A 279,814-nucleotide genomic window follows, 5' to 3' on the forward strand; every position below is an offset into this window, starting at 1 on the left:
AAACAAGGCTTTGCGGGTCCCATGTGGGCCGTTGTCCCCCTGTTCTGGAAGGGCTCACTACTGCTTAAGATGCTCTAGGTGCTCTGATTTAAAGGTACTACTTAAATATTTATGTGCTAGTCAAATAAGTGACTTACTACAGTAGTCATTAGCTGCAGTGAACAGAAAAGTATGTGTGCCATCTCTGAGTCAGGTGGCACGAGACTTGTCAGTACCATCAATGGAACAGTAAGGATTTAACTAGGCGAGGTAGAATTTTTTTTATTTAATACATTGGCTACATATACATTGGCTACATATAAAGGAAATGTACCAAGAAATCCATCATGATAAACCAGGGACACTTACTCATAAATCCAGGCTCTGTAACTGTGCTAATCTTCTGAGATTGTTACCCATGGCATCCTTCCTTCTAAAATCAACTTTCAAAATGTCTCTGTTCTGTATGATCACAAGCTGTTACATTGTGCAGGAGCACGCCTCACTCTCCTACTGTGTGCTGAAGCTGAACAGGGGGAGGGGGGAATCGCTGAGAAACAGGGGAAAGAGGGAGATTGTAACAGCCTGTGAAGACAGAACATGAACAGCTCTGGTAATGGCTCTTTAAAGCTCTTTAGCATCATTTTAAAAGTTTATTTTAGCAGGAAAGAAGCCATGAATAACAAAAAAAAGATGATTAACACAGTAACAGTGCTTGGATATATGAGTAGTGTCCCTAGTTTACCATGCTTGACTTTGATAATAGATTTCCTTTAAATAAAACAATTGTTTAATGAATAAGTATAAAAAAAAGTTTGTTAGTATTTGTTAAAGTTAGTCCTGCTATAATTTATACAGTATTTACAAACAAATGGGGAATAAAAACTAAAGTTTGTCCTGCAAAAAATAAGACATTGCACAGCCATATGAAAGGAAAAGTTAAAAGTTCTGGTTGCTAAAATGGCAAAATTAAAAAATTTAATGGCACCATTATGGTCTCAACAACCTAAATGCTGAGGGGGTTAAAAGGAATAAAGTTTTTATGGATTAAAATATTATGTTTAATGGCAATTAAAACATATTAATTATTTTATAGAGATAAAATTTCATTAATCAGTCACATAATATTTTACAACACACATAAATAGGAAGAGTATCATAGATATTTATTTTTAACAGAGAAAGAGAAATAAAATAATTATTAACCATATCTTAAAATGCAGATTTTCATATAAACAGAGAACTGGGGACATCACAAGTCATCCAATTTTAGATCAAAATGTGTTCATTATAAAAACTTACCAATGAAACTGGCAATGACCAGACAAAGGAAGGTGATGGCGATCTTCATGATGCTCTTAGGATGGTTAAGCTCTTGACTTCAATAAAAAAGTAAAAGCTGGTTTGAAATGTAAGGATTTTTTGCTTCTCTTATATACATCCTGGAGAATGCTGGAGGGTGTTCTTGTAATTTTTCCTTGTTTGTTCATTGGCACAATATAATACATTTGTCATCCTGCCATTTTTTTGCGAGTATGTAGATACTTTAAATATTTATCAAAGAGATACTTCATTAGAACCTTCTTATGTTTACTTATGGGCCCATTGTACTTCTTGAAATGATATGTGAAGACTTTTCTAAATAAATTAAGTTTTATTGTTCACACTGACTGAGAAAAATGATTATGTATTAAAAATTATATAAATCATATCAAAATAACTAATAAAACATAGTTATTAATAATAAGAATTTGTTATCAAAGTATATGGCAGAACAACCCTCAACCATTGATATTATTTATGGAACTTATTGGTCAAATTATATAAATAATAGAATAGAATAATTAGTACCGTATATTCCGGCGTATAAGACGACTTTTGAAGACAGAAAAATCTTCTGTCATGTCTGGGGTCGTCTTATACGCCGGTAATTGACCGCCCGCCGTGTATTCACGGCGGTGGTCGGGTCGCGCTGCATGGAGAGGGCTCACGGACTGAGCCCTCTCCATAGCCAGTAAGTCTTTGCTGCATATTGCAGCAAAGGCTTACCAGTAACACCCGCGATCGGTGCTAGCACCGATCGCGGGTGTTTTCACAGCGATGGCTGCTGGCAAAGCTGCCGGCAGCCTCAAAAAGATAGCGGCGCATGGGCGCCGCCATCTTACCTGGGATCGCCGCTCCCCGTGAAGTCATCGGGGGCGGCGATCCGTCTCCATGGTAGCCTCGGGTCTTCCGAAGACCTGAGGATATTTCGTTTTAACCCCTTCATTACAATGTGCTGATAGCACATTGTAATGAATGAGGAGGAAAATCCCCATATACTGCCATACTGCAGTATGGCAGTATATGATAGGATCGATCAGACAACCTAGGGTTAAAGTACCCTAGGGAGTCTGAAAAATAGTATAAATTAAAAAAAAGTTAAAAAAAAATTATAATAAAAATACCTAAAATTTCTAATCACCCCCCTTTCCCTAGAACTGACATAAATATAAATAAACAGTAAAAATCATAAACACATCAGGTATCGACATGTCCGAAAATGCTCGATCTATCAAAATATGATAACGGTTTTTCAATGCGTTTAACCCCGTAACAGAAAATAGCGCCCAAAGTCGAAAATGGCACTTTTTTGCCATTTTGAAAAATATAAAAAAATCATCTATAAAAAGTGATCAAAAGGTCGTACATTCCTAAAAATGATATCATTGAAAATATTATCAAATTTCGCAAAAAATGACACCACCCACAGCTCCGTACACCAACGTATAAAAAAGTTATTAGCGCCAGAAGTTGGCAAAATCAAAAAAATAATTTTTGTACAGGAGGTTTTCATTTTTGTAAATGTATGAAAACATTATAAAACCTATACAAATTTGCGATTAAACGCCAAACTAGCCGCGCAGCAAAAATAACCAGCTTTCCCTCATCTATCTTACCAATCCAGATGTTTTGCTGCGCCTAATGATATTCATCACTTGCAATGTTTTAATTTAGGCGCAAAAACTGGCGCAAAAACACTCCAGCCCGAAGGTGGCGTTATCTGAGAAGAAAGCACTGAGCCCCTTTGCAGAACAGCTCATTTCACACACACCAGCCGCCTATCCGAGCGTCACTATGCCAGGATAACTAAGTATAGCAGCCACTGCTGTGTACCTCAATGAGTAACCCTTCTACCTCCATGCGTTGCTTGGATTGCTACAATATTTATGTCCCCTGATGAATCCGCAAGACAGCGGAAGAAACGCGTTGGGAATTTGACTACGGTTTACTTTCCAGGAGTGGATATTTAGGGACAGCTGTGGACCGTCCTTGTAAGGACGGGAGTCTGGGCATGAATAAGGTCAGTGTAAGGGCCTACTACGTCCGATCCCCTCAATTAAAGCAGAAATGGGTCTTCAGGAACTGGTAAGAACATTCCATCTTTTTGCCTGAATACCTTGTTGGTCCTACGATATGTTGCATTGTTTGGGTATATAAACATATTCCAGTGTTCTGGCATCGTGAGCACTATTATTTATGGGCACTGATCACTTATCTTGTGGCCCGCAACTACAGTTGTCGATAATATTTTGATACCTAATTGATTGTGTGCTTTGATCAACATCCTTGTGATTTGAAGCCAGATATCCCCCTGGTTGAGAACCATTTGATTACTTGTTGTTATGACACCCTCAAGTGTCAATATCGTCTACGATTATACACCAGTGGGTGTGAAACGATATTCAAACTTCTATTTGTGAGTGAATTTTATGCTTAATAACATTGAGAAAGTGTAATTAAAAGTTATATTTTAATCATTTTTCACCTTGCTTAGTTCTATTTTTGATTTTTGGTGATTGATACAGCCCTTGTATACATTGGCGATTGTTGAGGGCCTCTGGATCTGATTTGTAACAGCTCATTTCTAGCAGCAAAGCTCAGCCAGACACTGGAACATATAATAGATACATTAGATACACTGCAGACAGGAGCTGCAGACTCTATTTACAGTTCATCACCTTCTATTTACAAAATATTCTGCAAAACGCTGAGCTCACAGCAAGAGAGCTAAGAACTTTGCACAAGTTTGCAGAATGCAGCAGATACAACATACAAGTGTCCCCCATGTAATTCTGCACAGTATCACCAGTGTCTGAGGGGGATAATGTGCAGAATTACAGGGGGGCAGCAGGAGACCAGCACTGGGGGATCCCCTCCAGGAGAAGCCCCTGCTGAGGAGGTCACTGGGTGCAGGGTGTCACACACCTGGGTGCTGCTGTGAGTGTTATCTTCATTCTGGGTTGTGGGAGAAGCAGAGAGGAGCTTGTAGCAGGATCACATGTAACTGCCCGAATCTAACATTGCGCCTAAACTGCGCCAAAATTGCGCCTGAACTGTTTTAAAGTAAAGTGATTAATAAGAGGCAGAAAATATACTTATCACAGATGGTTGTAGCTTGTGATAATTCTGGCAAAACAGTGCGCCAGAATTTAGGCGCAACTACTACACTTAGGCGCACAAAAGTGATAAATGTGGCCCGTAATATCCAAGCCCACAAGAAAATGGTGCAAATGCGTTTTTTCACCATTTTCATTGCATTTGGAATTTTTTTCCCGCTTCTGAGTACATGGCATGGAATATTTAATAAATAAAAAATTTAAGGTACAGTATGGTAACATTTACAGTAAAATGGATGATGGTAATTTTGTTGTTGTATGCCTTATGTTTATGAGCGACAGTTTTCCTGCTATATACCTGCATGTCATAAGAATTTAAATTAAAAAAAGGACCATGTTAAATTCAAATCTGTTTTTTTTTTTTTTTTTACCGGTGTTTTGTATGCGTTGGAAAAGGGGTAGTCTTATACGGCGAATATATCTTAAACTCTATATTTTAACAGGAAAGTAGGGGGGTCGTCTTATACACCAGGTCGTCTTGTACGCCGGAATATACGGTAGTTTAATTGTTTTAAACTTTACCCAATTAAGAATTAGTGTGCATACAAGTAATTCCTAGTCCTGGTGTTAAATTAGAGGCAATATATTTACCATTTTACTGCAATATATTTACCATTTTACTCAATTCAATGTCCATTTAGTTGAAATATGTAGAGATACAAGCAAATCTTCAAAGTGGTGCATTAATTGGTACTTATTGAAATCAATGGGGGACATGCATCTTAGTTTTTTTTTCTTTGAGATGGCAGGTCTTTTTTGCAAATGTTTTAAATCTACATGTACAAAGCCATGTGAGGGGGAGTCGTGTACATGAGTGGACACTGCTGTAAATTTTGGATTTGAGGCCTGGCCTGCATTTTTAAGCACTCTATTCACACCCCAGGGAGATTACGACAAATGAGGCAATGGTCACAAGTGGTGTTAACGCATGTATTTTCAAACAGCTGAGAAGAGGAGATTTGCCTAATTACATTGGTGTCATCAAATGCTTATGTTAGCATAGCTTTAACAAACATGTTTGTTAACATCGTGTGTTATTATTGTGTAAACGCATGTGTTTTGTAAACGCCATGTTGAAAGCAATGTAATTAGGCAAATCTCCTCTTCTCAGCTGTTTGAATACGTATGTGACCATACCCTTAGAAGTAACCAATAACTTTGAATAAAATATAAATGCTAAATTTTATAAATAAAAAAAACAGCCCAAACTTTTAATACCGAACAGGTTTAATTGCAAAATTTTAAACATAATTGCAATTTACATGGTAAAACAACATGCAAGAAAAAAAAATCCTTCTTCTGCACCTGCCCTGGAACAGGTGCAGATTTGCGCCTAAAAAGTAGGTACAAAAGTGATACATAAGTGAAAAGTCGCACGGAACATCTGGAAAATAAAGATACATACGGCACACTGCACAAGGAGCTGACCAAGGCCACCAAACAACAGTAAGTCATAGTAAAATGTCGCAAAAATGACAAATCACAAAAAAAAAAAGAAAAAAAAAATAGCTGCTAATTTTCTCCCATTAAAAAGCTGAAAGGTGTTAGTTAATACTTTGCAGTAACAGCTATAACTGCAGTGTTAGGTGTAAGTCAGGGTATGTCTCTACTAATTTTGCACTTCTAGATGCTGGAAGTTCTGACCATTTTTCTTTGCAAAATAGCTCTAGCTCAGTTAGATTGGTGAATTGTAGTGTTCATGTCAAGATGCAAATTCTCAATGTTATTTATGCCTGGAATTTGACTAGGCTATTTTTACATATGAATATGCTCCAATTTAAACAATTCCATTATAGCTTTGGACATACAATAAGGCTCAACAACCTGCTGGAAATGTAACCTACATCCCAATCTCAAGCTTTTCTCAGCCTCTATTAGGTTGTCCTCCAGAATTGCTTGGTGTTTACCCCTTTCCACCTTCCAATCAACTTTGACCAGCTGCTCAGTCCCTGAAATTTGGCATTCCCATAGCATGATGCTGCCACCTCTATGCTTCAAGGTGGGGATGATGTGTTCAGGATTATGGGTAGTGTAGACTATTTTTTCCAGCTACATAGCGTGTCAAGTCATTGTATGTCACATCACAAACGCAACTTCAATAGTCTCACCCTGATTCCAATAGAACAAATTCCGAAGGACCATCCAGATAGACACAGCCAGTTAATTAAGAGGGAAAACTACTGGATTTTTAAGTTAAATATGCAACACCCTCGCCGATGCAATGGCGAAGGAGTGTGTGCGAATACGCCCCACCTGCATGTAACCACATTACACTACATGGTCCTTATAGGACATAGGAGACATTGCAGTGGTTAATCCTGCCTGGCAAGGCAGAAGTTAATCTGTGTATGATGTAAGATTCTATTATCCAATGATCTGTGTTACATCCTGTCCTCTGTAAGCTGAGATGTGATTGGAGGAGCAGCCACCACCTGACCAGAGGAGTTACAAAACCCCTGGCCAGGAATGTTCTAGAGAGCAGTCTCTCCCAGGAGGGAGAAGAGACCAGTTCCAGTCAGACCCTCTGGGTCTGCAGGGCACAAGATCAGAACAGCTAGAGACTAGTTTAGCCTAGCTCAGATGAGGATAGAAGCAGACTGGGTTACCCCAGTCCAGACTCTATTCAGCCAGTATACCAGATAAGAGCAGGAAGAGCCTAGCCCCTGCCTCTGAAGAGTGGAGCTAATAGATTAGAGTTAGTGAGGAAAGGGGTATCATCCTACCTTCAAGGGTGATACCTGAAGCACTCCAGGACAAGCTGAAGCTTCCTATTAGGACACAGCTACCTCCCAGCCTGCCCTCTGCATCCAGGCTGGCGATCTACCTCCTGAGGCTCCCTCCAAAAGCATCTCAGCACTCCATCACTCTGTTAAAGGCACGTTGCTGAAGTTCCTGTCGGTTCCAATAAAGAACTGTAGGTTGTTTTTGTTCAACCTCTGCCTCCGTCTGGTCCCTGCTACTACGGCTGCCATCATCACAGGCACCCTGTCCACCACACAGAGACTCATACTCTAGACACCAAAGGGTTGCCCCAGGGAGATCCACTATAGCAGCCTCTCCCTCATCATTTCTTGCCAACACCACCCTGCTGGAGACCTGCCAGGCTGTAGGACAGCCCTCCGGTTCCCCATACCAAGCACCGTGACACAAGCGTGCTTAGGCCGCAACCGCCAGCCACTCAGGTACTGCGGGCCCCGGCTGACTCCAGGCCCCAAGAAAAGGCTAGGCCCCGGTGGGGGATGTTGCAAATACAATGTGCCCATATGGACTCAATGAGACACTAGCAAGAGTCTGATCTTCTCATTGCCCTCCAATCCATTTTTCAACTTTCAATTAAAAGGCATGCTTTCTATAAGTAAAGCATATCACTAACCCATAGATAGTTCCTCCACTGTACATTGGAATGCATTTCCAGAGAAAAATGCCTCATCAATACATTGATCTGTATCTGCTATCTATTTGCAGCTGTCTCCTATTAGTTACTTCTGCTATATATTGGTGGCCAGTTCTTATTGTTTATCCACCCATTCTTTCATCCCCCTGGTTAATGTTACCCCCAGTGGATGATATTGTCCACCCCTTACTCACATCTCTACATCTTCCCTTTACCACTTACATCCCGGAGCATCATATTCCTGCTATCTATCATCACGATCCTCCCCATAGCGCATCAGCGTACCCATCTGTTTCCCCTGTTCGTGTCTTCATCAGGCAGCACAGACCTAGTCCCAATCCACATCCGCGCATGCACGTGTCTCCATCAATTAGCGCAGACTCATTTTCAATCCCCATCCACGCATGTGTGAACGCGCGCTTATAAGAGCCGGCAGTGGGAGACGCTACACACAGCGCTCCCAACTGTCCAGATTCCTGCAGAGTAAGTCTCCACTTCATCTCTCCGGACCATATGTAAACAGGCTCAGATCTGAAACCCTCGTCTCTCTCACATACAGGTACAACACAGGTACAGATAACATCTATCCTGCATATTTGCTATACTTATGATCCCCACTACCTTTAGGGTAAGATCGGCTTATCAATTCACCTTGCATCTTTCTAAACAAATAAAATCTGTTATTAAAGGGAACCTGTCACCAGGAGACCCATTTTTAGGACCCAGTCCCCACAGAGCATAGTACATACACTGCCAAAGTGTTTTTGTATTAAAAATTGGTTTTACAGAAATAAAGATATGTTATATTGTACCTTTCAATACCATGTGCTGTGTGACTAGGCAGTTTCCAATTGGGAGGGGCTGGAAAGGAGCAGTTCCCCCCACCCTTGGGAAACTGCTTCTCCATGTGACCTTTTCAAATATATGTAAACACCCATCACTGGGCTTAGCAACGCCCCCTGCTCCTCTTCAGCCAACCCCGAGTGTGGGGAGTTATTCATATATATGAAAAGGTCACATGTTTCCCAAGGGTGGTGAGGCGACTGCTCCTTTCCAGTCCCTCCCAATTGGCAACTGCCTAGTCACACAACAGATGCCAATGAAAGGTACAATATAACAAATCTTTTTTTCTGTAAAACCTATTTTTTATACAAAAACACTTTGGCAGTGTATGTACTATGCTCTGTGGGGACTGGGGGAGTGCTAAAAATGAGTCTCCTGGTGACAGGTTCCCTTTAATAGGCACACACATGTATACTTACCTCTGCCCTTAGATTTTCGACCATCTAAGAGAAGGTCTTGTGCCCTTTTTCCATGAGGACAGGAAAGGCTAGGACAACACGGGTCAGTTACATCTTCCTGATCTTATGTCAAATCATATGAAATGTGCACCATTACTATTGCCATTTTAACATTGAATTATGAATTGTTACCCATATCTATTTATATGGTTTATGAAGTTTACCTTCTATATTTATATACTATCCTAATATTAATTTTTTATATTACTTTAGAAAAGTATCCATGTATTTGTTTATTCATTTATTTATTCTGTGTTTTTATATATATATTTTTTAATATAATTGTTTATATTAGTACTCTGTGTAAAATTGTATGGACCTGAGGAAGGGAGAGGTACACCCCCGAAACGCGTCGTCTGTGTATACCTTAAAATAAAAGCCTTGCTAATTCTGAGAAGCGCGGTCATTGTTCCTGATTTTTCACCAACCACTGCATATTCCTATATATCAAGAGCACTATAATATAACCGTAGCCACTATTCCCCTCCCCCTTATTACATACCAGAAACCATTATTATATTGCCCACCCCCCCTTATAACATACTAGGAGCCCTTAACACCAAGCATGACCTACAAGAAGTCTAATAACATAGGATTAAGTCATACCAGTATATCTATACCAGAAGGAACAAATTGCTAACTGTAGACTTCATTGTTTCGACCTGGTTGGGTCTCCTCACTACAGCGTAGAGAACTGGGTTGGCTGGGTCAGAGGCTATTGACAAGGGTCAGAAAGTAAGAGTTCTCCTTATGGAGAGTTTGCCAATTAAGGCCGCTTTATAGGTGTGTGGAGACTTAAAGCCATTGATGCTCTACTAGGGAATTCTGGGAACTATGCAAATATGTTTCCCAAAGCGTTAAATACAAAACAATGCCTCTTATTTCTACCTTCAAAGGCAGTCCCAACCAGGTCGAAACAGTGCTGTCTACAGTTGGGAATATGTTCCTTCTGGAATTGATACACTGGTTTGGCTTAATCCCACATCATTCCATCCCTTAGCAGATGTGGCCCTGGTCTGCGGTCATTCTGTGATCTTGGCCCTTACAGCAGGAGCACAGTTGACTACAATGAATGCACATTTATTATAAATGAATTCAATTGAAATATACAGTGTGGTAGCATTTTTATTTCTCTATTTGTCACATATGGGGCTACGTGTACTTGTTTTTTCCAGATGAAGATGGGTTCACATGCCAATATAGCACATAGCAGCAGTTTCCTTATGAAGAACAGGATCTAGATGCAGGACTTTGATTTGCTAAAGATCTATTTGATGATCCTGGTAAATAAAATGTGTCACGCAAACTGTGTCCTTGACGAAAGAGCAGCTCATAGTTTGAAACCGTTCTTGGAAGAAAGTGCGACACACACCCGTCGTAGCTGGCACCCGTGTGTTTATGTACCCACTGTTCTTTAAGATTTGTTTGCCTTCCGGATGCAGGATCTTGCTCAGAGGCATTGGTGTCTTTTAATCCTTTCATTAAATGTTTTTGCAATAAAGTCATGTACTAAGTTAGTACGGAGGACAGTTTGTACGTGTGAGAATTGCATCTACTTGAAAACCAGGACTCACACATTACTTTGAGATCTCCATCCACATGATGTCAATCATCTGACCCGACCAACTTCTTCCACTGTTCTATTACACGTGCTCATTATTTATTGGAGGTAGACACTTACTAGACAGTGGCCATGCAGTCCCCTATGCATCAAGCTGCAATATTTCATGTATACTGACATCCTTTTATTGTAGCCAGAAATAAGCTTTTTAGCAGGTTCCACAAAATTAACTTTTATGTGGGTTTGATGAGAGCCCTCAGACCTGAGGATCTTGCCATATTCTTGAAAGTATATAAAATTTGAGTACATTGAATAAACCTTTACATAGGTTATTTTTCTGCATGCCCCTGATAACCTCCTATGCGGCTCTGTCAATTATTTATGGAACCACACATTATCTGAGGGCAGGCAAAACAGCAAATGCATCCTCATGTCTACTCGATGTGGGGTCCTAAGGTACATGCATGTGTATATATACATAATACCAATAGGAAATGAGGCCAGAGAAATACTTTGATTAGTCCCAAAGATGGATTTCCTACAGATCTGTATTACATGTTATCCTAAATTTGTATATGACATTGGTTTGTATGCAGAAAATGAAAAGTGGAGAACATTACATCACATGTGCACCCAATCAGCAGCAAGCCAAGCTCTGTGATATCACACTCCCTTTAAAAGCCTGACCCCAATATCTTTGCTTGCTGACTGTTTATATGGAGGGAAGCTCAGATTTGGCCCACAGGCCTTTCATTTAAAACATGTTCTCTAAATGATCAACTGCCCATTAATGTCACCTGAATAAGGGAATAAGCAGGCTGTAGAGACAATGCAGAGATAGCAATCTGCAGCTATAAGACGTCTTGGGGGTGTCTTGAAGGTCTGCCGTGTCTTTTTCAAGGTGACATTTATGGGCAGTTGATCATTTAGAGAACATGTTTTAAATGAAAGGCCTGTGGGCCCAATCTGGCCCACATCCTTGTGTTATCTGGTCCGTCTACCTTACCCTCATAAGTTGGAAAAGTAATCACATCATCACAGTGTGTCATCACATTGGCTCTGACAGCTTCTGAGCTATGTACAGTGACAGCACGGAGGAGAAGAGGACTGCTGCTGCTTTGGGGGAACAGGGAAAGATCAGTATGTTTTTGTTTAGATTTTTTCAAACATTAAGGACGCAGCCTGTTTGTACGTTAAGGCTCAGTCCTTTTTAAAAAAAAATTGACCAGTGTCTCTTCCTGTTTTTCAACATTTTAACATATCCCTGTGATTTTGAGATTTCTTTCTCATGAGACATTGTAGTTTATGTTAGTAGTATAATTTCGCTGATCAGTTAGTTTTTGGGGGGTAAAAATTCAATAAATTAAGAAAAATTTGAAAAAAATTAAAAGTTTTAAATGTTCTTCTTTTTAGACAGTCATACCACAATTTTTTTTTTTTATAAACCTTTTGCCATTTGTCTTTATATTTCAAGAATTTGTTTTATGTTTCCTTTTTTATGGATGTTAAAAGGTTTATTGTTTTAGCAGCAAGTTCTTAAATATATCCCCACAAGTTCACCATTTTATTAACCTAACATCTAAAACTATTAAAATTAGTACAACAGAAACCCCCGAGTGACACCATTTTGGAAACTACACCCCTCAAGGAATTTATCTGGGGTTGTGAGCATTTTAAAAATGGAATCTATTTCTCAAATATGCCATTTTAGTGCCAAATATATTGTGCCTAACTCTTGCCACTTTCGACAAACACCCCAAATATCATTCTGCAGGTTGTCTCGAATACGGCAATACCCCACATGTAGCAATAATCGACAGACTGGGCACACAGCAGGGCTGAGAAGGGAAGAGGCAAAATTTAGCTTTTTGAGATCTGTTTTCACAAGTTTGGATTTGGAGTGCCATGTCGTGTTCGCAGAGCCCTAGAGGTACCAGTACAATAGAAACCCACAAAAAAGTGACACCATTTTGGAAACTACACCCCTCAAAGGATTTTTCTGGGGTTGTGGTGAGCATTTTAACCCCCAACATGCTGGTCAAAATGTAATACAAAGTGAATGGTGCAAAGTAAAAATTGCATTGCAATTTATCAAATATGCCATTGTAGTGACAAATGTATTTTGCCCAAGACGAAGTGGCGGAGGTAACAGTCCAAAGTCTGGTTCACCCTCTCTATTTGTCCGTTTGACTGAGGGTGGTAGGCAGAAGAAAAGTTAAGGTTGCCTTGCATCTGGTTACACAAGGGAACAAAATGGGACATTTTGGAAAACTGGTCCATCACCACCCAGTATGCCCGAGAAAACAGGCAAAGTCCCTTGAAATGTGACACCACGGGGGACTGGGTATTGGCAACGGAAGCAACAGTCCAGCCGGTTTGAGACGAAAGGTTTTATTGCGGGCACAGAAGGAGCAGGATCCCACAAACTCCCGAACATCTTTGACCAGGTCTGGCCACCAATAGTAGTGGGGGATAAGGGCCACGGAGCGTTGCACCCCTGGGTGCCCAGGCACGCAAGAAGACTGTCCCCAAGACAGAAGCCTCTTCTAGAGAGCAGGTCTAACATACGTCTTGCCGGAGGTAGCTGCTGAAGATCCACCAGATCTGCAACAACAAGCTGGTCAGGAGAAATGATGTGCCGACGAGTTGGTTCTTCTCCAACAAGAAGCACGGGAAAGAGCATCAGCCTTGACATTCTTGTCAGCCGGATGAAAATGAATCAGCAGGTTGAAGCGAAAGAAAAACAATGACCACCGGGCTTGCCTGGGATTCAGGCACTGGGCTGTCTGGAGGTACAGTAAGTTCTTGTGGTCAGTGTATACAACAGCAGGATGGAGAGCACCCCTCAGAAGATACCACCATTCTTTCAGAGCAAGTTTGATGGCTAACAGCTCTCTATCTCCAATCAAATAATTTCTCTCAGCGGAAAAAAGTCTTAGAAATGAATCTGCATGTGAAAGTTCAGCGCATGGGCCCCTTCTGGGTGAGCACCACTCCAGCTCCTACGGAGGACGCATCCACCTCAAGATGAAAGGGTTTGTTCATGTCAGGCCTAGTGAGTATGGGAGCAGAGGCAAAAGCGGACTTCAACTTGGAGAGGGACTCTTCCGCAGCAGGAGACCAGGCATGTGGATTGGCACCCTTCTTGGTGAGTGCCACGATGGGAGACACTAGATTGGAGAAATGCAGAATAAACTGCCGGTAATAGTTTGCAAAACCCAGGAACCTCTGTATGGCTCGTAGGCCTTCTGGGCGTGGCCACTAAAGAACTGCAGACAGTTTTGCGGGGTCCATCTGGAGGTCTCTGTCGGAAATTATGTAACCGAGGAATGGAAGGCTGTGCTGGTGGAACTGGGATTTTTACAGCTTGGCGTACAGGTGATTGGCACAAAGTCGACCAACAACTTGACGTACGTGTGCCTGGTGGGACTCAAAGTCTGGAAAGTACACCAAAATGTCATCTAGGTAGACCACGACACACGTATAGAGAAGGTCCCAAAAATTGTCATTCACAAACAAAGACAAAGACAGCAGGGGCATTACACAGTCCAAAGGGCATCACTAGATATTCAAAGTGCCTGTCACGGGTACTAAACGCCGTCTTCCACTCGTCACCCTTGCGGATCCGGATGAGATTGTAAGCACCACGAAGATCCAGCTTGGAAAACACCCTGGACCGTAAAGGTGATCAAAAAGCTCTGTAATCAACAGCATGGAGTAGCGTTTTTTAACTGTGATCTTGCAGTCCAGCCCGCTGACGTAAGGAGCCTCCTATGCTGCTGCCGGAACGCCCGCCCGCGCTGCCGTCCGCACACCCGCCCTCGCTGCCATCTGCCCATGCTGCTATCGACCTGACCGCCCATGCTGCCGGACCCGAATCCTCGTCAGACAACGCACCGTGAGATTGCGACAGGACCGGGTAAGTAAATCTGCCCCATAGTATTCTGTATATATTTTATACTACATGGCTGTACACTATATGTATTTTATACTACATGGCGGTGTGGTGTATGCATTTTATACTACATGACAGTATGATGTATGCATTTTATACTACATGGCGATATTCTGTATGAATTTTATACTATATGGCAGAACTCTGTATGCATTTTATACTACATGGTGGAGCCAGGAATACTAAGACTTGCTGAGAGTACCCGTGAAATAAGGTCACATATTAGCAATACCGCTGTCTCTATTTTTAACAATATGTGCAGCTTTGTGGCTGCAGTCAAACGGCTGAAATATATATATATATATATATATATATATATATATATATATTGTTATATAAATATAACAACTAAACAGCTCGCTTAACTGTTAAAGAATGGATTTATTTACACAGTGATGAAATTACATTTGGCCGATGTGGCCCCTTGGTGAAAATAAGTTTGACACCCTGGTTTATACAGGAGGGGTTACAAAAACAAGAAATGTGGTCATCTGTGCTTGCAACATACTGTATATCTCTACAATTTCAAGGACTGTACTGTGCTCAGTCCGACCAGCACACTGTTTAAATGGACCAAGCATATTCGCATGCAGCTGGCCTTACTTCTGGGTCATAAAAACCAGGCAATGAGTACACAGGCTTCAGTACATAACTTTGCACAATCTGGACTGGCCCAGTGGTGGCTTGACACCTTTTGCCTCTGCCTCCTCGCAGACTCTGCCTCTGACACAACTGACTCTGTCCGCTGTGCCTTGTTGTGCCAGGACACAGAGTAGAAATCAATTACGTCATTACCTTTTGGTCTGTTGTACAGAAGAGAAGAGCTACTAAGGAATGTGGAAAGGTGAGTATATAATGTCTATCAGAGGAACAGAGGAACTTGGAGAGGCAGGGGCCCATTGCAGACTTCTTAATGGGGTCCCTCAACACCCTAAAAAATATACATATTTCTATACTTAGACATTGCACTGATAAATATGCTGTAGAGAGGAGGGATAAGAGAGGGCCACAAGATGAGAAGTAACAGGAGCCCCCTAAGAGGGGCCCAAAATAAATGAAGAGAGATAAGAGGGGCAAGATGGGTGGGGCACAATATTAGGGGTCACAATATGAGGGGTTTCTGGCAGAAGCACAGATTGCCGTTAATAAAAGGTCCTGCTTAATGCTAGGCCATAAGTAGATGTTGACAAGATAAAAATGAATTGCATTTTAAAACACATTTAAAGCTAGCATAATTCCTCTCTTAATGCATATGTGTTTAGACCTCAATGCATGTGTTAAAGGGGTTGTCCACTTTCAGTAAACAATTGATATTGGTGTGTAATGAAAAGTTATACAATTTTTCAATATACTTTCTGTTCAAATTCCTCATGGTTTTCTAGACCTTGTCCTGCTGTCCTTCTATAGAAAACTTCTATGTTTAATTCCAGTGGATAGAAATCTGTCCATAGTCATGTGATGGACATGCAGGTGCACGAGTTGTTATCATCCTAGAGAGTAACCAGAGTCGTGTGATATAATGGGACATGCGCCTGTGTGACATCACATGACCATGGTTTCTATCCACAGGAAGTAAACATAGAAGTTTTCTATAGCACGACAGCAAGCAGAGATCTAGAAAACCATGATGAATTAATACTCAAAGTATTTTGGAAAATTGTATAACTTTTCCTTACACAAACAATATCAATTATTTGCTGTAAAGTGACAACCGCTTTGAGTATGTAGCAACATGTGGGTAGCTATAAAATATTCAAAGAGAAAAAGAGGTGTGCCAATAGACAAAATTATGTAAAAAAGTGATAAATCTTTATTTCAACAATAGAAAAACTCCATCAAGGAATGAAGGACAAGTTAAAAACAATTAAAAAACATACATGAGTCAAAATGTTTGGCACAGGTAAGGTTCACCAAACAAACACCTCCTCCATACAGTGGAACCTGGCCCCTAGTATGATACAATTACAATAGAAGGATGAATAAGGCCCAAGCTGTCTAATGACCCTGAACAGATGAAGATAAATCTGCCATAACAATCATAGTGCGGCTATAGAATAAATGGGTAAGTATACATTACGAGTCAGTGGTCAGCAGGCAGGCATCAGTACAATAAGTCAACAGGGCGGCTCAGCAGTAGTGGAGGACGTGGAGGACTCCCCACGCGTTCCGTCTCCCAAGTGGAGACTTCCTCAGGGGTGAAAGTGTCCTCAATTAAGCCATGCTCCCTTAAGTACCCCCCTGTTGTACCTTACAACAGCTGTATCTCCAATCAATGGTTGCGTGTGTTCAGCGTGAAAACCGGAAGTGACGCCAAAACCGGAAGTGACGCCAAAACCGGAAGTGACGCCAAAACCGGAAGTGACGCCAGGCTCTGCTGACAGAGATCGCGATACCAGGTTGCTAGGTGATGAAAAGGCGTCATGTATACAATAGTATTGATCGCAGTATTGAAAGGTAAACAAAGGAGTTTGTAATTTAAACTACTGGGTGAGAAGAAAAGATTAAAAAAGGTCAATTTGTTCAATAGGTGGCGCAGCCGATAGTAAACATTGATTTCAGTATGGAAACGCGAACAAGTATGCAATATCCCTCTCGGGAACACCATAGATTTTATACAAAAGAGTGAAATTGGTATCTATATGAACAAGAATCAAAAGATTATATATCGATGGATTGTTCTCATGAGCATTAATTCATATTGCTGAGAAAAAAAAACACCAAGGCGTGATAGAACAACGAGGCCCCAGAGCAAACTTGGGGACATTATCATTGAATAATTCTCAGATATATATATGATTAAAAGAATTTTTTTGTTTTTAATTCATCTTAAGAATATATAATACAAGTAGCACGAAAGTGAATAAAGTGATGCGATACTAGAAGACAAAATTTCATAAAAGTGCCAAGTATAGCAGAGAAAGAAACGGCGACATATCTATACATAGAGTACGACGCAACAAAAGTGCTATTGTGCCAATAAATGGTTTCTGAGAGGTAAGTATTCAGCATACAGAAGAGGGTGTGAGAAGCACACCTACGGCGATACATTAAACAAAGAAAAAAAAAATATATAAATAAAATAAAGGCAGATATTGTAGCCAAATCCAGTAGTACGTAAGATCATATACTCTGCACTTATAGAGCCAAGGTGCGTATAAGTCACAAGGGTCTCAGTCATAGTATTCCAACACATTCATGAAGGTATAGGGTTAAAACTAAAATAGATATTAATGTAAGGCATGGATAAACTTTTAACATGTGACATATGCAAGGTACCAAAGGAGTTTTGTTGGAGGACGAGGGACAACGGGGGGTACGACAAGGGAGCAGGCAAAAGATAAGTACAAAGGAAACAAAATTGTGGCAAATGACAATCCACCATCCCAATAGGAGTAAGGTAATTGTAAAAAGCACGAGTGGCCGTTATAATTCATCAGAAACGTTGGTACAAGACAAATGTATAGCTTTCTCAAGTCCATTTGGTCCATGGGGGACAGGTCCATGCAAGAAACAAAGGATCTGTGCATATGCATTTTCAGATGAGGCAGGAAGCAACGAGACAAGTCATATTGACTATTGTTGTTGGTGGTACTAGGTATAGCATGCTGATCCAAAGGGTATCCAGGTATCATAGGAGTCTTGAAAGGACGCCGTATTCTTCATATCTCTATATATTTCATTAAACAGGAGCATAAATTCACTGTGGTATTACTATGGGTGAGTAACATAATATAAAAGAAGAAAGTGTTATTATGGTGACAAACAAAAAAGAAAAAAAAAAAAAAAGGAAAAAGTGTTTAAATGTGAACCTAGTAAGGGAACTGTAAGAGTCCCGTACCTAAAGATGAAGGGACTATAGGAGTCCAAAGACTACAAGGGGTAAAACCCGTGTTACACCAGTGAAATATAAGAATTCTTGCTAATATATGTTGTATCAATAATCTAGATATACATGTATATATATTGATAGAGGAAAAAAATATAAATAAATAAATAAAAAATAAAAATAAAAGATAAATAAATATAAAAAAATGTTAAAAAATTATATATTTGTACACCGTGTTCTTAGATCATAGTGTGTAGAAGTGTATAGAGACTCACCCATCATGCTCCGATAGCTGTTAACCACATTCCTAGGGGGCACAATCAGGTATGTTAGTTAATCTTCATCAATAGGAGTAAGTTCACCTGTTTTTATAGAAACCTGTAAATAAAAGGTCTTCATTAATACCGTCCGGGGCACGTGTTCCCAAGTTATATATCCAACGTGCCTCACGTCGTAATAGTTCAGGTGTTATGTCACCCCCCCTGATATTGGAGGAAGCAAGGTCCAGACCTACAACCTGCAAGCCCTTGGTTTTACTGGCATGGAAATAGCGGAAATGCACAGCCACGGTAGATAATAGCTTACCTTGTGAGAAGTGCACCCCTGCATTAGAAATGCTGGACAGGTGTTGCTGTATCCGCTTTCTTAGTTCTTGTGAAGTTTGTCCTACGTAAATCTTGCGGCATGGGCAGATCAAGGCATATATCATGTTCTTGGTTTTACAATTCACGTAGTTCCGTAAGGTAAATTTCTGAGAGGTAGTGGGATGTATAAATTCACGAGTGGCAGGCATTAAGGGGCAAACAGAGCAGTCACCACATGCATAGGAGCCTTTCAATTTGATGCCCCTGCCCAATGGACGTGTGGGGCGTGTGAAATGGCTATTAGAAAGTTTGTCCTTCAGGTTCATAGCACGCCTCGCTGTCAATGTAGGTCTTTCTGAGAGAAAAGTTCGTAGGCGTGGTTCTGCTTGTAGAATATTCCAGTTCTTCATCAAAATCATCCGTATGTTGGACCACTGATTGTTGTATGTGGTCACAACTCCTAGATGGTGTTCTGTTGTTCTCTTCTTTTTGTTAAGGAGCTGGTCTCTAGGTGAATCACGAGCCCGAAGGAAGGCTTTAGAGATGGTCTTTCTGGGATAGCCTCTGTTCAAGAATCTTTCGGTCAGTTCATGTGCATTCCTATGGAAGTCATCCTGTAGGGTGCAGTTCCGTTTGACCCGAATGAACTGTCCCACGGGTATGCCAGTCTTCAGGTGAGCTGGATGAAAGCTGTCATGATGTAACAAGCTATTGGTGGCTGTTTCCTTACGGTATAGATCTGTGCTCAATCTACCATATCTGTTGGTTATCCTGAGGTCCAAGAAGTCCACCGTAACCTGGGAAAAATTAGATGTTAGGACAATGTTCCAAGAGTTATTGTTCAATTCAGAGATAAAATCATGACATGAATCCAAGGGTCCATCCCACAGGAGTAGTATGTCATCTATGAATCTATACCAACTCCTGACATGATGTTGGAACTTAGTCGATGGGTACACGTGCTCACCCTCCCACCATCCCAAAAAGAGATTGGCATAGGAGGGCGCGCAACGTGCACCCATCGCAGTTCCTGAGACTTGTCTGTAAAATCGGCGGTCAAAAACAAAATAATTGTGTTTTAGGATGTATTCCAATAGATCTAACAAAAAGGAATCATGTCTCCTATCACCTGTGCTGTTTTTGTCCAAGAAAAATGCAACCGCTGAGATTCCATCTGGGTGCGCGATGTTCGTATAAAGTGACTCCACATCCAAAGTTACCAGCCACATGTCTGTCGATGTTTGTATCGGTTGTATTTTCTGGATGAGGTCCGTGGAGTCCCTGATGTAAGAGGGCAGCGTCAACACCAGATTCTGTAAGAAAAGATCAACATAACTACACGCTTTTTCACAGAGGCCCCCAATCCCTGAAACTATGGGTCGACCCGGTGGGCGAGTCAGGGATTTGTGGACCTTCGGAAGCATGTAAAAGGTGGGAATCTTAGGATGGGAGACCATGTTCTTTCTTCTGGATAATACCATATTGTAAGGCGGTCTCGACGTTATGGAGGACCATCCCCTACGTACAAACGGGACAAAAGAAGGAACAAGAATTAACATTGAACCCGAAGGGGATTACGGCCCCTGGGACTGGTGACCTGCGCATTATTAACCTCTCAAACTACACTCTATCTGCCGCTGAAATTACGGTACTAAGTAAAGGTTTTACTTTCTCTCCTATGTGCCAACTGGATAAGTTTGAACTGACTAAAGATGTTTTTCTATTCTGCCGACAGTTAGCCTTCAAGGTTTTATACCAACAACCATCTCTCTTGGATGAAGTTCCTGAATCCGATCGTCAGACCTTTCGTGATCTACTGGATCTGTTACATGAGAACGAAAACTCTACTAACACAGGTAGGCGGACGTGTCCCCTACGACTACCGTCACAGGCCACCCCCAATCTTGCATTAGTACCTGCATTGCAATTGTTCTACAACAGTGTATCCCGAGACATCAGTTCTCTCCCTATCAACCGACATGGTGGTGAAAATCTCTCAAAGGAAGAGAGACGGGCTATCAATTCACTTAAGACAAATCAAAATTTTTTAATCAAGGAAGCGGACAAAGGGGGGAATATTGTCTTGTGGCCCATTGATTTCTATCTCACGGAGGCCAATCGGCAACTGAGTAACACACAGTATCACATACTGCTTCCCTCTGATCCGACATTGATCTTTCAGAGTAAATTACAGCGACTTTTGGACTCCGCCTTACAATATGGTATTATCCAGAAGAAAGAACATGACTTTATGATGGCCTCCCATCCTAAGATTCCCACCTTTTACATGCTTCCGAAGGTCCACAAATCCCTGACTCGCCCACCGGGTCGACCCATAGTTTCAGGGATTGGGGGCCTCTGTGAAAAAGCGTGTAGTTATGTTGATTTTTTCTTACAGAATCTGGTGTTGACGCTGCCCTCTTACATCAGGGACTCCACGGACCTCATCCAGAAAATACAACCGATACAAACATCGACAGACATGTGGCTGGTAACTTTGGACGTGGAGTCACTTTATACGAACATCGCGCACCCAGATGGAATCTCAGCGGTTGCATTTTTCTTGGACAAAAACAGCACAGGTGATAGGAGACATGATTCCTTTTTGTTAGATCTATTGGAATACATCCTAAAACACAATTATTTTGTTTTTGACCGCCGATTTTACAGACAAGTCTCAGGAACTGCAATGGGTGCACGTTGCGCGCCCTCCTATGCCAATCTCTTTTTGGGATGGTGGGAGGGTGAGCACGTGTACCCATCGACTAAGTTCCAACATCATGTCAGGAGTTTGTATAGATTCATAGATGACATAATACTCCTGTGGGATGGACCCTTGGATTCATGTCATGATTTTATCTCTGAATTGAACAATAACTCTTGGAACATTGTCCTAACATCTAATTTTTCCCAGGTTACGGTGGACTTCTTGGACCTCAGGATAACCAACAGATATGGTAGATTGAGCACAGATCTATACCGTAAGGAAACAGCCACCAATAGCTTGTTACATCATGACAGCTTTCATCCCGCTCACCTGAAGACTGGCATACCCGTGGGACAGTTCATTCGGGTCAAACGGAACTGCACCCTACAGGATGACTTCCATAGGAATGCACATGAACTGACCGAAAGATTCTTGAACAGAGGCTATCCCAGAAAGACCATCTCTAAAGCCTTCCTTCGGGCTCGTGATTCACCTAGAGACCAGCTCCTTAACAAAAAGAAGAGAACAACAGAACACCATCTAGGAGTTGTGACCACATACAACAATCAGTGGTCCAACATACGGATGATTTTGATGAAGAACTGGAATATTCTACAAGCAGAACCACGCCTACGAACTTTTCTCTCAGAAAGACCTACATTGACAGCGAGGCGTGCTATGAACCTGAAGGACAAACTTTCTAATAGCCATTTCACACGCCCCACACGTCCATTGGGCAGGGGCATCAAATTGAAAGGCTCCTATGCATGTGGTGACTGCTCTGTCTGCCCCTTAATGCCTGCCACTCGTGAATTTATACATCCCACTACCTCTCAGAAATTTACCTTACGGAACTACGTGAATTGTAAAACCAAGAACGTGATATATGCCTTGATCTGCCCATGCCGCAAGATTTACGTAGGACAAACTTCACAAGAACTAAGAAAGCGGATACAGCAACACCTGTCCAGCATTTCTAATGCAGGGGTGCACTTCTCACAAGGTAAGCTATTATCTACCGTGGCTGTGCATTTCCGCTATTTCCATGCCAGTAAAACCAAGGGCTTGCAGGTTGTAGGTCTGGACCTTGCTTCCTCCAATATCAGGGGGGGGTGACATAACACCTGAACTATTACGACGACAGGCACGTTGGATATATAACTTGGGAATACGTGCCCCGGACGGTATTAATGAAGACCTTTTATTTACAGGTTTCTATAAAAACAGGTGAACTTACTCCTATTGATGAAGATTAACTAACATACCTGATTGTGCCCCCTAGGAATGTGGTTAACAGCTATCGGAGCATGATGGGTGAGTCTCTATACACTTCTACACACTATGATCTAAGAACACGGTGTACAAATATATAATTTTTTAAATTTTTTTTATATTTATCTTTTATTTTTATTTTTTATTTATTTATTTATATTTTTTTCCTCTATCAATATATATACATGTATATCTAGATTATTGATACAACATATATTAGCAAGAATTCTTATATTTTACTGGTGTAACACGGGTTTTACCCCTTGTAGTCTTTGGACTCCTATAGTCCCTTCATCTTTAGGTACGGGACTCTTACAGTTCCCTTACTAGGTTCACATTTAAACACTTTTTCTTTTTTTTTTTTTTTTCTTTTTTGTTTGTCACCATAATAACACTTTCTTCTTTTATATTATGTTACTCACCCATAGTAATACCACAGTGAATTTCTGCTCCTGTTTAATGAAATATATAGAGATATGAAGAATACGACGTCCTTTCAAGACTCCTATGATACCTGGATACCCTTTGGATCAGCATGCTATACCTAGTACCACCAACAACAATAGTCAATATGACTTGTCTCGTTGCTTCCTGCCTCATCTGAAAATGCATATGCACAGATCCTTTGTTTCTTGCATGGACCTGTCCCCCATGGACCAAATGGACTTGAGAAAGCTATACATTTGTCTTGTACCAACGTTTCTGATGAATTATAACGGCCACTCGTGCTTTTTACAATTACCTTACTCCTATTGGGATGGTGGATTGTCATTTGCCACAATTTTGTTTCCTTTGTACTTATCTTTTGCCTGCTCCCTTGTCGTACCCCCCGTTGTCCCTCGTCCTCCAACACTTACCTCTCAGAAACCATTTATTGGCACAATAGCACTTTTGTTGCGTCGTACTCTATGTATAGATATGTCGCCGTTTCTTTCTCTGCTATACTTGGCACTTTTATGAAATTTTGTCTTCTAGTATCGCATCACTTTATTCACTTTCGTGCTACTTGTATTATATATTCTTAAGATGAATTAAAAACAAAAAAATTCTTTTAATCATATATATATCTGAGAATTATTCAATGATAATGTCCCCAAGTTTGCTCTGGGGCCTCGTTGTTCTATCACGCCTTGGTGTTTTTTTTTCTCAGCAATATGAATGAATGCTCATGAGAACAATCCATCGATATATAATCTTTTGATTCTTGTTCATATAGATACCAATTTCACTCTTTTGTATAAAATCTATGGTGTTCCCGAGAGGGATATTGCATACTTGTTCGCGTTTCCATACTGAAATCAATGTTTACTATCGGCTGCGCCACCTATTGAACAAATTGACCTTTTTTAATCTTTTCTTCTCACCCAGTAGTTTAAATTACAAACTCCTTTGTTTACCTTTCAATACTGCGATCAATACTATTGTATACATGACGCCTTTTCATCACCTAGCAACCTGGTATCGCGATCTCTGTCAGCAGAGCCTGGCGTCACTTCCGGTTTTGGCGTCACTTCCGGTTTTGGCGTCACTTCCGGTTTTGGCGTCACTTCCGGGTTTTGGCGTCACTTCCGGTTTTGGCGTCACTTCCGGTTTTCACGCTGAACACACGCAACCATTGATTGGAGATACAGCTGTTGTAAGGTACAACAGGGGGGTACTTAAGGGAGCATGGCTTAATTGAGGACACTTTCACCCCTGAGGAAGTCTCCACTTGGGAGACGGAACGCGTGGGGAGTCCTCCACGTCCTCCACTACTGCTGAGCCGCCCTGTTGACTTATTGTACTGATGCCTGCCTGCTGACCACTGACTCGTAATGTATACTTACCCATTTATTCTATAGCCGCACTATGATTGTTATGGCAGATTTATCTTCATCTGTTCAGGGTCATTAGACAGCTTGGGCCTTATTCATCCTTCTATTGTAATTGTATCATACTAGGGGCCAGGTTCCACTGTATGGAGGAGGTGTTTGTTTGGTGAACCTTACCTGGTTGTGCCAAACATTTTGACTCATGTATGTTTTTTTAATTGTTTTTAACTTGTCCTTCATTCCTTGATGGAGTTTTTCTATTGTTGAAATAAAGATTTATCACTTTTTTACATAATTTTGTCTATTGGCACACCTCTTTTTCTCTTTGAATATTTTATAGCTTGCTTTGTGTGCTGACATTTACCTTGTTTTGGTGGTTGTGCATGGTCCACTCTGTGTATAGTAAGATGTGGGTAGCTGTGGTAAAAAAAAACACTTGTAGCTACTTAACAGAAGCAAGTGTTTGGCTCTAAACACCTCTGCATTTAGAGATGAGATATTCCAGATGTGCTTGAAAGGTGTTTCAAAATGCAGTTCAGTTGCATCTTGTGAACATGACCTTATGAAGCGATCACACTATGGCCCAGATTTATCAAAGGTAGTGCAAACTGCACTATGTTAGTCACTTATGTGCAGACTACACCTCATTATTGAATACTTCTTTAATACATCTTCAATGATCTGGCGCTCCCTGCACTGCTTGGTAAGTGTGCACAATGGGGCTCATTTACTAAGGGTCTGAACGCCGCACTTTCATCAGGTTTCCAGGCGATTTCCGTTTTTTTGTCGAATTGCCCCGGGATGTTGGCGCACGCGATCGGATTGTGGCGCATCGGCGCCGGCTTGCACACGACAGAAATCGGAGGGTCAGGCCAACGGATTCAGACAACGCGTGGGATTTAACATTTAAAATTGTGTCCAAAGACACGCACTTACATGCACAGGGAAGAAGCAGGTGAACTCCAGCGGACCTCGGTGCAGAAGCGATGGATGCAGGAACTCGAGTGCACAAGCTTTATGAATCGTGTCGGACCCGAATCCTCGTCGGACAAAGCGCGGCAGGATCGCGACAGGACTGGGTAAGTAAATCTGCGCCCAATCTTTTTTGCGGCACCTCTAACATAAAGTGTACAACACAAAGTTGCTGTATTAAATGTGGCGCTCTGTCCAAATCAGGACCGATATGGTCACGGAAACAGTGAAAATCATTTTTTAAGACTGTTTTATGGAGATGTTAAAAAGCAGAGTAATTACCCTGTTTCTTTTATCATAATGGCCCAAATTTGGGCGACAGATTCATGAACTGTGTCGCATGCTCTTCAAGAATCTGGCGCCCCTTGCACTTCTCCGGCACTATTTTTTTTTGTGCACTTTGTTCATGCTGCAGAATTTTTATTATTCACAGGTACTGTACAAATAATACAGAGGTTGACCAATAGAATCCACCCACTACAGTCTTAATCCTGTATCAGGCTGTGGGAGGTGTGCTCTGTAGAATGGTCATGACCACTGATGCTCAGTATACAAACAAAGGTCAGTGGTGATGGTAGGAGGCATGCTGCACTAGAGTTCTTTATTATGTTTACACCACTTGGGGACAAAAAAATGCAATATGTCACCTTTATATCTCCACCCTCTTGTTCATAACACTAATATCACTCAACCAACTCAATCACTGCTGTCCATTTATTTAGAGACCGAAGCAACACTGATAAAATGTTATACCATAGGTCTTTTATGAAAACTGTACTCTGAATCTATATACTAAGTTTAGTTCTGGTACAATAGCTATGTAATTATCTTGGTTCCTATATTGCAGTGATGGCAAACCTTTTAGACACCGAGTGTCCAAAATACAAACAAAACCGACATATTTTTTGCAACGTGCCAATGCGACAATTTAAGCAGTAACTTCTGACCCTGACCCTGCTCTTTCACTGGTTTAAATTGTATTGGCACCTGAGGACACCAATACAGTAGAAAGAAGGAGAAGAAGGATTATCATTGTAGCTTTCTGCTAGGGTCCTGGGCTGCCTGGGACTGCAAGAGGCCTCGAGTCCTGTCTGTTGATTTCTGCGGTGGGGTGATGGGGAGAGTGCCCATAGAGAGGGCTCTGAGTGCCACCTCTGGCACCCGTGCCATAGGTTCGCCACCACTGCTATATTGTATCTGAACATTACTGAACATAAAACTGTGTGGAGACAGAAATTTAGGAAAACTATAAGGGGTTTATTATAAACTATGGGACACAATGAAAACCATATACTGTGTCCAACAGGAGGAACAATGACACCACAACATTGTAACCTCCTGGTTTATCACTGGTTTATCAACCTCCAAGTATATCTCTGGGATAAGGTTAGAGAATAAGGATAAAGGGGACAGATATGTATAATTTCGTTTGGTGGGAGACATATGGAGACAGTATGGGGGCACAATGGTGAAACTAGTAAGGTACAATGGCAGACATCAAGTATGAAGTCTACAACAAAAAGGGGCTTTATAAATTGTGGGAAGGTATTGGGAGTCATGACAGTGTGGAGACTTTATTGAGAATCCTTATAAGGGCAACAATAGCAGGTACTTTGTGTGGGGGCTTCAAAAGGATTAATTATTAGCACGACAATTGACTCAATTTAAATTGTGGGGTCATAACAAGCGATTTAGTGTTTAGAGGGCACAGTATAAAGCATTATACTGTGCAGAGTGCCGGACAATATAGGGGCTCATTATAAAGGCAATATCCATTTGGGAACATTTGGAGAGAAAGATCACATAATGCAATGATCTAAATTAATAAACTTTATTTGTGGGTGCGGTCAAGTTTCCATGTAGTTTGGTTCTGGTACTGTACGATGTATTCAGTTTGTTTCTTGTACTGTATCTGTAATGGCCTGCTCATCGTGGCATTACAAACCTAGACACTTTATCTGACCCCTAGCCAGTGTGACCAGCTCTACAGTACTATTCTAGGTGATGTATTTTATGGGAAAACTATTTATTGTATTGCCTGAATTAGAATAATTAAAATCTCAATTTTATTGATATTAATTAAAAACATATGGGCTAATTGCCCTACAAGCTCCATACATCAATCAGACTTTCAGGGTAATATCTAGTAGTGACATAAACCCCTCATAAGAGGGCAGCAGTTACACAGTTCAGTTACCCAGTAAAGTGGAATTGTAGTTTAATGCACCCCTATACTCAATTACTAATAAAGTTATCCATGTATGTACAGCGCACTTAGAGACTATGACAGGAATGAGGCACTACTATATCCTACATCATACATATTTGGTTGTGACAATAACAACTTTACTGACAGTGTTTACAGCTACACACAACACAGGAGAAATCCCTACTTATTATATCCAGTGCCTGCAGGTGACGTGTCCTCCATCTTCTCCCTTGGGCATCACCACATCTTATGTTCCTCATTGTCCTGACATCTTGGTTCGCTTACAGGGTTATCCTGGTAGTACTCCGATCTCTCTCCAAAAATACTGTAAGGCTGCAGTCACACATTTGCATTGGATTTAAACACTACAAGACACCAGGTGCTTGTTATCGATTACATGCATTTCACTGGAAAAGCATAAGATATAATAATAATCTTTATTTAGATAGCGCCATCATATTCCATAGCTTTCCAAATCATAGGGGACATATACAGATATAATATTACATTACAGACTACCAACAGTCATATAGGAACAATAGGAGTGAGGGCCCTGCTCGCAAGGGGGGGGGGGCACAAGTGGTAAAAGAGCTTATATAATGGTCCAGCCACTCTTTATAAGGTAACAGTACAAGATAAATTAATAAATAAAAAATTCTGCTGCTTGAACCAGCCTCCATCTTCTATAAAAGGTCCAAGGTGACAGTGACTGCAGAGAAGCCTGGTATTTGGTATATATCTTCTGTTTGCCAGATAAGGGATGGCAGGAGGACATAGGATGGATGAGTAAAGAGAGTTGACATCTCATGCATTTAGCAAGTATGATAGGCTTGCCTAAAAAGATTGGTTTTAATAACATGTTTGAAAATTTGGAGAGTGGGTATTAGTCTGGTAATCCGGGGAATGGCATTCCAGAGAATTGGTGCAACTCGGGAGAAGACCTGGAGACGTGCATGAGAGTTTCGAATTAAGGTAGAGATTAGTCTAATTTCCGTAGGTCCTCTTCTGTCTCCGATGCTCCGATGCTGCTTTAGGTCCTTCGGTCCTCTTCGGGTTCTTCTGCTCCTCTTCGGGTCTTCGAGCTCGGCCGGCACACAGAATGAAGTCTACAGTTGCCAACGTCATTGTTTGTGAGGCACCGACACCGCGAGGGGACCAGAGGAGGAGCGGAACTTCCCACGCTCTAACACCCATGCTCTAACACCCACAATCCGAGACGGCGCCGATCATGAGTGTTAACCCCTTACATGCCGGCAGTCAAGCATGACTGCTGCGTGTAAGGGTGTTCCCCCTAAGGATTGAACCCTTCGCACCCCCTGACGGACGGTCGGAAACCTCTTCTGGGCAGCCCTGGGGCTGCCCAATGTCCTGAGCTGTCAGATCTCTTTTGTGTCTGACTGTAAACTGTCTGAGCATGTGTGAGTTTGCACTGCTCTACAATGGAATTGAATCAGTGATCAGAGCATCGCTGGTTCAAGCTTTTATAAGTAAAAAAAGGTTAAAAAAAAAGTAAGGTTTAAAACATTACAATAAATAAAAAATAAATAGAAATATAAACCCCTAAAATTGAATGAAGTACAGAAACCCCCCGGATATTTTGTATTGCTGCGTCATAATAAAACAGAGTAGTTACTGGATCTGCACAGTGAACTCTGTAACCGCCCCCCCCCCCCCCAAATGCTCCAAAAAAGGATAATTTTTAATTAATACCCTTTAAAAATAGCTGTAAATAGTGATTTAAAAAATGTTACATGCTCCAAAATAAGACCACTAAAAAGAACAATCCTTTTAGCAAACAATAAGCCCTTAACCAGATTCGTCAGCAGAAAAGAAAAGTTATACATATGAAAAGATGGTGATGCTAAAATTAACAACATTTTCACCAAATTACTTCTTATTTAGTAAAATTGGGGAAAAAAATTTAAATATCTATATAAATGAGGAATTTTCATAATTGTGGTGTCCCAATCTTCCTAAAAATTGATGATTTTCATTTCCTCCACCAACATAAAGTTAATAAAATCTATCCAATTAGCTGTAGATGTCCGAAAGTATGTACCAGAAAAGGTCATCTCATGTGGCTTAAAAATAAGCCCCTATAGTTCCACATTAAAAAAAGAAAAAAAATTATAGCCTGTACAATGTACAATAGTTAGAGATGAGCGAACAGCTCGAGAAAATGGCATCTCCCGCCATTTTGATTTTTGGTGGCCAGAAACAGAGCCAATCACAAGCCAGGAGACTCTGCAGTACACCCAGCATCACGTGGTACACTTACATTTCGATAGCAGTGGTTGGCTGGCCTGATCAGGTGACCCTGGAATATACTAGCCACTCCCTGGGACGCTGGGATCAATCTCTGTCTGGATGCCGTTAGGGATAGAGCTGCTACTGGTCAGGGATAGCGTTAGGGTGTTATATTAGCTTACTGTTAGGCAGGAGTGAATTTACAAGAACCCAACAGCCCTTGTTAGGGCTACAATTTTATTTTTTTTTAATTTGCTTGTGGCTGGCCTTGCTGGCACTAGTAGTGCAGCTACTACCATATTGTGACAAATTTGCAGGGAGATTTGCAAACTTTTTTTTTGGCTCTTAGTGACACATATATCCATTTTAAACAGCTAAGTGGGACAATTTATTGGGGGTTTGATTGAATTAGGCACAGTCTGCCAATTTTTTTTTTTCAAAAGTGAAAGTCACAGCACAAAATCCTTTTGTGGTGAAAATGTAATTTCATCTAGCTTAGTCTGCCTGCAACTGTTTAGCAAGCTAGTCTCCAGAAATCCCAATCCACATTCTCTCTGCCGGTGAAGCGTACTGTACGTCACATGTGGCGTAATCTAATACGTTTTTTTGTTCACATCAGTACCGGGACATTCAGCAATCCGCATTTCAGTTTGCTTTCTGATTTCTTCTGCGTGTTTCGTTCATAAAGAAATTTAAAAAATCGAAAAAAAGTTATAAAAACGAAAAAATTAAAATTTCTCTTTCAATTTTTTTTGGGGGTGGGAAATCTCCATTGTAGCAATCAAATTTTGTCTACTGTAGTTGAATGGTTGTGCCTGCTACTGTTTAGCAAGCTAGTCTCCAGAAATCCCAATCCACATTCTCTCTGCCGGTGAAGTGTACTGTACGTCACATGTGGCGTAAGCAAATACGGTCTTTTGTTCACATCAATACCGGGACATTTAAAAACAATTGTCTGTGTTGGTTAGAAACTAGCCATAGCAATCATCTTCTGAGGTTGCTGTCTGATTTCTTCTGCACGTTTTGTTCTTCTATAAATCCAAAAAAACAAACTTACAAATTTACAGTTTATATTTCTCTTTTGTCTATAAAATAGACTTTTATTTGGAAAATGTTGAACCCAAGGGTTAAGGGTAGAGGACGAGGGCGTGGGCATCCAACTACTGCAGGGGTCAGAGGCCGTGGTCCTGGGCGGGGTGAGACACTACCTGCTGATGAGGGAGCAGGGGAATGCCGCAGAGCTACACTCCCTAGGTTCATGTCTCAACTCACTGGGAATCGTGGCAGCAGGGCCTGTTTTAGACAAAGTGAGGCCCTGGGCAAAACTAAAAGTGGGGCCCCAAAATAAAACTATTTTATGGCCAGTCACAGTCGGCAAGAGGCTCTCTTAGTATGGTAAAACAAACTGCAATATGGGAGAATTTTATAGGAGATAGATAGAGGATAGGGAGTGTAATATTGTGGGTTTTTCCTTCTACCTGCTCTAACTAAGAATTGTTCCGTGGAAATGCAGAGTCCAAACTTGGAGAAAGGCTTGTTTAATTAAAAAGGTATAAAAAATTGTAAGTGTAAAAAGAAAATAATACAAGATAAAATGCCTCCTCAATGTCCTATTCTGGGATTAAAAATACATACAATATCTGACTACAAACTTAAGACTACATGACTAACAGACACAAGACTATATAATTAGTCCACCATTACTAAGTTAGTTCTCTACTCCTTGACTATACATATATAGCTTAACTGTTATCACAAACACACCCACAGATGCTCATGACTCCACCCCTACTCGGATATCTTCCGGCCTTCATGATGACTTGTCGCCAATCAGCTTCCGGTAATAGGATATTTGCCTCCTTGGTGTTGTCTTTTACTCCTTCCTCAGGATGGCGCTCTCGTACTTGGAATTGGTATCTTTTCCTCAGGCCTTTGTCCCAAATGGCTTGGGTGACCTCCCAGGGATGGTATTTATTGCCCAGCTGACACAATAGGGCTTCCCATGGGAAAGTGTCCTTGTGTCACCTTTTAACAACAGATGTTTGCTTATTACCCTCCTGAGTCAATAAAATTAGGCCTGCAACAACACAGCTCTCCTGAGCACCAGGAAATTGATGCCTTTGATCTATGCCCCAAGGTAATGGATAAACCCTTCCTGTGGAGATTGCACAGGATATTCCTTGAGAAGGGGCACATAGGTGACACATGATCAATCACCAAGTCTTTTATGACACCACTCCAAGGCTTCAGGCAATGTCCATCTGCTGGCAAACTATGTCAGTGTCCATATTGTATAAATCTCAGTTTCGACTTTAATATTCATATATAACATACCCCAATTTGTGTCTGAATGACACATATCATATTATTAAAGTCCATATATGCGGTCCTCTTCAACCTAGCGGTCACCTATAAGTGAGGGGAGTCATCATTCACCTGCATTCATTCATCCACACTATAAGACGTAACATTCCTATAGGGCATTGAGGAAGCCATTAACATTACAATTATACAAATTATAATTACAAATATCTGAATGAACATTGTCACATTACAGATGATTTTAAAGAACACAAAACATACATAGTCTAGTTAAACCAAACCATAATCATCTAAAACAGTAACAAAAAAGACTTTATATATTCATTTATCAGATTTCAACTTTCTTTCAGATATCAAATAATCTTTCCAGTTATGTCCGTCCCGGTTATAATCATCATATATTTACAGCATAGGAGTCATTACCTTTCTTTAATATGAGGCAATCTTAACATTTGATTGGACTTCTAATTGCATGGACAGCACACAAATTATATTATACAAGCAATGTGTCACACAACATTTAAATGACAGCGCTTATCATTAGTACAATAATTATGGGATAACACAAATAATTCACTATGCCATTGACTGCACTGAAATGCCCAAAATATAGTCCCACCAGTAACGGTTAGCATTCTCCCCTTATAAGAGGATAACTTGCCTAAGCCCTTTCTAATCATAGTGTGTGAGGATAGTGGCATATTTTCTTTTCATTGTAACTTTTTCTTTAGAAATTATTCATGCCTGCCTATACGTTCAAAAACTCACCTCAAATGTTACATAAAATCTGCTGCAATACTAACGTCTGTATTGATGTGACCCTATATTAGAGTAATGCCTCAATGGTTTGCAGCCAGATCTTGTCGGTTTGCAGCCAGATCTTGTTGCAGTGAGCTCTGCAGAGTTTTGTGGCAGATAACTTTTAAAAAAGCATTAGCAAAGCGAGTGTATGAGCTTGGCGGCGAGTGTGCATTGATCCAAAGTGTGTGCAGTGTCTTAAGTGTGACTTACGTTTAAGGGACTTAAGTTTGAGGGGCTTTAGCAGGTAACTGCTGTATTTTGTGTTACTTTGACTGTAAATTCTTCTTTCTGTGCATATTTCTATTGTAATCCCCATTAGAATAATGGACTCCATAAGTGGCATTGCTACACGGTGTACATCCTGTGCCATGTATGCTTTCCTTGAACAGCCGTTCGAGGGGGAATACTGCTGTGTGGGGTGTGTGAAAATTGCTCATCTGGAAGCCCAGATTCTGGATCTAAATGAACAAGTTTCAAGGCTGCGGGCAATTGATAATATGGAACGAAGTTTGCTGCTCCTGGAGCACAAACTCTCTGGGGAAGATGGTTGTGGGGAGAGAAGTATGGAGGTGCAGAGTGGGGGGGGCAGCTAGTTGGGTAACATGTAGAAGGCGGGGTAGAGGGAAGAGTTGTAGAGAGTCTAGTCCTGATCTGGTACACCCCAATAAGTTTGCCAGGCTGGCGGATGAGGGGGATATCAGCTCTGGGGTAGCAATGCTGCAGAAAGATGTGGCCGCTAGCAACCAGGGGAATGTGTGCTCCAGTAAGAAGGGTAATGGGAGCACAGGCAAGGTCAGACAGGTGCTGGTAGTGGGAGATTCCATTATTAGGGGAACACACAGGGCAATCTGTCACAAAGACCGTGCATACCGAACAGTGTGTTGTTTGCCGGGTGCTCGGGTTCGGCATGTTGCGGATCGGGTTGATGGATTACTGGGAGGGGCTGGTGAGGAACCAGCGGTCATGGTCCACATTGGCACTAATGACAAAGTAACAGGTAGGTGGAAGGTCCTTAAAAATGATTTCAGAGATTTAGGCCATAAGCTCAGGGCAAGGACCTCAAAGGTAATTTTCTCCGAAATACTGCCTGTACCACGTGCCACACCAGAAAGGCAGCGGGAGATCAAGGAGGTAAATAAGTGGCTCAAAAGTTGGTGTAGGAAGGAGGGGTTTGGGTTCATGGAGAACTGGGCTGACTTTTCTGTGGGCTACAGGCTCTACAGTAGGGATGGGCTGCACCTCAATGGGGAGGGGGCTGCTGTTTTAGGGGAAAAAATGGCTAGAAGGTTGGAGGAGTGTTTAAACTAGAGACCTGGGGGGAGGGCAACTACACTTGTGCAGGGCAACTAGACGGTGTACATAGAGAGCTGGGAAGAGCCATAGTCCATGGGGGAGGAAGGGGGGCTGGAATGAGATTGGGAAATAAGGACAAAAGGAATACGGACAGGGAAAACTATATAAAGTGTATGTACACAAATGCCAGAAGCCTCACAAACAAAATGGAGGAACTGGAACTCTTGATGTTGGAACGGAAATATGATATAGTGGGTATCAGCGAGACATGGCTGGACAGTAGCTATGACTGGGCTGTTACTATAGATGGTTATAGTCTTTTTAGAAAGGATCGTATAAATAAAAAAGGGGGAGGGGTTTGTTTATATGTGAATTCTTGCCTCAAGCCCGTCTTGCGAGATGACATCAGTAACGCAAATGTGGAGTCCCTATGGGTGGAGATAAGGGGAGGTAAAAAGAATAATAAAATATTACTAGGGGTTTGTTATAAGGCTCCAAATATAGTGGAGGCAGCAGAGGAAATGCTGATAAGTGAAATGGATGCGGCTTCAAAGCATGGTGAAGTACTTATCATGGGGGACTTCAATTACCCAGATATTGACTGGGGGGCAGAAACCTGCAGGTCCTTCAAAGGCAGCAGGTTCTTGTCAACAACAAAAGACAATTACCTGTCGCAACTAGTCCTGGAGCCAACAAGAGGGGGGGCACTGCTGGACCTTATCCTAACCAACAGACCTGATAGGGTATCAAAACTACAGGTTGGGGGGAACCTGGGGAATAGTGATCATAATATCATTGATTTTGTATTACGCTTTACTAAGCATGTTAGTGAAGGGGCAACCAACACTCTAAACTTCAGGAGGGCAAATTTTCATCAACTAAGGGAAGACCTTAAAGGCATAGACTGGGATAATGCTCTCAAAGACAAAAGCCCCCCCCAAAAATGGGACTTTTTCTCATATATTCTGAAAAAGTCCTGTGAGAAACACATACCTTATGGGAAAAAGCATAAAAGGAACAAGAAAAAGCCTATGTGGCTAACTAGTCTTGTAAGGAAAGCAATAAGCGAGAAAGATAAAGCGTTTAAGGTGCTAAAACGTGAAGGTAGCGATGAGGCATTACAGGATTATAGAGAGAAAAATAAATCCTGTAAAAAGCAGATAAAGGCCGCAAAAATAGAGACTGAAAGAAATATTGCCAGGGAGAGCAAAAATAATCCCAAATTATTTTTCAAGTATATAAATGATAAGAAACTAAAAACAGAGAGTGTGGGTCCCCTTAGAAATACCATGGGGGTCATGGTGGAAGGAGATGAGGAAAGGGCCAATCTACTGAATGTCGCCTTCTCAACTGTCTTTACCCAGGAAAATCCCCTGGTGGAAGACACAATGAGGAATAATGTAAATTCTTTTTATAATGTCAACAGTTTAACCCAGGAAGAGGTACGGCGCCGCCTCGCAACCACTAAGATAGATAAATCACCTGGGCCAGATGGCATACACCCACGGGTTCTGCATGAATTATGTACGGTGATAGACAGACCGTTATTTTTAATATTTGAAGATTCACTGAGGACTGGTTATGTTCCACAGGAATGGCGCATAGCAAATGTGGTACCAATATACAAAAAAGGATCAAATAGCGATCCTGGAAACTACAGACCCGTGAGTCTAACTGCTGTGGTGGGGAAAATATTTGAGGGGTTTATTAGAGATGCTATCCTGGAGTATCTCACTGTGCACAACCTTATAACCCAGCGTCAGCATGGGTTTATGAGAGATCGCTCCTGTCAGACTAATCTGATTGGTTTCTACGAGGAGGTAAGTTCAAGACTGGATCTGGGGGACGCTGTTGATGTTGTATATCTGGACTTTTCAAAGGCATTTGACACCGTGCCACATAAAAGGTTGGTATATAAAATGAGACTGCTGGGAATAGGAGAAAATCTGTGTATCTGGGTAAGTAATTGGCTTAGTGATAGAAAACAGAGGGTGGTCATTAATGGCACATTCTCCGATTGGGTTGATGTTACCAGTGGAGTGCCACAGGGGTCAGTATTGGGGCCACTTCTTTTTAATATTTTTATTAATGACCTTGTAGTGGGTTTACACAGTCAAGTTTCAATATTTGCAGATGATACTAAGCTGTGTAAAGTAATAAATACTGAGGTCGATAGTTTAGCATTACAGAGGGATTTGTGGAAGCTTGAGGGATGGGCAGAGAAATGGTTGATGAGGTTTAATGTAGATAAATGTAAAGTTATGCACTTGGGCCATGGAAACAAAAAGTATAATTATGTTCTAAACGGTCAATTACTTAGTAAAACTGAGGCTGAAAAGGACTTGGGGGTATTGGTGGATGGTAAACTTAATTTTAGTGACCAGAGCCAGGCGGCTGCTGCTAAAGCAAATAAAATAATGGGATGTATCAAGAGAGGAATAGATTCTCATGATAAAGACATAGTTCTGCCCTTATACAAATCCCTGGTCAGACCACACATGGAATATTGTGTACAGTTTTGGGCACCAGTGTATAAAAAGGATATAGTAGAGCTGGAACAGGTGCAGAGGAGAGCAACCAGGATTATTAGGGGAATGGGGGGACTAGAATACAATGACAGATTACAAAATTTGGGATTATTCAGTTTAGAAAAAAGACGACTGAGGGGAGACCTCATTACAATGTACAAATACCTGAACGGACAGTACAAGGATCTCTCCAAAGATCTTTTTATACCTCGGCCTGTGACCAGGACAAGGGGGCATCCTCTACGCCTAGAGGAGAGGCGATTCTACCATCACCATAGACAAAGGTTCTTTACTGTAAGAGCAGTGAGACTGTGGAACTCTCTGCCGCATGAGGTTGTTATGGCGGACTCTATGTACATGTTCAAGAGAGGCCTGGATGCCTTTCTGGAGAGAAAAAATATCACGGGTTATGGGGATAAAACATTTATTTAATTCTTGAAGGTTGGACTTGATGGACTTGCGTCTCCTTCCAGCCTCATATACTATGATACTATGATACTATGAATGACCTCCCTTTGTGTGTCAAAACTTTCCTTACTGTTTGGTGCTATGATTGTCATTTATTTCTTAAAACACTAATGTCAATTTCATAGGTGCAACCCATCCCTGTTCCTTCACCACCCAATATTGTGCTAAATGTCTCCCCTTGTCCCCGATTGCTCCTTGTATGGAAACTACAATATTTTCGGTGAACTCCTGGATTCATTCGAATCAGTCAAAAATAGAGGGTATTTACATGATTCAGAGTATATCCTAAACTTGTTGGGTAGTCAGCTTAAAATTCCACAATCATTAATGTCTTCAGCAAAGCACATCAATCTCAAAGTATGCTATTATGGAAATTATGACAATAATATTTATGATTTAGGCAACATTAGCACTGACACACCTATAATAAAATTAAAGGAATAAAAAAATTAAACTGAAAAGAGTTTTTACAATAACAAAAGAAACTAACTAAAAATAAAATTTCAAACTCATTCCTAATTAATAGAAGTAAAAATACATAACACAAACAATTTCAAACTGAATGCTGCTTTCATTTTCAACACCTTGTTGTTACTTTGTTGGTATGATGGAACATGAATTGAAAAACAAATAATAATAATAAAACCAAATTACCAGTGAGACAAGTACACCAAAAACTTCAGAAATACGCAAATATTCACAGATCAGACTCTGTCCTGTTAACAGCCCTTCACAAATAGGTGTGATAGTACACAAATAAAAAAAATGCATAGATCCCAACCTTGATATTTGCCTCACAAATGGAAACAAGTCCTTTATTCAGATGGTAATATATCGTACTCAGCTAAACATTCAGGTGTTCAGAGAAAATTTAATTTAGACCACCTGACTGTATATTACTTCTTAAAAATGTAAAAATTTAGTAAGCTCCTCTACCACCACCTAGTAAATGCCTTTAAGGGAAAATAAAGTTAGTTATGAGATGATCTTCCTTATTTATTTTTTTTTCATTCTTCCCTGAAAGACAAAACTTGTACAAGATTAATAACAACAGATAACCTCTTCTGGGAGGCTTACATGAGGAGACTCTTCTTCTCCCCTCTTCTTACAACCTTTTATAGTGTGACCTGTGTTTGCACATTTAAATAACTTTTCTTGTATTTTAATATATTGACTGGTCTGCTGACTCCAGTTCTCCAAATTATTTACAAAGGTTTGATAGGAACTTGCATTCCTTAAAGAAACCTTTGTTGGACAATCCACCAAAGTGTATTTGTCAGTCATGAAATTTGCAAAATTGCTTTCTCCTTGAGACATGTCAAGACACTTGTAGATGGCAGTATACAAAGTTAAATAACTACTGCAAACATTTATTAGATCATCCCCCCTTTTTAACTTTGTATTGTCTGGAGCTTTACTACCTCTGTGCATCTCCTTAACTCTGTCATTGTCATTTACAAAGTTCATCTTTGCAGGTAGCCCTGTATGAGCTTCCCTAGGGGGTTGTAGTTTACTACCAAATTGAGGCTGGAGCCATTCCCACAGTAGAGCACACTCATCTCTGTTATTCAGACTATATTGTGGAACAATAGACTCTAGATTATTGGAAGGACTAATAGATGTTACCTGACATAGATTTGTTTTAATTGGTATAGACAGAGTTTCTGATTGTAATAGGTCTCCACTATTCAAATTCAAAATACCTGTTCTATGCCTATTCTCTTCTGACACAGGACAACATAGAGAGGACATTTGCTTAGGAGGTGCTTCTGGCTCTTCCGCATTACAGATGGGCTGCTCCACCCCCCATTTCCGCTCTGTGTTCTCCTGGTCATCAGACCTGCAGGCCTCATCACCACAACAATAGCTCTCTCTGTGATTCTCTTTTACTGCCAAACTCACATTCACAGTACACTGTTCTTTTTGCAACAATTGTAAATTGGCATCATGTAACTGATCTTTAATTACAGCATCATACTCATAGTCTCTATGCTTTTCTTCTACTATAGACACAACATACTGCTCTTTAAGTCTACAACTTGTATCATACTCTTCCAGCACATCTCCCAGATCACAATTCTGCTGGACAACATCTCCCTCATCTCTCAGATATTCACATTTTTCCTTTACCACATTAGCAATAACCACATTAACACTTGGTTGAATTTCTCCTTGCTCATCTCTCAACTGAGCCTTCTCTGACTGACATTGCAGTTTTTCCTGATTTTTAATATTTTTCCTTTTCATGAGTTTAGACACAAACTTAGACACTAACTTTACTTTTACTCCTGACCTTCTGTTGCTGCCTTTTTCATTACTTTGTTTTGTAAGGTCATTAAACTGATATGAGGTATCATCGTCTGCACTTGTCACATAACAGGCAGAGGTACATTTCTTAAAAAACTTTCTCACTGCTTCCATGTTTCTTCTAAAATACCACTGTACGACAATTAGAAAAACAAACAACAGAAACAAACAGAAACAAACAACAACACAGACCAGTGAATGATATTCACTTAACAGGGATTGGATTTCTTTCAATCCTCCCTACGTCACACTCTAAAGACAACAATCAGATAGAGTATCGTGACAATAACGTGATTGACCGTAACTCATACAAGTGATCCACAAACAAGATTCACACAAGACTCAGGGTTTATTCCCAATCTCACTATGTTCTCAGAAATGTCGGGTTTTATCCTTTAGATCCTATGAGCACTTCAAACACCAGGGTAATTAACCCTAACTTGCCGGCAAACAATTCAACAAAAACAGGCCTTAACTCACTAGACTGACACTAGCAGACTAACACTTAACATATAAACACAGTGCACTTAACAATACAAAAACACAATACATGTATCAATCCCAAATAGAAACATTCATACTCACCAATTAAGAGCGTCCTCTCACTGATGTAGTATCCCTCAGAACGTCAGGTCAGCGTCTCAGGTGTCTTCTGTATTCACGAACCAGCGTGGTACTTGTTCACCGATGCTTTCTCCGGGTTCTGGTCCTTGAAGATTGTTGGTTTGGATACTGGATCTTCCTTGGATTTCAGGAACTTGGTAGCAGTAGTGAAACTTCTTGGGTTCTTCGCAGAATGTTGTTTTCCACGATCCGTTGGGGTGCCAAATGTAAAATCTGCTTGGTTTTGGGGTGCCAGTTAATATTAAATTAACAACAATATTCAATGGATCTTTATAGGGGATTTATTAACCCCTTAAGGACGGAGGGTTTTCCGGCTCATTTCTCGCTCTCCAACTTCAAAAATCCATAACTTTTTCATTTTTCCGTGTACAGACCTGTGTGAGGGCTTATTTTGTGCGTAACAAATTTTACTTTCCCGTAATGTTATTTATTTTAACATGCCGTGTACTGCGAAGCTGAAAAAAAATTCCAAATGTGGAAAAATTGAAAAAAAAACGCACGTGCGTCACGTTCTTGTGGGCTCAGTTTTTACGACTTTCACTCTTCGCTCCAAATAACATGCCTACTTTATTCTTTGGTTCGGTGCGATCGCGGTGATACCAAATTTATATAGGTTTTATTGTGTTTTAATACATTTTCAAAAATTAAACGAATGTGTACAAAAAAGAAAAAAAAATTTTTGCCATCTTCTGACGCTAATAACTTTTTCATACTTTGGCGCACGGAAATGTGTGAGGGGTCATTTTTTGCGAAATGAGGCGACGTTTTCATTGCTACCATTTTGAGGTCTGTGCGACATTTTGATCATTTTTTATTTCATTTTTTATGTTATGTAAAAAGGTGTAAAAGTCGCATTTCGGACATTTGGGCGCCATTTCCCGCCTCGGAGGTCACCGCCGGCCGTAACCGTTTTTATATTTTGATAGATCGGGCATTTTGGGACGCGGCGATACCTAATATGTCTGTGATTTTTACTGTTTGTTATGTTTTATATCCGTTCTAGGGAAAGGGGGGTGATTTGAACTTTTAATATTTTATTAATTTTTTTTATTTTTTAAACTTTTTTTTTTCTTTTTTTTTTCACTATTTTTTAGACCATCTAGGGTACAATAACCCTAGATGATCAGATCGCTCCTACCATATACTGCAATACTACAGTATTGCAATATATGGCGTTTTTGCAGGTCTTACATTACAATGAGCCACTGGCTCATTGTAACGAACCTGCATAAACCATGTAGCCTCGTGTCAAGAGAAGACCCGAGGCTACCATGGTAACCGATCGCCGCCCCCCGATGACGTTCGGGGGCGTGGCGATCGAAAAAAAGATGGCGGCGCCCGCGCGCCGCCGTCTTTTAAACGCCGCCCGCGACTTTGCGGGCGGCGTTTAGAGGGTTAATAGCCGCGATCGGTGCAAGCACCGACCGCGGTTATTAGCGGTGGGGGTTTTGTGCAAAATGCAAAAACCCCCACCTCTGTATGAAGAGGACTCAGCCCGTGAGCCCTCTTCATACTTCCCTTATACCTCTGCGCCGTAGAGCTACGGCGCAGAGCGTTAAGGGGTTAAGGGTACAATACAGGGGAATACACATAGAGGGTAAACTAACTAAGGGACAGAGAGATGATGGGGAAGGAAGTGCTCTCTAAAGATCTGTATACCATCTTATATACATACACACGTAGCTCACACACTTTGCCCATCATCCCACCTCCACCACTGTCTTGTCCAATCCAATGATGATGTAGAGTCAATATATTCTTATCACACAAACTTGCAGGACAAGTAACTTGAGTCTTTGTTTCCCACAACCTCTGCAAGAATCCCCAGGGGCAATGACAGGCAGCTGTCCTCAGTGTTGTCAGGATGGCCCCAGCCTCCAGGTGTAATAGCACAGTCCATTGTAATCACATGCAGCTGTCTCTACAATCTTTATTAGGGGCAATGTAGGCATTTATGGCTTAGTTCTTCCTCTGTCCACAAAGACCCTTAAACTGTCTCAAGCCACATCATGTCATATTTCCAACAGGGAGATTGATGGGCAGCACGGTGCCTCAGTGGTTAGCACTACAGCCTTGCAGTGCTGGTCAACATCTGCAAAGAGTTTGTATGTTCTCTCTGTGTTTGCGTGGGTTTCCTCCGAGTCCTCCGGTTTCCCACACTCCAAAAAATTACTGGTAGGTTGAATAGATTGTAAGCCCCATGGGGACAGGGACTGATGTGGCAAGCTCTGTGCAGTGCTGCGTAATCTGTGTGCACTATATAAATAAAGAATTATTAATTATAATTATTAGGATAGAAGATAAATATGAAAGATGATAGAGATTTACCAAGATAAACCAAGGGGTATTAACCCTTTCACCGCCCGGCATTTCTGGATATTTGGTCACGTTATTGACCAGAGCAATTTGTACAATTTTGACATTTAATAATTAAAGTAAATCCAACAAACCACATATTTTCTGAAAGCTCGTGCCCCATTTTCAAAATTGCATTAAAGAGTTTATAGACATAGGCACCTTCATGCCATTTTGAAACATTTTACAAAAAAATACTTAAAAGTTGACTTTGATGGCAAAACAATGTGCTCCAAACAGAAAAAATTTACCTTTACATCTACTAAATGTAATAGATGGACATGTGTAGAGTTCACAAATGTCCCATATTGATATGTTCACATAAATAAATCCACATAATATCACTAAAACTGTAATAACTAGATATCTGCTTTTCAGCTACAAATGTTAAGACAGTCACAACCTGCAAAATATAGAAATAAAACAGAATAAAAAGTAAAGGCGCCTAAATAAAACCTATATAACTTTGAAAGCCGACAACCAAGCGATGCATTTGGCAATAAACATTCAAAATTTCCTCTAAAATATGTACAAATCCAGAATACTTACCGGTATATAAAGAAAATATACTTTCCTAAAACAGTAAGATGTGAGGAGATCATACAGACCCCACATGTGTATATTCACCAAAATATGCAGCAAAGGGAACGTTAAATCCACAGGGGACACGAAACAATTTTTGTAGAAAATTGCACTGAGCTTCACACAGATGTATCATTGTATGCTCCCGTACACAACGGTCACCCAAATAAATAACTATATATCCATAAACCCCTCTAATGAGATAATAAAAGTCACTATTAGATGTGCGCCATTGTATTATCCGCACAATAACAGAACCCTCCGCGCTTCATAAGAATGAGAGTGAGAACGTCATAACATAGGTGTAAATAATGGAGGATGGTGGGAAATAAAACCTTTATTCCAGAATATGTGGGTGTTTTTGGTGTTACATATAACTTTATGGACATGTTCTGGGTCATGGAGTTAGTATGTAGCGACATTAGGAAAAGAGGATCGAATGTTCATCGTATCAGTCAATTTTCGCAAAAAAAAAAAAACTATCACGAAATAAAAGGCAATAAGAGAGAAAGTTTGTTCTTAGATAGTTCTGCATAGAGAAGGGTTAAAACATGAATATTAGGTGATATTATCCCTTCTCAAAATGCAGTAACATATAAAGTGAATATTTCCATTATCTGTGAGGTGCAGCAGCTCCTGTGTGTAGCAAACTCTCCCTGTAGCCTGATGGCTAAGAATCTGGATTGGGGGGTTTACACTTCAGGGGGCTGTATCTCTGGCTCTGTAACACATAGAACCTCACTTCTTTTTTCCTATGAAAGGATAGAGTCTCCTCTTTTATATGAATCTTGTGTTTCTAAGTGTCAGGAAAACGGAGATATTAACTGTTAAACTGCCGGAGTGATTTTTATATATAAAAATGGCACCTGATAATCTCACTTTAAACCTGAATATCTCTGGATCCATGGCAATTGCCCACTTTGCCTACCCATAGCGCCGGCCCTGTGTGGTAGAGCACTGTGGATGTGTTTTGCAGTCTAGGAGTCTACTATACTGCATGCAGAGCTGGAGGTGTTACACAGCCAAGGGTCAGCAATAGTGACATTGTCTGGATGGAGACACAACCTACAAAGGACTGTGAGTCAAGCATGTTTATATGGACTTTTTTTTTCTTTTATATGCTGAAGCAAGCTATTCTGTTTCATTAAACTGTTTTGGGAAGAAATAAAACAGCTACCTGGACTGTTACTGAAGCTTCCATTTGAGTTGATCCCCTACAGATGTTATCCAGAGTTTACCAGCAGCGCAGAGCGATTGTAGACTGCCAGATGTCAACTTCCACCACAACTGCTAGTCAGGTCAGTCAGCTTCCTCAAGTCTACAATGAGGAGTGGACGTGGATGTCTGATATCTATCAGGTGCTGAGTAACTTTGAGGAGTCAACACAGATGGTCAGTGGCAATGCCGCCATCATCAGCCTCACCATCCCGCTGCTTGGCATGTTGGGACTCTGGCGCATATGGCAGATTTCATGCTAGGCTTGTTTTAACGGGTTCCACGTCAAACCCTGCTGTGTTATCCACAAAATATACCGCCAAACTTTTGTCTATGAAGGATATTATTTCAGCGCTACTTGCGCATCTCTTTACGTTCCCCTCCCCCGCCATAACCAGGCCAAATACTCATAAGAACAGTGCTACACTTGATCGTACACAAAAGGTTTTTAGAAATGCTGTTTGTAGCCGGAGTACATTCTGGTTATGTCGCCTGGACAATCCCCAGCCTGAGGCTGCGGTCGCTGCCTCCACACATCGTCCACATAGCTGCCTCCATACATCGTCCCCTTAGCAAACGAGCTGTGTCAGGCAGAATTTTCGGGTGTTTCACCAGATACGTAATGGAACTCGGCCCATCTGTCGACGCAATGCTGGACATCTGAAGTTTCAATCACAGCGGCGCAATATGGATGCCCCATACCGTCGCTCTTAATCATGGAACCATTTCGCAAAAAAAAAAATAGAACCGCAATGCTATTCCATTATTCGTAGATGAAGTATTCAAACGACCCCGTCTGCTTTGAAAATGAGACTTTTTTCAAAGTAAGGCCTCTTCCACACTAGCGTTGCGTTTCACGTCAGGGTGCAATGCGTGAAAAACTGACGTTTTTGGCTGCATTTTTGTTCCATTTTTACTTGGAGTAATTAGCGTTTTTGCGTTTTTCACGCGCGTGTTGTTAGCGTTTTTGGCGCATTTTTTACGCGCGATTCAATGGGAGACTCGAGCATTTTTCAAAGGGACCATGGTTTGGGATTAAAATGTGTTATTTAATGGAAAAATAATGTCTTCTGATAAATTGCAAACATCTGCGATCTATTCTTCACTGTTCCGCGCGTATATTATCTCCCGACAATTTAGCAGATGTGAAGAACAGTGAAGAATAGAATAAAATCATTGTACACAGTGAACACAGTGAACACAGGATCATTTAAGATAAAAACACAGTGCAGAACACAGTGCAGAATAGATTACAGATGTTCGGCACATCTGCTTACTTGTCGGGAGATACGCGCGGAACGGCGCGAACAAAATAGCATGTGAAGAACAATATATATGTGTGTGAAGAACAAATTGCAGATGTTTAAATACATCTGCAATGTGTTCTTCACACATATATATTGTTCTTCACATGCTATTTTGGGCGCACTGTTCCGTGCGCATCTCCCGACAAGTAAGCAGATGTGCCGAACATCTGTAATCTATTCTGCACTGTGTTCTGCACTGTGTTTTTCTCTTAAATGATCCTGTGTTCACTGTGTTCACTGTGTTCACTGTGTTCACTGTGTACAATGTTTTTATTCTATTCTTCACTGTTCTTCATTGTGTTTTTTTAATTAAATGCTCGATCGCGAGCAGGGGAAATAATGTTATTCTGGTCACCTAGCAACCCTTACGTTTAAAACGCATTGCACTCGCATTGCACTTGCAATGATTGCGAGTGCAATGCGTTCTTGATGCATCTCCATAGACTTGAATGGGGCGTGAAAAACGCGCGTGACCCGCAAAAATAGAGCATGCTGCGATTTTGACGCGCGTGTAAACGAACGCAAGCACGCGCGTTAAAAACAACGCTAATGGAGAAAGACCCATTGAATACAATGGGACAGAGTGCAATGCGAGTTCTGCGCGTCAAATGCACGCGCAGAACTCGCGCGTGAAAAACGCCAGTGTAGAAGGGGCTTAAACGCTTCGGGCCCCCAGGTCCATTTTGGGTGGGGAGGAGCCGAGAGGCAGGGGCTTGGACAGGCGAAAGCTCGCCTGGCAGCGGACCGCCAGCTTCATCCCAAGATCCAACTAACATTGTTTTAACTGCAGCAACTTTAATCTACTACTATAACATTTTACCTCTAAAATCTATCTTTTCACTCCTCTTTTTTCACCTCCTTACGTTCACCTCGGGTGCCATAACTGTCCCCACTGCCTTTACACGTTGTCTACATCGCAGCCTCCACACGTCGTCTTGATAGCTGCCATCACACGTCGTCTGGATAGCTGCCATCACACGTCGTCTGGATAGCTGCCTCCACACGTCGTCCCCTTAGCAACGAGCTGTGTGAGGCTACATTGTTGGGTGTTTTACTGGCTGTGATTTTCTGGTGTTTTATATAGGTCACTCATTTTGACAATGGATGCAAAGCTGTATGACTGAGTGCGCGTCTCCCCCCCACATGCCTCCGCACGTCGTCTCCATAGCTGCCTCCAAACGTCGTCTCCATAGCTGCCTCCACACATCGTCTCCATAGCAGCCTCCACACATCGTCTCCATAGGAGCCTCCACACGCCGTCTCCATAGCAGCCTCCACACGCCGTCTCCATAGCAGCCTCCACACGCCGTCTCCATAGCAGCCTCCACACGCCGTCTCCATAGCAGCCTCCACACGTCGTCTCCATAGCTGCCTCCACACGTTGTCTCCATAGCTACCACCAGCTCGCCAAAAGGAAATTTTTAAATTGGTTTGAAGCCTGAGTCCATTTGGGGTATGTCGCCATGCCACTCTCTAGGCTGCCGCTGCCTCAGCATGCCGTCCCCTATAGTGTCAGGGTCAATTATTGGGTGTTTTAGATGCTATGCCTCACTCGGTCACTCTGTCACCGCCATGCTGTTGCCCATAATTTTGGCATAATGGTGCGATTAGGGGCATCCAGCCTCAGAGGCATCCATGCATGCTGCCCCTGCTTTTTCCTGTCCATTTCCGTGGTGTTTCCATCATTTTCTGAGGTTTCCAGGTTTTTGGCCAAGCTTCGCTGTGCAGAGCCTTCGTCCCCTTGAAAAATGCTCGAGTCTCCCATTGACTTCAATGGGGTTCATTATTCGAAACGAGCACTCAAGCATTGGAAAAAGTTCGACTTGAATAACGAGCACTCAAGCATTTTAGTGCTCGCTCATCTCTAGTGGTTTATAATAAACCCAACTCACCACGGGTTTTACTAATACACAAACCTTATTCTATCACATTTATGGCAGGTGACCACTGCAGAAGAAAGGGACAACATACAGTATGAATGCTACTAATGCTGGGCACCACAATCGTTACTCATTTACTATATCATTTATAAGTGTGTATACCTTTAGAATTATAAGTACATGAAACCTCCGGTCTATAGTCAGGCAATGGCAGATTAATTTTAATAAGCATAACATCAAACTTCTTTCTGGCTGCAAAATCAAAGGCATTTCAAAGAAGCATCTTATATTTACTCATTGTATTAAACAAGTAAACACTGCACCCATACTACACAAGCAACTCTTCCTCCCTTATGTAACTGCTTATGTGTGTTGCGTCTGTATATTTTATACTGAAAAAGATGAAAGTCTCTTGCAATGATCCAGGGGGCAATCAGCTAGTGGTATATTGCTACATGTACTGTACATGTGCAGCCTCAGACTGACCCAAAGAGGTGCAGGAGAACATACCAGACAGAATACGAGCAACACTGTGCACCCAGACTTGTACTTCAGCCATGTGACTTACATACAACAGAACAGAATTACTTTGTCAGGCAACAGAACCACCAAGCTACTTTGTCAGGGTCAAAATAAATTTTTTGTGGACGGCGGTCAAACTAGGATTTCTAGCCTTGGGTCTACCTCATGAGAATGTGAGAAAGGTGCTGCAAAATTCCTTACTTTTCCATATTACCAAATTATGGCACAGTCAATAAAATGACTTCATTGATGCCACATCTACATTATTCCAAGGGTGTTTGGCCAGGAGAGGGAGAGGCACCTGATGAGGACATAGGAGCTATGAGCACTAATGAATGCTGATAACTTTTGGAGCTCCTTAAGGTGGGAACATCAAGGCCAAGACAACAAGCAGTTGAATGTAGATACTTGCCTAGGGTGCAACCCTTCTCCATGACCTGGGAGGTGTAGTCCTGACTCTCCAAAATAATCAATGGTATGTGCTGCTTTAAGATTGATTACAAGATACTCCTTCTCAAACAGACAACAGGCAGCGTGATGATACATGTCATGCAGCTGACAGGTGGTGCCGTCTGCACAATGGCATTATTGGTACTGATCGGGTCATAGTGAGGATGCAGGCAGTGGTTTCATATCATCCTGCATCCTGTATAAGAAGAGCAGGCAGAGGAGGTATCTAGCAGGTAAGTATTCATTTTATTATTTTTTGTGTTAACTGGCAACAGGTGTGCTTCTCTAAGACTAAGGTGAGTATTACTTTTAATTTTTACTAATCACATTTACTAGTCCATCGGAGGTTGAGGGGGGCTGCATGTAATGAATGGGAGTGAGGAGGGGCAGCATATAACGAATAGGGGTGAGGCTCACAGAAGAGCCGCGTGAAGACGGGAGCCGCGCGCCTGCGGGTGAGTATACACTCACCGGCCACTTTATTAGGTACACCATGCTAGTAATGGGTTAGACCCCCTTTTGCCTTCAGAACTGCCTCAGTTCTTCATGGCATAGATTCAACAAGGTGCTGGAAGCATTCCTCAGAGATTTTGGTCCATTTTGACATGATGGCATCACACAGTTGCCGCAGATTTGTCGGCTGCACATCCATGATGCGAATCTCCCGTTCTACCACATCCCAAAGATGCTCTATTGGATTGAGATCTGGTGACTGTGGAGGCCATTTGAGTACAGTGAACTCATTGTCATGTTCAAGAAACCAGTCTGAGATGATTCCAGCTTTATGACATGGCGCATTATCCAGCTTCAAGTAGCCATCAGATGTTGGGTACATTGTGGTCATAAAGGGATGGACATGGTCAGCAACAATACTCAGGTAGGCTGTGGCATTGCAACGATGCTCAATTGGTACCAAGGGGCCCACAGAGTGCCAAGAAAATATTCCCCACACCATGACACCACCACCACCAGCCTGAACCATTGATACAAGGCAGGATGGATCCATGCTTTCATGTTGTTGACGCCAAATTCTGACCTTACCATCCGAATGTCGCAGCAGAAATCGAGACTCATCAGACCAGGCAACGTTTTTTCAATCTTCTACTGTCCAATTTCAATGAGCTTGTGCAAATTGTAGCCTCAGTTTCCTGTTCTTAGCTGAAAGGAGTGGCACCCGGTGTGGTCTTCTGCTGCTGTAGCCCATCTGCCTCAAAGTTCGACGTACTGTGCGTTCAGAGATGCTCTTCTGTCTACCTTGGTTGTAACGGGTGGTGATTTGAGTCACTGTTGCCTTTCTATCAGCTCCAACCAGTCTGCCCATTCTCCTCTGGCATCAACAAGGCATTTCCGCCCACAGAACGGCCGCTCACTGGATGTTTTTTCTTTTTCGGACCATTCTCTGTAAACCCTAGAGATGGTTGGGCGTGAAAATCCCAGTAGATCAGCAGTTTCTGAAATACTCAGACCAGCCCTTCTGGCACCAACAACCATGCCACGTTCAAAGGCACTCAAATCACCTTTCTTCCCCATACTGATGCTCGGTTTGAACTGCAGGAGATTGTCTTGACCATGTCTACATGCCTAAATGCACTGAGTTGCCGCCATGTGATTGGCTGATTAGAAATTAAGTGTTAACGAGCAGTTGGACAGGTGTACCTAATAAAGTGGCCGGTGAGTGTATATTTTATTATTTTTCATGTACTTTAATTAAATGTGGCTAATAAGTGTGTGGGGAAGTTTCATGTTATACTGGGAGGGGGGGGGGGGTACTGTATGTATTTTAATGGGACTACAAAACATTTAATACTGGGGGGGGGGAACGCAATATATATCATATGGGGCCATAATTATTTTATACTGGGGGGGGGGGGGTGATGGAATGTTATATATATATTATTTGGGGCTATAATTATTTTATACATTCAGTATATATTATATGGGACCATAATTATTTTATACTGGGGGGGGGGGTGCTACATATATTATTTGGGGCTATAATTATTTTATACTGGGGGGGATTCAGTATATATTATATGGGGCCAGAATTATTTTATACTGGGGGGTGCTGTATATATTAATATATTATATATCACTAAGCTGGGGGGCTGTATATGGGATACATATATTACTAAGTTGGGGGGCTGTATATGGGATACAGTATATTACTAAGCTGGGGGGCTGTATATGGGGTACAGTATATTGCTAGGCTCGGGGGGTGTATATGGGATACAGTATATTACTAACCGGGGGGGAGGGGGCTGTATATGGGTTACAGTATATTACTAAGCTGGGGGGCTGTATATGGGATACAGTATATTACTAAGCTAGAGGGCTGTATATGCGGTACAGTATATTCCTAAGCTGGGGGGCTGTATATGGGATACAGTATATTATTAAGCTGGGGGCTGTATATGGGGTACAGTATATTACTAAGCTGGGGGCTGTATATGGGATACAGTATATTACTAGGCTGGGGGGGCTGTATATGGGGTACAGTATATTACTAAGCTGGGGGGCTGTATATGGAATACATATATTACTAAGCTGGAGGGCTGTATAAGGGATACAGTATATTACTAAGCTGGGGGGGCTGTATAAGGGGTACAGTATATTACTAAGCTGGGAGGCTGTATATGGGATACATGTATCACTAAGCTAGAGGGCTGTATATGGGATACAGTATATTACTAAGCTGGGAGGGCTGTATATGGGGTACAGTATATCACTAAGCTGGGGGGGCTGTATATGGGATACAGTATATTACTAAGCTGGTAGGCTGTATATGGGGTACAGTATATCGCTAAGCTGGGGAGAGCTGTATATGGGGTACAGTATATTACTAAGCTGGTAGGCTGTATATGGGGTACAGTATATCACTAAGCTGAGGGGGCTGTACATGGGGTACAGTATATTACTAAGCTGGGGGGCTGTATATGGGGTACAGTATATTACTAAGCTGGGAGGGGACTGTATATGTGGGGCAAGATTTTGGGGGGTGAATAACGAGGCCTATAAATATATGAGAGCAGGGCTATATAAAAATAAATTTATTATATATATATATATATATATATATATATTCATATTCATTAGGGGGTGCTATATATTTTATCAGGATTGCACTGTATGTAAAATCATGTAACATAATAACAGGGTGGGATATATTAGTTATAGGATACAAATTACTTTGCATGTAAACCAAATGTTGGGGGGGGGTCTGTATTAATAAATTGGGGGTGTTGTATATTGATTGGTGCTTAGCGTGCTATAATTCCAGTAGACTAATATATATATAATGAAGGGATGTGTTATATGTGGGGAGAGTGCGGTCAGTTGTGTTGTAGGGGTATATATTATTTAGGAGCACAGTGTTGTTATCCAGGAGACTTTATACTGTAAGTGACTGTGGTATTTTTAGGGACGCCGGGTGAAGATGCTGCACGGAGCTGAAGATATCTGGCCGTGAATTCAGCAGTGATGCGTCATGGATTGGAGAACCCGGAATAAAGTCCTCCTGATGGAAGAGATTGTCATCTATAAGGTACTAGATGCCACTAATAACTCCCAGAACCTGTAGTCAGTCACACAGTGTCTGTGAGCTGTCTGTAGGGTTGTTAATTGTTAGTAAAGTTTCCAGCATTTACTAAACAGGGAGCGGACAGAGGAACAGGAGCAGAAGGGGGGGGGGAGGGGCAGCATTTTAATATTCGCCTCAGGCAGCAAATATGCTAGAATCGGCCCTGGGGGCCATATATAATGAATAGGGGTGAGAAGGGGGCTGCATCTAATGAATGGGGATGGGGCCACATAAAATGAATAGGGGTGAGGAGGGGGCTGCATCTAATGAATGGGGAGTAAGGAGGGGTTGCATATAATGCATGGGTGGTGAGGAGGGGGCTGCATACAATGAATAGGGGTTGAGGAGGGGGCTGCATCTAATGAATAAGGGTGAGGAGGGGCTGCATAAAATGAATAGGGGTGAGGAGGGGGCCGCATATAATGAATAGGGGTGAGGAGGGGCCGCATATAATGAATAGGGGTGAGGAGGGGGCTGCATCTAATGAATGGGGGTGGGGCCACATAAAATGAATAGGGGTGGGAAGGGGCCACATAAAATGAATAGGGGTGAGGAGGGGGCTGCATCTAATGAATGGGGAGTAAGGAGGGGGTTGCATATAATGCATGGGTGATGAGGAGGGGGCTGCATATAATGCATGGGTGATGAGGAGGGGGCTGCATACAATGAATAGGGGTGAGGAGGGGGCTGCATAAAATGAATAGCAGTGAGGAGGGGGCACATATATAAAGCATGTGGAGTAAGAAGGGGGTTGCATATAATGCATGGGCGGTGAGGAGGGGTCTGCATATAATGAATAGGGGTGAGGAGGGGGCTGCATAAAAAGAAAAAAGGGTGAGGAGGGGGGCTGCATATAATGAATGGGGGTGAGGAGGGGCTGCATACAATGCATGGAGGGTGAGAAGGGGATTGCATATAAAGCATGGACTGTGAGGAGGGGGCTGCATGTAATCCATGGGGGAGGGTGCCTGCATATAATGAGCAGTGAAGGGGATGCATATAATCCATGTGGTGGAGGGGAGCTGCATATAATTTATCTACGGGTGGTGAGGGGGGCCAAGGCTGTTTATAATTAATCCATGAGGGAAAGGAGGCTGCGTATAATCCAAGTGGGGAGAGGGGGCTGCATATTATTAATCCATGGGTGGTGCCTAAATAACCAACAGTGTCCTCCATCAAAAATTGTGGACGAGAGACAAATAATATTAAAGTATTGAATATAAATCTTTATTTAGCATTCAAAAGTTATTATAAAAGCAGTACATAACAAGTTTATTTCATGTAAAAGCCACAGGTAGGGGGACACAGAAAGGGGAGTTTATCTCAATTGGTACAGATAAGCATACATGTTATAGCAGATGATAGTCCCATGTGGGATGTAACGGGTCACACAGACGACAGAACTAAAAGTCTCTATGGGAAGAGTCCGGAGGGAGGAGTCTGTGGACCAGTAGACCCTCTGGACCACCGCGGGAGATGGTATGAGGCCCGCGGTGGCAGCCAAGGTACATTCATTATGCTGCAGCTGAGCAGAGTCACAGTGCCTTGTCTGACATGCAAGCACACCTGGCCATGGGGCGAGTCCTCGCAGGGAAAGCGGCGCCAATCGCACCGCCCAAGTCCACGCGCGCCCAGGACATGCGCACAAAAGGCACCGCCCAGCACGCGACATGGCGTGCGGGGTCACGGCCGAACACGCCTCCCCCTATGGCGCCAGCCCGGACGCAGGTGAATGTTAGCTGGAGCTGGAGGGGGAGGGGAAGGCGGTGGGATTCTTGGGGGTTGGAGTAAAGGATGATGTGATAGGTGGGTTTACCTTGGAGGGAGGAGTTAATGGGGTTTTTAAGGGGTGACAGGAAGGGCCAGCCATCTTTGGTGGCCGAGGAAAATTGTCCCACCCACCCTCCCTATTATATGTTTGTGTATCAGGGTCGCATTATGTGTTCACCGGGGTGGAGGGATACAATTAGTTTCAGATCCTCATGTTTAGGGCAGTTGCTAGGGAGATTAGGATGCTTCTTGTAAAGGTGGGCGGGTACTTGGCAACAGTTATCCGGAAAGAAGGTAAATTGGTGGTGATGATTTTGGTCATGTCCGGCTTTACTAATAAAAGTTCTTCATAGCGGGTGTACCTCAGCAGTTGGTTTGGTTATATGTTTGGTTGGTAGCCACATTCTGCTCTCGCCACTCGCCAGGAGGTTGGCGGCTTGATATGGTAGTTGTGGTTTTGCACGCTGAGCGTGATTTTGAGCGGTATTTACAACTATGGTTGGTTGGTTATGATGCCAGACTTAGGTGTTACTTATCAATTTTAAAAGTGATCTAGCTTTGTTGTCAAGTACTTGACCACTTAATTTAATAATACTGATATGTTTATTGAATAAAATGCATATATATTTTTATGTTTTAATAAAGTTTATGTTTTACAGATTGTTACAAGACATGAATAAAGCTGTGACCAGCACTTTTCCAACATAACTTTGTCGGTGTTTTATTTAGTTAGTGTTTGATAGGTAGGCCTTTTGCTGAACAGCTATCCCCCCCCCTTTCCCCTCTGCTCAGCCCTGCCCCGGTCATGTGCCCGAGTCAGGGAGGTGAGTGTGAACGCATCAAAGCTAAAACAGCAAACATACATATATATACGAACGGCAAGTGCGCAAGTCCTGGGCGTGCGTGGACTTGGGCGGTGCGATCGGCGCCGCTTTCCCTGCGAGGACTCGCCCCATGGCCAGGTGTGCTTGCATGTCAGACAAGGCACTGTGACTCTGCTCAGCTGCAGCATAATGAACACATTTGTCAGCCACTGATTGACAGGCCAATGCACCAAAGAGAAAGCTATCTAATGACCAATCGGAGCCACATCCTGCCCTTAGAGGCAGTACCAGGGGTACCATAAATATACGAGACTTCACTTTCTTTTTTACACACAAACATACCGGATGAAGCGCATTCTAGCACGAAACGGCCGTCGTTTAAAGGCTTTGTGATGTCCTGCACCTTTTGTCCTTCACTCCCTTTTGTTTGAACAGCATATTGCTATGCTTTTGTGAGTATATAAAAATAAATACCTAAAGAAGATCTGAAAGTGTTGAGTGCCATTTCTTTCTACTCTATAGGCCTATTAACATTGAACTTTACTGCAATTAGAAATAGAGCACCATAGCAACCTGTAAGAAAATGTTATGATCTTCATTTCTCCCATTTCTGATACAAAGTATCCGGAGATAAGCTAATTTAGTTGGAAAAAACGAAGCAGTAGCCAATCTCTTTCTGTATACACCGTACATTCTTGTCCCTATTCACGGATTAGAGCACGCTTCGTAAATAATTATGGATACTAACAGAGAAAATTGCAACTCCGCCACAACCACGGACAGTATAGAGATGGGAGAGGATTTTTCACTTAAACAAGGGAGGGAGGACGCAGGCTAATTTTTTGCCCAATGCAACTATAAAGAAGATATTGAGGTCATAGGGACGAAATCCCTGGAATATAAAATAAAAAATCCAGCAGAAAGAGAAGTACGTCTATTTTGGACCGTTAACTCCCTGAAATCGTATGAAACGAGCGGAAGAGTACCGAGAGGACTACGAGCTTATAAAGCACCCTCGCAATACGAAGACGATGCGTCATTCATGCAGGCATGGAACATGGCCCACCACGAACACTCTAAAAACCTGTTACGACTGATACGGGCTCAAAATAAAAGAGTATGAAACAGTTATATCAGAGCTAAATAAAGCAAAAATAGAATTACACAAGAGATGCACCCCACAGCAAGTTGAAATATTTGCAAAAAGCCTGGAGAAGCATTTAGTACCAATACAGGTGGAAATAAAAGAAAGAAAAAAAGACAAATTTATGAGAGACAAGAAGGACTACGAGACCAACCAGATTTTTAAATGGCATCAAAAAACACGATCTCGACCAAATAGACCATACCCCCGATTGCAGAAGACAAAAACTATGAAAGGAAAAAAAGACTATTGGACCACGGATTCCGAGTCCAGTCTTTCAGACAACAATCCTTCAACAAGTCAAGAACCACACACAGGAATCCCTTTAGGGGGAAACGTAAGCGAAGCACAAGGAGAGGAAGACCAAGGAAGCCAAAGGAGAAAAAGAAGTCAGAAGAAGAAGCAAGTGTCTTGGAAGAAATAAAGGAAGAAGACGCTTTAGTAACGAATTTAACGGGAACAGAACTGAATACGGACCAAATACAGTTATTACAAAAAGGACTTAATTTTTGTCTAACACAACCCTTTGACTGTACCGACTTTGAAATAGACTTTTTTAAAGGCGTAAGAAAAATGGCACTCAAAAAATTTTTTGCACAGAAGCCTAAACAAGAAATATATGAACCAAAGGAGGCTGATATTCGCACGAAAATCGGCCCCCTGGGGTTCTTTATAGAATAGGGATTATCACCAGTAGAACAGGAATGCCTGCTTTTTTTGGCCGACGAATCTACTGCTGCAATGGGAAATGATACCAATAATGAGCCTTTTGGGGGGGGGCTCCTGTTTTAACCCCCAAATAACACAGGGAGGCCTGTTAGATCTTTTTAGGAAACAGGTCATTAGTGAAGTCAAAGCTCTTATATATAGAGATGACACACCTAATCTCACAACAAAAGAGAAAAAAGCTTTAACCCCTTAAGGACGCAGCCATTTTGTAGCTTAAGGCTCAGCCCGATTTTTTGGATTCTGACTTGCGTCTCTTTATATGGTTATAACTTTTGAACACTGTTACTTATCAAAGCGATTCTGAGATTGTTTTTTCCCCACATGTTGTACTTCATTTTAGTGGTAAATTTTGGCAGATAAGTTTTGCATTTATTTACAAAAAAAAAGAAAATATGATAAATGTTTGGAAAAATTTGCCATTTTCGAAATTCAAAATCATTGCGTTTTCAGGCAGATCGATTTACCACCTAAATAAGTTGCTGAATAACATTTCCCATTTGTCTACTTTACATTTTCATAATTTCTGAAATGTCTGGATAATTTATTTTGATGTCACGCGGCTTACAAATAGAATATCGCTTTTCCGGATTTTCAGAATTGACTATTTTGGGGATAAATACAGTTTGGAATGAAATTTTACATATTTAGCATCAAAACCCCCTATATAACCAACCCATTTTCAAATCTGCACCCCTCAAGCTATCAGAAACAGCTTTTACGAAGATTGTTAACCCCTTGAGATCTTCATAGTAATTGAATCAAAATGGAGGTGAAATTTAGAATGGTCATATTGTTCCCTTATACGTTCATTTAGCCCTAAAATTTACACATTTCCAAAAGATAAAAAGAGAAAACCCACCATACAATTTGTTCTGCAATTTCTCCTGAGTACAAAGACCCCCCACATGTGGCTGTGACTTGTGTTATGGGGGCACAGCGAGGTGCAGAAGGGAAGGAGGGCGCTGCAGCTGCCAGGATTTTAGTTTCCTCATTGGCCCCTTTTGAAGGCTATAAAATTTTCGCTTTTTCGTTATTGGGGCCATGTGATGCCATTTTTTTTGCGGGATGAGATGCTTTTTCCAATGTTACCATTTTGGGGTTTGTATCACCTATTGTTGAAAATTTAGGAACGTTTTTTGAGGACAGGAGTAGAAAAGCATCAATTCTGTACTGGATTTTTTACTTCTTTTTTTTTTGGTGTTCACCGTATAGACTAATAATCATGTTATCTTTATTCTATGGGTCGATACGATTACGGGGATACCAAACATGAATATATTTTCTTACGTTTTACTAAATTTGTCAAACAAAACCCTAATGTGGGGAAAAATCTATCATTTATGTATTGCCGTCTTCCAAGTGGCATAACTTTGTTACTTTTTTGGCTACGGAGCTGGTTGATGGCTTGTTTTTTGCGGGACATGTTGTACATTGCACCAGTATCATGTCGCAGTACATATGGTTTTTTGATCACATTTTATAGCATTTTTTGTGGGATTGAAAAGGTAAAAATCATAATTTTTGGAGGGTTTATAACAGTTTTTTTTTACGGCGTTTATCGTGCGGGTTCAATAATGATTTACTTTTATTCTACGGGTTGTTACGGATGCGGTGATACTATATATGTGGGGTTTGTGTTATGATTTAGACTTTTTTTTTTAGTTATAAGTCTCTTTATATGTTTTGGGGGTTTGGGGCATTTTTAGTGATTTATGACTTTATTTTTTTATTGAATAACTTTTTTTTTTACTTTTTCACTTTTATACCATGGGACATGAAGAAGCAATCATCTGATTGCTTCTTCATGATAATATTCTGCAATACTCATGTATTGCAGAGTATTATCAGTGCCATCAGTGTCACAGACGCCATCTTACTGGCAATTCTTGCAGGTAACTCTGGGGTCCAGATCGGACCCCAGAGTTACTATAGCAACGATCAGCGCACCCCGAAAACGGTTCGGGGGGGCCGATCGTGGGGGAAAGATCCCCCAGATACATGTTAGATGCCGCGGTCGCGCTGACCGCGGCATTTAACGGGTTAAGCACCCGCGATCGGAGACAACTCCGATCGCGGGTGTTACACTGGGGTGCCGGCTATCAGTCACAGCCGGCACCCCGTCTTTCCCGATGCCGGTTCGGCTCAGATCTTGAGCTGAACCGGCATCAGCTCAGCGTCCGATATATCGGACGCTGAGCGCTAAGTCACTGCGCTCAGCGTCCGATATATCGGACGCTGAGCGTTAAGAGGTTAAAGACCTTGAGAGAGGATAAAGAAACAATAATAAAGAAAGCGGATAAGGGGGGAGGCACAGTGCTCATGACTAGGGAATATTACTTACAGGAAGCAGAAAGACTTCTAGGAGACACAAACACTTGTGAAATATTAAAAAATGACCCCACTGAAAAATGTGTCCCAGCTTAGAACCTTCTTACGAACGAAAGTAGAGAAAGGGATTATGTCCAAGAGGACAGCAGAAAAACTTCTCCCAACACAGCCAAAAAAACCAAATTGGTATTTTGTGCCAAAGATACATAAGAGTGTACACAATCCACCTGGTCGTCCAATAGTGGCAGCAATAGGTTCCATAATGGAACCTTTGTCACAATACATCGATTGGCTACTTAGGCCTGCACTTAACAATATACCCTTGTATATAAAAGATACCAATCATTTTTTAAAAATACTCAGGGACACACATTGGCAGCCAGGTGACAGGCTGATGTCTATCGATGTGGAACGCCTGTACACAAGGATCCCCCAAGATGCAGGAGTTGCCGCCATACGTAAATTACTTACGCACACTGAGAAAAGCGAAGAATATACAGACTTCATATGCGTAGCTTTAACCTACGTCCTGACACATAATGCCTTTAAACATACCAATATCTGGTACGGCCAGAGAGCGGGTACGGCGATGGGGACGCCTGTCTCATGTACATTACGCCAACCTCTTTCTGGCTGTATTTGAAGATAGATTTATTTTATCTGAAAACAATCCCTATGTGAATAATATTCAAATGTACAAGCCTTATGTGGATGATGTGTTCATAATCTGGAGGGGACCAGACAAAAAATGTGAAGAAATGGTCGATTTTGTGAATAAAACAAATGACATGAACATGCTATTCACGTATAATATAGGAGGAGAAATACTTGAATTCCTGATCGTATTAGTACAAGTGAAGAGAGACACTCTAGAAACAAAAGTTTTTAGAAAAGCAACGTCAAAAAATGCTCTACTTCACTACCAGAGCTACCATCCCCACTATATAAAAAAGGTACTACCCTATGGCCAATTCGTTATGCTCAAACGCATAAACAGCACTCATGAAGGATTTCTTAAACAAGCAGAAGACCTGAAAGTAAGGCTAAAAACTGGAGGCTATCCAGACATGCTTACACAAGAAGCATATGAAAGAGCCCTTAATAACCCTGAACTTCCCAAAAAAGAAAATAGAAAAAAGGCTAAAAAAACAGTGAAAGATTTGTGTGCTCTTTCAGATTCTCTCCTCAGGCCGAACAAATAAAATCAGCCATAAAAAGAACTGGCACATCTTAGAAGGAGATAAAGATTTAAAAAAAATAGTAGATAGTGGCCCACTCATCACCTTCAGGAGGAATAAAACCCTACAGTCTGAACTAGTGTCTAGCGGTTTCAACGCTGATAGGGACCATTGGCTAAAAACTAGCTTACCACAGGGCTGCTTCACATGCCGCAGTTGCAGCCATTGTTCACAAGTTTTGGAAACCAAACATGTAAAGTGTGGAGGACAAGATATTGTAATCAGACATTTCATCACATGTAAAACCAACCATGTGATATATGTAATCTTCTGCCCTTGTAAAAGATATTATATAGGAAAGACAATAAGCCAACTAAATGTCAGTTTTGCTGAACATATGAGGTCTATAAAGTCTGGGTATGGAGGGCCCAGACTCATAGAACATGTACGCATGCATCATAACTCAAATCCGAAAAGCCTATCAGTAGTAGGAATAGAACAAGTACCACCCCTAAAAACGGGGTGACAGACAAAAAATTTTGTTACAAAAAGAAGGCAGGTGGATACTAAGAACAGGGGCTTTGGGACCAGCCAGCCTAAATGACAAAATTGATATGGGAGTGTTCATATGAATGTAAAGGTCCAATAGTAATACCCCTAAATGCAAGAATTAACCCTTACTCCACCCATCGTGTGATGGGTTAAACTGACCTATAGATATCAAAATGATAAACAATACCTTGCAATGCCCAGCATTGGGCAATAATAGTAAAATAAGTTACAGTGCCTATGCAATGTGTATTATTTAAACACTGCATACGTTTTTTAATAGTTTTAAGGCTCTATGTCAGTGATGGCGAACCTTTTAGCGATCGAGTGCCCAAACTGCAAGCCAAAACCCACTTATCTACCGCAAAGTGCCAACATGGTAATTTAGAGCAATATAACCTACATAAGGGCCAAATAATACTGCCACATGTTAACCACCACTATTAGTATGCATAACACAGATATATACAGTACACACATACACTCACTGGCCACTTTATTAGGTACACCATGCTAGTAACGGGTTGGACCCCCTTTTGCCTTCAGAACTGCCTCAATTCTTCGTGGCATAGATTCAACAAGGTGCTGAAAGCATTCCTCAGAGATTTTGGTCCATATTGACATGATGGCATCACACAGTTGCCGCAGATTTGTCGGCTGCACATCCATGATGCGAATCTCCCGTTCCACCACATCCCAAAGATGCTCTATTGGATTGAGATCTGGTGACTGTGGAAGCCATTTGAGTACAGTGAACTCATTGTCATGTTCAAGAAACCAGTCTGAGATGATTCCAGCTTTATGACATGGCGCATTATCCTGCTGAAAGTAGCCATCAGATGTTGGGTACATTGTGGTCATAAAGGGATGGACATGGTCAGCAACAATACTCAGGTAGGCTGTGGTGTTGCAACGATGCTCAATTGGTACCAAGGGGCCCAAAGAGTGCCAAGAAAATATTCCCCACACCATGACACCACCAGCCTGAACCGTTGATACAAGGCAGGATGGATCCATGCTTTCATGTTGTTGACGCCAAATTCTGACCCTACCATCCGAATGTCGCAGCAGAAATCGAGACTCATCAGACCAGGCAACGTTTTTCCAATCTTCTACTGTCCAATTTCGATGAGCTTGTGCAAATTGTAGCCTCAGTTTCCTGTTCTTAGCTGAAAGGAGTGGCACCCGGTGTGGTCTTCTGCTGCTGTAGCCCATCTGCCTCAAAGTTCAACGTACTGTGCGTTCAGAGATGCTCTTCTGCCTACCTTGGTTGTAACGGGTGGCGATTTGAGTCACTGTTGCCTTTCTATCAGCTCGAACCAGTCTGCCCATTCTCCTCTGACCTCTGGCATCAACAAGGCATTTCCGCCCACAGAAATGCCGCTCACTGGATGTTTTTTCTTTTTCGGACCATTCTCTGTAAACCCTAGAGATGGTTGTGCGTGAAAATCCCAGTAGATCAGCAGTTTCTGAAATACTCAGACCAGCCCTTCTGGCACCAATAACCATGCCACGTTCAAAGGCACTCAAATCACCTTTCTTCCCCATACTGATGCTTGGTTTGAACTGCAGGAGATTGTCTTGACCATGTCTACATGCCTAAATGCACTGAGTTGCCGCCATGTGATTGGCTGATTAGAAATTAAGTGTTAACGAGCAGTTGGACAGGTGTACCTAATAAAGTGGCCGGTGAGTGTATATACAGTATGCATAACACAGACATATACAGTGCACACATATATACAGTATGCATAACACAGACATATACAGTACACACATATATACAGTATGCATAACACAGACATATACAGTACACACATATATACAGCATGCATAACACAGACATACAGTACACACATATATACAGTATGCATAACACAGACATATACAGTACACACATATATACAGTATGCATGGCACATATACACATATACACACAAATATGCACAGCACACATACAGACACACACACACACATGTGCATAACAAAGATATATTATATATCTGTGTTATGCATATGTGTGTAAATGTCACATACACACACACACACATATATATGCATTGCACAGGTATATATGTATGTGAACTGTATAAACAAATTTTAGACACTGTACAACTTACAGTTATCTATGAGGAAGGCACACAGCAGCCTCTGGATATTCCAGGTCACAGCATCCCCCTCCCCCTCTCTCTCTGTCCCGGCTCCACTTCAGGTCTCCAAGTAGGAGGGGGAGGTACAAGCTTCACCCCCACTGCTTTCTGCTCCCAGCGCTGCACTGGGAACTTCTTGTAAACATTTAGAGCAGCGGCTCCTCTGACAGGAGCACAGGCATTATCCTGCACCCGGCCAAGTGCTGCATCTGAGGTGTCCGCAGGTCCTCAGTTTAGAAGAACTGCATCTACCCCGTGCAGTGTGACCTGTCTGCTCTGTATCTGAGCGCAAGGGGCAGATGCTGTTCTTCTAAAATGAGGACCTGCGGGCCTCTCTCTCTCTCAAGGGCCCAGTCGCAAGTGCACTCCCTGCGACCGTGATTGTTATGCCACTGCACATGGTGGGGGATGATGGCGTGCGTGCCAGCAGAGAGGGCTCTGCGTGCCCTGTCTGGCACGCGTGCCATAGGTTCGCCACCACTGCTCTATGTCGTATTTACGGTCCCCATGCTAGCCACTGTGGTCTCTACATTCAGCTACGAGCTTATTGTCCGATGTCACAGTTAGTGGCCAGCCTGTTTGATTGACACGAGGCAGAATGCCGTTCGTATATATATGTATGTTTGCTGTTTTAGCTTTGATGCGTTCACACTCACCTCCCTGACTCGGGCATATTCACCTGCGTCCGGGCTGGCGCCATCGGGGGAGGCGTGTTCGGCCGTGACCCCGCCCGCCATGTCCTGGGCGCGCGTGGACTTGGGCGGTGCGATCGGCGTCGCTCTCCCTGCGAGGACTCGCCCCATGGCCAGGTGTGCTTGCATGTCAGACAAGGCACTGTGACTCTGCTCAGCTGCAGCATAATGAACACATTAGTCAGCCACTGATTGACAGGCCAATGTACCAAAGAGAAAGCTATCTAATGACCAATATGAGCCACATCCTGCCCTTAGAGGCAGTCCCAGGGGTACCATAAATATACGAGCCTTCACTTTATTTTGTACACACAAACACACCGGATGAAGCGCATTCTAGCGCGAAACGGTTGCCGTTTAAAGGCTTTGTGATGTCCTGCACCTTTTGTCCTTCACTCCCTTTTGTTTGAACAGCATATTGCTATGCTTTTGTGAGTATATAAAAATAAATACCTAAAGAAGATCTGAAGGTGGTGAGTGCCATTTCTTTCTACTCTACGGGGGTCATTTACTAAGGGCCCGATTTGCGTTTTCCCGACGTGTTAACCGAATATTTCCGATTTGCGCCGATTGTACCTGAATTGCCCCGGGATTTTGGCGCACGCGATCGGATTGTGGCGCATTGGCGCCGGCATGCGCGCGACGGAAATGGGGGGGCGTGGCCGAACGAAAACCCGACGTATTGGGAAAAACCGCCGCATTTAAAAACCGAAAAAGTGTAGCTTGGGAAGCGCTTACCTTCACCTGGTCCAGCTCGGTGCATTCCGGCGCATTCAGATGATTTTCAGCGCAGCAGCGCCACCTGGTGGACGGCGGAGGAACTACCATCATAAATCCCGTCCGGCCCCGAATCCTGTGCAGAGAACGCTCCGCTGGATCGCGAATGGACCAGGTAAGTAAATCTGCCCCTATATGCCTGTTAACATTTAACTTTACTGCAATAAGAAATAAAGCACCATAGCAACCTGTAAGAAAATGTTATGATCTTCATTACTCCCATTTGTCACATTTCTGATACAAAGTATCCGGAGATAAGCTAATTTAGTTGGAAAAAACAAAGCAGTAGCCAATCTGCAAATATCTCTTTCTGTATACTAGGTACAGGGATGTGCATTAAACAGTCCAAGCCTGGGATAAAAGCAGCAACACAGAGGAACACTGGTAACGCTGGCACGGACTGCAGACACCGCTGGACTGGAACACTGGAAGGCACAGCAGGAAGCACGGAGGCAAACTGAAGACTTAAGACAGGGTGGCAGGATCACACGGAGGTACCCTGGTAACACTGGAGACACACCAGGAGCGTATGGGAACGCTGGAGACACACAGGAACACAGGAAAGCGTCTGGAAATGCTAATGGGCTTTATCTTCCACAGGAACGTCTTAGGGAAGCCTGGCATGGAAACCATAGGAGATCCTAGGAGAAGGTTCGGCGGGGAGTGAAGGGAGGTGCCGGATTATAAGTGCGAGCCGGATTAGCAGGAACCAATCAGGAGGACTGGCCCTTTAAGTCTTGAGAAGTCCGCATGCGCGCCCCCTAAAGGTGGGAGCGCGCGACAGCATGGACGGAGCGTGCGGCCTACACGCCGGGAGCCAGAGCACAGACAGGAGCCAGGAGAGGAAAGTGAGGGCAGGGGCATGGGGACCGGCAGGCAGCGGAGCACGGGTGCACCCGCAATCAGCGACATGGATCGCGCGAGCACCCGTGACATGGGATATCCAAAGTAGAATACAAGATAAAGTGGATAGCTAGTATTTGAATGGGGAGACACTTTATAAGTGTGTTAGTGTCACATTTAGCACTTATCACAGATAACATACACTCACCGGCCACTTTATTAGGTACACCTGTCCAACTGCTCGTTAACACTCAATTTCTAATCAGCCAATCACATGGTGACAACTCAGTGCATTTAGGCATGTAGACATGGTCAAGACAATCTCCTGCAGTTCAAATCGAGCATCAGTATGGGGAAGAAAGGTGATTTGAGTGCCTTTGAACGTGGCATGGTTGTTGGTGCCAGAAGGGTTGGTCTGTGTATTTCAAAAACTGCTGATCTACTGGGATTTTCACGCACAACCATCTCTAGGGTTTACAGAGAATGGTCCGAAAAAGAAAAAACATCCAGTGAGCGGCAGTTCTGTGGGTGGAAATGCCTTGTTGATGCCAGAGGTCAGAGGAGAATGGGCAGACTGGTTCGAGCTGCTAGAAAGGCAACAGTGACTCAAATCGCCACCCGTTACTACCAAGGTAGGCAGAAGAGCATCTCTGAACGCACAGTACGTCAAACTTTGAGGCAGATGGGCTACAGCAGCAGAAGACCACACCGGGTGCCACTCTTTGCAGCTAAGAACAGGAAACTGAGGCTACAATTTGCACAAGCTCATCGAAATTGGACAGTAGAAGATTGGAAAAACGTTGCCTGGTCTGATGAGTCTCGATTTCTGCTGCGACATTCGGATGGTAGGGTCAGAATTTGGCGTCAACAACATGAAAGCATGGATCCATCCTGCCTTGTATCAACAGTTCAGGCTGGTGGTGGTGGTGTCATGGTGTGGGGAATATTTTCTTGGCACTCTTTGGGCCCCTTGGTGCCAATTGAGCATCGTTGCAACGCCGCAGCCTACCTGAGTATTGTTGCTGACCATGTCCATCCCTTTATGACAACAATGTACCCAACATCTGATGGCTACTTTCAGCAGGATAATGCGCCATGTCATAAAGCTGGAATCATCTCAGACTGGTTTCTTGAACATGACAATGAGTTCACTGTACTCAAATGGCCTCCACAGTCACCAGATCTCAATCCAATAGAGCATCTTTGAGATGTGGTGGAACGGGAGATTCACATCATGGATGTGCAGCCGACAAATCTGCGGCAACTGTGTGATGCCATCATGTCAATATGGACTAAAATCTCTGAGGAATGCTTCCAGCACCTTGTTGAATCTATGCCACGAAGAATTGAGGCAGTTCTGAAGGCAAAAGGGGGTCCAACCCGTTACTAGCATGGTGTTCCTAATAAAGAGGCCGGTGAGTGTATGTTTAAATAAAGAATAAATATTGTACAAAACTGTCTTACCCATAAAAAACTACTCAACAAAGCTCCAGTACCTAAGATGACCCCGATGCGCATTTCGGCTGGAATCGCCTTCATCTAGGGGTGGCGTCATCAAGACAGGGCATGATTAATATATCAAGAGGTGACCATTGAAAATGTCGCTGTGCGGTCATCTGATTAGTGCGGCGCTTACTTAGGAGGCTATGACCCGGAAGTGACCAGAGGTATGCAGTCACAAGATGGCGCAGCACTGGAAGTTACCTGTGTATGTACTGATGTCCTCCGTGGTAAACACAACAAGGAAGCATATGTTCCGCGGCTGCGCACAGCACTAGTGTTACAGCCCCAGAAGTGAGATACATCGCTAAGCAACCACAGAAACCATGGTACGTATAGGTAAAAATATTTACGGGCAGCGGTACGTATTATATCCACACAGAATTGCGATAAACATACATATTGGGTAAACATAAAACAATTTTGGCTAGCATGATAAAGATATTATATATATAAAGTGACAAAGTGCAGTGCATGCTTGGAAAGAGGGAAGACAGGAGAACAAGGGAGTGAAGGAACAGTGGGGATGGGTGAGATGAATGAATATCTGCTAAAATATATAAATATATACATATAAATTCATGAAAATATATATAAAATGAAAATGAAAAAGTGTCAAGTACCAATTGTGAAGAACATGAAATTAATATAATAAATGAAATGTTAGTTCATCGGAATGAACACTGGTGGGTAACACAGTGATGTACATACACTTAAACATGATAAAAAATTTGACATTCTAAACAGTACAAGGGCATTATAATTATATATATATAACAGAGACCCCACTAAAATTAAAACTATTGCTGCAGTTCCACTGGCTGCTGTTGCAAAGCCAGTGAGGGCTGTGGTGGATTTTGACTGCTGCTGATTATTAAAGAAAATCATCGTTGTCATTGTTGTTCGGAATAGCATTGTTGGGACACAGCAAGTAGCGAAAGTATCTGCGACATAATGAAACAAAGGGGAAAAGTTCAAAACATAATAGAAAAACCCTTGAAAATGCGGAATACTGTTTCCGCCCTCTAGGATCACATGTGGTCAAGGCACTGCGAGACACAACCAGGGTCGGACTGGCCTGGCGGGGGGCAGGGGTATCCCCCGGTGGGCCCCTGTCCCAGACACCTGAAAGTATTGCAGGGGCCTCCGTCTACATCGGAGGCAAGTGATATTAATAGAAATATATTTTGGCCACTACCTGCGGCTGTTAAGGTGCTCGATCGCACAGACAGCTGGCCCCATGCAATGCCATCTGCATCTTTAAGATGCACATGACATGTCTGGTCCGCAACTCAGAGCCAGCGTTATGGATAGTGGCCCCTGGGGCCCCCAGAGATGCCTCTGTAAAAGTGAGAGGCTACCTGGTCTATGCTGTATGCAGCGAGGAGGAAGCTGTTGTCTGCAACATTGTGAAGTGTGTAACGGAGGAGCGGAAGGAGGAGGCACGTCTCTGCCGCACAGGACAGGGTCAGAGGTTAGATCACGTGATGTAATTTAATTTACATGACACATCTCCTCTATAGAGTGTGTGAGGCTGGAGATCAGCAAGAACTTGAACGGCCAGGAATGGTGGGAGAGGTGGAAGGCTGCTCTCAATCCAGCAGGTCACTAAGGTCAGAATAAAGCCCTTCCAGACAGGGAGCAGACACTGCAGAGCAAGGTACATTCACACCAGTCTAGGGAATGGGATCTCTCAGCTTGGTTTGCACGATAAAAGCTGACAGGTCCCATCCCCAGACCAGTCTCACTGCACTGTATAGTACCCCCCCAAAAAAAGAAAATGTAATAAAATAAAGATAAAAGATAAAAATTGGGGTATGCAAAGACTAAAAGAAAGAGGGCTAAGCCAGGCCACTCTCCAGCACCATGCGACTATACAATAGTTGGTCTGTGAATCACAGCATGGCCGAGACTTATTAACAGTGAGGGCGCATTCACACGACGGGTGGCTTCACGTTTTTTATGCGGTTTTGACGCATTCCAGGGTGCGGCAGATTACTGAATTCACACTGTCTTCATTTATCTGGCACCCTCTGCACTACACGGGAAGAGTCACCGGTTTTATTTAGGTACTCCTTTATCATAGAGCGTGCAAAACACAGTTCTGTGGAGTTGCTGTATTAAATGTGTCGCAGACTCGGACTAAGCAGTAACAGCCCCTTTAGGTGCACATTATGGAGGAGAAAAGAAGGGAAACATTATGATGGGGAGGTGAGAGGAGCCACAATACGAGGAGGAGAGTAGAGAAGCCAAAATACGAAGGGGAGATGAGAGGGTCCACAATATGAGGGGGAGATGAGAGGGTCCACAATATGAGGGCTAGATGACAGGCCACAATATGAGCGGGAGGTGAGGGGCCACAATTGCTGATTGCTTTTAATTTGTCCTCCCTAATGCTGGACCTTATATCCATGTTCACAAGATTGAAGAACATTTTAGGTGCATCTGGAGAATCTCCTCCTTGAATGCAGACTCCTCCCGGAAATGCAGACATGTATAGACTTAAAAACTTGCACTGGGTAAGTAGCAACAAAGCACGTTATTCCTTCTGAACACAAGCATTTAGGTCCAAACACATCTGCGTTTCGGGAAGAGTGAAAATTTAGGGAGGAGATTTTCCAGATGCACCTAAAATGTATTTTCAAACACAATTTAATCGCATCTTGTGCATAGTCTTAGGCTGTGTTCCCATTATGTTCTTGCATTGCGTTTTAAAACATGTTGCAAACACAGGGGAAGAATAAATAAATAAAAAATAAAATCGAGTTACATACGAGTTTTTACAATCTTTAACCCCTTAGCACTGCACTCGGCTCAGATCGTGGGTGTTTAACCCGTTAAATGCTTCGGACAGTGCGACTGGGACATTTAACTTGCCTTTGGGGGGTCTTTCCCCCAAGATCACCTCTCCCACGATCACCTCCCCCCCCCCACCGTTGGGGGGGGGGGGGTGCCGATCATTGCTATGGCAGCTCTGGGGTCTGATCAGGACCCCAGAGCTGCCTGTAGGCACTGCCTGAAAGATGGGGTCTATGAAAGGCACAGAGTCCGCCTATGCATAGGCTGACACTGCTAACACCCTGCAATACATGAGTATTGCAGAGTATTATCATGAACAAGCAATCAGATGATTGCTTGTTCATGTCCCATGGTGGAAACAGTAAAAAAAGTTTTTCAATAAAAAATAAAGTAATAAATCAACTAAAATGTCCATAAGCCACTAAAATGAAGTACTACATGTGGGGAAAATACAATCTCAGAATGGCTTTGGTAAGTAACAGAGTTCAAAAGTTATAACCATATAAACATCTAGCGTATAGAAATGCATATATATTTAGAATATAGGAAAAAGAAACATTGTAAAAGTATTACTTCTCGACTGTATGTCTGTTTGGGAAAAATTTTGAATAAAAATTTACATAATAAAAAAAAAAAAAAGTGACGCAAGTCAGAATCCAAAAACAATGCGATATTCTCCAATATTGGTTTTGCTCAGGAAAATTGAGCAAAGATAAGAAAAACTATATAAATGAGGTATCACCGCAATCATAGTGAACCAGAGAATAAAGATAAAATATTATTTTTATGTTACGGTGAGCGGGGGGGGGGGGGGGGGAGGAAATGCTAAAAATCCAAAATAAAAATTGATGATTTTGTTTGTGTTCCCCTTGAAATAGTTAATAAAATCTCATGAATAAGCTATAGACCCCCAAAATGAATTATCTATACATTGTATCTCATCCAGTAAAAAATAAGCCCTCATATGTTTGCATTACCAAAAAAAATAAAAATGTATAGGTTGTACAATGTGATAATACAAATCTGCTGTGAATGGTGCCTCCATTCATTCTATACTTGGCCGTGAGCCCGTACAGAAGTTTACCACCACATATGGGGTATCAGTACACTCGGGAGGAATTGGGCATCAAACGTTGCAGTGCGTTTCATCATTTAATTTATTCTGAAACTGTCAGTTTGGCCTAAATGAATGTATTTTCCAAAAAAAATCCATAGTTACTAAATCGCAGGTCCATATTGTTTTAACCTATGTGAAACACTTAAAGGGTTAATGGACTTAATAGAAGTTGTTTTACATACGTTGAGGGGTGAAGTTTCTATAATGGGGTCATTTATGGGGTGTTACTATTATTTAGGCCTTTCAAAGTCACTTGGAATTTGAGTTTTCCCTCAAAATGTGAGTTTTGGCAATTTTCATGAAAATGAGAAAAATCACACCTAAAGTTCTGCACCTCATAACATACTAGAAAAGTGAGAGGACGCATAAAATATCATCCCAAACATAAAGCAGACATTCCGTAAATATTAATTATCAAGCTTTTTGAGTAGTTTTACTTCCTGTCTGGAAAGCAGAACATTTCAAACTTGGAAAATGAAGAATTTTTACAAACTTTTGCCAAATTTTCACTTTTTTTCAGAACGAATCGCAAAACTTATCACTTAAATTTTATAACTAACATGAAGTACAATGTGTCACGAGAAAACATTCTCAATATCACCAGGATATGTTAAAGCGTTCCGAAGTTATAACCAATTGTCGTGAGACAGGGCAGATATGAAAAATCGAGTCTGGTCATTGAGCTGAAAACTAGTGTCGGTGATAAGGGGGGTCAATACTGATGTGTTTTGGGATGCGTTTTGCTTGATGCATTTGCCTTTCAGACGCTATGAAAATGCATTCTGTAAACGCTGCTTAAGAATACTTAGGTGATATTTCCATGTAGCGGTAGGTGGGCCCCCAGAAACAATTTCACTGGTGGGCCCTGGGCCCCCCAGGCCGACCCTGGACACAGCCCAGAGTCACACAGAAAAACCTATTAGGTGGAGATGGATTATAGAAAGAGTGCAAAGCTTAATGTCTCATTGAGACCATGAGGTTGAAGGGTATTGCATGTCCAAATCCAGTGTCACTCGTATTCTGCCAATCTCTTCTGGATTGGACCACCCCTAATGCCCAAGTTAATTCTGAGTTTACCGCAAAAGGGCTCACTGAGGCTTTGTTGCCCAAGGACCCACTGAAGCCTGGAGCCGGCCCTGCAATTGAGGTATAGAGTTCAAACTATAAGGGGGATGCTGTGCTCAATTTCTAAGGGGGATGCTGTGCTCAATTTCTAAGGGGGGTTCTGTGCTAACTATGAATTAATGAGGAGGTGCAGGTGTTAAATTTAATTAATGAGGTAGTGCTACATATTAATGGGGGGCTACTGACACTGCATATGATGTCATTAAGGGGGGTCTGTGCAGTATAAAACATGGTGTTATAAGCTAGTTTAAGAATAGGTTAAGAATAACATGCCTGGCTTAACTTGTCAACCAGATGTGAGGAAGTAGTCTATAGTGTATGTTAATGGAGGAAACCACCCATTTCATGTGATAACTAAATGGGTTAACTCACTTTAAGTCTTGATAACCAGTGTTACAACTGTACATTGTGGTCTGTTTTAGAGGTAAATAAGAAGAACTGGGGGGGCAGTTTCCAGGGGTAGATTTAGGGATGTAGTGTGGAGAAATTTCCAAAAGGTCAAAGCTAAGGATTTGTTTTTCTGATCTACTGTTCGCAGATGCGCATTTACCAGTGCTAAGAGAAACACACTGAGAATTGGTGATGCTCCTTTTACCCCAAAGGAGGTTATAATAGCCATAAACCCACTCAAACCATCCAAATGCCCTGGCTCCGACAGATTTTCCAATCTTTATTATAAGAAGTATGCTGACCTTCTAGTACCTCATTTAGTACAATATTTTATCTCTTTGGGGGGTTTGCCCATTTTTCCCAGATGCTCTAGCAGCCCAAATTTCACTTATACCCAAACCAGGGAACGACCACACTAAGTGTCAAAACTATAGGCCAAAATGTCTTATTAACAGCGATGTACAGCTTCTCACTAAGGTCCTGGCTACTAGAATTATTACCTTTTTAGACACCTATATTCACCCTGACTAGGTGGGTTTCGGCCCCTCACAGTAAGCAGAAGTTCAAACTTGTAGAGCTAAATGGGACAACACCCCACCAAAGTAGGCCATGTGCCTAGCAAATGACATTCACAAGGTATTTGATTCCCTCCAATGGGACTACCTTTCTTATATCCTTAAACGGTGCGGCTTTGGACCAACGTTCCTAACAATAATGTCTAACCTGATACAATTGAATTCTGAGATGCGCTGGAGGGAGGATAAAATTTCCTATCTAGGTATAATCCTTGCATCCAATTTCTCTAAATTGTTTGAAGTAAAATTTACCACCAATATATGTATCAGGGGCATATTTATCAGGGCCTCTGCTCCACGTCGGTGTCATAGAGGCCCTGAAACGCCAGTGGGGTGCCAAGGGGCATAAAGGGGGGTGGGAAAAGTCACCGGCTGCATTTATTTCTACGCCAGACAGAATATCCCCCTTTACCTTTATAGTTCCATAGGTAGACGACTCTTATCACAAATATATGACATGCTTGTATCTTCTGAAAATTAGCTGCCCTACATGTTAACTTGGGAAAATTACTTTGCCGAAACCCTGACGAAGCGGAAATGGCAGGACATGGCGGAGCGCAATGATAAAATTTCAATTAATGGGATATTCCCATGAAGACAAGTTTCTTATGTACTCAGGATAACAAATAACACATTCTCTAATTCACTGTTATTAACAAAAATACAGCATTTCACAGATATAAATCCAACCTGTCTCTATCAGTCCTGGTGAATGCAATTTCAGATGCCCCTAGACACGACCCTGTAGCTTCTGACTTTAGGGTTGGGTCGCCATCTTGGATTTCTACGTGACAATGTGCAGATGAGATTTCTGTGTCTCTCTGCTGTGTGCCTGGAGCTCACTCACTGATTCACTTTCTGTCAGCACATCCTGAGGAGAGAGAGGTTGCAAACTATAAACTACAAGGAGATAAGTGATCCGGGGGAAGGGGGAGGCAGGCACAAATCTTTGAGATGTTGCAGAGCTCACAGTATAACAGTTACAAAGTCTGTCAGCCTGTGTCTGTCATGCCTTTGTGTAATCTCATGCATCTCTGTTCTTTCAAATCTCCTTCTATGTGTTAGTACAATGTCAGAACCAGATGAAAGAGTATATACACCTGAACCCTGATAATCTAAACACAGTGTCATACCACAGATCTAGATGGATTATAAAGTGTCTGCTTAGATAGTCCACGCTTACACCCTGGGATTTTGCACTGATCAGCCTAGGGAGCTAAAACTGAGCAATAAAACTGAGTAAAATTGTAAAGTAGGGGGTAAAAAACATCACTTTGGGATTGAAAAGTGAGAATTTTCTTTTGTGTGAAAACCCTTTTAATGCTAATTTAGTGGACGCAAATTCTAAGTTCTTATCATGATGGTACATGGTGCAAATTTTCCCCACAACACCATCAATGTGCTTCAGGGGCTGTGAGTTGGAGGGCACCCATGCACACATATGGTGGCTTGAAATGCTTTTAGAGACATATTTATAATGTACATTGACCTAAAATTATCTCCGGTACAGGCACTCTTAAATGGGACGATACCAGTCCTTACGTCCGCACCCCATAGATTCACTTCTTACCTATTTTTAGCAGCTAAGATTGCAATAGCCACATCGTGGAAAAAAGCCACTATCCTGATACATCTAGTGAAATCCAAGGTAAATTGGATTATGATAGATTACAATAAATTATATAGCATGCTACATGAAAAGGAAACATTTTTTACAAAGGTATGGCAGTTTTGGGTTACATATTCTTCCACAGAATAGCAAGGGGTACTGCTATATCCTCCACTCAAAGGCCAGGGCCCAAGGCCAACTCCCTGCTTTTCCTCCCATAACCTATAACTGGAATTAAAAATGAGGGCAGAAATTATTGTGATGTGACGATTCCATTTGATGTTGTGTTCCTTACTTTAACTTTCTTAAAGGTTTGCGTTAAACTAGCAAGAATAAAGAACGTGAGCACATGTATAATGTATACTGTACAACATGTATTCTTTAACGCTAAATTTTTGATAAACATTGTTAACTGTTTTGCATATTGAAAAATTCTATAAAAATCATTGAAAACAAAAGGTCAAAGCTACTAGGGCAGTGATAAGTCATTGTCAGGTGAAATAATGTTTCACACCCCCTTGAGGAAGCAAATGGCGAAACGTACATGGGGGTGCTGTGATGGTGGTCCGAGAGTACTTGTATTGTTGGTAGGCACCTATGTATATATCGCCCTTGTGGGCAAAGATACTGTTTGGTCTCTTAGTATACTTTTCTCCCCGGATCTGTTTCTATGTCCATTGTGGTGGATATTTGTACTATTAACTGACCACCACCACTTTTGTGTGTTTGTTTTTGTGGATTTTATGTGATGATTTTAATATTTATGTTTTTGATTGCCATGTCTAAATAAAGATTGAAGGTTTTTTATCGCATTGGATATTATGGTTTTGACTAAACTATGGTTTTGTGGTCCTGTATACTGTTATTGGTATTTATCTTTTGGATAGTATAGGGATTTATTACATTTGTAGTGGATATCCTCATTGGTATTTATTGAAATAATGTTTTGTACCTGATGGATAAGGATTTTTACATGTGAGGAGTCCCCCAGGAGGACGACCAGGACAGTCAAGACCACCACGATAGGAATCCCTAGTGTGCAACATTTATTGGTGGTAAATATTTATTTGTGGTTTTTCACTGCTGATATCTATTTATATATGAACTAGACAAAAGAAAATGGTTTGGGCTCACCTGCTTCCTATATTGCCAACTTAGATTGTCATAGATTTGGATTAGCTCCACATATTCCGTTATGTATGAGAGCTGTGTATTCACGGCTGGTATATATTTATATGAGTGGAATATACTTATGTGTGCTGTAAATTTATTGCTGGCAAATACTGTGTTTATATTTGTGGCATAGTCACTACATATTCATTGCAGGCACATATTTATATTTGTGGCTGTAATAGAGACTCTGAACTCAGAGACAACACACACAAATCCAGCTCCTTAAGAGCCATGCCTGCTTGCCTCTTATGCATATGTTAGGGGAAAAGAGACAACCATGAAGACAGTCCCTTCCCATGCCAAAGTGTGGACACTAAGCAAGACTCACAAGCAAATAACACATAAGCAAGGTCAGAGGCCTGGGTCCAAATAGCTAATATGGCACAAATTCTGAGTTACAAAGGGATAATCATAAAAAATAAAAGCCAAAATCGGAGAACCAGAAATACAGAAATAGCAAACAATAGTGGTACAGATAAAAGAATTGGCAAAAATTCCTTTTAACCAGCGAGGGACAAGGCAAACGAAAGACATTAATTTTTTAGCCAGAGTCCCTGCTCCAAGTGCAAGGTGTAGGGCTCTGGCAGTTAGTGTAAGTTACCCCCTGCCTTTCCAGAACCATACTGCAGAGAGTCCAGCACTAGAACACTGTTCAGACTGCCGAAAAAAACAAGCAAGTCATAGGGAAATCAGTAGGTTATATCAGCAGCTTATCAAATTCAGGTATATATTTATATTTCCAGGTATCTTTGTGCAGATATTTTTGAAGTACTCGTTATTTATTGCCTTCAGGACAAATTTTCTAGTAGCAATTCTTTCTTTTTATTTTTACTGGGGGGAGGGTAACATTTCATGGTTCTCCTTAGGCAGCTGAAAGACTAGAATTGGACCTGATTCCAATGTATTTTGGCTACAAAATGCAATAATACCTTGAATCATCCCAGGGGAACACAACATATATTGTGCACTTTCATGGGGGTTGGAGAGGGCGTTTAGTGTGATTTCCTGTTGTGACTCTGGTTCATTTCCTGAACTCTGCTGCCACCCCTGACCTTCTGTTTTGTTTCTGATTCCAATCCCGTGCTGCCTGTCCTGACCTCCAGCCTATTTACGACTCATGATTCTGTACCTTGCCTTGGCCATCACCGCAAGCAAAGTCGTACCTGTGGAGCGACCTGGTGGTACCCCTAATATACATGTGTTGTACTATTAATGACCTATGCATAGTGTCAGGATCAGAGGTAGTGGAACCACTATACCACTATGAGCGATGACATAAGCAGACACCTGGGATCTGAGTCACTTATAGATCCAGACGCAGTGACTGTGGTAATCTTCTTATATTTGTTATCCATGGTCTCCTTCCTTATAAATTAAACTGTTTAAATGATGCTAATGAGCCTGAGGGGCTCTGGTGGGTGCTTCATGTCGTAGGCTGTTACAATGCACTGAACAGCATTATTTTTAAAGTGGATTTTAGAAGGAGACCATGGATAACAAATATAAGATTATTACCACAGTCACAGAGCCTGGATCTATGAGTAGGTGTCCCGTGGTTTATTATCAGGGATTCTGATGGTAAATTTTCATTACAGTTCATTTCAAAGGAAATTGCTTCTTGTAAGTCAAGGTGACTTTGTTAATAGCATGATTGATGAGCTGTTAGCCCTTATTGGGGAAAAAATTGTTGGAATAAGATGTTATTCTGATGCTTTTTTATTTACCAGTGTTTACCATGCAGCATAAAGAAAATGCTAATTTTACTCTCTAGGTCAGTACATTTCTGGAAAGACAAAATTGGTACAATATTTTAGGTTTTGCATAAGGCTAAGTTGCAACTAATGAATCGAAACCCTAAATGTTTTTAAAGTTAATTTTATTTAACTTTTCTTACCTCTTTTATGTTATGCAAATTTTATCAGTAAACTTGAACATGTGATAATTTAGTTGCTTGTACAATTACAATGCTCTACTTAAGGCAACATATAAGTAGTACTAGCAATTGCTAATGAGCTGTAGAGGGTGAAGTGAACACTGTCTATTCCTGAAGGTGTTAATAATTAGGTCTTTATAGACAGTGCAGAGGTGAAAAGAAGTTACTGTCTGTCCTAAAAAAAATAGTGGCTTTATCAGGGACTGTAATATACATATATCAAGAAAAGAGGACTTTTGCAGGGGTGTAACTTGAGGGGGTGCAGATGTTGCGGTCGCACCCAGGCCCAAGAGGTTTAGGGGGCCCTTATGATGTCACTTTCCCATGTGAGAAGACTATTACTATTTTATATACATTATAGTTGAGGGGCCTGGCGCAGACTTCGCACTGGGGCCCATCAGATTCTAGTTACGGCACTGGACTTTTGTTTTGTATAAAAAAAAACCCTACAACTAGTGCCGTTGCACAATTCACATCTATTTAAATCTTTATTTATAATATTATATCCATTTATAGTTTTTACAATTGCAGCTCAGTGCATAGGCAATGGCAGATTCATTTTAATCATCATAATATCAAAGATTTTCCTGGTTTAAATACAGGATATATTTAATAAAACAACCCTCAGAGGTAATGTATATTTACATCTTATTGAAAGATTAACCCCTTAACGCTCTGCGCCGTAGCTCTACGGCACAGAGGTATAAGGAGTGTATGAAGAGGGCTCACGGGCTGAGTCCTCTTCATACAAGGGTGGGGGTTTTTGCATATTGCAAAAAACCCCCACCACTAATAACCGCGGTCGGTGCTTGCACCGATTGCGGCTATTAACCCTTTCATTGCCGCCGGCAAAGTCGCGGGCGCCGTCATCTTTATTACGATCGCTGCGCCCCCGAACGTCATCGGGGGCCGGCGATCGGTTGGCATGGTAGCCTCGGGTCTTCGTTTAACCCGAGGCTATCTGGCTTCTGCAGATTCTTTACAATGAGCCAGTGGCTCATTGTAATGAATATGCTGCAAAAATGCCATATATTGCAATACAGAAGTATTGCAGTATATGGTAGGAGCGATCTGACCATCTAGGGTTAATGTACCATAGATGGTCTAAGAAATAGTGGGGAAAAAAAAGAAAAAAAAAAGTTTAAAAAATAAAAAAAATTAATAAAATATTAAAAATTCAAATCGCCCCCTTTTCCCTAGAACTGATATAAAACATAATAAACGGAAAAAAATCACAAACATATTAGGTATCGCCGCGTCCCAAAATGCCCGATCTATAAAAATATGAAAACGGTTATGGCGGGCGGTGACCTCCGAGGCGGGAAATGGCGCCGAAATGCGACTTTTACACCTTTTTACATCACATAAAAAATGAAATAAAAAATCATCAAAATGTCGCACAGACCTCAGAATGGCAGCAATGGAAACGTCGGCTCATTTTGCAAAAAAATGACACCTCACACAGCTCCGTGCGCCAAAGTATGAAAAAGTTATTAGCGTCAGAATATGGCAAAAAAAATTTTTTGTACACATTCGTTTAATTTTTGAAAATGTATTAAAACCCAGTAAAACCTGTATAAATTTGGTATCACCGCGAACCAAAGAATAAAGCTGAGGTGTTATTTGGAGCGCACAGTCAGAGTCGAAAAAACTGAGCCCACAAGAACGTGACGCAGTTCAATTTTTCCACATTTGGCATTTTTTTTCAGCTTCCCAGTACACGGCATGTTAAAATAAATAACATTACAGGAAAGTAAAATTTTTTATGCACAAAATAAGCCCTCACACAGGTCTGTACACGTAAAAATGAAAAAGTTATGAATTTTTGAAGTTGGAGAGCGAGAAATGAGCGGAAAAACCCTGCATCCTTAAGGGGTTAAATACTACAGCCAAATTATACATGTAATTCTATCTATGTAACTGCTGATGTGCATCTTCTGTATTATATTGTAAAAATGTCTTAATAATCCAAGGGGCAGTCAACCAGGAGCATAATGCTTGATACACTGCAATATGCATCCTTGGCACCAGGTGTATATGTGCTACTCTTGTAAAATGTGTTTTCTGAGAATATACTCAGGGCCATAATGATCACGGTCGCAGGTAATGTGACCATGACTGGGCCCAGTGATATATCCTGACCTAAAGGGAGGTGTAGGCAGCAGAACCGGGCCATCTCTGAAAATAATTATTTTTTAGTAGATACATCTTTGAGATGCACATAAAATTGATTATGAAAGACACGTGCAACATCCCCCACCGGGGCCTAGCCCTTGAGGTGAGGCCTGGAGACAGCCGGGGCCCGCTGTACCGGAGTGGCTGGCGGTTGCGGCCTAAGCACGCTATTGTCACGGTGCTTGGTACGGGGGGAACCGGAGGGCTGTCCTACAGCCTGGCAGGTCTCCAGCAGGGTGGTGTTGGCAAGAAATGAAGAGGGAGAGGCTGCTATAGCGGATCTCCCTGGGGCAACCCCTTAATGTCCCGAGTGTGAGTCTCTGTGGGGTGGACAGGGTGCCGGTGATGATGGGAATTGTAGTAGCAGGGACCAGACGGAGGCAGAGGTTGAAGAAAACAACTTACAGTTCTTTATTGGAACCGCAGGAACTTCAGCAAACGTGCCTTTAACAGGTAGATGGAGTACTGGAGAGGTATTTGGAGGGAGCCGCAGGATGTAGGTCACCAGCCTGGATGTAAGGGCAGGCTGGGAGGCAGCTGTGTCCTTAGAGGAGGCTTCAGCTCGGTCCTGGATCTCTTCAGGTATCACCCTTGAAGGTAGGAATGATACCCCTTTCCTCACTACACTAACTCTAGTCTTATTGTTCCACTTCAGGCAGGGGCTAGGCTCTTCCTGCACTGGTCTGGTGTGCTAGAGTCTCTGAGCTACTGCTCAGCTAACTACTCTCTGCTTGCGTCCTGCAGACCCAGAGGGCCTGACTAGGACCGGTCTATTCTCCCTTCTGGGAGAGACTGCTCTCTTCTCTCTCTGGGGAGAGACTCCTCTAGAACATTCCTGGCCAGAGGTTTTATTACCTTCCTTTGGTCAGGTGGTGGCTGCTCCTCCAATTACCTCTCAGTGCACAGAGACAGGATGTAACACAGACATTGGTTGACATAATTACATCACAAATTAACATCTGCCTTGCCAGGCAGGATTAACCACTGCAATTTCCCCTTGATCCTATAAGGACCATGTAGTGTAATGTGGTATTACCTACAGGTGGGACGTATTCGCAAGCACTACCTCGCCATTGCATCGGCGAGGGTGTTGCATACCCCGGGGGCAATTGAAAGAGCCGCCCTCGGCTCGACTACAGTTGTTTTGGGGCACAGAGGGGGCTAAGGGCACTTCTGGGAAGTGCAGGCGGTGTGAGGTGTAGGGACAACCCGCCCATGGTCCTGGAGACAGGCACCTGGGTTGGTGTCGGACTAAGACAAAACATATAGCTGTATGACAGTTGGTCGCTGACGCCATTAAACCGAACTGTACAGTAGGAAAGGTGTGGTGTCATGTCCTGTAATCCACTCCTTGCACCAAGGCCTGTATATTTGTTATGTAAACACTTCTTCCCTGGCGGCAATTATATAGTGTGTCTATCTGCATTGCGTTAGCATATGCGACACAAGTACCTCCTGACTGGTATCCTTACCCATGTATGGGTGGCATCCAGGTGCTAACTGTGTAACACCCCCGGTCCCCTTAGGACCCGCAGTTTACGGACTACCCCCACGTGCAAACCTCAGTTTGAAGGATCAGGTAGCGGTCAGTGTTTTACATAAAAGACGGTCCGACACAGCCACACTACAACCTGAAAAGCCTATGAAAGGGTTAATGCAGACTACTGGCAGATATGACAGTGTGCAAACAGGTTAAGCTCACATTGGCTTAGGAGCCCAATGGGTACACATCTTGAACGTTACAAACGTTACAGAGGTGGATAGGCTACTCAGAGTAGCACGGTAGCAAATGTCTCTTTTCCTGCAAAGAAAAGGCATGAAAAGTGCAAACAGAATGTCCATACCTAAAAAGGAAGGCATTAAGTGCAAAATAATAATAAATTACATTGCCACTTTTCCTGGAGGTCGGCAAAAGTCTCTCAGAAGGTCTCTACTGACAAAGTCCATCTTCTGGGTACAGCCCTTGATGTGGGGAAAAGTGCAATGAAGAAGCAAAGGGTCTCCTCTATGTGTAGAGGGACAGAGTCCTTTGAAGAAATTCTCTGCTGTGGCAGAGGAAGGGTGCTATCATAGCACAGGACAATAATCAGTTCAAGGAATGTCTCTTGACTGAGATAAATAGGGATGAGAGTCTCAGGAAAGTCTCTGGCTCTTTAGGGAAAATGGAGATAAATACACAATATGTACAGTACCTGAAATGGGCTACAGCCCTTCAGGGGTTACTCAGCATCGCTGGGTTCAGCAAAGACAGGATCCAGCTCCTGCAGGGAATCCTGTGCATCCTCAGCGGGAGTAGGTGTCGGCTGGGGACACCCGGTGGCAGCAGTGGGTACTGCAGGTGCAGCAACATCCTCCGGACCTTCAGGGGGAGGAGCGCTGTCGCCCGGGGTGTTGGCTGTTCCAGCCGGGGGCTCAACTGAGCCAGGGACCACAGAGGGGTCCAGGAAAAAATAAACGGAGTCCAGCGGCCGCGCCGCGGCTCCCTCCAGCTCCGGTTCTTCCGGGGCCGGGTCATCACCCCATTGGTAACCGGCAAGGGGAGATGCGGGCCTAGATGGAACCTCCGGACAAGGTTCGCTAGCCGGGATGTCTTCTCCCACAGAAGAGCCGCGAGACCTGGCAATGCTCCCGGCAGGGGAACCGGTGGGGGTGGCGCCCTGTATCATGCCCGGCCCATGGATGGCAATGGGACCCGTACTCACAATTACTGTGGATGGGGCATTCACGTGGGTCACCGCCCGGGGACTTGCAGCCGAGGAGGAAGAGGTGTTCGGAGACTCCGGCCACTCGTCGTCCTCATACCAGTCGTCCTGCGGGAAGTAGCGGTCCTCGTCGGAGTCGGGGATCCGGATCACGCCAGCCGCCCAGGGTCCTCGAGGTCCTTCCTGCAGGGAGAACTCGATACACTCTCCCGGCTTCAGGTTGTGCAGGCTCTCCGGCAGATCAGGTCTCTTGACGGACCGGCGGGGTATAAATACTTCCCGTCCGGTGTAGTCCTGGGTGGCGAAGCCATAGCCTTTCCGCTTGTCGAAGAACCGGACCATGCCGGTGGTGCGATTCTTCTCGACCCAAGCTCCAGCTGTAGATCGGCCGGCCATATACCGCTGGGCCTCCTTCTCTCGGCGTCGCTGGTCCGAGACAGCGTCTCGGAGTCGCCGGCGGGCGGCCTCACCTCGGCCTTGAGGCTGCGGAGGTTTCGGTGCTGGGGCTCGTGGCTCCGGTTCAGGCTCGGATCTCCTTGGACGACAGGTAGGTGCCGGAACAGGAGCAGGAACCACCGGAGGGTCAGGAACCACCACATCGGGGCTAGCAGGCCGCGCAGCCGGAGTAGTAGGCCTCGGAGCAGGTGGAGCGGCAACACTAGGCCCAGGCGTTGGCTCAGCAGGAGTCGGGGCCTCCCCACGTGGCGCCTCCACGTGGACCCGCGGTACCGGGATGGTAGCCGGGATAGGGACGAAGAACCGCCCGGGTGGGATTTGGTACTGCGTCACCGTTTGGTAGCATGTCCTGGTGACGAAGGCCCGAGTCAATCCTCGGTGCAGCCGATGTCCAGCGGAGGGTCTTCGGACAGGCTGCGCAGAGACCACCACCATAGTCTCTAGGACCTCGTAAAACTCCGGACGCTCCACAGGAGGGAGAGGCGGAGGACCCCACATGGCGTTGTCCTCTCTGTCCAAAGTCCACTCCAGTTCTGGCGCTTCTCTGAGGCAGGGCAGGAAGTCCGCCTCGAGCCAGTGGGAGGAGTCCGAGTCCTTCCCGCCAAGAGCTGTGGCGGGCTCTAATTTTTCCTGCGCCACAGGAGGCGGGGTTCGCGCGCTTCGCGCGGGGGTGGAGCTTGATGCGTCATCTGGGTTTCCCGCCAGTGAAGGTTTTGGCGGGCTGGAATTATTTGCTGCGCCACAGTTTCTGAGGAAAAAGTCTTCGGGCGCGGCAGCGCCGGATGTAGCAGAGCTGGTACAGTTCTTGCCAGGATTAACCTCTGGAGTGCGGGAGCGGCGCTCGACCGCACGTGGCAGCAGTATAACACAGTTCATTCCAGAAACGTACAAGTCCTTAGGCCTAAACCCGGATGGCATCAGGGTTAGGCAGCACAGTCTTTTAATAAAGGAAAGTCTTTAATGCCGTAATAAGGCACAGAAGTCTGTATCCTGTTCGTGACGCCACTTGCAACATCCCCCACCGGGGCCTAGCCCTTGAGGTGAGGCCTGGAGACAGCCGGGGCCCGCTGTACCGGAGTGGCTGGCGGTTGCGGCCTAAGCACGCTATTGTCACGGTGCTTGGTACGGGGGGAACCGGAGGGCTGTCCTACAGCCTGGCAGGTCTCCAGCAGGGTGGTGTTGGCAAGAAATGAAGAGGGAGAGGCTGCTATAGCGGATCTCCCTGGGGCAACCCCTTAATGTCCCGAGTGTGAGTCTCTGTGGGGTGGACAGGGTGCCGGTGATGATGGGAGTTGTAGTAGCAGGGACCAGACGGAGGCAGAGGTTGAAGAAAACAACTTACAGTTCTTTATTGGAACCGCAGGAACTTCAGCAAACGTGCCTTTAACAGGTAGATGGAGTACTGGAGAGGTATTTGGAGGGAGCCGCAGGATGTAGGTCACCAGCCTGGATGTAAGGGCAGGCTGGGAGGCAGCTGTGTCCTTAGAGGAGGCTTCAGCTCGGTCCTGGATCTCTTCAGGTATCACCCTTGAAGGTAGGAATGATACCCCTTTCCTCACTACACTAACTCTAGTCTTATTGTTCCACTTCAGGCAGGGGCTAGGCTCTTCCTGCACTGGTCTGGTGTGCTAGAGTCTCTGAGCTACTGCTCAGCTAACTACTCTCTGCTTGCGTCCTGCAGACCCAGAGGGCCTGACTAGGACCGGTCTATTCTCCCTTCTGGGAGAGACTGCTCTCTTCTCTCTCTGGGGAGAGACTCCTCTAGAACATTCCTGGCCAGAGGTTTTATTACCTTCCTTTGGTCAGGTGGTGGCTGCTCCTCCAATTACCTCTCAGTGCACAGAGACAGGATGTAACACAGACATTGGTTGACATAATTACATCACAAATTAACATCTGCCTTGCCAGGCAGGATTAACCACTGCAATTTCCCCTTGATCCTATAAGGACCATGTAGTGTAATGTGGTATTACCTACAGGTGGGACGTATTCGCAAGCACTACCTCGCCATTGCATCGGCGAGGGTGTTGCACACGCAGGCAGAACTATCTCTCTCTCTGTGCCCTCTATTTGCCACAAATAATGATTTTTTATTTACTGGTCCTACATATTAATAAGGGGGGGGGGGCTGCTGCGCAGTATATTAATGGAGTAAAGGTGTTGTGCTACTTATTATTGAGAGGGTGCTGAACTGTATTTAATTAATGAGGTAGCACTGCTATACTACATGTCAGCTGGGGTTGCTGTTCTGCTTATTAATGAGGGGTAATTGCCCTCCATGTAAACTAATGAGGGGGGTGCTGGTCCTCCATATGAATTAAAGAGAGTTTACTGGTGCAGCATATGAATCAATGAGGGATGCAGTAGGTAAAATTATTATGAAATGTCAGTTCTGTGTAAAAATTAGCGTTGTTGTTTTTTGTAAATTAATTAATTAGGTTGGTACTAAATATAAGTGTATCAGGGGGCTATAAATAAGTTAGTGGGTAAAATATACATTTATTCTGAAAGCCCTGTATACACTGTAAGCACTATATACACAGTAAGTGAATGGGGTATTGTTAGGGGTGCAGCAAGGCGATGAGATATACTGAAAGGTGCTGAAGACACATCTTATTCTGCAGGAATCAGTAATGGCTGGGAGAGTTTATCATGACATTCTGTACTATTCTCCATTATCCACATTATTGTCATATAACTGTCCCCCTTGAGACAACAGATAGGTGATTTATTATCAGGGTGTCAGCCAAGTGATGAAAGGATTCCCAAATATTTTTCAAAATGAAAAGCACTGAACTGTACCAGAAAGTATAACATACAATATACCTGACTGCATGATCCTCATCTAATTACATACACAGTTATGGATATATTTTATAAGACTTCACCTCTGTAGTTAGGTAATGGCAGACTAACTGGAACAACAATAACATCAAACATCTTCCTGGCTGCATTGCAGAAGATGTGCATCAGCAGTTACATAAATGATAGAGTTTCCTGTATGATTTGGCTGTAGTATTTCATCTTATAAGATGAGTAAATACTTCATAGAACAGCCACCAGGCTCATCATATATTTACCTATTTTATTAAAAGAACAAATACTGCAGCCAAATCACACAAGGAACTCTTCCTCTTTTATATAACTGCTTATGTGTGCTGCTTCTGTATTCTGCAGACTGCAGGGAACAAGCAATTATTCCCTTACAATGATCCAATGGGGCATCAGACATTATATTATATATTTTATTTATATATATACTATTATTACTCCTCCACAGTTTATTTGTTTTATATTTTCTTATTTTTCTTTCTTGTGTGTTGTTTCATTCTGTCCTGTTATGAGTCATTAGGCTCCATTTGCTTTTTACAGCCAGCTAGGAAGAGTCACTGGGCGGTGTGTCTTTGCACTCCAGGGAGTCCCTTTTGTTCAGTGCTCTTCCTTAAGTGTGGAAATTGACACTTAGGCCATGGTGCAGTTTAGAATGGGGGGTGAAAGTATGAGCAGACTGTAGTTTTTCCCTCCAAATTTAGACAAAGGGAATATTATAGCTGTCCATAACTGGGGCATAATTCATAAATATGGGTCCCCAGTTACACAGGACAGTTATGGGGTCTAGACACACTCCTGGAGCGAAAATCAGAATGTTAGCACCAGGGGAAGGCAGCCAGTAGCAGAACACCACTGATATTAGGCTAAGACACCCCGAGTTTGGGGGGTGATGACAAAATCAAAAAAAAAATTTTTGTACAGGAGGTTTTAATTTTTTTAAATGTATGAAAACATTATAAAACCTGTACAAATGTGGTATCCCTGTGATCGTAGCAACCCAAAGAATAAAGTAGACATGTCATTTGGGGCGCTCAGTGAAAGCTGTAAAATCCAAGCCCACAAGAAAATGTCGCAAATGTGTTTTTTCACCATTTTCACTGCATTTGGAATTTTTTTCCTGCTTCCCAGTACGCGCCATGGAACATTAAATACCGTCACTACGAAGTGCAATTTGTTACGCAGAAAATAAGCCATAACAGAGCTCTTTATGTGGAAAAATAAAAAAGTTATAGATTTTTGAAGGTGGGGTGTGAAAAATGGAAGTGAAAAAACTAAAAAAGGCCAAGTCGTTAAGGGGTTAAGAGCATAGCTTCCATTAAGGTCCAATCAACTCTAAAAAAAGGCCTTTCCGGCATCGACTCCTAACAGAGCTAGCTGAATCTTCTTCGCTTGTGCATATCGAATAGCCTGTAGTACCTGGATAGAGTTATCATTCCCCTCTCTACCGCCAATGAATCCGCTTGGTCTGTATGGACCAACTTGGGAATTAGCTTTTTAATCTTGTAGCTTCGCCCAAATCTGTAAGTCTAGGTTCAATAAGGAAATGGGCCTGTAACTGCCACATTCCTGGGGGTCCTTCCCCTCCTTATGTATTAGGGCAATGTGCACCTCCTGGGTCTGTTTTTTCAGGGCCTCACCTTTTTCTGTAATATTGGAGGGGAAAGCCATCATGGCCGGGGCTTTTTTTTTGGTGAGAAGGTTGCAGTTATTCTACATACCTCGTCAGTAGTTATGGTCTCCATTAGCCTGTCTGCTTCTTGTTGATCTAGGAACGGTAAGTTTATCTTACCAAGGAATTTATCTATCACCCTATGTGTAGTTTTATCTGGCTCCTGGGCGTTCTGCAAATTATATAGTTGTGAGTAGAAAGAGTGAAATGCCTCTGCAATTTGTTGTGTGTCTGATTTTAATGCACCTTCTGCGGATTTGATTGTTGAGATGTGTGTTCTTATGTAAATTTTATGTGTTTTTCAAATTAAGGGTTCAGTTAACCCGTGGTCTCTGTTTGTATTAAAGCAATGCTGGAGGTGGTGTTCAATTTCTTTACTGTATCGAGGGTTGTCGAACAAAGATTCATTGAGGCAACAAGACCCCTCCCTAACCGGTAAGTGAGAGAAGGATATAGTGACAGATACATGTGTATGGTCTGGGATTGTGATTGGTTCCATTTCCACTTCAGTAGTATTGGGAAGGAGGTATCTGGATACTAGTTGATAGTCTAGCCTTTGGAACGAAGCTTGTGGTGTGGAGAAAAATGAATAGTCCTTTGCTGAAGGATTGTGCTCCCTCTAAGTAGTAAACCATCCCTAGATCATCCAGTTTGCCTAGCAATCTTTTCAGTGTTGCATGTAAAATGTGAGACTTCCCCGAGGAGGTGTTCAATGAAGGGTTCCACCTAAATCTCCACCTAAAATGATCGGACCTTCTGCAAATAGTTGGAGTTGGTCTAGTGCCTGGAGTAGCCACTTTGCCTGGTTTACATTTGGTGCATATACATTAGCTAGAGTAATTGGTACATTAGCTAACTTCCCTTTCACATAAAGCAGTCTTCCTTCTGCGTCTGAGTATGTAGAATGGGGCTGAAATGGGAAGCACTTACTAATTCCAATGGAGACCCCTTTAGATTTAGATGAGGGGCTCATTTAGTTGTGGCTGCAGAAAGGTCTGAGCAAGTTGCCTCCAAGTTATCTACTCTTCTGCCTGCATTCATAATTTCTGTTTTTATGTCTGCTAATTCGGCCAACACAGGTTTCATTGCTTGCGATAGCACTTTCAAGGAATGACTTGGATATGGTGGGTACATGAACTTCAGTCATTTCTCCATCCTGCATACTATCCACATCTGAATCATCTACCCTGTGGGGGATGTAGCAGCCTAAGATGGAGTTTCTGAGGCTTGCATACACTATAAAGGAGTATGGCGCTAACAAGACCGGCATGAAAAACTCTTGATACAGTCTTGATAAATGCAAAGCTATCAAGAAGAAATATAGAGCCGAGCACCTATCTATACTCAATTGACAATATTAGTGTGTATAGTATTAAACATATATTTAATATTAAAACATTAAGTTTCAAAATTTGACATTACACAAAATATTATTCTCATATGACCTAAAACATATAGTATATTCATTGTATTTTTATATCTCAGGCTGGGCTAAAAAAGGGGTGAGAAAAGCACTGAAGGGCACAATTCTTCCGAAAAGTAGTTTGAAACATAAAAATAAAAATTGTGTATAAAAAAATCGATAAAAATATTTGACAAATGGAGATATATCCGTGGAGAACGCTGAAGAGTACTGAATGGACAATTGTCAGTATGGTTGTTAGTATCCAAATACAAACGGCTGTAAATATGATCCGGAATGATGACAGTCGTGAAAGATGGCGACTGGTAGTTAAAGGTTTGTACAAGCTTGTATAGTGTATGAAGTCAATACAATATATTGGTATTGCACTTAATTTTTGTCATGGATTTTTATGCAGGCTTGTCCTTTCTATCGAAAGGTATACATCAGATATTGCACTCACGGTTTGACCACACTAATATTGAAGGGTTCCTGAAGCCAGCCGCCACGAACGTTGCATGTGGGAGCGAACGTCTTGACTCTGCGTTCTGTGAGTCATTGTGCACATGCGTGAGACCGCTGTGCCTGGTGGGATTGTGTCTGCTGTGTCCCAACCAATGTGTCTCCCAGTGGTCCAAATCAACAGCAAACGGAGGTAGTCCCGTAAGTACAAACGGATATTAGCACCTGTTTAAAGTTGTCTTAGATGCTTCATATAATAGAATGTCCTTTTTTTCTGGCATTAATCTCCATGGTAACCATCCAAAAAAGGTTTTTGAGATAAAATCGCTAAACGCGTTTCAAAGTCTCCTCTCGGCTTTTTCATCAGTAGCTGATAAGTCTTGCGATCTTGATAAATGCCCACCACACACGTACACGCACACACATATAAGATTATATATATTTTACACACAGGGCCGCATCTGTCATAAGGCAAGATGTTGGGGTGGCAAACAACACAACCACCATGGGAGGTATTTTACCACCTTCACATTGAATTGTACACACAGTATTCTGCTGCAAGACCTCAAATGGCATCATCCCAGATTCTGCTGCATGAGCGGATAAAGCAAGTGCATGTATAGAAAAATACAGTACCCAACTGGTTTAAGGATGGGAAGCATATAAGAGCACCAGCCCCCAGCAGATTGGTACCCCCAGCGCATGGCCCCAGTAGATAGGTAGCGCAATCACATGCCCCCAGTAGGTGGGTAGCCCAATCACATGCCCCCAGTAGATAGGTAGTTACAGCACATGCCCCACAGTAGATCAGTAGCCACAGCACATACCCCCATTATATAAGTAGCCACAGCACATGCCCTTAGTAAATAGCAACAGAAATTGTCCCCTAGTAGAAATTGTCCCCTAGCACATGTGCCCCAGTAGATATATAGCCCCAGCACATGGAGCTGGTGGGTCCCCCTATATTGATGAGAGTAGACCTTTTCCATTCACGAGAATGGGAGCCACTAACTAAACGTGACATTCTGAGCATGCTTATTGTTACCTTAATGGTATCTGAGCAATTGTAGTTTCCAAGCAGAGCACATGCCCAGCAAAAGATAGGTAGTCACTGCACATGCACCAATTAGATAGGTAGCCCCTGCACATGCCTCTGAGTACATAGATAGTTACAGCGAAAAAAAATATTATAATCAATACTCACCTACTTGCGCTCCATGCAGCTGGCTCCTCCTCGCTCCCACACTCTCTATAACACCGGAGCCATGGCCACCAGTGTTGTTGCTTAGCTTATGGTGCCTGGGTCATAGAGTGGAGTGGACACTGGATGCTGACATCTACTCCTCTCTATCACCCAGGCGACGTTGCCTAAGAAACGGTGGCCGTGGTCACGGTCGGACTGGGGGGCCTAGGGCCCACCAGTGAAATTGATTCTGGGGGCCCACATACGTGTACATGGAAATATTACCTGTATATACTTAGGCCGCGTTTACAGTATGCATTTTCATTGCATCTAAAAGGCACAACAAATGCATCAGGCAAAACACAGCAATGATAGTAATGATTAATGATAGTACACACAGATGTATTTTAAGGTGTGTTTTTTCCCCATGTGTTTGCAATGTGTTTTAAACGCAATGCAAACACATACAGGCTTATTTACTAAGGGTCCGCGGCCGTACTTTAGTCAGATTTTCCGACATTTTAGGGAATTGCACGGCCATGGCAGGAGATTGTGTTGCACGCAATTGGATTTTGCGGCAGCTGCGCCGGCTTTCATGCAACACAAATCGGTGGGTGGGCCGTCAGATGATCTGACTGAGTGCAGGATTTAACATTCAAATTGTGTCGCAATCCAATGCACTTACATGCAGCGGGAAGAAGAAGATGAACTCTGGCGGACCTGAGCAGGGAAGAGACACATGCAGGATATCGTGTGCATGATCTTAGTGAATCACAGCTCAGTACATTATCGTTGGACAATGCACTTTCTGTGAACAACTCCAGATGGGTAAATAAATGTGCCCCATATTGTAAATGCAGCTTATGGCCATGTGCAGAAGATGCCATTGAATTGTGTTGTTTAGACCTAATTGCTTGTGTTTGTTAAGTTGCTACTTACCCAACGCAAGCATTTAATCAAAAAACGTCTGTATTAATGGAGGAGATTTTCCAGATAAAATGTAATTCAATCTTGTGAAAATGAATGTAAGGTCCAGCATTAGGTAGGATCTATTAAAAGCTATCCGCGCCTCTGCTATCTCCTATTGTGGCCCCTCACCTCCTGCTCATATTGTGGCCTCTCAACTCCCACTCATATTATGGCCCCTCCCATCTTCTCCTCATATTGTGGACCCTCTTATACCACCCCTTATTGTGGTTGGCCTCTCATTTTCCCCTATAGCGTGTGTCCATTCTCATGCCCCCTCATAAACTCTACTCCTCTTCTCATCTTTACTGTGTCTGTGATGTCGGCAGATGATGACATCATCACTCTGCACCTGCCGGAATCACAACCTCAGCAGGGTAACAGTGATGATGCAGAGAGTTAATAGCTCTCTTCACCATGCTGATATTCTGCTCTATCTATGTCCTCTCTGAACACAGAGCTGAAGTCCCGACATCGGGTTGGGGGGTGTCTGGTAGTATACTACAGAAGTATAGTTGCAGTGCACATGTCAGAATTTGTCGGCGCGGGGCTTTTTTATTCATGGGTAATGACTAGAGATGAGCGAGCACTAAAATGCTCGAGTGCTCGTTACTCGAGACGAACATTTCCCAATGCTCGAGTGCTCGTTTCGAGTAACGAGCCCCATTGAAATCAATGGGAGACCCGAGCATTTTTCAGTAAAATTATAAACTGAACGAGCACAGTGAAAGAACACAGTGCAGAATAGATTGCAGATGTTCGGGAACATCTGCGATCTGTTCCGGAGACACGCGTGCAGAACGGTGTTCTCCGCAATAGTATTTGAAGAACAATATGTGTGAAGAACAACTTGCAGATGTTTGGAAACATCTGCAAGTTGTTCTTCACACATATTGTTCTTCAAATACTATTGCTGAGAACACCGTTCTGCACGCGTGTCTCCGAGACATCTGCGATCTGCTCCGGAGACACGCGTGCAGAATGGTGTTCTCCGCAATAGTATTTGAAGAACAATATGTGTAGAGAACAACTTGCAGATGTTGCCAAACATCTGTAATGTGTTCTTCACACATACTGTTCTTCAAATACTATTGCGGAGAACACCGTTCTGCACGCGTGTCTCCGGAACAGATCGCAGATGTTCCCGAACATCTGCAATCTATTCTGCACTGTGTTCTTTCACTGTGTTCTTCAATTAAATGATTAAATTAAATGTTTTAATTGTATTTTTTTACTGTTCTTCACTTCTTTTTTTTTTAACTAAAATGCTCGTTATCGAGCAGGGCAAATACTTGTCCGAGCAACGAGCCGGGCCGAGTATGCTAATACTCGACCGAGCATCAAGCTCGGATGAGTATACTCGCTCATCACTAGTAATGACTGATGCATTTACTCTCAACATTTTACTTTTCACTTGTATATTAATATTCATTATTGGACCAATGTCTTGTTCCTTCCCATATAGCACTTTAATGTATGTTGTTTCACTTGAACAATACAATCACACACTTTTTCATCTATACCCTCGCCGTTTCTAGCCAGGGTTATGACCCCCTGAGCACAGGGCCGGTTCTAGACAAAGTGGGGCCCTGGGCAAAACTAAAAGTGAACCAAAAAATAAAACTATTTTATGACCAGTCACAGTCAGCAAGAGGCTCCCTTTAGCATGGTAAAATAAACTGTAATATGGGAGAATTGTATAGGAGATAGGTGATAAATGATCAGATTATAGGAGATAGATAACTAGACAGATAGATGATCAGCATCTTCACCTGTGAATTCAACCAAGGTGTATTAACCCTTTCACCGCCCGGCATTTCTGTATATTTTGTCGCGTTATTGACCAGAGCAATCTTTACAATTTTGACGTTTAAAAATAAAATAGAAATTACAGCAAAAAGAATTAAAGTAAACCACAGCAAACCACATATTTTCTGAAAGCAGAAACTTGCCCCATTTTCAAAATTGCATTAGAGTTTATTGATATAGGCGCTTTCGAGCAATTTTGATTCAAACTGAAACATTTTATAAAAAATACTTAAAATGTGACTTTGATAGCAAAAAATGTGCTCCAAAAAGAAAATATTTACCTTCACATCTCCTAAATGTAATAGATGGACATGTGTAGAGTTCACAAATGCCCCATATCGATACGTTCACATACCGTATATACTCGAGTATAAGCCGACCCGAGTATAAGTCGAGACCCTAATTTTACCACAGAAAACTGAGAAAATCTATTGACTCGAGTATAAGCCGAGGGTGGGAAATGCATTGGTCACAGACCCCCCCCCCAGTATATAGCCAGCAAGCCCCCAGTAGTATATAGTCAGCCAGCTCCCAGTAGTATACAGCCTGCCAGCCCCTAGTAGCATACAGCCACCAGCCCCCTGTAGCATACAGCTAGCCAGCCCCTAGCAGCATACAGCCTGCCCCCGTATAGTATACAGCCTGCCCCCGTGTAGAATACAGCCTGCCCCCGTGTAGCATACAGCCTGCCCCTGTGTAGCATACAGGCTGCCCCCGTGTAGCATACAGCCTGCCCCCCGTGTAGAATACTGCCTGCCCCTGTGTAATATACAGATAAAAATAACAAACTTAATACTCACCCTCCGGTGTCCCCAATGTTCCTCGAGGCTCCCGGCGGCTTCTTCACTCTTCTATCTTCTCTAGCTGGCAGAGTCGATCTGCTGGCCGTCGCACACTATGATGCAGCGCTGTCGCCGCTGATGACGTCATCAGCAGCAACAGCATCGCATCACATATATACTTTCCTAAAACATTAAGATGTGAGGAGATCATACATACCCCACAACAAAATCCACAGAAGACACCAAACAATTTTTGCTGAAAATTGCACAGATATATCATTTCATGCTTCCTTACACAATGGTAACCAAAATAAATAACAATATATCCATAAACCAAGCTAATGAGATAATAAAAGTCACGTTTAGATGTGCGCCAATGTATTAGCCACAAAATAACAGAACCCTCCGCGCTTCATAAGAATTTAAATGAGAACATCATAACATAGGTGTAAATAATGGAGGATGGTGTGAAATAAAAACTTTATTCCAGAATATGTGGGTGTTTTAGCTTTATGGACATGTTCTGGGCCACGGTGTTAATATATAATAGCAACATTATGGGAAGAGGATCAAATGTTCATCAGTCAATTTTTGCAAAAAAAAACGAAATTAAAGGCAATAAAAAAGAAAGTGTGTTCTTAGATAGTTCTGCATAGAGAAGGGTTTAAAACATGAACATTAGTTGATATTATCCCTTCTCAAAATGTAGTAACTAGAGATGAGCGAACATACTCGTCCAAGCTTGATGCTCGTTCCAGCATTAGCGTACTCGAAACTGCTCGTTGCTCGGACGAGTATTTCGCCAGCTCGAGAAAATGGCATTTCCCGCCGTTTTGCTTTTTGGCGGCCAGAAACAGAGCCAATCACAAGCCAGGAGACTCTGCAGTCCACCCAGCATGACGTGGTACCCTTACACGTCGATAGCAGTGGTTGGCTGGCCAGATCAGGTGACCCTGGATTAGACTAGCCCCTGCCCGCGCTGCTCGCATCATTCTCTGTCTGGATGCCGCTAGGGAGAGAGCTGCTGCTGGTCAGGGAAAGCGTTAGGATGTTCTATTAGAATAGTGTTAGGCTGGAGTGATTCTACAAGAACCCAACAGCCCTTCTTAGGGCTACAATAACGTTTTATTTTACTTGTTTTTGTTTGCTTGTGGCTGGGCTTGCTGGCATTAGTAGTGCAGCTAGTACCATATTGTGAGGAATTTGCTGGGAGACTTGCGACCGTTGTGTTTAGCTCTTAGTGACACGCATATCCACCTCAAACACCGAAGTGGGACAATTTATTAGGGGTTTGATTAGAATTAGGCAGAGTCTGCTGATTTATTTTTTTTTTACCTTTATTTCTTTTTATAGCTCAAAGTCATATTGCAAAGCAGTGTGCTTTCACTGTAGGCTAGAAAATAGCCATAGGAGAACCCCAACGGCTTACTTAGGCCTACAATAGCGTTATATTTTCCTTTTTTTTGTTTGCTTGTGGCTGGGCTTGCTGGCACTAGTAGTGCAGCTAGTACCATATTGTGAGGAATTTGCTGGGAGACTTGCGACCGTTGTGTTTAGCTCTTAGTGACACGCATATCCACCTCAAACACCGAAGTGGGACAATTTATTAGGGGTTTGATTGGAATTCGGCAGAGTCTGCTGATTTATTTTTTTTTTACCTTTATTTCTTTTTATAGCTCAAAGTCATATTGTAAAGCAGTGTGCTTTCACTGTAGGCTAGAAAATAGCCATAGGAGAACCCCAACGGCTTACTTAGGCCTACAATAGCGCTATATTTTCCTTTTTTTTTGTTTGCTTGTGGCTGGGCTTGCTGGAATTAGTAGTGCAGCTAGTACCATATTGTGAGGAATTTGCTGGGAGACTTGCGACCGTTGTGTTTAGCTCTTAGTGACACGCATATCCACCTCAAACACCGAAAATGGGACAATTTATTAGGGGTTTGATTAGAATTAGGCAGAGTCTGCTGATTTTTTTTTATTTACCTCTATTTTTTTTATAGCTCAAAGTCATATTGCAAAGCAGTGTGCTTTCAGTGTAGGCTAGAAAATAGCCATAGGAGAACCCCAACGGCTTACTTAGGCCTACAATAGCGTTATATTTTCCTTTTTTTTTGTTTGCTTGTGGCTGGGCTTGCTGGCATTAGTAGTGCAGCTGGTACCATATTGTGAGGAATTTGCTGGGAGACTTGCGACCGTTGTGTTTAGCTCTTAGTGACACGCATATCCACCTCAAACACCGAAGTGGGACAATTTATTAGGGGTTTGAATAGAATTAGGCAGAGTCTGCTGATTTATTTTTTTTTACCTTTATTTCTTTTTATAGCTCAAAGTCATCAGGCACAGCACAAAATCCAGTTGTGTGCTGTCAGTGTAGGTTAGAAACTAGCCATAGCAATAGGATAGCATCGTTTTGTTTAAAAAAAATAAATAAAAAACACAAAAAAAAAATAAATTAAAGTTTACACTTTAATTTGGAAAATGTTTAACCCGATGGCTAGGGGTAGAGGACGAGGGCGTGGACGTGGGCGTCCAACTACTGCAGGGGTCAGAGGCCGTGGTCCTGGGCGGGGTGAGACACCACCTGCTGATGAGGGAGCAGGGGAACGCCGCAGAGCTACACTCCCTAGGTTCATCATGTCTCAAGTTACTGGGACTCGTGGTAGAGCACTGTTGAGGCCAGAACAGTGCGAAGAGGTGATGTCGTGGATTGCGGACAATGCTTCTAGCCATTTGTCCACCAGTCAGTCTTCCACGCAGTCCACCCATGTCACCGAAATCAGCACTCCTCCAGCTCCTCCACCTCAGCCTCCTTCCCCCCAGTCTGCCCCCTCCCAGCAAAATTTGGCATTTGAACCGGCATACTCCGAGGAACTGTTTTCTGGACCCTTCCCACAGTCACAAACCACTTGTCCGGTTGCTGCTGAGCAATTTTCCGATGCCCAGGTTTTCCACCGGTCGCAGTCTGTGGGTGATGATGAGATTATTGACGTAGTGGAAGAAGTGTGTAAAGAGGTGTCAGACGATGAGGAGACACGGTTGTCAGACAGTGGTGAAGTTGTTGTCAGGGCAGGAAGTCCGAGGGGGGAGCAGACTGAGGGATCGGAGGATGATGAGGTGACAGACCCAAGCTGGGTTGATAGGCCGGGTGAACACAGTGCTTGTGAGACGGAGGCGAGTCCTATAGCAGAACAGGTTGGAAGAGGCAGTGGTGGGGCCAGACGGAGAGGCAGGGCCAGAGCTGGTGCATCAGCGCCAAATGTTGCCCGTAGTCAAGCTCCCGTGGCGAGGGCTAGATTTTCCGAAGTCTGGAGGTTCTTTAAAGAAACACCGGATGACCGACGGACTGTGGTGTGCAACCTTTGCCAAACCAGGATCAGCAGGGGTTCCACCACTAATAGCTTAACTACCACTAGTATGCGCAGGCATATGAATGCTAAACACCCCACTCAATGGCACCAAGCCCATTCACCTCCGGCCGGGCACACCACTGCTTCTTCCCCTGCGTTATCTGCTAGTCAGCCCCCTGCCCAGGACCACGGCCCAAACACCTCCCGTGCGAAAACCCTATCTTCGCCTCCACGATCCTCCACAGCATCCACCAGCGTTCAGCTCTCCATACCCCAGACGCTGGAGCACAAAAGGAAGTATAGCGCAACCCACCCACACGCCCAAGCCCTCAACGTCCACATCTCCAAGGAGATGCTGCCCTATAGGCTGGTAGAGACCGAGGCCTTTCGAAACCTCATGGCGGCGGCCGCCCCTCGGTATTCGGTCCCCAGCCGCCACTACTTTTCCCGATGTGCCGTCCCAGCCCTGCACAAGCACGTGTCAGAGAACATCATCCGTGCCCTGACCAACGCCGTTTCTGACAAGGTCCACCTGACCACGGACACGTGGACGAGTGTTGACGCGCAGGGCCACTATATATCGCTGACGGCACATTGGGTTAACTTGGTGGAGGCTGGGACCGAGTCTGACCCTGGGGCTGGTCATATACTGCCGACGCCGAGGATTGCGGGGCCTACCTCGGTCCAGGTCTCAAAGGCCTACTATGCCTCCTCCTCCTCCCACCCCTCCTCCACCTCCTCCGAATTACCATCCGTGGGCATGGCGCCATCAGTCGGTAGCTCTAGGCACAGCAGCAGTGCCGTCGCTAAGCGACAGCAGGCGGTGCTCAAACTGCTGAGCCTAGGCGATAAAAAGGCACACCGCCCAAGAGCTATTACAGGGCATCACGGCGCAGACCGATCTGTGGCTGGCACCGCTGAACCTGAAGCCAGGCATGGTTGTGTGTGACAACAGCCGTAACCTGGTGGCGGCTCTGCAACTCGGCAGACTGACACATGTGCCATGCCTGGCCCATGTGTTAAATCTCATAGTTCAGCGTTTCCTCAAGACATACCCCCATCTGTCTGATTTGCTCACGAAGGTGCGCCGCATCTGTGCGCATTTCAGGAAGTCCAGCACAGATGCTGCCACTCTCAGGGCAGCGCAGCGCCGCCTCCAACTGCCGGTTCACCGACTGTTGTGCGACGTGCCCACGAGGTGGAATTCAACAATAACCATGTTATCCAGAGTTTACCAGCAGCGCAGTGCGATTGTAGACTGCCAGATGTCAACTTCCACCACAACTGCTAGTCAGGTCAGTCAGCTTCCTCAAGTCTACAATGAGGAGTGGACGTGGATGTCTGATATCTGTCAGGTGCTGAGTAACTTTGAGGAGTCAACACAGATGGTCAGTGGCGATGCCGCCATCATCAGCCTCACCATCCCGCTGCTTGGCCTGTTGAAAAACAGCATGAAGTCGGAAGCTATGCGCTCGTCACAAGAGACGGGGGAAGAAGATTCCCTTGTTGATAGCCAAAGCACCCTTAGGTCTGTTTCTCAGCGCATATCGGAGGAGGTGGATAAGGAGGAAGAGGAGGAGAATGTTGGCGAGACAGAAGAGGGGACCATTGTTCAGTCCTTCACTGTTCAGCGTGTATGGGCAGAAGAAGAGGAGTTGGAGGAGTTGGAGGAGGAGGAAATGGGCAGTCAGGCCAGTGAGGGGAGTGAATTCTTGCGCGTTGGGACTCTTGAGCATATGGCAGATTTCATGCTAGGCTGCCTATCCCGTGACCCTCGCGTTCAAAGAATTTATTCCAGCACCGATTACTGGGTATTCACTCTCCTGGACCCACGCTACAGGCAAAATCTTTACACTCTCATCCCTGGAGAGGAAAGGAGTGTGAGAATGTATGAATACCAGCAGGCCCTGGTGCACAAGCTGAAACAGTATTTCCCTTCTGACAGCGCTAGCGGCAGAGGGCGTACTTCTGCGGGACAAGTAGCGAGGGAGAGTAGGCGAGCAGGCAGCTTGTCCAGCACTGGCAGGGGTACGCCTTACAAGGCCTTTGCCAGTTTTATGTCACCCCAGCAAGACACTGTCACCTGTCCCCAGTCTCGGCAGAGTAGGGCTGATCTTTACAGAAAGATGGTGAGGGAGTACGTAGCTGACCATACCATCGTCCTAAATGATCACACAGCTCCCTACAACTACTGGGTTTCAAAGCTGGACATGTGGCACGAACTGGCGCTGTACGCCTTGGAGGTTCTTGCCTGCCCTGCCGCTAGCGTGTTGTCCGAGCGGGTTTTCAGTGCAGCTGGTGGCATCATCACCGATAAGCGTACACGCCTGTCGACTGACAGCACTGACAGGCTGACGCTTATCAAGAATAAAGCCTGGATTTCTCCGGATTTTAGTTCTCCACCAGGTGAAAGAAGCTCAACCTGAATAATGTATGCACTCCTCCTCCTCATTGTCCTCCTTCTCCTCCTCTTTGTACACTAAAGCAGAGGAAACTGGCTATTTTTTGCCAGGGCCAACTGGCTCTAGCTATAGTACTCTATGTATTTAATTTTTCTGGAGGGCCACCTACCCGGTCCTCTGTTTTAAGCAATTTTTGGGAGTGCCACATACAGGCACTCAATCTATTTAATTTTTCTGGAGGACCACCTACCTGCTCCTCTGGTTTGAAAACTTTTTTGGACTGCCACATACAGGCACTATCCAAATTAAATTGTCTCCATAGCAGCCTCCACATGTCGTCTTTTTAGCTGGCTCCACACGTTGTCTTTATTGCTACCTCCACACGTCATCGCCATAGCTGCCTCCAAAAGTCGTCCATATAACTGCCTCCATACATGGTCCCCTTATCAAACGAGCTGTGTCAGGAAGAATTTTGGGTTGTTTTCATGGATTCCACATCAAACTTGTTAACTTTGTCGCCACCCTGCTGTGTAATCCACAAAATATACTGGCAAACTTTTATCATTTACCGATATTATTTCAGCGCTTCTTGCGCGTCTGTTTACATTCCCCTCACCCGCCATATCCCAAATTATAAGAACGCTACTACACTTGATCTTATACAAAAGGTTCTTAGAAGTGCTGTTTGGGGAGTAGCCTAGAGACAGGGACTTGGATTGGCGAAAGCTCGCCTGGCAGCGGAGCGCCAGCTCCATCCCAAGATCCAACTAACATAGTTTTAACTGCAGCACCTTTAATCTACTACTAGTTCACTGCCTCCATACATGGTCCCCTTATCAAACGAGCTGTGTCAGGCAGAATTTTCAGGTGTTTCACCAGATACATAGTGGAACTCGGCCCATCTGGCACCATGCTGGAGACCTGAAGTTGCAATCATAGCAGCGCAATATGGATGCCCCATACTGTCGCTCTTAATCATGGAACCATTTCCGAAAAAAACAATTAAAAATAGAACCACTATGCTATTCCATTATTCCTAGGTGAAATATTCAAACGACCCGGCCTGTTTTGAAAATTATAATTTTTTCAAAGTAAACGCTTCTGGCCCCCAGGCCCATTTTGGGTGGGGAGGAGCCGAGAGACAGGGGCTTGGACAGCGGACCGCCAGCTCCATCCCAAGATTAGGCAGCCTCAGAGGCATCCATGCATGCTGCCCCTGCTGTTTCCTGTCCATTTCGCCTCCACGATCCTCCACAGCGTCCACCAATGTTTCCATGTGCAACTTTCAACTGTCTATACCCCAGACGCTGGAGCACGAGAGGATATGCAGCACATCATCCCCTTATCAAACGAGCTGTGTTTTCAATCATAGAAGCAATATGGATGCCCCATACTGTCACTCTTAATCATGGAAGTCGTCTCCATGGCTGCCTCCCCATGTCGTCCCTTTATCAAAAGAGCTGTGTCAGGCTCATTTTTCGGGTGTTTCACCAGATACGTTATGGAACTTGGTCACTATGTCGCCACCATGCTGTGTTATTGACTAAATATACCGTCAACCTTTTGTTCACATAGGAAATAATTTCAGGGCTTCTTGCTCACCTCCTTTGGTGAAACCTGAGTCCATTTAGGGTATGTCGCCATGACACCCTCTAGCCTGCTGCCGCTGCCTCTGCATGCCGTCCCCTATAGTGTCAGGGTCAATTATTGGATGTTTTAGATGCTATCTAGCCTCATTCGGTAACTCTGTCATGGCCATGCTGTTGCCCATAATTTTGGCATAATGGTGCGATTAAGCAGCCTCAGAGGCATCCATGCATGCTGCCCCTGCTGTTTCCTGTCCATTTCCGTGGTGTTTCCATCCTTTTCTGAGGTTCCCAGGTGTTTGGCCAAGCTTCCCTGTGCAGACCCTTGGTCCCCTTGAAAAATGCTCGAGTCTCCCATTGACTTCAATGGGGTTCGTTATTCGAGACGAGCACTCGAGCATCGGGAAAAGTTTGTCTCGAATAACGAGTACCCGAGCATTTTAGTGCTCGCTCATCTCTAGTAGTAACATATAAAGTGATTATTTCCATTATCTGTGAGGTGCAGCAGCTCCTGTGTGCAGCAAATTCTACCTGTAGCCTGATGGCTAAGAATCTGGAGGGGGGTACACTTCCGGGGGCTGTATCTATGACTCTGTGACACATAGATCATCACTTCTTTTTTTCTATGAAAGAAGAGAGTCACCTTTTTTATATGAATCTAAATTTGTGTTTCTAAATGTCAGGAAAATGGAGATTTTAACTGTTAAACTACCGTCGGGAGTGATTTTAATATAAACCTAAATATCTTTGGATGTATGGCACCTAGAAGCAAAATTCAAGATTCCTTTGAAAGAAGAGATTCTCCCCTTTCAGGGGGCCCCTGGCAATTGCCCACTTTGCGTACCCATAGCGCCGGCCCTGCAGGCTGAGCATATGTCTTAATGTATAGATATCTTTTATGTAAAATAAAATAAAATTAACCTTCTTAACCTTCTCATGACTGTAATGTGGTGGAATTTTTGCTTTTTGGTTTAACGCTACATGAACTGGTTGATCTCACCACCATTGTAACCCAGCAGTCCCAGCAGATTGCCGCTCAGAGACAACAACTTGATCAGCTCACCTCCATCTTGCAGCAACTGTTGGCGAGCCAGCACCAGCATCCAGTGCCTGCGGTACCTCCCGCTACTACAGCTACACCGATCCCAGGCTGCGACTTTTCATGCCCACCAAGTATGACGGAGACGCAGGGGCTATATAACCCAGTGCTCCTTGCATATTGAACTGATGCCTTCACAGTTCACCACAGAATGGTCTAAGGTGGCTTTCATGATCAGCCTTTTTTCTGGGTAAGCCCTGGCATGGGCCACCACCCGTTGTGATAGGGACGAACCGTTCATGGCTAATATCACCACATTCCTCGCTGAATTCCAATCTGTCTTCGAGGAACCAGCCTTGGTCGATGGGCGAATCGATTCTAATGATTCTAACTTCGGTTAGAATTTCAGGAAAAATTCGATTCGCCACGAAGCCGAAGTTTATGGTGATTTGCGGGAACGAAGTTGTTTTTTTTCCACTCATGTTTCTGCTGAATGGGCGCGAGAACAACATGTTACATGGGGCAGAGAACTCTGGGAAGGAGAAAGGAACACCCCTGATGACATCTGCAGACCTGTAAGCCAATCAGCGACCGGAAGGCTTATGTGATGTCACACAGCCCTATAAAACCCAGCCATTTTCTATCTCAGCACTTCACACTTCATGTTGTAGCGTCCAGCTGCTGCTATTGTACTGTGCGATTCTTGCTGCAATCCCTCGCTGTTCTCTAAGGGGGTTCTGTATACCCCAAATAGCAGTTTTATTTAGTGAATAGGAAGAAATCTGTTTGACTTTCATGCATCTGCAGTAGCAATTGGTGGACCAATCCCTGGTTGTTCTTTAAGGGGGGATCTGTATACCCCAAATAGCAGTTCTATTTAGTGACAAAATCGAATAGGAAGAAATCTGTTTGACATTCATGCATCTGCAGTAGTGAGCTGTCAGTTGTGGGTTATCTGTATAAAGCACATTGCCATACCTTATTGTGGCTCTAGTATACAGCCATTTTTACCTGTGAAATCCACATAGTTTATACAGTGATTTTCGCAGAAATTACACTGTCAGTTGTGGGGTATCTGTATAATGCACATTGCAATACCTTTTGGGGGCTCTAGTTTACAGCCAGATTTACGTGTCAAATCCACGTAGATTATAAACCACTATGTCAGACAGAAAGGTGGCAGGTGGAGCAGGCAGAGGTGGCAGCACAGTAAGGGGATGTCGCAGCAGGGGTGACTCTGTGAGGCCAGAACTGCCGTAGTCATCTAGTGGCAGTGTGTTGATCAACAACCCAAGGTCCGTAGTGTTAAAGATATTACACTGGACTCAGACGCCATCTTACATACTGTCGGACATTTTAAAGACTCAGCATTCATTTCATATAACTTTGTGTACTGATAACTAAAGTTTGGGTTTGGTCAGTCAGCACACAAAGGCTTAGTGTTCGCTAGCACCACCTAGTGGAAGGTATCCAGGTGGACATCTGGACATTTGGTTTATGGGAAGTTTCAGTATTTGCATGTAGCCAATAGTATCAGACTCCTTTGTGTGCTTACATCCAATAGTGTTACATTTCCTGGGTGAGAACACCCAATTATAGTTACTGCTTTCCTAATTACACGCCTTATGTAAAGTGCCTTATGGTTTTCTATAAATGTCCGTCCCTCAATAAACTTGTTGGTCTTGTTGCTAACTTCCTGCAAGGACAGGTCTTGTCTTTTCATTCAAGTTAGTCAATTCCAGCGCTGGACACAGACTCATTTAATTTGAAAGTCACCTTACAATGATTAGGGGTTTGAGCCCCAGATATAAATCTATAAGAAATGGCGTCCCATTGGGTTGGGCATACTTTTATGGACATCTAGCCATCGAGGTGACCTCCGCAAGAGTCCAGGCGGCCAGTGACCAGAACTGACAATGAGCGCTCGTCGGGGTAAGTCAAGCCTATTTTTGTCTACCTTGACTGTAGTTCTGTTTCACTGGCTGAAAGGGACTGGGTAAGGTCACCTCCTTGTGTGATATTATGTACTTTGCCTTATATGTCCATATATAATAGTATGTGCACGATGATTTCGGCAAAGGATCACTTGTACGGTGACCGACAGAGACTGGACGTGACAATGTATGTTGTAGAAAAAGGTCTGCAGTGCCCTCTTGTGGATTGTTGAGATAGTTCAGAAAGTTTGTGATGGTGTTGAGATTTTTGTTCATGTAAGCGCGGATAGAATCTGGAAGTTTGCAGAGACAAATTCTGGCCAAATTTACGTATCATTCCTTCGGGATTGATGCGGCCCCGTGATGCGGGAAGGACAATAGAGACAAGAGGGACACTGACGGGAATTTTACAGTTGAGGGTTCTCCTTGATTTCTGAAATATTGTGTGAAGGTCTCTAATTTGTACTTACTGATAGTTAGCGGGGTAGTCTGAAGCTGTATGTACGGAGGATATCTATAGCCCTTGAACAAAATCAGGTATTCCACAGATTCCACAAAATGGGTAGTGAGCAAAGTAAGACTGTAGCTGGACACTGCATACCTAAAAAGGCAACTGACATAGTGTCACACAGGAAAGGTAAAGAGTGGGTTAAAGGAAGTTATGAGGTATTGAAGTTTTTGGGTATGTTAGATGATCCCCTGAGTGTGCAAAGGTGGGAGACAGCACTTGATGAAAATGGCGGCTGGCTCAAAGACAAAAAGTGGCACACCCAGGCAGAAGGTTGGCTTGAAGTGAGTAGAGAGATAACGACAAAGGGTTGGACAAAGGTGGATGGGAAGAGGGGATGGTACCAGGAGCCCTCTGGGAGACCACCCCCATACAACTGTGACGGACAGACTGCCCACATCCGACCAGTTCTCACTGAGGAAGAGGGGGAAGCTTCAAAAGGCGTGACCAAAAGGGGAGGTAATACTGAACAGGACCCTGAGGGATGGACCTGTATCCGATGTGGGATACAGAACCCTGACTGGACAGACACTTGCAGAAACTGTGGGGCCCCTAGACCTTTCCCTTCAGTGAGACCGGTTAGGACAGAGTCTAGGATGACACATGCAGCTATTGGACCTGTACGTGACATTGCCACAGGAAATGAAGTCCTTCCCCCAGTACCTGCTGAATATACAACTGTTGAGGTATACCGACCTTGGTCTGCAACTGAGTTGATGGCCAACAGAGAGAAAGCCCCAGACCCCCTGCAAAACCCTGTGCCATTCCTGGAATACATAGAGCATGTAGCTAAGTCTTTTAAGTGTACTTATCAAGACCTTGACACCTTGTGTTCCATGTGTTTTCCACGGGGAGCCTGGGATATGGCAAAAGTGTCATTTGGCCCCGAACTGGAACAAGCTAGACAGGCATATGGGGCGCAGAGGGTCCCATATGAGGAGACACTGCAGTCAGGGGCAACGTTCCTAAACGGACTGACTAAGTGGGCGAATCAGAGAATCAGAGAGAACCCAGTGTCCCTCAGTGACATCAGACAAAAACCTCAACAGACAGTAGAATTGTTTTACGGGGAACTTCAGACTGCTTTCAGACATATGGGACATAATTTGGCTGAACAGGGGATGATCACTTACTTCAGCGACTGTTTTGTGAAAGGGCTACGAGCACAGATACGTGACGGACTAGAGAGCTCCCTCCCTGACTGGAGAGTAGCAACCCCAATGACCCTGCTTCAGAAGGCAAAAGGAGTAGAGTCCAACTTGGCTCTTAAACAGTCAACAGCCAAAGTCAGACTAACTGAGGTTGCAGAAGCACCACCAGCCCCACGCAGAGGGGCGTGCTTCAACTGTGGGGAGGAGGGACATTACAGAAATGACTGCCCCCAACCTCAGAAGCCCCGACGCAAGCAAGAGGGTGGTAACCAGGGAGGGGGCAGAGGTGGAAGACGTCAGCAAGTCCAGACACGCCCCGACAGCAGTGACCCTGCCCATGCTGTTGCCCCTGCTGCCCGCTAGGAGGCAGGCAACCCCGTGTTCCCCGTGAAGGCTGTTGTCTCTACTACAGGCACAGTCCCAGGCGATCAGGTACTTGATATTAAGCTGAACGGGGAGTTAATTCCTTTTGTTGTAGACACGGGGGCAGCCATTACTGTTATCAACAAGAAGTATCTGAAGCCTGATCAGATCTCCAGACAGACCACAAAAGCCTCTGGGTTTGAAGGACAGCGGGCGACCTATCATTTGACTCACCCCCTTTCACTTGACTTTGGGAAGATACTGGACCACACTGTGGTGACCAAGTGTCTGGTGCTTGAGGGCAGGGGACAGAACTTGCTAGGGATGGATGTGTTGCAGGCACTGCAGGCTTGCATCCGCTATCACCCTGACGGTACTATAACCCTCTCTTCAGGCCTCCCTGAGAAGTATATCTGTAAAGTTCTGGCTCTGGCCATTGACCCAGTGATCATAAATCAGGTCCAACATGATGCACGGGTAGACAGTGAGGTCCCCACAGGCTTCTGGGCCACCTCCAAAACTGATGTAGGGCTGCTGCCAGTCAGTCCAGTTAAAGTTGAACTGTCACCCGGCAAAAAGCCCCCTATGTTGCGACAGTATCCTCTTACTCCTGCCCAGCAGGATGCTGTCAATACCCAGATCCAAGACCTCTTAAAGGCAAAAGTGATTAAGCGTACCCAGTCCACAGCTAATACTCCTCTGTTCCCGGTCAAGAAAAAGACCCAGAAAGGGCAGCCGGATACATACAGGATGGTCCATGACCTCCGAGCTGTCAACGAGTGTACTGAAACTATCACTCCAGTTGTCCCTAACCCGCACACGCTGCTGGCAGCTGTGCCTGAAACTGCTACCTTTTTCACTGTTATTGACCTGGCAAATGCATTCTTCTCTGTCCCCTTACATGAAGACTGCCAGTATTTGTTTGCCTTTACTAACCTTCTCATCCAGTATACTTGGTGCAGACTCCCACAAGGGGGGAAGAATTCCCCCACCCAGTACACCGCAGCCCTACAAGAGGTGCTGGCAGATTGGATGCCCCCACCTGAAGTTGTACTGTTACAGTATGTGGATGATTTACTTCTGTGTGCTCCCTCATTGCAGGACTGCCAGGATGCATCAATCAGTCTGATGTGTTTCCTCTTTGAGAAAGGTTGCAAAGCTTCCAGAGACAAACTCCAGTACTGCCAGGAGAAGGTGGTCTTCCTGGGCCACTGCCTCTCAGCTGCAGGCAGACACCTGACAGAGGAAAGAAAGCTGGCAATCCAGAATATGCCCCTACCTCGAGGCCCTAAGTCCCTTCGCATGTTTCTGGGCCTAGTCAGCTACTGCAGGCCTTGGATAAGGTCTGCCTCCAGTCTGATGCAACCTCTCTATGACTGTATTGCCTCTACCCCTTTTTCCCTCAGTCCGGAGGCAATTGATGCATTCCACAGCCTTAAGCTGGCAATCCTGTCTGCCCCAGCCCTAGGCACACCCCACTACACCAAGCCTTTTGTCCTGTTTTGCACTGAGTACAGAGGCCACGCCGCAGGTGTCCTTGTCCAGGAGCATGGTGGCCTTCCCAGACCAGTGGCCTACTATTCAGCCCGGTTAGACTCAGTTGTGAGGGGAGCCCCCTCCTGTGTCAGAGCAGTTGCCGCAGTCAGCACTCTGCTCAGCAAGGCTAGTGAGTTAATCCTAGACCACCCAGTCACTGTACAGACCCCACATGACTTGCACAGTATTCTTACCCATGTGCAACCTAAACATCTAAACATGGCCAGACAACTTAGACTCCAGTGTGCACTCCTGATGCCCCCAAATGTCACACTAAAAAGGTGCACAGCTCTGAATCCTGCCACCCTGTTGCCAGCTTTACAGGATTCAGAAGGGGGGGAGGGAGTCTCCAGGCCCCATCCAACAGACTCTCTGTTTTTGCATAGCCTCTCAGATGAGGAGCTTTTTGAACTTCAGCATGAGCATGACTGTTTGTCCCTTATCCAACAGGAGACATCTGGTTTTGCTCATGTCACTGACAAAGAACTACTTAACCCAGATGTTGAGTTTTTTGTAGATGGCTCCAGGTCGGTGGGAGAGGATGGACGGTTCTACACTGGATATGCAGTGGTCAGTGGCGCACATGAGGTAGTAAAAGCAGAACCACTCCCTCCACACAGGTCAGCGCAGGAGGCGGAGTTGATGGCACTCAAGGAAGCATTACAGCTTGCGAAGGGTAAGAGGGCGAATATCTACACAGACAGCAGATATTCCCATGGGGCTTGTCATGACTATGGCCCAATATGGCAGGCAAGAGACTTCCTCACCTCTGCAGGGACCCCCATTAAGCATGGCCAATTGATTAAAGAGCTCATGGATGCTCTCTTACTTCCACAAGAGGTGGGGATAATAAAAGTGAAAGCACACACTAAATTGGCAACCCCACAAGCAAAAGGCAATGACGCAGCCGACAGGGCAGCCAAGGCAGCTGCACGGATGAAGCCCAGAGACTGTCCAGTCGTCTCAACAGTAAGTACTGAGCCTGGAAAGTTTGATCCACAGGTGTTCCAGTCCCTGGTGGCCCGAGTGTCATCAGAAGTGAAGGGAGTGTGGAGGAAAGCTGGAGCCCAGATGCCGATGGGACCTGGATGCTGGGAGAGAGGGTGTGCCTGCCCAGAGCCCTGCACCCGACAGTAAGTCAAGTAGCCCACGGACACACACATATCCAAAATGGCCATGCTAGTGCTCATAAACCATCAGTGGTTTGCCCCGGGTATTACTACCCCTGTCACTAGACTAGTGAAAGCCTTTATAGTCTGTGCCCGCCACAACCCGGGTAAGGTGGTAAAGACCCCACAGAAGGTGACACCCAAGCTGCTGTATCCCTTCCAAAGACTGCAGATGGATTTTATCCAGCTACCAAAAAGTGGTACGTAGGAGTACGTGCTTGTGTGCATTGATCTCTTTCCAGGGTGGCCAGAAGCTTCTCCCATGACCAAGGCTACTGCCAGAGCTGCAGCCAAGAAGTTGGTGAGTGAGATTTTTCTGCAGGTTTGGACTTCCAGAGACCATAGAGTCCGGTCGCAGAACCAATTTCACTGGACAGGTAAAGACCTGAAACCTTGTCCCTCCTGGGTGTAGAACAGGCCCTGCACACCCCTTCCTGAATTAGCTGTGGGTTTGAGAGAATAAATGGCACTCTTAAGTTAGAGATCCATGAGGCCATGGAAGTAACAGGGAAACCATGGAGCGAATGCTTTCCTGCTGCCCACTATTCAGTTAGGACCACACCCAACAGAAAGATGGGATTGTCCCCCTTTGAAGTATTTTTTTTGGCTGTGCACCTAGACTAGGCCCCTACTAGGAAACCAAGTGGAATATGCCACACAGTTGAGCCAGGCCTTGGAAAAGGTCCGCAAAGTGTTTCTGATTACTTTTTCAGATCCAGACAGAGACCTCAGGACGCATAACCTGAAGCCTGGAGATTACGTGGTGGTAAAGAGACGCACCAGAGAGACAGTCTGGAGCCTCGCAACGACGGTCCTTTCCAAGTCCTGCTGACCAGTGCCATGTCTGTGAAGCTAGAGGGAAGTCAGCACGCTTCCCACACTTACTGTTGCAAACTTACTTATTCTTCTTGCTAGCTGGTCTCTTCTGAGTGACTGTATGCTCAGGGACACCCCAACCATGACTATCACTGTATCTATAGGGCTGACCAGGATGCCCCCAGGGTAGGAGACTTTACCTACGGTTTGTGCAACAAGACAATGACCTTCTTTAACATTGACAGCACAGGTAACCCTGTATTAGCAGTGTCTGATGTACTGGATTTGTGGGGATAGGAGAGTCAGGTCAGGCCTAGAGGCTGGGAAGGTGAGTGTACGGTGATAACATTTGTGCATTCCTTCCTCGTGATCCCCAGGGATAAGGTTGATCAGACACATAAGAAAAGGTAGAGAATCACAAAGGATTCTGGAGGTCTGAGAGAGAAGCACCTAGATGACAACGTTTATATAGATACAGTGGGAGCACCAGGGGGGGGGTCCCAGATGAGTACAAGGCCCACAATCAGATATGGGCAGGTCTAGAGTCCATTATTCCCCAGATAACTATGAGCAAAGATGTTGGTTGGGTTAACTGGTTTTATTGTAATCAACAGAGATTTGTGATTGTATCCGAGATGCTTCCCAGAACCGCACGGCTTTGGACATGATCCTTGTAGTCTGTAAGATGGTGGGAGTGGCTTGTCGCGTATATATACCGGATGACATCGCCCCCTATGGATCCATTACCCATGCTCGTGAAGAGATTGAAGGACTGTCCAGGGAACTCGAGAGAAACTCTGGGGTGGTCACTTTGTCCTTCACTTTGTAGTTGGGGGATTGGAAGGGTTTCCTTTAAGTGGGGGTGATATTGGGGATTGTGATTTTGCTCTCGTCACTTATTACGTGTTGTGTGGTCCCCCTCATCAAGTCCACCATGTCCCAGATGGCCGTCCAGGTGGTAAGAACCACGACAGGAGAAGTGCCCGGAGCGGAGGATACCATCTTGTTGAAGAACCAGCCTGTTAATAAACCCATAAACTATGGAAACACAATTATGTAATTTGAGTGTGCAGGCCTGTAAACCCCCGAGTGACTGGCCTCCAGAGGATCTGGTGAAGAGTTAACAAAGTCCAGCAGGTAAGGGCTTAGCCTACCTGTATGTACCTGGAGTTTGAGGAGGTCACTCAGGACAGAGTTACAGGCCAGCAAAGCTCAAAAGGGGGGGAAATGTTAAAGATATTACACTGGACTCAGACGCCATCTTACATACTGTCGGACATTTTAAAGACTCAGCATTCATTTCATATAACTTTGTGTACTGATAACTAAAGTTTGGGTTTGGTCAGTCAGCACACAAAGGCTTAGTGTTCGCTAGCACCACCTAGTGGAAGGTATCCAGGTGGACATCTGGACATTTGGTTTATGGGAAGTTTCAGTATTTGCATGTAGCCAATAGTATCAGACTCCTTTGTGTGCTTACATCCAATAGTGTTACATTTCCTGGGTGAGAACACCCAATTATAGTTACTGCTTTCCTAATTACACGCCTTATGTAAAGTGCCTTATGGTTTTCTATAAATGTCCGTCCCTCAATAAACTTGTTGGTCTTGTTGCTAACTTCCTGCAAGGACAGGTCTTGTCTTTTCATTCAAGTTAGTCAATTCCAGCGCTGGACACAGACTCATTTAATTTGAAAGTCACCTTACAATGATTAGGGGTTTGAGCCCCAGATATAAATCTATAAGAGTAGGTTCCTCCAACAATTAGTTGGCATGGCCAGGGGCAGGTCAGCGGCCCTCACCTGTCCTCAACCAGGCTCTGTCCTGTTCCTTTCCCGCAGCCAGAGAGCTACTAGGTGGTCTGGGCTCAGCGCCACTATTCAGCGAGGACGAAGTGTTTGAGGACAGTCAGCAGCTGCTTTGCAGTGAAGAGGTGGGGCAGACTTCCGCTGCTTCCTGCAGTAAGCAGGCTGTGCATACTGACACCGGTGAGGAGAGTAGCAGTGACCGGGAAATGCAAATTGACGATGATGTAGCCGATTGCACTTCGCAGCCGGGTGTAGCAGAGGATTCATCATCATCGGGCGAAGAGAGTGTCAGCTTGCGGAGCAGGCAGCAAGTCGCTACTGTGGCTGTGAGTCAGTAGGGTGGCAGCAGTGTGAGGACGAAAGCCAAACGTCCGCGGGGTACAAATCCCGATTTGCAGGCCCAAATAAGCAGTGGCACAGTGGCCAATGGCCTGGGATAAACGGGTGTCAGATGCGGTCCATCCTGCAGGCGCAGCAACAACAGCACCCAGTGGCACACATGCTGTTTCAGCAATTCAAGGCTCCATCACCTCTGCCGAAGGGAGCTGTTTGTCTTTGACATCATCTCCCGGTCCAGATACTCCTGCTCCTCGCTATGCATGGCTCCAGCAGTCGTTGAGCGAGGCGATTACAAAAAGACAACTCTATGCGTCCAGCCATCCTAAGGTGCAGAAGATGACAGTGCTCTTGTCGAAGTTGTTAGTTGTTAGTCTCTCCCTTTCCAAGTCGTGGACTCTGCACCCTTCAGAGACCTAATGGCTTGTGCCGAACCGAGGTGGAGAGTTTCAAGCCGCAATTTCTTTTCCAAAAAGGCTGTGCCAGCCCTTCACCAATATGTACAACAGAAGGTGGGCCAGTCCTTGAGCTTATCAGTTTCTTCCAAGGTGCACGGCAGCGCGGACGTGTGGAGCTGTAATTATGGTCAGGGCTAGTATATGTCCTTTACGGCCCACTGGGTGAATGTGCTTCCCGCCCAGCCACACCAACAACTTCTACAAGAGACGGCGCTTTCTCCTCAACGTTGTCAAACTGCTGCTCCTGCGCCAGTGTCCGCCTCCTCCTTCTCCACCACCACCTCAGCCTCCACAAGTGCTGCTCCATCATACCACATGTGCAGGGCACAGCGGTGTCACGCCTCCATATGTTAGACCGCCTGTATGAACAGTGAAAAGCCATTAATGATTTTTTGATGATGCAAGCGGACCGTAGTACTCCCCTGTGTAACTTTGATGTCAGCCACTGGCAGCTCATGCGTGACACTTGCATGATGCGGGATGAATAACGTCATTCCACTGCTTCATGTCCTGGAACTCATGCTGCAAAATCTGTCTGGTCAGGGCACTGGAGAAGTGGAGACTACATCTCATGGCCACATGAGTCCGGTGGGGGCTGAACTGGAGGAGGAGGAGGACATTGGAGCACAAGCAGAGTCTGGTGCAATTTGTGGTTTTTGTACTCAGGTGACAGGAGTGGAGGAGAAGGAGCATCCGGAGGAGGTAGAAGATGAGGCAGATGACCCAGAAGCACCGTGGCAGTATACTGTGGATATGGAGACCGGGAGTCCCTCAGAGTCACTTGCGCAGATGGCCTGCAGTATGCTGCTTTGCCTAACTAGTAACAGCCGAATAGTCAACATCCGGCATAGGGATGACTTTTGGCTCTCCACCCTCTTGAACCTTTGCTACCGGTGCAAAATGGGTGACTTTTTTCCTGCTGCTGAGAGGAAGGAACAACTGGCATACTATAGAGAAATACTGAGCACACAGTTGGCCGCTGCCTATGTGTGCCATTGTCCATCCTCTGTCAGGTCTGACTGGGGGATTCCTGGCAGTCATTGCTCATGTACTACTACCACGGCTGCTGTGGGGAGCTGGGGGGGTAGGAGCAGTAGCAGTTCCATCAACAGTCGCTTAAGTCTGGATTCCTTAATGAGCAATTTCCTTCACCCGCCTAGTGAGGAGGGTAGCCGCCACCAGCAGCAGCAGGACATGAAGCAGACCCTGCACCAGCAGGTGGTGGCCTACTTGGACAGCACTTTACCACCTGAGGTAGAGGATCCCATGGACTACTGGGCAGCCAAACTTGATGCGTGGCCGCAACTTGCAGAGTTTGCAGTAGAGAAGCTGTCCTGCCCGGCCAGTAGTGTGGCATCAGAGCGGGTGTTCAGTGCGGCGGGGGCCATCGTTACCCCCAGGAGAACCCGCTTGTCCACCCGTAATGTGGAGAGACTGACCTTTGTCAAGATGAATCAGGCTTGGATCGGCCAGGATTTCAACTCACCAATGCCTAATGCATCAGATTAGATCAGCCATGACGCCTCCTCCAAACGCTCTTGCTGCTGCTTCACATGCCACCTTCACACTATATCATTGTGCCACTCTGCGGGCTCCTGCTGCTGCTTCAGATGCCACCTTCACACTATATGATTGTGCCACTTTGCGGGCTCCTGCTGCTTCTGATGCCGCCTTCAAACTATATCATTGTGCCACTCTGTGGGCTCCTGCTGCTGCTGCTTCTGATGCCACCAACACACTATATCATTGTGCCACTCTGCCGCTCTTGCTGCTTCTGATACCACCTTCACACTATATCATTGTGCCACTCTGCGGGCTCCTGCTGCTTCTGATGCCACCAACACACTATATCATTGTGCCACTCTGTGGGCTCCCCCTGCTGCTGCTGCTACTGATGCCACCTTCACACTATATCATTGTGCCACTCTGCTGCTCTTGCTGCTTCTGATGCCACCATTACACTATATCATTGTGCCACTCTGCCGCTCTTGCTGCTTCTGATGCCACCTTCACACTATTTCATTGTGCCACTCTGCGGGCTCCTGCTGCTTCTGATGCCACCTTCACACTATATCATTGTGCCACTCTGCAGGCACCTGCTGTTTCTGATGCCACCTTCACACTATATCATTGTGCCACTCTGTGGCTTTCCCTGTTGCTGCCACCATGTTGCTGCCACCTGTGAACTCCTGCTGCTGCTTCTTCTGTCGCCACCTCCACATTCTTATCATTGTGGCACTTTGTGGCCTCCTTTTGCTGCTGCTGATGCCACCTCCACACTATATAATTGTGCCACTATGTGGCTTTCCCTGTTAATGCCTCCATGTTGCTGCCACCTGTGGGATCCTGCTGCTGATGCCACCTCCACACTAAATCATTGTGCCACTTTGTGGCTATCCCTGTTGCTGCCACCATGTTGCTGCCACCTGTGGGCTCCTGCTGCTGCTTCTGCTGCCGCCACCTCCACACTCTTATCATTGTGCCACTTTGTGGCCTACCATGTTTCCGCCACCTCCATAATTTGTCATTGCTGCCAACTGACCGCTGTCTCCCTGGAACACCCTGTGATTTCCATAATGCTGTTTTCACCCTCCATCACTCTATGACGTTGCCACTATGTTTGGTTTTCCCCTTCATTTCATCTGTCAGAAGAATGAAAAGCTTCAGGATTGATAGACAAAAGCATGAGTGGATACAGAACACAGAGGACATGCAAGTATCCCATTTGCTGCTCATCTCTATTCTGGATCAACTCCTGTTTGTTTTTGGCTTTAGCAATACTGATGGATTATTGACCGATTGAAAGAGGACACTGACGCTTGAAAAGAAGGGCAAAATGATCAGTGACGTCAATGCAAAATTACTGCCGACATCCTCTGCACTCTTTTGGGGGGCTTTTCACATGTATCCGCGTTTAACAGAACAGGTTCTGTCGTAATCTATGGAATCATCTGATGTCAGTGTAAAAAGAGTGCACTCTTTGATGTTATAGTGGGATCTTGGCCCTCAGCTTGGTCCTTTCGAGCTGGCACAGACGTTACCTTGTAAGGCTGTGTTCCTGCTTCGCTTATTTAGGGAAGTTGGCCTATGTAAGTGCACATGGAAGTGAAGAATGAAGCGATTCTAAGAGCCGCGGCTGTCATGTGCATTTCATACTAAAACACAGCATTGTTTGAAGACCAAACCACGCTCCCTATGCATATTTAAGCATGGCACAAAGTTCTACAACACCCTACAGGCTCTCTGTAGCCAGGAAATACCTGTTTTTTTAACGTGGTTCGTTTTGATTCGATTCGGGTCGAATCAAATTTTTTTAAAAAATTCAGCGAATCGGGACGAAGCTAATTTTAGGAAATACGCCCATCTCTAGTCGCCACCTTTAAAAAAGGACTCATCTGGTTATATTAAAGATGCCCTGTACGAGACCTACTGTCCTCTTTGAGTGTACTCATCTCCTTGCCCACTCGCATTGACATCCGGTTCTCAGAGCATCTGGAAGAGCAGCGTCTGGGACAAACTGAGACCAGAACTTGACTTGTCAACTGCCACGCCTGGCAACAGTCTTTCAAAGGCCACTGCAGCCGTCCTTCTTGTCTGCTCCAGAGGAGACCATGCAGGTGGATAAAGCATGTTTGACAACCCAAGAACACTCCAGATGTTGTCAAGAGAATTTGTGTCTCTATTGTGCCAGCCCGGAGCACTTTTTCAGGTCCTGTCCACTCCACTCACAGCGTTTGGGAAACGTATGCACCTAGGGTTTCTGGAAGAGTCATCCCTAGGTGAGAATAAAGCTTCTGAATACTCCAATCCTACTTAGCTCGGTGGCCAGTTTTAAGCTTCTGCCTTCCTGGATTACAGCTTTGCAGGAAACTTCGTGGATGCTTCCCTGGTCTCCCAGCATCATCTCCCTGAGGTCGGTCTTGAGAAGTCGCTGGTCATCTCTTCCATCAGTGGGCAGATCCTCTGCAATCCATTCCGGTACCGCACCGAGCCTCTATTTCTGCAAGTCGGAGCACTGCACAAGGAGAGACTTGGTCCACGTCATCCATCCTTCTGGCTCTTCTGTGGTTGAAGTGCCACACACCCATACTAAACTGACACACGGGGGGGTTCTTTGCTTAGGACCGGAATGCCAGTCACGCTGTTTTGTGGTACCTCATTCTGTATATACCATTTTACATCACATAAAAAATAGAATGTGACCAAAATGTTGCACATACTTCAAAATGGTAGCAATGAAAACGTTGGCTAATTTCGCAAAACATAACACCTAACACAGCTCCGTATAACAAAGTATGAAAAAGTTATTAGCGTCAGAAGATGGTGAAATTTCTTTTTCTTTTTCGTACACAATCGTTTAACTGTTTAAAATGTATTAAAACATAATAAAAGCTATATCAATTTGGTATGACCGTGATTGGACCGAACCAAATAAAAAGTAGAGGTGTTATTTGGAGCGCAGAGTGAAAGTTGTAAAAAACGGAGCCCACAAGAACGTGACGTGAATGTGATTTTTTTCCAATTTTTCCACATTTGGAATTTTTTTCCACAGTTGTTACGCACAAAATAAGCCCTCAAACAGCTCTATACACGGGAAAATTAAAAAGTTATGGATTTTTGAAGGTGGAGAGCAAGAAATGAGCAAAAAAAAAAAAACCTGTGTCCTTCAGGGGTTAAATGTACAAATTGTTCAACCCTTTAGTTTCTCATGTCTGAGCATTTTGTCAGCTTTTTTTCTATCTCACCTTTCAGAAGCTAGAACTTAAAGGAAATTATTAACCTTTATACTCCATCATGATAAACCAGGGACACTCACTCATAGATCCAGGCGCAGTGACTGCGGTAATCTTCTTATATTTGTTATCCATGGTCTCCTTCCTTCTAAACCAACCTGTTAAAATGATGCTAATGAACCTGAGGGGCTCTTGTGGGTGCTTCCAGAGCACCTCAATGCTTCGTGTCATAGGCTGTTTCAATACACTGAACAGCATTATCTTAAAAGTGGATTTTAGTAGGAAGGAGGCCATGGATGACAAATATAAGATTATTACCACAGTCACAGAGCCTGGATCTATGAGTAGCTGTCCCTGGTTTATTATCAGGGATTCTGGTGGTAGATTTTCTTTACAGTTCATTTCAAAGGAAATTGCTTTTTGTAAGTCAAGGTGACTTTGTTAATAGCATGATTGATGAACTGTTAGCCCTTATTGGGGAAAAAATGGAATAAGATGTTATTCTGATTCTTTTTTATTTTACAGTGTTTACCATGCAGAATAAAGAAAATACTAACTTTATTCTCTAGGTCAGGTTTTGCAGCACATAGGGACTAAATATTGTCCAACAGATAAGGCTAAGTTGCAACTAATGAATCAACACCCTAAATGTTTTTAAAGTTATCACATGCATCTGTAATGAAGCTTTATTGTTAATCCTGATTCTGATGACAACCCAACATTTTTAAAATACAATTGTCACAGAGACCAAAAAAAATTCTGGCTGGGGTTACAATTATAAATTATATAGTTCCAACTTACATACAAATTTAACTTACAGAACCTATCCTGTACATAACTTTAGCTGTAGAGGGTGAAGTAAACACTGCCTATTTCTGAAGGTGTTAATAATTAGGTCTTTATAGTTAGTGCAGAGGTGAAAAGAAGTTACTGTCCGTCCTAACAAAAATAGTGGCTTAATCAGGGACTGTAATATACCCAAAGTTACATATAACAAGAAAAGAGGACTAAAAGGTATAAAAAAACATACAACTAGTGCCGTTGCACAATTCACATCTATTTAAATTTGTATTTATAATATTACAGGCAGTCCCCGGGTTACGTACAAGATAGGGCCCGGAGGTTTATTCTTAAGTTGAATTTGTATGTAAGTCGATAGACTAGCCGCTGCCCACGCTGCTCGGATCATTCTGTGTCTGGATGCCGCTAGGGAGAGAGCTGCTGCTGGTCAGGGAAAGCGTTAGGGTGTTCTATTAGCTTACTGTTAGGCAGGAGTGATTCTCCAAGAACCCAACAGCCCTTCTTAGAGCTACAATAACGTTATACTTTTTTTTTTTTATTTGCAGCTAGTACCAAATTGTGAGGAATTTGCAGGGGGACTTGCTACCGTTGTGTTTAGCTCTTAGTGACACACATATCCACCTCAAACACCAAAGTGGTAAAAAATTTATTAGGGGTTTGATTTCAATTAGGCACAGTCTGCCATTTACTTTTTATTTTACGTTTATTTTTTTAATAACTCAGTGTCATCTCATCTTGCATAGTAGTGTGCTTTCATACTTGGCTAGAAAATAGCCATAGGAGAATCCAAACGGCTTACTTACGCCTACAGTAGCGTTATATATATTTGATTTCTGGTTGATCTGCTGGTGGCTGTACTTGCTGCAGTGCATCTACTAGCAAATTGTGAGCAATTTGTAGTGAGACTTGCGACCGCTGTGTTTTGCGCTTAGTGACGCACATATCCATTGCAAAGACCGAAGTGGGAAAATTTATTAGGGGTTGGATTTCAATTAGGCACAGTCTGCCATTTCCTTTTTTATTTTACGTTTATTTTGTTTAATAACTCAGCGTCATCTCATCTGGCATAGTAGTGTGCTTTCATACTTGGCTAGAAAATAGCCGTAGCAATAGGATAGCATCGTTTGGTTTTAAAAACTAAAAAACACAAAAAAAAACAAAAAAACACAAAAAAAAGTTAAAAAAAATTAAAGTTATAACTCTCATTTTAAAAATGTTTAACCCGAGGGCTAGGGGTAGAGGACGAGGGCGGGGACGTGGGCGTCCAACTACTGCAGGGGTCAGAGGCCGTGGTCCTGGGCGGGGTGAGACACCACCTGCTTATGAGGGAGCAGGGGAACGCCGCAGAGCTACACTCCCTAGGTTCATGTCTGAAGTTACTGGGACTCGTGGTAGAGCACTGTTGAGGCCAGAACAGTGCGAACAGGTGATGTCGTGGATTGCCGACAATGCTTCGAGCAATTTGTCCACCAGTCAGTCTTCCACACAGTCCACCCATGTCACCGAAATCGGCACTCCTCCAGCTCCTGCACCTCAGCCTCCTCCCCCCCAGTCTGCCCCCTCCCAGGAAAATTTGCCATTTGAACCGGCATACTCTGAGGAACTGTTTTCTGGACCCTTCCCACACTCACAAACCACTTGTCCGGTTGCTGCTGAGCAATTTTCCGATGCCCAGGTTTTCCACCAGTCGCAGTCTGTGGGTGATGATGACCTTCTTGACGTAGTGGAAGAAGTGTCTAAAGAGGTGTCCGACGATGAGGAGACACGGTTGTCAGACAGTGGGGAAGTTGTTGTCAGGGCAGGAAGTCCGAGGGGGGAGCAGACTGAGGGATCGGAGGATGATGAGGTGACAGACCCAAGCTGGGTTGATAGGCCGGGTGAACACAGTGCTTCTGAGACAGAGGAGAGTCCTCGACCAGAACAGGTTGGAAGAGGCAGTGGTGGGGCCAGACAGAGAGGCAGGGCCAGAGCTGGTGCATCAGCGCCAAATGTGTCAACTAGTGAAGCTCCCGTGGCGAGGGCTCCTGCGGCGAGGGCTAGATTTTCCGAAGTCTGGAGGTTCTTTAAGGAAACACCGGATGACCGACGGACTGTGGTGTGCAACATTTGCCAAACCAGGATCAGCAGGGGTTCCACCACTACTAGCTTAACTACCACCAGTATGCGCAGGCATATGAATGCTAAACACCCCACTCAGTGGCAACAAGCCCGTTCACCTCCGGCCGTGCACACCACTGCTCCTTCCCGTGTCAGCTGATAGTCAGCCCCCTGCCCAGGACCCTGCCACAAAAACCCCATCGTCGCCTCCACAATCCTCCACAGCATCCACCAGCGTTCAGCTCTCCATACCCCAGACGCTGGAGCGGAAACGCAAATATAGTGCAACCCACCCGCACGCCCAAGCCCTTAATGTCCACATCTCCAGATTGCTTAGCCTGGAGATGCTGCCCTATAGGCTAGTAGAGACCGAGGCCTTTCGCAACCTCATGGCGGCGGCCGCCCCTCGGTATTCGGTCCCCAGCCGCCACTACTTTTCCCGATGTGCCGTCCCAGCCCTGCACCAGCACGTGTCAGACAACATCATCCGTGCCCTGACCAACGCCGTTTCTGACAAGGTCCACCTGACCACGGACACGTGGACGAGTGCTGCCGGGCAGGGCCACTATATATTGCTGACGGCACATTGGGTTAACTTGGTGGAGGCTGGGACCGAGTCTGACCCTGCGGCTGGTCATATACTGCCGACGCCGAGGATTGCGGGGCCTACCTCGGTCCAGGTGTTTCAGGCCTACTATGCCTCCTCCTCCTCCCACCCCTCCTCCACCTCCTCCTCCTCCGAATTACCATCCGTGGGCATGGCGCCATCAGTCGGTAGCTCTAGGCACAGCAGCAGTGCCGTCGCTAAGCGACAGCAGGCGGTGCTCAAACTGCTGAGCCTAGGCGATAAAAGGCACACCGCCCAAGAGCTATTACAGGGCATCACGGCGCAGACTGATCTGTGGCTGGCACCGCTGAACCTGAAGCCAGGCATGGTTGTGTGTGACAACGGCCGTAACCTGGTGGCGGCTCTGCAACTCGGCAGACTGACACATGTGCCATGCCTGGCCCATGTGTTAAATCTGATAGTTCAGCGTTTCCTCAAGACATACCCCAATCTGTCTGATTTGCTCACGAAGGTGCGCCGCATCTGTGCGCATTTCAGGAAGTCCAGCACAGATGCTGCCACTCTCAGGGCAGCGCAGCGCCGCCTCCAACTGCCCGCTCACCGACTGTTGTGCGACGTGCCCACGAGGTGGAATTCAACACTGACCATGTTATCCAGAGTTTACCAGCAGCGCCGAGCGATTGTAGACTGCCAGATGTCAACTTCCACCAGAACTGGTAGTCAGGTCAGTCAGCTTCCTCAAGTCTACAATGAGGAGTGGACGTGGATGTCTGATATCTGTCAGGTGCTGAGTAACTTTGAGGAGTCAACACAGATGGTCAGTGGCGATGCCGCCATCATCAGCCTCACCATCCCGCTGCTTGGCCTGTTGAAAAACTCTCTGATCAGCATGAAGTCGGAAGCTTTGCGCTCGTCACAAGAGACGGGGGAAGAAGATTCCCTTGTTGATAGCCAAAGCACCCTTAGGTCTGTTTCTCAGCGCATATCGGAGGAGGTGGAGGTGGAGGAGGATGAGGAGGAAGAGGAAGAGGAGGAGAATGTTGGCGAGACACAAGAGGGGACCATTGTTGAGTCCTTCACTGTTCAGCGTGTATGGGCAGAAGAAGAGGAGTTGGAGGAGGAGGAAATGGACAGTCAGGCCAGTGAGGGGAGTGAATTCTTACGCGTTGGTACTCTGGCGCATATGGCAGATTTCATGCTAGGCTGCCTATCCCGTGACCCTCGCGTTCAAAGAATTTATTCCAGCACCGATTACTGGGTGTTCACTCTCCTGGACCCACGGTACAAGCAAAATCTTTCCACTCTCATCCCTGGAGAGGAAAGGAGTGTGAGAATGCATGAATATCAGCAGGCCCTGGTTCACAAGCTGAAACAGTATTTCCCTTCTGACAGCGCTAGCGGCAGAGTGCGTAGTTCTGCGGGACAAGTAGCGAGGGAGAGTAGGCGAGCAGGCAGCTTGTCCAGCACTGGCAAGGGTACGCTTTACAAGGCTTTTGCCAGCTTTATGTCACCCCAGCAAGACACTGTCACCTGTCCCCAGTCTCGGCAGAGTAGGGCTGATCTTTACAGAAAGATGGTGAGGGAGTACGTAGCTGACCATACCATCGTCCTAAATGATCACACAGCTCCCTACAACTACTGGGTTTCAAAGCTGGACATGTGGCACGAACTGGCGCTGTACGCCTTGGAGGTTCTTGCCTGCCCTGCCGCTAGCGTCTTGTCCGAGCGGGTTTTCAGTGCAGCTGGTGGCATCATCACCGATAAGCGTACACGCCTGTCGACTGACAGCGCTGACAGGCTGACGCTTATTAAGATGAATAAAGCCTGGATTTCTCATAATTTCCAATCTCCACCAGGTGAAGGAAGCTCAACCTGAATAATTTATCCACTCCTCCTCCTCCTCATTTTCCTCCTTCTCCTCCTCTTTGTACAGTAAAGCAGAGGAAACTGGCTATTTTTTGACAGGGCCCACTGGCTCTAGCTATAGTCCTTTATGCATTTAATTTTTCTGGAGGGCCACCTACCCGGTCCTCTGTTTTAAACAATTTTTGGGAGTGCCACATACAGGCACTCAATCTATTCAATTTTTCTGGAGGGCCACCTACCTGCTCCTCTGGTTTGAAAACTTTTTTGGACTGCCACATACAGGCACTCAATCTATTCCATTTTACTGGAGGGCCACCTACCTGCTCCTCTGGTTTGAAAAGTTTTTTGGACTGCCACATACAGGCACTCAATCTATTCAATTTTTCTGGAGGGCCACCTACCTGCTCCTCTGGTTTGAAAACTTTTTTGGACTGCCACATACAGGCACTCAATCTATTCCATTTTACTGGAGGGCCACCTACCTGCTCCTCTGGTTTGAAAAGTTTTTTGGACTGCCACATACAGGCACTCAATCTATTTCATTTTTCTGGAGGGCCACCTACCCGCTCCTCTGGTTTGAAAACTTTTTTGGACTGCCACATACAGGCACTCAATCTATTTCATTTTTCTGGAGGGCCACCTACCTGCTCCTCTGGTTTGAAAACGTTTTTGGACTGCCACATACAGGCACTATCCAAATTAAATTGTCTCCATAGCAGCCTCCACACGTTGTCTCCATTGCTACCTCCAAAAGTCGTCCATATAGCTGCCTCCATACATCGTCCCCTTATCAAACGAGGTGTGTCAGGCAGAAATTTGGGTTGTTTTCATGGATTCCACATCAAAGTTGTTAACTTTGTCGCCACCCTGCTGTGTTATCCACAAAATATACTGGCAAACTTTTATCATTTACCAATATTATTTCAGCGCTTCTTGCGCATCTGTTTACATTCCCCTCACCCGGCATATCCTAAACTTATAAGAACGCTACTACACTTGATCTTATACAAAAGGTTCTTAGAAGTGCTGTTTGGGGAGTAGCCTAGAGACAGGGGCTTGGATTGGCGAAAGCTCGCCTGGCAGCGGAGCGCCAGCTCCATGCGCATCATGCGCTTCTTGCGCATCTGTTTACATTCCCCTCACCCGCCATATCCCAAACTTATAAGAACGCTACTACACTTAACTTGGTGCAGGCTGGGACCGAGTCTGACCCTGGGGCTGGTCATATACTGCTGACGCAGAGAATTGCGGGGCCTACCTCGGTCCAGGTCTCAAAGGTCTAGTATACCTCCTCCTCCTCCCACCCCTCCTCCACCTCCTCCTCCTCCGAATTACCATCCGTGGCCATGGCGCCATCAGTCGGTAGCTCTAGGCACAGCAGCAGTGCCGTCGCTAAGCGACAGCAGGCGGTGCTCACACTGCTGAGCCTAGGCGATAAAAGGCACACCGCCCAAGAGCTATTACAGGGCATTCCACATCAAAGTTGTTAACTTTGTCGCCACCCTGCTGTGTAATCCACAAAATATACTTGCAAACTTTTATCATTTACCGATATTATTTCAGCGCTTCTTGCGCATCTGTTTACATTCCCCTCACCCGCCATATCCTAAACTTATAAGAACGCTACTACACTTGATCTTATACAAAAGGTTCTTAGAAGTGCTGTTTGGGGAGTAGCCTAGAGACAGGGGCTTGGATTGGCGAAAGCTCGCCTGGCAGCGGAGCGCCAGCTCCATGCGCATCATGCGCTTCTTGCGCATCTGTTTACATTCCCCTCACCCGCCATATCCCAAACTTATAAGAACGCTACTACACTTGATCTTATACAAAAGGTTCTTAGAAGTGCTGTTTGGGGAGTAGCCTAGAGACAGGGGCTTGGATTGGCGAAAGCTCGCCTGACAGCGGAGCGCCAGCTCCATGCCAAGATCCAACTAACATAGTTTTAACTGCAGCACCTTTAATCTACTACTAGTTCACTGCCTCCATACATGGTCCCCTTATCAAACGAGCTGTGTCAGGCAGAATTTTGGGTTGTTTTCATGGCTTCCATGTTAACTTTGTCGCCACCCTGCTGTGTAATCCACAAAATATACTGGCAAACTTTTATCATGTACCGAGATTATTTGAGCGCTTCTTGCTCACCTCCTTTGGTTCCTCTCTGCCACCCATTGGTTTGAAGCCTGAGTCCATTTAGGGTATGTCGCCATGACACTCTCTAGCCTGCCACTGCTGCCGCTGCCTCTGCATGCCGTCCCCTATAGTGTCAGGGTCAATTATTGGATGTTTTAGATGCTATCTAGCTTCATTCTGTCACTCTGTCATGGCCATGCTGTTGCCCATAATTTTGGCATAATGGTGCGATTAAGCAGCCTCAGAGGCATTCATGCATGCTGCCCCTGCTGTTTCCTGTCCATTTCCGTGGTGTTTCCATTCTTTTCTGAGTTTCCCAGGTGTTTGGCCAAGCTTCCCTGTGCAGAGCCTTGGTCCCCTTGAAAAATGCTCGAGTCTCCCATTGACTTCAATGGGGCTCGTTATTCGAGACGAGCACTCGAGCATCGGGAAAAGTTTGTCTCGAATAACGAGTACCCGAGCATTTTAGTGCTCGCTCATCTCTAATTATCAATAAAGCTGCATTACAGACACCTTACAGCTGATTATTGCAGTCTGGGACTATAGTAAAGCATTCAGAAATCTTCACTAGAGGTCAGAGGGGTCTTTCTGTAACTATGGGTTGTCTGTAAGTCGGGTGTCCTTAAGTAGGGGACCGCCTGTATATCCATTTATAGCTTATAAAATTGCAGCTCAATACAAAGGCAATGGCAGATTCATTTTAATCATCATAATATCAAACATCTTCCTGGTATAAATACAGAATATATGTCATAAAATAACCCCCAGAGGTATTGTATATTTACTCATCTTATTAAAAGATGAAATACTACAGCCAAATTATACATGTAATTCTATCTATGTAACTACTGATATGCATCTTCTGTATTATATTGTAAAAATGTCTTAATAATCCAAGGGGCAGTCAACCAGGAGCATAATGCTTGATACACTGCAATATGCATCCTTTGCACCAGGTGTATATGTGCTACTCTTGTAAAATGTGTTTTCTGAGAATATCCTCAGGGCCATAATGATCACGGTTGCAGGTGATGTGACCATGACTGGGCCTAGAGATATATCTTGACCTAAAGGGAGGCGTAGGCAGCAGAACCGGGCCATCTCTGAAAATAATTATTTTTTAGTAGATACATCTTTGAGATGCACATAAAATTGATTATAAAAGACATGCAGGCAGAACTATCTCTCTCTGTGCCCTCTATTTGCCACAAATAATGATTTTTTTTTTAATTTACTGGTCCTACATGTTAATGCTGTGGTCTGGTGTTACATATTAATAAGGGGGAGCTGCTGTGCAGTATATTAATGGAGTGAGGGTGTTGTGTTACTTATTAATGAGAGGGTGCAGAGCGATATTTAACTAAAACGGAAACACTGCTACATACTACATATTAGTTGGGGTGCTATGCTGCATATTAATGAGGGGGTAATTGCACTCCATATAAACTAATGAGAGTGCTGGTCCTGCATATGAATTAAAGAGAGTTTGCTGGTGCAGCATATAAATCAATGAGGGATGCAGTAGATAAATTTATTATGGAATGTCGGTGCTGTGTAAAAATTAGCGTTGCTGTTTGTTGTATATTCATTAATTTGGTGGGTACTAAATATAAGTGTAACAGGGGGCTATAAATAAATAAATTAGTGGGTAAAATATATATTTATTCTGAAAGCCCTGTATACACTGTAAGCACTATATACAGAGTAAGTGAATGGGGTATTGTTAGGGGTGCACCAAGGCGATGAGATATACTGAAAGGTGCTGAAGACACATCTTATACTGCAGGAATCAGTAATGGCTGGGAGAGTTTATCATGACATTCTGTACTATTCTCCATTATCCACATTATTGTCATATAACTGTCCCCCTTGAGACAACAGATAGGTGATTTATTATCAGGGCGTCAGCCAAGTGAAGAAAGGATTCCCAAATATTTTTCAAAATGAAAAGCACTGAACTGAACCAGAAAGTATAACATACAATATACCTGACTGCATGCTCCTCATCTAATTACATACACAGTTATGGATATATTTTATAAGACTTCACCTCTGTAGTTAGGTAATGGCAGACTAACTGGAACGACAATAACATCAAACATCTTCCTGGCTGCATTGCAGAACATGTGCATCAGCAGATACATAAATCATAGAGTTTCCTGTATAATTTGGCTGTAGTAATTAATCTTTTAATAAGATGAGTAAATATACAATACTTCATAGAACAGCCACCAGGCTCATCATATATTTACTTATTTTATTAAAAGAATAAATACTGCAGCCAAATCACACAAGGAACTCTTCCTCTTTTATATAACTGCTTATGTGTGCAGCTTCTGTATTCTGCAGACTGCAGGGAACAAGCATTAACCCCTTACAATGATCCAATGGGGCATCAGACAACCCCTTATACAAGTAGCCAACACAAATACCCTGTACAGTTCTTAGGTTCCCCATGGCCTGGAAAATAATTCTTGTTACAGTGGAGATTTAGAGGTTGCTGAATTGCACCAGAATTTATTTTTTAATATGTTGACTTTATTCTGTTCTTTCAGTTATCTCTTCAGACCTTGTTCTACAAGAGACGGGTTTAATCCGGCTTTTCTTATAGTTTTTTAAATGGCTTTTCTCTTAATATTAGAATATTGTGGGTTCTTCCTACACTAAGATGGAAGTCCTTATGTTTAGATACAGATAAACATGTCGGCTCCTACCCCATGGTTCCATGCACAGCAATGCATTATGATGCTGATTGTATAGACTCCAGAAGAGGGAGGCAGATATTGGTGAAACAATTTTTACCTGTACATTCATGTCCTCTGAGCGGCAGTGATTGAGTGAGTGCTGATCCATGTCACATAAATCACAAAAAGGAGACATAATTGAGACACCACAATCAGGGGCAGATTAAAACTGCAATGGAGACTGCGATGCACCTAGGATGTATGAATATTATAGTCCTACAAATCTGGGATTCACTTCCTACCTATGGTATTATAATCAAGCTTCTTCGGAAAAGGAGGATGCTTCGGTTCTGCCTGCTTTTATTCTGTGTTTTTAGGACCTTTGGAGGATTTTACACACAGGGCATCTGTCATAAGGCAAGATGAGCCTTGATGGGGTGGCAAACCGCATAACCACCATGGGTGTTATTATACCACCTTCACACTGAATTGTACACATAGTATTCTGCTGCATGACCTGAAATGGCATCATCTCAGATTCCACTGAATGGCCAGATAAAGCAAGTGCATTTATAGAAAAATATAGTACCCAACTGGTTTAAGGAGGGGGGAATATAAAAGCACATGCCCCTAGTAGATAGGTAGCCCAATCACAAGCCCCCAGTAGATAGGTAGCCACAGCACATGCCCCCCAGTAGATTAGTAGCCACAGTAAATGCCCCCAATAGACAGGTGACTAAAGCACATGCCCCTAGTAGATAGTTAACAGAAATTGCCCCCTAGTAGATAAGTAGCCACCGCACATTTGCCACAGTAGATAGGTAGCCCCAGCACATGCAGCTGGGTCCCCCAACATTGATGAGAAAAGACCTTTTCCATTCACGAGAATGGGAGCCAGTAACTAAATTTGACATTCTAAACATGCATATTGTTACCTTAATGGTATCTGAGAAATGGTAGTTTCCAAGCACAGCACATGCCCCACAATAGATAGGTAGCCCCTGCACATACCTCTGAGTACATAGGTAGTCATAGCAAAACAAAATTCTAATTAATGCTCACATACTTGTGCTCTATGCAGCTGGCTCCTCCCTGCTCCCACACTCTTTATGACACAGGAGCCATGGCCACCAGTGTCGTTGCTTAGCCAATAGTGCCTGGGTCATAGACACTGGATTCTGGCATCTACTCCTCTCTATGACACAGACAATGTTGCCTAAGTGGTCTCATCTCCTTGGCCACTCGCATTGACATCCGGTTCTCAGGGCATCTCGAAGAGCAGCATCTGGAACAAATTGAGACCAGAATTTTTTTGACTGCCCTGCTCGGCACCAGTCTTTCAAAGGCCACCGCAGCCATCCATCTTGTCTGCTCCAGAGGAGGACATGCAGGTGGATAAAGCATGTTTGACCCCCCAAGAACGCTCCAGATGTTGTCAAGAGAATTTGAGTCTCTATTGTGCCAGCCCGGAGCACTTTCTGGTCCTGTCCACTCTGCCCACGATCTTTGGGAAACACACGCACCTAGGGTTTCCGGGAGAGGCATCACTAGGTGAGAATAGAGCTTTTCCCCTCCTGAATATTCCAGTCTTACTTAGTTCCATGGCCAGTTTTAAGCTTCTGCCTTCCTGGATTCTAGCTCTGCAGGAAACTTCGTGGATGCTGCCCTGGTCTCCCAGCATTATCTCCCAGTAGTCCATCTTTAGAAGGTGCTGGTCATCTCCTCCATCAGTGGGCAGATCCTCTGCAATCCATTCTGGTACCGCACCGAGCCTCTATTTCTGCAAGTCGGTGCACTGCACAAGGAGAGACTCAGTCCACTTCCTTCCTTCTGGGTCTTCTGTGGTAGCAGGGCAATGCAACCATGTTCAACTGGGAGGTTCTTTGCTGGGGAGCAGAATGCCAGTCACGCTGTTTTGTGGTACCTCATCCTGTATCCACCACGGTTTCTTCAGTGTCCCCCAAGCCTCTTGTGGGTCTCCCTGCTCCATAATGGAATTTGCAGATGTCTGTTTGGAGAAGCAAGTGGAGACTTTGCCACCACACCGAACCTATGACTGCCCTATAGACCTGTTGCCGGGCACTTCTCTGCCACGGGGTCGGGTGTATTCTCTGTCAGTACCTGAAACCACATCTATGTCGGCTTATGTGAGGGAGATTCTGCAGAAGGGGTTCATACATAAGCTCTCTTCTCTTGCGGGTACTGGATTCTTCTACATCACCAAATAGGATGGTTCTCTCATCCCGTGCATTGACGCACTACCTCTGATCACAGAACTCTTCCACCACCATCGTGGAGCCAAGGTCTACATGAAATGTCATCAAATGTCATCTGCATACATGAAGGTGACAAATGGAAGACTACCTTCAATACTCGTGATGGGAACTTCGCGTATCTGGCCATGCCCTTTAGACTCTAATACGACTGCTGTATTTCAAGACAAGTTCTCAGGCACTTACGGGCCAATCACCTATATGCCAAGCTCGAGAAGTTCCAGTTACACTAAAAGGGTCTTACATTCCTTGGGTATGTCATTTCTGAAAAGGATCTACAGATCCTACAAAGATGTCTGCGGTACTTCAGAGGACTCACCCAGTGGGACTTCATGCTATCCAGATATTACTGGGCTTCGCTAACTATTACTGGCATTTTTTCTCTCTTGTGTCCTCCATTGTGGTGCTGACTAAGGAAAATGCTGATCCAAAACTCTGGACTCTGGTGGCTGAAGAAGCTTTCTCCAAGCTGAAGTCTGCCTTTGTCTCTGCTTCCATTCTCACCCGGCCTGATACTGATAAACCGTTCCTGCTAGAGGTTGACACCTCCACGGTTGGTGCTGGAGCCATTCTTACCCAGAAAGGGCCCAAAGGTCGAACCCACACTTGCAGCTTCTTGTCAAAGACATTCTCAGCTGCAGAGAGTAATTATTCCATAGCCGATCAGGAGCGTCTGGCCATAAAGCTAGCTTTGGAAGAATGGCAAGACCTGCTCTTCGGTAGAGGATACTAAGTTGGGGACAGTGCTCTCGTGTGGCTGGGCACCCTGGGGTGCAGAGATATGTCCCTCTCATATCCCATTTCTATTGGTTGCCAGATCTGGTCAAGGATGTACAACATTTTGTGAATTCCTGCACTTTCTGTGCCCATAACTAGTCGTCACGTCTCAAGCCAGCTGGTGTGCTCCTGCCATTGCCGATACGCAGTTGCCCGTGGACTCACATAGCCATAGACTTTGTTACAGATCTTCCGCCATCCTCCAGTAATACCGTCATCTGGGTGGTCACAGACTGGTTCTCTAAGATGTCCCGCTTCATTCCTTTGCCAAGTCTGCCGTCAGCTCCTCATCTTGCCAGCCAGTTCTTCCTTCAAGGACTTCCTCTACGGCACTTTGTCTCTGCTCATCAGGACGATTAGTCTACCTTCTTACCTTGGACAAAATTCTCATATAATTCTCTGGACTCTGAATGTGCCAATGCCACTCCCATGTTTATTTTCTATGGATGACATCCATGCCCACACCTCGCTCTGTCACTGCCTTCTGATGTTCCTGCCATGGAAGAATTGGTTCAAGACCTCAAGTCCATCTTGGGCAAACGTGTAAGTCTCTACTTTGGGTGTCCGCCCCCCCCCCCCCCAAAACCATGTCTGACAAGAGATGCAGGTCTCCTCCAGTCTTCTCTCCAGGTGATAAAGTGTGGCGGTCTTCTAGATACATCCGGCTGAAGATTCCCAGTTACAAACTTGGTCCTCGGTTCCTGGATCTTTTTGAGGTGCTGAAGCCCATCAACCCCATGGCCTGTAAGCTTTGTCTTCCTCCTACCATGCGCATCCTGAACTCCTTCCATGTCTCCCTTCTGAAACCTGTCATCCTGAACTGCTTCTCCCGGCAAGTACCATCTCTTGCTCCTGATTCTGCCGATGTCTTTGAGGTAAAGGAGATCCTGAGGGAAGCTGTTCTGTTCGACTGGAAGGGGTTCGGGCCGGATGAGAGGTCTTGAGAGCCTGAAGACAACATTCTGGACTGTTGTGTTCTTCAGAGGTTCCTTCAGGCCAAGAAGAGGGGGAGGCCGAAGGGGGATACTGTCACACGTGCCCCTGCAACCCATGTCTTGGGTTGAAGACGCACCTGTGTGCCCTGCCATGCCAGCTGTGCTGCAGCAGCATCTCCTAGGTTGCACTTCTACCGGCACTGTAAGATTTAAAGGGCCAGTGCGCCAGTCGCTGACCTGTTAAATAGCTGGCCTCTTCCTGTGACCCCTGATTCTATACACCGTCTTGGCCACCACCACAAGTAAAGTCATGCCTGTGGAGCGACCTGCTGGTATTCCAGCCCGCTTTGCGGCGGGCTCTGTTGAAAACTGGGTGCCACTTAGACTCCACTCCCAGATGTCGGCTTACGTCATCACTCACGGTGATTTAGTGGGTCCACTACCCCTGATCCTTACAGATACACGTCTGACTGTAAAGAAGCACATACAATAACCAGCTAACAGAATAGCCTCCTGTAAAAAAAAAAAAAAAATTCATGTAGAAACCAAACAAGTTTATTTGTGGTGCCAACAAATAATAAATAAGATGCACCGATAAGCTGTCAGGAATACTATAATAATTGACCCCCAATAAGTACTTTTTCAACTTACATTTTACTGACTAATAAAAAATTTCACAGGAACAAGCAATAGTATAGTAGTAATAATATAGACATACCAAGCGTGGATTACATGTAATTTTATTTTGGTCGTGCAGGACCCTTCAGCATTTCCGCTAGAGTTGACATGAAAAGTAATCACTATATAAACCCAGCATGAGATCCATCTGTATCAAGAAACTATGTTTACAAACATCAGATTCATTACCTATATAGAAGAATTTACATCCATTAGGTTGACATAGGCACTATGGAACAGAAAACTCCAAGGGAGGAACAATGTAAAGAATAAACACACCCATGAGTCTCAAAATATTTGAAAAAAGAAAGATAAAATTTACATTATGAAGGAAGATTGAGGCACATTTACTTACCTGTCCGACAAAGCTCCCCGAAAGTGCATTGTCTGACGAGATTGTACTCTGCTGCGATTCACTAAGATTGTGCACCCTAGGTCCTGTAAATTTCTCTTCCCCGCACAGGTCCTAATGGGGAAGTGGGGACTGTCTGTCTCCAAAACAATGAAATCAAGGTTGATGAATTTTTGAAAAATTTGCCATTTTCAAAATTCGAAATCATTGCGTTTTCAGGCAGATAGATTTACCACCTAAATAAGTTGCTGAATAACATGTCCGATTTGTCTAAATTACATTTTCATAATTTTTGAAATGTCTGGATAATTTATTTTGATTGTCACGCGGCTTACAAATTGAATATCGCTTTTACGGATTTTCAGAATTGACTTTTTTGGGGATAAATACAGTTTTGAATGAAATTTTACATATTTAGCATCAAAATGAGATGCTAAATATGGGATGAGATGCTTTTTCCAGTGTTAACATTTTGGGGTTGGTATCCCCTATTTTTGAGGGCAGGAGTAGAAAAGCATCATTTCTGTAGTGGATTTATTACTTTTTTTTTTGGTGTTCACCGTATAGACTAATAATCATGTTATCTTTATTTTACGGGTTGATATGATTACGGGGATACCATAAATGAATATTTTTTCTTATGTTTTACTAAACCATTGTTAATTTTTTGGCTACGGAGCTGGTTGAAGGCTTGTTTTTTTGCGGGCCATGTTGTACTTTGCACCAGTATCATGTCGGAGTACATATATTTTTTTGATCACTTTTTATAGCATTTTTTGTGGGATTGAAAAGGTAAAAATCATAATTCTTGGAGGGTTTATAACAGTTATTTTTACGGCGTTTATTGTACAGGTTCAATAACTATTTACTGTTATTCTATGGGTTGTTATGGACGCGGTGATACTATATATATGGGGTTTGTGATATGATTTAGACTTTTTTTGAGTTATATGTCTCTTTATATGTTTTGGGGCTTTTGGGCATTTTTAGTGATTTATTAGTTTATTTTTTTTATTGAATAAGTTTTTTTTTTACTTTTTCACTTTTTTTTACCATGGGACATGAACAAGCAATCATCTGATTGGTTGTTCATGATAATATTCTGCAATACAGAAGTATTGCAGGGTATTATCAGTGTCAGCCTATACAATTGCATAGGCTGGCACTCTGCCTGTAGGATGACATCACAGACGCCATCTTACTGGCCGTTCTTGCAGGTAACTCTGGGGTCCAGATCGGCAATGGCGCCCCCCGAAAATGGTCTCGGGGGCGATCGTGGGGGAAAGACCCCCACGATGCTGACCGCGACATTTAATAGGTTAAGCACGGGTGTTACACTGGGGTGCCGGCTATAAGTTACAGCCGGCACCCCGTGTTTCCTGATGTCGGTTCGGCTCAGATCTTGAGATGAACCGACATCGGCTCAGCGCCCAATATATCGGATGCTGAGCGTTAAGCGGTTAAGATGTGGAGAAACTATTTAGAGTGTGATTTCCCCAACCCCAACGGCAAATTCCCAGGAGATATGCAACCAGGTCTATCTTTAGGTCCATCCTGAAGACCTGCTTTAAGACTATTTGGACGTTGACCCAAAAAGGATGTACACTCACCGGCCACTTTATTAGGTACACCATGCTAGTAACGGGTTGGACCCCCTTTTGCCTTCAGAACTGCCTCAATTCTTCATGGCATAGATTCAACAAGGTGCTGGAAGCTCCTCAGAGATTTTGGTCCATATTGACATGATGGCATCACACAGTTGCCGCAGATTTGTCGGCTGCACATCCATGATGCGAATCTCCCGTTCCACCACATCCCAAAGATGCTCTATTGGATTGAGATCTGGTGACTGTGGAGGCCAATGAGTACAGTGAACTCATTGTAGGCTGTGGCATTGCAACGATGCTCAATTGGTACCAAGGGGCCAAAAGAGTGCCAAGAAAATATTCCCCACACCATGACACCACCACCACCAGCCTGAACCAAGGCAGGATGGATCCATGCTTTCATGTTGTTGACGCCAAATTCTGACCCTACCATCCGAATGTCACAGCAGAAATCGAGACTCATCAGACCAGGCAACATTTTTCCAATCTTCTACTGTCCAATTTCGATGAGCTTGTGCAAATTGTAGCCTCAGTTTCCTGTTCTTAGCTGAAAGGAGTGGCACCCGGTGTGGTCTTCTGCTGCTGTAGCCCATCTGCCTCAAAGTTCGACGTACTGTGCGTTCAGAGATGCTCTTCTGCCTACCTTGGTTGTAACGGGTGGCGATTTGAGTCACTGTTGCCTTTCTATCAGCTCGAACCAGTCTGCCCATTCTCCTCTGACCTCTGGCATCAACAAGGCATTTCCGCCCACAGAACTGCCGCTCACTGGATGTTTTTTCTTCTTCGAACCATTCTCTGTAAACCTTCGAGATGGTTGTGCGTGAAAATCCCAGTAGATCAGCAGTTTCTGAAACACTCAGACCAGCCCTTCTGGCACCAACAACCATGCCACGTTCAAAGGCACTCAAATCATCTTTCTTCCCCATACTGATGCTCAGTTTGAACTGCAGGAGATTGTCTTGACCATGTCTACATGCCTAAATGCACTGAGTTGCCGCCATGTGATTGGCTGATTAGAAATTAAGTGTTATCGAGCAGTTGGACAGGTGTACCTAATAAAGTGGCCGGTGAGTGTATAAATGTGCAGTCTTAGAATATATGGAACATAAAGGCCCCGGGAGCATCACATCTCTAAGAAACATTGGGAATAAGGGGATTAAGTTTCTGTAACAACGCAGGGGTATGATACCGCTGCATCAAAATCTTGTATTACAAGCATGTCTAATTGGTTCTAGGTACATTTGTGTCATACGTAGGACATATTGGTCTGAGATAAGTCCTTTTGAAGTGCAGTTACAGAGACTAAACCTTTTAAACTCTGCCAGGGGCGGTACTGTAGTTGAACCCAGGTTCGAGAGACAGAACTGATAAATCTGAGGGTAAGTGTTGATAGCAGGGGTAAATTACTCTGATGCTGTGCAGGGGTCAGTGATGGTAAGCAAGTGGTTAGTTGTAGGATGAGTAAGGTCTTTAATCCATTACCGACATGTGACGTAGTCGGGTGCGGGTGCATGGAGAGCCCTCTCCATAGCGCTGAAAAACATCGGAATGCGCTGGAGTTCACCGGGCCGGGCTGAGTGAAGGTAAGTGCAAGCTCCACGACAGATTTTTTTGTTTTAAATGCGGCGGTTTTTCCGAATCTGTCAGGTTTTCGTTCGGCCACGCCCCCCGATTTTCGTCGCGTGCATGCCAGCGCCGATGCGCCATAATCCGATCGCGTGCGCCAAAATCACGGGGCAATTCAGGGGAAATCGGCGCAAATCGGAAATATTCGGGTAACACGTCGGGAAAACGCGAATCGGGCCCTTAGTAAATGACCCCCATTGTGGTTGGCGGGATATGTCTGGCAGCCGTTGCGTGCGGTCGCAAAATCCAGGAGCGATCCGCACACAGAGCTGCATTTGCCCTAAATAAGCGAGTCTACCTCACCCTTTGATGGGGAATCGTAAGGGGCCATCAACCAGAATGTCCAGGAGCCAGGTAGGGCCACCACCAGGGGATTTCTACAAGAAACGGAGTGTGCAGGTGTCGGCAGAGGTGTCTATTTAGCAGAGTGGTAACCTCCCTTTCCCCCCTGCCAGAGCGCAGCTCGTACTTGCCCATTGCGGTGATGCCACAGATGCCACAAAAAGCGTGCTCCTCAAATTACTGAGGGACCATGGTATACCCTATCGCTGGGGATTCACCTTTAGCCTGACAGCGAGAAAAGACGACCACTCAGCTACTTTGTTTTACCCAGAGGATCTTTCCACCTTCTGTGATACTTTTCAGCTTACCCCTACAGAGTTGTCTGATTGCCCCAAGCAACCAACCCCATGGACTTGCCACCTCAGTGGCAGCCTGTCCAGCCATCGAAGCAAAGCCAGAGGGTGACAGAACCTGGCCGAAGTTCTCCTGGCGATGAGTATTGATGGTGCTCTTTTGATAGCTCTTTTCTGATTCCTGGACTTTCTCCTACTATTTTCTTTTTAATTCTTCCATCTCTACCCACTTTCTCTCTCTTTACTGGAAATAAACCCTGGTACATTCTCCACATTTACTTTTTTTAATTTTTTCATCTATGCATATTATGCTCTATATTCTCAGGGTTTCCCTGACCTGACTTGCTTACACAGACCCTATAGAGAAGTTCTGGACTGTGTTCTGAGCCATGTTTTGAAGCTCTGAAACAGTTTGGTATATCAGTACACGTTTTTCACCAAAGTAAATTTTCCTACATGTCTTTGCTCTCTGTTGTCATAGCCGTTACATCTGATGTTGTGCTGGGTTGTATTTTAGAAGATTTACCATAGGCTGCCCTCACTATCTGGAAATGTAATTCATGCAGTTTTTATGTATTTATGTTATGTAATGTTCTTCTTGTTCACCCATGAGTCTCTCTCTAGGTTGCTCTCCTCTCTTCTAAATCATATTGCGGAAACAGTATATGCTGGGCTCAGCTGGGAGGCCCTTTACCCAGAACGTCCGTCACCTCCGTAAATCTTCTATATAGCTGATAATTTGGTAATTTACATTGGCAATGGTTAAATTATTTTTTCTTTTCATTTCCCAGTATGTATGGATTGCCTTGCCTTGCCTTCTGCCCAACTTCTCAAGGGGTGAAAGCCCTCACTTTAGGCTTCTGCTACCTGATCCCTAAATGCTCACTTTATGTGAGCCGGCCTTCATCCCGGCCTCCCCAACTGCATGTGGGCGTCCTTCCTCTTGACACTGCACTGTTGACTCCTTCGCTTCTCCATGGACTGCTTGCCAGACCCTGTATCCCCATATACTACAAAATTTTGAAAAACCATTATTATATTTTGATAGATCGGGCATTTTCGGACGCGGCGATACCTAATGTGTTTATGATTTTTACTGTTTATTTATATTTATATCAGTTCTAGGGAAAGGGGGGTGATTGGAATTTTAATTTTTTTATTATCATTTTTTAAACTTTATTTTTTTTATTTTTACTATTTTTCAGACTACCTAGGGTACTTTAACCCTAGGTTCTCTGATCAATCCTATCATATACTGCCATACTAGAGTATGGCAGCATATGGGGATTTTCCTCCTCATTCATTACAATGTGCAATTGTAACGAATGGGTTAAAACTATACAGCCTCGGGTCATCGGAAGACCCGAGGCTGTCATGGCGACGGATCGCCGCTCCCCGTTGACGTCACGGGGAGCGACGATCCTCGGCAAGATGGCGGGGCGGCCATGCTGCCGGTGGCGATCGGCGGCAAAAGACTTACCGGCTATGGAGAGGGCTCTCCATGCACCCGCACCCGACTCCATGCACCCGCACCCGACTACGTCACATGTCGGTAATGGATTAACCCGACAAAAGTGCGGCGTTCGGGCCCTTAGTAAATGAGCCCCTATATGTTGTAATGGTATCCATTAAGGTGGAAATTAGAGCCCCATTGAAGTCAATGGGAGACTCAAGCATTTTTCAAGGGGACCAAGGCTCTGCACAGGGAAGCTTGGCCAAACACCTGGGAAGATCAGAAAATGATGGAAACACCACGGAAATGGACAGGAAACAGCAGGTGCAGCATGCATGGATGCCTCTGAGGCTGCTTAATCGCACCATTATAGGGCAACAGCATGGTGGTGACAGAGTGACCGAGTGAGGCAAGATAGCATCTAAAACACCCAATAATTGACCCTGACACTATAGGGGACGGCATGCAGAGGCAGCGGCAGCAGCGGCAGGCTAGAGAGTGGCATGGCGACATGCCCCAAATGGACTCAGGCTTCAAACCAATGGGTGGCAGAGAGGAACCAAAGGAGGTGAGCAAGAAGCGCTGAAATGATTTCCTATGTGAACAAAAGGTTGACGGTATATTTAGTTGACAACATAGCATGGCAGCAACAGAGTGACCAAGTTCCATAACGAATCTGGTGAAACACCCGAAAAATGAGCCTGACACAGCTCGTTTGCTAAGGGGACGACATGTGGAGGCAGCTATGGAGACAACTTCTGGTTTAGAGGTAAAAGGTTATAGGTTGTAGGTTGAAGGTTGCTGCAGTTCAAACAATGTTAGTTGGATCTTGGGATGGAGCTGGCGGTCCGCTGCAAGGCGAGCTTTCGCCTGTCCAAGTCCCTGCATCTTGGCTCCTCCCCACCCAAAATGGGCCTGGGGGCCAGAAGCGTTTACTTTGAAAAAATTATCATTTTCAAAGCAGGCGGGGTCGTTTGAATATTTCACCTAGGAATAATGGAATAGCATAGCGGTTCTATTTTTTTCGGACATGGTTCCATGATTAAGAGCGACAGTATGGGGCATCCATATTGCGCTGCTATGATTGAAACTTCAGGTCTCCAGCATGGCGGCGACAGATGGGCCGGGTTCCATTATGTATCTGGTGAAACACCCGAAAATTCTGCCTGACACAGTTCGTTGCTAAGGGGACGATGTGCTGTAGTTCCTCTTGCGCTCCATCGTCTGGGGTATAGACAGTTGAACACTGCACATGGAGACATTGGTGGACGCTGTGGAGCATTGTGGAGGCGAAATGGACAGGAAACAGCAGGGACAGCATGCATGGATGCCTCTGAGGCTGCCTAATCTTGGGATTTTGCTGGTGGTCCGTTTGGCGGTATATTTTGTGGATAACACAGCAGGGTGGCGACAAAGTTAACAAGTTTGATGTGGAAGCCATTGAAACAACCCAAAATTCTGCCTGACACAGCTCATTTGATAAGGGGACGATGTATGGAGGCAGTGAAGTAGTAGTAGATTAAAGGTGCTGCAGTTAAAACTATGTTAGTTGGATCTTGGGATGGAGCTGGCAGTCCGCTGCCAGGCGAGCTTTCGCCTGTCCAAGCCCCTGTCTCTCGGCTCCTCCCCCGCCCAAAATGGGCCTGGGGGCCAGAAGCGTTTACTTTGAAAAAATTATCATTTTCAAAGCAGACGGGGGCTGTTAACAGCACTTCTAAGAACCTTTTGTATAAGATCAAGTGTAGTACTGTTCTTATAAGTGATTGGCCTGGTTATGGCGGGGGAGGGGAACGTAAACAGATGCGCAAGTAGCGCTGAAATAATGTCGGTAAATGACAAAAGTCTGGCGGCATATTTTGTGGATAACACAGCAGGGTGGCGACAAAGTTAACAAGTTTGATGTGGAAGCCGTTAAAACAACCCAAAGTCTGCCTGACACAGCTCGTTTGCTAAGGGGACGATGTATGGAGGCAGCTATGGAGATGACGTGTGGAGGTAGCAATGGAGACAATAAAATTTGGATAGTTCCTTTATGTGGCAGTCCAAAAAAGTTTTCAAACCAGAGAAACAGGTAGGTGGCACTCCAGAAAAATTAAATACATAGGGGCAGATTTACTTACCCGGTCCATTCGCGATCCAGCGGCGCGTCCTCTGCGCTGGATTCGGGTCCGGCCGGGATTTATTAAGGTAGTTCCTCCGCCGTCCACTAGGTGGCGCTGCTGCGCTGAAAAGCATTGGAACGCGCTGGAGTTCACCGGCTCGGGCTGAGTGAAGGTAAGTGCAAGCTCTGCGACACATTTTCGGTTTTTAAATGCGGCGGTTTTTCCGAATACGTCGGGTTTTCGTTCGGCCACGCCCCCGATTTCCGTTGTGCGCATGCCGGCGCCGATGCGCCACAATCCGATCGCGTGCGCCAAAATCCCGGGCAATTCAGGGAAAATCGGCGCAAATCGGAAATATTCGGGTAACACGTCGGGAAAACGCGAATCGGGCCCTTAGTAAATGACCCCCATAGAGTACTATAGCTAGAGCCAGTTGGCCCTGGCACAAAATAGCCAGTTTCCTCTGCTTTAGTGTACAAAGAGGAGGAAAAGAAGAAAAATGAGGAGGAGGAGTGCATACATTATTCAGGTTGAGCTGCTTTCACCTGGTGGAGAATGGAAATCCGGAGAAATCCAGATTTTATTCATCTTGATAAGCGTCAGCCTGTCAGCACTGTCCGTGATAAAAACCCGCACTGACAACACGCTAGCGGCAGGGCAGGCAAGAACCTCCTAGGCGTACAGCGCCAGTTCGGGCCACATGTCCAGCTTTGAAACCCAGTAGTTGTAGGGAGCTGTGTGATCATTTAGGACGATGGTATGGTCAGCTACGTACTCCCTAACCATCTTTCTGTAAAGATCAGCCCTACTCTGCTGAGACTGGGGACAGGTGACAGTGTCTTGCTGGGGTGACATAAAACTGGCAAAGGCCTTGTAAAGCGTACCCCTGCCAGTGCTGGACAAGCTGCTTGCTTGCCTACTCTCCCTCGCTACTTGTCCCACAGAAGTACCCCCTCTGCCGCTAGCGCTGTCAGAAGGAAAATACTGTTTCAGCTTGTGCACCAGGGCCTGCTGGTATTCATGCATTCTCACACTCCTTTCCTCTCCAGGGATGAAAGTGTAAAGATTTTGCTTGTACCGTGGGTCCAGGAGAGTGAATACTCAGTAATCGGTGCTGGAATAAATTCTTTGAACACGAGGGTCACGGGATAGGCAGCCTAGCATGAAATCTGCCATATGCGCCAGAGTCCCAACACGCAAGAATTCACTGCCCTCACTGGCCTGACTCTCCATTTCCTCCTCCAACTCCTCTTCTTCTGCCCATACACGCTGAACAGTTAAAGACTGAACAATGCTCCCCTCTTCTGTCTCGCCAACATTCTCCTCCTCTTCCTCCTCATCCTCCTCCGATACACGCTGAGAAACAGACCGGAGGGTGCTTTGGCTATCAACAAGGGAATCTTCTTTCCCCGTCTCTTGTGACGAGCGCAAAGCTTCCGACTTCATGCTGACCAGAGAGTTTTTCAACAGGAAAAGCAGCGGGACGGTGAGGCTGATGATGGCGGCATCGCCACTGACCATCTGTGTTGACTCCTCAAAGTTACTCAGCACCTGACAGATATCAGACATCCGCGTCCACTCCTCATTGTAGACTTGAGGAAGCTGACTGACCTGACTACCAGTTCTGGTGGAAGTTGACATCTGGCAGTCTACAATCGCTCTGCGCAGCTGGTAAACTCTCGATAACATGGTTAATGTTGAATTCCACCTCGTGGAATGAGCGAGCAGTTGGAGGCGTCGCTGAGCTGCCCTGAGAGTGGCAGCATCTGCGCTGGACCTCCTGAAATGCGCACAGATGCGGCGCACCTTCGTGAGCAAATCAGACAGATTGGGGTATGTCTTGAGGAAACGCTGAACTATGAGATTTAACACATGGGCCAGGCATGGCACATGTTTTAGTCTGCCGAGTTGCAGAGCCGCCACCAGGTTACGGCCGTTGTCACACACAACCATGCCTGGCTTCAGGTTCAGCGGTGCCAGCAACAGATCAGTCTGTGCCGTGATGCCCTGTAATAGCTCTTGAGTGGTGTGCCTTTTATCGCCTAGGCTCAGCGGTTTGAGCACCGCCTGCTGTCGCTTAGCGACGGCAATGCTGCTGTGGCTAGAGCTACCGACTGATGGCGCTATGCACACGGATGGTAATTCGGAGGAGGAGGTGGAGGAGGGGTGGGAGGAGGAGGAGGCATAGTAGGCCTTTGAGACCTGGACCGAGGTAGGCCCCGCAATCCTCGGCGTCTGCAGTATATGAGCAGCCCCAGACTTAGTCCCAGCCTCCACCAAGTTAACCCAATGTGCCGTCAGCGATAATTACTGGCCCTGCCTGGCAGCACTCGTCCACATGTCCGTGGTCAGGTGGACCATGTCAAAAACGGCGTTGTTCAGGGCACGGGTGATGTTGTCTGACACCTGCTGGTGCAGGGCTGGGATGGCACATCGGGAAAAGTAGTGGCGGCTGGGCACCGAATACCAAGGGGCGGCCGCCGCCATGATGTTTGCGAAAGGCCTCAGTCTTTGCCAGCCTATAGGGCAGCATCTCCTGAGTAATTTGGAGATGTGGACGTTGAGGGCTTGGGCGTGTGGGTGGGTTGCACTGTATTTCCTCTTGCGCTTCAGCGTTTGGGGTATAGAGAACTGGACGCTGTGGAGGACTGTGGAGGCGAAGGTGTGGTTTTGGCCCGGGAGGTGTTTGTAACGGGGTCCTGGGCAGGGGGATGACTAGCAGAGGCAGCAAATGACACAGGGGAAGGAGCAGTGGTGGACCCGGCTGGAGGTGAACGGCCTTGGTTCCATTGAGTGGGGTGTTTAGCATTCATATGCCTGCGAATACTGGTGGTGGTTAAGCTAGTAGTGGTGGAACCCCTGCTGATCCTGGTGTGGCAAAGGTTGCACACCACAGTCCGTCGGTCATCCGGTGTTTCTTTAAAGAACCTCCAGACTTCAGAAAATCTATCCCTCGCCAAGGAAGCTTTACTCCGTGAAACATTTGGCGCGGTTGCACCAGCTCTGGCCCTGCCTCTCCGTCTGGCCCCACCACTGCCTCTTCCAACCTGTTTTCGTATAGGACTCGCCTCCGTCTCACAAGCACTGTGTTCACCCGGCCTATCAACCCAGCTTGGGTCTGTCACCTCATCATCCTCCGATCCCTCAGTCTGCTCCCCCCTCGGACTTCCTGCCCTGACAACTTCACTTCTCATCGTCCGACACCTCTTTACACACTTCTTCCACTACGTCAAGAAGGTCATCATGACCCACAGACTGGGACTGGTGGAAAACCTGGGCATCGGGAAAGAGCTCAGCAGCAACCTGACAAGTGGTTTGTGACTCTGGGAAGGGTCCAGAAAACAGTTCCTCAGAGTATGCCTGCTCAAACGCCAAATTTTCCTGGGAGGGGGTAGACTGGGGGGAAGGAGGTTGAGGTGGAGGAGCTGGAGGAGTGCTTGTTCTGTCCCCACACAAGGCGATTGAAGGTGTAACTGACTGGTAGATAGCAACTGGGAAACTTTCCTACCTTCGTATCCAGAATGTGGAGCAGACAGGACCAGAGCTCAGATGCAGTAGATAAGATGCAGTAATCAGTGATGTGAAGCAAGACTTGGTTTATTTACCTCAGATACAGCGATAGTCACAGATACAGTGTTGTGTGGCTCTGAGATTGTTGATTCTGGTAATTGATGAGTCTTGAAAATGATATACGCTTCTGTAATACGGACATCTGAGCTGCTGGTCAGAATTTGATGCTTCAGTAACCCAAAACACGTGTGTTCCCAGTTACAGGCAACTGAAGATGGCTGCCACAGGAAAATAACAAGGAACAGGCTCCAAAACCACACCCACTTAGAAAAAACTTATAAAAACAAGCAGAGGGAGCGCATGTGCATCCTGACCAGCAGATGGCAACATAGCCCCAATATATCACATATAATGGAGGTAGAACAAAATACAGTAATGTAAACAGTAGAATAACAACATATACAACTAAGGGGAACAGCACACTCCCCGTCTGAAATTCCCTTTGGGGATTTCACTATGAACTAATGTCTATAAGATATAGTCCAAAACCTTTAACAAAATGTTAGAATACAATATAAAACAATAAGATAGTCCTGTTTCTCAAGTCATGAACAAGATCCATGAATAAAGTTCAGTCCTGTTCATCCTGCAGGAACATCCTCAATGGGTAGTATCAGAATGAGCTCATTGATTGGTCTTGCAAATGTTTTAGACTCGCCCTTCCTGGAGATCTTCAACTCCACTTTCCGAATCTTGCCATCTTTGCTGGGAAGAACTTTTGTGACTAGTCCCATAGGCCAGTCAATCCTTTCTGTTTGTTGTTCCTTCATCAACACAAGGTCTCCTTCTTTGAGATTTGGTTTCGGATGTTGCCATTTTCTTCTTCCTTGAAGAATTACAAGATACTCCTTTCGCCATCTGTTCCAGAAGTAATCTGCTAAGTATTGTACACGTTTCCACTGTTTTTGGTAGATGTTTGCATGTGTATACTCTCTGCTTGGCGTTAGTGGATGCCCAGTCTTCTGGGTGAGAAGAGTAGCTGGAGTCAGTATGGCTGGCGTTTCAGGATCCATTGATACTGGCACAAGAGGTCTTGAATTGATGATGACGGAAACTTCAGCAAGAAGAGTAGTCAGAGTCTCATGTGTGAGTCTTGAAGAATTCACATCCATTAGCATAGAATTTAAGATACTGCGTGAGATCCCAATCATCCTTTCCCAGGCGCCTCCCACGTGGGAACTATGTGGAGGATTAAAAATCCAAGTGCAACCGTTCTCCGCCAACTGATCTTGGATGGGCTTTGTGTCAATGTTTAGTTCTCGACATGCTCCAATGAAGTTGCTTCCACAGTCAGATCCCAACTGCTTTGCTGGTCCTCTTATTGCAAAGAAGCGTCTTAAAGCGTTAATCAAACTCGAAGTATCCATAGATTCTATGACCTCTATGTGAACGGCACGCACGCTCATGCAAGTAAATAGTACGGCCCAACGCTTACTGTTTGCGTGGCCACCACGGGTCCTGCGTGCTGACACCATCCATTACCCAAAGACGTCTAGGCTAACATAAGTGAAGGGTGACTCAGTACTTAGTCTGACTGCAGGTAAGTCAGCCATCTGTTGGTGTAACTGCCTTCCCCTTGCTTTCCGACAATGCACACAATGATACAGTAAGTGTGCCACACGTTTCCTCATGCCTACAATCCAAAGGCCTGTAGATCTTGCCCTCTGTCATTTGCCTACCTTGGTGTTCTGTCTTTTCATGATGGTGTCTTATCAACAAGATGGTAACATGATGTTTGCTGGGAATGATGATAGGATTTTGCTCCGCAACTCCCAGGCCAGCTTGATTTAGTCGACCACCAACCCTTAACAATCCAAAACTGTCCAAAAATTGATTCAAATTGGCAATAGGGCTTTTTGCTGGAACCTGCTGTTTGTTATACAGGCACTTCCATTCTGTATTGAATTCTTCCTGCTGCACGTGACGTATTATAAGGAATTCACTTTGAGAAATGTCCTCTGCAGAGAAGGGTTTATGGCAGATATGCCAACCACAACAATCTTTATCCCCAGATGTATGGTGATAGCTTCTAGCAACATGCACTAACCTTGCAATAGTTCTTACGAGTCTCCTCCAACTGGAGAAACGTTCAAAGCATTGACAACCGAGGCTGGAGGTTGGCTTTGTTCCAGTGACTAATGCACCAACCTCAGTGTGGATTTCTGGATCATTATCTGGATCCTAGATGCTGAAGTCCTCTAGAACATGTTTGTTCGCCTGTTTTAGCAGAAATTCTGGACCTGTGAGCCAAGAAGAGTTAGCAAAAGAACTTATTGACATAGGCCTAGTGGCATGATCTGCTGGATTAAGCTCAGATGGTACATAGTGCCATTGTCCTGGCTTGGAGGACCTCCTGATCCTCTCTATGCGGTTACTGACATACACATAAAATCGCTTGGTCTGATTGTAGATGTAACCTAAGACGACCTTACTATCAGTGTAGTATTGGACTTCATCTAGGTCAGTACCCAGTTCTTGTTGTATGAAGTCTGCTATTTCCACTGCTAACACAGCCCCACAGAGTTCAAGTCTGGGAATAGTGTGATCAGGCTTGGGGGCTAGCTTAGCTTTGCCGAAAACTAACCCAATATGAACTTGACTGTTGTGTTCCGTTACCTTCAGGTAGGCGACAGCTGCTATGGCCTCTGTGGAAGCATCCGAGAACACATGGAGTTCTTTTCTTGCACTAGCAGTGAGTGAGGTTTTTACATAGCATCTCGGGATGCGGATCTGATCCAAAGCACACAGAGATTGCTTCCAGGCTTCCCATTTTTCCTCTTTATCAGAAGGAAGTGGAGCATCCCAATCTTTGACGGTTTGAGAAAGCTGTCTCAGTAAGGATTTACCTTGTATGGTAATAGGCGCTACAAATCCCAGTGGATCGTATAGGCTGTTTACAACTGACAGGACACCACGTTTTGTGAATGGTTTGTCTGCACAACTTACTTGAAAGCCGAAGGAGTCAGTTGAAAGATCCCACCTCAGGCCTAAACTTCTTTGCAAGGGTGGACTGTCCAGTCCCAGGTTTATGTCTTTGAATCCAGGTGCATGGTCATCTGATTCAAAGGCTCTCATGACAGCCAGGCTATTTGAAGCGATTTTGTGTAATTGTAGTCTAGCTTGGTACAACATGTTTTGAGTCCTTTTGAGTAAATCAATTGCTGCTTCTTCTGTAGGTAATGATTTGAGTGCATCATCTACATAGAAGTCCCTTTCAACAAAGTCTCTGGCATCTGTTCCATACTCAGACTCTCCTTCTCTAGCAGTTCTGCGAAGGCCATAGGTCGCTACAGCAGGTGAAGGGCTGTTCCCAAATACATGTACCCTCATGCGATACTCCACCATCTCCATGCTGGGGTCATTGTCCTTGTACCACAGAAACCTCAGGAAATTCCTGTGGTCCTCTTGGACTAAGAAACAGTAAAACATATGTTCTATATCAGCAGTGATGGCAACAGGCTCTTTCCTGAACCTTATCAAGACTCCGAGTAGATTATTTGTCAGATTAGGACCTGTGAGAAGGACATCATTAAGAGATATACCTTGATGTTTGGAGCTGGAGTCAAACACAACCCTAATTTGACTAGGTTTCTGCGGAAGGTATACTCCAAATGAAGGCAAGTACCAGCACTCCTCATTCTTCTTTAAGGATGGAGCCAGTTCTGCGTGGTTTTTCTGGAATATTTTTTCCATAAAGGTTACAACATGTTCTCTCATTTCAGGCTTGTTGTTTAGAGTACAATGAAGAGAGTTGAATCTAGACAAAGCTTGTTCCCGGTTATTTGGGAGTCTTGCCCTGGAAGCTCGAAAGGGCAATGGAGAAACCCAATGACTGGTTTCATCTTTAGAGAACTCACTGTCCATTATCTTGATAAATTCTCTGTCCTCTACTGACAAGGCTACCTTATTGTCATCTTTAGTTGTGAGAAACACTGATCTCCCCAGGTCATCAGCATAGGGGGAGGGAATGACGTCAGGCACCTGTATGAGGTCTGGATGTTTCTCTTTCACCTTATAGTGATGAGGGCATGGCTTGATGTAAGATGTGCGTCCATCCCCACACATATATGTCTTAAAAGAGTCAACTCCTGGTTGATCCAAGCATACATTTCCTATGACTACCCATCCTAAGTCTAGTCTCTGGGCATACGGGGCATAGTCAGGACCGTTACACTGTTGACGCACCTTGTCCCTGCCAAGCAGAAGTAGAATCTCGGCGTCCATATCCAAAGGTGGGATAACACTGACCAGGTGCTTTAGGTGTGGTTGGTGAAATGCAGCTTCTGGGGTGGGAATTTCATCCCTGTGATCGGGTATTTGGTCCCATTCAATCAAAGTAGGTAGGTGTATCTCAGTGTCCCCATTGATAGCAGTAGCGATGAATCCTTGTGCTCTTCTTCCACAAGTCTCTATGCTACCTGAACAGGTATTTAAAGTATAAGGTGTTGCAGGTCCCTTGATTCCAAAAGCTTCAAAGAACTTAGGTCCGGCTAGTGACCGGTTGCTTTGGTCATCGATTATTGCCCTTTCTGGTTGTCCCTCTGGGTAAACCTTGATTAAACATATTCTGGCACAACATTTGTCTCTTTGGCGATCTCCACATACCTCCAAGCATGAACAGGAAACATCTGTGGTAGAGTTAGCAGGTTTCTGGGGCTCCCCGCCATGGCTTGGAGCTGGAATACTGGTGACTACAGCTGGTGAATCTCTGTTGAGTGGGGTTAGGTGCATAGCTGTGGCATGTCTGTCGCTGTGACACTCCTCACACTCAATAGCAGATTTACAGTCCTTTGCCATATGCTCCAATGAAGCACAACATCTAAAACATATCCCTAGCTCAGTGAGGATTTTCTTCCATTCCTGTATGGGTTTGGACCCAAATCCTCTGCATTTGTTTAGAGAATGTGGTTTTTTATGAATGGGACATTCACCATTGAAGGATTTGTCTCCTGAAGAGTTAAAATGGTGTTTACCAGTGGCTACTGCATGTGGTGGCAGGTTGGTCTTTCTAACATTCACACTGTTCTTAAAGTTTTTGTGTTTTTGTGTGATGCCTTCATACCTTGATGATGATGCAGTTGCGGTGTTGAACTCCAGAAAGTTGAGACTGGGGTCGTTTCTCATCTGGGACTGTTCATCGATGAACTTGCAAAAATGAACAAACGGGGGAAAGGTGACATCATGTGTCCTTTTGTATCTTGAGACTGATGTTGCCCATTTCTCTTGCAAACTGTATGGTAGTTTTGTGACAATTGGGTTCACCCCATGGGCAGTATCCAGATAACACAATCCAGATAGACGAGGGTCTCTTTTGGCAAGTTCCAGTTCCATAAGCAGATCACTTAAGTCCTTGAGCTTGTTGACCTCCTTGAGATTAATCTTTGGAACGTTCTGCAATCTCTTGAATAGGGATTTCTCTATCGCTTCGGCACTGCCAAAGGTACGTTCAAGTCTCTGCCAGGCAGCGGCAAGACCTGCTTCTGCTTGTCCCACATAGACAGTCCTGAGGCTCTTGATGCGATTTGTAGAACCTGGTCCCAACCACTTGACAAGGAGGTCAAGCTCCTGCTCTGCGGTTAGGTTAAGGTTGGCAATGGCAGCTTTGAAGGTTGCTTTCCACGCTCTGTAGCTTTCTGCACGGTCGTCAAATTTTGAGAGACTGGTGTTGATCAGCTCCCTGCTAACCATATACCTAGCAAACTCAGACATATCTGCTTTCTCACTGCTTGTTGCCGTGTCAACTCGTGGTACCCCTTGGGCGTATGGGTTGCTTGGCGTGAAAGGGTGAGATGTTCCTGGGTAGAATGAGGTCGCTGAAGGGTTGAGCTGTGGTTTAGCCTCTGGGAGTTCTGATGACCGCTGCTTATGCTGTAGGCCAGAAAGTAACTGATAGCCATCTTGCTGAGATAACTGTCCATGAGAAGGTACAACAGGATGAAGATTATTAGTTTGTGCAGGTGCTATGGACAGCACTGGAACCTCAGGTAGAGCTGACTTGTATGTTTCAGCATTGTCAATTTGAACAGTACTGAGAATAGGGAGTGCTGCAGATGACTGTTTCAGCACATAATCACTGGTGCGATCAACTGGATTGTCTGTTTCCTGTGGTGGTGAGCAAACTGGATCAAGACCTTGGCTCAAAGCTTGCTCAAGTACCTTTACTTTGGCTAATGCGATTTCCTCTTCCATCTCTATTTGAAGAGTCTTTATCAGAGTCTCTGCTTCTGCTCTTTTGGCCTCAGCTTCTGCTCTCTCTTTTTTAGCCTTAGCGTCTGCCATTAATTCCTTTTCTCTGAAGGCACGTCTTATTTTGGATTGCTCTGCATCTATACGGGCCTCTAGTAATCTGTCACTTAGGACTGAGCTTGTTGAGCATGATGATCTGTATGTTCGTGATGAATGTTTGGATGAAGTTGATGCGTGTGATCTAGTCTCCTGTAAATGAGAGATACGGAGCTCCGCTTTAGCATTCTGCACCATGGCGTCTCTTTCTCTGTCTACTGATTCTGCTTTGTTCAGCTCTGTTAAGGCTTCATCAATATTACAGTCTTTTAAGAACGTGACGTACTTTGCCAGAAGTCGCTTATATCTTTCGTGTGCTGTATTCAGCTTTGTAACGGAGTCTTGTAACCTCTCAGCATTACCTTTGAGGGATTGAAAGCCTGACATGAGGGAGGTAACTTGTTCCCATAGATCTTCCAGGTTATCACAGAACTCATCTTTTGTAGTGTGATAGTTTTCAATGACCTTCAGTGACGGTTTGAGAAAGCGTCTTGGTCGTGCAATCTCGTCTGCTGAAAGTGCGACTTCCTTTTCCTGCTCTTCAAAATCATCCGTATCAGCTTGTCTTTGCTGTGTTTTATCACTGGGAAATTGTTCCACATCTTTTTCAGCCATTTTGGTGTAAGGTGCACTGTCTCTTTAAGAAAACAAAGTTTTTGATTTGGGGCTAAAAATCGCAGCACAGCTTCTGTGGGACACCCCAATAATATTCCCAGGGTAATTTCAGTAAATTGCAGGGTTTTCAAATCTCTTTGACTGCAGCAACGTGAGGTAATGTACAGGAATTCTCTTAGTAGGAGGATGGTCTGAGGAAGACCTTGCTGCATGTATAGGATATAACAGATACACAGAGCTTCCCCTGAGGCTTGTCCAGACATGTAATATAGCCGGGCAGAGTCACTGAACATGAGTTTGTTGCAGAAGAGAATTCTGACTTTGATTTTGGGCTGTAAGACAAATTCTAACTGTTCTGTCCACACACAAGGCGATTGAAGGTGTAACTGACTGGTAGATAGCAACTGGGAAACTTTCCTACCTTCGTATCCAGAATGTGGAGCAGACAGGACCAGAGCTCAGATGCAGGAGATAAGATGCAGTAATCAGTGATGTGAAGCAAGACTTGGTTTATTTACCTTAGATACAGCGATAGTCACAGATACAGTGTTGTGTGGCTCTGAGATTGCTGATGCTGGTAATTGATGAGTCTGAAGATGATATACGCTGCTGGTCAGAATTTGATGCTTCAGTAACCCAAAACACGTGTGTTCCCAGTTACAGGCAACCGAAGATGGCTGCCACAGGAAAATAACAAGGAACAGGCTCCAAAACCACACCCACTTAGAAAAAACTTATAAAAACAAGCAAAGGGAGCGCATGTGCATCCTGACCAGCAGATGGCAGCATAGCCCCAATATATCACATATAATGGAGGTAGAACAAAATACAGTAATGTAAACAGTAGAATAACAACATATACAACTAAGGGGAACAGCACAGTGCTCACTTGGGTAACATGAGTGGACTGCGTGGAAGACTGACTGGTGGACAAATGGCTAGAAGCATTGTCCGCAATCCATGACATCACCTGTTTGCACTGTTCTGGCCTCAACAGTGCTTTACCATGAAGCTAGGGAGTGTAGCTCTGCGGCGTTCCCCTGCTCCCTCATCAGCAGGTGGTGTCTCACCCCGCCCAGGGCCACGGCCTCTGACCCCTGCAGTATTTGGACGCCCTCGTCCTCTACCCCTAGCCCTCGGGGGGGGGGGTTTCATTTTTTGTGTTTTTTTTATATTTTTATAGAACAAAACAAGCAGAAGAAATCCCCCAGCAACCACAGAAGATGATTGCTATGGCTATTTCCTAACCTACACTGACAGCACACAACAGGATTTTGTGCTTTGCCTGTGACTTTCAGTTTTGAAAAAAAAAAAAAATCAAACCCCTAATAAATTGTCCCACTTAGGTGTTTGAGATGGATATGTGTGTCACTAAGAGCTAAATAGAATGTTCGCAAGTCTCCCTGCAAATTTGTGACAATATGGTACTAGCTGCACTAGTGCAAGCAAGCCCAGCCACAAGCAAATAAAAAAAAATTAAATATAACGCTATTATAGCCCTAAATAGGGCTGTTGGGTTCTTGTAGAATCACTCCTGCTTAACAATATTCTAATAGAACACCCTAACGCTTTCCCTGACCAGCAGTAGCAGCTCTCTCCCTAACAGCATCCAGACAGAGAATGATCTGAGCAGCGCAGGCAGGGGCTAGTCTATTCCTGTTCAGGCCAGCCAACCACTGCTATCGACACGTGATGCTGGGTGTAGTGTAGAGTCTCCTGGCTTGTGATTGGCTCTGTTTCCGGCCGCCAAAAATCTAAACGCCGCAAGATGACATTTTCTCGAGTGGGCGAAATACTCGTCTGAGCACCGAGCAGTTGCGAGTATGCCAATGCTTGAACGAGTAGCAAGCTCGGACGAGTATGTTCGCACATCTCTACGTATAACACTTTGGAGCCTTTTTTCATTTAATCCATTACAGATGTTTAATTTTCCACCCAAAACGAATGTATTGTCAAAAAATATTACAATTTGTAGACCACACCTCCATTTTGTTTTAACCCCTATAAAACACCTAAAGGGTTAACAAACTTCTTAAAAGTGGTTTTTTATACGTTGAGGTGTATAGTTTCCATAATGGGGTCATTAACAATTCTAGCTATTATTTAGGCCTCTCACAGTCAATTAAAAGTTGAGCAGGTCCATCTAAATATTAGTTTTGGTGATTTTCCCAAAAATTTTAAAAATGGCACCCAAATTGTGAGCCTCATAACATTCTAGTAAAATATGTGGATTCTTAAAAAAACCATGCCAACATAAACAGACATTTGGGAAATGTAAGTCATGAATTTATTTGGGTGCTATGACTATCTGCATCAAAAGTAGAGGATTTAGAACTTTGAAAATAAAGAATTTTTCAAAATTTTTGCCAAATTTAGTTTTTTTCATAACTAAACACAAAAGATATCATCCAAATTGGTAAACTAATTTGAAGTACAATTTGTCACGAGAAAACAAAAATTGAAAATGGGACCGTGTCCTAAGGGCCAAAAGAGGCTGAGTCCCGTATGGGTTAACAGTAGCCAACTTAGAACAGCATTGTGTATTACGCTTTATTGCCTTTCTTGTTTGCTATAACTAGAGCACTACATGGAGGTGATGTAAGGCAATGTTACAGACCGTCCATTATTGTATCATTACTATGATGCACTAGTAATTTTGTTACGTTCCAGCGCCGCCATTTTGTGACAGAGGGTCGTATCAGAGCTTTTCTGCAGCGATCATCGCAGGAGGTTACTTTTAAAGTACGTTTAATTTACGTTGGGTGATGAGTAGAGATAAGCGAGCACTAAAATGCTCGGGTACTCGTTATTCGAGACAAACTTTTCCCGATGCTCGAGTGCTCTTCTCGAATAACGAACCCCATTGAAGTCAATGGGAGACTCGAGCATTTTTCAAGGGGACCAAGGGTCTGCACAGGGAAGCTTGGCCAAACACCTGGGAACCTCAGAAAAGGATGGAAACACCACGGAAATGGACAGGAAACAGCAGGGGCAGCATGCATGGATGCCTCTGAGGCTGCTTAATCGCACCATTATGCCAAAATTATGGGCAACAGCATGGCCATGACAGAGTGACCGAATGAGGCTAGATAGCATCTAAAACATCCAATAATTGACCCTGAAACTATAGGGGACGGCATGCAGAGGCAGCGGCAGCAGGCTAGAGAGTGTCATGGCGACATACCCTAAATGGACTTTGTTTTCACCAAAGGAGGTGAGCAAGAAGCGCTGAAATGATTTCCTATGTGAACAAAAGGTTGACGGTATATTTAGTCGATAACACAGCATGGTGGCGACATAGTGACCAAGTTCCATAACGTATCTGGTGAAACACCCGAAAAATGAGCCTGACACAGCTCTTTTGATAAAGGGACGACATGGGGAGGCAGCCATGGAGACGACTTCCATGATTAAGAGTGACAGTATGGGGCATCCATATTGCTTCTATGATTGAAAACACAGCTCGTTTGATAAGGGGATGATGTGCTGCATATCCTCTCGTGCTCCAGCGTCTGGGGTATAGACAGTTGAAAGTTGCACATGGAGACATTGGTGGACGCTGTGGAGGATCGTGGAGGCGAAATGGACAGGAAACAGCAGGGGCAGCATGCATGGATGCCTCTGAGGCTGCCTAATCTTGGGATGGAGCTGGCGGTCCGCTGTCCAAGCCCCTGTCTCTCGGCTCCTCCCCACCCAAAATGGGCCTTGGGGCCAGAAGCGTTTACTTTGAAAAAATTATAATTTTCAAAGCAGGCCGGGTCGTTTGAATATTTCACCTAGGAATAATGGAATAGCATAGTGGTTCTATTTTTAATTGTTTTTTCGGAAATGGTTCCATGATTAAGAGCGACAGTATGGGGCATCCATATTGCGCTGCTATGATTGCAACTTCAGGTCTCCAGCATGGTGACAGATGGGCCGAGTTCCACTATGTATCTGGTGAAACACCTGAAAATTCTGCCTGACACAGCTCGTTTGATAAGGGGACCATGTATGGAGGCAGTGAACTAGCAGTAGATTAAAGGTGCTGCAGTTAAAACTATGTTAGTTGGATCTTGGGATGGAGCTGGCGCTCCGCTGCCAGGCGAGCTTTCGCCAATCCAAGCCCCTGTCTCTAGGCTACTCCCCAAACAGCACTTCTAAGAACCTTTTGTATAAGATCAAGTGTAGTAGCGTTCTTATAAGTTTGGGATATGGCGGGTGAGGGGAATGTAAACAGATGCGCAAGAAGCGCTGAAATAATATCGGTAAATGATAAAAGTTTGCCAGTATATTTTGTGGATTACACAGCAGGGTGGCGACAAAGTTAACAAGTTTGATGTGGAATCCATGAAAACAACCCAAAATTCTGCCTGACACAGCTCGTTTTAAAGGGGACCATGTATGGAGGCAGTGAACTAGTAGTAGATTAAAGGTGCTGCAGTTAAAACTATGTTAGTTGGATCTTGGGATGGAGCTGGCGCTCCGCTGCCAGGTGAGCTTTCGCCAATCCAAGCCCCTGTCTCTAGGCTACTCCCCAAACAGCACTTCTAAGAACCTTTTGTATAAGATCAAGTGTAGTAGCGTTCTTATAAGTTTGGGATATGGCGGGTGAGGGGAATGTAAACAGATGCGCAAGAAGCGCTGAAATAATATCGGTAAATGATAAAAGTTTGCCAGTATATTTTGTGGATTACACAGCAGGGTGGCGACAAAGTTAACAAGATTGATGTGGAAGCCATGAAAACAACCCAAAATTCTGCCTGACACAGCTCGTTTGATAAGGGGACCATGTATGGAGGCAGCTATATGGACGACTTTTGGAGGCAGCTATGGCGATGACGTGTGGAGGTAGCAATGGAGACAACGTGTGGAGCCAGCTAAAAAGACGACATGTGGAGGCTGCTATGGAGACAATTTAATTTGGATAGTGCCTGTATGTGGCAGTCCAAAAAAGTTTTCAAACCAGGGGAGCAGGTAGGTGGTCCTCCAGAAAAATTAAATAGATTGAGTGCCTGTATGTGGCACTCCCAAAAATTGTTTAAAACAGAGGACCGGGTAGGTGGCCCTCCAGAAAAATTAAATACATAGAGTACTATAGCTAGAGCCAGTTGGCCCTGGCAAAAAATAGCCAGTTTCCTCTGCTTTAGTGTACAAAGAGGAGGAGAAGGAGGACAATGAGGAGGAGGAGTGCATACATTATTCAGGTTGAGCTTCTTTCACCTGGTGGAGAATGAAAATCCGGAGAAATCCAGGCTTTATTCATCTTAATAAGCGTCAGCCTGTCAGCGCTGTCAGTCGACAGGCGTGTATGCTTATCGGTGATGATGCCACCAGCTGCACTGAAAACCCGCTCGGACAACACGCTAGCGGCAGGGCAGGCAAGAACCTCCAAGGCGTACAGCGCCAGTTCGTGCCACATGTCCAGCTTTGAAACCCAGTAGTTGTAGGGAGCTGTGTGATCATTTAGGACGATGGTATGGTCAGCTACGTACTCCCTCACCATCTTTCTGTAAAGATCAGCCCTACTCTGCCGAGACTGGGGACAGGTGACAGTGTCTTGCTGGGGTGACATAAAACTGGCAAAGGCCTTGTAAAGCGTACCCCTGCCAGTGCTGGAAAAGCTGCCTGCTCGCCTACTCTCCCTCGCTACTTGTCCCACAGAAGTACGCCTTCTGCCGCTAGCGCTGTCAGAAGGGAAATACTGTTTCAGCTTGTGCACCAGGGCCTGCTGGTATTCATGCATTCTCACACTCCTTTCCTCTCCAGGGATGAGAGTGTAAAGATTTTGCTTGTACCGTGGGTCCAGTAGAGTGAATACCCAGTAATCAGTGCTGGAATAAATTCTTTGAACGCGAGGGTCACGGGATAGGCAGCCTAGCATGAAATCTGCCATATGCGCAAGAGTCCCAACGTGCAAGAATTCACTCCGCTCACTGGCCTGACTGCCCATTTCCTCCTCCTCCAACTCCTCTTCTTCTGCCCATACACGCTGAACAGTGAAGGACTGAACAATGGTCCCCTCTTCTGTCTCGCCAACATTCTCCTCCTCTTCCTCCTCATCCTCCTCCACCTCCTCCGATATGCGCTGAGAAACAGACCTAAGGGTGCTTTGGCTATCAACAAGGGAATCTTCTTCCCCCGTCTCTTGTCACGAGCGCAAAGCTTCCGTCTTCATGTTGACCAGAGAGTTTTTCAACAGGCCAAGCAGCGGGATGGTGAGGCTGATGATGGCGGCATCGCCACTGACCATCTGTGTTGACTCCTCAAAGTTACTCAGCACCTGACAGATATCAGACATCCACGTCCACTCCTCATTGTAGACTTGAGGAAGCTGACTGACCTGACTACCAGTTCTGGTGGAAGTTGACATCTGGCAGTCTACAATCGCTCTGCGCTGCTGGTAAACTCTGGATAACATGGTTAATGTTGAATTCCACCTCGTGGGCACGTCGCACAACAGTCGGTGAGCGGGCAGTTGGAGGCGGCGCTGCGCTGCCCTGAGAGTGGCAGCATCTGTGCTGGACTTCCTGAAATGCGCACAGATGTGGTGCACCTTCGTGAGCTAATCAGACAGATTGGGGTATGTCTTGAGGAAACGCTGAACTATGAGATTTAACACATGGGCCAGGCATGGCACATGTGTCAGTCTGCCGAGTTGCAGAGCCGCCACCAAGTTACGGCCGTTGTCACACACAACCATGCCTGGCTTCAGGTTCAGCGGTGCCAGCCACAGATCGGTCTGCGCCGTGATGCCCTGTAATAGCTCTTGGGCGGTGTGCCTTTTATCGCCTAGGCTCAGCAGTTTGAGCACCGCCTGCTGTCGCTTAGCGACGGCACTGCTGCTGTGCCTAGAGCTACCGACTGATGGCGCCATGCCCACGGCTGGTAATTCGGAGGAGGAGGAGGTGGAGGAGGGGTGGGAAAAGGAGGAGGCATAGTAGGCCTTTGAGACCTGGACCGAGGTAGGCCCCAGGGTCAGACTCGGTCCCAGCCTCCACCAAGTTAACCCAAATGTGCCGTCAGCGATATATAGTGGCCCAGCCCGGCAGCACTCGTCCACGTGTCCGTGGTCAGGTGGACCTTGTCAGAAACGGCGTTGGTCAGGGCACGGATGATGTTCTCTGACACATGCTTGTGCAGGGCTGGGGCGGCACATCGGGAAAAGTAGTGGCGGCTGGGGACCGAATACCGAGGGGCGGCCGCCGCCATGAGGTTTCGAAAGGCCTCGGTCTCTACCAGCCTATAGGGCAGCATCTCCAGGCTAAGCAACTTGGAGATGTGGACGTTGAGGGCTTGGGCGTGTGGGTGGGTTGCGCTATACTTCCTTTTGCGCTCCAGCGTCTGGGGTATGGAGAGCTGATGCTGTGGAGGATCGTGGAGGCGAAGATGGGGTTTTCGCACGGGAGGTGTTTGGGCCGTGGTCCTGGGCAGGGGGCTGACTAGCAGATGACACAGGGGAAGGAGCAGTGGTGTGCCCGGCCGGAGGTGAATGGGCTTGGTGCCATTGAGTGGGGTGTTTAGCATTCATATGCCTGCGCATACTGGTGGTAGTTAAGCTAGTAGTGGTGGAACCCCTGCTGATCCTGGTTTGGCAAAGGTTGCACACCACAGTCCGTCGGTCATCCGGTGTTTCTTTAAAGAACCTCCAGACTTCTGAAAATCTTGCCCTCGCCACGGGAGCTTGACTTCTTTTGGCGCTGATGCACCAGCTCTGGCCCTGCCTCTCCGTCTGGCCCCACCACTGCCTCTTCCAACCTGTTTTGCTATAGGACTCGCCTCCGTCTCAGAAGCACTGTGTTCACCCGGCCTATCAACCCAGCTTGGGTCTGTCACCTCATCATCCTCCGATCCCTCAGTCTGCTCCCCCCTCGGACTTCCTGCCCTGACAACAACTTCACCACTGTCTGACAACCGTGTCTCCTCATCGTCCGACACCTCTTTACACTTCTTCCACTATGTCAATAATCTCATCATCACCCACAGACTGCGACCGGTGGAGAACCTGGGCATTGGAAAATTGCTCAGCAGCAATCGGACAAGTGGTTTGTGACTGTGGGAAGGGTCCAGAAAACAGTTCCTCAGAGTATGCCAGTTCAAAGGCCAAATTTTGCTGGGAGGGGGCAGACTGGGGGGAAGGAGGCTGAGGTGGAGGAGCTGGAGGAGTGCTGATTTCGGTGACATGGGTGGACTGCGTGAAAGACTGACTGGTGGACAAATGGCTAGATGCTATCCTATTGCTATGGCTAGTTTCTAGCTGTGCCTGATGACTTTGAGCTATAAAAAGAAATAAAGGTAAAAAAAAAAAATCAGCAGACTCTGCCTAATTCTAATCAAACCCCTAATAAATTGTCCCACTTTGGTGTTTGAGGTGGATATGCGTGTCACTAAGAGCTAAACACAACAGTCGCAAGTCTCCCAGCAAATTCCTCACAATATGGTACTAGCTGCACTACTAATGCCAGCAAGCCCAGCCACAAGCAAACAAAAGAAAGGAAAATATAACGCTATTGTAGGCCTAAGTAAGCCGTTGGGGTTCTCCTATGGCTATTTTCTAGCCTACAGTGAAAGCACATTGCTTTGCAATTTGACTTTGAGCTATAAAAAGAAATAAAGGTAAAAAAAAATAAATCAGCAGACTCTGCCTAATTCTAATCAAACCCCTAATAAATTGTCCCACTTCGGTGTTTGAGGTGGATATGCGTGTCACTAAGAGCTAAACACAACGGTCGCAAGTCTCCCAGCAAATTCCTCACAATATGGTACTAGCTGCACTACTAATGCCAGCAAGCCCAGCCACAAGCAAACAAAAGAAAGGAAAATATAACGCTATTGTAGGCCTAAGTAAGCCGTTGGGGTTCTCCTATGGCTATTTTGTAGCCTACAATGAAAGCACACTGCTTTGCAATATGACTTTGAGCTATAAAAGAAATAAAGGTAAAAAAAAATAAATCAGCAGACTCTGCCTAATTCTAATCAAACCCCTAATAAATTGTCCCACTACGTTGTTTGAGGTGGATATGCGTGTCACTAAGAGCTAAACACAACAGTCGCAAGTCTCCCAACAAATTCCTCACAATATGGTACTAGCTGCACTACTAATGCCAGCAAGCCCAGCCACAAGCAAACAAAAAAAAGTAAAATAAAACGTTATTGTAGCCCTAAGAAGGGCTGTTGGGTTCTTGTCGAATCACTCCTGCCTAACACTATTCTAATAGAACAGCCTAATGCTTTCCCTGACCAGCAGCAGCTCTCTCCCTAGCGGCATCCAGAAAGAGAATGATCCGAGCAGCGCGGGCAGGGGCTAGTCTATTCCAGGGTCACCTGATCTGGCCAGCCAACCACTGCTATCGACGTGTAAGGGTACCACGTCATGCTGGGTGGAGTGCAGAGTCTCCTGGCTTATGATTGGCTCTGTTTCTGGCCGCCAAAAAGCAAAACGGCGGGAGATGCCATTTTCTGGCGAAATACTCGTCCGAGCAACGAGCAGTTTCGAGTACGCTAATGCTCGACCGAGCATCAAGCTCGGACGAGTATGTTCGCTCATCTCTAGTGATGAGTCAAGTAATGGTATTATATGGCTTTTACAGTGTAATAACATGAAGCAATTTCAGTTTTGATAGGCGGCATGAATAACAATAGTTTTTTTTGTCTCATTTTTGTTTTTTTATGCTACGGACAGATGGTGCCATACATCCATCTTGCAGCTACTTCATTTTTTTTTTTTGTCCTCATTTCTTTTGTTGAGTGCAGCAATGACAATAACTTTCTATTACACTCTATAACTTAGATGCTATAACTAAAAGTATGAGATGAAAGGATCTGTTAACCATACTATTTCAATTTAGTGTTGATTTTGTTTTTTATTTTTGAGGGGAAAAAAATGGTGTACATGACAAAATGGATGTGTGTATTCAGTGCATTTATGTCATTTACTCTTTATTGTTCTAGAAAAACATGTCAGTTCACATTCCTGGAGGACCAATAATGTATCAGCCTTTGCATTTGGAAAATGAAGTGTTGGTGATGGCGTCCAATAGTAAGTTCTGTATTTGGAAAACTGAAATAATTTTGCAGTAATATTTACTTTACAGTAAAAACAAATTTTCAATACTTGGCTCAGAAAGGGAAAGTAACAAGTCTGAAATTTGCAAATGTGGTGTTCCACTGGGCTCAGATATAGTTTTGGAGTTGGTGAAGTATTTGGACGCTGCCAATTATGATGAAAAGCAAGGAAAAAAGTCATACAAACAAAAAAGTGCGATTGTAGTAGATTTATTCAGCATAATTTACAAAAAAATTGGGAAAATAATCACTAAAAGACAAATTCAAAAAAGATACAGTGATTTGGAGGTACCCCCTACAATTGGAACGTATACGCACCGTGCTTCTACAACGTGCAGGTGAGAATTGCTTTGATGTTATCCAATTGAAATGTTTACTAATGACTTTTATAAAGAATATTTTTTTCCCAGATTCAACTGCAAAAGAACAACCTGGAGACAATAGCAAACAAGACGTGGTATTGCTCATGCTCAACTTGTACTATTTATGCTGATGAAATTGAGAGCAACACAGAGGGGGGGCACTGCTGGACCTTATCCTAACCAACAGACCTGATAGGGTATCAAAACTACAGGTTGGGGGGAACCTGGGGAATAGTGATCATAATATCATTGATTTTGTACTACGGTTTATTAAGAGCGTCAGGGAAGAGGCAAACAACACTCTAAACTTTAGGAGGGCAAATTTTCAGCAACTAAGGGAAGACCTTAAAGGCATAGACTGAGATAATGTTCTCAAAGACAAAAGCCCCCCCAAAAAATGGGAATTTTTCTCATATATTCTGAAAAAGTCCTGTGAGAAACACACACCTTATGGGAAAAAGCATAAGAGGAGCAAGAAAAAGCCTATGTGGCTAACTAGTAAGGAAAGCAATAAGGCGTTTAAGGTGCTAAAACATGAAGGTAGCGATGAGGCATTACAGGATTATAGAGAGAAAAATAAATCCTGTAAAAAGCAGATAAAGGCTGCAAAAATAGAGACTGAGAGAAAAATTGCCAAAGAGAGCAAAAATAATCCCAAATTATTTTTCAAGTATATAAATGATAAGAAACTAAAAACAGAGAGTGTGGGCCCCCTTAGAAATAACATGGGGGTCATGGTGGAAGGGGATGAGGTAAGGGCCAGTCTTCTGAATGTCGCCTTCTCAACTGTCTTTACCCAGGAAAATCCCCTGGTGGAAGACACAATGAGGAATAGTGTAAATTCTTTTTGGAATGTCAACAGTTTAACCCAGGAAGAGGTACGGCGCCGCCTCGCAACCACTAAGATAGATAAATCACCGGGGCCAGATGGCATACACCCCCGGGTTCTGCATGAACTATGTACCGTGATAGACAGACCGTTATTTTTAATATTTGAAGATTCACTGAGGACTGGTTATGTTCCACAGGACTGGCGCATAGCAAATGTGGTACCAATACACAAAAAAGGATCAAATAGCGATCCTGGAAACTACAGACCCGTGAGTCTAACTTCTGTGGTGGGGAAAATATTTGAGGGGTTTGTTAGAGATGCTATCCTGGAGTATCTCACTGTGCACAACCTTATAACCCAGCGTCAGCATGGGTTTATGAGAGATCGGTCCTGTCAGACTAATCTGATTGGTTTCTACGAGGAGGTAAGTTCAAGACTGGATCTGGGGGACGCTGTGGAAGTTGTATATCTGGACTTTTCAAAGGCATTTGACACCGTGCCACATAAAAGGTTGGTATATAAAATGAGACTGCTGGGAATAGGAGAAAATCTGTGTATTTGGGTAAGTAATTGGCTTAGCGATAGAAAACAGAGGGTCGTCATTAATGGCACATTCTCAGATTGGGTTGAGGTTACTAGTGGAGTGCCACAGGGGTCAGTATTGGGGCCACTTCTTTTTAATATTTTTATTAATGACCTTGTAGTGGGTTTACACAGTCAAGTTTCAATATTTGCAATGGTTCTAAGCTGTGTAAAGTAATAAATACTGAGGTTGATAATTTAGCATTACAGAGGGATTTGTGGAAGCTTGAGGAGTGGGCAGAGAAATGGTTGATGAGATTTAATGTAGATAAATGTAAAGTTATGCACTTGGGCCATGGAAACAAAAAGTATAATTATGTTCTAAACGGTCAATTACTTGGTAAAACTGGAGCTGAAAAGGACTTGGGGATATTGGTGGATGGTAAACTTAATTTTAGTGACCAGAGCCAGGCGGCTGCTGCTAAAGCAAATAAAATAATGGGATGTATCAAGAGAGGAATAGATTCTCATGATAAAGACATAGTTTTGCCAAATCGCTGGTCAGACCACACATGGAATATTGTGTATAGTTTTGGGCACCAGTGTATAAAAAGGATATAGTAGAGCTGGAATGGGTGCAGAGGAGAGCAACCAGGATTATTAGGGGAATGGGGGGATTAGAATACACTGACAGATTACAAAATTTGGGATTATTATATTATTATATACTATGATACTATGATACAGAGGTAGTAGAGGAGATGTTTTTTTCTTAAATCAAATTTTTTTGTTTAAATTATATGTGCTGTATGCAATGAAAATTTCCATCTCTTTTCAACGAATTCTAGAATGCTACGTGCACAGTGGAAACTTTCACACTTCATCTGCAACCAGTGCACAACCAACTTATTTGCCATATCGTATACTCTGCAAATCCAACAGACGAAACTTCAGAGTTAATTGAAATTCCAAACCATGTCCTTTTATACATAAATAAATGCATATAAATAAAGGCATTGGATAGTAAGTTTGACATGCTATTGTCAAAGGTAGATGCATTAATGGCTTTCAAGATGATGTGATAATTTTTTAGGATAGCTATCCACAGTTCTTTTGGAATTTTACAATTCTTGTGTGCTTAAAAATGGCAAAAACAACATGCCAATTGTTGGTTAATCAATATACACTGTGACATATTACTTTGAACTTTTGGCGCTAAAACAGATAAAGCATTGTGATACTGCTAGCATGTCCAGCAATGTCTGATAGCAATAACTTTTACATAGGAAATGAAAAGTAGCTTATCGGACACAAAAAACTTTTCATTGGTTGTTTTGATTCCGTACAATTTTTTTTTTGTTTCGGGAGCATGCGTATGGAGTTATAGAAGATCTAAATCCAGTGACCCAGGTCAGGGGTTAATTGTAAATGCTTAGTTATTCCCAGAACACAAAGGAGTTGTAACTAAAACGAAGACTGCTTATATTATATCAACAGCTGGCTAGATGTCGCTACTTTTCATAATCTTTCTAGCTGCTGACCAAACAGAAGCAGTGTTTGTTGAATGTAATGGCGCTTTTCTCTGGGTTAACGAGCATATGTTAATTCAGTGCAGAACGCGATATATGCTTCATTGGCCTACATTGCCCCATTATTTTTAACTACATATGTAGAATGTAGCCGCCGGTCCTCTATTTATGCAGACAAACGTCATTATGAGGGTATCCCATTCAATACGTCAACTGGTGATAAAGTCACCGCAGGCAACACTTGCGCATGCAGTTGTAAAGTATATCTGGGGAAGTCAGAGCGATAGAGACCGACCAATGCAGATTGCGCTGAGCCTAGTAGACAATGGGAAAGCATCCAATTTATTGAAATATGAGGTTATACTTATGAAGAAATGTAGGGCCAATGTAATGCTAGCTTTATCGCTAGGAGTTCAGTACTGTAATCTGCTGATTTTATTAGCATTGTTTTCAGTTGCCAGTGCTGACCAAAGTGTACGAAGACTTCTCCAGATTAAACCAAATAGAAGTAAGCCTTTTGCCCCTTTTTTTTTTCACCATTTCTGGGTTGCTGAATCATCTGCCCCAAGAATTATTTACAAAATGCATGACAGAAAGGAAGTAGTCATAATGGCTTCCAAGATGATGTGATAATTTTTTTAGGATAGCTATCCACAGTTCTTTCAGGGTCAGTATTGGGGCCACTTCTTTTTAATATTTTTATTAATGACCTTGTAGTGGGTTTACACAGTGAAGTTTCAATATTTGCAGATGATACTAAGCTGTGTAAAGTAATAAATACTGAGGTCGATAGTTTAGCATTACAGAGGGATTTGTGGAAGCTTGAGGAGTGGGCAGAGAAATGGTTGATGAGGTTTAATGTAGATAAATGTAAAGTTATGCACTTGGGCCATGGAAACAAAAAGTATAATTATGTTCTAAACGGTCAATTACTTAGTAAAACTGGAGCTGAAAAGGACTTGGGGGTATTGGTGGATGGTAAACTTAATTTTAGTGAGCAGAGCCAGGCAGCTGTTGCTAAAGCAAATAAAATAATGGGATGTATCAAGAGAGGAATAGATTCTCATGATAAAGACATAGTTTTGCCCTTATACAAATCCCTGGTCAGACCACACATGGAATATTGTGTACAGTTTTGGGTACCAGTGTATAAAAAGGATATAGTAGAGCTGGAATGGGTGCAGAGGAGAGCAACCAGGTCTCCTGGTTTAGGGGAATGGGGGGATTAGAATACACTGACAGATTACAAAATTTGGGATTATTCAGTTTAGAAAAAAGACGACTGAGGGGAGACCTCATTGCAATGTACAAATACCTGAACGGACAGTACAAGGATCTCTCCAAAGATCTTTTTATACCTCGGCCTGTGACCAGGACAAGGGGGCATCCTCTACGCCTAGAGGAGAGGCGATTCTACCATCAACATAGACAAAGGTTCTTTACTGTAAGAGCAGTGAGACTGTGGAACTCTCTGCCGCAGGAGGTTGTTATGGCGGACTCTATGTACATGTTCAAGAGAGACCTGGATGCCTTTCTGGAGAGAAAAAATATCACGGGTTATGGGGATAAAACATTTATTTAATTCTTAGAGGATGGACTTGATGGACTTATATACTATGATACTATGATAATAACTAGAGAAAACATAAAAACAGGGATTAACATTCCACTTACAAGTATTTTTGTGATAGAATTGGGAGAAATTAAGAAGAATAGGCAAAAATTTTCCAGTTGGCCACGTAAACCAAATAGAGAGCGGCTGCCCTTTAACACCTTGCCGACCGAGGACGAACTATATTGTCCTTGTGCTGCAAGGGGTGTATGAGAGAGCTCACGAGCTGAGCTCTCTTCATACACACCGGGTAATGGCTGTATAAAACAGCCAACACCCGCCTGTCAGCCTGTCACTGCCGTGGTCGGTGCTGGCACCGATCGCGGCAGTTAACCTAATAAAATAGTAAAAAAAGTAAAAGTTTAAATGACCCCCTTTTCCCTAGAACTGATATAAATATAAATAAACAGTAAAAACCATAAACACATTAGGTATCATCGCGTCCCAAAATGTCCGATCTATCAAAATATATTAGCTATTTTTCCCAGCGTTTTACCCCGTAACGGAAATTGGCGCCCAAAGTCCAAAATGCCACTTTTTTGCCATTTTGAAAAATATAAAAAATTCTATAAAAAGTGATCAAAAGCCCATACAAATGAAAGCACTAAAAACATCATCAAAAGTCACAAAAAATGACATCACCCACAGCTCCGTACACTGAAGTATGAAAAAGTTATTACTGCCAGAACATGGCGAAATGAAGAATTTTTCTTTTGTACAGAAGGTTTTAATTTTTTTAAATGTATGAAAACATTATAAAACCTGTACAAATTTGGTATCCTTGTGATCGTACCGAACCAAAGAATAAAATATACATGTGATTTGGGGTGCTCAGTGAAAGCTGTAAAATCCAAGCCCACAAGAAAACCATCACTATAAAGTTCAATTTGTTACGCAGAAAACAAGCCCAAATAGAGCTCTTTACATGGATAAAAAGTTACAGATTGTCGTGACCAACTACAAGCATTTGGCTCTAATACACTTCTGACGAGTCTCCACAAATGTCTTCAAAGGACTATTTTTTTTTTTTTTAGCTTACATAGCTATATAGCAGTTTTCAGACTGGAGTTTTAAAAATGTTCAAGGGCTTTCAATCGATCTTTTTTTCCCAAAAAAAATGTTCCTGCCAACAGTGTACAATAACTATAAAAGCACGCTTCTGCAGTGAGGAAAGTTGTGTTCTAAAACACCCTTATGAATGCTGGGCCACAAAAGTTCTTAAAAATTAAAATGCTATTTCCTTTAAAGACATTTATGGCATTCTGTACATTTTCCCAAATCAAGCCAAGTTAGTTTTTGATATCTCTAATTGCTCTCATTCTATGCAAAGTTGCGCTGTTTGCTATTAGAAGGCAGAAATGTAAACATGGTCACACCAATGAACGGCGCGTCATAACACATAGCTAAGATAACTGTCTGTGTTATAGCGCGTCTTTCAAGTGTGTGACCTTGGTGAAGTTTCTGCCCGCTATTAGTTAACACCGAAGCTTTCAAACGAATGTCATCATGAAGAGTTCTAGTAATAAGAAAGGAAATGATACATACAGTATTTTGCGCAAACATACTGCGAGTTAGAATGACTTGAAGATCCGGCAGGGGATGCTGGGAGCCGCCAGATTATAAAGCAAAGCCGGGAATGACAGCGCCAGTTAGGAGGACGCTGGGCCTTTAAATTCCTGAAGAGTCGGCGCGCATGCACCCTAGCAGCAGGAGTGCGCGGCCTAGCCAGGAAGCAGACCCGGACCTGGATGGGAGCACAGCGGAGCCATCAGGAGCCGGGAGAAGTGAGTATGGATCCAGAGTGGGGCAGCGGCATGTCCCCGCAAACTACAACATGGATCGCGGGGGCACCCATACCATAGGTCTGCACCGGGGCTGAGCAGTGCACGTGTGCACCCGTGATCTGAGACATCGATCGCGGGGTCACCTGTGACAGGGGCTATATGAAGTGGTGGAAAAAGTGAGCATAGTGAAATGCAAAGTCTATCAGCCAGGTAAAACAAAGCCCGTCAAATATACATAAATTTAATCAAACCATCGAAAGATAGAGACCCTACTGAAGCATCCTGGATGGTGGCCCAAACCAAGACTAGTATTGAAGAGGTGAAAATTGAAGAGGCAGTGTCCCCTTCCCAGAAACAACAGTGTTGGGAGTTGTTGCAACAAAACAGGGATATGTTCACAGATTTGTCAGGTCTCACCCAGGTCATTGAACATGAGATCCTAGAAACAGGAAAAGAAAAGGTATCCCAGCTAACCTCTAAGAACACATTGGAGTCGGCACAGCACCCACCTTGTTTGCAAAGGCACGATACAAATTAGAAAAAATTTGATGGTCCAGCCAACACCGATGGAATTATGGATTAACACTGTGGATAAATGTAGATGACACAATAAAAGTTTGAAAGTTCATCGGTATTGGCTGGACCATCACATTTTTTCTAACATGAGATCCTCACGGAGTTCGAGTAAATATAAAACCCCACAGAATTCCTGAAGCGTATAGAGAGGTGATTTCCAATGAGGTAAAAAGGATATGAAAACTGGGGGTGATTGAAGAGGCAAGATGTGGGTGGTCAAGACCCATAGTTTAAGTGCCAAAACCATATGGGGAATGGCAATTTTGTAATGATTATAGGAAACTGAATGAGGTGTCTAAGTTTGATGCTTACCCATGCCCAGGGTGAAAGAGTTAATTTAGAGGTCCAGCCCGACACATTATCACCCTAGACCTCTCAGAGGGCTACTGGCAGATCCCTCTTTCCAAAGAGGCCAAAGAAAAGACATCATTATCATTCTATATGCATGTGGGTGCTACCAGTACATTAGAATGCAATTTTGCCCCAACAACCTTCCAGAGAGCCATGGACAGAATATTAGGTCCCCACAAGAAGTATGAAGTGACATATGAGAGTGTCATTTTCAGTAGGAATTGGGAAAGCAATCTGGGTCCAGGCAGTGCTTGGGGCCTTAAGAAAAGCCAAGGCATGGTACCTAGGCTACTTAATAGGTAATGGTGAGATAAAGCCGCAGGTAAACAAGGTGTAAGCAATACAGTATTGGCCACATCCACTTACCATGAAGCAGGTTAGAGCCTTCCTGGGGATAGTGGTATATTACAGTAGGTTAGTTCCCAATTTTGCCATGATATCAGTGGACGGACCTGATCAAAGGTACAAAATCAGACATGGCCAAGTGGTCTCCTGAGGCCAAACAGGCATTTGAATCAGTTAACTAAAAATTAGGAATATAATATTTTGGGGCTAAAGCAGGCATCTGAAAGACCAACATAAGGTTCACCAACTTTTGCAATAAATATGTTTAAGGAAGTACAGACAAGAAGAGGAGAAAGATGTTGACTTTTTATTTTGCCAAATGTCAACAATGACGGTAAAGTCAACATCCCGGAGCTGTGCCTTCAACGTATAAAAAAAGTGGTTCCACTCAGTGTAGCTTACCTGTGGTTGGTACTGTAAGGAGAAAGCTATGAAGATCGCCATTGTCTTCCTGATTCTGGGTTTAAGCATTGGCTTGGGTAAGATATCTGTAATGTTTTTACATTGTGGTATATGAGTAATTTATTTATCAGCCCTATGTGATTGATACATCCCTGTTAATATATCTTTTCAGCTAATGCTGTCTTTCCAGCTGTTAGTGGCAGCACATCGGAATACACCAGACATTTAACTGTAAGTATACATTTTCTTCTTCAATAATATTCCTTTTTATTTGTAGAATGTTACTGTAAAATAGGTTATGCTTGAAAGAGGTTTTAAAGTTTGACAAAATTAAGGTTTTATCAATGATTTAAGTAACAAATACAAACAAAGTTTATTCCTAATTAAGATTGTGCCCAAATCCTACATCCAGGGAAACATTTTACATTGAGATGACATTGAGTTTATTATGAAAAGTTTCTTTTCTTTAATTACTAAAATTGATGACAAGCACAGGAAAGCCAGGAAAAGAGACCCAAACACAGACATGATGTTATTATATGTGTCATTATACCATAGTTATATTATGGGTTATTTTAAAATGAAATAATACAAAAAATTAAAAAATTCAACAGTGTAGGAGAAATGATCATTTTAACTATAAAGCTTTCATTTCAATCCTACAGAATACTTTAGATTTTTATCTTTTTTCTAGCTCTGTGATGCTGAAATTTTGGCCATAATGGTTCTGAAATTGATCTGCAAATATGAACAAGTGAAGGTAGAGTAAATTCAGGGTTTCTTTTATTATATTACTGTGAATGTATATTGCCAGTTAGTTGTAGTTGCCTATAAAAGATATTTTATCTCTTATGTTTCAAGAGATTATAGTAGATGTGTTTACATATTGCAATTGCTTTTCAATGTTTCTTAATTATTGTTCTTTTTTTTTTAAATTCTTCAGGAACGTCGTGAGTTGCTGTCAAACCAAGTCACTATAACAGTTATTATGCAAGAATTCTTGGATATTTTGGTAAATAAAATTGAAACTATACACATACTTTACCATGTAACCATAGAGTGTTTTATTTTACTGGCAGAATCCTATACTACATTTATTTCCTTGTATATATCAGTATATGTGTAATGTGAACAGAATATTAATATAAGATAACCAATATTGAATGGTAGATTGCTTTCCCAATACAGTCCTATGATTTGGTTACCTCCAAGCATCCCTGCATATCCAGAGTGCAGTATAACTCCATGTATAGTAAAAGAAAAACTAAATAAAAACTGTACATGGGACCTTTGTTTGAAGCCGGTGAATGCACATGTTCTTGTGCATAAGGGCTTAGAAAAAAAAGAGTTAGACACCAGCCACCTACTGCTCCAGATATATCACAGGGGCTGATGTGGATGATAAATCTGTTTCACTATTACACTGTCTAGTCTGACTCCACACCTCCTACTAGTTGTATTAGGTTTCATGTGCATATGGCAGAATTTGGACCAAGCCACATTCTTTTTGTGGAATCTTTATGTGCAAGGAGCAAATGCGACAGAAATTCTGGTGCTGAGATCTTCCCTGAAAAATTTGTATAGTATTTCTAATGACTAAATGTGTCAATGTCATAACTAGTTTTACCAACCCTATTTCTATCTACATTGCAAGTTTCAGACTAAGGTCACATTAGAATCCAACAGCCATGGGTTCCTGCTAGATATCAGTCTACTTTTTTAATACAAAAAATGGACCTATTGTCATGGCAGGGGGTTTATTGCTCAAAGTACTGTAGATATCAGTCTACAGTACTTTAAATGAATATCAATATAAGCATTCATGTGCTACCATTACAATATCCAAAGCTGACAAAACTTTACTAAATCTTCAACATAGCAAGTAAAACAGGTTGCATAGCATGGGCTTAAAGGGAATGTCTTGTTTCACCAAATTACTGTTATATAGAATAAAGTTATAGTTATACAATTTTCCAATTTGCTTCCTGTATCAATTCCTCACAGTTCTGAAACTCTCTGCTTGCAGTCATTCCATAGGAAGCTTTGTTGTTTTCTTCACACGGACAGAAATCACTCCGTAGAAATGCAATGTCACTCAGGACCATGGGCTGATTTTATCCACAGGAAGCTACAAATTAAGATTCTTATTCAATGACAGCAAACAGAGGTCTAGAAAACTAAAGAAATTGGTATAGAAAGTGAATTTAAAAATTGTACACCTTTTGTCTTTATACAAACATAATAATACAAACGTAATACACGCAATACGCAGGATAGACAAGAAGATGGTCCGAAGCAGAGCTAATGGTAATCTGCTATAGGAATAAATTCTGGAATTATAATGATTTGTAAAGCGCTACAAAATTTGATGGCGCTATATAAATAAATATTATTATTATTATTATTATTATCAACATAATTACATATTCCCCTTTCTACACGCTACCACAAATATTTTGCTATGGTGTATATTATGTTTATGCATTCCTCTAATATATCTTTTCTCTGGTGTAGTGTGTTGTGGCTGACCTCACGGGTTCTTCATACAGTCAAATTGTGGACCTTGTGGTACGCTATTTGTTTTATGTTACTCTTTTACTTGTGCTATCGGTCATTCTCCAGAAGTACTGTACTGTATGGAAGGTGGGATACACTGCTCCTGTCTATATTTTAGCTAGTAAATACCAGCCATTTATATAAAAATTTTTGACAATATGAGAAGTTGATGATTGGGTCAATATCAGGGATAAAAACTAGTGTGAAGTACATTAACCCCTTCCTGCCACAGACCTTCTTCGTTTTAACGTTTTCATTTTTCACTCCCCACCTTCAAAAATCTATAACTTTTTAAATTTTCCATGTCCAGAGCTGTATGAAGGCTTCCTTTCTGAGTAACAAATTGCTCTTTAAAATGGTGGTATTTAATATTCCATACCGTGTACTGGGAAGCGCGAAAAAAATTCCAAATGCAGTGAAATTGGTGAAAATATGCATTTGCTCTGTTTTCTTGTGGACACCCCAAATGACATGTCTACTTTATTCTTTGGGTCAGTACGATTACGGGGATATAAAACTTGTATAGGTTTTATAATGTTTTCAGACATTTACCAAAATTAAAACCTCATGTACAATTTTTTATTTTGGCATTTTATGGCGCTAATAACTTTTTACCTCTTTGGTGTACAGAGCTGTGGGTGGTGTCATGTTTTGTAACTTTTGATGAGGTTTTCAATGCTATCATGTTTAGGACTGTACACCCTTTTGATCACTTTTTATAGAATTTTTTATATTTTTTGGATACTATTTTCGTTGCGGGGTAAAAAGCAGTGAAAAACCGTTACTATATTTTGATAGATCGGGCATTTTTGGATGCGGCAATATGATTTTTTTATGATTTTTACTGTTTATTTATATTTATATCAGTTCTAGTGAAAGGGGGTTTATTTACATTTTTAGGTTTTTTTATTATAATTTTATTATAATTTTTTTAAACTTTTTTATTTTTACTATTTTCAGACTTCCTAGGGTACTTTAACCCTAGGTTGTCTGATAAATCCTACCATATAAAGCTTCAGTATGGCAGTATATGGGGATTCTCCTCCTCATTCGTTACAATGTGCTATGGCATTATATGGCAGGATCGATCAGACAACCTCGGGTTAAAGTACCCTAGGGAGTCCGAAAAATAGTAAAAATAAAAATTTTAAAAAGTTTTAAAAAAATTATAAGAAAAAAACAAAATTCAAATCATCCGTCTTTCCCTAGAACTGATATAAATATACCGTATATACTCGAGTATAAGCCAACCCGAGCATAAGCCGAGACCCCTAATTTTACCACCAAAAACTGGGAAAACCTATTGACTCGAGTATAAGCCGAAAGTGGGAAATGCATTGGTCACAGGCCCCCCCAGTATATAGCCAGACAGCCCCCTGTAGTATACAGCCTGCCCCCTGTAGTATACAGCCTGCCCAGCTTGCCCCCAGTAGTATACAGCCAGCCCAGCTTGCCCCCAGTAGTATACAGCCAGCCCAGCTTGCCCCCAGTAGTATACAGCCAGCCGAGCTTACCCCCAGTAGTACACAGCCTGCCCCCAGTAGTATACAGCCTGCCCCCAGTAGTATACAGCCTGCCCCCAGTAGTATACAGCTTGCCCCCAGTAGTATACAGCTTGCCCCCAGTAGTATACAGCCTGCCCCCAGTAGTATACAGCCTGCCCCCAGTAGTATACAGCCTGCCCCCAGTAGTATACAGCTTGCCCCCAGTAGTATACAGCTTGCCCCCAGTAGTATACAGCCTGCCCCAGTAGTATACAGCTTGCCCCCGGTAGTATACAGCCTGCCCCCGGTAGTATACAGCCTGCCCCCGGTAGTATACAACCTGCCCCCAGTAGTATACAGCCTGCCCCCAGTAGTATACAGCTTGCCCCCAGTAGTATACAGCTTGCCCCCAGTAGTATACAGCTTGCCCCCAGTAGTATACAGCCACCCCAGCCTGCCCCCAGTAGTATACAGCTTGCCCCCAGTAGTATACAACCTGCCCCCAGTAGTATACAGCCTGCCCCGCATTAAAAAAATAAACTTCTATACTCACCCTCCGGTGGCCCCGATGTGCATTGCTGCTCCCCCAATGGCCGTGGGGCTCCTCTTCTTGCTTCCGCGCCCGTCTTCTTTCTTCTGCTAGGTGCCGCCACTGTACTCCCCCGGCCGGCAGGCGCATAGGATGACGTGCCGCTGCTGACGTCATACTAGGCGCCGCCTGGGGGAAAAACATGGCGACGCCCAGCAGTAGAAAGAAGATGGGCGCGGAAGCAAGAAGAGCAGCCGCGCGGACAACGGGGGAGAAGCGCTGCACATCAGGGCCACCGGAGGGTGAGTATGTAAGTATGTTTTTTACTGCATTTTTTACTGCATTAACTCGTGTATAAGCCGAGGGGACGTTTTTCAGCACATTTTTATATACGGTAAATAAACATTAAAAATCATAAACACGTTAGGTATTGCTGCCTCTGAAAATGCCCAATATATCAAAATATAATAACGTTTTTCACTGCGTTTAACCCCGTAACGGAAAATAGCGCCCAAAATCGAAAATGGCACTTTTTTATTAAAAATTCTATAAAAAGTTATCAAAAGGTCGTGCAGTCCTCAGAATGGTAGTATTGAAAATGTCAAAAGTCGCAAAATGTGACACCACCAACAGCTCTATACACAAAAAAAAAGTTAGTACCAGTAGATGGCAAAATCAAAAAAAAAATTTGTGAAGGAGGTTTTAATTTTTGTAAATGTATGAAAACATTGTAAAACCTATACAAATTTGGCATCCCCGTAATCGTACAGACCAAAAGAATAAAGTAGACAAGTCATTTGGGGACTACAGTGAAAACCGTAAAATCCAAGCCCACAAGATTATGACGCAAATGCGGTTTTTCACCATTTTCACTGCATTTGAAATTTAATCTCCACGGAATGGAATATTCAATACCACCACTATGAAGTGTAATTTGTTACGCAGAAAACAAGCCATCACAGAGCTCTTTACGTGTAAAAATAAAAAAGTCATAGATTTGTGAAGGTGGGGAGTGAAAAATGAAAATGGGAAAAACAAAAAAGGACCAGGTCGTTAAGGGGTTAAGTCAGGTGTTAACTGGTTGTAATAAGGTCGAGAGCATAACACTGAAGTGAAGCTCTCCCTGCCTCTGAACATCTGCTTCCCTGTGATTGACATCATACTCCAGACTTCAGGAGATCTGATCAATGATGTCCTTGTACGCAGGAAAATCAGTTACTGTAAAGGGGGGATTATAAGGCAGGGAAAGCTTGACTTCAGTGTTAAACTCTCCGCCTCCTTGACTTCATAAAACCAATCTACATCTCACTTCAAAGTTGATTTTTATGGATGATGCCATCATACCAGGACATGAAAGAAACTTGATCTAGAAGCTGCTCAGCCGCTTGATAACATGCTGATAATGGTTTATTTTGCCAATTTCTGATGACGGGTTCCTTTAAATTTTAAAATTATCTTAAGCTCTTTAACATTGAATGGATTTTTTTATTTCCTTTTTATTAGATGAGTTCCCAGGACACTAATGACAACAATACAGAGATACTTTACAACACTTTGAAGGTAATGACGTCCTCCAGCTTCTTCACGTGTTACAACCCAGTCAGGCAATGCTGTATGTTTTCTTTAGTTTTCAGGAAATCTGTATTGCTACAGTAATGGTAAATATTGTGACAAGGTCACTATTGAATCGGAGAAAATGAGTGTTCATGTGTATTACAGCGACCACAATGTGGGCTAGTGAGCTAATGTGGGCTAGTGAGGGCCGCTGAGTGTATGGTTGGAGCCGGACAGGCAAGGGTTTTGTTTGATACTGCTGTTTTTTCTGGAATAAATGCACAGTTTCAACTTTAATCCTGCTGTCCATGAGAGCTTTGTCATTGCCGACCCCCACGTTTGAGCTGAACCCCTACAATATACATTGTGTATATGAAACCTATGAGTCTTAGTTGGTCACTCGATTATTTAATTTTAACTAAAAACAGATAAAATATTTTTATTTATTACAGAGCAGAGATCCTACAACTGCTTCAAGCATTAAAGTGTCAACAGATGCTCTCCAGGAGGCAGTAGTTTATTCTGTGGTAATGTATATATCTATATTCTTGAATCTAAATGTTATATGCTTAGGATTGATAAGTAATAGAGATGAGCGAACATACTCGTCCGAGCTTGATGCTCGTTCGAGCATTAGCGTACTCGAAACTGCTCGTTGCTCGGACGAATACTTCGCCCGCTCGAGAAAATGGCATCTCCCGCCGTTTTGCTTTTTGGCGGCCAGAAACAGAGCCAATCACAAGCCAGGAGACTCTGCACTCCACCCAGCATGACGTGGTACCCTTACACGTCGGTAGCAGTGGTTGGCTGGCCAGATCAGGTGACCCTGGAATAGACTAGCCCCTGCCTGCGCTGCTCGGATCATTCTGTGTCTGGATGCCGCTAGGGAGAGAGCTGCTGCTGGTCAGGGAAAGCGTTAGGGTGTTCTATTAGAATAGTGTTAGGCAGGAGTGATTCTACAAGAACCCAACAGCCCTTCTTAGGGCTACAATAACGTTATACATTTTTTTTTTTTATTTGCAGCTAGTACCATATTGTGAGGAATTTGCAGGGGGACTTGCTACCGTTGTGTTTAGCTCTTAGTGACACACATATCCACCTCAAACACCAAAGTGGGACAATTTATTAGGGGTTTGATTTCAATTAGGCACAGTCTGCCATTTACTTTTTATTTTACGTTTATTTTTTCATAACTCAGCGTCATCATCTCATCTGGCATAGCAGTGTGCTTTCATACTTGGCTAGAAAATAGCCATAGGAGAATCCAAACAGCTTACTTAGGCCTACAATAGCGTTATATATTTTATTTCTGGTTGATCTGCTGGTGGCTGTCCTTGCTGTAGTGCATCTACTACCATATTGTGAGGAATTTGCAGTGAGACTTGCGACCGTTGTGTTTAGCGCTTAGTGACGCACATATCCATCGCAAAGACCGAAGTGGGACAATTTATTAGGGGTTGGATTTCAATTAGGCACAGTCTGCCATTTACTTTTTATTTTACGTTTATTTTTTCATAACTCAGCGTCATCTCATCTGGCATAGCAGTGTGCTTTCATACTTGGCTAGAAAATAGCCATAGCAATAGGATAGCATCGTTTGGTTTTAAAAACTAAAAAACACAAAAAAAAAGTAAAAAAAAAATTAAAGTTATAACTTTCATTTTCAAAATGTTTAACCCGAGGGCTAGGGGTAGAGGACGAGGGCGGGGACGTGGGCGTCCAACTACTGCAGGGGTCAGAGGCCGTGATCCTGGGCGGGGTGAGACACCACCTGCTGATGAGGGAGCAGGGGAACGCCGCAGAGCTACACTCCCTAGGTTCATGTCTGAAGTTACTGGGACTCATGGTAGAGCACTGTTGAGGCCAGAACAGTGCGAACAGGTGCTTCGAGCAATTTGTCCACCAGTCAGTCTTCCACGCAGTCCACCCATGTCACCGAAATCGGCACTTCTCCAGCTCCTGCACCTCAGCCTCCTCCCCCCCAGTCTGCCCCCTCCCAGGAAAATTTGGCATTTGAACCGGCATACTCTGAGGAACTGTTTTCTGGACCCTTCCCACAGTCACAAACCACTTGTCCGCTTGCTGCTGAGCAATTTTCCGATGCCCAGGTTTTCCACCAGTCGCAGTCTGTGGGTGATGATGACCTTCTTGACGTAGTGGAAGAAGTGTGTAAAGAGGTGTCGGAGGATGAGGAGACACGGTTGTCAGACAGTGGTGAAGTTGTTGTCAGGGCAGGAAGTCCAAGGGGGGAGCAGACTGAGGGATCGGAGGATGATGAGGTGAAAGACCCAAGCTGGGTTGAGAGGCCGGGTGAACACAGTGCTTCTGAAACGGAGAAGAGTCCTTGACCAGAACAGGTTGGAAGAGGCAGTGGTGGGGCCAGACGGAGAGGCAGGGCCAGAGCTGGTGCATCAGCGCCAAATGTGTCACGTAGTGAAGCTCCCGTGGCGAGGGCTCCCGCGGCGAGGGCTAGATTTTCAGAAGTCTGGAGGTTCTTTAAGGAAACACCGGATGACCGACGGACTGTGGTGTGCAACCTTTGCCAAACCAGGATCAGCAGGGGTTCCACCACTACTAGCTTAACTACCACCAGTATGCGCAGGCATATGAATGCTAAACACCCCACTCAGTGGCACCAAGCCCGTTCACCTCCGGCCGTGCACACCACTGCTCCTTCCCCTGTGCCAGCTGATAGTCAGCCCCCTGCCCAGGACCCTGGCACAAAAACCCCATCGTCGCCTCCACGATCCTCCACAGCATCCACCAGCGTTCAGCTCTCCATACCCCAGACGCTGGAGCGGAAAAGGAAATATAGTGCAACCCACCCGCACGCCCAAGCCCTTAATGTCCACATCTCCAGATTGCTTAGCCTGGAGATGCTGCCCTATAGGCTAGTAGAGACCGAGGCCTTTCGCAACCTCATGGCGGCGGCCGCCCCTCGGTATTCGGTCCCCAGCCGCCACTACTTTTCCCAATGTGCCGTCCCAGCCCTGCACCAGCACGTGTCAGACAACATCATCCGTGCCCTGACCAACGCCATTTCTGACAAGGTCCACCTGACCACGGACACGTGGACGAGTGCTGCCAGGCAGGGCCACTATATCGCTGATGGCACATTGGGTTAACTTGGTGGAGGCTGGGACCGAGTCTGACCCTGCGGCTGGTCATATACTGCCTACGCCGAGGATTGCGGGGCCTACCTCGGTCCTGGTCTTTCAGGCCTACTATGCCTCCTGTTGTGCGACGTGCCCACGAGGTGGAATTCAACATTAACCATGTTATCCAGAGTTTACCAGCAGCGCAGAGCGATTGTAGACTGCCAGATGTCAACTTCCACCAGAACTGGTAGTCAGGTCAGTCAGCTTCCTCAAGTCTACAATGAGGAGTGGACGTGGATGATATCTGTCAGGTGCTGAGTAACTTTGAGGAGTCAACACAGATGGTCAGTGGCGATGCCGCCATCATCAGCCTCACCATCCCGCTGCTTGGCCTGTTGAAAAACTCTCTGATCAGCATGAAGTCGGAAGCTTTGCGCTCGTCACAAGAGATGGGGGAAGAAGATTCCCTTGTTGATAGCCAAAGCACCCTCAGGTCTGTTTCTCAGCGCATATCGGAGGAGGTGGAGGAGGATGAGGAGGAAGAGGAGGAGAATGTTGGCGAGACACAAGAGGGGACCATTGTTCAGTCCTTCACTGTTCAGCGTGTATGGGCAGAAGAAGAGGAGTTGGAGGAGTTGGAGGAGGAGGAAATGGGCAGTCAGGCCAGTGAGGGGAGTGAATTCTTGCGCGTTGGGACTCTGGCGCATATGGCAGATTTCATGCTAGGCTGCCTATCCCGTGACCCTCGCGTTCAAAGAATTTATTCCAGCACCGATTACTGGGTATTCACTCTCCTGGACCCACGGTACAAGCAAAATCTTTCCACTCTCATCCCTGGAGAGGAAAGGAGTGTGAGAATGCATGAATACCAGCAGGCCCTGGTGCACAAGCTGAAACAGTATTTCCCTTCTGACAGCGCTAGCGGCAAAGTGCGTAGTTCTGCGGGACAAGTAGCGAGGGAGAGTAGGCGAGCAGGCAGCTTGTCCAGCACTGGCAAGGGTACGCTTTACAAGGCTTTTGCCAGCTTTATGTCACCCCAGCAAGACACTGTCACCTGTCCCCAGTCTCGGCACAGTAGGGCTGATCTTTACAGAAAGATGGTGAGGGAGTACGTAGCTGACCATACCATCGTCCTAAATGATCACACAGCTCCCTACAACTACTGGGTTTCAAAGCTGGACATGTGGCACGAACTGGCGCTGTACACCTTGGAGGTTCTTGCCTGCCCTGCCGCTAGCGTGTTGTCCGAGCAGGTTTTCAGTGCAGCTGGTGGCATCATCACCGATAAGCGTACACGCCTGTCGACTGACAGCGCTGACAGGCTGACGCTTATTAAGATGAATAAAGCCTGGATTTCTCATAATTTCCAATCTCCACCAGGTGAAGGAAGCTCAACCTGAATAATTTATGCACTCCTCCTCCTCATTTTCCTCCTTCTCCTCCTCTTTGTACACTAAAGCAGAGGAAACTGGCTATTTTTTGACAGGGCCCACTGGCTCTAGCTATAGTACTTTATGCATTTAATTTTTCTGGAGGGCCACCTACCCGGTCCTCTGTTTTAAACAATTTTTGGGACTGCCACATACAGGCACTCAATCTATTCAATTTTTCTGGAGGGCCACCTACCTGCTCCTCTGGTTTGAAAACTTTTTTGGACTGCAACATACAGGCACTATCCAAATTAAATTGTCTCCATAGCAGCCTCCACACGTTGTCTCCATTGCTACCTCCAAAAGTCGTCCATATAGCTGCCTCCTTACATCGTCCCCTTATCAAACGAGGTGTGTCAGGCAGAAATTTGGGTTGTTTTCACGGATTCCACATCAAAGATGTTAACTTTGTCGCCACCCTGCTGTGTTATCCACAAAATATACTGGCAAACTTTTATGATTAACCGATATTATTTCAGCGCTTCTTGCGCATCTGTTGATTACACTGCTGTGTAATCCACAAAATATACTGCCAAACTTTTACCATTTACGGATATTATTTCAGCGCTTCTTGCGCATCTGTTTACATTCCCCTCACCCGCCATATCCCAAACTTATAAGAACGCTACTACACTTGATCTTATACAAAAGGTTCTTAGAAGTGCTGTTTGGGGAGTAGCCTAGAGACAGGGGCTTGGATTGGCGAAAGCTTGCCTGGCAGCGGAGCGCCAGCTCCATCCCAAGATCCAACTAACATAGTTTTAACTGCAGCACCTTTAATCTACTACTAGTTCACTGCCTCCATAATAATAATAATAATAATCTTTATTTATATAGCGCCATCATATTCCGTAGTGCTTTACAAATCATAGGAAACAAATACAAATGTAATATAACAGAGCACAACATTTGTATGGAACAACAGGAGTGAGGTCCCTGCTCGCCAGAGCTTACGGTTTATGAAGATGATGGGGTAACACGAGGTAAAAGAATATTTAATGGTCAAGCCATTCTTCTTAGGGAATAGAACAAAATATAATAAATGGAATTACTGTCGCTTGAACCACTCAGCCGTCATCTTATATACCAGGTCCAGGGTGAATGGGACTGCAGAGAAGTCTGGTGCCTGTTGGTTGCTGGATAACAGATGGGAGGACGACACAGGACGGGTTAGTAGAAGAGTTAAAACTTCATGCAGTTAATGAGTGTTATAGGCTTGCCTAAAGAAATGGGTTTTAAGAGCACGTTTGAAACTTTGGAGGTTAGGTATTAGTCTGATAGTCCGGGGCAGAGCATTCCATAGGATTGGTGCAGCTCTAGAGAAGTCTTGGAGACGCGAGTAGGAGGTCCGCACTACGGTAGCGGTTAATCTAAGATCACTGGCGGATCTAAGAGCACGGGTTGGGCAATAGACTGAGATAAGAGAGGAGAGGTAGGGGGGTGCAGCATTATACAGAGCTTTATGGATGAGGGTTATTATTTTAAACTGTATTCGAAAGGAGACTGGCAGCCAGTGCAGCGACTGGCATGAACTGTAGGCATACATGGTCCCCTTATCAAACGAGCTGTGTCAGGCAGAATTTTGGGTTGTTTTCATGGCTTCCACAACAAACTTGTTAACTTTGTCGCCACCCTGCTGTGTAATCCACAAAATATACTGGCAAACTTTTATCATTTACCAATATTATTTCAGCGCTTCTTGCGCATCTGTTTACATTCCCCTCACCCGCCATATCCTAAACTTATAAGAACGCTACTACACTTGATCTTATACAAAAGGTTCTTAGAAGTGCTGTTTGGGGAGTAGCCTAGAGACAGGGGCTTGGATTGGCGAAAGCTCGCCTGGCAGCGGAGTGCCAGCTCCATGCCAAGATCCAACTAACATAGTTTTAACTGCAGCACCTTTAATCTACTACTAGTTCACTGCCTCCATACATGGTCCCCTTATCAAACCAGCTGTGTCAGGCAGAATTTTGGATTGTTTTCATGGCTTCCATGTTAACTTTGTCGCCACCCTGCTGTGTAATCCACAAAATATACTGGCAAACTTTTATCATGTACCGATATTATTTGAGCCCTTCTTGCTCACCTCCTTTGGTTCCTCTCTGCCACCCATTGGTTTGAAGCCTGAGTCCATTTAGGGTATGTCGCCATGCCACTCTCTAGCCTGCCGCTGCTGCCGCTGCCTCTGCATGCCGTCCCCTATAGTGTCAGGGTCAATTATTGGATGTTTTAGATGCTATCTAGCCTCATTCGGTCACTCTGTCATGGCCATGCTGTTGCCCATACTTTTGGCATAATGGTGCAATTAAGCAGCCTCAGAGGCATCCATGCATGCTGCCCCTGCTGTTTCCTGTCCATTTCCGTGGTGTTTCCATCCTTTTCTGAGGTTCCCAGGTGTTTGGCCAAGCTTCCCTGTGCAGAGCCTTGGTCCCCTTGAAAAATGCTCGAGTCTCCCATTGACTTCAATGGGGCTCGTTATTCGAGACGAGCATTCGAGCATCGGGAAAAGTTCGTCTCGAATAACGAGTACCCGAGCATTTTAGTGCTCGCTCATCTCTAATAAGTAATAATCCTATCTTTATGTGGATTTAGTCCATGCAGGCTTTTAGCATTGTTGTATTCCAAAATAGTAATACTAAATGCAAATATTTATTGCCCAATTATATATCTTAAAGGGGTTATCCGGGGCGGGCTATTTAAAAATAATAAAGGTGTACTTACCCCCTCCGGCGCCGCTGTTGTCCCGCGGCGTGGTCCGTCTGATTCGTGCCCCTGTTTGTTTACGGTGAGGTGGCCGGCTCCTCCCATCCGTCCCTATCTCTCAGCATTGTACGGAGCTGGGAGATGGTGTCGGGTGAGAGCTGCCAGCCGGCTGGAAGCTCCCTGTGCGCCCTTGTAAACTGTTGCACAGATCAGGCGGGCCGCGGGCCATAAGCAGCTTCGGAGGAGGTAAGTACATGTTTATTATTTTTAAATAGCCAACCCCAGCCTGGCCGTAACTTATTTCACAAACCCGGATAACCCCTTTAAACTTTAGCTGGTGACAGGTTGAGATAGCCTATGCTATGCTGATTTTAGAAAAGTCTTTGTCAGTATCCTGAACCATTTCAGTACTTTATATATGTTTGATTACCTGGCTCTCTGCTAAGAGCACGTACTGAGCCCCTGGGGGCGGGGCAGCTGTAGACTGTGTATGTGCCTGTGTCTCCTCATGCATTGTTCCTCTCCTCAACACCATCTCCTCCCTCCCTGCCTGCTCAATGCACATGACAGGGAGAAGGGAAGGGGAAGGGAACTGCATGAAAGAGGAGGAGAGGAGACTGACACAGGCTTCAGCTCCCCCCTTCCTCACCAGACGCTACAGGCAGGGAGCCAGATAATGTAAATTAAACTTATATAAAGTATTAAAATGATTCACAATGCTGACAAAGGAATTTTTAAAATCCGCATAGAATAGGTTAGTGCAACCTGTGACCAGCTTTTAAGGAATCTTAAAATTACTGGTGACCGGATCGCATTAAAAGTAAACTACCCTGCTTATTATTTTTGTTAAATTAGACTCCACCTTTGCTTTTATTTTTATATACACTACTCCCAACCTTCTTACATTCTATATACACTTGCAATATCGCCCACCGGGGCCTAGCCCTTGAGGTGAGGCCTGGAGGCAGACGGGGCCCAGAATACCGGAGTGGCTGGCGGTTGCGGCCTAGGCACGCTAGTGTTACGGTGCTTGGTATGGGGACCGGAGGGCTGTCCCACAGCCTGGCAGATCTCCAGCAGGTGGTGTGTGCAAGAAATGAGGGGGGAGAGGCTGATGTACTGAGTGTCTATAGGATGAGTCCCTGGGTAATGGATGGGGAGCCCATGGTGGTAGACAGCCATATCCAGGTATCAGTCAGAGGTAATGTTGTGCAAATCAACTTACAGTTCTTTACTGAACAACAGGCAATGGTCAAAAATGATAACAGCAGATTCCTTAAACTGCAATGGTCATGGAGAGCCGCAGTTCTGGGCGACTTGCCCTGTGTGCTAAACAGTAGGCGATCTGGCAATTTCCATCAACTCCTTAGAGATTAATGGGGGAGTAAGATCATGCACGGCCGTCTGCTCCATGAATCTGACTGACCAACAAGGAGCCCTCGATTTTAAATACGCTGCTCCTCCTCCTTACATTTTATATACACTGCTCCCTCCTCCTTACATTTTATATACAGTGCTCCCTCCTCCTTACATTTTATATACACAGCTCCCTCCTCCTTACATTTTATATACACAGCTCCTCTCCACCTTACAATTTTTATACACTGCTCCCTCCTCCTTTCATTTTGTATACACTGCCCCTCCTCTTTACATTTTATATACACTGCTCCTCTCCACCTTACATTTTATATACACTGCTCCCTCCACCTTACATTTTATATACACTGCCCTTCCACCTAACATGATAAATATGTTGCTCCTTGTCCTTACATTTTATATACACTGCTCCTCCTCTTTACATTTTATATACACTGTCTCCACCTCCTTACATTTTATATACAGGCAGTCCCCTACTTAAGAACACTCGACTTACATACGACCCCTAGTTACAAACGGACCACTGGGTGTTGGTAATTTACTGTACTTTAGCCTTAGACTACAATAAACAGCTATAACAGTTATCACAGGTGTCTGTAATGAAGCTTTAGTGTTAATCCTGGCTCTGATGACAACACAACATTTTTAAAATCCAATTGTCACAGAGACCCAAAAAGTTCTGGATGGGATTACAATGATAAAATATACAGTTCCGACTTACATACAAACTCAACTTAAGAACAAACCTACAGACCCTATCTTGTATGTAACCCGGGGACTGCCTGTACTCTGCTACCTCCTCCTTACAATTTATTTACACTGCTCCTCCTTTTTACATTTTATATACACTGCTCCTCCTCCTTTCATTTTATATACACTGCCCCTCCTCTTTACATTTTTATATACACTGCCCCTCCTCTTTACATTTTTATATACACTGCTCCTCCACCTTTAATTTTATACACATGCTCCTTTTTATTTTCTACACACTTCCCTCTGTCTTACATCCTTACAAACCTGTTAGTATAAGGAAAGCAATTAGTACTGTTACCCAAAGTCATATATGTACTCCGCTGAGTGTATTGTTATGGTAACATCTTGATAATATACTGGAAAAGAAACAATCTTTTCTTGGATGCAACAAGCCCTCGTCGCCGTGCTCCGGATTGTTTGTATGCTGTGGAGGTAATCCAAAGCGTCTAAACATACACCAATAGGAGTGCTGTCACGTGATCTGCTAGGACTGCAGAGACTTCAATGATCCAAAAAGAAAAAAATGTTTGCGGCACATCCATAAGATAAAATTCTTCTTTATTTAAACTTGATTAAAACATGGTAAGTGTATTACCAACGCGTTAGTCATGGTATTAACTTCTAGATACAATTAAAACTTTTAAAATAAGCAACTACCAAACCTCGGGGCGTGTGTTTTCCCACGTAGCGATGACGTCACAGGAGGAGTAAATGTCCGGAACACCATGGCAACGGAGCACACAAAAAGGTTTGTTATAACATCTATTGAAAGTATTCTCTGTGAAGTTTTTGTTTGAGTATGGTTTATTGTGACTGTTCCTAATAACAGGTTCCCTGTTAGGTTCACTAACAGCAAGGGTACAAAAGTACTACATAGTCTTGTACTACATGAAAAGTCTCAAAGCGCAAAGTCACTCCAATCCCCTCTCGAACAAATGTGAAGCTTATGCACATTTTAAAATTATTTATATGTTTACATTTTGTAACTTTGTACATATTTTGCGTTCTTGCCTCCTGGGATGTCCAGTGGCGCTTTAGGGGCAATGGCAAATGATAATTATCCCCCATGGACTGTTTTTTTTGTCTTAATTGAGACTTTTTTGCTGCATCTGTCAAGTTCCGACTTTATTGCAACAAATAAACTTCTTGATGGGAGCCAGTTGTAACATCCCCCACCAGGACGTAGCCTTTTCTTGGTGGCCTGGAGGCAGCTGGGACACAGAATACCGGAGTGGCTGGCTAGTGCGGCCTTGGGCACGCTGTGGTCACGATGCTTGGTATGGGGACTGGAGGGCTGACCTACAGCCTGGCAGGTCTCCAGCAGGTGGTGTGTGCAAGAAATAAGGATGGAGAGGCTGATGCGGTGGTTTCTCCCTGGGGCAGCCCCTGAGGTCTCTAGGATGAATCCCTGGGTGATGGATGGGGAAGCCTGTGGTGGTAAGCAGATGGAGGCAATGTTGTGCAAATCAACTTACAGTTCTTTATTTAACAGCAGGCAACGGCAAAAAGATTAACAGCAGATTCTCAAGCTGGAAGAGTTATGGAGAGCCAGTCCACAGGAAGGCTACACGTAGCCTGGTGGTAGATTCAGGCTGGGCTGTTGCAGATGGAGTCTGGGTGGTGGATCTCAGTTCTGGGATTAAGTCTTTGGACTTGCCCTGGGTGCTAGGCAATGTGCCTGGGGCACCTGTGGTTCCTGCAATTAGGACGCTAGCTGTGGCAGACAGACCATGAGGTCTAGTATTGTCTGCAAACTCCAGGAAAAGACTGACTCCAACATGGAGTCTCTCACTCTGACCACATGCCTCCGCCCAGAACGGTTTTATATACTCCCTGGTTAGGTGATAGCACCTCTCCAATCACCATCCAGCTTGTATTACGGGAATATCATTGGACAGTCACATATCAGTGTTAACTGTTGCCTTACCAGGCAGTAGCTACAGCTGCAATTACTCAATATTCCAAGTTCTAGAAACATCCTAGACAGATCATCATATTCTCTAACAGCTCCTGACCTGGAGAGGGAGCTATTTGTACCTATCAGTCTGCCCATGCATTGGCAGGGGTTTTGCACTGTCATTAGAAATCGGCCAAATAAACCACTACCAGCAGGTTGTTAAGCAGCTGAGCAGCTTCTAGACCTTGTTTCTTTCACGGTCTGTGTGGTGGCATCATCATCCAGAAAATCAACTTTGAAGTGAGATGTTACTTGGTGTTATGAAGTCAGGAAGGCGGACAGTTTAACATTAAAAAGTCAAGCTTTCCCTACCTTAGAACATCACCTTCACTGTAATTGATGGTCCTGCATTCAAGGACATCATTGACCAGATCTCCTGCAGTCTGGCGCATGATGTCAATCACGTAGGTTGAGGTGTTCAGAGGCAAGGAGAGTTTAACTACAGTGTTAAACTTTTCTCCTCTCTGACTTTATACAACCAATTAACATATAACTTCAAAGTTGATTTTCTGGAGAATGCCACCAAGATGGGCCATGAAACAAACATGATCTAGAAGCTGTTCAGCTGCTTGACAACATAATGATAGTGGTTAATTAGGCCTATTTTTGATGACAGGTTCCTTTTAACACCTTACCAGCATGTGCCATAATCAGACGTCAGCTCCTGCTGTATGGAGAGGCCTCATGGGCTGAGCTCTCTCCACAAAAGGTGGGTGTTTAATGCAATATAACACCCGTTTCAGTGCTGGAAGGTTTTAACCATGAACATGCCTCCAGCGTGGGCGCCGCCATATTCAACCGCTGCCCCATGTGAGGTTGGGGAGTAGCGATCCTTTACTATGACAGCCTAGGGTCATATGAAGACCCGCGGCTGTCTGGTTTTAGCCACTCTATTACAATGTGTGGTTTGCACATTGTAATAGTTGATGTGTAAAATCCTCATATACTGCCATACTGTGGAATGGCAATATAAGGTAGAATGGATCAGGCAGCCTAGGGTTAAAGTACCCTAGGGCATCTGAAAAATAGTAAAAATAAAATTAAAAACCTAAAATTCTAATCACCCCCCTTCCCCTACAAATCATTTTAAAAAACTGTAAAAATAGTAAACATGTTAGGTATCACCGCACCCCAAAAGGTCCGATATATAAAAATATAATAAGGGTTATTGCCGGGAATAACCCCATAACCGTCAAAAGGGCGTAAAATCTTTACAATGGCAGCATTGGAAAAACGTCTTCAAAAGACGAAGTGTAAAAAAAGTTATTGGTGCCAGAAGATGGCAAAATATAAAGTAGAGCATGGGTAATCTCATAAAATATAACCTTTATTACAAATATATTAAAACGTTTCACTCAAAAGTTTGCTCATGCTAAAACAACAATAGCAATCACCTAGACAGCAACAGACACATCCAGTGTCGTGTAGTCAAAATCACATTAAGGAGATGCAGTATCTCTACTATTCAGAGAGCAGCAAAAAGTAATGATGTATGCCTACCCTGCAAAGTGAGGAGGCCTATCATGGGACAGCCAAATATGTACATAAACGTCAGGAACACATAGCCATATACCAAGTCATCACCTGATACTAGATAGAATGTCAGGTGTGTTAGACAAGATTTAGCACCTATTAGTGAGAATGATCAGGCACACTTTCTTGCTTACTGAGCAATAGACTTACATTCCCACTATTTATGAGTACATAATCATTGTCTAGGTATAAATATCTCAGGACGACCGTGTATATAAATACAAACAATGCATCAATAATATAGCATATAGTACCATCTATCACTCCATGTGGGATCGTAGACAGACATAGAACGTTCTTACCAATCCTGGAGGTCAAGTAGAAGCTGGCTCACAGTCATCGTTAAGAGGAACCTCTATATCCCTTATATGCTATAATGTCCTTATCGATACCCAGACCCCCGTCCTTACAAGGACGGTCTACAGCTGTCATTGAAGATTGACTTCTCCTCACCAAGTAACCACACGGAGGCATATGATATCCCAACGCGTTTCCTCTGCTATATTGCAGATTCATCAGGGGATTAGACACAGAGAGTAAGTACTCTCTTTAAATATGAGACTAAAAAAACAGAACAGTGGCGCCATTTATCATGACCGGCATAGTGAGGATCGGTCACGCGGCTGGCGTGTGCAGGAGTTTACTGTGCATGTCCCGCTGTTTTAAAACAGTCAGCGCGCTCAGTACGCTAAGTCCTGCCCACTGTCATGTGACTAGGTCATGTGACCAGCCACATGACAGCGGAGAGTGGCCATCTGGGTTATGACACGTCACTCAAGGAGGTAAGTATACGCCCAGGGAAACCATCCACTACATCACCTTACCCAGGGCCACTATACATAGAAAACAGTCGCAAACATCACTCTACCTACGTTTTTCTAAAAGACAGTATTACACATATCGATATGTAGGCCAGGTATTAATACGGAGATAATAAGGTGCTGATATTCAGTTAAATTGATCAGCACATAAAAGGCAATGTACAATTACGCAACTGAATATTATTCTATATCTACTAACAAGGTACATGAAATGATATTTCTGGCAGTAGAGTAATTCCGATTAGGATACAGTACTAATAAAACAATTATTCACATGCTAGATCTTAGATACAGAGACCAAAAAGGAAAGTAGAACCAAATTTAAAAGAACCCAACAGCAAAGATTCGTCCAGAAATAGCGCAGATGGTAAAAGGCTCACTAGATACATACGCTAAAAGGTACAGTCACCACAGATGTAATTAGTTATCCAGCAAAGTGCTAGTTCAAAAAGGAGATACAGAGCGGCAGTTGCAAGCCAATGATTCCTTAAAGATGTGCACAACTGTTGTCATTATTTTACTGGGTATCAATAAAAGGGGCAAAACTCAATGTTTCATTTAGTCCAGCTGGTGCTACAGTATTCAGTCTAAAAATCCATCTGGTTTCCATCTGAAGAATCTTTCTGTCCCAGTTACCCCCTCTTACATTTCATGGTACATGTACTATACCATGAAATCTCAGTACATTCACATCGCCGTGATGGCATTCAAGAACATGTTTAGCCACCGATGTATCCCTTGAATGTCTGATATCAGCGAGATACTCACCAATTCTCCTTCTAAATACTATGTATGTTTTGCTGATATACTCCATAGCACATATGCAAGCCACCCTATATATTTCACCTTCAGTTTTACAATTAATGAAGGCGTTAATCACTATCATTTCGCCTGTTACATTTGCCTTAAATTCCTTGGTTACCAGGATGAAAGGGCATGGAACGCAGCCACTGCATTTGTACAAACCTTTTGGTCTTACATTCTCAAGCCAAGTACTGTTGTTGTTGTTGCTCGAATAGTGGCTGTGAACCAGCTGGTCCTTGAGGGAGCGGCCTTTTCTATAGTTGATGGAGGGTGATTCCTTGATGGCGTCTGAAATATCTGGATCCATTAGGAGAGTACCCCAGTGACGAGGAATAATCTCCTTCACATTACCAGAGCCATTGTTAAATGTGGTGGTAAATCTAACCGTACGATCAGAGTTCTCCTTAACCACAGGGACCAATAGGTCCTTACGTTCCCTCCTAAGGGCATTCTGGAATGCCTCTTTCAGGATCCTGTCTGGGTAACCCTTCTGCAGAAACCTTTGTCTCAAATTGTCTGCTTGTCTCAGAAAGGTATTGGTGTCCGAACAGTTCCTTCGCAATCTGAGGTACTATCCACGTGGTATTTCTCCCTTGAGTGGTACCGGGTGGCTACTTTCCCACCTCAAGAGAGAATTTGTTGCAGTAGCCTTTCGAAATACTTCCGTATGGATTGTACCATCCAAGCTCTTTGATAGCAGTACATCCAAGAAGGGCAATTTGTCATGGCTAATCTCATATGTAAATCTCAAGCCAATATTGTTGTGATTGAGACTGTCAACAAACTCAACAAATAAGGACTCGGATCCTCTCCAGATTACCAGAACATTGTTAATATAATGCAACCAGACTTCAATATGTTCAAAGAATGCTGAATTTTCTTGTGCAAAAACAGGAGCAAGTAATAAATATATAGGGTGGCGTGCATATGTGGTATGGAGTATATCGGCAAAACATACAGAGAATTTAGAAGGAGAATTGGTGAGTATCTCGCTGATATCAGACATTCAAGGGATACATCGGTGGCTAAACATGTTCTTGAATGCCATCATAGCGATGCGAATGTACTGAGATTTCATGGTATAGTACATGTACCACGTAATGTAAGAGGGGGTAACTGGGACAGAAAGATTCTTCAGATGGAAACCAGATGAATTTTTAGACTGAATACTGTAGCACCAGCTGGACTAAATGAAACATTGGGGGTCATTTACTAAGGGCCCGATTCGCGTTTTCCCAACGTGTTACCCGAATATTTCCGATTTGCGCCGATTTCCCCTGAATTGCCCCGGGATTTTGGCGCACGCGATCGGATTGTGGCGCATCGGCGCTGGCATGCACGTGACGGAAATCGGGGGCGTGGCCGAACGTAAACCCGATGGATTCGGAAAAACCGCCGCATTTAAAAAAAAAAAAAATCTGTCGCGGGGCTTGCACTTGCCTTCACTCAGCCCGGCTCGGTGAACTCCGGTGCGTTCCGATGCTTTTCAGTGATGAAGGCAGCCGTATTAGCAGGGACCAGACGGAGACAGAAGTTGAAGAAAACAACTTACATTTCTTTATTTGAACCGGCAGGAACCGCAGCAACGTGCCTTTAACAGGTAGATGGAGTGCTGAGATGCTTTTGGAGGGAGCCTCAGGAGAGAGTTCACCAGCCTGGATGTAGAGGGCAGGCTGGGAGGCAGCTGTGTCCTGGTAGGAAGCTTCAGCTTGTCCTGTAGGGCTTCAGGTATCACCTTTAAAGGTAAGATGATACCCCTTTCCTCACTATACTAACTCTAGTCTTCTTGCTCCACTCTTCAGAGGCTCACTCACTGAGCTATAAGTCTTCCTGATCTGAGCTGAGCTCAGACTAAACTGATCTGATCCCTCTCCTGAGAGAGGCTGCTCTGAGATCTGAGACCCTAGAAAGACATACTAGAATCATCTCCAGAACATTCCTGGCCAGGGGTTTTATTACTTCCCCTCTGGTCAGGTGGTGGCTGCTCCTCCAATCACATCTCAGCTTACAGAGGACAGGATGTAACACAAGACATTGGATGAAAGATTTTACATCATACACAGATTATCTTCTGCCTTGCCAGGCAGGATTCACCACTGCAATATCCCGTATGTCCTATCAGGACTATGTAGTGTGATGTGGTTACATGCAGGTGGGACGTATTCGCAAACACTCCTTCGCCATTGCATCGGCGAGGGTGTTGCATATACAGTAGATTGATATGAGAGATAAAAACAGTAGAAGAGAAATAGAAGATTGATTAGTAAATAGATTATAGGAGATGGATAACTGGACAGATAGATGATAAGCATCTTCACCCGGGAATTTCACCAAGGGGTATTAACCCTTTCACCGCCCGGCATTTCTGGATATTTTGTCGTGTTATTGACCAGAGCAATTTTTACAATTTTGACGTTTAAAAATTACAAATTACACCAGAAAGAATGAAAGTAAACCCAGCAAACCACATATTTTCTGAAAGCAGACACTTGCCCCATTTTCAAAATTGCATTAAAAAGTTTATAGACATAGGTGCCTTCATGCAAATTTGATTCAAACTGAAACATTTTATAAAAAATACTTAAAATTTGACTTTGATGGCAAAAAATGTGCTCCAAACAGAAAATATTACCTTCACATCTCTGAAATTTGTAATAAATGGACATGTGTAGAGTACACAAATGCCTCCTATTGATATGTTCACATAAATAAATAATCATAATATCACTAGAACTGTAACAACTAGATATCTGCTTTTCAGCTACAAATTGTAAGACAGTCACAACCTGCAAAATATAGCAATAAAACAGAATAAAAAGTAAAGGCGCCATAAAACCTAGATAATTTTGAAATCGGGCAACCAGGCGATGCATTTGGCAATTAACATTCAAAATGTAAAATATTCTAAATATGTACAAATCCAGAATACTTATATAAAGAAAATATACTTTCCTAAAACAGTAAGATGTGAGGAGATCACACAGACCCCACATGTGTATGTTCACCAAAATATGCAGCAAAGGGAACGTTAAATCCGCAAGGAACACCAAACAATTTTTGCAGAAAATTGCACTGAGCTTCACACAGATGTGTAAGGGAGCAACCAATAATACAATGGTAAAACAAATAAATAACTTTATATCCATAAACCAAGCTAATGAGATAATAAAAATCACTTTTAGATGTCGCCATTGTATTAGCTGCACAATAACAGAACCCTCCGTGATGCATAAGAATGAGAGTGAGAACGTCATAACATAGGTGTAAATAATGGAGGATGGTGTAAAATAAAAACTTTATGCAGGAACATGTGAGTGTTTTTGGTGATACATATAATTTTATGGACATGTTCTGGGTCGCGTTGTTAATATATAATAGCGACATTAGGTGAAGAGGATCGAATGTTCAGCCCATGAGTCATGAAATCATGAAAATAAAATACAATAAGAGAAAAAGCGTGTTCGTAGATATAAAGAAGGGTTAAAAACACGAACATTAGTTGATATTATCCCTTCTCAAAATGTAGTAACATATAAAGTGAATATTTCCATTATCTGTGAGGTGCAGCAGCTCCTGTGTGCAGCAAATTCTCCCTGTAGCCTGATGGCTAAGAATTTGGCGGTAAGGGGCGGGTACACTTCAGAGGGCTGTATCTCTGGCTCTGTGACACATAGAACCTCACTTCTTTTCTTATGAAAGAAGAGAGTCTCCTCTTTTATATGAATCTAAATTTGTGTTTCTAAGTGTCAGGAAAACAGAGATATTAACTGTTAAACTGCAGCCAGGAGTGATTTTTACATATAAAAACGGCACCAGATATTCTCACTTTAAACCTGAATATCTTTGGATCCATGGCACCTAGAAACAAAATTCTTCATTTGAAAGAACAGATACTCCCCTTTCAATTCTCACTTTGCCTACCCATAGTGTCGGCCCTGCATATGCCTCCCTGAGGTTACTTGGTGAGGAGAAGTCAATCTTCAATGACAGCTGTAGACCGTCCTTGTAAGGACGGAAGTCTGGGTATCGATAAGGACATTATAGCATATAAGGGATATATAAGGTTCCTCTTAACGATGACTGTGAGCCAGCTTCTACTTGACCTCCAGGATTGGTAAGAACGTTCTATGTCTGTCTACGATCCCACATGGAGTGATAGATGGTACTATATGCTATATTATTGATGCATTGTTTGTATTTATATACACGGTCGTGCTGAGATATTTATACCTAGACAATGATTATGTACTCATATATAGTGGGAATGTAAGTCTATTGCTCAGTAAGCAAGAAAGTGTGCCTGATCATTCTCACTAATAGGTGCTAAATCTTGTCTAACACACCTGACATTCTATCTAGTATCAGGTGATGACTTGTTATATGGCTATGTTTTCCTAATGTTTATGTACATATTTGGCTGTCCCATGATAGGCCTCCTCACTTTGCAGGGTAGGCATACATCATTACTTTTTGCTGCTCTCTGAATAGTAGAGATACTGCATCTCCTTAATGTGATTTTGACTACACGACACTGGATGTGTCTGTTGCTGTCTAGTTAATTGCTATTATTGTTTTAGCATGATCAAACTTTTTAATATATTTGTAATAAGTTATATTTTATGATATTCCCCATGCTTTACTATAGTATTCCTTTGTGGTGGTAGTTACAGCCTTCTCGGTTTATTACCCCTGTGTTGATTATGAATATATATCTTTCTTAAGATGGCAAAATGAAGAATTTTACATTTTTTTAAATGTATAAATCATTATAAAACCTGTATAAATTGAGGGCCGTGGCCTGAACATGGCAGCTTGAGGAAGCACAGTGCTGAGCTCCTCAGTACCCCAAGAATGTTTTACCATACAGAGATCTGATGACTATGAAGAAAGGGCTGAAAAAGTCCCCACAGAAGCCCCCAACACCCGTGGCACCTACCAGGTCATCCATAAGCCAATATTTCAGGGGGAAAGCCGCTTTAACAAAAGCACCCATGCCAGCCATCATCACACGGTCCAAAAATGGCCGCCTCCACTGCAGAATGCCGCACGTCCTAGCAGGAACCAGTGCCTCTTCAACCCACTTCCAGCGTTTCGACATGCCTCCGGGCAGCTCACAACAAGCCACCCGACATCAACCGGAGGACGAACCCATTAGTGCACGCAGCGTTCCACAACTCGCTTGGCACCCTCTGACAGAGAGCAGGCCACAGGAGGGCCGCGGTACGCCACACTACACTCCGCGCCGCAATCCGCTGCAACTCAGCTGCCATCACCCCCTACTATATAGGCTTGTACAACACCTCCTCCATGCTCACCGGAGGCCTTCCAATGGCGCACGCTGGACAATCTACCAGCTGTGAGTACCATAACAACCCCAGGCCCACACCAGCGCTCATCGCTAGAGCTCCCTTGGGGGAGAGCCCACCCCACATGGAGAATCAGGCACCCCACTCTCCGGCCACTAAGACCCCAAGGGACTCGCCAAAAACCACTGAGGGCTCTGGAAACGCCAGATGTCACCTGAAGTGACATGCATAGAAGTCCTATGCATCCACAACCTGTTTCATGAGCACCTTTAACCATACTATCTTGATCTGGCTCATCATTCTAGAGTTATTCTGCTATCTCCACTGATGCCAAGATCCCAACATCATACGCTATTCTACAGTTATTCTGCTATCTTCACTGCTGCCCAGATCCCGGCATCATACGCTATTCTAGAGTTATTCTGCTATCTTCACCGTTGCCAGATGCTGGTGCAGATAAGCTGTTTTGGAGCCCTTAAGCTGTTCTGGAGCCAAAATATCAGTAGTAAACAACATAACTCTTAAATAACTTAATTGTACTTATCCCTAAAATATCCCCAAACCAATCCCCACCATTTAAATAGCTGAGACAGAGGTTTGTTGCTGGGTGGAAAATGGTCACAGCAATTTTAATCACCATCTTGTGTCAGAACAGTTGGCAAATTCAGCCATCAGGTTATAAGGCACAACAGGTAAAGATTGTTAACACACCACCACCCGAAGCGGTATGCCCAGCCGGACTCCCAACTAGCAAGTCAACCACCTGGATAAACGATTCTCTCTTTATTCCGCCACAAGGAGGTCAGCATACTCCTATACAAGCTCCGACCGCTACCCAACATAAACAAAGCCTGCTCCACACCATCCTGTAGACCCGACAGGAAAATATGTAACCCTATGTCATTAAGGCAATGTCCCCTTCTAACTGCCTATGGCGAACCACCACCCTATAACGCAATCTCACAAATCGAGCCATAGGGACATTAACTGTGCGCCTGATGAGGACCCCCCCCCCCCCCGGAATCCATGACCTCTTGCCATACCACCCTTGGAATTATCTCAGACCATACCAGGACCATTTCCGTGAAGAAAGAGGTAAGCCTCTCTATATAAGATCTCATCAGAGTCCGCAATTCCGCTGCCCTGGTTAGGCATAAATCATTCCCACTGGCATACCATACTAGCACCAACGGACCCACAGCCGTGACACTAATGTTGACCCCCTCTGGCAGGACCTGAGACACTTCCATAGCTGCGCCAATACAGAACAAATGCGTACAGTATTCCAAGGGGTTAACCCCGGAGACTTCCCAGCATTTCTTAAAGACCGAGTAAAATTGAAATCGAGAAAGGGAGGAACCATCCTCGTGCACTCAAAAACATTCGGCCTCAAGGGGGAGTGACAAGAATCTAGATGCAAGCGCAAAAGGACAGGCTGGGCCAGACACTGCCTGTAAGCGCACCCAGGAACCCCTCCCATAGATATCGGTCTTAGACCTTTGTATTCGTATGCGGACCACCTTGGGAGTCAGAACCACATCCCTTCTCAAAAGGCCCCCGTGGCGCGAAGAGAAATGCAGAACCAGCTCTCCGATGTGGAAAGCACTGAAAAAGGACAAACTAAAGGCCAGGGAAAAGAGCAAAGACTCATGCGTGGATGAACATGCTTCCGTGCACGCCTGAACAAGGGAGCAGAGCAAACTAAATGAAACTGGTTGGCGGCTCTCATTAGATACACCCTCCCATTTCCAACCCTTCAGACTCTAGTGAACAATTAAGGACTTAGTGATGCCGCCCACCCGAAGAACTGGAAATGGGAAAAAATTGCCAGCAAGATGCCTCTGAGCCATGGTGCCGGATACCTGACTACCCGCAGGACCGACAGGTATCGACACGTAACATTAAGCTAGTTGACACTGATCTCTTCCCTACCAGTGACAGCCATGTCTCCCAAGCCTTACCATATTGCTGCCACGTCGACGGGGCCAACGACGCCTGCAACAGCGACATCAAATCTGGATCAAGCCCAACAGCAGGGACGGACACTCCCGTTCCTCTGGGAAGGACGAAGGCAGCATGGACCGGAACTCCTGCCAACGAAACCGAGATAAAGAATCGGCAACCGAATTAAGAATGCCTGGAACATGACAGGATCTAGAATATTTTATTCCAAACAGCGTAACACCAGATTTTGGAGAAGAGACAGCATTGGGAGGGAGGAAGAAGACAAGTTGTTAATGCAACACACCACAGATGAATTATCAGTCCAAAAACATCAGCTGTGTTTACCCCCCAACTGATGTCCGGATTCAACGCCAGACGCCGACGAAAATCTTCATCATAAAGCCACCAGCCGGAACCACAGTGAGTTTTATATGAGGAATATATAACGTTCATGTACGTAAAAAGCTCGGAACAGCATTCTAGATGCTTCTGTCCAATTACATACCCCAGCACCGCATAGGCTTGCCAATTATTTATGGTCTTAGCAACTCTAGGCTTGCGGTTTATCCGACCAAACCCAACATATACGATGTGTTGGTCAACCGTAACCAGCGACCAAATGTACACATAAGCATTGTCCCAAATTTTTTCCTTAACCTCCTGATCCAGACGGGAACCCGGGGGGCTAACAGTACAGAAAACCGAATACTTATGGACTCCAGCCAACTGGGGTGTCGAGGCCTGGGAGGGAGCAGAGAGAGGAAATTAGAGGAAGGAAACCTGTCCAGCAGGGTTTTTTAAAGACTATAATATCTCCGCCCCCACCCCGACCTGCCTGCCCTCCCTACCCGAACTGCGGGAGCACTCACAGGCAGAGCCGAGGTGGCCAGCAAATCCAAATGTTGAACCAGGCTATGGACCCTGGAAGACCTATTGCGGTCCCCCTGCGGCCATTGACAGCTACAATAACCAAGCGCCTCCAATTCACTTGAAGACGCGTCCAATGAAGATGGAGAGCACCATCTGGAGGGTCTGGACCGCCGGCGGGACAATCTGGAGTACCTGCTGCGATCAGAGTAATAGTGCTCTGCAGAGTTGCGGCTTCGCTGAATGCGAGCATCCCGGTAGGGCAAAATTGAGCAGGAGTTGCTGGACCTGTAGCACGCACCACTGTAGGTTCCCCTTGCGCAGGTGACAGCGGGGGAACCATAACTGCTGCAGGGGAAATATGCCCCACACTAGCAGGGGTCCCGAAGGCAAGGGCACACATAATCTCTGGCGGAGGAGCTGGTAAGGACCCTCCAGCTGAGCCGCCATGTGAAGGAAACTGCAACGCTTCGGACCCCGGAAGAGTACGCAAGATCACTTGGTTATCCTTTTATAGACTCTCCCAGAACACACAGGTTCTGAGAGGCACAGGAAGTGATTTAAAGTTGTCCACACAACTTCCGGATATGGCAGAACAATAAATCACAGCCCTGAACTCAAGGAGCTGTCACCAGCTCCTTTAATATAAGCCCAGTCTGTAATAGGATTATATAGGGTGAGTAACCAACCCGGTAGCGTGTATATATACGAGACTTGGACGTGGGGATTTGTGGATTGAGATAAAAGAGCAACACAGGTAAAATTTTATATTTAATTGCTTTAAGGGCACACTAGACAAAACAATATATACAGTTAGGATATATACTGCTACACAGAGTACAAAATACAAGGTAGCACTACAAGTAACAGTTAGCAGTTCAGTAAGTTAGTTACCTTTGTGTGTGGCTAATGGAACCTGATGGTCCACACCTTAAAACCCTTCTCTGCTTTTGATGTTACAATGGTTCCCAGAAAAATACAAGCCACATTCAGAGGTGCCTGAATATATCAGGTGGAGTCGCGCCTCTTCCCACCCAACAGGAGGGGTCCTGGGTCTCTTCTACCTTGTGCTACAACCAGAGCCCGGGAGAAACCATAGCTTCTCAAGGGTAAGTCGTAGGGTCATGGTTCTGGTATCACTGGATCCGGGTGAATCCTTGGATCGCATTGATACCAAACCAGAGATATTGATATCTCTGGAACTCAGTATTCTAGAGTGTTGGAAATTGGATTATTATGATCTCCTGAAAATAACAATCCAAAAATGTATTTGTTCTTCTGGTAAGATGGACCATAACTTCATAACTGTCCCTATTCAACTTAGTGGTTTGAGAGTTTATGGCTCTTTGTTTGAAACTTTGGGGGGGGGGGTACATGTAGAATATGTGACTTTAGGCCAATTAAGCGGAAGCTGGGTGAAGGTGGTGAATTTGGGCCCTAGAAGGCCTCCCCTCCCCCTGTCACATTTATCAAACTCCACATTAACATCCTCCAAGGAGGCGAGGGGACTTGGACACGAAAGGCGTGAAAGCTGAGGTGGCCGGAAGTGAGGAGGGCACGAGAGGAAATGATGCAGAGGCGGGCGGGAACCGAGTTAGGAGAGCACAGCGGTGAAGGGAGAGGGGCTCAAACAAGACGGTGGCCATGAACGCTGAGTGGACTGCCTGGAAGGCTAGGGCGTGGGGGGGGGGGGTATCAGGGCCGCAGGTGAATCCGGGGACACTAGCTGGGACAGCCATGCTACTCCTTCAGTCCAAATGCGGTTCCGCAGGGCCGCAATGAGGGGGTCGCTCATGATATCTGGCAGGGAAGAGCCCCAGGAAATGGTCTCTAAGTCTGCCTCACAGCTCCTGCAAGCTTGAGGTGAAGTTCAAAGAGGCCAGATGAGAATGCCAATTTCCCCCTTTTATAAAGTGAGATGGTTAGGAGAGGGAGACTGCCCAAATAAAGTTAAGCCAAAACCACCAGGAGCACAGGCCCCTTTAACCCTGAACCAATATTCGCCGCTAAAAACACACGGAGACTTGTATTCAAGTTGAACATGTGGGTTGACGTGAGGGTCGGCCACAGCTTTATATAGGTTAAACCATTATATAAACAATTCTTATTTTTTTTATAATATTTTTTGTATATTTTAAAACATAGATTGTACAGATAAACAAATTTAAATAACAACAAACATAAAGTGCAACAAACCCCTTCCACCTATATGCCGACCAGCCAATGGGCATGTAGGCCAAATAACCCAACTAACCGCCAAGAAGGAGGTCGTGTACCCCCTACACGACCCTCCGACCCCCAGCCAACCAAAATGAAGCCCTTTCAATACCATCTTGCAACCCGGACAAAAATATTTCCATGCCGATGTCCGTAAGATGGACCCCGTCGGCCAACAGCAAACAGCTGTTATTCTCCTCCCGAGATGAATCACGAACAGTCGGGACCGGAGGACGACGGCTGATCTCCACGATCTGGGAAAGCCTGCAACCAGTGCAGGCCGCGGAGACCACGCCAGAAGACGTCGACGTTGTAGAACCCCAATGCTCGGGCAAATCTGGGCCCGATGCTCAGCCCAATACACATAAGAATGGCTGATCAGCCACACCACTGGACGAGGACCTAGAAAAGAAAAAACGTTAATACAAAAGCAAATCAGGGCGAACATATCCCGCAAAACAATTGGAACGCCATCATACAGTCCCTATTTTCTGATGATCGTATCTCACCAGGTCTGCAAACTTGCTATTTCCTGTATTTTCTCTAGATGGCGTTAGAAGGTTTGAATTATTGCATCAAATATTTTAACTCTTGGCAGGCAACTTTAATCTAAGCTGGTAGTAGCAAAAGCTATTTAAGTTAGCAGATTGGCTCCGGAACGTGAGTTTTTACAGGACCCGGGCAGCATTCAGAATAGCTATAGGTCTCCAAAGCTGCTTATCTTGCCAGAGAAGAGTAACTCTAGAACAGCCAGCGCCAGGCAGGAGTGTGGCTGCAGTGAATTATGGTCCCCAGCCTCCCGTCCCGGCGTCTCGGGCCCCTCCCCCTCACACAGTGCCGCTGGGCAGGGGTCAGGCTGCTGCTGCCATTAAAATTTCCTGTGTGAAGATAATTTCTCATAAATGTAGTCATGTTGTCCCTTAGAAACCAGATAGCTTCCTCAGATACGACCACGTCACACTCTGGCAGCAGTGGCCAGACATGCGCTATAGAGTCCTGCCTGACCACCTGGATTAAGCGATCATTACCACAGGGTGGCTGTGCAACATGTAGTAACTCCTGGAAATTTTATATACAATAACCTTTTGTTTCTTTGTGCACTCACTCCAGCAGAGGTGGCCGTATCCGAGGAAGCCATCTCGTTTCTAAGGGACAACATGGCTACATTTATGAGAAATTATCTTCACACAGGAACATTTTTTTTAATAACATCTAATTGAAGAAATGTTTACATATGGCAGAGTAATGAAACTGAATGTGAGTGCCCAGACGAGAATACCCCTTTAAGGCTCAGCCCCATTTTTTCTATTCTGACTTGCGTCGCTTTATATGGTTATAACTTTTGAACAGTTACTTATCAAAGCAATTCTGAGATTGTTTGTTTGTTTTTCCTCAGATGTTGTACTTCATTTTAGTGCTAAATTTTGGCTAAGTTTTGTCTTTATTTACGGAAAAAAAGAAAAAATGATTACCATATATACAAAAAATGTGCTGAAAACCCAAACTCGGCTTATACTTGAGTAAAAAAAAAGATATCAAAACTCACCTTTCTGGCTTCCCCCGCTGCTGGCTATATACAGGGGCAGGGGGCTGGCTATACACTGGGGGATATGGGGTGGCAGGCTACATACTGGGGGGGCAGGTGCTGGCTGTATACTATGGGGCAGGGTCCAGCAGGCTATATACTGGGGAGGCTGTGACCAATGCATTTCCCACCCTCAGCTTATACTCGAATCAATAGGTTTACCCAGGTTTTTGTGGTAAAATTAGGGGCTTCGGCCTATACTCGAGTATACACTCACCGGCCACTTTATTAGGTACACCATGCTAGTAACGGGTTGGACCCCCTTTTGCCTTCAGAACTGCCTCAATTCTTCGTGGCATAGATTCAACAAGATGCTGGAAGCATTCCTCAGAGATTTTGGTCCATATTGACATGATGGCATCACACAGTTGCTGCAGATTTGTCGGCTGCACCTCCATGATGCGAATCTCCAGTTCCACCACATCCCAAAGATGCTCTATTGGATTGAGATCTGGTGACTGTGGAGGCCATTTGAGTACAGTGAACTCATTGTCATGTTCAAGAAACCAGTCTGAGATGATTCCAGCTTTATGACATGGCGCATTATCCTGCTGAAAGTAGCCATCAGATGTTGGGGACATTGTGGTCATAAAGGGATGGACATGGTCAGCAACAATACTCAGGTAGGCTGTGGCGTTGCAACGATGCTCAATTGGTACCAAGGGGCCCAAAGAGTGCCAAGAAAATATTCCCCACACCATGACACCACCACCAGCCTGAACCGTTGATACAAGGCAGGATTGATCCATGCTTTCATGTTGTTGACGCCAAATTCTGACCCTACCATCCGAATGTCGCAGCAGAAATCGAGACTCATCAGACCAGTCAACGTTTTTCCAATCTTCTACTGTCCAATTTCAATGAGCTTGTGCAAATTGTAGCCTCAGTTTCCTGTTCTTAGCTGAAAGGAGTGGCACCCGGTGTGGTCTTCTGCTGCTGTAGCCCATCTGCCTCAAAGTTCGACGTACTGTGCATTCAGAGATGCTCTTCTGCCTACCTTGGTTGTAACGGGTGGCGATTTGAGTCACTGTTGCCTTTCTATCAGCTCCAACCAGTCTGCCCATTCTCCTCTGACCTCTGGCATTAACAAGGCATTTCCGCCCACAGAACTACCGCTCACTGGATGTTTTTTCTTTTTCGGACCATTCTCTGTAAACCCTAGAGATGGTTGTGCGTGAAAATCCCAGTAGATCAGCAGTTTCTGAAATACTCAGACCAGCCCTTCTGGCACCAACAACCATGCCACGTTCAAAGGCACTCAAATCACTTTTCTTCCCCATACTGATGCTCGGTTTGAACTGCAGGAGATTGTCTGACCATGTCTACATGCCTAAATGCACCATGTGATTGGCTGATTTGAAATTAAGTGTTAACGAGCAGTTGGACAGGTGTACTTAATAAAGTGGCCGGTGAGTGTATACGGTAGTTTTTTGAAAACGTTGCCGATTTTTGAAATTCTAAATCATCGCGTTTTCAGGCAAATAGATTTACTACCTAAATTAGTTGCTAAATAACATTTCCCATATGTCTACTTTACATTCTCATAATATCGTCTGGATAATTTATTTTCATGTCACGCGGCTTACAAATCGAATTTCGGTTTTTCCGTATTTTCAGACTATTTTGGGGTTAAGTTCTGTTTTTTGATAAAATTTTAAATATTTAACAAAACTACCCTATATTATCAACCCATTTTCAAATCTGCACCTCTCAAACTATCAGAAACTACTTTTAGGAAGATTGTTAACCCCTTGAGATGTTCATAGTAAATAAATCAAAATGGAGGTGAAATTTAGACTGGTCAAATTTTTTGGTTATATGTTCATTTAACCCTAAAATTTACACAATTTTCAAAAGATAAAAAGAAAAAAACCATCTTAAATTTTGTTCTGCAATTTCTCCGAGTGCAGAGACCCCCCACATGTGGCCGCTACTTGTTCTATGGGTGCACAGCGAGGCACAGAAGGGAAGGAGCGTCCTGCAGCTGCCAGGATTTTAGTTTTCTCATTGGCCCCCTTATGTAGGCTATAAAATTTTAGGTTTTTCGTTAATGGGGCCATGTGATGCCATTTTTTTTTGCAGGATGAGATGTTTTTTCCAGTGTTACCAATTGGTTTGTTCGGTTGGTACTGTGGAAAATTTGGGAACTTTTTTTTTTGAGGACACTAGTAAAAGAGCATCAATTCTGTACCGTTTTTTTTACTTTTTTTGTGGAGTGTTGGGCAATACAATTACAGGGATACCAGACTGGAATATCTTTTCTTATGTTTTACTAAATTTGCCAAATAAAATCCTAATGTGAGGAAAAATCTATCATTTGTGTATCCCAAGTGGCATAACATTTTTACTTTTTTGGCTACGGAACTGGTTGATGGCTTGTTTTTTGCGGGACATGTATCATTCTGAAGTACATATGTTTTTTGATCACATCTTATTGCATTTTTTATGGGATGAAATAGGTAAAAAGCACTTGCATAGGCTGACACTGTGCCTTTAAGATGACATCATAGACACCATCTTAATGGCACTGCCTGCAGTGACCTCGGGGTTGCCATAGCAATGATCGCCGCCCCGAAGACGGTGCAGGGGGGGGTGATCGTGGGGGAAAGTCCCCCCCAAATGCTGATTGCGCCATTTAACAGGTTAAACATCCGTGATTGGGGACACACTCCGATCGAGGGTGTTACACTGGGATGTCAGCTACTGGCGCATGTCTCAAAATACTGCTAAGGAATACACATGCTTTTCGGCCATACATAACACATTTTCCCATATAGATCTCTTCCTGTTACCTATCACCCTGATGGATTCCCTCCATTCGGTTGACATTTACCAAATCACTATATCAGACCACGCTCCGATCACACTGAGGGGGATCGCTTGTTGCTTACTGAGAAGCCCTTTACACACTGTGGTCATGTAAGGAATCTCCGGTCGCGGTTGTTACAGCAGAGTGTCAGCTTGAAGCTGACACCCGTTCTGTATGGTTCCAGCTCCGTTCATGAGCCGTAATAGTACGGTGAGCGTCATTAAGTACCTTTCCGCCGTGGAAAGGGGCTAAACAGGAGATTATTCATATACATGAAAGAATATGCAATGTAACCACATATAAAAAGTTTGGTAAGTAAGGTAAAGAAGTAAAGAAGTAAAAATCTAATCTTTTGTTTCTTCTTTGTTTTCCAGGCAAAGCTGCTGTATAGTGATGGTATAAATTTCCTTGGTGTACTGACCCATTTGACTCCTAAACTGGTAAATGCACTTTTATATCACATTTAGATATTTCTACCGTCAAAATAAAGAATGACACACTGGGGGCACATACTCTTAGATCCAGGCACCGTGACTGTGGCACGGCCTTCTTCCTTCTAAAATCAAACTTTACAATTATGCTAATGAGACAGAAGGGCTCTACCTGAGCCACTCAGTGCTTCACTGGCTGCTACACAGTCTCACTGCCCCTTTCCCCCCTTGAATACCGTTGGTAGATAACAAAGGGGCACATTTAGTAAGGCCCTTGCACTGGTTTTCTGTCAGACTTTGCACATTCCTTCTAGAGCAAACTGGTATTTAAGAAGAGTCTTAGACACTTTTGTGACCCTTTTTCTGGCGCAGCTGCTCTTGGCATCATGCAAGACAATTTAGGGGGCGTTCCAGAGCTCAGTCTGATCAGAGTTATCATGCAAAGTCAGACAAAAGTGTGTCGCAAACCCTTCCCACTGATGCCCTTTTTCGTTTTTGTGTTTTCATTTTTCACTCCCCACCTTCAAAAATCTATAACTTTTTTATTTTTCCATATAGAGAGATGTGTTATGGCTTATTTTCTGCATAACAAATTACACTTCAAAATAGTGGTATTTAATATTCCATGCTGTGTACTGAGAAGCGGGAAAAAAATTCCAAAGTCAGCGGAGTCATTCGCGCTGTGGGCTTGGATTTTACGGATTTCACTGTACGCCCCAAGTGACATGTCTACTTTATTCTTTGGGTCGGTACGGTTATGGGGATACCGAATTTGTATGGGTTTTATGTTTTCATACATATACAAAAATTAAAACCTCCTGTACAAAAAAACATTTTTTGGTTTTTCTCATCTTCTTTTTTTTTTAAACAGTTTTTGTTTTACAACAGAGAAAAAAAATTGACAGACATTACATGCCCGTGGGCATTATTTATAACTATTAATTAACAAATGGACAGAGAGCGCGTTGAATATCATGTATTTCCTGACAACACATTTCTTGCTTATACATTCCTGTTCATTTGCATATATTCTTAGTGATGTAGTTATTATATTTACATTTAAACTAACATGTAAATACTCAGGGTTCTGTCAAGTATAAATCAATTACAAATAAAACCTAAAAACACAGAAAATTATTCAGAAAAGAACATATAAAATAAGGACAGATTACATACTACCGGTCCTACTTATCAACTTAAGAACTTGGAATTAGGCCTAAAGATAGTGATGTATTTTTATTCTTGGAAGTATATACTTTGTGTTCAGGTATCCCATTGTTTTAAGAAGTGCTTGTAATAGTTATTTTCGAAGGAAATACCGTATATACTTGTGTATAAGCCGAGTTTTTCAGCACAAAAAATGTGCTGAAAAACGTCCCCTCGGCTTATACACGAGTCAAAAAAATAATTAAAAATGGACTAAAAAAAATGTCATCGCGGCTCCTCTTCTGGCTTCTCGGCTCCTCTTCTTGCTTCCGCGCCGTCTTCTGTCGTCTTTAACATCGCGTTGGGCGCCGCCATTGTTCTTCTCCCGTGCGGCACCTAGTATGACGTCAGCAGCAGCGCGTCATACGAGGTGCCGCACGGGAGAGAACAGCTGCGGCGCCCAACGCGATGTTAAAGAAGACAGAAGACGGCGCAGAAGCAAGAAGAGGAGCCTTGAAGCCAGAAGAGGAACCACTCACTGGGCTCACTGTATACTACTGGGGGGACGCTGTATACTACTGGGGGGCAGGCTGGGGTGGCTGTATACTACTGGGGGCAACATACAGGTAGGACGGCACTCCGCGTTGGTTGTGGTGCATGAGGACAGGCGAGGAGTCCGCCAGATAACGTAGAAAGAGGTATCCCAGCACTCACGGCAGATTTCTATGCAATCACTTTATTAGCTTAAGTCATAGTGTCACACTATGACTTATGCTAATAAAGTGATTGCATAGAAATCTGCCGTGAGTGCTGGGATACCTCTTTCTACTACTGGGGGCATGCTGTATACTACTGGGGGGCATGCTGTATACTACTGGGGGGCAGGCTGTATACTACTGGGGGGCAGGCTGGGGTGGCTGTAAGCTGCTGGGGGCAGGCTGGGGTGGCTGTATACTACTGGGGGCAGGCTGGGGTGGCTGGGGTGGCTGTATACTACTGGGGGCTGCCTGGGGTGGCTGTATACTACTGGGGGCTGCCTGGGGTGGCCGTATACTACTGGGGGCTGCCTGGGGTGGCCGTATACTACTGGGGGCTGCCTGGGGTGGCTGTATACTACTGGGGGCTGCCTGGGGTGGCCGTATACTACTGGGGGCTGCCTGGGGTGGCTGTATACTACTGGGGGCTGCCTGGGGTGGCTGTATACTACTGGGGGCTGCCTGGGGTGGCTGTATACTACTGGGGGCTGCCTGGGGTGGCTGTATACTACTGGGGGCTGCCTGGGGTGGCTGTATACTACTGAGGGCTGCCTGGGGTGGCTGTATACTACTGAGGGCTGCCTGGGGTGGCTGTATACTACTGAGGGCTGGCTGGGGTGGCTGTATACTACTGGGGGCTGGCTGGGGTGGCTGTATACTACTGGGGGCTGGCTGGGGTGGCTGTATACTACTGGGGGGCAGTGCTGTATACTTCTGGGGGCAGTGCTGTATACTACTGGGGGGCAGTGCTGTATACTACTGGGGGGCAGGGCTGTATACTACTGGGGGGCAGGGCTGTATACTAGGGGCAGGGCTGTATACTACTGGGGGCAGGGCTGTATATTATAGGGGGCTGGCTGGCTATATACTTGGCTGGGTCTGTGACCAATGCATTTCCCACCCTCGGCTTATACTCGAGTCAATAGGTTTTCCCAGTTTTTGGTGGTAAAATTAGGGGTCTCGGCTTATACTCGGGTCGGCTTATACTCGAGTATATACGGTAGCCTTTTCATATGAACATGTGGTATTCACCTGAGAGATGACCTCTTTGATATGGGTCCTTTGCGAATCCTTCCAGTGCCTTGTTATTGCTAACTTAGTGGACATTAAGATATGTGCTACAATGGTGCGAACCTTAAAAGGGATTTCTTTCAGATTCATCAATAACAGTGCTGTGGCTGGTAAAAATGGGGTATTTCTAATGCCCAGGTTGTTAATCAAGTTGTATGTTTCTAACCATAAGGGTTTAATTTTGGGGCATGTGTGTGTTAGAGATCCCTTTTGGCCGCATAGTCTCCAGCACCCTGGGGATGCAGAGTTAAAAATTTTATGAAGGCGAGCAGGGGTGAAATACCAGCGCATATGTGTTTTAACTATTGCTTCTAAATGAGGAAGCAGGGGGGATATTAGGGGGGTATAATTATGTTTGTACAAGTTTTTAGTTGGGAAGGCTAATTCGATCCCTAAATATGTTATGTGTTCAGGCTGCCAGTCTAAGTTATGGTCTTGTTTTAGCTTTTGGACTAATTCTGTCTTCACATTGACCGGAAGAGCTTGAGATTTTGAGTTATTTACTTTATAGTATGAAACCTTTCTGAAATCCTGAAGGGTTTTTAATGCACATGGGATGGAGGTTTCAGGGTTAGTTAGCGATAATATAATGTCGTCGGCAAAAAGAGATATTTCCAATACGTCCCCCATGACGGCCCACTTGGAGGATGCCCCTTGACCTCTGTAGGGACAGAAAGCAGAGAGGTTAAAGGCCTCCCACCCGCATCCTCCCGCCAGTGTCTTCCTGTCCCTACAGGGGATAGGTCAGAGAGGCTCCTCTCCTCCTAAGGGGGGGGGGGGAACGCATGTTCTTTTTAAGGGAAGAAACTTACCGGGGTTACGCCGGCCTATTGCAGGTCGTAGTTCCCCTCCGGATCGGGTCCGTGGCCGGGTCCTTCCCTCCCTGGTCCCTCGATGATCCGGACAGCGGTCCTCTCCAGCAGCCCAATGGGGCCTATGCGAGGCCGCGCGGATAACTCCGTTCCCAGGAGTTCCTTGCGGCCGATGACGACTTCCGGCCGCGACCGGAAGTGACGTCAGACGCGCCTCGGAGCGCCAGAACGAGCGCAGCAGAGGCACCAGCTAGGGGGATGGGCTCCCCGTTAAGGTATAAAATTTAGCTCTATCAGAGGAACGGTGTCTGGTGTTTAGGAGCATATAATGTTCGGTGGCCTGGCCGTCCCAGACATCTTTGACATGGCTGATGAGGCAGACTTGGGCCTACTCCACCCCCCTGGTTACGTAAGTGGTGCTGTATGGCATGTTCTAGTAGTATATCACATTAGAACTCCAAGTTAGTTATTCCTTACCTTTCTCCCTTAGGACAAAGATCAAGGGACTAAGGGGAAAGGTAAAGAGGACAGACCTGAAAAGTCTGAAAAAGCTAGCAAACCTGCTAAGAGCAGAAGCACTGCTAAGAAATGCAATATGTGTTTTCGCACTATGCCCGAGGCATACCAGAAGCCCATTTGTAAAACCTGTATAGAAGAGTTTATGCGAGAGGAAAAAACATCATTTATGGATGAACTAAAATCCTTTATTGAGGAGAAAGTGGTGGCTTCAGTGGCTTCGGCAACACAGAAGGAACCCCCTCCAAAAAAACCAAGATTAGCGGACATCTCCTCCTCTGAGGAGGAAAATTATGATTCAGAAGTCCCTTCCTGTTCCATGGTGGACACAGAAGAAATCGATTCCCAGGATGTAGGTAAAAAAAAAAGACCCACGTCACCTTTTTCAGTTGGATGAGTTAGATAATCTACTGAAGGCCATTCGCGAAACTCTAGACATTGAAGAAGTCCCCTGCACATCTAGAGAGGACGAATTGTTTGGAGGACTGAGAGCCAAAAAACAACGCGTCTTCCCAGTTAACGATACCCTTTTGGGGTTAATTACAGAAGAATGGAAGGACCCAGAGAAGAAGATTACAACCTCCAAGGGGTTTAGACGACGTCTAGTCTTTGATCAGGAAGTCTCCAAAGTTTGGGACTCTGTTCCTAAAATGGATGTGCAGGTGACAAAGGTTGTCAAGAAAACAGACTTACCGTTTGAAGACTCGGCGCAACTCAAAGACCCTATGGACCGAAAGGCAGATGCCCTTCTTAAAAGGGCCTGGGAAACATCTATGACCAGCCTAAAGTCAAATTTATCGGCTACCTCAGTTGCCAGAACCCTCTTCTTCTGGTTAAACCAATTAGAATCCCACATTAGAGAAGGCACCCCTAGAGCTTCTCTGTTAGGAAGTATTCCTCTTCTCAAATCTGCCACTGCCTTTCTAGCCGATGCTTCAGCTGAAGGCGTCCGTTTTGCGGCCAAAGAAGGGGCTCTAACAAATGCCACAAGGAGAGCCTTGTGGTTAAAACAATGGGGCGGTGACATTCGTTCTAAAACAAAGCTATGCAGTATCCCGTTTGCTGGAGATTTCGTCTTCGGTCCAGAGTTGGACGCCATATTAGAAAGAGCCTCTGATAAGAAGAAGGGGTTTCCGGAGAACAAAGGACCTTCCAAGAAACCTTCATTTCGTCCCTTCAGGAACACCAAGGAGACCTTTCGGGGCAAAGGTAAACAGGGTCGCTGGAGTTACCCTAAAGGCGGCAGAGGTCGGGGGTTTCTATTCTCAAATTCCCCTGACAACTCCGGAGGGAAGAGACAGTGACGCCAGAGTGGGGGGGCGTCTTCTAGGGTTTGTCAACCAATGGTCTCGTATTACCTCAAACCCTTGGGTCCTGAATATTATCAACTCAGGATACAGGATAGAATTCAGTACCCCCCACCATCAAGATTTATGCCTCCCTTATTATCTACCTCTTCCTCTACCCATTCTCTCATCTGGCAGGAAGTCTCATCCCTCATTCTCTCAGGAGTGATCTCCCGGGTCCCTCAAGATCAAGAAAAGACGGGCTTCTATTCTCCCCTCTTCCTGGTCAAAAAACCAAACGGGTCAAACCGGATGATAATAAACTTAAAGGCCTTGAACAAGTTCATCACTTACAGACGTTTTCACATGGAATCGGTAAGATCTGCGACCCAAATCATTTACACCGATTACTGCATGTGCACAATAGATCTGCAAGACGCCTATTATCACGTCCCAATTCACCCCTCATCTCAAAAATTCTTAAGATTCTCTGTCCTCTCTCCAGAGGGTTCTGTCCTACACTTTCAGTTTCGGGCTCTTCCTTTTGGGATTTCATCAGCTCCAAGAGTGTTTACAAAGATCATGGTGGAGGTGGTTGCTTTTCTGAGACTACAGGGAGTATCTATCATCCCTTATTTAGACGACCTGCTGATTGTGGGGAAAGACAGTTCAGATCTCATTATAGCTAGATATCTTACGATATACAAGCTTTCAGAGTTGGGATGGTTAATAAACACCCCAAAGTCAGATCTTTCTCCCTCCACCCTCAAGAAATTCCTTGGTGTAATGTTAGATTCCACTCATCTGATGTCCTTTCTTCCTCAGGGGAAAGCGGAAGATCTGAGACAACACGTTCGCTCCTTCAGAATGAAGATTTCTATATCAATCCGAGGAGCCATGAAGATCTTAGGACTCCTTACAGCCTGTCTCCCATCAGTGGCCTGGAGTCAAAATCATTCTCTCATCCTACAGAATTGGATTCTGAGCAGTTGGGATCGAAGGCCCTCAGGTTTGGACAAGAAGGTCATCATCCCATCCTCAGTAAAAAGAAGTTTACAGTGGTGGTTACAGAGAAAGAACCTGGAGAACGGGGTCCACTGGCACTGCCTTCCGCGTCTCACAATTACGACCGACGCAAGCAGTGTGGGCTGGGGAGCGGTCTTCCCTTCCCATTACGCCCAAGGTCTATGGACGCCTTCCCAATCCCGGAAGCCATCAAATTATCGAGAGCTACGGGCCATCTGGGAAGCCCTAAGGCAAAATACACCTCTCCTGAAGAACCACCATGTACACATTTTATCAGACAACACCACAGCGGTGTCTTACTTAAGAAGACAGGGGGGGACAAGATCGACAACTCTTTCCACCTTAACACATACGATCTTCTCCTGGGCAGTGGAGAACGTGTTCTCCCTCTCCGCAACTCACCTGAGAGGAATTCTAAACAAGGAGGCAGACTACCTCAGCAGGGAACAAATTTCTCCCAACGAATGGAGCATCAATCCAGAGGTCTTCATCCATTTGACAAGTCTGTGGGGAATTCCTCAAATCTATCTCTTCGCCACAAAGAAGAATACGGTATGCCATCGATACTACACTCTGGAGGCGGGAGCTCCGAGGGATCGACTGGATGCTTTCAGCCATCGATGGGTCGAACCTCTTTCCTATGCCTTTCCCCCTATTCCCTTAGTGGCAAGAGTCCTCAGAAAAATCCTTACGGACCAGGCAAGGGTGATACTGATCTGTCCCAATTGGCCAAAGAAGAACTGGTACCCCCTGTTGACATCTCTGACCCAGCAGCAACCAGTGATACTACCCTCACGGAGAGACCTGTTACACCAGGGACCGATTCTACATCCCGACCCAGGACGGCTTCAGCTAACAGCTTGGATCCTGAGTCCGAATTCCTGACATCGCAGGGTCTTTCAATGGCTGTAGTAACAACTCTTAAGGCAAGTAGGAAAAAGGTTACGTTCGCAATTTATCACAAAATCTGGAAAAAATTTGTAACATTTTGTGGAGATAATCCTCCATCTCAATCTAACAACAATATCTTACAGATTTTGGACTTTCTACAGAAAGGCCTGGAACAGGGCCTTTCTACTAGCACCTTAAAGGTCCAGGTCTCGGCCCTTGGCGCCTTCTGCGATCGTCCACTGGCGGAGCACAGGTGGGTCAAAAGATTTATCCTAGCCTCCTCCAGAATCAGACCCCAGATTCTCAGGAGAGTTCCTACATGGGACCTAAAACTGGTCCTAGACGCACTTTCCAGACCACCATTTGAACCTCTGGATAGCGCCAACATAAAGAACTTAACGTTAAAAACTACCCTTCTTGTTGCTGTCACTACAGCTAGAAGATTGGGTGAAATTCAGGCTATTTCAATCAAAGAGCCTTGTATGCGAGTTTTGTCTGATCGTATAATTCTTACTTTAGATCCGGGCTTCATTCCCAAGGTGACATCCAGATTTCACAGAACTCAAGAAATCACACTACCATCTTTTTGCGAAAACCCCTCCACTAGTAGGGAAGCTTCGTGGCACCTTCTAGACGTAAGAAGAATTGTACTAGCTTATCTAAAGGCTACAGAGCCCTGGCGTTTAGACAATAACTTGTTTATTCAATTCCAGGGAAAAAACAAAGGGAGAAAAGCCTCGAAAACATCAATAGCAAGATGGCTAAAGTTAGCTATCTCCACATGTTATACGCAACAAGGGAAGGAGATCCCAACGGACCTAAAAGCCCATTCCACCAGGGCTATGTCCACTTCCTGGGCTGAAAAAAGAGGTGCATCATTAGAGCAGATTTGTAAGGCCGCTACCTGGGCCTCATCATCCACCTTCATAAAACACTACAGACTGGATTTACCTTGTTCTCAAGATCTTTCCTTTGGCAGGAAAGTTCTACAAGCTGTCATCCCACCCTAGAAATTCCTACTTATCTGGTAGATCTCCAAGTGGGCCGTCATGGGGGACGTATTGGAAATATAGAATTAGACTCACTGGTAATTCAGTTTCCATCTAGTCCTCCATGACGGCCTATATATATTCCCTCCCTGACTTATTCTGTATGTATGTGAATGTTTAACATACAAAATAAAATTTTGTTGTACCTTCCACCGGTGTAGTTATTTGGTAGACACTGGCGGGAGGATGCGGGTGGGAGGCCTTTAACCTCTCTGCTTCCTGTCCCTACAGAGGTCAAGGGGCATCCTCCAAGTGGGCCGTCATGGAGGACTAGATGGAAACTGAATTACCGGTGAGTCTAATTCTATATTTTGTATTCTTACCTTCCGACTTTTATACCAGTGATTAGTTGGTTATTTCTGATGTGCTCTGCTAGAGGCTCTATAGAAAGAACGAAAATAACGGGGGAACGGGGGCAACCCTGACTTGTACCATTCGACAGGGTGAACTTTTGAGACAGCCTACCATTGACAAACACTCTTGTTGAGGGATTGGAGTAGAGTGCTTGGATAGCCTTCAGGATCAGACCAGTAAGTCCAAACTTGCTAAGGGTGGCAAATAAGTAGTCCCAGTTCACCCTGTCGAATGCTTTTTCGGCATCAATTGTTAAAAATGAGGCTGGGGTTTGTTCTATTTCACATATCTGAAGGAGATCTATTAATTTCCTAGTGTTGTCAGAGGCCTGTCTTCCCGGAGTGAAACCTGTTTGGTCATGTGTAATAAGTGTGGGGATAACTTTTTTAAATCTGTTTGCTAGGATTTGTGTATATTTTAACGTCTTCATTTAACAATGAAATAGGGCGATAGTTGGCTGGGTTGTCTATAGCTTTATTTGGTTTTGGAAGGGTCACTATTACAGAGGTGAGCATGGCTTCAGGGAATTCTCCTCTAGAGGAAGCGGCTTCGAATACTCTTGCTAGGTAGGAAGCAATTATATAAGAGAATTTTTTATAATAAACTCCTATATTTTGATAGATCAGGCATTTTCAGATGCGGCGATACCTAATGTGTTTATGATTTTTACTGTTGATTTATATTTATATCAATTATTGGGAAAGGGGGGTGATTTGAATGTTTATGTTATATATTATACTTTAACCCTAGGTTGTCTGATTGATCCTATCATATAGTAGTATGGCAGTATATGGGGATTTTCCTCCTCATTCATTACAATGTACTGATAGCACATTGTAATGAAGGGGTTAAAACGAGACAGCCTCGGAATTTACCCCTTTTAGTTGAGCATCCGATAACACAAGACGGGTCATAAACCTCCTACAATATTGCAAAATAAATAAAACCACAGCAGCGTTATAAGTGTCGACGCTGAAAAGGCATTTGACAGAGTAAATAGGGAATATATATTTTTAGCACTGCGGAGATTTGGCTTGGAAGGGCATATCTTCATGGCTATAAAAGCATTATATTCTTACCCATCAGCCACAGTATTTGTTAATGCTATACACTCAGAAAGATTTACCCTTACAAACGGGACAAGACAGGGGTGTCCCCTATCCCCCATCATATTTATATTATCTATTGAACCCTTAGCAATAGCCATACACTCACATACAGGAATTAAGGGAATCAAGATAGGCGACGTAGAGCATAAAGTTGCTCTATTCGCCGATGATATTATTCTTTTTCCAAATGATCTTAATTACTCCCTTAAACACATATTTGAAATAATGGAAAAGTATAGCAAAATATCTTACTATAAAATAAATAATGCAAAATCACAAATCCTTCCAATTAACGTCCCCCATCCCCCTCTCAACCCCTTAAGGAAGCAGGGTATTTTCGCTAATTTCTCGCTCTCCATCTTCAAAAATCCATAACTTTTTCATTTTTCCGTGTACAGAGCTGTGTGAGGGCTTATTTTGTGCGTAACACATTTTACTTTCCTGTGATGTTTTTTATTATTCCCTGCCATGTAGTGGGAAGCCGGAAAGAAATTCCAAATGTGGAAAAAAACTGCATGTGCGTCATGTTCTTGTGGGCTCAATTTTTACGACTTTCACTCTGCGCTCCAAATAACACCTCAACTTTATTCTTTGGTTCGGTACGATCGCAGTGATACCAAATTTATACAGGTGTTATTGCGTTTTTAATACATTTTCAAAAATTAAACGAGTGTGTACAAAAAAGAAAAAAAAAATTTGCCATCTTCTGACGCTAATAACTTTTTAATACTTTGGCGCACAGAGCTGTGTGATATGTCATTTTTTTGTGAAATGAGCCGACATTTTCATTGCTAAAATTTAGAGGACTGTGCGACATTTTGATCATTTTTTATGTCATTTAAAAAGGTATAAAAGTCGCATTTCGGACATTTGGGCGCCATTTGCCGTTCCGGAGGTCACCGCCGTCAATAACCGTTTTTATATTTTGATAGATCGAGCACTTTGGGACGCGGCGATACCTAATGTGTCTGTGATTTATTATATTTTATATCAGTTCTAGGGAAAGGGGGGTGATTTGAACTTTTAATATTTTTTTATTTTTTTTACATTTTTTAAACTTTTTTTTCTTTTTTTTTCCCACTATTTATTAGACCCTCTAGGGTACATTAACCCTAGAGGGTCAGATCGTTCCTACCATATACTGCAATACTTCTGTATCGCAGTATATGGCATTTCTGCACACTATACATTACAATGAGCCACAGGCTCATTGTAATGGATGTGCAGAAGCCATGTATCCTCGGGTCAAACGAAGACCCGAGGCTACCATAGCAACTGATCGCCGCCCCCGATGACATTCAGGGGAGCAGTGATCGGAGGTAAGATGGCGGCGCCCATGCGCCGCCACGTTTAAAGTGCGCCGGCGGCAAAGAAAAGGTTAACACCCGCGATCGATGCAAGCACAGCCCATCTCTGTATGAAGAAGGCTCAGCCCGTGAGCCCTCTTCATACAACCTTCACAGCTCCATGGCGGATATATCCGCCACGGAGCGTGAAGGGGTTTTAAGACTGCTAAAACAAGAACACAAACTAGACTGGAGGGAAGACAAACTAAATTACCTAGGTATAAGCTTAACATATCCAGTAAACAAACTATTCCACATAAACCACCTACCTCTTAACCCCAAGATCCTAAGTGATTTAGAAAACGACTCCAAACATATGCTATCCTGGTATGCCGGATAGCTACTTACAAAATGATGGTATTACCAAATTACTTATATCTATTTAGCACCCTACCTATACCTGTCCCCAACTCATACTTTAATAAAATTAAAGCACAACTAAATAAATTCATATGGCAAGGTAATCATCAACGCATAGCCTTTCAAACTCTAACAAAACCTAAAGAAAGAGGAGGATTAGGCCTACCCAACCTCCATAACTACTACTTAGCAGCCATACTTGAACAATCACAACACTGGTGGGCGAAGTCACCAAGCAAAATTTGGACCTGTATAGAGAAAGCATACCAAAAAAATGTTTATATAAGGAATAGACTAATAACCCACATGTGGAGAATTAAACCACCTCCTGCAAAACTGATCACAACGCAAGCGACAGACGCACCTTTGGTAATATTCTGATAAATTTGTTGACCATGCCAGGACTTATGTCCCTAAATTCTGTTAGTTATGTTTATAAAATAGTTTTATTTTGGGACCCAATTTTAGTTTTGCCCAGGGTCTCACTTTGTCTAAAACAGGCCCTGGTTGCATGAGAGGGAGAGTGAAGATCAGCCGGCACGGACGAAGACAGTTTCTGCTAGTGATGCGCCGTCCGGCTCACAAACAGATGTAATTGCATATGGCAAACATGAGAGCTGGAGGTAGAGCCTCTCCCCTCTCTCACTGGCCTGGCTGATGCTGGAGAGGGAGTGTGAAGCACAGCTAGTGTGTCTTCCATTCCAATCCGGCACCCCCCTGTGGTGCTTTCTGGTCAGTGCCCCAGACGTTTTAAGGCCTCGTCCGGTGGTAAAAATGGCAATGTTTATAGTTTATTGTGACCTGTTTTTACTTTTTACAGACTCTAACTCTTGGCTCGTTTCTGGGAAGAGTTACAAACATTGTTGAGGGACTAGTGGCTACCCTCACTGTTAATCTTGGTTCATCATTCCATTGAATAAAGGTAAGTTCTTTTCTCTTCTTTATACATATCCTGGACACAAATGGAAAAAAATAAGCAGCAAAATATTCCTTCATCACTCTTTTTTCTTTCCTTCAACATCCTATACAAACACTATCATACTAATGAACAAAGGCTTCACATAGACAGTTCCTAATGAAAACAGCAGCTACAGAATACACTATAAGTTGGTCTAGTTTGCTGCACCACAACATTTAATTTGATGTTGCACAGGATATTTTCTGTCCCGTCACTTTTATTAGTTACCGAGGACATGTCAAATTGTCAGTGAATGTGATTTCAGGAGCAAATTACTGCAGTTTTCTGCCGTATACAGATTTCTGCTGCCTATTAATCATTGAGGGAGATGTAGCAGAGAACGGTCTAGTTCTACTATGCACGGTTCTAAAGACCAACACATGAATACATCTCCCTCAATGCATCTTGTGGGAAAAGCATGAATAATATAAAGTTTCCTCTAATTAATGTACACCACTTTGTTATTATTTGTGTACAACCCGCTACTACTTTATATACAGCTCACCTAATAACTTTACACACAGAGCTGACCTAAGAATATATATAGCACCCTGCATGAATATATTATTATTATTTTATTATTTATTATTATTATATACTAGCTGTAGCTCCCGGCATTGTCTGGGATACAAAATAACTGCTCTTAGCTATAACAAAATAGAATGGGTTAGTAACAATTTTTTATATGTATCTATCTCTCTTTTTCTGACTGTCTCAGACTGACACTCTGTACCTGTCTCTCCGACTGTCTCTCTCTTCTTGATTATCTCTCTCTGTACTTGGCTGTTTCTCTCTGTACTTGGCTGTCTCTCTCTGTACTTGACTGTCTCTCACTGCCTATCTCTGTACTAGACTGTCTCTCACTGCCTCTCTCTGTACTTGACTGTCTCTGTGCTCAGCTGTCTCTCACGGTCTCTCTCTATACTTGACTATCTCTCACTGTCTTTATCTGTACTGGATTGTCTCTCACCTTTTCTCTCTCTGTACTTGACTTTCTTTCACTGTCTCTATCCATATTACCGCACACATAAGATGTATTGTACTCATTGCCTATAGGACCCAATCAAAGCTCAGAGCTCATATTAATAACCTGTGGGAAAATAGCAAGAAATCACGGCTCAGTTTCTAACTGCCACATCAGCAGCATACAATGGGGCTCATTTACTTACCCGTCTGCTTGAGTTCACCGAAAGTGCATTGTCCAATGATAATACACTGTGCTGTGACTCACTAAGATCGTGAGCCCGATATCCTGCATGTGTCACTTCCACGCTCAGGTCCGGCAGAGTTCACCTTCTTTTAAGTGGTGCATGTAAGTGCTTGGGCTTATGACACAATTTGAAAGTTAAAGCCTGCACTCAGTCCGAATCAGTCGGATCTTCTGATGGCGTGTCCCCCAATTTGTGTCGCATGGAAGCAGCGCAGCTGCGCCAAAAAACTATCCTGTGTGCCAAAAACCCAGCGCAGACATCTGTTAAATACCTGTCCAAGCCGTGCAATCCCCGAAATAGTTGCACAGTCCGACAAAAGTGAGTAGCACGACCCTTAGTAAATGAGCCCCAATGGCTCCTGTATATGGTGGTTAATACGTGTATTTTGGAAAGCGTGAGGTAAAATTTCACTTCAAAACCTAGTCTTTGGCATTCCCTGAGTCACCGAGAGTGGCTGTACAAAATTTGGTGATCGGAAATGCGAAAATCTGCCAGGTGCAGATTCCTTTAGCGGACATGCATACATACATACATATGCAACACCCCTGCCGATGCAAGGCAGAGTGGTTGTTGCGAATACGTCCCTATATGTAGCTTGCAACCTGTGTGGAGTCTGATCAACCCCACAGCAGGTCACTACACAACACGGGGAACACTGTAGCGGTAGTTCCTGCCTGGTAAGGCAGGAGTTAATTGTTTAATGTGATGTCTTTCCATCAGCCAATCACACCTGTTTTAATACCGTATTGTAAGCTGGGATGTAATTGGAGGAGTAACCACCACCTGACCAGTGGGAGTGATAAAACCCCTGGTCAGGAAAGTTCTAGAGATCAGTTAGTCTCTGAGAGAGACCAATACAGTGCAGCCAGTACACCAGATCAGACCAGTCTGACAGGAGTCAGTCAGTCAGACAAAGCAGAGCAAGAGAGCCAGCTCACTGCTTAAGCAGCTCTGAGGAGTTAGTGAGAGTAAATGGGTATCATTCTACCTTCAAGGGTGATATCTGAAGTAACCCAGGACAAGCTGAAGCATCTTACTAGGACACAGCTACCTCCCAGCCTGCCCTTGCATCCAGGCTGGCGATCAATCCCTGTGGTTCCCTCTCCAAGTGCATCCCCAGCCTGCTATCATTGTTAAGATTTGTTTAGCACATTTTCCACTGTTCCTGTTGGTTCCAATAAAGAACTGTAAGTTGCTTTTAGACAACGTCTGCCTCCTTCTGATCCCTCTTACTACGGCTGTCACCATCACGGGCACCCTATCCACCACACAGGGACTCATACTCCAGACACCAAAGGGTTGCCCCAGGGAGAACCACTATAACAGACTCTCCCTCATCATTTCTTGCCAACACCACCCTGCTGGAGACCTGCCAGGCTGTAGGACAGCCCTCCGGTCCCCATACCAAGCACCGTGACACTAGCGTGCCTAGGCCACAACCGTCAGCCACTCCGGTATCCCGGGCCCCGGCTGTCTCCAGGCCCCAAAGAAAAAGTCTAGGCCCCGGTGGGGGATGTTGCACATACATACATACATACAAGCGAGCACACACACACTCAGCTTTATATATAAGATACTAGCTGTAGAACCCAGCGCTGCCCGGGATAGGAAATAACTGCTCTTAGCTATAACTAAATAGAATGGATTAACAAAAAATATTTTTTATATATCTACACTCACCGGCCACTTTATTAGGTACACCTGTCCAACTGCTCGTTAACACTTAATTTCTAATCAGCCAATCACATGGCGGCAACTCAGTGCATTTAGGCATGTAGACATGGTCAAGACAATCTCCTGCAGTTCAAACCGAGCATCAGTATGGGGAAGAAAGGTGATTTGAGTGCCTTTGAACGTGGCATGGCTGTTGGTGCCAGAAGAGCTGGTCTGAGTATTTCAGAAACTGTTGATCTACTTGGATTTTCACTCACAAACATCTCTAGGGTTTACAGAGAATGGTCCGAAAAAGAAAAAACATCCAGTGAGCGGCAGTTCTGTGGGCGGAAATGCCTTGTTGATGCCAGAGGTCAGAGGAGAATGGGCAGACTGGTTCGAGCTGATAGAAAGGCAACAGTGACTCAAATCGCCATTCGTTAGGCAGAAGAGCACCTCTGAACGCACAGTACGTCGAACTTTGAGGCAGATGGGCTACAGCAGCAGAAAACCACACCGGGTGCCACTCCTTTCAGCTAAGAACAGGAAACTGAGGCTACAATTTGCACAAGCTCATCGAAATTGGACAGTAGAAGATTGGAAAAACGTTGCCTGGTCTGATGAGTCTCGATTTCTGCTGTGACATTCGGATGGTAGGGTCAGAATTTGGCGTCAACAACATGAAAGCATGGATCCATCCTGCCTTGTATCAACGGTTCAGGCTGGTGGTGGTGGTGTCATTTTCTTGGCACTCTTTGGGCCCCTTGGTACCAATTGAGCATCGTTGCAACGCCACAGCCTACCTGAGTATTGTTGCTGACCATGTCTATCCCTTTATGACCACAATGTCCCCAACATCTGATGGCTACTTTCAGCAGGATAATGCGCCATGTCATAAAGCTGGAATCATCTCAGACTGGTTTCTTGAACATGACAATGAGTTCACTGTACTCAAATGACCTCCACAGTCACCAGGTCTCAATCCAATAGAGCATCTTTGGGATGTGGTGGAACGGGAGATTCGCATCATGGATGTGCAGCCGACAAATCTGCGGCAACTGTGTGATGCCATCATGTCAATATGGACCAAAATCTCTGAGGAATGCTTCCAGCACCTTGTTGAATCTATGCCACGAAGAATTGAGGCAGTTCTGAAGGCAAAAGGGGGTCCAACCCGTTACTAGCATGGTGTACCTAATAAAGTGGCCGGTGAGTGTATGTCTGTGTCTCTCTGTCTCTGACCATCTCTGTCTCTTTCAGCAACTGCCATTGACCGTCTGAGTGACTGCCTCTGAAATTCTCTTACAGTGACTGCCTCCTTATTTGACTGTGTATCTGACTGTGACTGTTTCTGACTGTCACTTTGTCTATGGGGAGATTTATCAGTGGTGTCTGAGAGCAGAACTGTTCTAGTTGCCCATGGCAACCAATCAGACCTCAAGTTTCATTTTTGCACTGCTGTTTATAGAAAAAAAAACAGCTGATCTGTCATTGGTTTTCATGGGCAACTGGAACAGTTTTACCTCAGACATTTCTGATAAATCTCCCCCTATCTCTGCATACCTATCCGTATTACCTCAAACATAAGTTGTCTTCTACTCATTGGCTATAGTAACCAATCTCAGAACTCATATTAATGACCTGTGGCAAAATAGCAACCAATCATGGCTCAGTTTCTAACTGCCACAGAAGCAGCAGCAGCAGACAATACCTACTGTATATGGTGGTTAATAAGTGTATTTTGGAAAGCATAAGGTGAAAATTTTGTCTCAAAACCTAGTGTATGACGTTCCTTGAGTCACAGAGAGCGTCTGTGCAAACTTTGGTGATTGTAAATGTGATGTTGCAGATTCCTTTAGTGGACATACACGCATACACATATTATAAACAGCAGCCCTCCTCGCAGTTTATTCACTATCCAGCCTCCATATATGGATTTCTGCTCTCTAATTTTTTTTTTCATACAGCTTACCATTAGTAAATTTAAAGTAATAATCCGATCACTCTCCCATGCTGGTGAATGGAGGTTGCTGAGTCACAGCCACTGTCCAGGGATGCCAGTGGCGTGCAGGATCTGTGCTGCGTCACTCTGTATATCAATCGCCTCTGTGTTTTAAAGACACAAATGCAATAGATTTTTTTTAAATAGTCAGCAATGGGTCACAAATTGCCCACATAAGAGTAGGACACTCTCACACCTTCAGGGCTTGGCCATCGGCCGCCTGAATAAGATAGGTCTTATTTTCAGGGGAGGACTTAAATTTCTAAGCTTATTTACGGGGGGTGTCTTATTTTCAGGAAAACAAGGTAGTACCGTATACACTTGAGTATAAGCCGACCCGAGTATAAGCCGAGGCCCCTAATTTTACCACAAAAAACTGTGAAAACCTTTTGACTCGAGTATAAGCCGAGGGTGGGAAATGCATTGGTCACAGCCTCTCCAGTATGTAGCCAGCCAGCCCCTGCCCCAGTGTATATAGCTTGCCAGCCCCTGCCCCAGTGTATATAGCCTGCCAGCCCCTGACCCAGTGTATATAGCCTGCCAGCCCCTGCCCCAGTGTATATAGCCCCCCCCCCCTTCCCCGTTGCGCAGCACAACAATACCGGATGGATCGCACAGAAGATCCACGGGTGCCGCCAGAAAGGCAAGTTTTGATTTATTTATTTTTTTGACTCGAGTATAAGCCGAGTTTGGGTTTTTCAGCACATTTTTTGTGCTGAAAAACTAGGCTTATACTCGAGTATATAAGGTACTTGAAAAAGTCACATAATATTTGTGAAAGTACAACAAAGTCACTCAGCTGTGTTCTACAACTGTATTTTGGAGTCTATAAAATGTGAAACTTTCAGAAAATGAACTGAAACTAGTTTTTCTATTCCAGGGACTTCTGGGAAAGAAATGGAAGATGAGTAAAGAATGAATACACACAATAATTTCCAGATGATTTTTTCTTCACTCAATGAATAACTTTCACTGTCATTGATTTACTTTCTTTAATCATAAAAATGAATAAAATAGATGAGTAGAACTGCACACAACTGTGAATGTTTCTTTGAAGTGACTAATTCCTAATCTCAGATGTTCAGGATATTGCTACTAATGTTAGAATATCAATGTTATACACACAGTATGAGAGTTCTGTGGCAGGAATTTACACTAAGCTCAGGTCAGATGTGTCAAACTGCTGTGAGGTATAACCGGACTATAAGGCGCACCACCAATAAATGCCTGCTAAGACATTTAGGTTCTAGGTCCATATATAAGGCGCACCGGATTATAAGGTGCACTGGATTATAAGGCGCAGCGCAATAAGTGAGACAGTAAATGAAACAAAACTCAGACCATAAGTCAAACTTTATTTAACTCTTTCACAATAACTCTCAACATGTTCAGTTGTAACTGCAATTCAACATATTTACTTTTTCAGTACACTTCTCCACCACAAATCCATCAAAATTTTCATCTTCAGTATCAGAGTTTAACAGTTGGGCAATTTTGGCATCAAGCATGCTCGGGTTCCCCTCCTCATCATCATCCGGGTCGGTCTTGTTGCTGATGCTTAGCTCTTCTGAAAGCTCTGATGATACTGAAGCCTGATATCTTCTCCCAGGCATCCACGATCCACTTGCACGTAGTGGCATAACTTGCCCAGCGTTGCCTCCTGTTGTTGGTAAATTTGTCGTCACCTTCTGTCATCCATTGCTCCCATGCAGATCGCAATTTCACTTTAAATGACCTGGTGACACCAATAACTAGCGGCTGGAGCTCTTTGGTTAATCCACCCGGAATGTCAGCAAAATCCGTTTTTTTTACTCAGGCTTTGACAGTATTGGTCACATAGGCGCACATAGAATCAAAGACCAATAGGGATGGAGATATGTGAAAAAAGCCACCCAGTCTCTTTACCTAGACCTCCCTTAGCCACTAAATCATCTTCTCCTCGTCCTTCCAGCCCTTTGGGTTAGCCTTGATGATGACACCTCTTGAAAATGACCATGGGTGGTAATTTCTGGCCATTAGCCTGACAGACAAGAACTACAGTGAAGATGATTTCTTGCTTCCTGTGGTATATATAGATACCGTACTGGTCCCTGTATTCTCAACAGTACGTGTTGCGTCACGTGCTAACGCTGTGGCTTTGAGTCGAATAGAAACAGTGGAGACACTTCTACTTGTGATTCTCTGTTCGATAACCCACTGTTCTATGTTGTCCTCCAAATGTGCCAATCTTGCTTTGTCTCCTTGGAAACTCAGTTTGGTCTTCTTTACCTGGCATAGGGCATCTTCTTGTTTGCTCCACTGCACCATAGATTCATTAACGTTAAATTCTCACGCAGGTGCCCTATTTCCTTATAGCTTTAAGCTTAAATTCTGCATCATTAGCATGTCTCTTAACAAGAGGCATTTTTAGGTTAGTGGGTATAAAAAAATATATTAAATGCACTTACACTTGGCTTTCCTTTGAAATGCAGTAACTAAGAATGACCAGAGCTGGCAGACCTGTGCACAGTTCAAGACAGCTGCAGATCCAGGCAAACGTGTCACAGAGCTCCGATTAATGTTGCAAGGGTGAAGCAGCAGGGGTTAAGCTGTCTCCCTCGGCCCCTTCTCTTTCCCTCCTCAGGCAGGGTGTTAGTCCTGTGGGGTTCCCTGTGGGGACCCGGTGTACAGTGTGGGCTGGTGCAGGATATTACTGGTGCGGAGCTCTTAAACACTCTTAAATAGACAGTACGTCTTTATTTATGATCAAAGGATTTTTTGTGCACCTTATAGTCTGAAAAATACAATAGTATCACACATTTGAAGTACTTATCTTAGTACCATTGGAGGTCTACTCACACAAACTGACAACATCACACAACTTTTTCCCATGTTGCTTTGGAATCTACACGCAGCAACTTTCACATGTGAAAGCTCCATCACAAAATGGAGTAATCTGCAAGATGGCCAACACAGGATACTACAACTCCCATGAACCCTTTAGTTTTCAGTAATAGCCTCTCCCTCTCATGCTGAGCTTCCAGTGACCTGGACTATGTTACCATAGTAACAGCAACTAATAAAATACATGTTTCTATCACTTACTCTAGGTATATCTGCACATTAATTCAGCCCCAACGAGATGACGTGTCACATACACTTGATAAGTACCTCCATATATCGGTGCTGGTTGCCTCCATGTACACCATCATGCAATCCTCATCACTTAAAAACTATCTCCTCCAACATACAGTCCCATGTAAAACACACTGGGGCACATTTACTTACAAAGTCGAACAGTTGAACTAAAATTGCTATTTCCGTGTTTAAGGGACAGGAGGAAGATGGGAGGCTAGAGGACTAGAGGCTATAGGAGGAGGCTGGGGGACAGGAGGCTGCTGGAGGACAGTAGGAGGCTGAAGGACCAGAGGCTAGAGGAGAACATGTGGCTACAGGAGGAGGCTGGAGGACAGGAGGAGCCTGGAGAAAAGGAGACTACAGGAGGATACAGGAGGACAGGGGGCTACAGGAGGAGGCTGGGGGTCAGGGGACAACAGGAGGAGGAGGAGGCAAAGGACAGGAGGCCACAAGAGGAGACTAGAAGACAGGAGGCTACAGGTAGAGGAAGATAGAGAACTGGAGCCACACCATATGAGGAGGGGAGGGGGTATGAGTATAGATACTATTATGTGTAAGTTTAAGGAAATAATTAAAATAAAACAAATGTAAAGGGAGGATAAAAATAAAGAGGGGTTTTATGTGTTGCAGAGTTACTTTAGGGGGTATTTTATGGGTCCATGGGGATGTTAGCCAAAGTAAGGGGGCATTATACTCTGTAGGGGCCATTAAGGTCAATATTAAGGTGGGACAATGGGCGTAGTTTAGAGAAAGCGGGAAATGATTTTTGTCCTTCTTTCTCTCGCCCATAAGTTGGGAGATATGGTGAAGACATCCCTCCTGGCCCCCTTCCCCAGCCTCCTAACATTCCCCACGTAAATGCACCCCCTTGTGCCTCCAGCCCCAATAACTCACATTACTATTCTCCCCTGCACATTCAGTCCTGTTCTGCCTCACACCTTTACTTCTTTCCTCCATTAACTGACCTGTCAGCACAGATATCTGAAGCCTCTCTGCTTGTTCTGTCCTATGCAGAATGTTTAGGTTTCCATTTGCATTGTATGGTTGGTAACAGCACCATTTACAATTGTTTTAATGTATTTCTCAGCATTTAGTTTTATGGCATTATGGGAAGTCTCCTGAGGCATTGTGGGCGTTTCTTGTCCTGTATTCTGTATTAGGAAAATCTTCTTTCCTCATGATAGACAAGGTGAGGTGCCAGTTCCATTACTTGTTTTGAACCTCATTATAAACAGCCTGTTCCAGCATACACTCACCGGCCACTTTATTAGGTACACCTGTCCAACTGCTCGTTAACACTTAATTTCTAATCAGCCAATCACATGGCGGCAACTCAGTGCATTTAGGCATGTAGACATGGTCAAGACAATCTCCTGCAGTTCAAACCGAGCATCAGTATGGGGAAGAAAGGTGATTTGAGTGCCTTTGAACGTGGCATGGTTGTTGGTGCCAGAAGGGCTGGTCTGAGTATTTCAGAAACTGCTGATCTACTGGGATTTTCACGCACAACCATCTCTAGGATTTACAGAGAATGGTCCGAAAAAGAAAAAACATCCAGTGAGCGACAGTTCTGTGGGCGGAAATGCCTTTTTGATGCCAGAGGTCAGAGGAGAATGGGCAGACTGGTTCGAGCTGATAGAAAGGCAACAGTGACTCAAATCGCCACTCGTTACAACCAAGGTAGGCAGAAGAGCATCTCTGAACGCACAGTACGTCGAACTTTGAGGCAGAAGGGCTACAGCAGCAGAAGACCACCAGAGTTCACTGTACTCAAATGGCCTCCACAGTTACCAGATCTCAATCCAATAGAGCATCTTTGGGATGTGGTGGAACGGGAGATTCGCATCATGGATGTGCAGCCGACAAATCTGCGGCAACTGTGTGATGCCATCATATCAATATGGACCAAAATCTCTGAGGAATGCTTCCAGCACCTTGTTGAATCTATGCCACGAAGAATTGAGGCAGTTCTGAAGGCAAAAGGGGGTCCAACCCGTTACGAGCATGGTGTACCTAATAAAGTGGCCGGTGAGTGTATATCTGGGGCAGGCAGGGAGCATTAGTTATATGGAGGGGGCATTATTGTATATCTGGGGCGTGCTGGGGGCATTAATTATATGTCTGGGGCAGGCAGGGGGCATTTATTATATGTCTGGGGTAGGCTGGGGCCATTCATTATATGTCTGGGGCGGGCAGGGGCCATTCATTCTATGTCTGGGGCGGGCAGGGGCCATTCATTCTATGTCTGGGGTAGGCTGGGGCCATTCATTCTATGTCTGGGGTAGGCTGGGGCCATTCATTCTATGTCTGGGGTAGGCTGGGGCCATTCATTCTATGTCTGGGGTAGGCTGGGGCCATTTATTCTATGTCTGGGGTAGGCTGGGGCCATTCATTCTATGTCTGGGGTAGGCTGGGGCCATTCATTCTATGTCTGGGGTAGGCTGGGGCCATTCATTCTATGTCTGGGGTAGGCTGGGGCCATTCATTCTATGTCTGGGGTAGGCTGGGGTAGGAGAGAAAGAAGAAATAAAATATCCTATACCATTACAGTATGTTACATTATGGGGGTTACATTTGTGTGGTACTAATATTTCAGGGGGCTCTATTACGGTATTTGGGGCACAGTATTGGTGGTAGCAGAAGAAGGGAGAGTTAAGGGACAATGGGAAAGTACAGAACATAAGACGTCTGTGTGGTAAACTTTGCAGGAATGCTGTGTACCTGAAGGAAGAGACAAGGTGATGGTGGAACTAATGGAGAAGATGAGGAAAGAGTACAATCCGAGGATACGTCACCTGATGTCACTGGATGCAATAGTTGAGGATCTCATGTGTTTTCTGTAGCTGTATATGATAAATACAGATTTTTTTTCATGTTCGCTTCTGTGTATATATGTAGTATTATAGTAGCAAATCAAAGAAGTAGCAGCACTCGGTGTCAAATTCGAAGGTGTTTATTCACCAGGTGAAAGTACAGCAACGTTTCAGCTAACTCAATGTAGCCATTCTCAAGCAGTGATAAGGGTGTTACATGGCGGGTTTATATCCCCCGCAGGATGTGACGTCAGGGATGACGTTTAACAATATAATATACATTAACCTCTTAACGCTCAGCGTCCGATATATCGGACGCTGAGCTCAGTGACTTAGCGCTCAGCGTCCGATATATCAGACGCTGAGCCGATGCCGGTTCAGCTCAAGATTTGAGCCAAACCGGCATCGGGAAACACGGGGTGCCGGCTGTGACTGATAGCCGGCACCCCAGTGTAACACCCGCGATCGGAGTTGTCTCTGATCGCGGGTGATTAACCCGTTAAATGCCGCGGTCATCGCGACCGCGGCATCTAACATGCATATGGGGTGTCTTTCCCCCACGATCGCCCCCCCCGAATAATTTTCGGGGGGCACCGATCACTGCTACGGTATCACTGGGGTCCGATCTGGACCCCAGTGTTACCTGCAGGAACTGCCGGTAAGATGGCGTCTGTGACGTCATCTTACTGGCAGAGTGCCACCCTATGCAAGTACATAGGCTGACACTGATAATGCCCTGCAATACATAAGTATTGCAGGGTATTATTATGAACAAGCAATCAGATGATTGCTTGTTCATTTTCCATGGTGGAAAAAGTAAAAAAAAAAATTATTCAATAAAAAAATAAAGTAATAAATCACCAAAAATGCCCAAAAGCCCCAAAACATATAAAGAGACATATAACTAAAAAAAAAGTCTAAATCATAACACAAACCCCACATATATAGTATCACCGCGTCCGTAACAACCCGTAGAATAAAAATAAATAATTATTGAACCCGCACGATGAACGCCGTAAAAGAAAACTGTTATAAACCCTCCAAAAATTATGATTTTTACCTATTCAATCCCACAAAAAATGCTATAAAAAGTGATCACAAAAACATATGTACTCTAAAATGATACTGGTGCAAAGTACAACGTGTCCCGCAAAAAACAAGCCATCAAACAGCTCCGTAGAAAAAACCTAAACAAAGTTATGCCACTTGGAATATGGCAATACAAAAATGATAGATTTTTCCCCACAATAGGGTTTTATTTTACAAATTTAGTAAAACGCAAGAAAATTTATTCGTGTCTGGTATCCCCGTTATCGTATCGACCCATAGAATGAAGATAATATAATTATTAGTCTATACGGTGAACACCACAAAAAAAAAAGTAAAAAAACCAGTAGAGAATTGATGCTTTTCTACTCCTGCTCTCAAAAAGAAGTTCCTAAATTTTCAAAAATAGGTGATACCAACCCCAAAATGGTAACATTGGAAAAAGCATCTCATCCCGCAAAAAAAATGCCGTCACATGACCCTAATAGCGCAAAAGCGAAAATTTTACAGCCTTCAAAAGAGGCCAATGAGGAAAGTAAAATCCTGGCAGCTGCAGGGTGCTCCTTCCCTTCTGCGCCTCACTGTGTGCCCATAAAACAAGTCACGGCCACATGTGGGGGGTCTTTGCACTCGGGAGAAATTGTAGAACAAATTGTATGGTGGGTTTTGTATTTTTATATTTTGGAAATGTGTAAATTTTAGGGCTAAATGAACGTATAACCGGCACAATTTGACTATTCTAAATTTCGCCTCCATTTTGATGTAATTACTATGAAGATCTCAAGGGGTTAACAATCTTCGTAAAATCTGTTTCTGATAGCTTGAGGGGTGCAGATTTGAAATTGGGTTGGTTATATGGGGGGTTTTGATGCTAAATATGTAAATTTTCATTCAAAACTGTATTTATCCCCAAAATAGTCAATTCTGAAAATCCGGAAAAGCGCTATTCGATTTGTAAGCCGCGTGACATCAAAATAAATTATCCAGACATTTCAAAAATGGTGAAAATGTAAAGTAGTCATATGGGAAATGTTATTCAGCAATTTATTTAGGTGGTAAATCTATCTGCCTGAAAACGCAATGATTTCAAATTTCAAAAATGGCAAATTTTTCAGAAAATTCATCATATTTTCTTTTTTTTTGTAAATAAACGCAAAACTTATCAGCCAAAATTTACCACTAAAATGAAGCACAACATGTGGGGGAAAAAAAATCTCAGAATCGTTTTGATAAGTAACAGTGTTCAAAAGTTATAACCATATAAAGCGACGCAGGTCAGAATCCAAAAAATGGGACTGAGCCTTAAGCTGTAAAATGGCTGCGTCCTTAAGGGGTTAAAGTTGTGCATAATGCAAACATAATATAAATGATAAAGTTGTGCATTATTCGTGATGAGTAGTGAGATGACACACAACACAACTTTATCATTTCACTGTATACATTCTAATGTATCAATATATTATGTTTGCAATAAATGATCAATTGCACAGCCATAAATACTAAACATATCAATACATTAGTGCATAAAGGAAGACCTTCTTTTGCTATTTCTTTGTACGGAACGAACATTCAGAAGTGAAGGCTTTCCGTGCAAAAAAGGGTGACTGCAATCAGAGAAAAACATTAAAATTACATTCTTCATTTATTCCATTAGGATTTAATGTTTCAAATTTATAAATCCAATGGATTTCCCGTTGGAGGAGGCGTCTTTTCATACTTTCTTTATCATTAGCTTCTACTTGCTCTAACACAGTCCATTTTAAATCTGATACATTGTGTCTATGCTCAAAAAATGCCTCGCTACTGAGGTCTCATAATGTTTCTTTCCCTTCTTTTCTATTGGGTTTTGAGTTAGATTTTTTTCATAGTTCTTAATGGCTGACTTATGTTCGTTAATACGAATTTTTATTTGTCTGGACGTTTTCCCTATATACGCTTTCCCGCATGGACATTTAATCATATAGATCATATAGTCCCTCTACTTGGATGTGAGATCTTATCACCTTTTATTATTGAACTGCAGTTCTGACATGCGAGGCACGGGAAAGTTCCAGTGTGTCTCGGATGCAGAAATTCTTGTTTAGAAAGTTTTTTCTTTTTTATATCTGCTCTAACAATGTGGTTTGCTATAGATTTTCCTTTTTTATATACAAAACGTGGGCGATCGACAAATAGCTTATTGAATTTTGGATCACATTTCAATAAATTCCAGTGTTTTAATATTGTTTTCTTAATTAATTTAGCATGGTTGTCATATGTAGAGATAGTAGAGATAGGTAGTCTACCCGGTTGTATCCTTTTGCTGCAAATTTTTCTATTAGCCTCTCTTTATGTTTCTCATATTCACTGTCTTTATCGCAAATGCGTGTGAATTGTCCTCTAGGAATCCCATTGAAGACTTTGGGATTGTGAAAGCTTTTTCGATCTAACAAATTGTTTCTATCTGTTTCTTTTGTAAATAACGTGGTTGTAATCTTATTAGTGTCCGTTCTCTGGACTAGTACATCTAAAAAGCTAATCTCATTATGGTTCACTTCACATGTAAATTCAATCAGTTTATGTTGGACATTAAGGAAAGAAACCCATTCCCTAAGCTCACATTCTGTGCCTCCCCATACCACGAACACGTCATCCACGTATCTAAGCCATAGCTAAGAGTGGTGGCTGTGTTGGTGGATGGGGAGGCACCGATCTTCAAAAACAGACATAAAGATATTTGCCAAGCTTGGTGCAACAGGAGACCCCATTGAGGTCCCCTGTAATTGTAGAAAAAAGTCTGAATCGAACCTGAAATAATTCTTTTTTAAGACAAATTCTAGTAGTCCTATCAGTGTTAAGTAGTGTTACTAAATATTATTGATAAAACTATGGCCAAATGTCTAATTAATGACTCCCCAAGAATACCCCTATTGTATTTACTTCCTAAGATACATAAAAATGCTAAAACCCCTCCAGGGCGTCCTATCGTCTCTGGAGTTAATTCTCTTTTCAGTCCCCTCGCTACATATATCGATAGCTTTCTTCAACCTATCGTCACGTTGTCTGACAGATACTAGCGATTTCCTAAGAAGTATTCAGTCCTTGGAACTAAATGATGTTACCTTACTCTGTACAATGGACATTAAAAGTCTGTATACGAATATTCCTACAGAAGAATGTATTCAAATAATCCGTGCAAAAATGTGTGAAGATGCTAATCTCTCAAATATGAAAATTAAATTTCTGATAGGACTACTAGAATTTGTCTTAAAAAAGAATTATTTCAGGTTTGATTCAGACTTTTTTCTACAATTACAGGGGACCTCAATGGGGTCTCCTGTTGCACCAAGCTTGGCAAATATCTTTATGTCTGTTTTTGAAGATCGGTGCCTCCCCATCCACCAGCACAGCCACCACTCTAAGGCTGCATTCACACGACCGTTGAAAAACGGCCGTATATACGGGCGTATATTCTTCCAGAATACGCTACCATTCATTCCTATGGGAGATACGGTGATACAAAGAATTGCCCTGTTTGTCACTGTAACGTACCGTACCGTATGTGAGCCGTATAAAAAGATAGAGCATGTCCTGTTTTTTCACGTTCTTGCGGCCGTATGCCCCATTGAAGTCTATGGGAACGTATAAAATACGGGTGACATACGTTGTGGCCACCGTATGCTGCCGTATATACGTTCTGTATCTAGGAATACCAGGAACTAGGGGAGGGGAGGACTTTCCTGGGAGTCAGAAGCAACATGGCTTATGTGCAGATGGAGAGGCTCCTGGCTCTGGTGCAAGCGCACCCTATCCTATGGGATAAGCGATTGGAAGACTTCCACAACCGTGCCCTCAAGCACAAAAAGTGGGAGGAGATTACTGCAATACTGTTGCCGGACGAATGGGCTAGTAGCAGTACCCGGGAACGTGCATCTCTTGGTAAGCTAATTACCCTGCCCTGCAGCCATGTGCATACCCCACCCCTGCTGATCCCTGCTGCCATGCGCATGACCTTCCCCTGCAGACATTTGTAATGCATAATCCCAGCCTCCATGTGCTCTGTATCACCCCTGCAGCCATGTGCCCTGTATTAGCCCTGCAGCCATAAGGCCTGTATCACCTCTGCAGGCATGTGGCCTGTATCACCCCTGCAGCCATGTGCCCTGTATCACCCCTGCAGCCATGTGCCCTGTATCACCCCTGCAGCCATCAGGCCTGTATCACCCCTGCAGCCATGTGCCCTGTATCACCCCTGCAGCCATGTGCCCTGTATCACCCCTGCAGCCATGTGCCCTGTATCACCCCTGCAGCCATGTGCCCTGTATCACCCCTGCAGCCATGTGCCCTGTATCACCCCTGCAGCCATGTGCCCTGTATCACCCCTGCAGCCATCAGGCCTGTATCACCCATGCAGCCATGTGCCCTGTATCACCCCTGCAGCCATGTGCCCTGTATCACCCCTGCAGCCAGCAGGCCTGTATCACCCCTGCAGCCATGTGCCCTGTATTACCCCTTCAGCCATGTGCCCTGTATCACCCCTGCAGCCATGTGGCCTGTATCACCCCTGCAGCCATGTGCCCTGTATCACCCCTGCAGCCATGTGCCCTGTATCACCCCTGCAGCCATCAGGCCTGTATCACCCATGCAGCCATGTGCCCTGTATCACCCCTGCAGCCATGTGCCCTGTATCACCCCTGCAGCCATGTGCCCTGTATCACCCCTGCAGCCATGTGCCCTGTATCACCCCTGCAGCCATGTGCCCTGTATCACCCCTGCAGCCATGTGCCCTGTACCTTCTTATTACTATTCTGTATGATTGCTTGAAACCGCAAATGAATAAAAACTTCTTTTTTTTTATAGTAAAAAAGGTCTCCACACGCTGGGTCTCAGCAAGAGACCAATATAAGAGGGAAAAGTCAGAGAAAGGGAGAAGTGGCAGTGGGAAACTGCACAAGAAACCGTACCTCTACACAAGTTTCTTACGTTTTTTGGATGTGGTGATGGACGTTGGAGAGTAAGTTATCAAAATATATTTTTATTTTAAAGCATTATTAATAAAAGAATTGTAAGTTCTTGTGTCCTCAGAATTGTCGTTGCATCAATGCACTATAGAATATGTGCACAAATTTTAAATTTTTTTTTTTTCTCTAGAACTGCGGATAATTTAGAGGAATCCGCCTCTATGCAGACTGGGGAAGATGTGGTGGAGGAGTCCTTTGAAGAGCAGCCAGAGGATCTATCCACCCAGTCACCAACACCTCAACCTCCATCTACACCACCACCACCACCACCACAAGCACCGATGCGTTCTCGTAGAAGCTGGGATTGTCAAGTCTCAGTATTGCTGCTGAGACGGAGGTCTTGGATCAGTTGAGGAGGAGGCGCGATGAATCGGCGGAGGACATCTTCATGCGCTCCATGGTGCAAGACCTTAAAGGAGTGCATGAGGATGACAGAATGAATTGCAGGGTAGCCATGATGGCTGTCCTGCAGATTTTTCAAAAGGGCACACCAAAGGACAAGTCCGAGGTGGCTCTTTTTTTGGAAAGACGGCGCCAGCATGTGGGTGGACTGCTACCTCCAAGCCCACCTCCATCCACCAGATACCCTGCCATGGCCCCTGTGTTCCATGGCCCCTACGAAGGCTCTTCAGCCATGGCTCCTCATGGCCAATCAACATCAGGGCCATATACTAGAGAGCTGTTTGAACTCTAAATACAGCATTTTGAATTGTATATATTGTTAATATTTGTTTATAAATTCGTTAAAAAAAAAAATCTTCTTTCATTATTCTTTACTCCATCCACTACCATCCTGTATATGCATGCAAAAGAGACAGATGGGTGCAGGGATCAAACAGCAAAGTAGCCTTGCACTCCTCTGTCTCTTCTACTTTTAAATCACCATCAAATCAAGCATGGATAAACCAGGTACACTTGCTCATAGATACGAGCACCTTGAATGTGGTAATCTTCTTATATTTGTTATAATACCTCCATCTCACTCACACCTCCTTTACTTACCCCTTTGTTAAAATTTGCAAATGTACTTGAGGAACTCCAAGCTCCATTAACGACTATGATACCTGGAGCTCCACATGTACATTTGAATTATATCCTAAATATTAGGAACAAAGAAGCTAAAAGAAGAGCAGATACGGCCACATTTTTAAAACAATTTTTGAAGTTTATTACATCCAAATTCAAATGCACACATAACCATCCATCCACATTGCTAATGTCTTTGAAAAAAACACATGACAAAGTATTGTGTATATAATTTTATTTAAAAAAAAAAAGAATGGATGAGGTCTTAGTTTACTCCTTTGACTCATTTTCCAATGTCAGCCAAAAAGCAACTATTCGAATATGGGTCAAAGAAGTAGTAAGCTCACAACCCACGTCAAGGGGCCCCATCACTTGCGAGTCCCTACACTAAACTACCAAAACAAAAAAGGTTCAAAATAAAAAAAAAACACTAATCTAAAAGTCCAGAGCCTCAACGTCCACTAATAGCATCCATCTGCCAGGGAACAACACCCTCCGAAGAAACAAAGTAGGAGGCAAACTGCTCACGAACAAACAGTCCAGCCACTCCGGGTCGTCCTTGGAGAGTGTTGTCCAGGGGGATAGACGCTGTTGGATGTTGTCCCTCCAGGTCACCATCTGAAGCACCATCGTGGATCCGAACGAAGTTGTGAAGAATAACGCAGGCTTGCACTACCTTCTTAACGTTGTCCGGGTCCATCTGAATAGAGCTATGTAGAACCCGCCACTTGCTGCAAAGAATCCCGAAGGCACACTCCACATACCGTCTTGCCCGGGTGAGCCGATAGTTGAAAATGCGCCTCCGTTCATCCAAACCACGCCGTGGGAATGGCCGCAGCACATGACGGGAAAGTCCAAAGCCTTCATCAGCGACGATAACAAATGGTGCAGGAGGTCCAGTAGATCCAGGTAGACATCTCGGCTCGGGCAGGGTCAGCTGGTTGGAGCGAAGTCGTTCACCCATTCTGGAAGCCCTGAAGACCGCTGCATCCGCAGAGCTTCCATAGGCCCCAATATCAACAATTATAAACTTGTAGTCACTGTCAGCCAAAGCCAACAAAACCACAGAAAAATATTGTTTATAATTGAAGAATTGGGACCCTGAGTGAGCTGGCTTCTTCACACGTATGTGTTTCCCATCCAGCGCCCCGATGCAATTTGGAAACTGTGCTGAGTCCAGGAAACCATCAGAAATCCGGATCCAGTCTTCAGCAGTGGGCACAGGCATCACCGCAGCTCTCAGTCGCTCCCATATCACTTTGCAGGTCGTTCTCACGATCATCGAAATGGTGGAAACGCCCAGCAGGAACTCATAATGCAGCGAAGCAAACGAGTTCCCAGTGGCAAGAAACCTAAAAAAAAAAAAATACATTTAATATTTAAAGAGACTGTCCAACTTGAAATAATGAAATGTATATACTTGAAAAAACTTACCGCAGTGTCACAATGAGCCGTTCCTCTGGTGTCACAGACCGCCTCATGTTGGTATCCTGAAACCGGAGCCCCGATCGCAGGTCCGCCAAAAGACGATCAAATGAAGTCACAGTCATCCGAATGTAGTTGTGAAACTTGTCCGGATGCTGGCGCAGGTCAGCGTACAAGTTCATGAAGTGACCCCTCCTAGGCCGCTCGGCAACAATGGGATGAACCCAAAATCGCCTAGTCGAGCGCCGCTCCTCCTCACGCATTGCAGAACACCTTCGGAGAAAGCGCAGAACAACCCAGTCCAGGAGCAGATCGTCTGTGGGATTGTATGCCATCGCAAAAGATAAGAAGTGCCAGAAACCAGAACCAGAAGCAGCAATGGAGACTAAACCTTGCTCTCAAAAAAGTCAAAATGGAGTCTGGGCCGGTCAGGTGACCAAATTTGGGGATGGGCAAGCTTTTGTCATCATTTGTCATTATTTGCTGGCCCACCGTGTTTTATACGGACACGGTACGGATACGGTGCAATACGTGCGCATACGTGCGCATACGGGTAAAAACGGCACGTATATACGGCACAATACGCCAGAAATATACAGAACGTGAAAATTTAAAAGATCGTGTGAATGCAGCCTAAGCTATGGCTTAGATACGTGGATGACGTGTTCGTGGTATGGGGAGGCACAGAATGTGAGCTTAGGGAATGGGTTTCTTTCCTTAATGTCCAACATAAACTGATTGAATTTACATGTGAAGTGAACCATAATGAGATTAGCTTTTTAGATGTACTAGTCCAGAGAACGGACACTAATAAGATTACAACCACGTTATTTACAAAAGAAATAGATAGAAACAATTTGTTAGATCGAAAAAGCTTTCACAATCCCAAAGTCTTCAATGGGATTCCTAGAGGACAATTCACACGAGTAAGACGCATTTGCTATAAAGACAGTGAATATGAGAAACATAAAGAGAGGCTAATAGAAAAATTTGCAGCAAAAGGATACAACCGGGTAGACTTAGTTAAAACAGCAGACGAAGTGGGTAAACTTGATAATAAAGAACTACGATGTGCGAAACCCAAATATAAAGAAAAGAAACACCATATGTTTATCTCTACATATGACAACCATGCTAAATTAATTAAGAAAACAATATTAAAACACTGGAATTTATTGAAATGTGATCCAAAATACAATAAGCTATTTGTCGATCGCCCACGTTTTGTATATAAAAAAGGAAAATCTATAGCAAACCACATTGTTAGAGCAGATATAAAAAAGAAAAAACTTTCTAAACAAGAATTTCTGCGTCCGAGACACACTGGAACTTTCCCGTGCCTCGCATGTCAGAACTGCAGTTCAATAATAAAAGGTGATAAGATCTCACATCCAAGTAGAGGGACCCCGGTTTACATTAAGAGATTTACCTGCGAGAGTAAAAATGTGATCTATATGATTAAATGTCCATGCGGGAAAGCGTATATAGGGCAAACGTCCAGACAAATAAAAATTCATATTAACGAACATAAGTCAGCCATTAAGAACTATGAAAAAAATCTAACTCAAAACCCAATAGAAAAGAAGGGAAAGAAACATTATGAGACCTCAGTAGCGAGGCATTTTTTTGAGCATAGACACAATGGGGGATATTTATCAGGATCTCTGCGCACCGCCAGTGGCGCAGAGGCCCTGAAATAATCGCAAATGCTAGCTTATTGCTAGCTTTTGCGATTATTTTTCACAATCCGCCACCTTCACGCCAGTGGGGCGTGAAGGGGCGTGAAGGGGGGGCGCGGCCGGCCGAGCGGGGGGCGCGGCCGGACTGGAGTGGGCCGGCGCGGGGCGTTACTGTCCCCGCGCCTGCGCACTCGCTGCTGCCGGCGACTTTTCATACGTGAAAAGTCGCTGGTTGCGCTTTTTTCTACGTATGCCAGCGTATGATAAATATCCCCCAATGTATCAGATTTAAAATGGACTGTGTTAGAGGAAGTAGAAGCTAATGATAAAGAAAGTATGAAAAGACGCCTACTCCAACGGGAAGTCCATTGGATTTATAAATTTGAAACATTAAATCCTAATGGAATAAATGAAGAAAGTAATTTTAATGTTTTTCTCTGATTGCAGTCACCCTTTTTTGCACGGAAAGCCTTCACTTCTGAATGTTCGTTCCGTACAAAGAAATAGCAATAGAAGGTCTTCCTTTATGCACTAATGTATTGATATGTTTAGTATTTATGGCTGTGCAATTGATCATTTATATGAACAAACGAATGTAGATATATTTATATGCAGCTATGCTTCCGGGTATATATGTATAAAGGAGGACGAAAGACAGAGATACGCATGTCTGAGGAAGGAGGCGTGACCTCCGAAACGTCACAGTAATGATGCGAGCGCCTTCTCTGCTAAGGAGTGACTGACGAGATGATCTGATCTTCTGCTAAAGAATACCTGTGAGAAGTCTCTACAAGCCACCGTATAGTGAAACTCTAAAGTGGAATTGCATTCATGCGACCATCTTAAAGAAATCAGGGCTGCATTTAGAGGTATATCCTCAGAAGCTATTTATAAGAATAAGTGTTTCTACGTATTGTACTTTTTGTAACTACTATGCTAACAAGAATTATATAAAGCAAAGAAATTTTTTTTAAAAAGAAAATTATTTCTAGTGGTCCGTTTTTTGCTTACTTATTGTAGAATTATTCCTGTACATAGGAGGCAGTATCAATATATTCTTTCTCTTAATTGTACATGTATGGCACAGGGGAAAGGTATTTAAGGCTTACCGGGTCGTGTGTTTGCATCATTTACTGATAGTCGGGTCACATTCTTTGCACATTAGATTCACTTACTAGCAAAAGATGTTCTTGTTTTGCATTAAGGCCATCTACCAACAATTTGTCTGTTATAACCCCACCCACATTATGTGACCACACCCACTTATTTTGACTCCGCCCATAAAATGGAGCTACTTTTATAGTTTTTTCCAGGGTCATTTTAAATTCCCAGTCCGCCCCTGCACACAAATGTGAAACATTTATATTATATCCAAAGGAAGTGACATTATTACACAATTCATATAATGCTGTGTTAATAATTCATATTGGTGATCACATAATATGATAAATACCCTAAACCAGTGATTTTCAACCTGTGTGCCGCGGCACAGACACATGGTTGAGTGTGCCGCGGGGAAAGTTCCCCGAACTATGGTGCCCCTGTGTAGCGCTGCCGCCGCGCCCCCATGTTTCTGCCCCCATACTTACCTACAAGCCCCCCGTCGGCGATCCGCCCATCTTCTGTTGCTCCTGCACCGCGCGGCCCATATCACGTGACTGACGCGACCTGATGTCAGGTCGCGTAAGTCACGTGACCAGAGTCGCGCGGTGCAGGAGCTACAGAAGGTGGGCGGATCGCCTTTAGGAGTGAAGGTACGCGGAAGAAGACATCAAGGTGGCCTCTAGGGCCTTTTAATTAGTAAAGGGGGGCCTCTAGGGCCTTTTAATTAGTAAAGGGGGGCCTCTAGGGCCTTTTAATTAGTAAAGGGGGGCCTCTAGGGCCTTTTAATTAGTAAAGGGAGGCCGCTAGGGGCTCTTTATTAGTAAAGGGAGGCCGCTAGGGGCTCTTTATTAGTAAAGGGAGGCCGCTAGGGGCTCTTAATTAGTAAAGGGAGGCCGCTAGGGGTTTTTTATTAGTAAAGGGAGGCCGCTAGGGGCTCTTAATTAGTAAAGGGAGGCCGCTAGGGGTTTTTTATTAGTAAAGGGAGGCCGCTAGGGGCTCTTAATTAGTAAAGGGAGGCCGCTAGGGGTTTTTTATTAGTAAAGGGAGGCCTTTTATGACTGTTTTAGTGTCATTTTGTGCTATTTTGGTTGGTGGTGTGCCCCAGGATTTTCTAAGTATAAAAAGTGTGCCGCGGCTCAAAAAAGGTTGAAAATCACTGCCCTAAACAATGGAGGAGGTAGCACAACCTAATAATACAGTTGAGCTAGTGCATAAATAATTATCAGCAAACCAACAAGAAGACAGGATGCACCAAAAAATGCTCATCTATCACAATCAAATATTAATTTTTATTTAAATCCAAACAGAGAACCAATAAGACATACATTTAAAATCATTTAAAACATGTAATATACATGAAAAGACAACTGGAGACCCTGGTATGGGTCCACACAGTATAACCACCTGCGAGCCTCATACCCCTTTTTCCCCCTCCACCTGTATGCCTGCTTGCCAGTGCCCTTATGGGTAATTAGCACTTTAGCTCCGGTATACTCTTCTTTAACTTTCTGCAGGTTGATGTCTTAGCATTTGCACTTTAGAATCATACATCTGTCTTGCACTTTACTATTAGAGAGTATCTTTTTCCATGGATCAATTATTGGCTGGTATCTATCAATCAGATTTTTGTACTGCAATGTTGCATGCTCGCATACATATTTGTTAACAAACTGGACTTTTTCTTGGACACACATGCTTGTTCATTCACATATTTTTGACTGTATAGTGTGTGGGAGGAATAATTGTGCACCACTGAGTGCTCTTTGCAGGTGGTTATACTGTGTGGACCCATACCAGGGTCTCCAGTTGTCTTTTCATGTATATTACATGTTTTAAATGATTTTAAATGTATGTCTTATTGCTTCTCTTTTTGGATTTAAATAAAAATTTATATTTGATTGTGATAGATGAGCATTTTTTGCTGCATCCTGTCTTCTTGTTAGTTTGCTGATAATATGATATATACAATACAATCAATAAATACATATAAAGTGATACAGTGTATATATAAAGCTGTACATAAGGATCAATCGCTCACCATAGGACCAGCTCAGGTAAATGTATGTGACTCGGCGTTCCGCATAGTCAACTGCGCATGCGCCAAATCACCTGACTGTGTTCAGTACTAGGGATTGTGGGTATATTCGGGGTCACGTGATCGCAACGGAGTTCACGCCTGCGCAATCAGAACACTGAGGTCGTCGCCGCCATATTGAGTTAGGGAAACCTAGTGATACCCTTATGGGTATGAGGAGTATACCTATTATACCCGAAAAAGGGGAGAATATTTCTAATAGCGGTGCGGTGTTCTCTTAGGACCGTAGGCACAGGTACCAAGCAAAGGACCTCCATAAACGGAGGCCACATGCAACGAAATATGCTGACTATCGGGTACCTATTACTGGACCAATCCAACAGGTTCACCTCCCAGTCAGTCCCCTGTTCCTATCGCGGACCCATATCGGGAACACTATGCACCATATCCATATAACTGTACAGGATCCCTGCATGGCAAAGGCAATAATTGTATTTGACCCTATAATAAAGAAACCCATCTCTAATGATATAGTGCTGATCCTCATGGTTATGATGCAATGATTAATTCTTCCACGTAAATGTGAATGCGTGCGGTGAGTGTGTTATCTATAGAAGAAAGAGAGAGACATATAACAATTAATTGGCTTGAAATATAATTTATACATATATATACATATATACATAAAAATAGTAATAAGTTTTACACCCCCATTTCCCAGACAGAGGTAGGTGATCGGGAACCTATCACTTTCAAAGGTACGCCCATTCCTAGACTAAGGCCGGCGCCACACGTGGCGCTTTTGTCTGCGTTTGCAAACGCAAACAAAGTCGCGCCCACCGGGGCGGGCCTCGGCCCGATCGCATCGGCGTTTCTATGGAAACGCCTGCGATCGGGAACGAGACGCCGGTGTTTCACGTTAAATTAACGCGAAACACCGGCGGCTCGTTCCTGATCGCAGGCGTTTCCATAGAAACGCTGATGCGATCGGGCCGAGGCCCGCCCCGGTGGGCGCGACTTTGTTTGCGTTTGCAAGCGCAGACAAAGCGCCCTGTGTGGCGCCGGCCTAAGGCTATATTCACACTGCCGTTGCCCGCCCGTACCGTACCGTAGCAGGCAACGGCAGTGCACGGGGATAGGAGGAGGAGGTGAGCGCAGCTCACCCCCGCTCCTCTCTATAGGAATTAATGGCGCACAGCGCCGTACTACGGATAAAGATAGGACATCTTTTTCCGGGTACGGAACGGTATGGTGCCGCACGTGTGCGGCACCGTACCGCTCCCGTAGGGTGCCGTGAGCCCATGGCTGCCTATGGGGGACGTATATCGGCCGTATATACGTCGGCCGTATATACGTCCCCCATACGTTAGTGTGAATGTAGCCTAAGTCTGAGGTTCTGAGCTCAATGTTCAGACCATTAGGTTTTAATGTCTGAAGTCTTTGTATCCATTCTAATTCTCTGCAATGTAACCTGCGGACTCTATCTCCTCCCAATCTGTGTGGTGGAACACTAGCATCATGCTAGCATTATCTTAAGAATGCAGTCTCAGTAAAGTTTGCATTTCTAGCAGTATCTATAAGGCATAGTCTATGTTAAATTAGTATTTCCAGGTCATCAGGCGTAGCACTCCATCACTCTCCTTCTTGGTAAAATAACCCTTACACAGCCTGGTGGTGTGTTTGTGGTCATTGTCCTGTTGGAAAATAAATGATGGCCCTACTAAACACAAACTGGATGAAAAAGCATGCTGCTGCAAGATGCTGTGGTAACCATGCTGGTTCAATATTTCAATTTGTAATAAGTCCCTAACAGTGTCACCAGCAAAGCACCCCAAAAACCATCACGCCTCCATGCTTCACAGTGGGAACCAGGCATGTAGAATCCATTTGTTCACCCTTTCTACATCCCACAAAGACACAGTGGTTTGAACCAAACATCTCAAATTTGGACTCATCAGACCAAAGCACAGATTTAAACTGGTCTATTGTCCATTCCTTGTGTTCTTTAGCCCAAACAAGTCTCTTGTGCTTGTTTCCTGTCCTTAGCATTGGTTTCCTAGCAGCTATTTTGCCATGAAGGCAGCTGCACACCTCTTCTCTTACCAGTTGTTGTAGAGATGTGTCTGCTGCTAGAATTCTGTGTGGTATTGACCTGGTCTCTAATCTGAGCTCCTGTTAACCTGCGATTTCTGAGGCTGGTGACTCGGACAAACTTATCCTCTGCAGCAGAGGTGACTTTTGGTCTTTGTTTCTTGGGGCAGTCCTCATGTAAGCCAATTTCTTCATAGCGCTTGATGGTTTTTGCAACTGCACTTGGGGACACTTTCAAAGTTTTCCCAATTTTCCGGACTGACTGACCTTTATTTCTTAAAGAAATGATGCCAATGGTTTTTCTTTACTTAGCTGCTTTTTTCAAGCCATACTACAAATTCTAACAGTAAATTTAGTAGGACTATCAGCTGTGTATCCACCTGTCTTCTGCACAACAAAACTGATCGTCCCAATCCCATTAATAAGGTAAGAAATCCCACTTATTAAAGCTGATAGAGCACCCGTGATGTGAAAACCTTTTCAGGTCACTACCTGTTGAAGCTCATCAAGAGAATGCCAAGAGTGTACAAAGCAGTTTGAAGAACGTAGAATATTTTCTAGGTATAATATAATAAACATTTTCATTTGATTCACACTTTTTTGTTAAGTATATAATTCCACATGTGTTAATTCATAGGTTTTTATTCCTTCAGTGTGAATCTACAATTTTTATAGTCAAGAACATTCATAAAACTCTTTGAATGAGAAGGTGTGTCCAAACTTTTGGTCTGTGCTGTATGTGGTGACAGCAGAGAGATAGAACATGGTAAAACCCAGTGTTATAGTGAGTCTAGATATGCAAGCACAGCACATACCAGTCTTGATTTCATTTCATATACCTGCTGAGTATGTCAGACATGTTACTTTCTATTCTTATAAGGACAGAGATACAGGAGAGAAAGTAAATCTACTCCTGACACCCTCCCTTCTTACACTACACTATATACCACCTACTCTGTTCTTTTAAAGTGGACCCTCATTTTACTTCTATACTAGTACATAAAATTCAAGTGTTATAGGTCCCCCCTTACTACGGTCATGTTACCCCTTCACCTATGGCTCTGGAGTTGTCAGGGGAACTTGACAAGGTAGTTATAAGATTTGTAATGTTTTTTTATAGCCACCTTAAGGCTTACATAATCTTTTTTAAGCCTGGACAACCCCTATAAGAATAAGACTAGCTCTAATTTCCACCTTAATTGGATACCATTACAACATATACCAGTAGGTGGCAGGCTTTGAACATTGTTTAGTTTAACAGAATGGGAAGCACACTGTGAGCTAAGCCTTAAGCCCCTTCTACACTGGCGTTTTTCACGCGCGAGCTCTGCGCGTGCATTTGACGTGCAGAACTTGCATTGCACTCTGTCCCATTGTATTCAATGGCTCTTTCTCCATTAGCGTTGTTTTTGACGCGCGTGCTTGCGTTCGTTTGCACGCGCGTCAAAATCGCAGCATGCTCTATTTTTGCGAGTCACGCGCAATTTTCACGCCCCATTCAAGTCTATGGAGATGCATCAAGAACGCATTGCACTCGCAATCATTGCAAGTGCAATGCGAGTGCAATGCGTTTTAAACGTAAGGGTTGCTAGGTGACCAGAATAACAGTATTTCCCCTGCTCGCGAACGATCATTTAATTAAAAAAAAAACACAGTGAAGAACAGTGAAGAATAGAATAAAACCAGTGAACACAGTGAACACAGTGAACACAGGATCATTTAAGATAAAAACACAGTGCAGAACACAGTGCAGAATAGATTACAGATGTTCGGCACATCTGCTTACTTGTCGGGAGATACGCGCGGAACGGTGCGGCCAAAATAGCATGTGAAGAACAATATATATGTGTGAAGAACACATTGCAGATGTATTTAAACATCTGCAATTTGTTCTTCACACACATATATATTGTTCTTCACATGCTATTTTGGGCGCACCGTTCCGCGCGTATCTCCCGACAAGTAAGCAGATGTGCCGAACATCTGTAATCTATTCTGCACTGTGTTCTGCAGAACAGTTTTTCTCTTAAATGATCCTGTGGTCACTGTTTTTACTGTGTTCACTGGTTTTATTCTATTCTTCACTGTTCTTCACATCTGCTAACTTGTCGGGAGATAATATACACGGGGAACAGTGAAGAATAGATCGCAGATGTTTGCAACTTATCAGAAGACATTATTTTTTAATTAAATAACCCATTTTAATCCCAAACCATGGTCCCTTTGAAAAATGCTCGATTCTCCCATTGACTCGCGCGTGAAAAATGCACCGAAAACGCAAAAAAACGCTAACAACACGCGCGTGAAAAACGCAAAAACGCTAATTACTCCAAGGAAAAATGGAACAAAAACGCAGCCAAAAACGTCAGTTTTTCACGCATTGCACCCTGACGTGAAACGCAACGCTAGTGTGGAAGAGGCCTTAGGTCCCTTTCACACTTGCGTTTTTCACGCGCGTTTTCTGCGCATGCTTTTGACGCGCAGAACTTGCATTGCACTCTGACCCATTGTAATCAATGGGTCATTTCAGACTTGCATTTTTTTGCACGCACACACGCGCGTTTTTTTTAACGCGCGTTTAAATCTCGACATGCTCTACTTTTGCAAGTCACGCGCGTGAAAAACGCACCATACAAGTCTATGGAGATGCATCAAAAACGCATCGCACTCTGAGACACTTGCAAGTGCAATGCAAGTGCAATGCGTTTTTCACGCATCAATTGCCATAGAAAAGATAGAGCTCAGTCCTGAGTCCATTTCACGCGCATTTTCTGCGCGTGAAAAACGCATTGAAATTGCATTGAAATTGCATCAAAAACGCGCGTGAAAAACTGAGACACTGAACAAACTCTGACTGAAAACTGATTGCACTCTGATGCAAAATGCGCATTTTTCACTGACCAAAAACTGATCGCACCCTGATCAAACTCTGACGTGAAATGCAACACGAGTGTGGAAGGGGCCTTAGGGATTCAGCTGCAGTTTCCTAGTTTTTCCTATGTAAAATCCTGGCAATTGGAAGTTTTCCTCAGTTTCATAATTTTTAATAGTAATGTGAAGTCATAATTTTCATAATGTGAAGTCATCCCCTGAACCTATACAACAGACTGCCCAGTTCCCCCGAATTAGCAGCAGATATCCATGGCCCAAACATTAACCCCACCAACACTAGGTTGCCTGATTAATATGGGGGAGAATGGAGGTCTGGTGCCCGGGGATCATTAAGGGAGGACATTCCCTATGTGTCAGCACTAGAGGAAATCCTTATGAGGAACCACAACCATAGCTCCCAACCGTCCCGATTTTGACGGGACTTTCCCGTTTTTCGTACCTCTGCCCCGCGTCACGGGCAGCTATGAGATTGTCACGGATTTTCCCCCCAGGTCCCGCTGTGTCCCAGCGCTGTGTCCGCATAGTAAATACTTTGAAAGTCTGAACTTACAGTACAGAATGGCTTCTACAGACAGCGGGAGGGAATCCTTTTCAGAGAAGTGTCGGGCTTAGCGGAGAGCAGGGACCACGTCATCAGGTCAGATCAGCATCTGTCCATATATGGTCACTGCATCTCCTAGGGTTCCCCAGAGCAGGCATCGGGAGGGAATCCTTTTCAGAGAAGTGTCGGCTTAGCAGAGAGAGCAGGGACCATGTCATCAGGTCAGATCAGTATCTGTCCATATATGGTCTCCAGGGCTTCCCCAGACACAAGCTCTTTATATAATTAAATTACATAAAGTTTTGGCCAGGCTGAGATTCGAACCTGGGACCTTGTGCAACATAGAAAGGAGCTTAACTAACTGAGCTATAAGCCCAGTGATACAGAGCTGAGGATTTCTGGTAACTAAGACATGTTATCTGCCATTTACACTGTGATACAGACTAATGCACTGATATATAGAGAGGGAACTTCTCAGAGATTATTATTGTAATTATTGAGACTATTATTATTATTATAAATTTTATTATTTTGGAGATGATTATTAATAATGGTAAAAATAATAATAATCTCAATAATAATAATAATAAAAATAATAATCATCTCCATAATAATAATAATAGTCTCAATAATTACAATAATCTGAGAAGATCCCTCCCTATATACCAAGGCAGTATATAGTCATAGTTCTTAGTTACCAAAATTCTCCACCTTGTTAATCACAGAGATTATAGCTCAGTGGGTTGAGGCGCTGTGTTATTATTGTACATGGACACTGCAGGTTCTGGGTTCAAATCCCACTGAGGATTATTTTTTTTTTTTTTTTTATTGAGATGATTTTTATTATTTTAATATGGCTAAAATTTGGGGCGTGGCCAGGGAGTGATTGGGGGTGTGGCTTAGGGGGATCGCCATTTTGTCCCTCTTTCCTTTTCACAAATGTTGGGAGGTATGCCACAACTATTTATCCTTTATCTATCTAGAGCAGTAGTCTCCAAACTTTTTTTGCACAGGGACCTGCTGTAAAAATAAATTTTCTTCAGGGACTGGTAGGTGGGGGGATACAGTCTGGTGTCATAGTTTTATAGGCAAAAATGTATGTTTGCGTGCCCCACCATAACTCCCTGTGTGCCTAGCTTATATTGTCGTATTTCCTGAAGAAGCACCCCCACTTATATTGTCTCCTTTCCTGCAGCATACCCCCTCACATGTCCCTTTCCTTTAGCTGCCCTCACCCTCTCCTTCCAATGTCTCCTTTCCCAGTCGAACGCTGTAAAAAAAAAAACAATAGTCACCTTCCTTGTTCCCCTGCAGCAGTCTTTTCTTCCTTAAAGAGAACCCGTCATGCAAAATAACCCCCCTAAACTAAATATATTTTCATAAACTGCCATTAGAGAGCATTGCCTCTATCCCTTCATTGTCCCTCTACATGCCTGTAAACCTAAGCAATGAGGTCCTAAAGCTGTATGCAAATGACCTGTGAAATGTCCAGTGAAGCATTAGCATATTCAAGCTGTCCACTCTATTCATGAGTGGGAGGCACAGCCACACCCCCAGTGCATGACTGACAGCCTGTATAATGATGTGAGGCTGTATAATGATGTGCTTCCTGGTGCTGGTGGCCACGCCCCCTGCAGCCTGTGTGTGCATGTGTTTGTATATAGGAGAGATACAGCAGCTCCAGCCAGCCATGTTACAGCAGAACATGTCAGATTCATGTGTATCTGATGTCTGTGTCTCTCGCCTGTATATTAGGAGGATGCAGCATGTCAGCAGATGCAGCACAGATACCAGCAATACTTTACTATACATTACACACAGACATGAGCAGGGGGAGGAGAGGGGAGGGGTAACAGGGGTGACATCACTGCCTCTGACCATGTGACCAGCCTCATTTACATGATAAAGAATAGATGATTTTACAATGAATAATGTATGAAATAACTAGATAAAGGCTGGGATGGGATCCTTGTGAGCTGCTCCAACAGGTAGAGGTGACAGGACTAGTGACACAGACCTGATGACAGGTGTCCTTTAACTTCTTTTCTGCATTAGTGCAAACATTGGTACCTAACAGCATTCATGTCAAATGCCCCTACTGGAGTGGCCAGCCTCATTTCTCGCCACTGCCCATTTCAACTCGTTCGATCTTGGGTATTAATGTAGCATTGTGTAATGTATATGCCCCTAACTCATGGCAGCTTACTATTCTCTCTATGGTCCTGTCAAAATTGACTTTTTCCCAAAACAAACTCCTAATCTTGGGGGGAGGGGGGAATTTTATCGCCACTTTCTCAGAATGTATGGATTGCCATGCCTTGCCTTCTGCCCAGCTTCTCAAGGGATCGCTTTAGGCTTCCACCATCTGATCCCTAAAGACTGGCCAAATAAAGTTAAACCATAAACCACCGGGAGTACAGGCCCCTTTTACCCAAAACCAATATTCGCCGATAAAAATCACACAGAGACTTGTATTAAAGTTGAACATATGTGGGTTGACGTGAGGGTCGGCCACAGCTTTATATATTATTGTAATAAACATTTCTTATTTTTTTATATTATTTTTTTGTATTATTTAAAACATAATTTGAACAGGTAAACAAATTTAAATACCAACAAACAAAGTGCAACAAAACCCCTCCCACCTGTATGCCTGCCAGCCAATGGGTATGTAGGCCAAATAACACAACTAACCGCCAGCTGTGACAAATGCAACGCCGAAAATACCTTAAACAAAGGGAGGGCAGGTGGAAAACGCGATCCAGAAAGAGGGTGAGTGATGTCTGCAGCCCCTATTTAAGCTATACTCACTTCCTGTACCACCCACGACACAAGCTCGCCCCTAGTCACGTAGCCCCCACCTCCCTGGCATACGCAGGGAGACAGAAAGGAAAGGAAAAAACCACCTCAGTCAAAGAGGGCCTATTCCTGTACTTAGAACCCCGCTAACTAAGACCTCTTTGTGCAGTCATTAGCCCAACGGCTATAAGCCTCCGGGCTTGCAATACTCTTTATGACTTATGGCTGTTAAACAAGCCAACAGCTAGAGAATTTACTTTCTACTCCTCCCTATATAGGACTCATGCAAGACTTGACTTTTTTTGGGAAGTATTTGGCACTATGGCCTTTAGCAGATGCATCCACAGGCCCAGTAACGTGGTCAGACCATGTGCCGATTTTTAAAAAATTACAACCGCAAGATGTCCCCTTTAGGTAGACTCATTGGTGTTTAAGTGAAACCCTCCTCACATCTCCACTCTCAGGAATCTCTGTGATAGTTCTTAACAATTGTTTTAAGGAGAATACTCCTACTTCACCCTCCGTTCCGACTTTATGGGAGGCTCACAAGGCGGTCTTTAGGGGAGAGGCGATATCTCAAGCAATAAAACTGAAAGAGGATAAAATACTTCACTATTCCCAGTAAAAACAAAACCTTAGACTGTCAGAGAGAGAGAACTAGCTACCCAACGACACTCTCCCTGCTTAGACAAGTTTAGATCCTTCGCTACAAAATCAGGGACCTACTAGATGTGAACCATACGATTAAGTACTCTAAACGGAGATACCATGAATTTGGCAACAAACTTCACACGTTGCTAGCACACCAGCTTACGCAAAAGACGTCCTCAGAACCCATATGCTATGAAGGACAAACAAGGTACTCTGCACTATTATCCCACGAAGGGAGAATATTCAGGAATGGAATCAGAGTCACAACAGGAAATCACACTAAACGTACTAGGAACAAGAGACATGCTTTCTGTTAGACACAAGGCACAAAGATCTGGCAGGGGTCACAGGAAGAGGCCGGCTATTTAATTGGCCAGCGCCAATTAACGGTGCACTGGCCCTTTAAATTTTTACAAAGGCGGCAACGCACACTCCGTGGGAGACACAGCTGGAGCGTGGAGAGGTAAGTGAGGCTGCATCTGGCACGGGGAGGGCCAACAGAGGGACACGGGTGCACAGGGGCACCCATGACACTATGTGTGCTAGCAGAAATCTCCTAATTGTCTTATTGCCATTAAAATTCTGCACCGAACCCCCTCCCCCACAATTTGAAAGGACTGTTGCTTTAAGCAGTTTTAACAAGTATTATTTCCATCCATTATTCACAGTATAGAGGGCAACGATCTCATAAGAATAGAAGTTTTCAGACTAACCTGATCTTCTTCTATGAAGAGTTGAGCAGATGCCTGGATGGAGGATCTGCTATGGATATTGTGTTCCTGGACTTTGCAAAGGCATTTGACACTGTTCCTCATAGACACCTGATGGGTAAAATAAGGTCTATTGGTTTGGCAGAAATCATTTGCACTTGGATTGAAAACTGACTGAAGGATCGTATCCAGAGAGTTGTGGTCAATGATTCCTACCCGGAATGGTCACCAGTTATAGAGTGGTTAGAGGGTTCTGTGCTTGTCCCACTACTATTTAATATATCACAGGCCCCCTGAAGAAGCGGCAACGCGAAACGCGCGTCGGGGTATCAGCGCCCACACCAAACAGAACATGGGTAAGCCAGTTTCGCCATTTCCATACAAACATAAAAAGGGCACATAAATACTTAAAACTTTAGCCACATATTTATGTCAGGTTGTACTGCTATTTACTGTTGCACTGGCACTTTACAATACTTCTTGTGATAAATTTATGTATGGATATCAGGGCACTGGCACTTTATAATACCTTTTTGATTAATTTATATGTGGACAGTAACCTGGATATATTCCTGTGTTTCTGTGGAGTGTGGACGCTTCAGTGGAACTCCCGAGGATAATTTAATTTTTACTTGTATTTCATAAATCATATTGTCATACTGTTGTTTTTAAGTAAGTGTAATGATTAAATAAAATGAATTAAATTTTAACTAAACGGTATAATGAGATTTCTATGAACCAGATTTCACTCATGTGCTTTTCTAAGGTGTTGTTAAGGTTTAATAGAGTGGGTTCGCATAAATTTACGAACAAATGACACGACTGAATTTTGTGCTAACTTTTTGGCTTGGTGTTGTAATGATGGCTCGGGGATTCAGGGGCAACAAACCAGACAGTGGGCCCTAAGTCTGAGCCCCCCAATGCTGTCACCTGCCTACTTGCCTCCGGTATCCTATTGATACGGGACAACCACGAAGACGATCCCTTCCTAGGCCACAGTGCAGACAAAGAACACGACAAACAAACAATACACACAGGTAGCGAAGTCAGGTAAACTGGGTCACAACGGAGAGAGCAATATATAAGCAGAATCAGAAAGCGAAAGCCGAGGTAAGTAACGAAAGCCAAAGTCAGAATGCCAGAGAAGTCAATATATAAACAAAACGCTGAAAGGACTGGGGAGCTGAAAATACGAGTATTACCAGCGCTGGGGAACCTGTGCTGGGAAGTAATATAGGTGACTGGGGAACCTCCCCTCAAGGTGACTGGAGGAGAGATCTGTCATTCACAGCAGGTTAACTGTTGCTAGACTGCAGGGAAGCGGGTGTGGTGCAACAATCAACCCTGCAGCAATCTCAGTCCCAGTTCACACACAGGAACACTGAACAACCTCAACGCCTTCTAAGCCTCATACCGTGGACAGAAGACGATACAGGCAAAGACGTAACAGTACCCCCCCTTTTACGAGGGGCCACTGGACCCTCACTATTCCCACCTGGTTTAGAAGGATTTTGGCAGTGGTATATGTTGAGGAGACGTGGAGCATGGAGATCTTTACCAGAGACCCAGGTACGATGTTCCGGGCCATAACCTTTCCAATGGACCAGATATTGGACAGAGTTTTGTACCCTGCGGGAATCCAAAATCTTTTCTACCTCAAACTCTAGTTCACCTTGGACCACCACAGGAGCTGGTGGTTTAGTCACGGGTAACACGGGAGGGATATATTTTTTCAGAAGAGATTTGTGAAAAACATTAGGAATGCGAAGAGAGCTAGGTAATTGTAACCTAAAAGAGACGGGATTAATAATTTCGTTAATCGTGTATGGCCCAATAAATCGAGGAGCAAATTTCCCAGATGGCACTCTGAGACGCAAATTTCTTGTAGATAGCCACACTCGTTCCCCCACATTATATTCAGGACCGGGAGATCGTTTTTTATTAGCCTGACGCCGTTGGGTATCTTGGGCTTTCACCAGGTTCGACAGAACCCGTGCCCAGACTGAGCTCAGCCTTTGGAACGTTGCTTCGGCGGAAGGGTTAACAGACTCAATGGGGCAGATTTATCAAGCAGTCTGAAAGTCAGAATATTTCCAATTGCCCATGGCAACCAATCACAGCTCCCCTTTAAAATATTCATGAGCACTGGTGACATGAAAGCTGAGCTGTGATTGGTTGCCATGGGCAACTGGAAATATTCTGACTTTCAGACTGCTTGATAAATCTGCCCCAATGTCTCGGCAGGACGAAAACTTTGGGTTGAACCCGTAATTACAAAAGAACGGCGACATTTTAGATGAGGTACTAACCCTGTTGTTTAAGGCAAATTCGGCGAGCGGGAGGAAGGATCTCCATTTCTCCTGGTTATCGGAAATAAAGCATCTTAAAAACTGTTCAAGCGATTGGTTGAGTCTCTCTGTCTGCCCATTAGTCTCAGGATGGAAAGCGGAAGAAAACGAAAGAGAGATTCCCAATTGACCACAAAATTCTCTCCAGAATTTAGAGACAAACTGTACCCCCCGATCAGAGACAATATTTTCTGGTATACCATGAAGACGCAAAATATTGTTTATGAACAATGAGGCCAATAATTTAGCACTGGGTAATTTCCTGAGGGGTACTAAATGACACATTTTCGAGAATCGGTCACAAACCACCCAAATGACAGTTTTCCCTTGAGAAACAGGTAAGTCAGTTATAAAGTCCATGGAGATATGAGTCCAGGGTTTTTTAGGCAGAGGGAGAGGTTGGAGAAGTCCCTCTGGTACTCTTCTGGGCACCTTAGACCTGGCACATATATCACATGCTGCTACGAACTCCTGAACGTCACGTGACCACAAGGGCCACCAGTACAACCTTTCTAAGAGATACTTAGTGCCGGCAATACCAGGATGTCCGGCGAGCACAGAGCAATGGATCTCCTCCAAGACCCGGAGACGAAGATTATGTGGCACAAACAATTTACCCATAGGAAGATTACTAGGCGCAAGATCTTGAGAGTTCGAGATAGCGGTGGCGAGGTCATGGTCAATAGCAGATAACACAATACCAGGCGATAGGATCTTACCGGGTTTTGGCTCTCGCCGTGCCCAACTGCATAGGTTCTTGTTCAGATATAGGAGAGACAGAGTTTTTAGGAGAAAGTAAAGGTGACCCGGGGGAGTGACTCGCACCTACTCTATCTTTTCGTCTGTCCCGTAGGCGACGACCAATGCGGACTGCTAAGGCCATGGTTTGCTCCAGTGAGTTTGGATCAGGATGACCAATCCAGGCATCCTTTACAGGTTCTGACAGGCCTTTTCTGAAGAGGGCTTTCAAGGACGGTTCACACCAGTTCAAGGTTACGCAGTGTTTGCGGAATTCCATGCAGTATTCCTCTGCAGAGCGGGTGCCCTGCGAAAGAGACAGCAAACTGGACTCCGCAAGCCCAACATGATCGGGTTCTGAGTATATGGCCCCCAAGGATTGAAAAAAGTGTTCCAAAGAGGACCACTCCTCTGCGGCTGGAGGTAGTTTCAGGGCCCATGCCTGGGGATCCCCCTGGAGTAAGGAAATAACTACCCCTACCATTTGAGTCTGGGAGTATAACGGGTTAACCCGAAAATAAAGCAAACAGGATTCCCTGAAAGTCTCAAATTTCTCTCTATCACCTGAGAATCGATCCGGGAGTAACATTTTTACCTTGTTAATACCGGGGAGTGGAGGTTGCGGTATCCTATTGATACGGGACAACCACGAAGACGATCCCTTCCTAGGCCACAGTGCAGACAAAGAACACGACAAACAAACAATACACACAGGTAGCGAAGTCAGGTAAACTGGGTCACAACGGAGAGAGCAATATATAAGCAGAATCAGAAAGCGAAAGCCGAGGTAAGTAACGAAAGCCAAAGTCAGAATGCCAGAGAAGTCAATATATAAACAAAACGCTGAAAGGACTGGGGAGCTGAAAATACGAGTATTACCAGCGCTGGGGAACCTGTGCTGGGAAGTAATATAGGTGACTGGGGAACCTCCCCTCAAGGTGACTGGAGGAGAGATCTGTCATTCACAGCAGGTTAACTGTTGCTAGACTGCAGGGAAGCGGGTGTGGTGCAACAATCAACCCTGCAGCAATCTCAGTCCCAGTTCACACACAGGAACACTGAACAACCTCAACGCCTTCTAAGCCTCATACCGCGGACAGAAGACGATACAGGCAAAGACGTAACAGGTGTACTATTTAATATATGTATTAATTATATAGAGGTTGGAATTAATAGCACTGTGTCTATTTTTGCAGATGACACCAAGCTGTGTAGTGTAATACAGTCTATGGAGGATGTTCATACTTGGACAAACTGAGTGTTTGGTCGTCCACTTGGCAAATGAGGTTCAATGTGGATAAATGTAAGGTAATGTACCTGGGAGCTAATAATCCACAGGCAACATATGCCCTTAGGGGAGTAAATTTGGAAGAGTCCCTTGTTAAGAAGAGCCTGGGGGTACTAGTAGATCATAAATTGAATAACAGCATGCAATGTCAAACAGCTGCATCTAAAGCCAGAAAGATCTTGTCGTGTATCAAAAGTGGTATGGACTCTCGTGATAGGGATGTAATATTACCACTGTACAAGGCATTGGTTCAGCCTTTACTTGAAATATGCTGTCCCCTTCTGGGCTCCGGTTCATTAAAAGGATGCCCTGGAGCTGTAAAGGGTTCAACGAAGAGCCATAAATGACAACAGCGGAGCCATAGGCGAAGCAGGAACATGACGGTGGTAAGGGGGGACCTATAACGACTGAATTTAGATGATAGTATTGATGTAAGATGATGGTCCTTGTTGAAAGAACAGAGTGGGTGGGGTATAGTGTAGTGATGTAAGAGGGGAGGAGCTCTGGAGTAGATGTCACTCCCTGTCCTGTATCTCTCTTTCTCTTTCTCTCTCTAGAAGCACAGAAAGAAACATGTCTGACAGACTCAGAAGGTATAACACTAGGGTTACCACTGTATATCACTCTGCTGTCACCACATACACCTCACACATCATGTACCAGGGTAGACTCAGCTTACACATCATATATGAGAGGATTTTACCTCAGGAATTAATCATTACCACAGGAGATCATGTCTCCTCATGTACCTGCTCCCAGCTATCTTACACATGGCAGCTTTGGCTATGATATATATGTGAGCTTATAACCCCACACACTGTGGATATGACTGGTAATGTTACAGGGGAGCAGCATTACCTCATGTAATATGCACATGGCTGAAGGTATGTAAGAAGCCGCTATGTCTCCTCAGCCATGTCTCCTCAGGAGTCTGCTCCTAGCTACAGTATACCCTGCAGTGATGTCTGTGATATGTGTATGATTATACTCACACACTGTAGATATGACTGGTTAATGTTACAGGGGAGCAGCATTACCTCATGTAATGTGCACATGGCTTTAGGTATGTAAGAAGCCGCCATGTCTCCTCAGCCATGTCTCCTCAGGAGTCTGCTCTCTGCCATCTTATACCCTGCAGATATGGCGGCGATATCAGTCAGATTAGTACAGACAGACACTTATGTATAGGGGAGCAGGTGACCTCCGTGTATACAGCGCTGTATATGGGGAGATAACTAACCAAATATCTGCCCCAGGTCACCTCACATACTACATACATGGCTGATATGTCATCTTATTGCTTAACATACTGCATAATGCCCTAATGTATATGAGGGGTAGTTACCTCACACACTTTACATATCACTGATTTATATGAGGGTGTACTTACCTCATACACTGTACATATCACTGATATATATGAGGATGTAGTTACCTCATACACTGTACATATCACTGATTTATATGAGGGTGTAGTTACCACATACACTATACATATCACTGATATATATGAGGGTGTAGTTACCTCATACACTGTACATATCACTGATATATATGAGGATGCAGTTACCTCATACACTGTACATATCACTGATATATATGAGGATGTAGTTACCTCATACACTGTACATATCACTGATATATAGGAGGATGTAGTTACCTCATACACTATACATATCACTGATATATATGAGGATGTAGTTACCTCATACACTGTACATATCACTGATTTATATGAGGGTGTAGTTACCTCATACACTGTACATATCACTGATATATATGAGGATGTAGTTACCTCATACACTGTACATATCACTGATTTATATGAGGGTGTAGTTACCTCATACACTGTACATATCACTGATATATATGAGGATGTAGTTACCTCATACACTGTACATATCACTGATTTATATGAGGGTGTACTTACCTCATACACTGTACATACCACTGGTATATATGAGGATGTAGTTACCTCATACACTGTACATATCACTGATTATATATGAGGGTGTACTTACCGCACACACTGTACAATATCACTGATCGATATGAGGGTGTACTTACCGCACATACTGTACATATCACTGATTTATATGAGGGTGTACTTACCGCACACACTGTACAATATCACTGATCGATATGAGGGTGTACTTACCGCACATACTGTACATATCACTGATTTATATGAGAATGTACCTACCTCACACTCAGTACTTATCCCTGATTTATATGAGGTCACTGAATTACTTGAGGGTATACTTACCTCACATACTGTACATATCACTGATATATATGAGGGTGTACTTACCTCACATAATGTACATATCGCTGATTTATATTAGGGTGTACTTACCTCGCACACTGTACATATCATTAATTTATATGAGGGTGTACTTATCTCACACACTATACATATCACTGATTTATATAAGGCTGAGTGATGAGGGTGTACTTACCTCACTCACTGCATATATCACTAATTTACATGAGGGTAATGACCTCTTGTATACGGTTTAAGGTTACATTTATACCTTCATGACACAGGTACACATGGCTATTTTAGTACCAATCCTCGTGGCACAGATATGGCAAAGCAATCACAAGCTCCATACTGGAGCTTCTTCAGGAGTTCTGTCCTTATGGATAGAGACTGAGGGCAGATGTCCACCATTACTCTGCTTGTTATGGGGAGGTTACATGTATTATACACTAGGGAGAGAGGAGCTGCCCAGAGAGAGCACATGTACAGGATCACAGATGGAGGCTGCACTATTACTAGTCTCTTATAATCTCGGTTCTCTATAGTCTTGGTGGCCTACACCTTACTGTGATTTACTGACCATGATAGGTGCAGGTCCCCCACATTCCTGGTCTATATGGCCCAGCATTCACCTGAGTAATTGTAGTGGCTGGATATGGGAAGCTTAGCTATCTGAATAAAACCTCCATGTCACTGATATACATACGGATTCTATAGTAGCCCATCCCAGGCCATTGCTATATAGTCACCACATGTTGCATTCAGATACTTATGTGCCTGGTGCAGTGTACATGGCTTTCATCTCACTGCTTTATTGTAGTCATGGACCAGGCTGTATCTTACATATATATATATATATATATATATATATATAACTAGCCTTTAGTTGTGGCTTCTATATTATGGACTGTCCATGTATACCTTATGTGCACTCATATATATAAATATATATACATATACTCTAGGTTACATGAGTGGAACAATACTGAGGGGGTTATATGCCACCTCAGACTATAATGGTGAATTAGCATTGTAATATTATATTACATTTATCCCCATGAAATGGCTGGAGAATTAGCCAGACACATGGTCAGTGTTACTGCTGCATCTAATTCTGTAAGATAAATGGATCCTATATATCCAGGCCCTTGGTACATTTATATAATGTCTTATGTGTGGTTGATGTTACTGTCTCCAATGGTTGGTCTAGGGCCACATCTTCTTTCGCCACTTAGCTAGGAGGTTGGCGGCTATGTGGAGCTGGGGATGTGGCTCTCGCGCGCTGTGCGCGTAATTATGGTTTATTGGAGACAAGTTCTCCACACCTGGTTACACCACTAGCTTGGAGGTTGGTGGCTAGTGGATTATATGTGGAGACATTTATACACTTCTCTAAGGGGAAGTCCCTGAGAAGATGGTTCTGGTTCGGTTATCCACACCTTGTTACGCCACTAGCTAAGGTGATAGCGGCTGGTGGTTCACTAGAGTGTTGGTTTTGTACGCTGTGCGTGCATTGCATATCACCAGGAGGTTGCGGCTTGTGGATATGGTAGTTATGGTTTCTCTACACGCTGAGCGTGTTTTTTGAGCAAAAAATTATATTTATGGATTTGGTTTGATATGGCCACATTCTGCTCTCGCCACTTGCCAGGAGGTTGCGGCTTGTGGATATGGCAGGTGTGGTTTCTCTGCACGCTGAGCGTGTTTTTTGAGCAAAAATTATATTTATGGTTTTGGTTTTTTTTTTTAAAAGTATTTATTTTTGCAAATTTTTGGAAAATTTTTTTTAACAATTACAATAAACAAAACCAAAGAACAAGATTGTCTGTTACATACTTTCTTCCCCACAATACAGAATAATTGAATAGCATCCGTGGTAACGAACAGGATCTTATTGCGTTCCAATATTAACTAAGGGATATATCGCGATAAGTGACAGCAGATAATGTAACCAGACATCTTGATACAACACAAATAACTATTGACACATAGACAATCAGTCACACACACACACACACACACCAGCACGCTCAGTCTCCGTCATCATGGAGAGGAGTATATATCACATGTGATTATAGGGCAGTATGGGGAGTCTCGCACCATCTGGACCAGATGCGGTCAAACTTCTGGGGACACTTCCTGTTGACATACAGGGACCGGTAGTGGGGAATGACGCTGTTAATAAGTAGTATCCATCTTTTTAATGGAGGGGGCTCCTGGTCCTTCCAGGTCATCACCACCACTTTTCGGGCGTAGTATAAGACAAACCTAAAGAAAATTTTGTCATAGTGGCCATTGATGACTTCATTTATGATACCGAGGAGACACACAGAGGGAGACAGTAATCGTGGGAAATCAAAGTGTACATTTAGGAACTCCAGCACTTCGGACCAGAAGACATGGACCCTAGGGCAGGACCAGACACAATGCAGGAAGGATCCGACTTCAGCCTGACAGCGAAAGCAAAGATCATTGGGCATTGCTCCCATACGAAATAGTCTAGCAGGGGTGAAGTATACTCGATGGAGGAATTTAGATTGGATCAGGAAGTCCCTCGCGCTCACTACAGATGTAAAGTAGGACAGTTCGACCTCCCTCCAGTCATCCTCTGACAGGTCAGGGATATCCTGTCTCCAGCGTTCACGGGCTCTGTCAAACGGTCTGGACTTTTGCTCTTGTAGGAGAGCATAGCACTGAGTGAGTGGCTTAGGGAGGTCCGGAGTACTCATCAGAGTCTCTAGTTTGGAGAATTTCACTGTCAGGCTGAAGGAGCCGAATTGGGCTTTGAATGCGTGTCGCAGTTGCGTGTAATGGAAGCTGGCCGTATTGGGTACAGTATGTCTCTCCCTTATCTCGTTAAAGCTGAGTAATTCTGCTTCCAGGGATAATAGCTGGCCTACAAATTTCACCCCCGCCGCCCCCCACATTGTCCAGCCCGGGAGAGAGAGGAAGTGAGAAAGCCACGGATTGAGCCACAATGGAGTCCTAGGCGAGAGAGGGGGAGAGCTGCCTGTGTCTACCAGGGATTGCGCCCTACGCCAGCACACCGCTACCGTACGTAGGGGGAGTGGGGTATCAGATGGGGACTTATACCTGTACAGCAAGTTTGTAAGGGCCTCGTAGGAACCTACCAGGGCACCAGCCAGTGCAGTAGCTGCATTCCCCATGTCTATATCTATCCACCACTGAGCATATACTAGCTGGGAAGCCAGGTAATAAAGATACAGATCCGGGGCAGCCAGTCCACCCCTAGACTTGGGTGCCTGAAGCAGCGCTAAACTGAATCGCGGGGCGCTACTCTGCCAGTAGAAGGACCTGAGAATGCCGTCTAAGCGTTTAAACAGACTCTTAGGAAGCAGTATAGGACAAGCATGGAAGAGGTATAGAAATTTGGGGAGGAAGATCATTTTGAATATATTAATACGCCCGTATAGGGACAAGGGGAGAGTGGACCAGGCTTTTAGGCGCGATTCCGTTGCAGCTATCAGGGGTGTGATGTTTAACTCCGTATATGCCTGGACCTTGCGTGACACCTGGACTCCCAGATATTTAAAGGTGGACACCACCTGGACTGGGACGGGGAGGGAGTGTACCCCTATATCTGATAAGGGAAAGAGGGCCGATTTGTCCCAGTTAACCCGGAGACCTGAGAACCCCCCATAGCATTCTATCAGGGACAGAAGGGATTCCAGAGAGGGGCCCACATCCCCAAGGTATACAAGTGTATCATCAGCATAGAGAGATACCTTTTCAATGATAGAACCTCTAGTAATACCCTTAATGCTATCAGAGTGACGGATCGCCACAGCAAGGGGCTCAATGGCAAGTGCAAAGAGGAGGGGAGATAGTGGGCAACCCTGTCTAGTGCCCCTGGCCATAGGGAGAGTAGGTGAGATATTAAGATTGGTCCTTACCCTAGCCCTAGGGTCGTTATACAATAACCTAACCAGTGCTGTGAAGCGAGGGCCAATACCCAGCCTGGGCAAGAGGGTCCACAAATAGGGCCACTCCACAGAGTCAAACGCCTTGCAATTATCTAAGGATAATATAAACCCAGGGTCTGAAGACTTCTCTGCCTCTGCTATATTCAGGTGCAGTCTTTGTATATTTATGTCAGTTCCCCTCCCAGGCATAAAGCCTGTCTGGTCCGGGTGAACCAAGGATAATATTACTTTATTAAGCCTTGTTGCCAGAATTTTTGCTAGTATTTTAACATCTGAGTTTAGGAGGGAAATTGGACGGTATGAGTCGGGATGCAGAGGGTCCTTACCAGGCTTGGGAAGAACTACAATAAGGGCCTCTCGCATAGAATCAGGGAGGGAACCACTGTCGAGCGCATCGGAGTACAGGCTAAGGAGATGGGGGACCAGAGTCTCACAGTTATCCCTATACCACTCACCTCCCAGCCCATCAAGTCCAGGTGTCTTACCGGGGGGCAACGATTGGATGGCCAGTTCCACCTCCTCCGCCGAGAGCGGGGCATCAAGCTCCGATGACTGTGCCGGTGTGAGCCTCCAAAGTGGAAGACTGTCAAGGAATCTGGAAATCTCGACGGAAGAGGCGGACAATCTGGAGCTGTAAAGAGAAGAGTAGAATTCGTGAAAAACCATGTTTATGGCCCGGGGTTCTGTGTTCAAGGCTCCGCTACTGTCAAGGATAGAGGGAACGGAAGCACACGGACGTTCAGCCCGCGAGAGATATGCAAGCAGCTTCCCATTTTTATCTCCGAATTCAAAGATGGACGCTTCCCTGGCTTGCAGGCGCTTGCTGGTGCGCTCCTTCACTACAGCTAAATGGTTCCTCTGTGCCTGAGCCCAAGTCTTCTTATTCCCCGGAGTAGGTTTAGTTAGGTAATCCTTTTCTGCAGTCACCAGAGCGGCGGTCAGCCTTTCCTCCTGCGCATTTAATGACTTCCTATGGCCAGCTACACCTGACATGAATGCTCCCCGCACTGAGGACTTGTACGAGTCCCAGACTAGAAGAGGATCAGGATGGGTTGAGTGTACATCCCAGAACTCGCTGTGCGCTGCCCTAACAGTACTCTGGACCGCTGGGGATAGGAGCCAGGCCGGGTGCAGGCGCCATAAGCGGGAGTCGCTGGGGGGGCCTATAAGGAGACTGATGAGCAAGGCGGAGTGGTCTGATGCACTGCGCGGGCAATAGGATACTTGATCAACGTGCTGCATCATATCAGGGGAGACAAAGGCCAGATCAATCCGAGAGAAGCGCTTGTGCACAGAGGAATAGAATGAATATTCTCTCTCTTGAGGATGTTTACTACGCCAAACATCGGCGAGGTCTAGAGAAGTGAGCCACTCATTCAGACGGACCGAGCCTGTGTCTAGGCCGCTTGTGCGATCCAGGGAGGGATTAGGGACTGCATTGAAGTCACCAATGCAGAGGATCGGACTAGGAGGCATAGAAGCAAGTTTACTGGAGATTAGGTGCAATACAGCTGGGTCAAAGGGAGGTGGGACATAGACCGACACTATAGAGAAAGTAAAGCCCCACAAGGCACAATGTATGACTACGTACCGGCCAAAGTGGTCCGGCGCTACCTGTATGACCTCTATAGGAAGCGCTTTGGATATGAGTACGGATACTCCCCTGGCGTAGACAGAGTAGGAGGAATGATAACCTCTAGCCACCCAGGCCCGCTTCAGAGAGAGGACCTTCTGACCCGTAAGGTGTGTCTCTTGGATACATACAATGTGAGGGGCCTGACGCTTAATGACGTCTAACATCAGAGCCCTCTTGAATTTGGAGTTGAGTCCCCTCACATTCCAACTCATTACCTTAAGTGAAGACATCTTAGCGGAAGGGAAAGGGGTGTGGGGAAGGAGACGTGAGCAACCAAGCATTCATCCTTTCATACCACAGAGACATAAACAGACAGACAACAGTGAGCATAACAAATATAACCAGAACTGTACTAACAATCCCAAGAATATAAACCCCCTGTCTAACACCCTAACAGCAGTAGTGCAGACCTATACCCAATAACAATCAAAGAATAGAACAGTGGTCCCTAACTCAAGACAAACCTAAACCATTTGTCCCGGGACCCCTAACCCTCAGAGTATATATAAACAGGAGGTATTTAGGCAGCCATGTTTAAAGAGAGCAAAGGAGGGGATAAGGGAAGAGTAATATGTAGAGGGGAGCGGTAAGAGGATAGGGGAGGGGGGGGAGTAGGTACAAAGAAGGGGAAGGGGAGGGGAAAGAGAAGTAAGTGCCATATGTGGCGCACAGGCCAAATTGACCAAAAGAGATAGCACATCAGTTATGGGGCACCATATACGAAGCGTGCGCCCCAATGTAAAGCAATATTAGAAAATTAGAGCAATGATTTAGGACCCCTAAGCATCAATACAGGACTAAGTCCAGCAATGTCATAGCTCATCAGATAAAAGGATATATGAGTCCAGTCACTCAGGAGGTGCGGGCCTTGCAGCGGGAGCCCGTGGAGCTGCATCAGCCCAGTGAAGTGCTTCGGTTGGGCAGGTGAAGAATCGAGTCTTCTGTCCGTCCACAATTCGGAGCTTGGAAGGATACATCATGGAGTATTTATACCCCTTGTCACGGAGACGGGCACGGACCTCAGTGAATTGTGCGCGTTGTTTCCTGACGGATGCAGAGAAATCAGGGTAGAAGGACACTCTGCTGTTGGCATAGAGAATTTCTCCCTTGGTACGGACAGCCCTGAGGATAGAGTCCCTGTCCCTAAAGTGCAGCAGCCGGGCCAGCAAGGGTCTTGGATTGCCCCCTGGAGGGCCAGGGCGGGATGGCACACGATGGGCCCTTTCCACTGTGAAGAACGGGGAGAAGGTATCTGCAGGAAGCAAATTTTTGAGCCAATTTTCAAAAAAGGATACAGGGTCAGACCCTTCTACTTTTTCCGGGAGGCCAACCACTCTGACGTTGTTCCGTCGCAGGCGGTTTTCGAGGTCGTCCGCTCTGTCGATGGATGCAGACATTTGGCGCTGAAGCTCTCTGATCTGTGTCGGCATAGGCCTCTGGACATCTTCCACCTCAGATATTCTGCGCTCAGTTTCGGTGATTCGCTCTTTAGCTTTATGGACATCATGTCTTAAAAGAACAAAGTCCTGTCGCAGCTCATCCACCTTGGTAACCAGTTTGGATTGGCATCCGTTAATGGCCGCCAGCACCTCTGCAAATTTGCGGTCCAGCTCAGTGGCCACGTCAGACGGATCAGCGCCCCATAGCTTACAAGCTGTGGCGGGCTCTGGGAGCCTTCAAAGAGGGAGGGAGAGAAGTTTGGGGACCCCTGAGGAGAGCAGGGCTGTGTGCGGGAGAATCTCCCCAACTTTTTGGCAGCGTTCGACTGAATCTGTGCAAGAACGGCTTGGGATGTGGAGCATTCCTGCACATCCAGGGGTTCCAGGGACTGGAATGGAGGATCTTCATGGACGGATTCATCATCCGATGGAGGCGCAGACACCCCGGACGCTGCTTTGAGCAATTTAGCCGTCTTCCTCCGGTTACCCATGGCGTCTGGGCAGAGGGGGCCGGTGATAAACAATCGAGGAGCCTAGCGTCCAGTAATTAGCAGAAATAGAATCAGGGCCCACGTGGGAAATTGCAGCGGCACTGTAAGGGTTAATATAAAACAGAACCCGGGCAGGGGGTCACTGGGAGTATGGAGGACTCAGTGCTGGGCTGCACAGCTTGGGGTCCCCAGGTGAGAGGTGGGCAGCAGCAGGGGAATTACTTCCCTACCTTACTCCTGGCTGCAGTCCGGCAAGGGAGAGGTTAACCCTGCGCGCCTAGGCCTCAGGCAGCGCAGGGGAGTCCAGTATAATGGCGCCTCCGGCAGGCTGCAGGGCTGGCTGGAGCGCTGCCGCGATCCTACAAATGGGTCTGCGGCTCCGTATGTCCAGAGGCGGGGGGGGTTTCCCTCACCGCTCCGGTGTGCAGCCGCGATGTCGGGCGGCTATGGTCCCGCCGCCGCGCGGGGCATGTGGAAGGCTGCAGGAGCTGGATTGCGGGGGGACCGCACGGAGCCGGAGACCTCCGTGATACCGGCACCGGAGTGTGGGGGCAGGTACCCGCGGCACCGGGGAGCAGGCTGGAGGGGGTACAGGTGGAGGATGGCTGCCTAGGAAGGGTGATAGGGTGCCGGGTCCCGGGAGCTCCGCGGCGCACGTCCTCCTAGTTCGGCATCAGGCCACGCCCCCCTATGGTTTTGGTTTGATATGGCCACATTCTGCTTTCGCCACTTGCCAGGAGGTTGCGGCTTGTGGATATGGCAGGTGTGGTTTCTCTGCACGCTGAGCGTGTTTTTTGAGCAAAGTTACATTTATTTAGTATTATACCGGGCGAAGTTAGTTGTCTAAATGGACCCCCCCCTCCTTACCTATGCATTAGCTGAGCACAGAAGTAAACGTTCTTCTTCTTTACCTATCCTCTTCATGTCTGTTCTGTCAATAGTATTGGTGCATGATACATATATTGAAGTATGACTAGTGGTTCTCTAGATACTGGAGATACAGTAAGCGATATTCCCACTCGGTGGGGAGATAAATCTACGCTTTTGGTGTCTAGTACTTAGTCTTTTCAGAATATATTTAGTTCCGAGGGCAGTTATTCCACATCATGGTTGTACGGTATCCTGCTTCACTATATTGTTGGACACGGTTTGGTATATCTGTAGAAGTTTAGAGTTTAGCAATGTTTTTACCACTTTGTGCATGTGGATTATATTTGTAATTTTCTCAACACTTTATTCGTTAACCCATTGCATTCCCATTGATGGGATTTTTGTTGTTTGGTGGCGGTCGAGTCCATTTAAGGTGTCAAATGGCCTCTTTGTGGCGGTGGAGGAGTCAGGTGGAAGGTGCAGGCAAGTTATTGGTGGACTAATTTAACTTATAGAGGATGTAAAAGCTCATGGTGGTGAACAGCCTGAGCTTTGGAAGTGGCCAGCCTCAAGGCTCTGGTAATGGTAAAAGCAGCCAGGGGCGGGCACGGTGGTGAAGCACACAATGGATAATCTTCACCAGGGTCATTGGTGCCCTTAAAGTGTACTGGCTCTGCTAGAATGGCAAGCCAGAGCGTGCCGCCCCCCTTTGTTGATGTCTGGCCGGGGGCTGTATGTCAGGCAACTTTAGATTGGGGTATTGGGGAATCCCACCCCTAGCATGTCACCTGACTCCTCCTCTGATTGTTTTATTCCTGTGATTCAAATAAAGCTGTGGCCATTTCACCCATTACGTTATGTGGTTGTGTATTTTTTCCATACACCGTGTTTTTCTCTTGTCTAAACTGTTTTAAAATAAAGTGGGGGTCCATCCCATATCCACACGTCATGCTTCTTTTCTTCTCCTCACACTTTGTTTCTTTGTGAGGAGAAGAGAAGAAGAAAGATTCATTGTCAGATGGATTCATTGTATTCTACTGTTTCAAACAGCACATTACTTCCCCCTACTGATTAACCCTTTATATACCCAGTTATTTAACCCTTTCTTTACACAGTTCTCTACCAAGAAAAAAAAAAGAAGTTTTTTCCCCATATACCTGTGTAATAGATTACTTGTAGGCAGGTAGGACCTACGGGCGCATTGGTGCGGTAGTTTTTACCATTGCCTATTACTGTGGGTGATTAACCCTACATTTTTTTTACAATTTCTTTTTTTGTTGGTATGCCTAGTCCTTTCACTTACAAAGCATACGTAAAGTTTGCTGGTTTTGTTATGGCTACCGTTTGTAAAGTTATATTTTAAAAAACTATAAAAAATATTTAAAAAATTAAAAAACTAGAAAAATACAAAAAATATATATAAAACAAAAAAGCATAAAAAAAAGTAGTGTTAGTGTTATTCAGTTAGTGTTCTTATGGCGAGAAAGTAATATACTGCTGAGGAGGCCTATGCCTTACTTCAGTCCGATTCTGAATTTGAGACCGCGTCAGATATGGACTACATTGAAGGCAGTGACAATGCCAGCGTCACTTCAGAATCATCCACAGGGGGTGTCTCTGGTGATGTTGACGCAGCAGATCAGGAGGTTGCAGGACCTAGCAGCGCTGTAGTCCCTATAATTGAGACACGCACTCTCCCATGGGAACCAGCTCCAACTTTTACACCCAGAGTTCATGTGTTCACTGTCACCCCTGGCATAACAGTGGACGATTCCAGTTTTGCTGAAATTGACTTTTTTCTTTTATTTCTAAGCGACACTCTGCTTGATCATATTGTCCACCAAACCAATTTATATGCCACCCAGTACATAAGACAGAACCCATCATCTGTCCATGCAAGATAATGGACACCAACTAATTTTCATGAAATAAAAATTTTTTTGGGACTAACCCTAAATATGGGTATTGTAAAAAAGCCCAAAATTAGATCATGCTGGTCTACAAATCCCACCCAAGTGACACCTGTGTATTCCGCAGTCATGTCTAGGTCACGTTATGAACACATAATGCGGTTCCTGCACTTCAGTGACAATTCACAAGCTCCACCAAGCAGTGATCCAAACCGTGACCGCTTGTACAAACTAAGGCCCCTTATAAATTTGCTAAATCAGAGCTTCATTGAAAAATATTTACCAGAGCAGAATGTGGTTGTGGATGAGTCCCTCCTGAGTTTTCATGGGAGACTCAGCTTCCGCCAATATCTCCCTTCCAAACGGGCACGTTACGGAATAAAGTTATATAAGCTTAGTGAAAGCGAGTCCGATATACAACAGCCTTTTGGATTTATGGAGGATGTGACCGGACTATTAATCCTCCTGGGTGCTCTCCTGATCTCTCCACTAGGAGCAAGATCGTGTGGGAGATAGTGCAGCCTCTGCTACATAAAGGGTACCACTTGTACTGTGATCATTTTTATACAAGTGTGGCCCTACTCAGGCATTTCCATGCTTCAAACACTGGGGCGTGTGGAACAGTGCACAAAACAGAAAAGGTTTTTCACAGCAGTTAGTGGGGAAAGCCTTGAAAAAGGGGGAGTCCTCTGCATATGCTTGTGACGAGTTGTTGGCGGTCAAATACAGAGACCGCAAAGATGTATATTTATTGAGCACCATCCATTCTACGGAATGCGTATCAGTGCGGGAAAGAGGGGCACCAGCAGATGGGCAAAAGCCAGTTAGTGTGACTGAGTACAATAAGTACATGGGGGGGGGTGGATTTAAGCGACCAGGTGTTACAACCCTATTTAGTCAAAAGAAAAACAAAAACTTGGTACAAAAAAGTTGCAATTTACCTAATTCAAATTGGAATCCACAATGCCTTTGTTCTTTATAAAAAGAAGGGAGGCAGGGACACATACCTTGATTTTCAAGAGAAAATCATTGAAGGCCTCATATTTGAACCTCAGGACACCAGACAAAGCCTTGAGTGGGAAAATGTCAAAAGACTAACAGAAAGGCATTTTATCAGTCCCATTCCAGCAACGGAAACCCGTAACTACCCCCAGAAAAGGTGTCGTGTCTGCAGTAAAAATGGGCAGCGCAGAGATTCCCGTTACTTCTGTGCCTCATGTCCCTCACAGCCCGGCCTGTGCATGCATCACTGCTTTAAGAAGTACCACATCGTTCTGAATTATTAAAAATGGGCGCTTAAATTGACCCATTTGCTAAAAAAACATGAATATTTCATTTTTCTGTCTTTTTCAAGAAAAAGTCTGAAAAAATCCAGAGCGCCTATGAAAATGTTAAACCACTTAATAAATAGCTTCAGGGGTCTACTTTAGGAGGTGACATGATTTATGGGGAGATTGCAATACCCCTGTGGTCAAGGGTGTCCAAAACGCTGTATACACCTCGAAAATTATCTGAGGGATTTATAGAACAAAAAAGTCCAAACTGCCTCAATTTGTGCCAGGCCATGGCAAGTGCCCATACAGCAACTCACACAGACATATTGGGTATCCTCATGCACGGGAGAAATAGCAGAATATAAGATTAGGTTAATTTAGCCAGAATCCCATACTATGTGTGAATACTGTGTACATAAAATGATAAATTTGCCATTTTTTTCATTTTTTGTCCATTTTTCATACTTTAAAAAAAAAAAACTAAAAATAACTGAAATAAACAGCTAATCACAAAATGCAGCCATATTTGTTAACTAAAAACTACATTAATATAAGAGACATTTAACAAGAGGCAATTAACTGCTGAGAAATTTTCACCTAAAACAGCATATAGCAAAATTGTGAAATTTTTCCTGGTCATTAAGGTGTACAATGGCTTAGTCCTTAACCGGTTAAATTCTGAAAAGTTTGTTTTTTACAATTTCAAGCTAAAATTCAGGTGATGCAATATCAAGTTTACGTTTTGTTAATGCAGAATTTGATCTTTTCAAGTTTAAATTCAGGTAATGCACTGACCAAGCAAACAATTGTAAGAACCATGTGGTGCTTCACAATTCAAGTATTAAACACCTAGATTCCAACACCCAAATTAGCAGATGTGATTTCAGGACTTACAACTTAATCTTTAATTATGAAAATTAAAATAGGGATGGGTAAAGACAGTTCTTTATTCATCCCTATTTTAACTGTCATAATTATAGGTTAGGTTTTAAATCCTGAAGTCATATCTTCTAATTTGGGAAGTGCACTTTCTACCAATTTATTCAGTTACTGGCAATGCCAAGTAGTATGTGATCCATGACTCGTTCGTCTGTTTGAATGTGACGATGTCCACATTGGCTGTGGTTAGGCAGATCCTGCAAGTCATAGAGGGCAAGCTCTGGCCAAGTGTCCAATTTTCTTAACCATAAATTGAATAGTGAAGAACATTCCTTCTAGATCATGAGACTTGTGGATAGATAATCTTCCAACGTGCAAGTCATAGTCTGCCTCATGGTACTAGATAACAAACAGAAAAGTAAAAATATAGCACACAGCGCATCAAAGAGTCCAGTTGGCAGTCGTTGGTATATTGAGTGATGGTCGTCAGACAAGATATTGCTGCGGGGTCCTGAGAATAAGGAAGTGGAAAAAAAAGGACGTATAGCCGCGCTTGTCAAATAGTATTACTGCTTTATTTTCACAATTGGACAATGCGTTTCGGGGGCGTAATGCTCCCTTCCTCAGGTCCATGTAATTCAAACAGAGTTCTGGTGAACATATAGAATATAATCATAGATAAAAACATAGATGTTCATAAAAAGATAATAAATGCATAAATAGATAAATCAATGGACACATACATGTGTAAGACATTGCATAATACTAATAAAGGTATAATAAAATACATACAAATATAAAAAGTGCTCAGTATATTTCAAGCATAGATTTAAAATTAGTACAGGCAGTCCCCTACTTAAGGACACCCGACTTACAGACAACCCATAGTTACAGACGGACCCCTCTGCCCACTGTGACCTCTGGTGAAGCTCTCTTGAAACTTTACTATAGTCCCAGGCTGCAATGATCAGCTGTAATGTGTCTGTAATGAAGCTTTATTGATAATTCTTGGTCCAATTACAGCAAAGATTTTGAAACTCCAATTGTCACTGGGGCAAAAGAAAAAAATTTGTCTAGAACTTCAATTATAAAATATACAGTTTCGACTTACATACAAATTCAACTTAAGAACAAACCTCCAGACCCTATCTTGTATGTAACCCGGGGACTGCCTGTATATACAAAATGAGTACAAAATGATATAATACTAAATGCAAGGTAGAATAATGCATAGAAAGTGAAACAATATATGTTACGTACCTGAAGAGTCCTTGGCTAATGTAATGTATTTTGAATGACCGTGGGTGATCGAGAATGATGATATAGTGCCTGAAGATAAAGGAAGGATATATGTATCCATTCTCTGTGGTTATACAATAGTGAGCTGTATTGGTAGACGCACTGGTGGACTTACCCCGGTGGTGCAGGGGTTAAGGTCTGGTGTTGATGGGCACAATAGGTGCCAAAGCATAATCTGTGCATGAAAACATAGCTGCTATAATGGATTGGTTGTTTGCATAGTACTCAGAGTGAAGAGGTGGATGGTACTCACTTATAGAAGCCTGGAGAGTCGGGAGCGCTGTGTATACGCGACTCCCGGTGCCGGCTCAATTAAATAGACGCTGGCGTATGCGCAGGAGAGGTTGCAACCCGCGCGTGCGCTGTGGGAGAGGATCGGAACGGACAAGTGAGAAGTTACTGAAGGGTAGGAGCGTGATGGGACACCAGTGCGTCTACCAATACAACTCACTATTGTATAACCACAGAGAATGGATACATATATCCTTCCGTAACAATCCGTACAATAACTCAGAAACATTATTGGACCCACTTAGTGAACACCGTAAAAACGAAACCCGAAAAACATGCGAAAAATTTACATTTTTCATAAAATCTCTACACAAAAATGTTCTAAAAACTGATCAAAAAAAGTTGTGTGCCAAAATGATACCACTGAAAAGAACAACTCAACACGTAAAAAATAAGCCCTAAACTAGCTCTGTCAACCAAAAAATATTAAAGTTACGTCTCAGAAAAGATGGTGATGCAAAAACAAATGAGATTTCCTCTATATTAGTTTTTATCCAGTAAAATTGTAAAAATAAATGAAAAGCTATATAAATGAGGTATCACCGTAATCGTAGTGATCTGTAGAATAAATATAATATAGTATTTTTAGTGTACGGTGTACGACCCCCAAAAAATACCAAAAGAAAGTAAACCAAAATTGACAATTTTCTTTTCCCCCATACATTCAAGAGTTAATAAAATCTCATCAATAAGCTAATGACCCACTAAAACGAAGTATTTGTAAAGTGCATCTCATGTCGCAAAAACTAAGCCCTTATATGTCCAAATTGCCAAAAAAATAAAGATTGTATAGCCAATAAAAAGTGACAATGCATAATCTGCTCTGAATGGCGCAGCTCCCCCCTCAATGCCCTGGCGTGTGCCCATACAGCAGGTTACCACCACATATGGGGGATTGTTATACGCGGGAGGGATTGGGTATTAAATTTTGTGGAGCGTTTTGGTATTTTATCCACTGAAAATTTGTACATTTTTTGAAAAACACATTCATTTAGCCAAAAAAATTTTACTTTCAAAATTGCATCCGATTTTGTTTTAACCCCTGTAAAACAATTAAAGGGTTAACAAACTTCATAAAAGTAGTTTACGTAACGTTGAGGGGTGTAGTTTATATACTGGGGTAATTTATGGGGTTTTACTTTTATTTAGGTCTCTCAAAGTGATTTGAAACCTGAGCAGGTCCCTCAATAGCAGGATTTTGCGTTTTTCATGTGAAAAATCGGACCTAACGTTCAAAGCCCCATAACATCCTACAAAAATAAGAGTATACATAAAAAACCATGTCCACATAAAATAGACATTCGGTGAATGTTGGTTATTGAGTATTTTTGCAGTTATGACTATGTATGGAAAAAGTAGAACATTTGGAAGTTAGAAAATCAAGAATTTTTCCAAATTTTCACCAAATATCTGATTTTCTTATAAATAAATGCAAAACATACCACCAAAATATTTCAACTAACATGAAGTACAAAGTGTCACGAGAAAACAATTTTAAAATCACTTGGATATCTTCCGCAGTTATAACCACTTATAGTGACACAGGGCAGATTTGAAAAAATGGGCCGTGTCAGGAAGGTGAAAAGTGGCTTTGGCGTTTAGGGGTTAAATCTATGCTTGAAATATACTGAGCACTTTTTATATTTGTATGTATTTTATTATACCTTTATTAGTATTATGCAATGTCTTACACATGTATGTGTCCATTGATGTATCTATTTCTGCATTTATTCTCTTTTTATGAACATCTATGTTTTTATCTATGATTATATTCTATATGTTCACCAGAACTCTGTTTGAATTACACAGACCTGAGGAAGGGAGCATTACACCCCCGAAACGCGTTGTCCAATTGTGAAAATAAAGCAGTATTTGAGAAGCGCGGCTATACGTCCTGTTTTTTCCACTTCCTTTTTCATGGTACTAGATGCCATATCCGATGGTGGTGAAAGTTGTGGAGAATTGAACATAGCGTTTCACATTGTGGCCATGCTCGGGTCACCCTGTCTGTGTTGTGCTGGTTTTCCTGTTGCATTGGCTTTCTCCTCCTCCCCATACTACTGCTGAGGTCTCAAAGTTAGGTGGGAATTCCATCAATACTGCCTCCACCAAAGTATGCTTGTACTCCCTCATTTTTGTTTCATGTCCTACATGTGAAGTTAAGGACGGTACACCATGCTTGTAGTGTGGATCCAGCAGAGTGGCCACCCAGTAATTGGAACTGGTGATTATCTGGGCAACTCGGGTGTCACACAGGCACTGAAGAATATAGTGGCTCACATGGGCCAGGCTGCTAAAAGTCAATGACACTGTAACGCCCGTGCCTAAACTTCGCTCTATACGTAGTTGGCAGAATAGATGGCGTTTATTTGTGTGTTGACTGTGGCTTACTGCTTGTGTTTGGATTAACTGAGCCACATCCTGCTCCTTGCATTTTAGTCCTGCCCAGCAAGGGTTACTAGCCTGATGGACAGATCCCCAGTGTGCTGCTGGAGGCGTGGCCGGGAACGGCCTTATATACAAACCTATTCCCATCAGACCTTGCTGGTTATTTTTAGTCTTGTCTAATCTGTGTATCTAGTTCAGTTATACCTGACTCGTTTGTTTGCTTCTATCTGGACCTGACCTGTAAATACCTGCTTTATCTTGACCTGACTTGTATATTACCCGTTTGATCTTGACCTGACCTGTGTATATCCCGCTTTCCCTGTCTCTGTCCTGTGTTTGTATTCTGTGCGCCAGTTTGAACACTGGTCTATTCCTGTATTCTGGTTACCTGTTCAGTCCTGTGTTGGTTTCTGTGCGCCAGTGTGAACACTGGTCTATTCCTGTATTCCGGTTACCTGTCCGCTCCACCATCCAGCAGCTGCCAGACGAAGTAAGTCTTCCTGTCATCTTGTAGGGTCACTCAGGGACCGTCAGTTAGGTTCCTGATAGAGGGTTCGCCCTTATCAGGGTGGTTTATCTGCTTTAGGCAGGGCCTTAGCCCGTAGGGACGTCGCAGGGTGAGTTCCCCATCACTTACCTAGTCTGACAACTAGTGCCAAGCCTGGTTGTGGTTGCGCGGTTTGCTGGACAGGTGCTGACAGACACGCGCTCCTTGGTTGGAGGTGTCACCTTTGGATCTTTGGGTGTCACCCTACTGTGAGGAAAGCTCCTCCTCCTCATCCTTCTTCTTCTGCTCCTTCACTGGTTCAGCAACCATCCTACAAGCCATTTGAGGGCTAGCCTGACACCTGTTACTTCTCTTCTTCCTCCTGAAACCACCATTACATCCTCTGTCCTGACCAGAAGACTTTTAAGCAGCTGAAAGATTGGGGTAATAGCACTGATGATCAGCACTGACCATATTGGTGGCATATTGGAAGCAGTGCAGAACTGAACAAATGTTCCCAAGGCAGCCCGGTCTTTGGTGGTGAAGTGTTGCTGCTAAAAACTCACCTGGCATTACAAATTGCTTGCCACTGGGCACACACCATTTCCAGCATATGCAATGTGGAATTCCACCTAGTTAGTACATCACATGTGAGGCAGTGGTTGGGCAAGCCAAATTTCTCTTCAGTGCAAATATACAAGCAAGCAGCAACCACAAACATGGGTCAGTGTATTTGGGCATGAAACTTTTCTCCACCAGGATCAGCAAATACACAAGGCAAAGGAGGTGCATCAACCTGGTTCAGTCCAAAGCTGCTACAAGGTTCAAGCCATTGTCACACACTTCCTGACTGGGCTTGCGGTTCAATGGCAATAACCATATATTTGTATGTGTCTGCTGCTGGATCTCTGTCCACAGTTCCCAGGTGATGTTCGCCCAGTTCGCCCAGACAAATGAGTTTTACCACCATGGTGCAGTATGGATTCGCTGATGGTGCAGCTTCTTTGACTGGATGAAGAAGCAGGAAAGGAGGAAGCAGCATAGGAGGAGGATGCAACTGGAAGCAAGGTGTGATGTCCAGCAATCCTTGGTCGGTGTAAAATGTAAGCAAAAGTTCTTGTCACAGGACCAGATGAGATTTACCCAGTTGGCAGCTAAGAAGATGTAGCATCCCTGCTCTTTCTTACACGGCCATGTGTCAGTTGTTTTACCTCTGGACTAATGACATTGAACAGCACATACCTGATTTTGTCCACAACCAGTTGGTGCAGAGTGGGGATGGCCTGCCAGGAAAAGTAGTGTGAAATACTGTAGATGGCCACCGCCATCAGATCTTTAAATCAGTCCTTCTCCACCTGCCTAGTTAAAAGCATTTCAAAGCACAGCAATTGGGAAAAGTTCTTATTTGGGACCAGACCTTGTGAGTGCGTTGGCCCAAACTTCCTATTTCTATCCATTATTTGTAGGATTGAAAGCTGAAAAGATGGTGTGGACAGGCACAGCAATAGTGAAAATAGTCTTTGGCCAATCTTTATGGACAGGTGGCACAGGATGTAAATGACATATGTTATGCACTCTAGTAGAAAAAATACCACCCTGCATAAGCTTAACCAGCTATACTTGGAACCTGGTTGGAACCAAAGGTCTCAAATTTGGACTCAGCAGACCAAAGCACAGATTTAAACTGGTCTATTGTCCATTCCTTGTGTTCTTTAGTCCAAACAAGTCTCTTGTGCTTGTTGCCTGTCCTTAGCATTGGTTTCCTAGCAGCTATTTTACCATGAAGGCTGCTGCACACCTCTTCTCTTACCAGTTGTTGTAGAGATGTGTCTGCTGCTAGAACTCTGTGTGGCATTGACCTGGTCTCTAATCTGAGCTCCTGTTAACCTGCGATTTCTGAGGCTGGTGACTCGGACTTATATGCAGCAGAGGTTACTCTTGGTCTTTGTTTCTTGGGGCAGTCCTTATGTAAGCCAGTTTCTTCATAGCGCTTGATGGTTTTTACAACTGCACTTGGGGACACTTTCAAAGTTTTCCCAATTTTTCTGACTGACTGACCTTTAGCTGCATTTCTTTACTTAGCTGCTTTTTTCAAGCCATACTACAAATTCTAACAGTAAATTTAGTAGGACTATCAGCTGTGTATCCACCTGTCTTCTGCACAACACAACTGATGGCCTCAACCCCATTTATAATGTAAGAAATCCCACTTGTTAAACCTGACAGGGCGCACCTGTGATATGAAAACCCTTTCAGGTGACTACCTCTTGAAGCTCATCAAGAGAATGCCAAGAGTGTACAAAGCAGTAATCAAAGCAAAAGGTGTCTACTTTGAAGCTAGAATTTAAGACATATTGTCACAGTCTATGGGGATTAGTCCCTTAGGACTAAGTGAGTGGACTCCCTGGACCACCGCGGGAGATAACCACCTTAGCCACACCCGGGAGCGGAGTCTAAGTGAACTCCTGGTCTTCACCAGAGCCCGCCGCAAAGCGGGATGGACTTGCTGCGGCGGGGAGTCACCAGGTCGCTCCACGGGTGCGACTAGGCCCACGGTGGCAGCCAAGGTAGGGACAAGGGGACCACGGATGGCAGGCAGGACCACGGGAAGGCAGGCAGGCAGGACCACGGGAAGGCAGGCAGGCAGGACCACGGGAAGGCAGGCAGGCAGGACCGCGGGAAGGCAGGCAGGCAGGACCGCGGGAAGGCAGGCAGGCAGGACCACGGGAAGGCAGGCAGGACCACGGGAAGGCAGGCAGGCAGGACCACGGGAAGGCAGGCAGGACGGACCACGGGAAGGCAGGCAGGCTGGACCACGGGAAGGCAGGCAGGCTGGACCACGGGAAGGCAGGCAGGCAGGACCACGGGAAGGCAGGCAGGCAGGACCACGGGAAGGCAGGCAGGCAGGACCACGGGAAGGCAGGCAGGCAGGACCACGGGAAGGCAGGCAGGCAGGACCACGGGAAGGCAGGCAGGCAGGACCACGGGAAGGCAGGCAGGACCACGGGAAGGCAGGCAGGCAGGACCACGGGAAGGCAGGCAGGCAGGACCACGGGAAGGCAGGCAGGCAGGACCACGGGAAGGCAGGCAGGCAGGACCACGGGATGCCACAGAACAGGGGAACAACACGGAGCACAGGAAACCGGGAATAGCAGAAAACACAGAGGCGTCTGGAAACGCTCGGAACACTGGAACTCAGAGGCGTCAGGAGACGCTCAAAAGGCTTTCTCCTCAGTAGAATGAGCTGAAGATCCGGCAGGGGATGCTGGGAGTCGCCAGGCTTTATAGCCGAGCCTGGAATACCAGAACCAGTAAGGAGGACGCTGGCCCTTTAAGGCTGGGAGAAGTCCGCGCGCGCTCCCTCTAGTGGCAGGAGCACGCGACTGCATGGAAGCAGCATGCGGCCTACACGCTGGGAGCAAGAGTGCAGGCCGGAGCCTGGAGAGGTAAGTGAAAGCTGGGGGAGCGGGGACCGCGGCAGCAGGCACGGGTACACCCTCAATCCGTACCGAGGATCGCGGGTGTAACCGTGACAGTACCCCCCCCTTAGGGCCCCTCTTCTCTTCTTCTTCAGCCCACTGTTCTTTCTTCGCCTCCTCCAATTCTTCTTGGTGATGAGACACCTTAGGAGGAGAGAAGGCACCGGGAAGACTTGGGAAGCAGGCTGGGTCGGCTCTAGGCACACCGGAGCAGCCTCAGGGGAGGTCAGAGCAGCCGTGGCAAGCTGCGGAGTCTCTGGGGCAGCCGTGGCAAGCTGCTGAGACTGGGGCGCCACTGGAGCAGCCGTGGCAAGCTGCAGAGTCTGGGGCGCCACTGGAGCAGCCGTGGCAAGCTGCAGAGTCTGGGGCGCCACTGGAGCAGCCGTGGCAAGCTGCAGAGTCTGGGGCACCACTGGAGCAGCAGTGGCAAGCTGCAGAGACACTGGAGCAGCATTGGCAAGCTGCGGAGGCTGGAGAGTCTCTGGAGCAGCATTGGCAAGCTGCGGAAGCTGGAGAGTCTCTGGAGCAGCATTGGCAAGCTGCGGAGGCTGGAGAGTCTTTGGAGCAGCATTGGCAAGCTGCGGAGGCTGGAGAGCCACTGGAGCAGCTGCGGGGAGCTGCGGAGGCTGGAGAGCCACTGGAGCAGCTGCGGGGAGCTGCGGAGGCTGGAGAGCCACTGGAGCAGCTGCGGGGAGCTGGAGAGCCACTGGAGCAGCTGCGGGGAGCTGCGGAGCCACTGGAGCAGCTGCGGGGAGCTGCGGAGCCACTGGAGCAGCTGCGGGGAGCTGCGGAGCCACTGGAGCAGCTGCGGGGAGCTGCGGAGCCACTGGAGCAGCTGCGGGGAGCTGCGGAGCCACTGGAGCAGCTGCGGGGAGCTGCGGAGCCACTGGAGCAGCTGCGGGGAGCTGCGGAGCCACTGGAGCAGCTGCGGGGAGCTGCGGAGCCACTGGAGCAGCTGCGGGGAGCTGCGGAGCCACTGGAGCAGCTGCGGGGAGCTGCGGAGCCACTGGAGCAGCTGCGGGGAGCTGCGGAGCCACTGGAGCAGCTGCGGGGAGCTGCGGAGCCACTGGAGCAGCTGCGGGGAGCTGCGGAGCCACTGGAGCAGCTGCGGGGAGCTGCGGAGCCACTGGAGCAGCTGCGGGGAGCTGCGGAGCCACTGGAGCAGCTGCGGGGAGCTGCGGAGCCACTGGAGCAGCTGCGGGGAGCTGCGGAGCCACTGGAGCAGCTGCGGGGAGCTGCGGAGCCACTGGAGCAGCTGCGGGGAGCTGCGGAGCCACTGGAGCAGCTGCGGGGAGCTGCGGAGCCACTGGAGCAGCTGCGGGGAGCTGCGGAGCCACTGGAGCAGCTGCGGGGAGCTGCGGAGCCACTGGTGCAGCTCTGGGAAGCTGCGGAGCCACGGGTGCAGCTGCGGGGAGCTGCGGAGCCACGGGTGCAGCTCTGGGGAGCTGCGGAGCCACGGGTGCAGCTCTGGGAAGCTGCGGAGCCACGGGTGCAGCTCTGGGAAGCTGCGGAGCCACGGGTGCAGCTCTGGGAAGCTGCGGAGCCACGGGAGCAGCTCTGGGAAGCTGCGGAGCCACTGGAGACCCTGGAACCATGCAGGACAGATGAGGTGATCGAACTTGAGGTGGTTCAAATCTGGACTGGATTTTTGCCAGGAACTTGGTATAAGTAACCATGTCCAGGTCACCACTATCCCATAGAGGAGTAGCCCAGTCCAGCGCCTCTCCAGTGAGCAAAGAAAAAACACATGCCAACTTAGTGCGTTCGGGGGTGGACTGGGAGGACGTCAGCTTGATGTATAACGAGCACTGGACGACAAAACTCCTGCA

The 279,814-nt window shown here is 44.4% G+C and overlaps 1 protein-coding gene and 1 long non-coding RNA gene across 2 annotated transcripts; one reads left to right on the forward strand and one right to left on the reverse strand.

Moving 5' to 3' along the window:
- Positions 1-7,068: 7,068 nt before the first annotated feature.
- On the forward strand, positions 7,069-234,272 carry LOC140128975 (uncharacterized). The gene is made up of 3 exons (XR_011855220.1): positions 7,069-7,332; positions 233,848-234,001; positions 234,139-234,272. It is a non-coding gene; the product is annotated as an uncharacterized lncRNA (long non-coding RNA).
- A 1,213-nt stretch (positions 234,273-235,485) lies between these two features.
- Positions 235,486-236,794, reverse strand: LOC140128450 (uncharacterized). The gene is made up of 2 exons (XM_072150157.1): positions 236,469-236,794; positions 235,486-236,386 (listed from the first exon to the last, which is right to left on the reverse strand). Exons 1-2 carry the CDS (start codon positions 236,792-236,794, stop codon positions 235,486-235,488), a joined length of 1,227 nt encoding a protein of 408 aa, XP_072006258.1.
- Between the last annotated feature and the right edge of the window lie 43,020 nt (positions 236,795-279,814).

This window comes from Engystomops pustulosus, chromosome 4 (assembly GCF_040894005.1).
Source record: "Engystomops pustulosus chromosome 4, aEngPut4.maternal, whole genome shotgun sequence".
NCBI classification, from domain to species: domain Eukaryota; kingdom Metazoa; phylum Chordata; class Amphibia; order Anura; family Leptodactylidae; genus Engystomops; species Engystomops pustulosus.

Coding starts and splice junctions, on each gene's coding strand:
- LOC140128450 (XM_072150157.1), bottom strand. CDS start 236,794: ATGGCATACAATCCCACAGACGATCTGCTCCTGGACTGGGTTGTTCTG. Junction 236,387..236,468: donor CGGCTCATTGTGACACTGCG/GTAAGTTTTTTC, acceptor TTTTTTTTTTAG/GTTTCTTGCCACTGGGAACT.